This window comes from Aphelocoma coerulescens, chromosome 12 (genome assembly GCF_041296385.1).
Source record: "Aphelocoma coerulescens isolate FSJ_1873_10779 chromosome 12, UR_Acoe_1.0, whole genome shotgun sequence".
Lineage (NCBI taxonomy): Eukaryota > Metazoa > Chordata > Aves > Passeriformes > Corvidae > Aphelocoma > Aphelocoma coerulescens.
This window is the reverse complement of record NC_091026.1, coordinates 15,988,309-16,276,666: the sequence shown is the minus strand read 5'-3', so window position 1 is coordinate 16,276,666 and position 288,358 is coordinate 15,988,309. Positions and strand designations below refer to the sequence as shown.

The 288,358-nt window shown below is 40.2% G+C and overlaps 1 protein-coding gene and 2 long non-coding RNA genes across 15 annotated transcripts; all 3 read left to right on the top strand.

Annotated features, from left to right (window-relative positions):
• The first annotated feature begins 81,261 nt into the window (after positions 1 to 81,261).
• SUCLG2 (succinate-CoA ligase GDP-forming subunit beta) lies at positions 81,262 to 195,314 on the top strand. 6 transcript variants are annotated; one of them, XM_069027436.1, is made up of 11 exons: positions 81,262 to 81,375; positions 101,952 to 102,093; positions 131,962 to 132,061; positions 132,188 to 132,278; positions 138,296 to 138,448; positions 139,411 to 139,500; positions 141,937 to 142,033; positions 145,381 to 145,542; positions 146,974 to 147,116; positions 185,397 to 185,517; positions 187,541 to 191,542. In XM_069027436.1, the coding sequence occupies exons 1-11, from the start codon at positions 81,292 to 81,294 to the stop codon at positions 187,588 to 187,590; spliced, it is 1,233 nt and encodes a 410-aa protein (XP_068883537.1). In that variant the 5' UTR covers positions 81,262 to 81,291; the 3' UTR covers positions 187,591 to 191,542. The 6 variants fall into 6 exon arrangements, with proteins under 6 accessions (XP_068883537.1, XP_068883534.1, XP_068883538.1 ...); XM_069027433.1 differs by lacking the exon at positions 187,541 to 191,542 and adding an exon at positions 193,366 to 195,314 and having other exon boundaries at positions 81,263 to 81,375; XM_069027437.1 differs by lacking the exons at positions 81,262 to 81,375; positions 187,541 to 191,542 and adding exons at positions 85,186 to 85,277; positions 193,366 to 195,314.
• A 14,030-nt stretch (positions 195,315 to 209,344) lies between these two features.
• LOC138117491 (uncharacterized) lies at positions 209,345 to 215,286 on the top strand. Of its 8 annotated transcripts, XR_011154672.1 has the most exons (7): positions 209,345 to 209,403; positions 211,187 to 211,371; positions 211,627 to 211,815; positions 212,698 to 212,916; positions 213,583 to 213,732; positions 214,052 to 214,175; positions 215,058 to 215,286. It is a non-coding gene; the product is annotated as an uncharacterized lncRNA (long non-coding RNA). The 8 variants fall into 8 exon arrangements; XR_011154669.1 differs by having other exon boundaries at positions 211,635 to 211,815; positions 214,052 to 215,286; XR_011154674.1 differs by having other exon boundaries at positions 212,735 to 212,916; positions 214,052 to 215,286.
• Positions 215,287 to 221,556: 6,270 nt separating this feature from the next.
• LOC138117492 (uncharacterized) lies at positions 221,557 to 230,905 on the top strand. The gene is made up of 3 exons (XR_011154675.1): positions 221,557 to 221,819; positions 229,774 to 229,931; positions 230,754 to 230,905. It is a non-coding gene; the product is annotated as an uncharacterized lncRNA (long non-coding RNA).
• The last annotated feature ends 57,453 nt before the right edge of the window (positions 230,906 to 288,358 follow it).

Here is a 288,358-nt window from a genome sequence, read left to right as displayed (position 1 = left end):
TTATAAATTTGCTCCATTTTCCTCAGTTGTAACTCAGACAAACAGCAAGAGAAAAGGAGCCCTTTGAATGAACTTTTTTGACTAGTTTTAAATATCCTCATGAGCTGGGGAAAGATGGGCTCTTCATCTGCCTGACCTACATGAGGTGTGCAACCTTCATGTGACTGATAAGCTTTAAATCAAGCTCATGAAAATGCCTGATTCTGCAAGCAAACAATATTTTCTCCTAAGAAAAACATTAATCAGTTGTCATTTGGTTTTTACATTTTGTTGTGGAAATACATGCCTGTGACTCAAGAGTGAAGGCTCTTCACACATAAAAATATATTTGACTTTTTCGGGTATTTTGAGCAAATGTATTTCCAAAAATTAGGACTGTTTCATGCTAGGGGAAAAAAAGATAATTTATTCATCAAGTACCCGGAATGTGATAACTAGCAGGCACCAGTTACATCTATTCAGTAAACTCCTTCTCAGGAAAGTTAACTTAGCTTTAAATTATTCATTTAGAGGTTGATACACTCTCCAGGAACAGTAGGAGATGTGGTGGGTGTGTTACATTTAAGGGGTAACAAATGCTTAAGTACAGAGGAACCTCCACTCAACCTTTATATGGAAAAAAAAATTTAAGAAGCTTCATCCAAATTTTATTTGTATTTTCTTTTGCTATAATATGCCCTTTTGCTATTCATTTATGTGGAAATGTTTGCTAGAATAATTGAGGTTTTGTCAATAGGAGACGCTACTGAGAAAATATAAATATCTGTTGTTGCCAATAAATTACACATCTGAACACCTCAAAGATGTGAAGTGCAGCTTCAGCACTGTCCTGTTCAAGATGAAGAACTACAGCACATGACTGATGACACATAGTTAAATACCACACCTTGAAATCTACAGATCAGGCCAAACTGTTCCAATGTGTGTGATGTCATCGCATCCTGGTAAGGCTGAATGAGAAAATCAATGTTTGACAAGGAAAACCAGATCATAACTTCATAGATTGATAATCTGTTGTATATAACTCGCTTGCCCTTTCATCTCTCCACACCCAAATTGTGTAATTCAATTCATTCCACGGACACCCTGATTTTACACATGCGAGGATGTGGTCTGGCAGCTCCCTCTGGAATGTAAGTGTGGGTTTTCCAGCTCAGGGGCATCAAGTAAATCCTGTTACTATCCCTTCTTTGTTAAGTCAAGTCATAAAATTAAGGGCTCAAGTTTTTTCATGCTTAGGTGCCACATTCTCCAAGGAACTGCATTTTGGGCTGTATTTTGCCTTTCCTCTGACACGTCCAGCACAAACTAGAAAAGTGTTCAACAAAACACTTTTACAGCTCTATGCTCATAACTTCCCTATGCCCTAAGTGAAGCATCAGGGAGAGTTCAACAGGAATTGGCATAAATGTAGGCAAATTAAAATCATTTTAAACATGATCAAAACACCCCATTTTTGTTTATGGAGGGAGATGATTAATTTTCCAAAATGCTACTGCATATATTAGAGCCACCAGGAGCAGCTCTAATTTCTGCTGAGACCATTTATGGAGATTTCCATTCCTTTATTTATTCCTTTATTAAATAAGGGAGATGCCATAGCAACCCCTGTCACACGCTTCCATTCATGTATTGATTCAGCATTATTCAATCTGTATGTAGTTTCATTATTCATTATTCAGTTCAATGTAGGTTTTAATGTGCCCATTGTCTCACATTACGCTGTAGACTCTCAAAATCATACCCATTCACTGCAACCCTCCTGCAGTTCATGTTTCTGAATAATGTGGGACAGAAAAACAACCACTTTGGGGAGCTGGCTTGGGTCTAGGTCTTTATCTGTGAAGACTTTTCCCAAATCTTTTCCATTTGACTCCCATTTTGTATCATTTCCACCTAAAATACTGACCAGCTCAAAGCCCAGTCATTCATCTGAATTAAGCAAATTTATAGTGAAGTCAAATCAATCAGTTTGGAACAGTGTTGCTCAGGCCCATTTCCAGCAAAATCCATTTGCTTTTCATAGCAGACTCATCTTCTCAGCATAAATTATTTTATAAAAGCAATGTTTCTGAGTATAATTTCATTTTTTTACTATAGTAAACATTTTCAGCCATTCACCAAAATGGGGATAGTCCCTTTGGTTATACAGTTCATAACCTAAAATGATAAAATATGGATCATCACAGCTTTCCTATAAAGGCCATAAGTGGCTAGTGGCATGGCAATAATTTTTGTCCTGAATATCAGAAAGAACCTCTACAATAGTCCATCAAACCATTTAACCACACAATTCCATAGCATCACTCATGGGGCCAAAACCAAGTGTGAATTTAAAACACAGGAGCAGTTCAGTACCTGAAGCACAGGCTGGAAGTGTCCCACCTAAACATGATCTCTAACCAGTACATCAATTATGTGTGCAGCTGTTCTTAGGCCATTGTGCAGCTTTCTGCTCCTTCCCAAGTTCTCCTGGAACTATTGCTCCTGGAATTCATTGATACACCCAGGTTGATTCCTGTAAGCCCTGCCTTTACTCTGTGGAGATGGGAGCTTGCTCCTCATGCATGCCAAGCCATTCCAGATGCTCCATGACCACATTATCCAGGCTCCAAACCTGCCTTAGGAAAAGCAAAGTAAATTAGTTCAGACTTGGATGTGCATTAGAGTAATCCCAGAGTTAGAGCAGGTACCTCCCACAGCTGGGAATATGGGCACAGCAAGCTCTCAGGTAGACAAACCCTTGAAAGGGTCACAATCATCCAGTGCTGAGAAACTCTGGGAAATCTTGCTTTGACATCCCCTAGGAGCTCACACTCTTTTTGCCTGTTAAGGCTTTGATGCAGAAGAGAAGAGCTGTTCACCCACAATGTGAGAGAAAGTTGGATAACCACTTTTAATGGCATATGGTATGTCCATCTGCTAAGGATATGGTATGTCACACATCTGTTTTCTGGCATTGGCCTGGGAGCAGAACTTCTCTGAGCTGCTCTCAACACTATCAGCTCCCTTCCTAAATGACAAGTGATGGTTTACCCAGGAAGGAAACAGTGAGTGAGCAGCAAGCTCAAATCAGGGTCCTGAGCCACACCAGTAGGAATCGTACCAGCACAAGGATTTGGTGGGGTGTCAGCAGGACACCACAGAGAACAGAGTTTGCCCACACAGAATTACACTCATTACTCATGTAGGAAATAGAAGACAAGAGAATGATAGGAAAAGAGAACAATTCTCTTGTAAAAGCTTTGTTCACATCAAATGTTGTTGACAAGCCCGACCCCAACTCTTCTCACCAAACAAGCTGTGAATAACAACATTGGTGATGTTGTCCATATTGGTTTGGTGTTCTGGTCATGCTCTGAATCTTAACAGATCTGAATCTTAAAATCCCAGACCTGTATCTGCATCGTGAGGTGCCTCAGCAGGCAGCTGTATCCATAGTTTTAATGAAGACTCAAAAAACCTAAAGATTCCTTTCCTTAATATTTATTATCCTTCCAGGATGAAGACTTGAAAAGCACAGGAGCAGGCAGTGATTAATTATTAGCAAAAACCCACTGGGACAACACCCAAATTTAACTAATCTCATTAGTTTCCTCCTTTGGGAGCAAATCTTTCTTATGTGTTATGTCAGCTGAGGAAACTATGGAACCAGAAGTTTCCCTACCAAAAATAATTTACCAGATTTAAAGGATCTTTAGGATGATAATTTTACTCATCTAATTGTATTTCTAGTCCAAAAGATTACATAAATAGGAACTAAAATGAGAGTTTCATATAGACTGAAATACTGTTCACTCTCCAAAAAATGTAATCGATATCTCTGGGGTAGTTCAGAGAGTGAACATATAATCATAAAATACAGGAACAGAATGTGTTAGTAGGGACTGAAAAAACCAGAACAAATGACATGGCTTCAGCATGTAACCCAGGAAACAAAAATACCTCGTTCAGCTGGCATTTTTCAAAGTGATATATGTCAATACTGTTATTCCCTTGTAGGTTAACTAAATCTGTCAAAAATGGATACAGTCTAAGACTCAGTAAAACAGTCTCTCTTTACAGCTTGCTTTCTTGACAAAGTTCAATTTCTATTACAGGAGGCCAGCAGTTAAAGAGAGTCACATATCTCTAGCTTGCTATTCTCTGCCTTTGATTTTTATAAATTTTTACCATAGTATAATCAAAGCTTTCAACACTGAAAACATGCATTCCCTTTTGTTAACACTTTAAAATTTGAAAACTCAGCAGCAGGAGGTAAAATCAAAAATCACTTGCCCTTATTCTCTCATTCAGTGGAGAAAAAAGTAACAATAAAAAGTCTTTTGTTAGAGAAAGCAGGAATTTTAGGCATCACAAACAGCACCAGGACAAGGGATTTTTAAACAATGGGCTGACAATTGATGATCCTGAAAGGGGAAAAATGGCAGGAATCTGAAGAAAAGCAATGCAACTGCTTCTTCTTTTCTGCTTGCAAAGAGAATATGGAGCATCATAAAGCTTTGTAGCACTATTCTTGGACATAAACATGAAACACATCATCATATGGCTTTCTGTTATTATGGATATGCATAAAGCTGGACATATGGCACAAGGTAGTGACTGTACACAGGACAGGAGTGGAGGGTTTCCCAAGGCACATGGAGGACAGTGTTTCTAGCCCTGCAGGTGGGAATCTCTGTGTTTGCAGCAAGGTTGTTGTTGCAGTCTAACAACTCTTCATACAGTCCGTTCATGTGACAGGCAGGGGTGAGCACGTTGTACATTAATTGTGCTTGTATTCTGCACCTCTAGGAGTCCTCTTGATCTAAGTGAGACAAGGAGATTTTGAATGTTAAATAACAGTCACAATACAATGTATTCAAGAGAAGACTGTGCTTATCTTAACAAATTTCCTCTTTCACTTTGCTACAACTCAAGGATACTCAAACTTTTCATGGAGGGATAAACTACCTCAAGTCTGCCCAGACTCATTCCCTTTTTGATGTTGTGCCAATTCACAGTCATCCCTTTGTCCTCTAAGAACATTATGTGCAATCTGCGGGTCCAGTGAGCTTTCTGAAGTAACTTTAAAAAAACCACCCAAAAAACAGTAGAGGAAAGAGGTTGTGAAGGACAAGCAGCATTTTCAGCTGGCATCAGCTGCAGCTGCCCAGCTCTGTGGCACCCCCAAACCTTCCACTGGCTCCAACACCCAGCAAGTGGCTGGGTAAGACTCCAGGCAAAAAAAGCCACCACTAAGCTTTGTGCTGTCATGTAACAAATCCAAAGCTTGTTAGTTTAATGCTGCCTTTGGTGTGTCTCCACTCCATAACATTCACAGCAGCAACTGCAGTGCAGACTTACCCAGGGAGAGGCCAACAGATGTGGTGAGCTGTGCTCACAGCTAGAAGTGCAAAGTGTTTGATCAGCTGTGTGTAGATAATTAGTTCTATAATTTAAAAAGTTTCTGTTACTCCTTAACATCCACTCTAAGCTGCAGCTACAGAAATGCTTCTCTAAATACCAACTGTCAGAAGAAATTCCCATTCACCAGAACGTTATTTTTAATTCAAGGAAGAACTGAAAACAAAAGAAATTTATAAGAATGCTCAGACAACTCACAGGCCAACCTTACATTATTTTAATTAAAAAAAAAAATAGGTTGATTCCCAAATGTTATTCAAATAATCTGTTAAGAAATAAAGTGCCAAATATTAAGTGAGGTGATCTTCCAAAACAAGTATCTACATCTTTCTGTTGGAAAATTATTTAGACCACAACAGCTCTGAACTTTGATAGCATCAAGCATGCAAATGCCACATTGGTTGGTCACACTTACTTTATTTTTGCATAGCACAATGTATTTTAAAGATTAACTCTAGCCAGCTCTGTTCACTGGTCAGCTATGGGTGGACTACTCCTACTTTCTGTTTTTCTAGCTGAAATCAATGAATATCCAGAGGATAACTTTCTCACAGCTCCCTTACACCATCTCAGAGAGAATTTTGTGCATGAGAAAAAAAGGGTATCCACTACAACTCAAACTATGGTTCCAGCTGGAAAAGAACCCATGAGAACAACACCTTTTCCTGTGTCCTATGTCCTTTTCAGACACCACTCACCTAATCCCAGTGACTATTACAACAGAAATTATTTTGATTCTTCTCAACTCCTGAGAGCCAAACTGGAGCTAAGAGGGGAACGGAAGGTGCCTCCTTTGCATCAGCATCCTAAAAGCTCTTAAATAAGTTTTAGTCCTGGGCAGGTGCATTAAAATCTGAAGGTATTGAGGCATTGATTAGGGCCTAATTTGGCATTGAATCTTCATCTTTATTGTCAATGCCTGTGATAGAAAGTTTGCATTTTGACTTCCAGAGTACAGGCTGGAATTTGGAAAAGGAAGAGAACATATTTCTAATCCTGAACTTAACAGGTTTTACACTGGGTCCTTGAGTGACAAACACAAAACTTTATAAATATCATACTTTGGCCATCCACTGGAGCAGAACAGCAATATTAAAAGCTTACATTTCTGAGACTGTACATTTCTGAGCCCTTCATAGCTTTGCTGTACAAAAGCCCAAAAATGTTTGAATGAAGCCTCTGATACTTCTCTACATCCTGTTGGTGATGGTGCTACTCTCTTCTTTTTTTTTTTTTTTTTACTTCTCCAGAGCTTTTAAATTAAAATATGCATCTCTTTGGGGAGTATATGAAAAAAAAAGAAAAAAGATTAAAGCACTACCCAGTGCAGTGTATTTGAAATTTAATCAACATTTACCCATTGTACTAGTTCTCAATTCCCACAGCCAGATAAGGACTTTTGTTATTTTCAATGCATGCATACCTGTGCCTGGCTTTAAAAAAGAGGCAGTATTGAATTTTTTCTGAATTACACCACTTAGGGTCCAGCAGAAAGCCTGGTGATATGAACCTGCTACTTCTGTGCATTTATGTGGAACAGAACTTTAAAAGATGTCATATTATCAACCCATTTGTGCAAATGAAAATGGTGTTTTTCAAGACAACAGCAACCAAGCGTTACAGAGCAGACAGAGTTCATGTTACAGGTAAGAAATGGCCACTAAGGGCTCTGGGGTTATCTGCTCACAGGCCCTCCCTCTCCATGCTTTTATGGGTGTACCTGGTCATTTGCAAAATCGTGACTGATCTCAGTCATGTAAAATGATGATGAGGAAGGTTTGCTCAAATGTAAAGGGGTTAGACTTGATCAATCATCATCACTGCTGTTCTGTCCTTCATTATTTTTACTTTAGATAAAAGGCCAAAGGGACTGTAACCTTTGCTGTAACTTGTTATTCACCTCTTTGATGTGAATGGAACTCCTTGCTAAAGGAAATCAGTAGGTTTGGGGCCAATTTAAGGTATGAACACCACACACCCATGTCGTAGTACTATCCTTCAGTTTTGGAGAGGGGGTAGCTGCAGATATGGAAAGACCTGGAGTCTCTTGTAAAAATTAACTTGGAAATTAAAGGGGAGAAAAAATTAAGGGCTGATTTTCTCTCAGCGAGGGAAAGGATGCTCTGCAGAGCAGGTGATTGCTTTGTGCTGCCAAGTAACCTACAAATACACTTCAGAAGCAGGGGATTAACCGTGCTGTTTGTTTTGTGTTTCTTGATAGATTACCTCTGATAGGGACCTTGAGATTCAGATTTGGAATGCTTACTTTAAAAGTTTCCTTTGTATATACAGTGTACTACGTGTATAGAGCAAAAAATACATTCAACCTTGATACCCTTGTTTAATAATGTAGAATGTTCCTGTTAGTTTTGTATCAGTTGCTTGTAATTAAGCCATCAGGTGTCGTTGTTACAGAAATATAATAAATGAACTTCTGCCTTCAAACTACCCTTATGCAGGGCAGCTTTTGCTGGAAGGGAGATGCATTGAAGTGGCTGCTGTGTCAGCAATGCTCCTTCATCACGCTGTGCTGTGCCACTGTAAAGCACTATGACCACAGAGAGTTCCTTCCCATCCTTCCATGAAGTACTGTTAGTCTGTCAGGGAAAGGATATTCCAAAATAACCCACAGAAAGTGATTTTCAGGGAAAGTCCACAACATTTTTTTCTGACTATTTGGGCAGAAATATTAGAAATAGCAAATCCTTTCCTTACCACCATTCTTGAGCTGCACTCTGGCAACTTTTTATTTACAACACTTGGCAGCAGGTACCAGTCTTCAGCAACTGGTGTGCAGTTAAATGCTCCTCTTTCCATCTGCAAAATGCATATGAATGTTTAATAAACATATCAGATGATAGAGTTTTTAAGGCTTTAACCTTGTTGCCAACTAATAGTTGTTCTCTTACCTAAGTTCATGAGTGCTTAGAAAGACTATTGTTTTTAAATCATTAATGACACCCCAAGGCAACTGCAGCAGCCACCCTATATATTAATATAAATGTTTTAAGGAACCTAAGCACAGTCAATCTCTTTTAAAACCAAAAGATTAACTTCATTTGAACTTAAACATATGCTTAGAGCTATGCATACATTTAAGTGTTCTGCTGAGTGGCATTTTTCTTCAAAGAACAGCCCTGTTAACTTCAATAAGACAATTTATATGATCATATTCTTCTAGTCTAAAGTATAAATTTACAATCCATTAATCACAAGCCCAAACCTATGAAATACCATTATAATGAACTTATTTAATAAAGTTCGCCTTTACTCACTTCTAAGTCTGACAGTATATCTGGAAGGAATCTCAAGAATATGGGATTGCAATGCTTAAAGGGCACTGAGTATGGAATTTTAGAAGCCACACCCATAAATTGGTTCTTTTCCCCTTTTGCTGGTCAGGGCATTTAAGGGAAGTCTTGATGCCACTTCAGATAAGCTTTTCTATCCAAGCAAAGGCACCTGTGAGTAACACATCACTGTTTGCTGCCACTCAAACAATGGGAAGGAACAGTCTAGAAATGCTGCAGCACTTTCCAGCCTTTTTAAAAAACACGGAAAGCAAGTTGTGTATCAAAGTTTTCTCTGAATTATGCTTAAAAGACAATTTTATTAATATTAAATAGGCCATACAACACCTTTTGATTAAGCGAAGACTTCCAGTTTCCCCGTGAGTGAGAGCATCTGTTTATTGTCAGCCTCTGCTGCAAGATCCTTTGAAAGGGCATTGCCTTTGCCAGGTGTCCATTTTGGGATCAGGAGCATTGTTCCTGATCAACACAGCAGCTAAACCTGACCAGAGAGAGGTTTCAGGGAATACATCCTGCGGTGAGCAGGAGGATGCTGGGCACAGCAGGGAGTCTGAAGCACACACAGGGACCAAAAACACTGGGAGCAGCCAGCCAGGGCTCCAGAGCTGCAGCAGGGGCATGTGAGGGATCAGAAGGAAGAGGCAGCATCTGCTGCAGCTCAGAAAGTCACTTACCTGGTTTGACTGGATGCAAAGAACCACCAAAGGTATGGCAGAAGTGGAAAGGAGGAGTTTTTATTAATATTTCATCTGGTGTAGTCACCTTCAGATTTATTTAGGCACCAAGCATGTCTCCTGAAATGAAACAGCAAAAAATATGTACATTGAGTTTCAGCTCAGAGCTTATATGCCATATATTGTACCAAAACCTGAGGGATACATACTGGAGTAGGGGAGAGGGAAAGGTACAGAGAGCCTCTCATGGCTGGGGATTGTGTGCATCCTCTGGAGAAGGGGTGGTACCCCTGCAGAACCACTCAGAGCAGATCTGAAAAACACTGTACATGGACCATGCTGGGATTTCTGCTGTATAAAAAATGAAGGAAACAACAAAGTGAAGTCCGTGAGAAATCCACCATTTGTCCTGGACTTTGGGCTGAAAAAAATACATCTCATCCTTTCCTCTTATTTTCCTTAATTAGAAAAGGGAAAATAATGTTTTTTCCTTTCAGTGAAAGAATTCCTCATTTCCTACTTTGTGGCCCAGCCTTCAGTGGTTCTTGGTAATATCAATGAGATTTGGATAGACATCTGGAAGGCTTGGAAGAAATCAGGTGACTTTAGAAAACTAGAGATAGAGCAAGAGAGAGAGGAGACAGATGAGTGTGGGCTGGGGGCAGAACCTCTTTAAGCAGCACAGGTGCTCCAGAAGAGGATGTGTGTCTGCAGCCTTACACCCAGTTGTGTATTCAATGCAGTCAATTGAGGCATGAATGGAAAATATTTATATTGGGAGTAGAAGGAGAAATCATGGATATGGGCATCTGAATTTCTTAAATTCTTTCAGCAGTCCTTTGCTAAATTCTGCTCTCACTGCCATGGGGTCAGTTTGCAGTCTGTAAACAGATTCACAGACCCACCCAAACCATCTGTATGTTGCAATGGCATTGCCTGTGACTGATTTGAGCTTTTCAAATTGATTCAGTCACTTAATTTGTTTGAAAATATGGCATTCTGAGAAGTTCTGCCATAGATTTCCAGGATGATAAGTTTTCATCTATGGTTTCACAACAATTATTGTAACACAGAATTGCTCTTATGTATCTGGAAAAAACAGTTTTCTTGGTTTATATCTAAATAATATCAATCCCTGTAAAATTAATTATTAAGAATGTTAACTGTTAAGGCGTTAATTCTGTCAGGATAATACATGACTCACTGTTGAACTTAACCTTCACCTTGAACTTAATTAAAGAAGAGAAAGATGTGGTGGTTGAAAAGCAAGAACATCAGCAGCTTTTCAGATACTTTTCTCCTGCTAAAAGCAATATTGCTACTCATCCTCTCAAGCTTTAGTGAGTTAAAAGGTAGAAGAGAGCAGAGGAGAAGTTCTTAGGTCAAAATATTACGGAGTAGCTAAGCACAGAAGAGAAAAAGCAGTCTCTTAAGAAAAGTCAGAACAAGGAACAAAAGCCTAATAATTTACAAGCCTACTTCTAGAAACAGACACTGTAACATGTTTTCATTGCACTTTAGGCAACATTCCCTACTTTTCATTGAAAAATGAGGAAAAGAATGCTTTGCTATTGCATCTATCAGCAGTGCTTGCAATATACATCTACTTGACCTGGCACTGGGAGAGAGAGAAATGAATTAAAGTGCTGGTGGGAAAGGAGGGGTAAGAATATCTGGGTGGGTATTGTGCTTTGCTAAAGCAGGGAGCTGTTCATATTGCATTTTGGGTTTGTAGTTTGAAATAATTGGCAGGGTGCTCAGAGCAGGTGGATGGTTATTTCTAGTTTCTTCTATTCTGGTCTAATAAATAAAGTAGGAAATGCACCCAGCCTTTGGGTCCTCAGTCTGGCTTTGGTTTTATTACTTATGTACTATTTGCAGCCTTAAATATTTGCTTAGTTTGGGTACGTAATGAATTTCTAATTTCATTGCTGGCTGTAAGCATGACAGAAATCATTACATCATGCTGTATATGAAGAAATCTGTTTTAATTTCACCCTGCTTTAATGACTATACTCAGGCTATTGTGTGGCATAATCATCTCTTATTACCACACCCTGCACCTCAGAACTGGCAAAGAGGAAGTGTCCTTTAAACTGAAATCAAGTTTTCCTTCAACTGTTTGCAACATCTGAGGCAAGGCTGCTTTTAGTCTGATTTTCCTTCTCAAGACCTGCCTCTCTTGCTATGAGTATCACTCAGTGGAACAGCACTATCCTTAGACTTCACAGAAAGGCCTGCAAGAGCATCTGGGCAGGACTCAGCACCATGTGCCTCTGAGACAAGGAGTGAAAAATGTCACGGGCTGCATCCCAGACTGCTGACAGAGAAGGCAGCAGCAGGGGAAGGCAAACAGGAGCAATTCAGGAAGTGAAACAGTCCCCAGAGTGATGTATTCTCAAGTTAGACAGAAAGGAAAAAGCAATCAGGAGATGTGTTTGCCATGGTTGCTAACACTATTCCAACTCCTCATGAGAAAAGGAAAAACTCTCCTTTAATTTATAGCAGTGAGAAGTGTTATCCCCGTTTGGCTGTCAGAGTCTATTAATAGCACTGCTTACTAAATGGCTTATCTAAATTGCTCAAGGTGGTTTTTGAAGCTGATATGATTGGCCCCATTAAAAGGAGTGCTGAACTGAGGTCCAGATATGCAACTTTTCTAAGCTTGCAGTCCCTGGTTCGGGCACAAACCAACTTCTGTAAGTGATCCTGTTGCATCTGTACTGCAAGGTAAGTTCTGGTTTGGGAGCAGATTTGGGCAAACCCATCCATTGGATCGTTATGGTTCCAGCACAGGTAAGTTGAAGAGATCTGTGTTCATCTCAGGAAGACATGGATTTGAAACCTGAAGGAGTTTACTGGACTTGAGTTTACTGAAGTACAGGAATATCAGTACAGACCATGAGAATGAACAAAGCTCAGATCCCCTCCAGGTCTGTCCCTCTCTAGGGAGTTCCACACATGGACAGTGTGGCCGTCAATGAGGATGGACAAGTCTGGTCTTGAGAGTGGGGTTGAACCTAGTATAGACAGATAATATAGGACCTCAAAAAATGCTCCCTTAGGAGGAGAAAAAAGAGCCCTTTTAATTAGGTTTGTCCTACATAAAACACGCCTGCCTTTCAAGGCGCAGAATTTCATGGGCAGACAGAAGAGTGACCACGGAAGCCAATATTTCCATTAGATGGAGAAATAGCACATTATGCTGCTCTAGTCTAGTCTACAGCTCCTGAATTTTCTCTCTTTAAATGGCTGTATAAATCTAGTGGCAAAAGCAGGCAGTTTGTCAATGAATGACTAACGCCAGAGCAGTGCACTGTCTCACCATCCTCTGGCAGCTATTACACCTGAGCAGTATTTTTTGGGAGAAACTTGCAAATAGGTGTAGGCTGAAGCTTTCAAAATAGACTAAGGGAAACTTTACCCTTTTGTTTCTAAACTGACAAACTAACTTTCAACACAGATTTTTCAAAGGTTAATAATTTTAATTTTAAAAAAAAATCTCTATATTGTTACTCTATGTTAATCACACAACCAAAAAGTTTCTCTGAATTACTGGGATACACTATTGCTTCCTGCTCAGGGAGAACTTCTGGAAGTATCATGTGAACAAGCCCAGCCTAAACAGACCATTGTTGTAGGCTATTTACGTTACCCAAAAAACAATGCTATGTGACTACCTTGAAGTAAGTCTTCTTCCCATTTGAAATGCTAAAACCTAAAGAAAAAGTACAAAAGAAATACTTCGAGCTTTCATTTTATATACTTTTCACCTTCAGAGACCACATGAGAGAAGACAGTCTTTCCCATCACAGGAGGTCATGATAACCTCTCTGGAAACCAAACAACAAAATGTGTCCATCTGGAAGATTACAGAATAAAGAGGGGGTTTTTTTTTAACTGTGCATCATCCAGTATCTAGCTTTGGTTTCATGAATGAACTAGAAGCCCTAAATATTTTTTCACTAATAAGAGGAAGGTTGGGGTCCCAAAACTGATTGTTCTAAGTAGTGTTCTTCTGAGATGTCCACGGAAGCCTTGGGGCAGTGGTGTGAACAACCCTTTGTTACACAGCACAGAAGAAGCATTTTGTAAAGGAACTGAAGGAGATCTTTGCCCAAACTGGTTTGCACCCCTTGTCCTGAGGTTTTAAAGAATTCTGACAGTAGCAGGTTGGTTCTCAGCAGCACAGACATTCCTTCCTATGTATACAGAGCTGAGTTCCTGCTGCATTGTTAAAGATAAATTATAGTACAGCAGTTTTTACCAGGGAGACTGTGCATTTACAGCACTCTGTAAAGACCTGGCACTTTAGCAGAAGAACAGATACTTGAAAACAATATCAGCTTAATTTCCCTTCCTTCTCCATGCAAAAAAAAAGCTATAAAGTGTTAGATCTTTCCTGTAATTTGCTTAATTGATTAACTTAATTAATGTAGATGACTGAACAAAGGGTAAGGCAATGAAAAACAGGCCATTATCTTCATTTGTTAGCATAGTTCGATTTTGTGTAAATATTTGGTTTCAAATTTATTCAGATTCTTACACTGGAGAACATTTTTCAAAAGCAAACAATTTTTACTGGCAAAAGACTTGTCATCTGAAACTTCCCTCCCCAAAGGTAAAGAGAAACTGATTTAACCAGCTACATATTGGAGGAATCAGAGTGCAATCTTAAGAATGACGGTGACGGCAAAATGAGCAATGTGATGGAGAGTGCTGCTTCTCCTGCTCCCAGAAGCTGAGAAGTCACTGCTCTCAGTTTGGATTCAGACACCTTTTCCAGCATGTCAAATAGAAAATTAATACTCTATTTAGTAATCTGATTCTTGGTGGCTACATTTTACTGAAGTTCAAGATTCACTTTGTAAAGCAGTTGTTCTTTTGGTAATTGTGCTTCGTTTAGGAAACATTCAGAGCAGAGTGAATTGCACCTACAGTGATAACAGGCATTTGGCTTTCAGATTTTGATTGTGCCATTAAAAAATTGGGAAAGATTGTCGCTCGGAAAGAATATCTTGATAAATAATATGCTGGAAGAGTTGGAAGCATTGTGGGGAAATGGACAATCACACCAATTGCCTTAAATATTGACTGAAGAAAACCACTTTTGTCCCAGGAATATCAGTACAGAAAGAGGGTGGCCCTGAAGTAAATGTATGTTCTTTCCTGTTCATTGTGGCATTGCTTTAATTTCACAACTCAGTAGCCCAGGCACCTCCTGAGTTCCTAAAGAATTGAATAATTGATCCATAATTAATGGATGCACAAAGCAGGAAAACAGGAGCAGGATACTGGCTAATACAAGAGTCAGCTACGGGGAATGAGGCCACGTACCTGTCCAGCTTTTGGAAATTGTTTTATTAACTTTTATTAGATCTACACGGCCACACACAGAAGGACACTTTTAAGAGCACAAGGCATTTTGAAAAATGCTGTGTACCTATGCCACACTTTCTATGAAGAATAATCTTAGAAATTCAGTAAAGGCACACAGAGTTGTATGCAGTATGATTCAAATTCACAGCCACAGTGATCATGAGCTTTTCTTTGTACAGATGGAATGAACTGGTGGTACTTTCACATTGAATCACACACAAGGCATCTCAAAGTTTGTAAGAAAAATAAAATTTCAGCATAGAGACTTCACCCTGCCCTTATCTTTCCCCCAAAGTTCAACCTACAGTTTCCAAGAAAGCAGACAATTTGTTACCTGGCCTCTGGGCATGTGGTGGCACTACAAGTAACCCTCCTTGCTTCCTGGGCTTGTGGAGGAGAGGACCTCCTGCTTCCAACCAGACCACTGTCACAAGAGAGATCCCTCCAAAGCATTCCCATATTCTGGATTTTCCCTGTGCCATCCTCGTGCCAACATTATGCACCCACATGCATCTGTGCTCCCTGAGTATGGGCATGTAGTCTGCAATTAGCTCAAGTTTAAGCACTCAGGTTACCATAACACCCAGCTCTCAGATACGAACAGATGGCATTTATAAATGCACGGAAACTGGAAGGTGATCCTCTGCAGCAAGTTTATTTCTGTAAGCTTTCAGAGTCATCTGAAAATGATAGAGAGTATTAATCCATTGATCTGCTGAGCAAGAGGAACAGCAAACTGGCTTGTTGGAGTACCTTTGGCTCTCACTGGGATTTTTAGCAAATGAAAACCAATATAGTTAGGTTGGCAACTAAGCCCACACTACTTGTTTTGGAACAGTGGCTCTGACCTGATGGCTGTAATTCGGTCTCATCTCTTATTTCTCTGAGCATGGTTAAAATACTCCCAAGAAGAGGAATCTCAGAGTTGCATGGGCATCTCCCCACCCTGCAAGGCACCAAACACCTCCTGCATGATTGCTGTATACTTTGGATATCAGCCAGCAATGTGCAACTGGAGAACAAAAATGAATTAAGAGGCAAAGATTCATAGAATAGAATCACAGAATGCATGATTCTAGACTGAAAACAGAGAGCAGACTGAAAACAAGGGTCCTGTCCAGCTCTAAGCACTGCCAGTGTCTGAAAGCCTCAAGCTGACAGCAGTTTGGATTCTACAATAAAGACTCCATTTTCCCATGTACAGCAGATGGAACTAAATGACAGAACGTGGATAAATATAGAAGACTAAAAAATATAATATCTATTTGAAGCAAATAAATCACCAGGCTCATAACCAAAGGCATCCAGAAGGAGCTGACCAGCACCAGCCAAGCTCTCCCTGTGTTCATGCTGCCTCCTCAGAGAAACACACAAGGTGACAGGCACTTGCCAAGAACCTGCACGAGGAATAACTCCTAAGGTACCTGGACTGTGGCCAGGAGCGTTAGGACCACATATATGAACATGAGAGAACTTCTGCCAGGCAGCAATTCTGATCACTGACTTCTGATAAAGCTGGATCACATGTATGTGTAACATGAGAGCTGTTTTGAAATGAGTCTGAAATTCTATATCAAATTTCGACTTCAGGCTCCCTGAAAACTGCTGGCTTAGGGTTGAATTTTTTTACTTCATGCTTTTTTTTTGTTGATGCTAAAATTTACCAGTGGATAGAATCTAAATGCAGTCTAACTTCAGAATGAATCTGCCTAATTTAAAAGAATGTGCCAGAACTTGTTCGTTCAACTGAAGCATAAAGATTCCAAATAATTAACATAAACACAAGTTTCATCTACATTATGGAGATGGATTCCTGTCAGGTGGGTGTTCACTGTTTCAGTGTGCATAGCCAGATGCTCTAGTCATTCTTTTAAAGGACCTAGAACATTTATAATGATTAATCACATTTCTAAAGCGGTAATGTATGCTACCATCTGTTTAATTAAATCTCATACTTCCAGACATACGCCAGTCAACTCATAGGGGTCAAACACTGTTTTCCCCCTTTGTACATTAGGGAAAAATTGGTTTACACCATTATACTTTTTATGCAGTCCTTCTGGTTTTAGGTACCAACCACTACTCGAGAGATGACTGACAGCATGACAGGAGACAAAGCTGTTTTAAAAGGTAGGGATCTGACCTCTGATCTTGCCTTCTCTATAATTACTCTGTGTTTTTTTAGCACCTGTTACTTTGTACCTGAGACAGCTGTAAGTATCTTATGCTAAAGTGAGCTAAGAGAACAAACTCAACAGGTTATGAAAAAACTAAACTTCTCTAGAAACATTTGCTCACTTCTTCACATGCTTGAGTTCACATGCTCAGAGACTCGTTTAATTTAGTGTAAAAAAGGATTTTGACAGGGCTGCATGTATCATCCAATCCTGTCCATTGCATGAAATTTGTCACTATGATTTTTGGGTTGTTTTATACATGCCTAAAGCCTTTTTCACCCATTTTCTTGTACTGATTAAGGTCTTGGTTGAAATTGCTCAAAAAAAAAAAAAAAAAAAAAGCAGCCTTAGGGATTTTAAAGATTGTTATCTCCTACTTTCATTTCGTAGCGACACTAAAGTATCTGAGTTTGAAATATTGCATTTAATGTAAACTGCTGAAGCATGCTTTAGATTTCAGCTTGAACTTTACATACCACAACTTGCACAGATTTGTGCTTTATTAGCATTGTTATTATGTCTTTTTCCTTTGTTTATTTGTTTCAATAAAGGAATTTCTGAACTGAAAAAATATTCCATGATGCAGTTCAGGAGACCTCCTGACCTCCAAACTGTCCAAGGTGTTTGAATCCCACCTGCTGCCTTTCACCAGGAATGTGCCAACCCTCTTGTCCAGCTAGAAAGAGTGAACATTTCTGTTGCACTGATTCTTCTTCAAAGTGAGAAAAATTGTTCTAAAACATAATTATTTCTTCAAATATTGTCGGATCCTGAAGTATGTGTCGGGTTCCTTACACTGAGTAGCTGCTGAAAACTGCTGTAGACACAACTGAGGAACTATTTCAGTATATCAGGGTACATCCATTCCTACCCAGATAGCACTCCCAGAAACTGGCCAGGTTGCCAGAAGGAAAATTACTGCATTTCTTTGCATTTATGAACTTGACGGCTGACTTATATTAGAGTGAGATTAAGCAGATTTATTACCTAGCTAATTTAGTAAAATCCTCATCTATCCAGTACTTGGCCATTTTGGTAAATCAAATTTAAACCTTAAATTCAAACTGGTTCTTAAAGGAGAATGACAACCTATTATAACCTCTAGTGAGATATTTACTGGCAGATATTTTGCTTGTCTTAATTAAATATGAGCCTGTTCTTGTCCTTGTGTCTTTTCAATCTCTATTTGGTTGCATCAGTATTTAGGAGAATAGTCTTTCCTACAGAGGGTCTAATCCTTCTATCCAATAATGGCCAAATTCAGAAGACAAGGTAAGAGAACACTTATGGGGAAGAGCCTTAGGGTAATCTGAACACTGATTTACTGACTGGTTGTCATCATTAGGTTCTCAGTACAGGCACTGTTTATAACTTCTGCAACATTAATCTTGAGAAAAATTCCTTCTGCACATGGAAGGGAACTATTATGTAAATCTCCTCAAAAGTATTTCTAGAAGTCACCCTAAGTGAGATGTTCATCCACCTAAAAATATCTGCAAGGCTAAACAGTTCCTCAGCCAGACCTTCACTCCCTGTTCTGATGTCTACTACTGCTTCTGAACCTGCAGAAGCTGCAGCAGCTCCATGCTGGCAGGAGAATGTATTTAAACTCTATTTGGGGCAGAATAAGAAAGGTCCTAATAAAGCTTTGAAGACAGAGGTTGTTGAGAACCTCACAAGATGCACAGAGCTGATAGCATACTTTGTTGATGCAAATATCACAATTAGCACAGCTCCATTCTTTTCTGTTATCTGACATTTAACATTGTGACAAACTCTGTAGCCCTGTCAAGGGAAGGTGTTCAGCTCAGAGAGTTGGGATTGTTCAGCCTGGAGAAGAGAAGGCTCTGGGGAGATGTTCCACCAGCCTTCCAGTAGCTAAAGGGGCTCCAAGAGAGCTGGAGAGGGACTTTTGACAAGAGCAGGTAGTGACAGGCTTTAAACTGAAAGAGATTTAGATTGGATATTATGAAGAAATTCTTCACTGTGAGGGTGGTGAGGCACTGGCACAAGCTGCTCAGGGAAGCTGTGGCTGCCCCATCCATCCCTGGAAGTGTCCATGGCCAGGTTGGATGGGGATTGGAGCAACCTGGGATAGAGGAAGGTGTCCCTGCACATGGCAGAGAGTGGAATGAGATGGGCTTTAAGGTCCCTTCCAACACAAACCATTCTGTGATTCGATGATTCTAATTCACACTGTCAAAGAGGAGGATTCTTCATGCAGAAGGAATCTCATATGTGCTTTGGACACTGAATGAGTCAAAGAGCTTAGAAACTATAAGATGGCAGAGACTGATGGATTTGAGCATCAGAAGAGGATCCTGTCAAAATGTAGTTGGATTTGGTCCCCCTTGTAGGTTCCTGTTTGGTTTGAATGCTTCCAAAGGGGACATCAATCCTGTTGGATATTTTTACAGAATCAAGCAGCTTGCAAATAGATGTCATAAACATTGCTTCATGTGCAATCTGTTTGGCAAATATCTCTTTACATAAAAGGATCTCTTTAAATAATTCTCATTATAAATATTGTAAGAATAGAAACAGTTATTGCACCAAAAAAAAGTCCATGATAGATTTTTCGAAGGGGTCACTGACCCAAAAGTCACTAAATAAAACAAGTATGCCCAATGAATTGTTTAGTCACAAAATTTGGGCTTGAAAACTGCATGTGCCAAGGTGTAAGACCTTACACCTGGTATAATCCTGTCTTTGGCAGACTGTCTCAGACAAGGATAAAATAAAAGCGTCCTGCTCACTAAAGCATCAAGGTTGATGATTGCTACAGCTGAAATGCAGGTCTAGACTGAGCACAACATGATCAGCTAAGGCAATGTCTGTTCTGAACTGAAGAGTTTTATTAAAGAGGCCCGAAATAAGCAGGTAATTTTTAGAGCTAATTTCAGAAACATTGCAAGCTGAAGTCAGAATAAAACCTGCTTTCAACTTCCCTTAAAGATTTCACCTCAAGTATACAATCAGTCTTGAGTTTCTCCCTTATGACTCTTATAGTTGGGCATTCTGACTACAAACAAAAGGTAGTATAGACATATATTAAATGAAAACAAATAGATTTATCATTATGTGAAATTTTGGAACAATTACATGGCTTTAATCTCTCTGACACATCTGAGCTGTTTCTTCTTGAACAGATGGTGACATTACAGTCACCACAAACACTGAAGAAAAATTGCAAGAAAATATAGTTTTACACACAAAATTTAGAGTTTGTGTGATGAAAAACATTGTTAGTGCAGTCTAACACTCGATTTTGAAACCTATCCATATTTAAAACCTAAATCACAAGCAGAGTACACATCTTCAAAGCCTAATAATCCATGGTCTAGTGAGTTATTGGAAGCAGGTGAAAGTAAAAATCCCTTAAAAGTTTTGCTAAAAGATTTGTCTTCATCATTGGTTTTCTAACATTTAGTGACTTTTAGGGTTCTTCTATAAAGGGGAGATTAAAAATGCATCTGTATGAGACTAGAGCCAGATGACCTTATTGTCCTGAAATTTCTGCCAGAAAAGGATCTGGAGTAAGAAAACCTCTCCACAATCTCACATAGATCCACAGAGATAAAATCCTTTAGAAGAAAACTGATTACAATCCATGATCTGAAAAAGATGCCTTGTGGATTACAGATTTGGACATTTGTATATGTGGATGTTCAGGCTCCTAAACCATCAGTGTAAACCCTGGGACTGTGCCCCACACAGCAGGATGGGTTCTGTCTTATCAAGAGGCCACTGCCCCCAGCTTGTCACCTGTCACATGGATGGTAGATGTCACCATGGTGGGGATAACTGGATGGCCATTAGACTCACTTGTTTTCTGTTTGGTCTGTTAGATAACCTGAGACTGGTTCACTTAATGCACTAACTTAGAAAACGAATGAGTTTAGCAATCTTTTATAAATTGTTCTGGTATCCCTGCAAAGAGAAAGAAAACATGGCAGTCAGGAGCAGGTAAAGAGCTGGAAGGTCTAGGTGCACTTGCAATCCAAATTTAATCCCTCAGATGATGGTTGAAGCCTCTACTGACTGTTTTGGACTTGTTCATACACAAACCTGTGTCTGTCTAGGTTGTCCCATCTAGTGAAAAAAGACTCAGATTGGCAGCTACAGTTTAGCTGAGCTCTGAAGCTGAACAGATATTTGCTCTTTGTTTTCCCTACAGATATTCCAATTGGATTTAGCTGTTGGAGTTGATATTACTGTCCCCAGCCATGCGTTGACTGGGCAGGTGGATTGGTGAGCTCTTACAGCTTTGATACAGCCAGTCATGGGCTCACTTCCAAATATTCTCCAGCTATTAGGTTTGAATCCTCTGTTGTACAGGTCAAAGGAAAGGATTTAGCATATAAAACCTGCTATTAGACAAAATAGAAATCCTGCTCTGCACCCCATCAAGGCTGAAATTCATGTGGGTAAAATAATTGCAGTATCTTTAAGATCAAGTACCATTCAAAACAATAGATATCATCATAATGGGAAATGCATAATAGGGAAGTAATAGGGAATATAAGTAAATTATATAAAATGCCTCTGGGCTGAAAAGCAGTAAGAGAAAAACTGAGGTAAACCACTACAGCATCAGATTAAAATACACAGTTGATCAGGTGATTGCCAGAAAAAGAAATGCTGTGTAAGAAAAAGTCCCATTTATAACTGCTGGACAGCTAAAGCAGTGTTTTCATCCCACAGTAACATCTTAAAACAATTTCTAGAAGAGTTCTCTGCAGCTGGAAGGATTATCTGACTCTCACACAATTCCTGTTACTCAGGTTCATTTCTGACAGATGTGGTTCGTAAACTTAAAGTGATTGGTAGTTATTTTTGGGATTGCTGTAATGTAAAATTCACTGCTAACACAATTACACTCTGATCATCTGCTGAAGGAAAGTCTGAGCTACCCAACGAAAGTACAGTGTGCTTCTGGTTGAAGGCTCCAAGGGAGGTTGTCGTAGCTATTGGACCTGGAGGGAATTAGATGCATTTACCAGCTTTGGAAAGCTTCCAGCCTTTATCACCAAAGGCTGTTTGGAAGCACTCCTAAGAGCATCTGGAACTTATAGCAATATTTTCCAAAGGTTTGTTGTAGTTCATGCTTCTTGGGCAGTTTCCAAAGAACCTGGGCGATTTTGCAGCTATTAGACAGCAATGCAAAAGCCAGTGCCTGAAATTCATTTCCATTAAATCACAGGATTAAAATTTTCAATAAAAAGTCAAAGGAGGATGAACTTGGCATGCAATAAAATTGAGAGCTTTACCTGTGAGCTTCTGTGGCTGTGCTTCAAACAAAGCCAGCTCTGTTAGAGTAAGGCGGCCTCATCAGCAGTACAGTGACTCGAGCCACACTTACCTCTCTCCTCAGCTGTCCTTCTACTGGGGCATTTTGGGGGGTGTTTCACATTCTACTCATAGCAAATAATATGAGAAAATCCTATTGAATAACACATTTTAAGAACTTGTATGCAATATCTTGAAATCAATAGAACGGCAGTGGCTCAGCAGCCCTCAGGACACACTCTGAATCTATTATCACAAACTGTGGGGTTTTATTTCAGTTCCACTTGGCCAAATAGCAATCAGTCCTATTTCATGCTATAAAAATACACTTATTTATGTGTGATCTTTAAGTCAGGGATGATTTAGATGGACAGGGGAGCAGGATAAAGTGATATAAATAACATGCTAGCTCATCTGACAAAAAACTAGCCAGCAACCTCTGCTTAACACTGGATTTCAAAGGAAGAGAGGTTCAAGAGTAAATGGGGAAAAAAAAAATATTCTGGTTTTGAGTTTCATCTTATCAAATACCCTGGATGTCTAGTGATGGAAACTGAGATGAAACACAACACTATACTTAGAATCAGTTCTTTAAATACTCACATGCTTTGAGGCTATATCCCTGAGTAACTTAAATCTGATATAATCCAGTCGCATAATATAACCTATGTCTTAGTACCTACACAATACCCATTCATGGCTAAGCTGAAAAGAACTGATGCAAAGTGCTGCTCTAAATAATTATCCTCCTGGCTGCACCTCTAGGAAAGAGTTTTGCAAAGGTTAGTCAGATGGATGGGATGGATGCAAACAGTTACCCACAAAGCAACCAGAAATTTATGTAGATATAAAATTTAAGTGCCAGGAAACACACCTAAGACAGATACATGCTTCCTCCCTTAAATCTGTGGTTCTGATATTTCCCTGTGTGGGTAAGACTGAGAATTTCTGGCTTATCCTGTCTGAAGCATCTCTACTTGGGATAAAAATCCTCCTCCAAATTAGCATCTTAGATATTTCATTCATACTGCCCTTTTCTCCTTGAAAAGGCAATCTTAGAACTGAAAGAAACACTGCCCTCTTCCTATACTGGGGAAAGCAGGCTCTGATCCTTTGTAAGCTGCAGGGACTGCTTTATATCATCTATTACTTGCCTAGAAGGGGCTAAACAAGGAGATAAGGTCTTAGAAGCATGATTAATTTACAAACGCCTTCCAACTAGAATATAAACTGTTATCCAGAAAGATAAGCACGAATCTTGATTTATTTTTCATACAAGAATGACTGCAGCAGTAGGAACAGTGGTTATTTGAGTTACTGTATGTGCATCACTCTTCCCAAGTAGAAAGGTCACAACACTGAACCTCTTCAAACCATTCTGCAGTATTCACTTTTCTGTGTGACCAGATGATTTTTGACCATGTAAGTTCCTTTGTGCAGAGAGACTGGGAGGTGACATGTTTGCATCTCAGCTGCCTGGAATCTGTTCAAATTCAGCTCACAGATGTTCTCCCTTTCTGTATTCAGTCCCAACACCCCAACCTGTCATAGTCTTGTCTTCCATTTTTCTTCACTGTCCCTGTGAGCTACAGTTGACAACTTGCTTATTCAAGCTTTGAGTAATATAGAAAAGCAATAAATTCACTAGAAATTGTATCAATTTTTCTTTTTTTTTTTCTGTCTGGCTCAAATATCTGGGTGGCAGATCTGCAAAAAGTCTGCTTAACAATCCCCCTCCTTGCTTTCCATTTCCAGAAAGATTTTAGAAATGTTGTACCAAAGCATCCAATTTCTACTCTGTCTTACCTGCCACATCTCCACTCCACAGAAAGCACTGAAGGTGTTTGCTGCTGTAGATCTTCACTTTACTTTTCGGAGGCATCTTTCTGTTAGATCTCTGATAGCTGTCAGAATGTATTGCTTTCCTGCCTGACATTTGCATGGGTCTTCCATCAAATATTGCCATCCACAGCAATCCACCTGTCCAGATAAGTGAAAATCTTCTTTCCTCAGCTCTTTTCCTGTAAACATTACTCTTCCATCTTTCTATATTCCTCCTACCTTCATCAGCTTTGATTTGGAGCTACACACACACAGACTGTACACAAAAATACCAAGATGCTGTAGAAACAACTGAAGAAATTGAGGTGTCTCTCAAAACAATCATTCAGAGTTAGACTGGGAAATGTAATGTCTAATTTATCATTGCTGAGTTATGCATCATTGGTAATGTCAGCAGTGAATGTGCCTCTTTGAGAAGAAGGAAATGCCAAGTTTTTTGAATGCAGGATTGTCCCAGAAATGCCATCACATATGTTTCACAAGTAATACAAGACTGCAGCAAACTGGTGAACATGCAAAAACATTCAGTAGTTTTCTTTTTAAGGATGGGTAACATTTTAACACTTATAACTTCAACAGAACACAGTGCATCTGGCTCTATTCTCTTCCAAGTGAGCTGAATGCTCTCTGTAAGGTTGGATAATAAATACAGTGATATGCTATCAGTATAAATTGGTAAGCTGTAGCTGATATCCTTGATTCCCATTTAGTTAGGAAATTTTGTCTTGTAGTTATCCAGTAAAAATTAAGCACTTTAGATATTCATTCTAATCTTCTTCCATCTTTAACTCTATGTGAGCTAAACTGTTTAAGATATCAGTTCTTATGTCAAGTTTCACAAGAAAGGAGTATTTAAGAATTCAGATATTCAAATCCAGAGAGTCTCCACTTGCCTGGATGAAATAAGATTGTTATGTCCAAACTTTATAAGCCACTCTCAACCAGACTAAACAGAAACAGCAAAACATTCAGCCAAATATCAGAAAAGTATTTCCCAGCAAGAGTTTAGAGAAGAGAGTCATTACTCCTTCCCAGGTATTGTTTTTTGCCAAGTGCCAATGTATTGGCTTAGATGATCCTTGTTTGACTCACAACTCATTCTTATAGTAAGAGGGAGGGGAAACAGCCCTGAAGGAAAGTGGCAAATGTATGCCAAGAAATTGCTGGGCATAAAAAAGCCACTGTTCTGCTTCCCTTCTGTCTAAAGAGGGTATGGATAGATAAGTTAATGTGAGGGCATGGGAGATGAGTGTGTGCAGGGGACAACAGCACCACACACACCTGCCTTACTCACCACAACATGCACAGGGGACTGAAGCAGCTGCTCCTGAAAGAAGTGAATTTCAGAAGCTTCAAACTGTTTCCTCTAACAAATGGCAAGCTGTCTCAGGGAAAGACATCTGTGGCTTGCTCCTGGTGAAATTTTACTGTACTCACAAAGAAAAATTGTCTTTGCTCACAATTGTTTGCACAATAAATTCATGTATCCTTTGCAAACATCTCAAGATTTGCAGGAAAATACTAATGAAAGAAAGAGTGGGTCATTTCACTTAGTTCAAGTCCAGTGAGAGGGAGTGATGTTTGAAACCAGCAAGAAAGAAATGGAGGACTGAATAAACAAAAGAAAAATTTTTGCAAACAGCTTAAGAAACCCAGTCTGGAAATAGCCAAAGAGCACAGATAACAGCAAACTAAATATGAGCTATGAATACATAACATAAATACAAGTATATTTGATTTTGAGATTTTCAGATACAAAGCCTGAACTTTCTCTCCTTGCTCTACTGCAGTTTGTTTGTTTTGCATACCAAAATTATTTTGGTTTGTCCATTAAAACATACTGCAATTTCTCTCCTCCAGAAACCCCCACTTTTCAGTGCAGTGACATTAGCTCTAGGAAGACACATGGCTTATTTCAGCTGAGAAGTGCTCTGATCTACAGGAACTAATTAGAGCATTTTCTCAAGCTCATCTCTTTCTTCTCATTACTGGTGACCAAAGACAACTGCTGAGATATGATTATTACAGAACTGTCTGCTAGTGTATGCATTATCTTTACAGAAATAAATCAGCAAATACTACCAGAGTAAGGGGTAAGGAATGCTTAGAAAAACAGCCAGTGGCAGAAAACAGGACCTGCCTACAAGAGTCACCTTAAGGCCAACCAAACTGATCTTTGCCAGAAACAGCTTCAGAAAGAAATAGTGTTGGGGAAAAGGAACACAGAAGAAATTGAGCCAGTGCAGGGTGATTTGAGTGTTTATTCATAATGGCATTCATAAAATGATCAGAGAGAGTAAACATACTTTCTATGAGGAAAGGCTGAGAGAGTTGGGGTTGTTTAGCCTGGAGAATACTCTGGGGAGACCTTATTGAAACCTTTCCTTGCTTTAAGGGGGCTTATATGAAAGATTGGGGCAGACCTTTAATGGGGTTTGTAGCAACAGGACAAGGGGTATCAGTTTTAAATAAAAGAGATTCAGATTAGATATAAAGAAGCAAATGTTTTACAATGAGGGTGGTGAAACGCTGGCCCGGGTGTGATGGATATTTAAGGTCAAGTTGGATGGGGCTCTGAGAAACCTAACCTAGTTGAAGACACCCCTGCTCATTGCAGGGGTTGGACTAGATGGCCTCTAAAGGTCCCTTCCAACCCAAACTGTTCTATGGTGCTGTGATTTCTCAGTGTGGTGTGCAGGTTGTTGCAACAGATGGGTATTTCAACCAGTGGTTTCAGGCATGTCATATCTTCTGGAAGGCTGAACAGCTTCTTCTGGAGAGTTCTTAAGTTCAATGAATTAGTGTTATTTACAAATTAGTTTATTTGTTTGGGGCCATTCCTTAGCACCATGCTCTATGAGTGATTATATTTGACCTCAAAGTGACAGTTTGCTTCCTCTGCAAGTCCTTAATGCCTATGCAAAAACGAACAATAATTACATAAAAAGCAAGGAAAAGGCAGGAATAAACTGTTCACCCATTTGAAATGTAGATCTCTACTAAAGGTATAGCATTTCTGCATTTGTGGTGCTTTTCCACATTCCTGCACGTTATGCCTTTTTTTTATTGTCTGGCTGCGTGAACTTCTAAAAACCTGAACTAAGTTGTCATAGAATCATACTTTTACTGGACTGATTGTCCCATGGAGTCAGCTGATATGTCAGCACTTTACAAAGACAGAATAAGATTAATGTGAGAGAAGTGCAGAGAGCTATTCACAATATTGGCACCGTTGTGCCCCTAAGAAGTGCAAAGGTTGCTCTGGCTGTTCAAACAGCCTTGCCTGACTGTATGTTTCAGACAAAGAGTGGGCTGCTTTGCTGAAGAGTGTTAATAAGACGTGCCAGATCTTAACAGAGCCAGTCAATATGACAAATTCTGTAGCCTGGAAGAAATGGTCAGGGCAGAATTTAGCTTCAAAGAGCAACCCCAACACCAGAACAGACTCGAATAATTATAAAATCTACTGTGCTGCAGAAGCACACTCCACAAAGAGTATTTTAACTTCCCCAGTCCTTCAAAATGTCACTTTTTTTTTCTACTTCTAGAGTGCAGTGGGACTTAAAAAGCATGAGTTTTTAAAAGTGACAGATTTAAATCCAAACCAAAATAACAACAAGAGGAAAACAGGAAAACATCACACTGGGTTTATGAGGGAGAAGATCAGATGGCATTTTTACATGCAAATGATGAATATCACAGTGAAAGAATTCAATATGATAAATGTGATGGTTCCTCTCTGCTATTAAACAAGCGTCTGTGATGCATTTGTCCACGCAAGCCTTACAATTCCATAGGAAATTGCAGAAGTTTCCCATGCAAATCTGCAGCAGCTGTAAATACAGAGGGGGATACAGAGCACAAGGTGATGACTGGTTGACCCAACAATCCAACAGAACTGATGGATTTTTTTCACTCCCAAAGAGGGAAAACAAAAGGAAGATCCTTCTAGGTGTTTCTGTGGATTTTGTTTGGTTTCAGTTTTTTGGTTTTTTAAAAATTTTTAACATTTAGTTACTCCTATCACTGTGTTTTGTTTTTCAGGAAGAACAGAGTCTATCACAGTCATGCACTGAGTTCTCAACGCAGCATTAATTTTCCACAATGCCACCAACCAAGACTACACTAAAAAGTTTAACTTAGTCTCATTGTGTCTTTGAGGCCTGAAATAAAATTTACATAACTCAGGAATTGCCCCCTGAAGAATTTAGTTTCTATTGTCAGCAGCTATGTGCCAGCAGGGAAAACTGTTTTCAGCAATATAAGCAGTGTACACCATCCCTTCACCAGGGGTTTCTACACCAGGATTGTAGCACAGGGACCTTCCCAATTGCACCTGATGACCAGCCCTTGTTTAAATTATCTTATTTAAAATAAGATGTGCCAGTTTGGACAAATTTGGAGGAAAATATCCTCTGATAGAAAGCAGGTTACAACCAGCCCTCCCCCACCAGGTTCAGGAAAAAATGGATTTTCCTCGAAGGAAAGTGAAAGAGATAAAAACTATTTATTTAACAAACACACAGGAAAAGAATAATAATGCTAAATAATAAAACCTCTTGCTCTGCTGAGAGAAACCTGGGAAAATTTCAGAGTCCATCCATGGATCTCTCTCCTCTGTTTCCCTCGGAGCTGGGACGGGGTGGGCTCCCTCCTCCAGGGCCTCCACCTCGGTGGAAAAAGTCCCAATGTGTTCTGATGTTGAAACAGTCCAAAAAGAAGAAGAAGAAGAAAAAAACCAAAATCCCAGGAAAACAAAGGTTCAACTCTCTGTCTCTCTCTGGAGAAAAAGGAGCTGAAAAACTGGCTGGAAAGCAAGCTGCTTCCTCCCTCTCCTGATGCTGCTGTTAGAGGCAAGAGAGGTTTGTCTGTGTCCTTGAAAACATGAAAACAAACTGCAAACTGCTTTGAAAAGGTACACTTTTCTCTCGCCCCTCTCAGGCTCAGTTTAAAGGCATTGAAAGACACAAAATTAATTTGTGGGCATAGAACAGGGATATGGGATACACATCATAAAGTCACCCCAAGACAACCGAATAAGGAGTGACAACAAATTAATTTGATCACTTTCACAGCCAACTAATTATTTTCTGATTTTTAGCACTTGGAAGCCAACATCCAAAGTGACCATCTTGCAGTCCCCAAACACACAGAATTTTCCCTGCAGCCAATGAAGATTTTTCCAGGAAAGGCTGAAACAGCAAACCAAACACCCTGAACCTTATTGTCATAAGGAAAGACAAAGTGAAAATGAAATGAGTTAACCATAAATGTTCTTCTTGAAATGACATAAAAACTTTTAAATGGTGCTAGAAGCAAAGGGTCAGATTTCTAATGGAGGAATTCTACAGTTGTTGTGTGTCCATGTGGAAGAGAAAGAAAACTTTAGTCACCACTGGAGAAGTGTCCTTGATTAGGAAAAAAAAAAAGGAAGAAACAAATAATGACATCCAATTTCCAGTGCTTTTAGGCTATTTCATATCAAACAGTGTGATGAATGTAGCAATATCACTTTTGGCTATAGCACAAAAAATATTATCCTCTATAGACGCTGCCGCATAAAACAAAAATGCTTTTATTACCACTAGCAATGATGTGACATGCCTGATAAATGCCACTTTAAGACTCCTTTGGGTCCCAGCATCCCTTCACACTTATTATCAAGTTACTAATAGATTCTGTAGGTTTGACTGGCCATCATTTAGGAGTGTCATTTACTCTAAAATGACAGAAAAGTAAAATGTTCTAAAATGCTCAATTTTTCTCTTTTCCCTGACTGAGTGACTAATGAGTAAGAATAATAACTTTTATTCATGTTGTCTAGGTGATAAAATGGCCATTGTAGAATGATGAATATCAAGTAAAGATGTTTTCATTTAACACAGGCAGGGAAAAAAAACATGAACCTTTAAGTCTTAAAAATATGAAAGAGAGCAGGCAGCTATTTAAGTATTCACATCTCCTCTATGACAACTGAGTCTGTTTCCTTTTGTTATTAGTTTTCTTCTGAATGCAGAGAAGCACTGAAAACAACAGGGTCAGACATGTTATAGATTAAATTCTTCCTTGTAGCATAATACTGTCCAAGGGCTCCCACTGAGATTAACACCCCTTTTTTCTGGGTAATGTATAGACATACCATAAAGGTTAATTCCTGCAGTGAAGTGTAGAAGTTATGTAAACTAGACAGGCAGAAGATCAGAGAGATGCAAAAAAAAGGGAAAATAGTTGTGTAGTAGATACCTGGCAGAAATCACAGGGTATTTATATTTAGATTAGAGATGATACTCTGGTTGCAGACATCTCAGAAAAGCCTTTCCAAATCACAACCATAACACCCAGCAGAAGATAATTTTCACCCACAGTTGGTTTCTATGCTATATTAGAGAACCAAGAGCGAAAAAAGAATATAAACCACATCTTTCTGCAAATTTAATTAATTGGAGCTGAGTCCTTAATTCTCTAAAGCCACTTCAAAACCCAGCATAAATTCTTGTCTGTATGAGAGGATCTGATTTCACCATGACAAAGATGCAATAAGTAATTCTATATTAACTACCTCAAAGTAAATATTCACCTGACCCTCTGCTCATCATGCATCCTTGTAGTTCAAACCCAACCCCCCCACTTCTTTTCAAACCAATTGTGTGCTGGTAAAGTATAGGGGTTTTTAACATTTTTCTTTAAAAATGATCTTTCCTTAAGACAGCTTCGCCTGTTCAGTGAGTTCATTTTTGGATCAAAGGCACAAAGCAATATTGTGTCTGTATAAACATGTCAGCAAGTAATCATATTCTAATGTTATTTAAAGTAAAGGGTTAATTTAGATCAGACCTGGTAGCAATTCCAATAAGTTCAGTGGAGATACTACTATTATATTGCATAAATTATATCCTGATTCAGTTTCATTGACTTCAGTATTGATTTTCATCTGGATGAGTTCACCATCCCAGATCTTTAGCTTTTCAGTTCTTCAGGGTGATTGAAATGTCACTGGAGAGCCAGTTCTGCCAAAAAGGGATTAAGTGAGCCAGTTCCGAGCAAGCGTCTTTAGTTGTTCTCCTTGAGATGAAGAAATTCCATCAGGAAAAGAGCCTGGAGGACAACAGGTTTTATGGTGAAGGGGATGAGTGGCCAACACCCCAAACTGACTCACCAGGCAGAGCAAACTAAAGACTGTGAGAGATTAAAGCATCCACTGTCACAGCCTCAGAAAAGGAGTCAACTCTGCAGCTTCTTCAGGGATAGTGCCACAGCCTCTGATCCACTCAGAGAGGATCAGAGTGCCACTGCCACTGTGCTTCGTGTTCATTAGACAGACCTCGAAACACCAGCTCTGCTCACACAGTGGTCAGTTCTGATCATAACAAGTTCCTTGGCAAAGAGGAGAAAACAACCCAAGTGTATGATCAGAAAGATCACAAAATGTTGCTCTGGCTGTATTGCAGGCTGTGTAATGTAAACTCTATCAAATAAACACTCCCAGATATTTTCCTACTCTCCGATTACTGCACTAGAAATGCTCAATAATGTTCAACAAATGTATGAAAACAGCATATGTCAATCCAGCATTTTCTTCAAACTGTTCTATTTTCAGTTCTTGTTTTGTTCAATTAACACTGCTATCACTGACTCACTCTCATTACCGCTGATCCTCTTCAGGAGAACAGAAGGAGTTTTTGTTAGCACTGAAAATCTATAGTTCACAGAATATTCTGAGTTGCATGGGACCTGCAAGGATCATCAAAGTCCATGTCTTGGCTCTGCAGAGGAAATCCCAAGAATCACACCATGTGCCTGAGAGTGATGTCCAAACACTTCTTGAACTCGCTCAGGCTGCTGCTGTGACCACTGCCCTGGGGAGACTGTTCAGTGCCCAGCTACCTTCTGGGGAAAGAACCTTTTCCTGATATCCAACCTAAACCTCTTCTGCTACAGCTTCAGGCCATTCCCTCAGGTCCTGCCACTGGGCACCAAGAGCAGAGATCAGTGCTGCCCCTCGCAAAGATATTGAAGAACCAGTGAGGTCTCCCCTCAGTCTCCTCCAGGCTGAACAAACCCAATGCCATCAGCTGCTCCTCACACAGCCCCTCCAGACCCTTCACCCCATCCTCATGGCCCTCCTTTGGATACTCTCTAATAGCTGAATGTCTTTTTTATATTGTGGTGCCCAAAACCTCAAGGTGAGGTGGCACCAGGGCAGAGTAGAGTGGGATTGTGTGTTAGAAATCATTTGTAAAATTATTTTTTTAGTCCTAAAGACAAATTCATTTTATACCAGCCTAGAAGACTCTCTTGCTATTAAATCATCATCACTGAAAACATCACTGAAAGGTCATTTTGTCAGTGTTCTCATTCTATATTGCCAGACCCAAATTTCCCATGCCTGCCTGGATCTCTCTGCCTGAGGCACTTTCTTTCCTTGTTGCTCAGGTGAAGGCAGCTGCTATGTGGATATACTTTAAAATGTGTTTTGAAATTATTCTCTAAATAAAAATTGGGTTCTGTAGGCTGCAATAGGCAAGTATAAATAAAGAATGTGTCTGGTTTAAATGGAGTGAGTAAAATACACATCCCTAACATGGAATAAGAAACATTTCTGGATAGAGGCAGGAAGGTAAACCAATTTGTTTTAAGAAAAAGCTAACACTAATGAGCATTTCTAAGATGGATTTGTATTAAAATTACCCTGAAAAGATTTTAAAAACAAGTATATTAAAATGTTCATGTGAAATTGTTATGAATTTTTGTCTGAGGAGCAAGTTGTCTTAAAGATTCCGTTTTCTAACAGAACTATATTCACTCTATGAAATATTTTGCATTATATTTTAATTAAAGTTATAATTACAGAACTAAATATAATTAGCTTCTTTCTTCAAAAGAAATTGGAAGTGAACTTACTTTATTAAATTTTCAATTTGTTTCCTGCAGTGTTACATAGTTTATTCTAATTAATTGAATGAGATCTCATAAATATTTTATCAACATAGGGATGTGATTAACAACTCGAGTTTTGTGTGGTTTTCTTTTTTCTTTCCAGCTTTCTTCTTCTCTGCATTACCATTTCCCCAGTTTTCATGTTCACTCTCCTTCCTTTGGTGACAATTTAAGTATGGGAGGCCTGCCAGAAACCCCCACTTCCACAGCAAAATGTTGCATTTTTGCAGTCTTGGCTGTAAGAAGCCATTTTTACCTTCTCTTCAGGAGTGTTAGTTATCTAAGGAAGCCCTCATATAATACAGGCCATGGATGTGACACTCATTTCTTGGGTGATTTATGACTTCCACACTGAATAGCTTCTTGCAGAATCTCCTCTGCTTTTGGGGGGTGTGTGCAGCATATTTGTTTATTCCCTGCGGAGATAAAGCAGAAGGGAGTAAAAGAGACTGTAACCCCCCATTAGCACACCCTGCTCCAGAGATTACAAAATGAAGCAGAAGGTGCATTTCACACAGTTCCCTAGTCCCTGTTGTGTTGCAAAGGGCTCAATTTTCACATGGCATCAGTGAGATTTAGACTTGAGGGTGCCGAACAGAGCCATTGCAGTTTGAGTCTCTGCCTCACCTGTTCAGCCTCCTGTCTGCCATGCAGACATTCAGCAGGACAGAAACACCCACACAGTGCCCTCAGGCCCCTCGTACGAGATCAGAGCTGCCATCAGGGGAAACCACACCAAGGGCTTCACAGGCTCACAAGGAAAGAGGCAACCCCTGCTTCAAAGCATGTCAAAGCAGATAAAAATGGAAGGAGGACATGGAGGTGAAGGGACCTGCCTGTAGTTGCACACTGCATCAGGACAAACATGAGAATTCACTCTCCCAATCCCCAACCCAGTGTTTCCTCCCTCCCCATCACTGCTGGAATGGGATGATTACAGTTCATGTTGGAAATGCTGCTCTGCAGCCAAAGTGAGAGTAGATAAACTTACCAGTATGGACAGCTAAGCAAATAAACAGCATGTTGACATCAAACAGAAAAAAATGTAAGTACAACTGTATATAGAATGAATAGTCAGGAAGAAAGAAAACAATCATTATAGTTCTTCACCAGATTAAATCTGTCAGCCCTTAGTTTAAGGGGGAAAGAAAGTCTCTGCTGTCAGAGAGTAGTTCCAGATTAATTTAATTAAGCACTGCTTTAATAATAGCAAAAGAAAGATTGAGCTGTTACCATGACCTTTACCATACAGCAATTTCAAAGGTATGGGATAAATGGAACAAAAAAGAAATCCATATATGTTTTAACAATTCATTGAGCTTAGGCAGGAATTGTGTCACTTGCCCATCTTGTATTGTTGACAGCAACAGGCTGAGTATCTTTTAATATCTGAAGAACAAATTGTTTTCTTGCAAGCCTATTTCAAAAGTCCCTGTGACACTAGCTCCAAGTGGACACATTTCTTCCTGGTAAAAAATTTCCCCTAATCGTTTTTCCTGTCCATGCATTCCTTACTATTTATTCTTTAATTTAGGGCAGATTTGGAAGTAGAAAAGTGAGTCAGATTTGTTTCACATGCTATATGTCGTACAAAACTGAGTAGTCTTCATCTGCATGCACAGGAATGCTGCTTCTGAATTGTAAAATAAATGAATGGAAGTCATGTTGACAAGAACCTTGCACTGATGATTCAGTGATCCTGTTGTACTGTTAGTGTTGTTTTCCAAAGTCTAACACTATTTTCCAATCAAATTTTGATTGATAGATGAAGTTAACCCTGATGTTTGCAGGCACCTCTTGTAGAGGCTGGAGCTGTGACTGTTGATGCCAGACCTGGATTTGACCTGAGATTTGCTCTATATTTATGTCTTCTAATGGCTCCAAAGTAGCTTTATTGTGCTTGGATCTTCATCTTCTCTTAATTTACTTTACTTGTTTGAAATCAAGTAGACTGTTACTTGCACAGCTGCAAAGGTAACAACAGCAGCAAATGTAATTTTTATGTGGAGAAAGTCCACATTTCTCAGCTCCTAATACACCAAGAAAGATGAAAAGGCCAGAAAGCTTGTTCTGCTGTTAAAATGACAAGATTATGGATATTTTCTAAAATTATTACAAGACAGGCCTGGGATTCACATGTAATATTTAAAGTACATCCAACATACTTTAGGCAGCACATTATTAATGCCAAATGAAGTATATTCTCCAAGTACGTATTTACAACTCTCCAGTGTTACAGCTCCAAGTGGGGATTCCTTCCCTGGCCTATATATCCCACTGTGGCAAACATCTTTCTTCTTCTTAGGGTAATGCAACCTCCCACTTTCCTGATTCAGACTTTCTGGCCTTTCATTGGCTGGGTGCTCTCCTGGTCAGAATTACATTTTTATGGTTATTTGAGAGGGAACTTTGTGTAATACCAGCATCAGCAAAGGCAGCTGGGCCAGCTTCCAAACCCTTAAAATTCCCTTCCCACAATGCTTCAACACACTGTGGCATCACAGTACTATCACTTTATCTGGTAAAAAGGTATTTTATCTCCTTCTCTTGTTTTACTTTGCTTTCACAGCCACAGTCTCATATTTTACCTTGTAACATAACTTCAGATACTTTTCCTGTTACCAGATTCTTTATTGCTTGCTGCAGATTTTTTTCTCAACATATGTGGGAAACAGTCTTCACACTTTTCTTTCCATTCCACATCCTTGACATAACGGGTAGTTTGAACAGTTTGCATATGTACACACAATGGAGAGGGGGATCTGTGCTGACAAAAAGATGGATGCTTCAAGCATTTTGTTGAAACAAATTTTAGAGAAGGTTCTAGTTATGTTTTTAAGGTTTGGACATGATTTGAAACCCAGATAGTATTAATTTATTTGTAAAGTTAACCATTGTCAACACTGTAGTATTTCTTTTCTTGATTTTCACCCACTCATGAGGGAAAGAACAACGGAGATCACTGTGTTTGAGGCGGGCAGGTGCTCAGATCCCTCCAGGGAAGAGGCTCTCAGCTTTGTGGGCTCAGGTGATCCCTTTACACACTCATGGCAGAGGGTTTTGGAAGCTCTATGGATCTACAAAGCCACACTGAAAAGAGAATTACGGGTTCAGGGAGCTGACACAGGGCACACCATGCCAACTCTGCTGTGTCCTAGAGAGATGTTGAATTATGAGATGGAGAATAAGTCATGTCATACTTCTTGCTACCCATTTGTCCAGAATAGTTTCTATTTCATATCTCCCTTTTTTTCCACAGCAAATTTATTGGTGATAGAAATATTATGAGCTGGGCTATGCCAAGTAGGAATATTCTAATAGTGAAGAGTCCTTGGAACAGCTGCAAGGACTTTGAAGCAAGATGTAATAAAACCAGTTCTGAATGTTTCCAGGTTGTGACCACTTTTGTAAGAGAGGACAAGTGAACAGGTATTTTGATGCTGGAACTTAGATGAGTATAATTTTTAACTCTAGCTGTAACTAATCCACAACCTGGATTTTTCAGCCTTTGGGGTTTTGTCACAGCATTCACGTGTCATTTGTACCACAGTATCTTGATCAGCAGGTAGCATCTGTCTTGAGTTTTGTTCTATTTAATTTGATAAAAGTGGAGCTCATGCAAAGACAACTAATTGGGGAGCTGGATACACAACCTACCACCCACCATGTGCCATTACTGGAAATAACTCCACAAAGAAACCACATTTGGTGCTGAAAAGCTAGGACAGCTTTAACTCCTGATAGCATTCTCTGTTTCATTATCTCTCCATGCCTTGGGATGCTTTTTGTGACACAACCCCCCCCCCTCCCCCCATACACTCCCTGTGCAGCAGAAATTGTTCCAAAGGCATTCTAAGTAAGGGACCTTTGAAATCCTATAACTGCCATACCCCTGGCTTTACACTGGCTTCAAGAGTGGGAAAATTGGCAACAAGATGCAGTCAGAGCAAAGATAGTCTTCCTCTGTATCATTTGGTGCTATGGCACCAAGATGATTATTAGACCAAAAATTTATTGAAGAGATGCCCCGTGGTCTAATAATACACAGGGCACAAACATTGTTTAATGCACACAGCAATTCCTATGCTAGGGCTTCACTTTGTGGGACAAAAGACAGACATGACACTGGGACAGGAGCAGATAAATAAACACATAAAGGATCTGATGTCCTACAGGGTCACCTTTTATCTTCTCGGAGAATGATAGAGGAAGACTCTTGTAACTGCTCCAAGCCAACTTCCTTTCAAACTGTTGGGGAAAGTATTGGCTGTCCTTGTCCATTTTCTTTGGCCATCACAGGTTCTTCTCTCACACCTCTACAGGGCACTGCATGACTAGGCAGGTTTCAGTACCAGGAAACACCAGGTCTCTACAGCATTCCTGAGAGAAACAAAACAAAAAAGAATCCGTATCTGGCTTTTCCAGAAAGCCTCTGCACAAGAGCATATCTGTGCTCATCCAGGGCAGAGCAGTTCAGAGGGATGGACTACCTGGGGCATTTATCCTACCACAGTCAGTGTGTTGATACACCTGTGGCTTTAAACAAGCTGCCAGGACCAGCCACTGCTCTGTGCATCCATCCTGACTTTTCACACAGGCACTCCTGAAGTCCTTACTTTGTAGCTGTAATTCAGGTTAGGTTCTAGTTCAGTGTCTTTTTCCCGCATCAATTCATCTCAACACTTCTGTCTCTACAAAGAAACTCTCAGTGTGTTATCTCACTTTGTGTTTCTAGATGGGATCAGTACGGCAGTTTCAGAGCAATGCTTTATTTTATTGTCACCTGGAGAATGCCCCACCTCTTCTCCCCCTTCTGATTTACATAAAACAACATAGGATAAGTGGAAACTGTAAAGTTTTTATTTTAGAGGCACTAAAATGTCTTTAGAAGCTTCCAGAACAATAAGACATCATCTATTTCTTTTGGCCTTATCATTTCCCAGTTACAGACAAGCTATGGGTGAAGCCAATGTAAAAGAATGTCCTTTTCTCTGCAGAGATTTGTTTCACTGAGGACCAGCCCCCCTGGCCTTCCACACCTTGAATCATCGGTGATCTACTGCTGAAGATCTGGACCCAAAAATAACTAGAATCACTTCAGAAAGGACATTCAATCTTTACTGGATTATGTCCTTGACTCTTCACTGCCCACTCAAATTCTTGTAACTTTGTGTTTAGACACTTCTCAGGTGTCATATTGATTTTAATAAAGAACTTCCTGAAAATTAAAAAATCTGCATATTTTTTCACCATTACTGTGGAGATCCTTGAATGACCTGCTATCAATATAGGCTAGTTAAGCAGGAATTTCCATTCTTCACATTACTCCCACATTTGATCCAATTTTTTTGTCTCTTGGAAGTTTCCCTAACTCTTAACGTATTTTGCTCATTTAATGCAATTAGAATTCAACATAAGTCTCAGAAATCAAGACAATAAAATCACATCTCACTGTAACTTTAAAGCTGTCACAGAAGCTCAAATTCTTTCCCAAAATCTTTCTTTTCCTCCAATTAACTATGATATATTTACTGCTTATTTTCCAACATTAAATGCTTCAGTTCAAAAGTGCACTAAGCAAATAAGTAATGTGCAAGGCTTTTTAGTGTAACTCAAAGGAAATCCTGAGAACCTGTGACACCTTATTTTTCAGTAAGAAGAAAAACACAATTGTGGATAATTTAAATCAAACTACTTTGTAGATTTCTGAACACCACAATTCTAATTCTGTAGTCATAATTTTCACTTTACAATGTACTTTCTAGAAGCCAAAATGAAAATTTTAAGAGTTTTGAATACATGTGGGTGTGAAAATGCTATCAAGGGAAGCATAACTTTTTTACTGATTTCTAGAAGCTGTATTCCCATATCAAAGAGTCGGATTTTTCCATCAACCTGCTTTCACCAAGCAGCTGAAAGCATGAAATAAAAAGAAATGGAGGACAGTGGTTCTGTGTTCAAGAAAATGATGGGGAAATGTGCAAGTTCATTAGTGAACAGGATTATTTTGCAATTAGTTGGTGTTAGACACAGAGGCAAAGAGACATTAATCACAATGACCATTGTGAAAATCCAGTGTGACCAGTGGCCTTCAATATTCTGTGGGAAAGTGTTTGCAGTAGCTTTTAATGCCTTTTCTTTTGGATGTTTTCAGAAACCATATGATGTAACATTTTTTTATCGGCAAATGTCAGTTATGCAATATGAAAGAGTTCACAAGACAGGGTTAGCTTCAATATATTTCCCTCCACACATTTCTGACTCACACAAAATACCGAAATTAGCAAATACCTTGTTTGCCAAGAAGTTTCATTTCCTGGTCTAATAGACTGTCAGTTTTTCAGAATTATTGAAACGAGGAACTTAAGTGAGACAGCATGAGTTGATCAGTCACTTTGGATTTTTCCATTTTCAATTTTATCCTACTTCAAAACTATTATTTCTAAAATTTTACAAACTACTGCAGACTGGGAAACCCATTTCCCACCCAGGAGCAGTGTCAGAAACTTCTGCTTCCATCCAGGTGTTCCTGCAGAGGGAGGTGTGTCTGATTCTGCTCTCATTGGAAATTATTATAAATTGCTTGATGTTTTTTTCCTCCCACACTGGAAAACGTTGATTATTTAGCACTGGAAATTCAGGTTCTTCTGGGCATGTTTAACCCATGTAGGTCAAGGACTGAGGCATCAGGGAACAGAGTTAGAAGAAAAATGTTATATTCTGCCCAGGGTTTGATAGATATGACTCTAATGGACTCAGATACAACTGTGATATGAAAAAAGAAAGGGATGGACAGCAAGTGATTGTACAAACTTTAGGTAAAGTTTATTACCACTTTACCATCCCTGATAAATCTGTGCCTGTGCTGTACTTGCTCACTTGCATCTCTCTTGACAGTGTGAGCTCTGACCTCACAGAAACAATCTGGTATATATTGAGCACCTGAGAGCCAAAGATATTTCACAACAGCACAAAGTGAATAAGCACAAAGTGAATATACCATGGAAGCATTAGTTCTGCTGGGAGGAATGGAGATGGTACAAGGGACACCACAGATCTATGAACACCCTTAAGGGCCCTCTCATATTTTTATCATTTTATAATCACTTTAGCTGCTCCCTGTGGAAAGGGGGAACTTATAGGAAACCCCAGGAGACTCTGATGACCACTAGCAACTCTACAAAAGGAAAGAAGTTCAGCTAGCAGTAACCAAAACTAAATATCAGTCACTGTAAGTGATCTGGAATTCCAGCTCATCTTTCTTGCAGACAAAGCCACAGAAGCATATCTGTCCTTTCTTCTACCCACCTACAACCTTTCCTGGGACTTTGCAAAGGAAACAGAAATGGATTTTCCCCTACAAGGAGCAAAATTGGACAGGGTAGAGCCTTGCAAAGCATATTTGCTTACTGGTTTGTTCCTCATGTGCGGGCTGGAGTGCTCTTTGGTGAGCACTCACTAGATATGCCCGTCAGAAGAGGTGTTATTCTGGGGCCGGGGGCAGGAGCAGGAAGTTGAAGGCTCCTGCTAACAGATGGAAGAGCAACCCCAAGCCTGCTCTAAGCCATGCCCAGGAAATGGTACTCATGCTCTCAGCTCCATACTGACTTGAGGGGAGGCAGAACATGGCACTAAGGAAGCACATGGCTTAGGAGTTTGCAGAGGGGATTGGCAGAGAGAGCTTGCCAGGTCCATATGAAGCACACTAGAAGCATTATTCAAATATTAATAACAGCTGCTAGAAATTTGGAAGAGACAGACAATTGAAAAATGCCCTGTGCATCTGCCCTTCTGTAACCATGTGCCCAACACATATTCTGTCTCTGCCAGGAGCAGAATTCCCTCTCTGCAAGGCAGCACAGTTGGCACGAGTGCATACCTGGATCAGAGCTGGTGTGTGCTGCAGTTGTTCTGTGATCCCAAACCTCACCACACGCACTGAAACCCCCCCAGCACTGCCAGAGCACAGCCTGGGGGACAAGAGAAGGTGGATTATTATTCCCTCTTCTCTGGACAGAATAACACAAGGAACTGAAGAGTTCTTACCATTTTTCTAGCACTCCTGGCTATAGATGGAAGTATACAAGTATAAGTGAAATGTTTCCGAGAATTTAGCCCCTCAGTGGCTACTGCAGTTCTCTCCTGCAGGTGGTGCAAAGATAAAGTTGTCTAAGTAAGGGCCATCAGCTCTTTGGATGGATTAGACCCCTTTTGTTAAACCAGCTGGTTCAGGGAGCAAAAATGTGGCAGTCACAAAAGTGCCATCCATCTCAGTTGATCTGGCGCTGGGCTTCTGAAATTGTGTTGGGGTGACATTATGATGTGTATCCCATATCGCTGCCTATGCCCAGAAATTAATTTTTATGCCTTTCTGTGCCTCTAAACTGAGCCTGAGAGGGGGAAGGAAAAACTGAGCAAAACTTTTTCAGGGCAGTTTGCAGCTTGTTCAAGGTCACACAGAGATAGGAGGTTTTTTTTTTCCCAGCTGAGGCAGGGGAGCGAGGAAGCACCCAGCTTGCTGCTCCCAGGGCAGTTTTTGGCCAGTTGTTCAGCTTCTTTTTCTCCAGAGAGAGACTGAGAGTTGAATTTTTTTTTCCCTTCCCTGGAATTTCGGATTTTCTCCCTTTTCCACTGGACTGCTTCAATATTAGAACACATCAGGAGGACTTTCCACTGAGCACAGAGGGCCTGGCCCTGGGCCAAGCCCCAGCTCCGAGGAGACCAAAGGGAGGACTCTGACACTTTCCCAGGTTTCTTCTCCACAGCGAGAGATTTTATTATTTAGCATTATTTTCCTTTTCCCGTGTGTTTGTTAAATAAATAGTTTTTATCTCTTTCACTTTCCTTCAAGGAAAGTTTATTTTTCCTGAACCTGGTGGGGGAGGGTTGGTTATGCCTTCTCTCAGAGGATATATTTCTAAATTTGGCCAAACGGGCACAGAAATGAACCCTGTTGTTGGGGCTGCAGTGTGGCTCAGAAGAGGTGGTCTAAAGCTACCACAGATATGCTGATAAACTCTGCAAGCATGGCAATGTAGACACACTTGGAGATTACACATGGATTGCTGCCAGAAGGAGGGAGAGAACCACAGCAATATTAATAACTGTGTTATCAGTCTAGTGTGTTATGTCTATCTGCTATCCACTATCACCGTATTTACCCATTTTGTTGCAGTCAACAGTTCTGAAGGAAATTCTCAATTTCAGCTCCACAGAAGTCTATAGTCACAGAAGAGGAGACCTCAATTGTCCCCAAAAGTTTGTAAGTGAAGCCTATCAGACAAAAGAAGACAAGGAAACTGTTGGACATTGGTCACTGGCAGTGGAGGACAGAAAATGCCAAAGAGGCTGGAATTAATGTAGCTCTCTTGAACCTTAGTCTTAAAATCATTCTAGCTCTCCCCTCTTTATCTCTGAGCACTGTAAATTGGGTTAATGACCCTACAGCAGCAGACTCAGAACTGAAATCTCCTCGATGATCTTTCATTTGTATTTCTTTTTTTTGATGCATTATTCTAAGTGTATCCAGACGCATTCATCACATGTACCACAGCTTCCCTTGAATGACTGGCGTTTTTTCAAATAGAAAGCAGTACAGCAAGGAACTTTTCCACTTAAAAGCATTCTGCTCCAAAGAATCATGGCTGTCATTTCAAAGGTATTTGTTGTGTTAACAATATTTTTCCAGGAGAATGTTTCATTTTGTAATTTGGAATATAAGGACAACTGTGGGAAATAAAAGCCTGTGAGAGTCATATGATCAAAAATCCACAAAGATTTCAGAACATATGAAAAGAAATACGTCTTAAAAAACCCCAGACATGCAAAATAGAAGATTCAGATTAAATTCTCATAGCTGTAGGGCTTTTGCTTGCTATTCATGAGGGCTACAGAATTCACTTCTACTTGACATCAGAAATGCAGATTCAGTGAATTCATTTAAGACAAAATTGAAATCTTATCTTTTTAGGCTGGCTTTTCCAGCCTTAAATGCAGCTCAGTTTTAAAGCTCCTAGATAGCATTTTATGTGAAGTTATTTGAGATCCTTTGTATTTTCTGCACTATATGCTTTTAGCTTTATTGTACTTAGTGTGCATTACAACATAGCGTGATTAGTTGAAAAATGACAAACCAGGTAATGGAAAAGGCAAAGCAGTCACTTGCTAATGCAAAAGGATAAATGGGAGACCTCTAAGCCATGTTGAAGAACCATAAGAAGAAATATTTAGTGAATGAACATACTACAAGGATTTCTACATTTCCTATTTCTTTAGCTGCTATGCACAGCTGTGTGTATATGGGGACAAGTTAAAAATTGTTCTGCTCCACCACGCCCCCATTTTTTCCTGTCCACACCACAGCACTTCCCAATGTTCCTTTTTCCTCTTCCTTAAATGTGAAATCTCCATCTGTTCTTTCTTGCTCAGTCCATACCACCTGACTACTGCACAAGTAAGATGCCACCCAGGGATAACAAACGGGCCTGCTCCAGAGTCAGGAGGGCAGAAGTGCAAATGGCTTTCCTCAGTTCTCAAAAGGCTAAAGTATATCTTCCTCATACTGAACTATCAACTCGTGGTCAATGGAGGCAAATTTCAACCTAGCAACTTTTCCTGAAGTTTCAGTAAGCCCTTCATAAAACTAAAAGCAACCAGTTGCCATTTGGTTTTTTTAAAGGTGAATTTTGTTCAATCACAAATTGCTGCTTTAAGTTTATTATCAAATATTGACTTCCCTAATATTTAGCACTGCACAAACACATGACCCTGACAGGAGTTATTATGTAATCTCTTGGGAAAAGTCTGGGAGTGAATAAAGGTAAAAAAACGGGAGAAATCTGTTTCTAATTTGACCAAGTGATAACATACTTTAAATATCAGATGATTTCAGTGAAATCTGTTTTAAGAACTCAAATGTTCTTGCTTACTCCAAGTATCTGTCATTCCATCTTACAGTCACCCTCTCACCCATTCAAGAGACACAGTTAAATATTTCTGCATTCCAGAGTGACAAAAGGCTTAGTTCAACTTCTGTCTTTAGTTCACTAACAGGGGTGGTCGCTGCTGCCCAGAGTCTTTGATCACTCATTTGCTGTTTATCCCTCCCTCCAGCCCCACATACCCCACCTTGCTCTAGTGCAAATCCAACTACAGCATTCCCTCCAAGTGCCCCTCCTTTGCCAGGAGCAAGGAGCAAACAGCAAATACAGGACTGTTGCACCTACCTGCCTGCATAAGGATTTGGGTTCTCCAGCTCATCATGTCTTCTAACTGGTTTAATGAGCTGAACTCATTTCCTAAGGAAAAATGGGATTTCTACTAAACATTTTTCAGCTTTTTGGGAGAAATTTTCCTTACTAAGAATAGTTTTGTCCCACTCTGACAGATGCAGGCTGAAACAAGAGTGTCACCTGTTCCATGTTCACCATTCCTGCCCCTGAGGAGGGTGTGTTTCCCAGGAGCACACATACATCACTGACTGCTGTGGTGCAGAGAGAAGCACCGGGGCCAGCCTCCTGCTATCCATTATGTCCTCATGAACAGCACCTATATCCCCATCAGTGAAAAGGCAGACAGGCACCACAAAGTGTAGTCACAACCTGCTAGAGGCTTCTTTGCTCACAGTGCCCATTTCCCTTCCTCCTAATTTCAGAGAAAACTGCTGCAGAAGAAAGAGAAAAAATTCAGATGAGCTTTTTTCATGATGCTACAAACTGCAATTAAAGATTCATGAACTGGAAATTGTCCCTGCACTCCTGTGCAGCAAACCCAGTGGTCCAGGTGCATGTTCCCATGTCAGCTGTACATACAGGTAGTTGACATGTGACATGGATGCATCACTGTCTTTTCACTAAAATAAGAAGATGCAACATCTCCTGACAATGTATTCGCAATACACTCCATGTTTTCTCTTGTAAAAACATTTCCTCTGGGTCTGCATTTGCAACAGTCCATCAGCTCCTATCAGCTCCCTTTAAGGGTGCAGGACTACTGAACAGGCTGCATCACCACTAAGAAATGACAGCAGTGGGAGTCTTAAATTGTAAAACAGGCATATTTTCTAGATGAAGACTTTGAATCTGTAGAAATGAAGTCTGAAAATGATAGTGGTACTAACGATAATAAAAAAAAAAATCTTTTCTAGGATAAATAGACATTGTTCCAGTTATTTTAGTTTAATCAGCCTACTCTAACATGGAATTTGGCTTATAATTTTTATAAAACTCCAGTATCTTCTGATATTTATGATTGATTTTGGTACAGAATCATCAAAGGAATGCAGAACAAAAATTGAACAACTTCCTTAAAACCATTAGCAGAGCTAAATTATATCATGAATATGAAAAAAAGCATAGCCCAGGCAGCAGAAAATGAAAGGCAGATGGGTACAGTAAGAAGAGAGATCAAGGTGCAAAAATGTCAGTTCAGATATTTTAAACATGACTTTAATATTCATCGACTTGTTCTTCTGTATTTTGCAGTTCATTCATCTGTGACTTAGGGGTCACATGATAAGAGGTATGGATTGAATTAGGAAACCCATCTTTTCCAGCTTTAGATTCAGCTTTGAATGAGAATAGGTTAGTGCTGGCAATTTCCGTAGCAACAACAGGATGGGGGGCTCGGACAAGTGTTTTGTGTTTCCCCACAGTTAGTAGAATTTCCTCTTTCTCTGGGTTCCCCAAGCTATGCAACAGAAATAATGATATTTATCTCTGGTTTTAAGATGCTTTGAGATCTGTGATGAAAAAGCACTCTGTCAGAGCTTAGATAATGTAATGTTGCAGGCAACTTTCTCCTTATTTGGCTCCATTTTTCTTTTCAAACTCTGTTAGGCACCCTTTTAAACTTGTGGTTCTTTTAAAAGACTTCAGGTTGTTTTCAAGTCTGTGTCCTTTCCTTTAGTCCCTCTGTGACCACCCCTTGCACAGGTGACTCTGGGCTAGTTCCTGTGCAGTCACACTGTCCCTCTGCCACTGAACTGCCCAGACTCTTTACCATGATGCTCTTCACATACTGTTTTAGGGCAAGCCTTACATTGTGTGCCATCAGACAGGGGAATGTATTAGGTTTGTGATTCACATTAATTCCGAAGTAGCTGAATGACAGGCACTGACAGGGCTGGAACCAGACAGTTTCTAGAGCAACTCAATTCTGACAATATCCTCTTGAAGCCAGGTAAATATCCTTCAGATTTGCTGGAGTCTGTGCATATCCTGCCCACACTTGCATGGGCCTGAAACATAGTAAAAGTCATTCCCACTGGCACACTCCAGTCTAGACCACCTTCTGTTCTTAGCACACATAGTAACCATTTTCACTGCATCCTTATCAGTTTGTTCTTTCAGGAAATGCATTCTATTTTCCATTAAGTCCTTTTCACATAAAGCAATTCTTACATCAAGCAGTCTGCCACGCTTCCTTTATCCTTGACTGACCTTTGCTAGGGTTTGGCTAATGCCTTACCTACCAGTTCCATTATTCCCAGCCTGACTGTTCATACTGAGGGCAGTGTTTTCCAGGAATTATGGATACAGCACTGCAAGCAGCCACTTCCCCCAGTCGATATCGTGATGAGACCTATGCAGGGATAAAATCTTCAGGTTTCAACTTAATAAGATGCCACTTGCATATTTCTGTGCAGGTGCAACACTTCAGTTTTTAAGTCATATTCCCAGCCTGGGCACAGATCTGCCTCACTATGCCAAGAATTAACTCACCCAGGGCTGTGAAGGGTCTATGGCACTATTCACTATGGGAAAAGTCATCTGCATCCAGCCCTAAGGAAGTGCATGCAAAGTTCCAAAGCTCTGCTGGTTGATGAATTAACTGGAACCTCACATGATCCAAACAAAATCAGAAAGGCTTCTTCTTTCTGCTAAGAAGAAGCACCAATTTCATGGCACTGTAGGATCTAAAAGATCCTGTCACAAAGCCTTGAGAATTTTATCCAGCTATTCATGTCCTGAGCCCATTACTGTAATTATGATGAAGGGTTAATATCTCAGGCTGGTATTAGGCACTTCCAGTTTTACTGTTTTGCAATAAAAACAGTGCAAAGACATCTAAAAGAGTGTAAATTGTATCACTGCTGAGAATCCGATAAGCAAAGTGATGATGTCTTGTCTTTGATCTGCCTTGTTGTGCATTACTATATTTCTGAGCTGACAGAAAAGATGTTCATTTCAAGGCACCAAAATGTCTGAACTATTTAGGAATTGTCACCTTGAATCAATTCTGGTTTCATACACTGCATCTTTGCAAGCATTATTTCTTCCAGATCAATTCCATATCCAAACTAATTGTTTAAAAGTTGTGACTTTAAGGGAATAACTGTGGCACTCCTAATTAAAACAAAAATATTTCCAGTAGGGTACACAATTTACACAAAGGTATTGACAGAAGCAAATGTTTCCAAATGCAGGTCTTTCACCTTTGCACATACAAAGGAGCTTTTTAAAGGCTGAAGGGCCCATATTAGAAAAACATACAGTACCTACTTCAACATGAGAATCAGACATCATTTATAATTCATGTAAGTATATTGAAGTTTTCCACTGCCATCCAAGAGAGATGGTTTCAAATCTATGGAGTGCAATAAGCCAATATTCTGTGTTGCAACTCCTATATATTTCACATAGATTTTACTCAGGAGATCATTTCTATACTAAGGTCTTCACATCTACAATGTGCTACATTCAAAACCCTCACTATCTCTGCATATCTATCAGCATTAATATGTCAGCTTGTACCCCATGCTATTTTCATAAATGCTTTAGGGACACAGTTTTGTTGAACAGATAGAAGATAGAGTTAAATGTAATCTGAGAATAATGAGAAGCAAGAGGAATAGTTAGCTCAATATACAACCATTTTTTTTCCATATTCAATATGAAAACCGAAAAGAAATGAATGATATCTCTCATCAATTCCTTCTGCATTGATGCAAAACTGCTGCACATAATCCAGCTACTTCCTACAACCACACAATTTAAATGCCCAACAAGTGAGTGACTGAGCTAAGGGAAGTTTATTACAATTCAACCACAAACAGTTCAGTTCTACTCAAAGACTTAGATGCTATTTGCCAGTGAGAGAAATTTGCACTATGACTGCCTGCAAGGCATTTAACCTATCCAAGACTTCTTCTGATCACAAGGGCAATTCCATTGGCAGCACTGACTCTTAATTCCCTAAAGCTTGTAGTCTCTTAAATAATCCTCTGAAATTTTAGGACTTACATTAAATGATCATGTATAATGTATAAAATCCAGTTTTACAGTTTGGTAAAAAGTCCCAGAGAATTTGATTTCTAATAAAATTTTCTTCCATCTCTGCAGCTCGCACTAGTATTTAGCAGAGCAGAGATAATGCATCACAAATGACTTTATCAGCTGTCATAGACTTAAAACAGCTTTGTTCTGCACTTGATTAATTTGTGAGGCAGTTTATTCAGATATTGAAGCTGCTTGTTCTGCATGATTACTAAAACTAAACAGAAACAAGTATCCATTATTACCTAAAAATAATGAGTGAGGAAGAGGCAAGCACTTGGGACCCAGGGAGGTGACATTAATGTTCAACGTCTTGAAAAGAGCAGCATTTCAAATTATTGATGCAAAGCATTTGACGACTGTCTTTAAGAGGCAGGGACAGAAGCTGTCTAGACATGATCAGATATCAAAGTCTATGGATCTGGCAATCTGATAATTTTTTTTCTCTTTTACAAAGGTAAAGAGGCGCCTGTCAGTATCTGACAGACTGCAGACACAATGATTATAACAACAACAATAAGAACTGCTCTCTGTAGTACTATTATCCTCTGAATAACTTTGTTGAAGGAACTCTGTTGCAGTTTTTTTATTTGTTTGTTTGGTGGCTTGGTTGGTTTTCATTTCTGATGCAGGGTAATGTCTGTATATTTTGTGACCCTTTGTTGCAGCTCCCACAAGACAGGGATTTAGATACAGATCCCAAATTGATCTCAAACCACTGTGGAGAGACTAAGTGGTATCATCTCTAGAAGGTGAATTGGAATATATTCCAGGTAAAGCAAGTTGTTCTTTTTTGAATTGGACTTAGGGAGTAAAATCTGATTTAACCCTTCACATGCACTAGAAAGTTTTTCCAAGCTCCTCATCTCATGATTATTTATGAGGCCACAGGTACAATGATAAGAGTTATTGCTCTCTTTAGCAGCAGCCTATAATAACAGATTTTCAAGAGGTTACACCATGTATTTAACATAAAAGCAATTTTAGGAATTGATATGTGCTTGTTTAATAATTGTTGCTTTTCTCCCTGAGACCTCATGACTGTGCTTTTGTCAACAGAAAATGATAATGCTTTCCTCTAAGGGAACACTTCCAGGTCAAATGAAAGTTGAGATAGAAAGCACATAGTAGCAGAAACTATGATTGGGGCATTTGGTTTAGTATTTTCTTTCTACCAGAATGTATAGGCAGTCCCTGCTAAGATATACCTAAGAACAAATTCCCAGCTCACTATTAGTGCTGGATTTGATGTAGAACAATGATGCTGATGTCATTTGGGTGGATACCAATGAGAAAAATAAGCTAAAACAGCTACTTAATGGGACATGAAGGGATTCCATGTGAAACGTCACAAATGTAGTTCCAAGAGTTATAACATGTTCTGACTCCTGAAACTGAAACTGATTAAACCATACTCCATAATTTTATTTTCTATTATTTTTAAGCTTTCATACATCTCTCAAATAGTAACCCCATGTGATGCTGCATTATGGCATTTAAGCCTCTGGGTTAAAACACCAAGTCTGCATCGTGTCATGCTGTCTCATCCCCTGGGGTTAAGTCACATTCAGAGATTTTCAAAGGCTTTAAATCCAGACTGCTATTTATCATCACTGGGAAATGGATTTTTAAGTCACACCTCTATGAAGGCTGATCATCACAAAAGTGAATCAATTTCCAAATTGCAAAAATAATACTGTTGCTTATTATCAAGAGGACTTTAGACAACTGGTCAGTAACCATTTTTCATAGCAGTCAGTGCAAATTCCTAGTAGAAAATCAGAAATTAAGAGGAATAGGCTTGTCACAGTTCACCTATAAGAAGTGTTTCCCATTTCTTGGCTTCAAAAGTCTTTGGAGGTTAGCAAGACAGTTTGTGCTTTGCTTTAGAAAATCAGCATCCTGTTGTGTTGAGCATTGCATGCACATACAGTAGGAAAATGTTCTTGTCCTTACAAAGCAACTACATAGATAGATCAGAAAACATCTTATTGTCCCATTTCAGAGCAAGGAAATCAAGGCCATTGTCTGAAAACTGCAGCCAAAGCATGAAGCAAATCCATGACTCCTAAATGTGCACAAATCATCTTTTTTTTTGCATTAAGACAGTCAAGAAACAATGGGGGAAAGTTCTGAAGACTGCAATTATTCAGGCAACTGGGGCAGCATTGAGGATAAGAGCAGGAGCCCTGCAGGCAGTCTCAGCATTCAGGCCCAGGGCTGTATCTCCTAATCCCCACGGATGGGTCCGTGGATGGGGGATGAAGCCGGTTGCTCGGACTGTGAAATACGATGTGTTAAATGCTCCTGTGCTGCTGGTGAGCTGAATTCCTAAACCTCCACAGCTGTCACTTGTCTGTACAGAGGGTCCAGACAGATGTTGTGGTGTCTGTTCAAGGACAGCGATGAAGCCCTGCCTCACGCACGGTTCCTGCACCATGGCCCCGTGCACACAGAAGCACAGGGGCCAAAGGGGCTCCAGCCCTGCTGGGACTTGAGAGATTGAAGCAGCAAAGCACATGAGCAATAGAAGGTCCAGGGAACCAGAGTGAATCCAGTCCCAAGAGATGCCTCAGCCACACAGAGTGCAGGTGGAAGGGCTACAGCACCACCTGCCCCGATCCATTGCTCCACTCCCACTGTGTTTTGTACCGTTTTTTCAGCTTTTGGCTGCATATCCACGCTCAAATGCTCTCAATTTCTGCCCCGAAACTGCAGTGCTGTTTGCCCAGCCTTCAGGTAGCTGAGGTTGCTATTTAACACCAGGTCATCCATGTCAGTACCTGATCTACTTCTCCCTTTCTTGCTCCACAGCCTGAATTCATTATGGATTTCAGGTATCTCCTGAACTCTTGATCTGCATTATGAATAATGACAGATAAGCAGATAACATTACCAGGCTGCCCTATATCCATCTCCAGAATCTGGTGAACTTTTACTTATGCCATTAGAAATACGTAATAGAAAAAGAGCCTTTGTCCCTGTGGAAGTCTTCATCTATTAACCCATTTTTACTAAAAAATGCATGTCTAACCCCAAATGGGAGGGTTTGTCATACAAAGTTTACAAGAAAAATGAGTCATTACTTAAAAAGTTATTTAATAACATTGCACACAAATGACCAGAAATGTCAATTACCAGGGAGAAGGGGCACAGGACACTTCATGTAATCGCAACTGTTGCTCAGGGGCACTCATGTTTGAGCCTTTCTGACAACATCTAAAACACTCTAATTGAACTGCCTGGGCATAGAGGAATTGCTTCTTGCTCCTGCAAAATAGCTAGCAGAATTACAAAAATGGCGGTCCAGAAAAATGTAGTGTATTTTCAAGCTTTTGAAATGTCACACTCCTGGGCACCAATTTATCTGAGTTACATTGCAACATTACAAATAGCCAGCAAGCCATACAGGGCCATTTTTCACAATAAAAATACTTTCCTAACTGCTATTTTAGTTCAGTAATGATTGTATAGATCTGTTTATTATGCATTTATATTTTTCCCTAAATAACACCTTACTGTTGGCAACGTACTGGAACAGAGGAAAGTGTGCAATATTAATGGGGCCAACCACTTGCTTCAGCTTAAAAATATTTTTGACTCCAGGGGAAGAACAAAGAGAGAGAAAAAAGAAAAACTCATGAGAAATCCATGAAGAAAACAAAGAAATCCTTCAGCTATTTTTCTAATTTAATATTGCTTCCACTTCTATCTGTTGTCTCCAGGATAATGGCCATTATGATCATAGTGAAAAGATTACATTGATTGCAGAGTGCCAGGGAAGCTGTATTAAAGGTCAATAAGGAAAAGTGGGATATATCTCTGCTGGAGCTATGATTCAGCCTCTTGAGCCCACTTCTGAAGATATTTTCATTGTTTTTTGTTGTATGTAGAAGCACAGATAAGGTGCCACTTTTAGAAAAGCACAGCCAAAACCAAGGGATTCCAGTTCCCAAATGCCTTAATGCACCTGCATTGTACATCAAGGAAACTATTAGGCATGCAAGTCCTAGTTCTTGGAGACTTCTTTCATTAGCCCTAAGATAGCTGTTCTCACTGATGGATGCCCTGCACCTGCCCAGGTTAGCTGGCTGTCAGAGCTTAACTTGGGACTCTGAGCCCACAAGCATATGTTGCAGTGCTAGAAAAAGTACATGTTGTGCATCTGGCTAATCCTCATCTCTCTGTGGCTTGTGTATCTCTTGGAGGCAGGCAATGCATGTCTCATGAAAGGTACACATCTGAATTTGGCCACTGAATATGTGCTCCCTGTGGTACCAGAGATGGCAGTAGGGCCTTAATTCCACGCAAGAATTATATTGAACCTTTTACACTTCTTGCATTTGTCCTGGAGTCATTCAGTAACAATTATTAATAGCAAATCAACATGCAGTCAGCAACAACTAACTTATCAATTGTCTTAACAAACTGCCTGCATAACTCCCTTAGCACTGAGAAAACTCTTGACTCTGGAAGGTCAGGATTTGAATTCAATGGAACCTTAAAACTAAAATTAAAGGGTATGAATACCCAGCCACTATGTCTACAGGCCAGCTTTCTCTTACAAAGGGAGGTTTGGCAAACCTCCCTCTTTAAGTGTGAGTAACTTTCTAACAGAAGGAGTTGCGAAAGGAACAGCTCTGCCACTTGAAGAAAATGGTTGCTTTTCAAAGAATTCATTGCTACCAACTTGGTTGGCAGTGAGAGCAATGGAAAATAGTTGTGCATTTCTCATAACAGCAAATGCTAAGGAGTTTTAGGACTCCTTAGTCCCCCCTCTCCCCCGACGTCATGCAGAGGTGAGCAGAGATAAGTATTTTTAACACTCTAATAAAAAAAGTTTAAGTACTAATAACTATTGTTCATTCTGTTGGCAGGATTTTAGTACAGAGCTCTTTGTCTTCAGTTTTTAGAATCATTATACAACAACCTAGAGAAAAAAACATTTATATTTTATATGAACATAAAAGAAGTCCATGCATATATTCTAATCATATTCCTTAGCACAGGCTGCCTCACTGGGTGCCTGTGTCTATAAACTGGACTCCTTAAAATAAAATCTGGAAGCTTCCAGATTAATTAACAAATAAAACACATGGAAAGTTGTTCAGGCCACAGTTTCATATGTGAATAACATTCTCATAATAGTTTCATTTTATTTGTGCTTTTAAACTGTAGTTTAGGAATGGCTTGAGGAATTACAGTTGTTACAGGGAAACAGTGAACTCAAGAGGAATCTTGGGATGAGCAAAAGCAGGCTAGAAACCACAAAAACTGAAGGATGGCTATTTTGAAAGGTAATATGCTTGTGACTTCTACCACTTTCAGAAGGGCTACCAAAAGTATTTTCTGTCTTCCTAAACTATTTTCTCTGTATTTGCAACTTCTCCCAGCTGTGTTGCAGACAGGGAATATCTCTGGGTCAGAATTAGGCCAAGAGCACTCAGAGAAGCACTGACCTGCTGGATCATCTCATGGCTTTGGGCTTCAGAGCAGCAAACTCAGATTATTCAGAGGGACACTGAGATTGGGATTCAGCAGCCACCAGCCTATTCACACTTGGGACAGTCAACAGGTCTTGATTTCAATGTCTGCTCATCTCTAGGGACAAAATCTCTTCTCTGAGAGGCAGTACCATGACTTTGCTTAAGTGATCATCTGAGCCAGAGGAAAAGCTGTTTAAACGACCCTGCTTGGATTAAAAAGCCCAAAAGGAATTGCTTACACTTTCCTGCCCTTTTATCCACTAGCATTGAGGGTTAGCATATGTCTGTGAACAGTAGCATGCTAATCCTAACAGGAGAACTGATGCTTAACACCCAGTGTATTTTATCTCTTTGATCACAGAAAATAGGTAAAAAATTCCTGCTGTGAACCAATACCTCATCCCACAAAAGCAAATTCCTAAAGAAAAATATGTTGCATAAGGGCACCTTGAAAAAAATCTCTTGGTGACATATGGACCAAGTTTAAACAGTCCAATTGCCTGTGCCAGTTAAATCAGTGCCAATCAAACATCTAACCCATCTTCAACAAAGCATCCTTCCAAGTAAGAATATCATAGAATATTAGAGGCTTCCTTCTTACTTTTCAACACAAATTTGAAATTCTGATTTTTCATTCAACTCACAAAATCTAGAGGATGAGCTAAGAAAATAAGTCATGATAGAGACTGCATACTTTACCTATCATTTGATAGGCAAGACATTGTTATTTGTTTGGTTAAACAGTGCATAATTAAAAGTCAATATGCAAAACCATAATAGAATCTGTGTAACTAGTCAAATTTTTGTCAATGACATTGTCTAATTTATTGGAAATCAGTAATAAAATGTTTGTTTCCAACATTATCTACAAAATGATTTGTAGATGATTTGAAAATAAATCCATATGGCTTTGGGTCCACAGATAAACATCCATGGGCAAAGTTCATGGGAAGGTGATCCAGCTTAGACACTGAACTAAGAAGTGCTATTCGGGGAGAACAAATTATAGTTTACTTCTTCAGGTCTCTAGCACAGTGTGCAGAAATGAGTTTAGTCCCTTTGAGAATATCCTTTGAGAATATCTGTCATATCCAAACAGGGAAATATCTTAGTAGGCTGTACCCACTTCATAATGCATACAAGATAGATGTCTCCAGAGGAGGGACAGGAGTTGTCTTATGTTTAAAAGTTTCAGAGTCCAAGCTTCTTAAGAAAGCTGGAAATCAATTATAGAAACTAATCCTGTCAATGAATTACTACTGTTTGTTAGCAAAGCACCACTGGTGTGAAATAATTTCATTAAATATAACAATATACATGCTACACTGTGCCCTAGTCCAGCCAGTTTTCTAAAGTCCAACGTGAGTCAATGAGTGGCAACTACCCAAATCAAAAGAAACAAATCCAGTAATCCTAAGGATTTTACTTCCAAAAGGATTTAAAAGGAAACAGTACTTATTAGTGCTTGACAGGTGCACGTAGGAGAATAACGAAGGGAACCTACAGATTGAAACAGGATACTTCCAAACAGTTCTTCCAAATGCCTGAAAACATTTCCAAAAGGATTTGTTCATGCCAAGAAAAGCAGTCTTTTTTCCGTTGTTGCTCAAGGTGCCAGGCATGGTAGGAGCTCACAGAGACAGGGCAGGAAGCCAGACCCAGCCAGTTCCTGTTGTGGATTGGAAACCGGCCAAAGAGCCAAGCCTGATTTACAGAGCTCAGGCTGAGATCTTGATTTCAACCTTCCCACTGCCTGTCTGAAATCAGGCTCCTTGCTCTGGACCCTCTCTCAAGCTTGGCTTGGCTGGACATTTTTTTTTTCAGTCCTCTGAGCAGGAATATAGGGGTAATTTGATGTGCAAACAGCACAGCTCTGAAACAACAAGCACATGAAAGATAAGGGACATAGTGCTGTAAAGTAAGCCCCAGAACTGCTTTGGATTTTGAGCAAGGACACAGCTACTGAGTGTGCAGTGTTACAGCACTAGACCACATGCCGTGGGAGGGAGAGGCCAGAGGACTGAGTAGGTAGATGGACCCCTTTGATTCCATGATTCCTTCCATATTCCTATTTACTAGGCAGAGGAAATGATGCACTGATACTAAGCAGTGCTAATAATACCTAGAGCCTGAAGCACTTTCCAGTTCTGCCCCTGTTTTGTCTATGTGACACAATGAACTGCATGTGTGGCAGTGCAGTCAGGACAAGCAGTGCTTAAATTTTGTATAATAAACACCCTAAACCGACTCCAAACAGTTTCCCTCTGTGACCATAGGTGGGAAGAATCCATTTTGGAGACAAGTTGAATCCACACTTAAGCTTTGAAAACTTCCTGCCTGAGTCTGAGGTATAAGGGGGGACAGGCAGAGAGAGTCAAGAGATGCAAAGCATTGGTCTCAACATCTCACCTCCCTTGTTAGCCTCCTACATACCCTACAGAAGTTTACATTGAGATTTAGTGTATTGCTCAGATCCTCCCTCTTCCCACCTCCCTCTGCCTCCTTCACTGGCTGCAGTCACACCATCCCCTGCAAAGACTTTGAGAATCTTCCAGTCATAACAAGAGAGGAATTAAATCTTTCCTTCCCCAGCACACAAGCAGAAGAAGCACTGCTGGCTGGCTCTGTGGGCCATGCATGTCTCTGCTCTCATTAGTTACAGCAGAAATTCTACCCTGCTGAAGTCACCAGGAATTTTGACAAATGACTGTGCTACACTCTTTGAAAGCACTGGCTAATATCTCAGCATCTCCAAACTAGTAGAAACAGCAATTTCTAGTTCAGGGGAGATTATCTCACAGATGGATTAGGAAATGTGAGTAAAACCTCCTGGATGCTCCAAGTATGGGAGATTGGCAAAGTGTGTTCCACATTACATGAACAAGAGCCCCACAGTGACCACTCGTAGCCTACTGCCCATGTAGTGCCTTCACAAGACTTGCAGAAGCTCCTGAGAGAAGATGTGTCCCAACACCATGGTCTATAGAAATTACTAGTACTTCTCCACTGTATACAGTTGTCCTTACAGCAATATTTGGAAAAAAAATCTTTGAAATAATTCTTTAATGCCTGTGCTTCTTTCAAAGTCAAATTTCTGTCTTAAAGGTCCTCAGTCCTGTATGTTCACCATTTTCTTATCCAATGTACATTGGAGACACCAGACACTTTAAAACACTGGGAAACATGGTGAATTTTTATGGAATATTCTTCTTATCTTCAAGCACTCAACTACTTAAAAGAAAATGTATTTTTCAAACGTGTGCAGCACTGATTTGGCATCTTTATGTTAAAATTAACTAATTTTATGGTGTTACCTTCTGGCTGCTGCACATGACAATACAGAGTTGGCAGTTACAGCCCATTATAAAGGGAAGAGCAGCAAGAGGGTGTTAACAGCCTATTTAGGATTTAAAGCATCTTGCAGCACGCAGTTTTAAATTCAGGTGCAGTATAAGGTCAGCCTTGAATTGTATGTATAATATGTTTGTCAGGCACCCCATGTGTAAAACTGACAGCTCTAACCTAGTTGCCACAGGCTGTTTTATACAGTTGGGAATATTATGTCTCTTTGACTTCAGTGATGTACACTTGAAAAGAAAATTGTTTCATTTTGAGGAAACTTGGAAAGTGAGAACCTATTGCATTAATAAAATACAACATAAACTTTCTAGCTAAAAAGGCTATTTGGAAGTAGTTAGCATCTGGTCATGCCACAATTAAATGCAATACATACACATTAATAATAATAATAATAAAAAGAATAATGAGGCTCACACAGTATGGTTTTATTCTTGTAAAATTTGACACGTGAAGTCTGGCTTTGCTCTGCTACATTAGAAACGTGAGTTGAATGCTTGGAACACTCTGGATTCCAGGGAGTGCTCACAGCTCTGTGCCTCCTGCAGTACTTGAACCTCATGGTTCCTGCATGATCTTGAAAGTCAAGCTGCACCACGATAAGGGGCTACTCTCCCACTGCTAGCTTTGGGATGCAAGCTGTTTCCTACCACCACCACCATCTTGTGGAGCTGCAAAGCTGGGGCCCTACCTATTCCCAAATGATTTGGTAATAATTAAACTTTGTTGTCCCCATTTTATATTTAGCCGGCTCTAACCAGGACAGAAAAACCCTGCCATGGAGTGAAACATGAGCAGTCCAAGGCAGAGGCAATGCTCCAGTGCAAATCAATTGAATTTAAACACCAGACAACTTCTCACTGAGAGCAATCCTGCCTTTCAGAAAGAAAAGGATAGTGGAACGAGATGGGGTAGCTTGGATGGAGCACACTGATGAAGAAATTCAGGTACACAGCAGCACTGTAGTTTGCCAAAGTCACGTAATGGCTCTGGAGTAGAACTGTTTCTCAATCTCCTGCCTCAGCAGAAAGCCATTCTTACACCACCTGTAACCAACCACCAGAACGAAACAGAGATGGGGACATTGTACAGCAACTGCAGCAATGACAAAGGTGGAGGCTCTGACAGGATGACTGACCAGTATTTGGTTACCATCTCTTTGTTATGTCATACAGCTTTCTTCCAGAGAACAGCAGTTTCCAATCATTTCTCCCTCACTTTCTCAGAAAAAATGGATGTTGATTTATCAGGCCATTGCACACTGATCTAAAGAGTCCAGCTCTTCACAGAGAGGTTTGAAGGTACAAAAGTTTTTTATAATCTCTCCTGGGAGGTAGTTCCTCAGCTGGTGTAAAACAACACTCAGTAATGTCAAATGGAAATAGGCCAGTTTATATTGCTCAAGGATTTTGTAGCTTTATTTCTTATATAAGTGTTCCCAATATCTTTCAGTCACCTCCCTAAAAGGTGCAATTCAGATAGAATATTTATCATCCTTCTACATTTTTTTCTTCACTTTAAATTGGAAAAGAAAATAACAAGCTGTCTGCAGAGTAATCAGTTGCTATAGTAAACATTACTTTAGCATACAATGCAGTACTTATCTCTGTTCTCTTTAATTAAATCTGTGGTATATGCTGTCATTTGCCTATGCAGAGCAAGTGTTCTTCTCTTCAACCCGAAACTTAATTTCACTAAATAACTCTGTGGTTTTAGAACAAATTGGGAAAGAGGTTAAATTAGCCTGATTTTCCTCATTTCCCACGTCACTCATATGCGCAGGATGTGCGTTACTGCTCTGAACTAGCAAACTTCAGCACCCAGTCGTAATGATGGAAAAAATACTTACACTGTGGAAAAAAAGGCACTTTTACAGGCCTTATTTATCTTCTAATGATAATGGATGTTCCAAGCCTAGTGTATAACTGACTATATGAATTTTTAAGTTGGGGGGATTGCATGCAGGCACTATCACTAGTGAAGGGCCAAAGTATGAAGATACTAAATAGACACGAGACCCATGATTTCAAGCACTTATGAAGGAATCTTTGGGTCTCAATTTCTAATGTGTGCATATATGTATAAAACAAGTATTGGTGGTAAAGTTATACCTCATTTGTTCAGCTGGTCCAAATCCCTAAAAGGTCCTTCTACATCAAAGAAAATGGTCATGGTTCTGTCAGCAAAGTGTTTGGTCCTACAGTCCAAAGAGAAGGGCATTTAGCTGTCTTGGGAAAGTCTCTGAGAAAAATGTAACCAAAGGCAAGTTTTCCTACCACTGAGAAAGCACCTAGAAAGACATTTTAGCTGAAGACTCCAGCTATTAAACCAAGGCATCGCTTAGAAGGCAGCAGTACCTAACAATTGTCTTCAGTGAAGTCTTTGTGCCCCAGTTCAGAGAACCAGCTCCAGCAGGGCAGTTCTGGGCTGAGCTGCCGAGCTCAGGAGCTGCTCTGCAGTGGCTGTAAGTGACTGGTGTCTGTAGCCATCATCCACAGAGATTTAGAACCCCACTCTACACCCAGGTATGTGCAGATCTTGGCTCAATACTCCAGAGTTAGAGAATCATAGAACACCCTGAGCTGGAAGGAACCCACCAGGATCATCAAAGTCTGCATAGAACAGCCCCAAGAATCACAGCCTGTGTCTGAAGCACGGACACTTGAAGAACAGTTTGCTTCTGAGGCTCCAAACCCTGTGTTAGACACTGAATAATCCAAAGTTGAACTATCAAAAGCAGTAAGAACATAGCACTGCATGTAGAATATTGCCTGAATTTTTGTCAGTGCACTTTGCAGAGATTATGTTTTTCTTCTGGTTTAACACTTGTACCAGTTCAGTCACTCTGCAGAGTGAGTGCATATCCTTGGTACAGAGACATGGAACACTGTGCTGTTTCACAGTTGTGTGGTGGGGCCCATGGGCACTGATCTACTTCCCCAAAACAAGGCATCTGTAATATTACAGCACAACTTACAACCAGGCTGGAGCCAGCACAGCCTCCACGCTGCTGGTACAACCGTGTCAGTTCAATTCTTTGTGCTTTCTTCACCAGCTAAGGCTCATCTCCCCAGTCTAATTGTATCAGCTAATAACCAGTAACAGTCTCAGCAATGGAAAATCTAGGAAAGTCAAAGGAACAAACTGGAATGATGAAACAGCAGTTCCCATTCCTGATCTTTAGTTACTTACTCTGAAAGTTGCAAAAAAGATTTTCATCTCAGCTAGAGTACCTCTTTTTCAGTGCCAGAACCCCAGCTTTGCACACTGGAAATAGTGACCAGTACCTGTCTGTTCAGACTGTCACTTGATTATTGTCCAAATTACCCTTACACAGATTTTCTTCAGTAGTTAGGATATTACAGCAATCTGGAAAAATCTTAACAAAACTAGGCTCCTCTATGAAGATTTAGACTGTCCTCACACTATTCAGTCTTTGCTACAGAAGGTGAAAAACTATATGATCTCTTTCATAAAAAAAAATATTTAATTGTAAACTGTATTGCACACATAAAAACATGTTCTCTAGCTTCCAAAATTATTTTTGTTTATATCATGTTTAATAATATTCCCTATCATATTTACTTAGACATTATATTAAACTAATAAATTGTTGTTGAAATATTGCATAATGAAAAAGGAAATATGTTTATTTTTCTAATAAGTTCCATGTTTTTTAATCAGTTCAATGTGAATTCAATACAGCCAATCTTCTCTTGGTACTGCTTCCCTTACTGAAATCAATTCTTCAAAAGGGAAGGAAATGAAACAAAAAAGGGAATGTGAATGTCTGAGTTACAGTCAATGGAAGTAATCATAGAATCATAGAATGATTTGGATTGGAAAGGGCCTTAGAGACCATTTTGTTCGAAGCCCCCCTGCCATGGGCAGGGATACTTTCCACTAGATCAGGTTGCTCAGAGCCCCATCCAACCTGGCCTTGGACACTTCCAGGGATGGGGATCCCATAGTTCCCTTCCATTTTTAAAAAAAATAGACTGGCAGTTCTGCCTTTACACTTGTGCAGGGGTAAAAATTGTCTCCCAAACAAAGCACTCAGACGTGATGCATCCTTGGTCCTCCTGTGGGTAGTTCCGGATCCAGCCAGTTATCAAATCTGGCTTCTGCTTTTAGCGGAACAGCCTACACAACTTCCCTCTGTGTTGGAAATCTGGTGCTCAGTGGCTGCTGAAGCACTTTGGATGATTTCTTTGTCCACATGGTAGTCTCATAAGTAGATGAAAACTTCTTACCTAAGTTCATAACCAAAACACTGTGAATTCTAGGACTTCCCTTCGTGATTAAATAAAATAAACACAGAAAGGAGTGCCAAACAATGTATGGAAGAAGTAACCTGCTTTCACAGTTCCTTATTTTTGGGAAAAAACAATCAATTTGGCATGATGTTGATGCACTACAAATTTCAAAGACCAAATAACGAGAGTCTGTCAGCTGAGTGCAGGACTCAGTGCAATACCTGTTGGATCCTGAGTGATGGGGAGAAGTTGTGCTGCTGGACTTCACTGCCTGTCACTTACATCCCCTTTATTTTTACAGAACAATTTACACATAGCCACAACTACTGTTGTAAAGATAATCCCACGCCACAGCACACAAATTAAAATGGAAATTCTCTGTGAGGTGGCATCAAACACTGTGATTGATGCTTTAGACATGCAAGACAACAAATTTTCTGGGAAAACATGACTGTTTAGATTGCCATAGGACACATTCTGGGGGCTTTTGACTGTCCATGTGCATGGCCAGTTTCATACTCTACCACTTAACTCTATGGAAGAAGGAAATTTTATTCGATCTATTGGCCAAATATTGTATACAATTGCAGATTCAGGATCTTGTCATTTTGTCATTTTGGAAATATTCTGTTTGATAGTTTATTTTTAAATGTCCTCAAAAGGAAAATAATTGCATGTGCAGGGATTTAAAAAGCAAGAGTTATCTAAAGAAAGTGGCTTACCTTGTGATAAACTATTCTGTCAACACTTGAGCTGAACTTCATAATTCTTCATTCCTGTGAAGGACATAATATTCTGGATCATTTTCAGACAGGATTTTTTTTTTCATTTTTTATTTTAAGAGCAGAGTTAGGATTTTCCTTTCTACACAAGAAATCTGCCTTCTCATCCTCTTCTCAGTGTCTGACTCTCAAACACCATTTGGTAATTTAAAACATCAGTTTGTCGTATGCCATTTTCACCAGGGAAAGGATATTAGCTCTTGTCTGTTCTTCACAATAAAGAAAAACAGGAGTATCAAACAGACTGGATGTATCTCAACTTTCATGGTTCAGATGTGACCATCAGAGGAGTAATGTGTAGGATCTGCATGTCTCTAGAGCTGTAGGATACGGAGTGTAAGCCTTGTGCTCCTGTCTGCCCATTTTGCTCATCTAGTATGGGACGTAGCAGGATAGTATTGATTCTCCTTCTACCCTTCCTTCATTTCCTACGGTCTCAGCCTGTTCCAAATCACCCAGAAAATGTAGCTCCAGCAGCAGAAACTTCACAGGTGTCAAATCCAAAGCAAGAGATAACAGAATTAGCTGCATCAACTTTGCACAGATGAAGATTCCCTTTAGCACTAGGTGTATTCTCCAGGTGTCAATCTGGCCAGTTAAGTTCATTTTGTTCTGACTGAACTTAATGGGCTGTAAAATCTCTTTCACTATAAGCAATTCTTATTCAAACCTAGAAGCTAAAATAATTTGTTCTCTCTTTTTGAAGCCAAAACTGAAAGTCCCATGAGTTTCCTTGCAAATTGACCACACTTTTCTTTCCCTGTGCAATGTTGCCTTGTTCACTGGAGAGAATGATAATTTCTGCAAAACAGTGCAAAACTGTTATAATCAACACTGCTCCTGCTTCCTCTCCAATATAATACTGCAATCAGCAAAGAACACTTACGGATTTCTTCCATGGAGCCCTGAATTTGTTCTTTTCTTGTTCTCCTCAAATCCATTAGCAGGCCAGGAATTAGCTATGCCAGTATGTTCATCTATAAGTTGCTTCTTGAAAGCATTTTAAAGCCCAGAATAAAAGCCCTGGATCAAAGATGCTTGGCTGAAGCAATCTGTCTGGGGAACTGTAGGAAAGAATTCCTATCACAATGGGAAAGATAAAGTGACTAAAACTCAATCCTAGCAGTACTTACTATCAGGAAAGAGCAAAAACCACCATGAAGACAGGAAGAACTTTCCATGCACTGTGGCAGTGGGCCACAAACGTTGAGGTGCCACAATGTTTGGCTGCTGTTTCCAATCCCCTAGGCAAGAAGGCTACAGGTGATGGCATGGATACAAAAAAACACCACACAGAAACACAAATGTCTGTGCTTTACTGGGTTCATGTGAGTAACACAGATGCTCGCCTGAAATGCGGAAATATCACCTTTAATAAAGATAGATCCATGAAAGAGCTTGCCTTCAGAATCCCTGCTTACTGATTAGCATTTTTTTTTGTTGTTTTAAAAGTGTTGCAGGCATTCTTGACATTTGTGCCATCTGAAAATTACAGCTGCACTCCCAGGCTTCACTTGAAGGCATCCTCACCACTGAGAGCTTTTCTGAGAAATGGCAACCTGTCCCCTCATCCAGAAGTGTGATTTTTGAATGGAGTGCAGGCAGATGATTTCAGCTGAATGGTGTCTTCTAGAGGAAGACTCTTACATCTTCTTATTTTCTTTGTGTGATAGCAAAAGCCTGAGTCTATTTATTCAATTACCATGTGTTTGAGCCTACAGGCTTTGCATGCTTCTGCCTAGCTAAAATAACTCGCTCTACTGCTGCAATCTAATTGAAAGAGTTCTGTGCAGTCTCATTATGAATTATTCTGTGTTATGCTAGGAAGGCTAGAGGTTGTGAAACTAGTTATATCAGCAAAGCTGGCATCTGATTTCATTAGCTTGCACTGTAATTGCCTTACATTTGATGGGCCTCATACTACCACTCCTGCTCAGAGAAAATTTCCGTGGCCTTTGTTTCAGAGCTGTCAGTTCCACTTTTGGGACCTTATAGCTCTGTGATCTGGCACTTCATACCACAGTGAGCATCTGCCTGCCAAAATATCCCAAGCAGTCAGGGTGCAACAAGGAGTGCGGAGATGCCATGTCTTTAGGAAAATGCTTGTATTAGTCTAGTCAACTCCAGAATTAGACGACTCCATTTTAGAGTACTCTGAATCATTACAGTCCTTTCATACCTGGCCAGTTGGCCCAGTAGAAGCACCGTCATGTCCAACAGTGTTCTAGGTAAAGCAAGACCAGGAGGTCTCCAGGACAACACCAAGTGCCAGATAAGCACAGTTCTGAGAGAGAACACATGGGTCAGCACTGGCACATGAGTAGTGACAAGTGTTTACAACTGTTTCCAATGCCATCCTCCTCTAGAAACATTGACCAATGTGGAGTTTTCAAGCAGGATTTTGGTAAGTGGCCATACCAGTATTAGTGTCTCTTTTCCCTAGCTTTTTTTTTTTTTTTTCTTAGCATTTATCTCAATCACTGCAGTACTCAAATAGTTGATCAACAGGTTTTGTCTCTGCGACAGTGGGAAAGTAGAGTGGAAATGGGATCCTCTGTCTCTGCCATTCACAGGAAGAAAGATGTCATATACCAATTATTAAGCTTCACCTAGATTTATGGCATGTGTTTGCCATGCAAAATGAAGACATTATCCACAAGGATTCTATGATTTATTACCTGGAGAGGTGATGCATCACTGAAGAAAAGGAAATGGTGGAGGAATAATAAAAGAGGGAGCTAAACACAGGCAGCATCAAGGTGGCAAGGGTTTTCTTCCTTTGCCAACAGAAATTATGCTTCCTAATCCATGTACCTCTTTTAGCTCAAGGAAAGGAATTGGAAATCACAAGGATTTCTGCAAGCAACCTCAAATTGCAGCTGAAGGTCACATTCTTCTATCAGTTTCTTATCACTGTTCTCCAGTTCACTGTAATATTTGCAACTGTCTTTTCCTCCTTTGAAATTCTCTGAGTCTCTGCAGAAAGTATATAAAGTGAACTAATATACAGTTCTGGAAGAGTTGTGAACTTTAGTCCGTCATTTTCTTCCACAGCCAAGGAGCATTCCTTCACATTCCATTCACAGCATTCCTTCTTCTGGAGTTTTAGAAGATGTGAGCTTGGGCTCTTCCTGTACCAGAAGGACCACGCAGAGCTCCTGGGGCCATAGACCATTACATCATTACACCACCACTAAGAATTACATCAAGAGTCACTGTCAAACACCTCCCAAGAAATCAAACTCAATCCTCTCAAACTGGGATAAGAATAGTACAATTGTCCAAAATACATCACATTTTGTAGGAGCTCTCCAGCTCCTTCCTTTTAAATCTTTTCTTTGGAAGTATGCATGAAAAGATAAAGTCACTGGCACATTTAGCAGAATGTCACTCAGTTTCTTCTGTCTGCTCTTAAATGCTTTATCAACTAGTTTGATGTAGTGAAAATACCACGGTTACAGTAAAAAATTAAATGTAGAACATGAATGGCTTTCAGAGAAAAGCTATAAACCAGTGTGTCATAACAAGCTGCCTCACTGCAGGACACAGGGTGCTTCCAATACATACCCTGTAGAAAGGTAAAATAGCTGAAGCACTTGAAGAGTTTAATACAATATCTGCCATTGTTTCTACTGTAGGGGTGGAAGATACCAATATAGCTTGGGTACATTTTACATAATGCTATATACTGTTGGCATACTACTTGAATTTGTATAAAGTTTCCAGTTATCCTTGGACTAATCAGCTTTTTATTTATGTTTTACTGTGGAGTTTTATGGCAGCAAATTCTTCTGTAACACATAGTAAAACTGAGCTGGTCAAGCAACCATGATATCCCAGAGAAATACATGCTAGTGGGGTACAAATTTCTGAGTGAACTTGAGGAAGAAGGTGTAATTACATAGACAATGCAATATTTCCAATGAAATTTCAGAGCAGGCTTGAAAAAATGAATTTTCCAGGCATCATCAAGTTCACAATGTAGAAGAATGAATGTGAAAAAGAAATCAAGACAGAGCTGCACAGAAAAATAAAATAAATAAAATCCAACATTCACACCTGTACATCACTAAAGAAATAAGTGTATCTGCTCAGGTCAGGTGGAAAGCAGTTGAAAATACACAGGCTGGGGTACACCTGAGAAGAGCCACCCAGTTCAGTCACAACAGGAAGGTTGGCAGAAGTACTTCTTTATGACAAAAACGTCTTTTCTCCAGAGTCCCTTGCAAGCAAAATGGATCAGAAATATTCCCCCCACACTGTGTGGACAAGGGAGTGAGAAATGAAGCTGAGCAATCTATTAAACAGTTCTGTGATGGAGCTGTAAGTCACATCATAAGGTGAAAGGAAACTGAAGCAGAGTCTGTGACAAATCTAAGGAACTGGCAGCATTTGTTAGATAAATGGAAGCAAGTGACAATAGACAACAAGCCAGGCTGTCTGGGCAAAGACTTTGTAGTTCTGAATTTTTCGGTGACAGAAAAGCACACCAAGATTTTTAAAGGCTTTTGTTCCCAGAACCACTGACATGTCACTAGGGAATGTCAGCAAATAAAGAAATAACACATTTTTTATTGCAAAAAGATACATAGTGCAAAAGAAGGGAAAGAAGGTTGCTATGAATATTCAGTCACTGGTTTGCCTAACATTTCTGAGGTGTTGGCAATTGACCATTTCTATCCTCTTTTAGTGCCCAAAATGCATTTTGAGCACAGAACTGTGGAAAGCAGGTTTTACAAAGAATAATATTAGAATGCTGGAAAGACTGTTGGTCTGAGACAACCTCATATGATTTCACTTGAAGAGAGGCACTGGGGTAACATGTCTAAGATGTAGCTTTCCTCCCAAATTCATTGATTCCAGAAAACTGGCCTTGAATAACAACTATGAGGAATGAAATGATGGCAGTTCACAGCCCTCACCTCAGTAGAAAATACCAATTAAACACTGCATTAACTTAGTGTTCACCAAGAGTTATCTACTTAGCTCCAATCAGATATACGCTCTATATTAGTTGTAAGCTATGTTTAACTAAAAGGGTGCAACAAAGGTGAATGGGGTGCAGTTTTCTTAATATTTTTGTGGATTACACAAGTATCATCTGTGGCTATTTACTCTAGCCAGGGTTGATCTGGCCTGTTGCTTCCAACATGAAACTATACTATTCTCTCCCACAGGGAACAAAAAACCTCTGTGAAATTAAAATCTTGATGCTGTATCATAAAATCAGACAAAATGAGACAAGCACCAGCAATGCCTTATCAGCTGATGTCAGGGGCTGAAAAAGAAGTTGAATATTCTCTGAATGAAGCCCACCTGCTTCATTCCAGAGAGACTTCTTGCTATATTGCAAGGCATTGATAGCAGTGCCATCAACTCAACTAAAATCAGAACCTAGCAGAATATTGATCAGCAGGATCTGAAAGCACTCTTAAGAACCTTGGCCACCTCAATATCAAGCAGGAGCAAACTACAAAATATGTCCATTGCTCCTCAGTACATCCTGCTATCGAATTTTTCCACATCTCAGAAACTTTTTACTGAGCTTATATAGCTTATTGTGGGAGTAATAGAATGAGTGAATAAAATAAAAGTATTCTATCTTCTGTGTCATTGAAATGCAATCAGATTTGCTCAAAGAAAAAGTGCCATACCATCTCCATCCTCAGTGTTAACATTCAGGAGTTTCTCCCAGGTTTGCTTATCTGATAAAAAGCCTCTCCACCTGGAGCCTGATATTAATGCATAAATCCCAGAAATGTGTCTAGAAAAGTTCACACTATTCAACTAAAAAAACATTAAACAGAACATGAAGGGAGGATAAAACCCTTTCAGGTTAAAATATGATTTCTTTATTTCCTTTGGAAATAATAACAATAGACCACAATCTCAAGGGAAATTGTAAATTCCCCAAGGAACAAACAAAATAGCTGAAGACTTTAGAGATTTAAGATATTTGAATAAAATGGTTTTGTAAATTAAATATTCAAAACTCTGCTATTTATTTAGGCCTCAATATTGTAACGATGTCAGACTGCAGCATGGCGATAAAGAAGCAATGAACTGGAGAACTGGAGACCTCTGGTCCTAAATATATCAGCTCCTTCTGCTTGAGTTTAATGACCAACCCTGGAGCTAAAAGTGGTAACAGCATATCATCTGCGGATTGGGACCTAAGAGGATAGGAAAAGGCACTGACTGCTGGCCAATAAACACTTAATCATGTCTATCCATCTCTCCCAGGGTTTTACTCTGCCGTCCATCACTGTACCATCTGAGTGCCTCCACGTAAAATCAATAGCAGTGGTGCAATCCCTGGAGGATGTCACAGAAACTCCAGCATGTCTCCTCTTCTAGGTGTTTGCATAGCCACAGAGTCACAGACTCTGATTTTAATGAGACTGTTAGTGAGTACTGTGTTAAGGAAACTTCCTGTAATCATACAAACATTAAACTATTCCTCCAGATGTTACTGGTATTAACAAAAAGGACCAGACTCAGATACTACATCTTATAGCTCAGTTTGAACATTTGATGAACAAATGATTTTGTAGTTTATCCATCAGCTGCACACCTTTCATCATTTAAAGATAGGGAATAGACAAACTCACAAACACTCTCAGGAAGGGCTGCCTCATTTCATACAGGAAGTCTCCCCCATTTACAGCCTTTGTCAGCACCAATCCTGGATTATTATACCTCAGTGATGCTACCAGCATCTTCTGTCATGCTGATGCCTGCACTCCATTTCTCAGCACACTCAACACATCATATCAGTTAGGAATAGATGGATGTACATATTCATATTCGTTCAGTTCCATTTACTAGCCCATGCAAGACTGAAGTTCAGTTGTGGTAACTACAAAACAGATAATATTTAAACACCATTCTGATTTTCTCCAGCATAAAACATGTATAACGTTATTTCATTTCTCTGATTCTCCAAGTTTTAGTCTCTTCCTTAGGAAATCTATAGAAATGCACCTCAGAAAGAAAGCAGGCAAATAAATAGGCCCAAAAGTTTGTACCTAAAGCTCCCTCTCTTCTCAGTTCACTGAGAGGTGGCAGCAAAGTGCTCCTTTCCTCAGTTTCAGAGCTGCCGCAGTTTCAAACAAGTATTTTGTGAACACTTACACTTTCAAATATACTTTCAGATGGATGACTGAAAGCTTCATTAACAAGAGCAGATTTTCTTCAAGGGATAGGATTTGTCTCTTTCTACTGCCACATTCAAGGAGCAGACAAACACAACCACTGATGTATCAAAAACCCCCATGAGCTGCCCAGGACTGGCATGCTGAGGGCAGGCCAAGGTCAGTTGTAAGGTACCCAAAGGACAATTGTGCAGCATCACAGGAGCTGCCTTTCACATTCTGACCTGTAAAACAAGGTATAATGTATGGATGGGTTGGTCAGTGAATCACTCCAGACTTAGGAAGAATCACCACAAACACAATGCTCTGAATATTTGCTATACATGCTACCATACACTGATATTTATATAGGAAAACTGGAATGGGAGAAAGCATATGAAATCCAACCTTCCTACTGCCCACTCTGAAAACATGCCAACCCAGAAAGTTGAACAAAAGTAATTTCTCCAATTTCACCTGATTATACAGCTAAGAACTGAAGTAACAGTTCTATTTGAAGTAACAATATTGAAGTAACAGTATTATACTGGACTTTACTGCTAAAGACATCAAGAAGAAAAAAAGTAATGGAATGTCAGTATATTGCCATGAATCTTAGATTTTCATTAACAATAAAGTGTAACATTGCCACTAAGGCAATGGAAAGCTCATAGCTGAAATGACCAGGAAAATATACTGTGAACAGCTACAGTTATACACATTATTTCAAGAACAATCTAATAAAGCCTAATTGCTTGAATAATATTAGGAGATTGAACAGCAACTGCTTTAAACTCACTGTCTCCAAGCAAAAATCCACAGTTGCAATAAACCTTAGAGCAAAAGCTCTCAAACATGGCTCTGGAGCTTTCAGGCTACTTCATCACATCATTCCAATAGCCAAGATTTCCATCTCTCATAGATCCTCCTCAGCACTCAGCTATCCTCTCTGTTATCCTGCTGAAGTCAAAGGATACTGGGGAAAAAAAGGCTTGCGGTTGCTCCCACTGCAGCATCAGCAAAGGCAGATGGGATTTGCACGCAGGCTGAGTTTGGACAGCCACAAAGGCTGCGGGTGTGGACACAAAGTGCTTTCTGAGCAGCTGTTGTTCCTGGGCCTGGACACTTCAGTTACCCAGGAGAGATGAACAATGTTTTTTACTGCTGTGCTGAAGCAGAGAGAAGCTTTTTCTTAGCATTCATTTCATTCATTGAAATGAATCCTCCTAATGAATTATTGAAGTCTTACACCTCAGATTTAGTTTCACTTGTTTTATGGTATGTACAATTGTCTGGGTATCATTTCTCTAACAAAATATTTTATAGGTCTCTACTACAGTTATTTTCTGAATACTTGCAAGGGCAACTGACAGGTTACATTTTTATTTCCTGGGCACACCGGAATGCCGGATATGGGAGGGAGAATCTTTACTGGGTTTGTCTCTTAAAACTGCCACTAACCTATAGCGTATTTTCTCACCCTCCTCTTCCCTCCCTTTAGGCAAAATGGTACCTCAAAGGTTCCTAGTTTTATGCAATGCTCTCTAAGCCTCCTCTTCCCCAACTCCACACTCCCAAAATAGAGAGCTACATCTGCCCCTATTTTTGTCTCTTCCTAAAAAGTTTATTGAAATTTTTGCTTTACAGTATGTTTCAAAACTGCAGAAGGAACGACAGAAAACAGTAAAAACTTTACAGCACATCCCCTTCTCCCCTACTTCACACCCTATAATCTCTGTAATTAGAAAGAAATTGTATTGCTTTTTGTTTTTCTCAGGCTTTCCAGAATAATTCAACTTTCAGCAAAGAACATATCTGGAAATACATTTATGTCCTAAACATAGAAATAAAAATTTTCTAATGAAAGTTAAGTTGCACTCTTACCTACAGCATTCCCTACTGTGAAGGTTACTGTTTAAAAAGTCTGATTATAATGCACCATCTGCTTGGCTTCTTTACACTCGCTTTATTCTTTATTGTGTGCTGTAATTAATGAGGCTTTCTGTATTATTACCATAATAGCTGATGTTTTTCTTTATAAATGAAAAGCAATAGCTCCCTGATGAAAATTTCAGCTTACTTCAACAAATGAGAGGAATTGCCTTAAGACTGGATGGTTGTTCAGGTGTCACTGCAGTAGCAAAAGTCTCAGCAATACTGCAGCCAGTGCTTTGAAACACTGTGACCTGAAGTGATAGATGAGCTGGATGAAGTTAGGATGGCAACCTTGTCTGTAAAGGACAGCTGTCCTATGTGACTACTGTACACTTTAGCAGATAAGGAAAAAAATGAGACAAAATAATTTAACATCAAATTTCTCTGTGAGTTTTTCTTCATCTTTGTTCCATGGCTATGAAGTACATCACAAAGATAAGGCTGATGCCTTTTGGCTAGGAGGACAATTTCTGTGTGATCCTGCTGCCTCCTTTGTGGTTTTTTTTTCCTTCAAGTTGCAGAGCATCTTATCTTCATGGAGAATGATGGAGTTTTTAGATATACAAACCCAGCATTCTTCACAAAACGAGCAGAAATTGCATGACAAACAGGCCCTCTGGTTTGGTTCCACATAGACAAGGGAGCAAAATGCCACACAGCATGAACCAATCCCTGGCTTTCAGTTCCCAGATAAGCATGATGTCCTAAAAGGTCCTTTCTGTGGATTGTGACTTTGTCTCTTTTCTTCAATTTTCAATAAACAGCTCTCACTCTGCAGACCACAGCTGTACATATAAGACTTGTGAACTTGCCATTTAGTGTTACCTAAAGCCTAAGAGATAATCAGCTGAGGTTGAAATGACCTCTGATAGTTACCTTTCAAACACTTAACAGCCTACCTTCAAAAACACATTTCTCCATCTGCTCATCAAGAAAAATGATTTCTGATGGTCTGTACTCACCGTTCCTTCACGACTGATTTTCTCATTTGGGTGGAATTATTATGGAGCTGATTTTCACTCTCTGAACCTCTCTCAGGTTATTAAGACAGACCTGTTCAGTCTGACAGCACAAATGCAACAGGGCATGACTGGGCTACATTAACAATTCTACGCAATTTGATCTCTGCTATATGCAATTAATCTGTACATGCCCATAAGAAATTCCTGGAATACGAGGTATACTGAAACTACCTCACCATTTTGAAGAAATTGGAGGAAACCTGAGGAATTAGGAAGGAAAGTATTGCAAAATCCCTAATGTCACAAAAACCAGCAGAAGAAAGATCTTAAGTAATATTTAGCATATATTTTAATATAAATCTTCTACCAGTAAAGGCCTCCACTAAATATATATATATATATGCACACATATATATATATGCATGCACTTACACATACATATATGTACATGTATCTTCTGTGCTTTAAATGGTGCAAGAAATATTTGCCTTATCACTTCCACTGGCCTCCGAAGAATGAGACACTTCTGCAGGATATAGTGGTGACAAGTTTGCATGAGGCACAGTGCCTGAAGTCCGTGCTTCTGATGTAAGACAGCATGAACTGAACTGCTAGTTTCAATGATAGGTTAAAATAAAAAGTCATTGCTACTCTCCAGAAACTCTGGACAAGAGATGAATCCCTTCTCAAGACCATTCATTGTCTGCTTATTGACTGGAGCTCGTATTTTTATGCTGCATCACAAGATCATACTTAGCATTAAAGCTAAGTGATTAATTCATAACAATTACTGCCTAATAAAGTCTTCTCTTCTTCACAGAAGACTGATGTATTTTGCAAATTCCTCAGTTATTTGTTGTTCAGAAGTAATGAATTAATTGCAATAATTTTCCTTTTATAGGGTGGCAATAGTCGTGTTTTCAGTTGAAACATGGCATGTGTCATACCAGGCACACATTACTGTTTTTCTTCCCTAGCTGGCAATATTAGATGCAATTATTGAATGAAACACACACAAACTCTTACACAGACATAAATTTCATTGGAATTTGGGGGAGTATTCACTGGAAATATTAAAATTCTTTTAAATTCTTTTAGTTATAAATAAGACTTCACGACTTGAGCATTCCTACATTATGCACTTGCATTAATGTCTGCAGGATGATTAATAGTGAAGTTCACTCCTTTGTAGAGAACCAAACCATGGGCCATAGACACTGTAAAAACTGTGCTCCCAGAAACCAGCAGACATAAGAAAGTTTACTCTCAGCATTTATCCCTTCAAACTCTGCTATTTTTCATGAATCCTACTCTGAATTCCATCAAGTAAGCCACATGTAGCCTTGAATAACAAAGGGATTCATTTCAGTATATAGCTCAACACTCATTATATACGTTAAAAGTCTAAGGAAGCTAAATCCAAAGTGAATAAATAGTGATTTGCTCAGAATACTACACTTAAGATGCATGTTACCTCAAACATAAAATCATCCCAGCCATTAAATGAGCTGTCCATGTAGATTTTCTGTTGTTTCCCTGAATTTTTATTACAGTACACAGGATTTTGATCCTAAATGATTCTCAAAACAAATCACAGACCTCCTTTGGCAGTTGTTGTTAATGAACTGGTCTTCACCAGTTTTCTAAAGAAGAAATTCAGCATTTTCTGAAGTGCACACTGGTAGCATAAAAATACCTTTTGGGGTAGAATTTTGATTGTATATTTGCTTGTATGCACTAAAACATTCCTAACGTTTCTAAAGAAACAAAATCATCAAAACACATTTATTAAGGACAAACAATATAGATAGCAGAAGTATACCTGACAGTGCTAAATTTAACAGCTAAGCTTGCAAACACTACTTTACTAAATCAGATGGATACTAGAACTTGTTGTTTGGAAAAATTTTATTCCAATTTCTTTTGTGAGGCAGAATGCAGAAGAAGAATTTTCTAGGCTCTGCTACAGCCAAGCTGATGACTAAAGCATTCCCATTTTGATCTGTAAAACAAATGCATATTAATTAAAAATACAGTAATTCCTACATACTTTTGTAGAAGCTAGTAAAGGAATGGGCCATGGGGAAGTTCTTTTTGATTCCTCCTAGCTCTACTAATAGAAAAAACCTTTATATTATTACTTCCCAAAGCATAAAAAACTGTAGTGTATGTGTGTATACACACACAAGACTTGAAGTTGAGATAATCTATGTCCATATCCAAGAGTTTATAAAGATAGTTAACTGTATGTATATTTTTTATTACACGTTGTAACAATCTTCATAAGCAAAACATTTTGGAGTAATTCTGCTTACAGGCTAAAGAAAGTTTTACAGAAATGAAGTCAATAAATTATATGGCTTCTTTTACTGAATAAAATGCATCTATATAGAAAGCAACCATGAGGCTTTACCTTCCCTACTCATCTGTTCATATAGATACCGTTTCCTGAGGATACAGACTCTGCTCTTTGCCCATTTTCTCTTTGAATTTCCATAAAATTTGCAAACACCATTCAAAGAGCAAATACTAATGCAGCTGATTTACAAACCTCTGTATAGGGGAGATGATGCTTGCAAATGTAGTAGGAATTCTGTTAAAGTATTTAGGCTGTATGGTCAGGAAATTATTTACAGTCCACCATGGGTATGATCAGTTCTTAGTCAATTATATTCAATGTTTTCATCAGATTCCTAAAGGCTCCCGGTATGTAATTTGAAGGGATCTCAGAAAGAGTCACTGTCTGTTTGTTCTTCTCCAATAACTGACATTTTGACTACATTTTCATGTTTGAAGAATTGATACATGAACTGGTAATTGATACATTAACTAGCAAAAGAGACACCTGGAAGCACCCCTTGCCAGTACCATATACAGGAAGATTGCTATTTACTGGTAGTTTTATTCTAAAGGGAACAGATTACAAAACAAATCAGCACAGTCTGTGTGATTGCATTTGTAGATATTCTTCTTCTTCTCACAGCTGGTCTGAGAGGTAACACCATACAACATAAGAAAACCAGAAAAAATGTACAAACTTTGGCCTTTTTATATAGAGGCACTGGGATCTTTTCAAAGCACTGGTGATGAAGTCTACTTGCTGTTGTGACTGAGGACAGCCCAGCTCCATCAGCTGTAACTGCTCTTGCCACCAGCTAAGGTAAAAAACCCTCCTTTATTTTACACACTTGTAAATGTCCAAATATGCTGTCTAGACAACAAAGCAGTGAGCATATGCAGCAAATGCCATAGTAACTGTTGTCATCCTGCTTTATGTTTAGGCAGTTCAGTTTCCTCTGGTGGTGTATTCAGGTTTTGTTACGAGCTTTTTCACACAGTGCTGCACTTCTTTGTTAGGCTCCTCAGAAAGGTTATGGTTTTTATAAACTTCCATGATCACTGAACCACTTGCTGGTGTCCAACCAATTGCAGTGAAAGTGAAACCTGCCTCCATGACAAAAGATTTCATTGAAATAGGAAAACACAGCAAGCAATCTACAAAATCCACAGAAATAGTACCCCACGACCCCAGACTAGGTAGCATAGTAAGCTACGTTTAGATCAATACTTCATTTGGCAGAAAAATCAATTTCCCTGCCTCTGCAATCCATAAAATTCAGCAGGAAAAAATTACCCCTCACATATTAGCAGCCCTTTCACCTTAATGGTTTTGAAATTAATTACAATAGACAATTTCAAACCCTATAACAGGTTGGGGCAACATGCTATAAGGTATTTTGCAACTTGTGGATTAAAACATGGATTAGATGTGATGGGAACACCTACAGCTTTCCTGACTTGCCCAGCCTGCCTTTGGTAGGGGCAAACACTGTGCTTTTAGCTACAGCCTTCAACAGTCTCAAGCAGTAACCAGGTTTCATTCCTGGAAAATGCTCACCTGTTTGCAGATACTGTGCAGAATACACACAACCCCATAAAACAAAGCTTTTTCTATCAACATCCAAGTAGTTTCTCTTACGGTAGTGACATCTTGCCTTTATTCTTCCACATGGGAATTTCAGCCCTCCTGGGAAAGAGTTAAAGAGCTTTACTGTGTGGCACAGGTGGAATTCACAGATTCCTATCAGTCAGCATGGTGGATATGGAGGTTTCACATTTGACTGCCTCGGCAAACTTCATCTGGAAGCTTTCCTGTACACTCTGGAGAGCTTGCTGATAGGAATGTTTCTAAATATAATGGCTTGCTGCTAAATATGTTTTTAAATACAAATGTACAGAAGATTATTGATCTAGTCAAGATTTTGCTTCATATTTAATAAATCTAATTTATTTTTAGAATGTTTTTCTACATAATAAACTGCTCAGCAGACACAACAGAGCCTGTCTTTTCATTATGTCACTGTTTTGCTGCTACTCTAACCTCCATTCCTTCCCCCAAGTAAATTTAGCTTTATTTTTTAAGACTGTTAGACATTTCTTTCCTGAATTTAGATTCACTGTATTTTTTAGAGACTTCAAAGTCTTTGTGATGATATAGTGACATCTTATCAAAGAGGTCCAGCCTTTGAGAGGTTGTTTTCTTCCACTGTATCCCACAGCTCAGATCTTTACACTTTTTGTATTCACAGTCCTGTATCGTCTCTGACAGAAGTTCAATAAAATTGTCTTTCTACCCTCAATATCAGGGTTCTCAGCGTTGTTGGAACTGAGTGTTATAGACCTACAGTCTATCTCTGCTGAGAAACCTGAACTCCCCTGTCTGCCTCATTATACAGCAGGCCACTGGAAAGAGGTAGCAGTAGCTCTCCTGTAAACTGATGCATCACTTCTATTGTTTTCAGCCTATCAGTTTATGTCATCATTCCTGAAAGCTTTGTTTCTACAGTCAGGTGGTTAGATAGCAAAAAAAGTGGAGCATTAGTGTTGCTATTGCTACCCTCTTGCTATACATCTTTTTAAAATTCCTTATTCCACTATTTTTCTCTTTATTCTTACATAATATTATTTAAAGTCTTCCCTGTTTTAGACACTTTTCACTTTTCAAGTCAAAGTTATCACACAGTGTTAAGATGCATCACCCTGGCTTCCCACAGAATTGAGCAGAAGATGCAAAGACTGTTTTAAGGCTTCACTTGGTTCCTTCCTTCTGAGCCAGACACAAGTTCCACTATGTACAGCAGAGGTGCAGACAATTTGAAAATGAAAAGGGCAAACTGATATTTACATACACAGGCTAGTGATGCAGCAGTACACAGAACTCCTGTGATACTGCAGACAGTGTGACCAGGACGTTTGATCCTACCTAGTCAAAACCACTCTATCCTGCTTCCTTCCAGGATACCTTCCAGTATATTTCAAAAATGTTTTAATGAATAGAAATTTTGTGGCTGTATGTAATGACTGAACTTGGTGACCTAGGAGGCAAATTTACAATTCTAATACACTGGTTTTCCTTCCTTATTTTCACCCTTCTTTTTAGACCCAAACATTGTTATTTTAATCCATTGTTACCCTTCCTCCAACCATTGGTGTATTTACCACTTACCACACATTTTTCTTTTTTGTTTAACATTCGAACAGAGAAAGGGAATGAGAAATAGCAAAGGACTGACAGAACATCATAGTCTGAGAGGTGCTTGTGCATCAGGACCCACGCTCTGCAGCGACACTGTCAGACTCACCCTCTGATCTTGTTTCCTGTTCCTCAGCCACCTACAGTGGGACTGTTTTACTGAGTTTGCTGCAGCTTTATTACCCTCACTTGTTATTCTTGGGAACACTGTGTGTGGGGTATCTTTCAAATAAACTTATTTATTATAAACTTATTCCCTATGAAATCTGTGTGAATATGAAGCTCAAGTTCTGTGGTTAACCTAAGAATAATTACAAGGCAATATGGAGATGAGGAAGTGCCTTTCAGCCCACTGGTTCCAGTACTCTGAAATGAAACTACAACCCATCAACACCCAGCTAGAGCAACACATTATAAAATTAAAAAAAAAAAAAAATTGTTTGGGAGGTAATCTGCACAGATAAGAAAATGAATATACAATGTCACTGCAAAAACACTTAAAATTGTGCTTTACCTGCGATAAGGTGATTTTTTTTTGTCTTTAAATGTTTTTCACTTGAACACTACCAACCATTTAGCCTTAAGGGTAACTTCTAAAGAGGTATAAACTTTACACAATGTTCTTTTTTAAACTTAATTGCAAAACACCAGTTGTTTTGCATTAAGTAGAACACTGCTAAAAACTTAGCTACAATCTAGCCTTTTGTGCATCCTGGGGAAGGTAGAACAGAAGCACACTCAAATGCTGCATATACAAGGTGGAATGTCTGGAAGTCTAGAAGCAATGACCTTTGCAACTAGCCTCTCCCTCTATCCTTTTTCATTTTGCACTTCGCTTCCCTCCCGTCCTCATTTGTGAGGATGGTGTGTTGAGAATACTCCTTAGCTGTTCCCAAATTCCGGCATTTCAAGCGTGTTCCCCAACAATAATTCATAATTTGTCCCTCCTCTCACACACCAACATATCCTGTACCTCATGATCCAAAAATTCATGCTCTTACTTGCTCTAATTACGTCAGAGACCTGTTTCATCTAAATTTTCTTTGGTTTACACATACATAGAAGGAAACTGGATGTGAACATTATGAATCTCTCTATCTCTTCTCCTCATACTTTAAAGGTCAGCTATGTTCTGCAATAGATACAAAAAAAAAAAAAAAAAAAATCATGTCTTGGTGACTACTACACACTGTGCATTTGCACAGTGGTTTTCCACTAAATCTAAACAATAAAAATATAGTAAAGCAGATTCTGCATTATTTATATTAAGCAGTGAAAATGCTCCTCATAGCATTAAATGATAGCCTTGCATGCAATTCACAGACATTATCTGAAAGCTTATATACCTGCTATATATATAAACCTAATGCAGACAGCCATAATAGTCTGTATGAATAGGGAACGCTGTACTTACTGAACCACAGGCATGAAACTAAAAATGAAATTATAGTTCCTCCATCATAATACCCAAGTCAGTATATAACATTCTGAAAGAACAAGCACACAGTAATACCTGCGTTAATACAGGGTACCATACATTATTGCTCAATGCTATCAAAAAACAGAGTCTTCAGATTCTTTATTGAAACATATTACATTACTTAAATTGTCATGACAAAGACAAAAGTGTTCAATTTCAGACTTTTCTAACACCTCAGTTTTTATGGAATTGCAGATTTTTTTTCTAATAGAGGTATAATTTATTTGCTGATTAAGTACCAATAAAGGATTTGTTTGGTCCTGATTTTTTAAAAAACACATTTGAGAGTGTAAGATCTAAGCCCTGACATGAGCATTCTCCTTTGTTCCCACTCACATCCTGGAGTAGAAGATGTGGATTTAAGTGTTTATCCAACTATTTCATCATAAACCACTGAATAAATAATGTTCAGCATAAATAATGCCTCCATATAATGCTAACTCTGCATGCTTCAATATAGGTGAATTTAACATGAATTGTTGTAAAATTGCAAGCATATCTCATCCACCGCTCAATTTTAGCAATTTTTTTTTTCAAGCCTTGATTGTAAATTGACCATTTGTGTGAGCTATTTGGTTAACTCTCTGTTACTCATAGGTGGGTTACCCAAAGTGTGCACTAACCAGAAACAGATGAGGAAATGCTCAACTGGGGCACATATAGAGACTGTATGCACAAAGAACAGGCCATCTCACTGTTGAGTTTGCTTCAGATTGAAGACATGGTACACCTGTATCCACACCAGCCCTTAAGTCATTGCTGATGGATGGAACAATGTTCTCAAATCCGACTTCTGGGACTCTCTTTCGTGAAACCTCTGCTCAGACTCGGAACTCATGTTAGATTTGAAGTCCATGTGATGGACATAAAGCTACCAGGGCTCTGCTCTTCTGCTCCATCCCCCAAGTAGGCCTGAGTTCAGTGTCTCAGGTTTGGCATTAACTAACAGGTTTCACAGAATCATTTAGGTTGGAACAGACCACTGAGATACTCAAGTCCAACCTGTGACCAATCACCACCTTGTCAAATAGACCACAGCACCAAATGCTACACCCAGCCCTTTGTTAAAAACCTCCAGGGATGATGACTCCACCACGTCCCTGGGAAGCTGATTGTAATGCCTGACAACCCTTTCAGCGAAAAAGTTCTTCCTAATGTTCAACCTGGCATTGACACATTTCACCTGTGGATGAAGAACAGAGGCGTTTTGTGGAATTCAGATTAAAGTGCCTATGAAGAATCAGCTGGATTCCAGCAGGCCTTATTAGGGTTTATTAGCTTGGGTTAATTTGATATGTCCTAATAAAAACCAAAAGAACTTTTAGTCATGAAAAAAGAAGTCAGAAGGCACGCCAGCAGTTCCAGGCTGTCACCTCACACTCCCCAGCCCCTCCACTCGTTGCTGCCTGCATCGTTCCCAGGCTCTGTCTTCTCCACAGAGCCTTTTCCTGCTCTGGTCACCGCACTGGGCCCCAGTCCCAAACCCGGCCGTGCTGGGTGGGCACAGTCATCTCAAACACAGAATGGGTCAGGCGGGAAGGGACCACAGCGGCTCCTCTGGTCCGACCTCCCAGCTCAAGCAGAGTCATCCCAGAGCACACGGCACAGGATTGTATTCAGACAGCTTTGGAGTATCTCCAGTGAGGGAGACTCCACACACTTTCTGGGCAATTTGTTCCCGTGGTCGGTCCCTGCACAGCAAAGCAGTTCTTCATGTTCATGCAGAATTTCTGAGCATCAGTTTCTGTCCATTGCCTCTTGTCCTATTGCTGGGCACCACCGAGCAGTGCCCGGTCCATCCTCTTGAAATCAAGACTTTAGACACCTGTACACATTAACGAAGTCCCCTCTCAGTAGTCTCTTCTCGCGGCTAAACAGCCACAACTCCCTCGGCCTTTCCTCGTCAGAGAGACAAACGCACCTTCTCTCAGAGGGGCCGGCACCCTTCGCCACGGCGCCCACCCCGCTGGCCCGGCCCCTCACGGCGCACCCCGACCCCGCGGCCCCGCCCGGCCCCTCTCCGCCTCCGCCGGGTCTTCCTCCCGGGGCGCGGGGCAGGGCGGGTACGGCGGGTAAGATGGCGGCGCCCTTGTTTGGGCAGGCGGGGGCTCTGCTGCGGGACCTGGCCCTGCGATCCGCCCGCCTGCGGGGAGAATTCCCGGTGAGTGAGCGAGCCCGGCCCCGCATCCCGCCAGCTCTGCCGCCGGCAGCCTCCGCCCCGCTCGCCGTGCCCGCCTGAGCCCCGCGGCCGGCGCGGCTCCGCTCGCAGCCTCCCCGCGCCCGCGTCTGGCAGCGGGAGGAACCTTTCTCCTCCCGCCTGGCTGCGGGTGCTCGGGCTGGAGGACGCGTCCAGCCTGGAGCCCCGGCGCTTGCGGGGTCGGGGCGAAGCTCTGGCGGCGGCGGCGGCTCAGGACTGGGCAGACCAAAGCTGACCGGGAGCGCCCGCTCCGAACGCCTTCCTCCCCCCACAGCTAACAGAACTCTGACTTATTTCAGTGGCAGAGCTGGGGAACGCTGTGCACGAAGTGATTTTGTTTGTCTGACAACGTCTCGGGTGGCCCCAACGGGTTGGTTTGGCTCAGTGCGGGTGGCTGAGTTCAGGCTGGGGTGAAGATGCCTGTTTGTGCTGTCCTGGGAAAATCGATCCTAGCTCAGGCTTCCCGGTGGTCTTGAACCTCATCAGAGCGATGGGAAAGAGTAGATGAACCTCCTGGAATGGTTCAGGGGCTCTCTTAAGGTGTAGCAGCAGTTCATTATTCACATCGACAGCAGCCATGCCGAGGTAAAATGAGATACGCACATTTTAGACAGCTCTTATGCTGTTGGAACCAACTGTTATTTTACCTTTTCATCATGATCAGCTGTATGAGAATCTACTTTGGTCCACACTTCTGAGCATAAGTGTTTTTCCAGAACCAAAAGCCCCTGGAGCAAACAAAGCGTGTTTGTGTCCGGTTCTCTCCGCAGGTGCCATTGCAGGGAATGCTCCTGGATGCAGGTGCAGGGCTGTGAAATAAAGAGTGGTGTTGGTGCTGAGCTTGTGTTGCACAACTGCTGCCGTGTGATTTATCTTTTAACCTGAAGGAAGTTACCCACCTCGGTTGCAAATCTGAAATCTTCTGTGCCCAACTTTCCTATTTGAATGCTGGGTACAGTATGTGAGAACTCAGTGCAATTGATTTGTTGATTTAGCATTCGTCCATTTCGCATATGTATGCATAAACAGGGAGACTGTTTATGTGTGTATATATACACACACAATGATGTCTATATATATACATTTATCTGTATGTATACAGATTTAATTTCATTAGTGTAGATGTGCAGTGCTGTCACTCACAACAGTGTTTGGGGAATATGCATTGTATGGTTGAAGATGTGTTCCTGCCATCATGGCTTAGGTGAGTGTGATCCTACCATAAGGATTTCGGAGGTAATATCCCTGTTGTTGTAGGGCTGTGATATGGAGGGCTTGGAAAGACCTGGAGTGTGGAGCATTGTCTGGTCAGTCATCTCCGTGTGAACTGTAGAGGATGTTTTGGTTGAGGTGCCTTGGTTGGTTTCAAGCCCTGTGTTTATCTGGTGCTGCAGTGGGAATTTAAGATACAGGTGGAAATTAGGAATTCATGCTCTATTCTGTCATCTCTCAAAGCATGGAGGCACTCTGTAAATTACCCCACTGAAATAGCTGGGTGTCAGCTCAGATCCTCAAGAGTATTCTTAGGATATCAAGGTGGCCAACTTTAAAAAAAAATTTTTTTTTGGTGCATTATTTTTGAATTAGAGATGTTGAACTTGTATTATAAATCACATTTTGTTATTCTGCTTCTGAACTCTGCCAGATACTGAGAGCATCTCCCAAGATCAGTGCTTTCCAAGTAGGCTATTTTCAAGAACCACATCAATACTGTATAACAACAAATCAAGTTCTTAATTTCAAAGCAAACCACTTTGCTTTACAAAGGTCTTCAATTTTACAATGTTGCATAATAGAATTCCCATCTAAACAGTCTCCTAATCTTCCACTGGCTCAGACTTTAAGCTACAAATAAGTTGATCAGCCAGAGTCTGGATTTCTGTGCTACAAAATAGGATAAAGAATCTGAGAGTAAGAGCCCTTCCATTGAAGGTTTTTTTCATTTTTATCATTCATTATGAGAAGTTACACTGTTACTTTATTTAACATAAACCTTCAAAACCTGTCCTCAAAGCCCATCACAGTGTTTCTTTCACAGATGAGGGTCTTCCATATGGTGTGGATGTGATAAAGAAATATCAGTCTTAAACTTTGTTATTTTGGTAACCCTGTGTGAGATTTAGAATCTTGCCTCATAACCCTTATGACTTCCTGTTGGAGTGGTGTTTCTACACTATTGCAAAATTTTGTATTATTTCAAAACTGCTGCTGTTCATAGCTGTGAAATTTGGTTGTATGCTGTAATTGTAATCTGCAATTGTAACTGTAATTGTAACTTCATTTTAGGGCTGGAGTAAATGGTAATTGATCCTATTGCATGAAAATATTTTATCATCCTTCTGCTTTCCCTTTACTTTTTTATAACTGTTAAACACTTTTTACTCCTTTTGCTGTTTATATTCTTGGTAGATTCAATTCTTTGTGCTTCTAAAGTTTTAAATCTGACCAAGTGTTTCAAGAAGATAAAAGATAGATTTGAGTTGTCTGCAGTGCATGTGGACAGGAGCATTCAGGCCTGCTCTTGCTGGAGCAGTATTTGTAAAGAGCTGTGACAAACGCTCCTCCGGGCACCACTCGGCAGCAGAATTCAATCTTGTTGGCTGGCAACAAATAGGCTCCATTGAAGGCTGTTTATTTGAATGGGAGTTGGATTGGGCCCTTTGGGAGAATGCTGTGTTTTCAAAATAGCTTCAGATGCAGGGAAATTCAGCGATGAATATAAATGAGGAACAATTAGAATCATAAAAAAAAAAAATGCTTAAGGTAACGCCAGTGTTCTAATAGAGTGAGCAGGTTGGTTGGTGCGTTATGAGCCCTATCCCAGCCTTCAAAATGGGCCTCAGTCCTGCCAGAACACATCCAGGTTCCACGTGTGTTGAAAATATTAAAAAAAAAAAAAAAAGGAAAGGGGGGGAAGATGAAATTACACACTATTTCTGTTATAAAATCTGCTGGAATCTATAGATTTTACAAATAGGGAACCGTGCAAGGTTGCTCACTGCAGATGCCTTCAGTTCCTAGACTTGGATATCTGTAAAACCTCATTAATGTTGAACAGAGAAAGTTCTGCCTTTTTTAAGAAACTATCAGCTGTGGTAGCTGATCTTCCATGCAGCACAAAACATTACTGAAAATAACTTTTCAATTCATGGCTTCAGAAGCTACTTTAATGTTGAATTCTTATTTTTTTCTTAGTTTTCTTTGGAGTTCTTGAAAATTTCTTGAAGGTTTGGACTGCTTCCCTATTTGGCTTTTCCTGGTTGGCAGTTTTGCTGTATTTTCAAGGTTTTACATTTAGAGGCAGGAAATACATGAGCCTACAGACTTTCACAAACAGCTTTTTCTAGAGGCTCCTCATCCAAATGACAGGAAAGCCCTCTTCAAACTCTAGACAAAACTGAAATGCCAAAGTGGAGCAGATGTTTGGCCCACTCCTCCCCGGCAGTTCCATTAAACACATGGTTATTGAATCCTATTTTGAGATGAAAGAAGGAAATGAAAACATAAATATAACCTCAGACTGTGATTTTTTTTTTTTTTAATATTTTTTTCCCCCAGTTAGTTTTATACTAGTGGAACTTCCACCTTGGGAGCAATCTGGCTCTGACACAGATAGTCACAGCTTTGTCTTGAAGTAGAAAAGCTGCACTTTGCTGCATTGATTTATCTTCCTTTGTACCTCATGGAGGTATAATCGGGGGATAGGGCTAATTAGGTAAGAGGAGACAGCCTTCATGAATATGACATTAGACTGAGAATTAGCCACACCTGTAGTCTTAAACCTGGCTCTGAATGAATAAATCCTTCTTCTTGACCCTCCAGCTGAACTGCCAACCAGTTTATCTAGAGATTCCTTGCATCCTTGGGTATGTTCAGGATTGGTTAAAGTTTTTTTATATAAAAGCAAGTGGGTTTTTTTCATTGATCTGCCTCCTGAGGAACTAGATAAAGTGTCAATAGACAAACTGTGCTTTCTTTACAGTTATCTGAGTGACTGTTTCCTCCTGTTTTTCTCTGGAAATGTCAGTGTATGTTGTAATTTTCTTTTTTTTTTCTTTTTTTTTTTTTCTATCTGGCTGATGACTGCCAGCAGGGATTTTATGAAGAATGTGTGAAGATACTGAGATTCTTTTGGGAATACAGAGAAGTGAGATGAAGGTTTAGAAGTTTGCACTTGGGGTATAGTTGTTTCTTAGAAGTAGTTCATTTCTCTGCTGTTTTATCCTTTCTCTTGTTTGGAAGGTTCATTTTCAGCAAAAATGGCCAGTGTCCTCATTTAGTTTAGAGATGAGATTGTCTCCCTCCCCGTTTTGGGGACTCACTTGTTCCAAGATGATTTAACCTCAGATGATAATTTTTATTGTTCGCCACACCTGTAATGAGTAGCTCAGCTCATTATTGCCTTGGCCAGTCCAGTTTTTCTGTGCATATTTGTGACTATCATCTACAGCTTTGAGCATATACTCTGAGGATTTTCTCCAGAAAATTTCCTCCTTTGATACTCACTGCTGAGAAAAGCAGTTTCTAACCATCTGTGACTCAGCTTACACCCATCTCTTCCATAGCATTTTAATAAACCACAGGACAAAGAAGTCATATTACCTGTCCAACTGCATATGACAGTAACTTTAAACTGGTAATTAAACATTGATCCATGATTAGCTGGCTATTGATTTTATTTTAACTAGATAACAGCAGGAGTGGGTATGAAACAAATAGAAGTTAAGATTGACTATTGTGAAAAATTCCTTAATAGTGGAGCTATGATGTGCTGCTGAGTTCTTTGTTGCATGAGTGAGACTTAAAACAGATTCTGAACTGCAAGCTGAAGCCATCCTTTAATGTGGTAATGAAAATGAAAACTCTAGGTTGGTGTTTTAGTTTGCTTGTGACATTGTGCTGATGGTGATGTTTTTGTATAATTAGTGGTTAAATGTTAACTGTGAAGGAATTTAAAGACTTGCTATTTTTCCACCTACTTGTTGGAACATCTTTTTTAAATCTTCAGTCAATAATTTATACTGATAGCAAAAAATATGTTCAATAAATGCAAGTTTTGTTTTGTTTAAAAGGTGCTGCTATGAGCAGATTTACCCATGAGCTTTTTTCTTCCTGTCCTCTCTCTGGTCTCTTTGTAATTGCGTATAGGTTTCCCTAAACTGTAAGTCTGTATCCTGAAATGGAATTCAATTTTATTTCTATGAAGATCTGAGAGTTTATAAGCTTTGAATCCAAAATCATAAAGCTCTAGGCACTCACAACCCCATTGGACGTGAATGTAGGTTGGGGTATTTAACTCAAAGACTGTTTTTTAAGACATCTAACATATTTTGTGATACATTATTATTCATTTGTGTTTACTTACCTTGCACATGGGTAGTACTTGGTGACAGATCAATTTCTGTCTACCCTGTTTATCTTCAATTTGTGTATCATAGAACCACAGTCTGGATTGGGTTGGAGTCTGAGCAACATAAGCTGTGGGAAACAGCCTCAGTTTGTGTCAGGAGGAGAGAGAATCACTTGCACTATAGTTTACCTTTGATGTCTCAACTCCTGTCCACCTAAATTCTTCATGAGATGCAAAAGTTTTGTAAGAATTGTCAGGAGGAATGAAAAATTAAGTGAGATTTTCGATCATGTTTGGTAAATTTGCCTGCTTGTCCAAGACTTTTGACTGAAAAATAAAGCTGCAAATTAAAAACCAGACACAGATTACTAATGGAACACTTCATCATCTTTTGCTATCTTCCTCTGAAGGATTTGTGGACAAAAGGACAGTTAAATTTGACATCTGCTAATTTCAAGGCAGCCAAGAAAGCAGTTACTGCCTTGTGGGGAAAAAAAAAAGAAAAAAAAAAAGTTGTTCATACAGAGTACTGCTATAAAAGTATCAGGGAAGTTCTGGTTATTGGAGGAGTTCTGTGTGCAAATTGTACATAATGCTGATGGCTATAGGTAAAACATAGAGCTATTCATGATAATTAAAGATGGAAGGGCTATTTAAAGCAACCATATCCTTTTTGTTGTCAAGATAGTACTAGCTAAGGTCTGAAGATGGCATAAAAAATGTATTTTCCGTTAAATTTTCTATTGTCTTCAATTCTGTCACTCCAAACACATTGGAAACAGTGAATCTATTTAATTGAATTCTTTCATGCAGAGTTTCAGTCTAGATTTGTTTTTCAGTTAAATGGCTTAGCTTAAAATAGTCTAAAGTAATGCCATAAATTTTGGAAGTAGAGGAACAGATATTTGGAGCTTGCTTTAAATGTGATGTGAGATGATTAAACATGATTCCAGAGCGGCTGGAGTGCTGGAGCTCCATCTAGGGAGAGTTGATGGCCCAGCTGAGAACCCACGAGTCAGAGTTTGTGGGCAGACAACATCACTGCCAGCGTTATTGTACATTCCTGCTGCAGGCACCTTGATCAGCAAGAACCAGATGAAGCTGCAGACAGCTGAAGAAGCCTCAGTCAGCAGACCCTGGTCCTCATGGAGGACTTCATGCCCTCCAGGTTCTGCTGGAGTGACAGTGCAGCAGGGAACACATAGTCAAGAGTTCCAGGAGGTCTCTGGAGAGCTCTGATAACAACTTCCAAATGCAGGTGTCTGAGGAGCTGACAACAGGAGACATTACTGAACCTCACCTGTGGAAACAAGAACTGGTCAGGGCTCTGGCAGCTCCCTCTGGGGAGGTGTCTGGTTTTAAAGCTGAGGGAAGAACCGTGGTTGTTTATTTCTATGGATACAGCATGGACTGCAGTAAGGCAGAAGGAACAAGGCTGGGCATAGTCCCAATTTCCTTAACCAGTGGAGTAATGCCATCATCCTTTGGGCTTGGAAGTGCTGTTCCATTGGAGCAAACTTTACCTTCCTCTCCCTCCATACAGTCGGAAATGTAGAAATCTGCTTTAAGGTCAGAATTTTTGAGGATGATGAGATGATGTTTCCTGTAGTGTCCTAAGCTTGCTTTGAGATTTGAGAATGGCAGCACGGTGAATTTATATAAATAGGAATAAATAATGGAGAAATATTAATAAAGAAATGACCTGCAAAGGAAGGAAAAATATTCTTAATGTTTGACTTCCTATTAAAGGCTTACTTTCATTGATTATTCTGGGCAGTTTCTGGTTACTCCCCAGCTCTGCTCAAGCAGCTGAAGGCTCTCTACCTCTTGTGTCTTTGTCTCTTAGAGTTTGCTTCATGTCAGTCTACGTCAAATGGTCTAATTAAAACCAAGACTTATTAACAATAAAAGGTGTGAAGCACTCAGATTGAAACAAAAATGGGTAGCAGTATTTTCCTTTCTTACTGCTTCCAGGAAAGAAATTGGTACAGATCATTCTGCACTGGTTTGATAGGCCAGTTATGACTTAGGCATGCAATGAAACTGTTTCTGTAGATACTTTTCTGTATTTCTTTATTTTGCTACCGTGGGCATTTGCATTTTTGTTGCTTGGAAGTGTTATGTTGCTTAGTGCTCAAAGTCATATTCTTCTGTGATGACATAGTTGGGTAGCATGGAAATTATGATGATTTGACTTCAATATTAAAGAACTGGAACAAAAAAGCTGTGATTATGTTTCATATTTCCTTCTCTGTGATGAAAAATGGAGCTCAAATGGTCTAAATTGGCATTTTATCGGTGTTTTTCTTAAAATATCAGCGACTTCTAACACTTGAAAAAGCATTCTTCCAGGGTATGGTAGGCGTGAAACACTTCTTTGATAGATATGATTACTTGAGATATCAATGCAGAAACATTTCTGTTCCTCTTACTGAATATGTTCTGAGTTTCGTAACAATTTAGGAAGCGTAATTTGCATGCAGGAAAGAAAAAATTGATAGTGGCTACTTTGCCTCATGTTTGGTGGTACAATAGTTTTAGAACTATTTTTTCTTGGCTATGTTTGCTATTTAGAACATTTCTTCATAGTTGCATAAAAGTATCATTTTAATCTTGTAAAATTCAGGAAATTAAACACTTTTATAAGATCAGAACAAAAATATAAAATTTCCCCTCAAGATACTTAAAAGAACATTTCTGATTTATGTGGAGAAGATGGCTTATTTCACTTTTTGAATGTGTTGTGCATATCACCAACAATCTTCTTTCATTTCCCAGGGCAGGGAATGTGTTACAGTATTTTCTGCAACTGATTATGCAGTTGTGTATGGTAGTGAGTTTATTTTCATCAGATACTTCAAAGCCTTACTTTTTAGGTCAGGAAAGTATGCTTCTCTTAAAGCTTTGAAGTTTGAAATAAGGAAAATGAACATAATTTGGTTAAAATTAATTACTAATGCAAAGCAGAACTTCTGATGGTGAGCACATTGACAAAAGCAGAAATTGAATCTGGGAATTCATGTTCTTCCTTTACCTAAGCAAAGGCTCTGAAAATCAATTCCAGAGGTGTAAAGTTTCTGTAGACACGCTTGCTCTTTGGGCATGTGTGGCTGTACAATAAGTAATTTTAATACTGTTTTATTCAGCTGGATTTTGGCTTAAAAACACAAGGAAAAAATATTTTGCTATCGATTTGTGCAGTAAGGACAGAGGGCATTGTTTGGCCCTTCGAGTGGACTGGCAGCTTGGTGTTTGGGCAGCCAGCTTTGTTTTGTGACATCCTATTTGTGATGTGACCTTCTGCATGTTGTTTGAACCAGACAGACTTCGTGTAATCCCACAGAGTAAGGAACCTGCCCTGTTTCAGGGTTTTTAGAAGCTGCTAATTGTTCACTGTTCAGGTGAAGCTTCGTGGGGTTGGGGTGTGCTCAGCCCTGCTCAGGCAGCTTGTCCACACTAGCCAAAATGCATCCCAGAAGTTCTCAGGGTCACAGGGATGCTGCCACTTAATTTGTAGAAATTTAATTTTGCTGATCACATGTAAATAGAGGCCTGAATACTCCCCTGGGTGGGGAGCAGGACACAGTTGTCAGGGATTTGGTGATGTCCTGCTTTATTTGGAGGTCAGTCTGTAGCAGCCTGACTGAAACAGCTGCTGAACAATAGGCTGGCAAGGTGTGGGAAATGAAGAGTGGTCAGGGTCTTACTGTTCAAAGGGACACTTCCCACCATCTTCTCTTTTACTTTTGAGGACTGTAGTCCTCAAAACCCATACATGCAGACACCCAGAAGGATCATCCAGGTGGTGGCTGCTAGGATCTGCCTTGTAGGGCCTGAGGATGTGGGCTTAGATTCTGGTTTTGTGAGATAAGGAGAATAAGAATGACAGAAGGAGCTCAAGTCTGACCCTGTGCATGTTTCTGGTAGATTACAATGGAGCTTAGTGGGTAGGAGAGTGTATTTACAGAATAGCTGTCAAAATCCCTGAGTGTAAGCAAGCTGTAAATAAGTCTATAAAGTGTAATCGTTACTGGAGACTTTAAATCTGCAATGAGTGAAGGACTTGCTTCAAGTTCATTCTTGTGTCTGCTTCCTTGCATGAGAAGTAAACAGAAGGATAAATCAGAAAGCTGAGTTTATACGTATATAGGCACATTGGAAGATATAAAGGCACATTAGAAGAGAATTATATAGTTTCACTTGTGTTTTCTGGAACTAATGACCCAAATGAGCCCTGCAGGGGAAGAACATCACACCACCTTACATCATGTCCAGGAGAAGGCAGAGGTTAAGCCTGGCATCAATCAGTTTGCAATCAGACTGATTATAGGTGGACAAGGAGGAGTACAAGATCAACTCAAAAGAACGTAGTAGGGCAGGCATTCAGGAACCCTTGAAGTGAAAGGGTTTCTAGCTGTAGACAGGGAGCAGGAACATTCAGGAGAACTGATAAAGGAGTCATGATGTTTTGTTAAGAATGCAGTCAGGATTTTCAGTCCCACTTCCACCCTGAGTACATTTAATATCCTTACTATTTCATCTGCAATACTGTGAAATATCCATATAACTGAGGTGTTTCTAAAACATTGTGGTTTTTATGTCCATATTGCTATGGTTTTGTTTAAAGGGAAAGGTTCATTAATAGATACTGTTCTGGTTTTTTTAATCCAGTCTATATGGCTTTGTAATCTAAATTTCAGAATTGTCTAAGAGATGGGTGCTGTCTTCTGAAATCCTCTTCTGTTTCTGTGACATTTGTTAAAGCACAGTGAAATTGTACTGTTTCCTGTTAGAGCCACTGTGGAAAGATTTAGAAGGTGGGCTTTAATGAAAGAGAGAAATAAAGCAAAGAAAGCCTTGCTAGCATCCAGCCACTTCGGAACTGATGGATACACTCCTGATGTTCCTCTTTCCCAGCTGAGGGATTCCACCACTGAAAGAAGAAAGAAAGCACTGAGTGAAAAACAAAGAGGGATGTTGAAGTATCATTATATGTTTCCTAATAAATATTGATTTATATGTCATTGCAGTTTAATCTATCATTTAGTGGAAGGGAGCATTGTTTTAGACGTGGAAGAGGTAAATCCTCATGAATATTTCATGTATTTATTAATGAATTAATTTTAAGGTAGTGGGTAGTGAATGAAATGTTTAAACCCCCCAGTAATGGTGGTATTTTAATTTTAATGTGAAAAAACTTCAATAGAGCCACATATTTTTAGATTCAATTACCTTGGAAAGCTGGCAGTTCATCTTGTGAGCGAGTTTTGGGAAGGTTCTCCCACTTCAGTGAGCAAATCGGGGGAGAGTGCGGGAGTTTGATTCATGACTTGACTTTGGGGTCAAATCCAGTAGGCTTATTTCTTTAGTTAAATCATTCACTTTCCCAGGTTAATTTTAGCATTCTGGGTAGGCTGTTCAGGTTGAGGCTGAAACTGTTCTTTTTATAATTGGTTTCTGCAGGATCTTGCTACTTCGAACTGTCCTGTATTACCCAAAAATGTCAGACCTTCCTACTCTGCCTAAAAGTGCTCCCTGCTGCAGTCCCTTGTATCTGACTTTGTATTTTCTTCTTAAAAAGCAGAAATGTGGCTTATATGGCCATATCATGCAGAGGGTATTTCATAGGTGTTTATTTGATAGAAATTTCTGTTCGTTTCTGTGGTATTATTGAAATAAAACTCCTTTGGTAAGACTGAAATTTGAAGGACAACCTAATACTGTTTCTCATTTAAATTGTGTATGAATAAATGATTACGAATTGACAGATATTGCTTGTAGTGATTCCTTTCTTGAGTGAAAAACCAATTTCTATTTCCTTCTTAATATAGGAACTTCAAATTATGAAGAGAGAAAAAGAGAAACTATATGCAGCCCCAACACAAGCAAAACAAACTATGAATTGAAAATGTAATCACTGCTTTTGTTTTCAGGGCTGTGTTGCATTGCACTAAATCTGCAGATGAACCAGCTTTTACTCAGGATCTATTAGTAACAATAACAGAGGTGCAGCAGGTGCTTGTGTGGAAAATGCACTATACAATGTTCTCCAGTGTCCCTGCTGGGAGTCCCTCAGCCTCTGCCCTGGTGGGCTCAGTGCCTCCCCTGGACACTTTCCCTCCTGGTTCAGCACGTGCCTTTGCAGGGGTGTGCAGAGCTCTGGCATTGTGCACCAGGTAGGTCCAGTCTCTCACCTGTGTCCAGGAGCATCCAAATCCCTGGGGGTGAATTCCTAGGAGACGTTTGCTGCTGGAGCAGTAGGTGTTTGGGTCCATGCACTTCTGAGAAGTTGTGTCTTTTTCAGAGAGCTCACCCAGAGGATTCGCTCACTACCAGGCTTTTATTATTCCATTAAATAGTGTACAATATTTTCTGGTTTAATTTGTTTTGAAATAATTCAGCCATACTTTATAATGCCTTATGGAACTCATCAATATTGCCTGTGTATCTGTCTAATGAGAGTTCAGTAAATTAGCATATTCATTAAACAAACAAATTATTGTTCTGTTAGTATTTGGTGACTGCCTATTTCTCAACAGAGGAGTGATGTCAACTGGCATCAATTAGTTAGTTTAGTGTGCTTTGTTACCTAGAGTTAGGTAATCTGTGGCTGATATCCTGGCTTTATTAGGTTGTATTAGAAAAATCACTGCTGCCTGGTGATGGGAGAAAAGTAGTTTCTCTTGACTAAAAGGATGAGATCTCTAAATATACCTTCTTTAGCTTTTCAGTTAAAATAGCTTCCTTCTCTAAAATTGACATGTTACTAGTTTAACAAAGCTCTTCATTTCTTTGATGTTTGTCACCATCCTTGTTTCCTGCTGTGATGCACTGTGATTCCTGTCTTCCTCTGCCTGGTTTGCAGTGGCTCCTCTTAATAAGAATCTTGCAATGTGTGACAAGAGAAATTGGCTTTTCCTTGAACTATGGGAAAGTATTCAGGGGAAGATATAACTAAGCACTTTTGATTGCATGGACTAGAACTAAATGGTGACACAAACACCTAATATAGTAATAAAAAAAATCCTGTGATTGTTTCAAACTAGGTTTCTGAAATAAAGTTCTTCTGGAGTGTTACTGTTCTGGACAGTGAGTTGCAGTGAATTTGAGTAATTGCTTTGGAAGGAGAAATGCACTTGAGCAGGTAGTTTGATACTGTCTTCCCCAGACTTGGTTTGCAGCAGGCAGTGCAGTCTCATTTTCAGCAATGAGCGCTTCTGGGCAGAGGTGGTGGCCTGTTTCACTCCACTGAAGTTTTTAAACTTAAACAAAATGTATACTTTCCAAGCTCTTGGCCCCCCTCTCAACTGTTTGAGTCCAATGTTTGTAAACAATTTAACAGTAGCAATCCTAATAATTATAGTAACTGTGAGCTCCTTTTATAACCAAGCCCCCATTTATTTGTCTGTATTTTTTGAGTATATGAAGAGAACCATTTAGTTATTTAACACAGGCATCTTGTTTCAAAGAGTCATAGATGTTAGGAATAGTAATAATTATCCACCAGAACAGGCAGTCCAGATTTACTAAACAAAAATATAAGGGCATACTTCATGTGTGTTTTTTTTATTTTATTTGAAGTTAGATTTCATAAACCTTTGTTGCACTGACAGATCTCACTCGTTCTGAAAAGTGAGTGTATGGTTCAGTGGTATAAAACAGTAAATTGCCCCTGCAGTTTATTGATCAAAATGCCTTAGCCTTTAGAAAACTGGGAAATGTGATAGGTTGGGCTTTTTTTTCTGACAGACATACTGCATTTTACTGCTCAAGATATTTTGTGTGGTATATTTTCAGAAATAAATATGGAACTAAAAGCTGTTAACTAGAGTTTGTGTGTTGGTTTTAATTCAATTAAAACGAATTCCCATTTGTAGGAATAGGTAATGGAACATAACTGTTTAAAGGTCTTCAGCTGTGCCTGTAGATTTTAAAATCAAATGCTCTTGTTTAAGGCCCAGTCTGCTTATGGTGCTTTGATACAGACTAAAAAATAAGCAATTCCTGACTGCTGTGAACAAAAGTATGGACACTGTTTTTGTCAGGGAAATATTCAAGACTTCCTCCTAAACTAGCTCACAGAATCAATTTTATCCCTCATAAATTTATCACAGAAGTCTAGATTGAGACTTTGATCATAATGCTCAGTGTTGGATGAGGCTGCTGGACTCTGCTGATACCAAAGGGACCTTGCTGCCATATGGCATACCAGCTAAAGTGGGCAATTTGGGATGTTGATGGAAGACAGTTTCCTCCGTGGCTTTTAAATAGGATGACCTGGAGGCTTGCTCCTGCTTTGGAAGATTAAAATTGCTGGTTTGTGGCAGCCAACAGGACGTTAGTTTGGAAGGACATTTGCTGTCCTGTTTTCCATAATGAGCCCCCAGGTTTACAGTGTTGGCCATCTCTGGAGAGAAGGGGATGTGTGGTTTGGCTCGATGGGACAGCTCTTACAGCCCATGAGCCTTACCATGACTCTTTCCATTCTTTTGTGCTTGAAAGACTTGCTTTCCTACAGAGCACATTTTTGCTTTTTATGACTCACATTTGTGATAAACTTCTGTTTAGTGTGGTGCCTTTTTGCTAAATTTTTGTTTCTTGTCGGGTTAACTTACTCATTTTGTGGGCACTGCTAGCAAACTGAAATAAGTGGTTTAGTTTATTTTCAGTGGCCTATGTGATATATTTTAAGTATATGACCTAATAAAATGTGTCTATACCTGCAGTGGTTTATATGAGGGCATTCAGTTTATTTCATTTATTTCTGATGGTTTGTTTTTGAGAGAAACTTCCACATCTTTGTCAATTACAGAAGCTGTATGTCAATAAATATAATAAAGGTTTATGCCTCATATTGATGGATGGCCTACTCTTTCATTACTGTCATCTTTGTGTATCTGTTTTCCTTCATATGTGCTTGGAATTATATTACAGGTCAGAGTACACAAATGGAATAAACTGGAATGCTGTAGGATGTGTTGGCTAAGCAAATAGCTTTTTCTGGTGACAGACATTTATTTTTGATCACATACACTAAATACACCTCCTTTTAAGTTCAGATACAGAATACATCTGAAAGACCTCAGGAACACCACAGTTTTGATTCCCAATTGACTTATTTCCAATAAAGCCATTACCATAAAATCCAAGTTTATAAAACTTGATACTTTATGTATTTGACATATAATTTTCATTCATGGAGAGTTAATTTGTGTTGCTAGAGCTGTTTCACAGGATCTATGAGCACAGTTAAAGGTACTTGGCATCAGTGGAGCAACAGAGGAGGAAGAAAGAAGTGGGTGTTCATTTGACCACCTTTACTGCCAGGTGCTTTTCAGAGGTTCATCTTTGTTTTGTGATACTAATATTGACTTCCATTTGTACTGTGAATGAAAAGGAAATGTTGGATGTTAAAGTGTGTCTTCCTTTTAACAGTCATGCAATAAAATGCATTAAGCTATGTTAATGAAAACAGTAGAGTTGCTTAAATTATATAGGTGTGTCAAGGGATGTTCAATTATCCTAGAAATTTGCTTAGTGGTGGTTTTGTTTTCTTTAATAGTGTTGATTAACACTGGATTCTCTTCCCCAAGCTAGAATTGTCTGGCATTTTACAAAAGTAGAGATTTGACCTGGAGAGTCTTGCCAAGGGAAAATAAGTATTTATTTAGGGATTTTTTTAGGGAAATGATCTACACATGAACACTGGACTTGATAAGGTGAAATACATAGTTGTGGGTGGTTAGCTGAGGTAGTTTCATGTGGAATTAGGCATGAAATGGCACTAAATTTTTTTAAATTTGATTTTTTTAAGACCAAGAGGCCTCAGTCGTAATAGAGGATGTAATTTGAATTTTCAGTTGCTTGTCAGACTTGACCCTTCAGTTATTCTTTTTGACAGCTTTTTCATATACTTGTTATAGAACAGACTTAAGATTCTATTATATTTATTCTATTTTTAAACTTCAGCCTTGGATGTTTTACCAGGGAGGCCAAAGAATGAGAAAACCTTACACTGAGCATATAGGTTCAGGTAAGAAATAATCTGATGAAGTTTGGGTTTACTGATGCTGCTCCTGTTTTGTGCTTATATGGAGCATTTATTTTCGAGCAGAGTTTTGCTGAAGTAGTTAACATGCAACTTGCAAACTTCTTGATGAACGTGTTAAGACAGTTTCTTCTTGTTTTATGAGTGTGTGCTTGCTTTTTCCAAAAGTAAGCACCCAAAAGATACCTCCTGGGTCATCTGAAAGATATTGTGCATCAGAGTAGTTAATGCTGCATATGTAACCACGATGTCTCTGCTGCAGTGTTTGCTAAATCTGTTTGGGTTTTGGGGGTTTTTTTTTAGTGTTTTTTGGTTTTGGGGTGGGTTCTTTTGTATATATTGAAAGCAAATTTCTGCTAGAAAATGTATTTGTAGTTCCACTCCTGTTTAACTAAGTTATTATTTTTTTAGCCCTTATTATTTAAATAATACATTTTTTTTTCTTGTCATGTGACTGCTAAAGAAAACAAACCAAACCACCAAACAAAGAGGAGGTAAATTAGAGATTATTGCAGGTTATATGAAGAATCAATTTTTTCTCTAGCAGTAGTCAATAAACCACTGATGCAATTCTGCAACACCTGACCTTGTCAAGATGATCAAAAAGAAATGTTTGATTTCTTGATGTGTGTGCCACTCATTTAATCATGTGGGACCAAACATTGTCTCTGCTTATATAGAGAAGGAACTTTGAATGGAAGGCTTGGCCAGAACAAAATATGCAATTCCTAGTAATAGTAGTTTTCTAAATCGTCCTTACTCTATGTACTTCTGTTCTACATTAGTGTGATTCTGACTGGTAACAAAAATCTTGGAGGTTGAGAAGGGAAGGAAGATTAGAAGTGAAACCAAACCAATCCTTTGTGCTTTTGGAAAATGCCAAATAACTCTAGCCAGCAGGAGAAAATGTGGTTTGAAATTTGTACTTGATTAAATAATTCTGACTTCATCTCACTTCACGTTACTGCTCAGTTGAGGCCTTTTGTTCCACTTACTTGAGTTTTGGGATTTTTGATGTTGTTGTCAGGCTCTCAGGAAATGTTATCAGTTGTAAAAGAACCCTATTTAAGTATATTAATCTCCTTGATAAGCACTTTTGTTAGAAATTTAATCTTAAGGAATATCTTATTAGGATGAATTTAATTCCTCTTTAAAGCTTTATTATTTTAAATAACATTTTATTTTCTGTGTACTACTAGTAATGTTTTCTTAGTTTTACAAACTGATTTATTCTTAAACCTTATTTGTGGTTTAAAAATAAAAAAACAAAACCACCTTTTGATTTACCAGGCAGATCTGAATCTCAAATAAGAGCCACTCTGCTTCTACAATGTGTACATCAATACACAACATGAAGTTCCCATATGAAGGATAACAGAAAAATACCATCAATGGGAAATTTTCACATTTTTTGTATGTCGTCTTATGAAGATGAAAGATGAGATGTCACACAGGGAGTCAGGGTTTACTGAAATCCACACACAATTTCCGGTCTCTTCTTCACAGGCTGGTGGGACAGGATCTACTCCTTGTGCTCCAGCCCAACCTTGCAATAAGGAAACAGATGAAACACAGACACAACTGCTGGAACATCCTGGCTTTCAGCTGGGACAGAGCTTCATGGAAAGATCTGAGAGACCTCTGGTGTTTTCTGATACGGTTTTCTGACTAATATGTGGGGGGAGGAGATAAAAGTATTCAAGCAGGGATAAACTGGGAATAGAAGGTGTTGAGAATCAATAATGAACAGAAATTACTAAAAGCTGGGCTCTGCATTCCTGTGCTTTAGGTTCTCTTTTAGTTGCTTCCCCATTCCCTCTTTCAGACTGAGATTATTTTTCTCATGGTGACTTACCATCTAATTCTTTAGTCTGTCTTTGTTGAGAGCTGGAACTGAATTGGCAAATCTAGCAGTGCTGTTCGATGCTGCTGCGAACAATGAAACAGAGCTGTAAAACAGGAGAATAAGCAATACAAAGACAGGTGTTGGCAGAGTTGTGTTCTGTGCCAGATTAAAGTCTCCTCCTGATAACTTTCAGGGGGAAGGGTTGGATTATGGCTGCCTGTAAAAGACTATCTATGGGAAATTGCTTTCTCTCAGACCTTTTTAGACTGTTCCCTAGGGTTTTTTGAAGCTGTACCTTTGTGCATTGCCACTCTTACTGTCAGTCTCGGGTGTGGATTTATCTGTAGAATGCATAAAAGTTTATGATGCCCAAGAAATGCCTAAAATGGGCTATTTGAAGCCCATCTGAAATTTTTGAGAATCCTTGGTATAAATGTATTTGGAGGGTAGGGATTCAAGATTCTTGTATAAATTCAGATACAGATTTATTGCAACGAAAACATATTTGGGTTGGGAATTGGTTCAAAGAATCATCTGTTTACTCATGTTTCTAAGATTACATGGTCACTTTTTTTTTGTCTTCACCCTAAAATGTATGTGCACAGCTGTTTTGATTTTTCAAGATGGTCTTGAAAGAGCAGTCACCTTTGCAGATTCAAAGCTTGTGCTTTATTTCATCTCTTGTAACTGCTTTAGTTTTCCTGCTGTTCTCATGACATATTGTGTGTATCTTGCAAGGGCTTTAAAGCAAGTTTTTCCTGTTCCTTGTTCTTCAGAGCTTCTGGTACAGACTTCAGATACTTATTAATTTTATCAAGCAGTTCATTCACAACTGGGAGTTTGTCTTTTCTGCAATAACTTGATTGAAAGTCCTCAAAAAGTTGGTACTCAGTAAGACAGTCTGTCTTAGAATTATGTAATATAGCAGGGGGTAAAAAAAAATATGCTCACTAACCTGAAGTTTGTAGGCTTTACATTTCTGTGCCAGCAGTTCTTGAGCAGACCTTTGTCTCATCACCCTTAGGACTGCTTTGACACTTTTCAAAGGAATTATTCTCTTATTTCCTTTCTGTGTTCCTCAGACTGGCCTGGTTCATAATTTAGGAAAGAAATAGTGTCATAATATCTTAATATGAATTGTCCAACTTTTATAAGAGAACATTTGTCCTTATGCTTATGTATGTCTGCACTTTATGCATATGTAATGATATTTTTAGCATCACATCAATGGAGTATCTCTGTGGTACATTTTGAGTTATATTTTTGGGTTGTAAAATACCTGTTGTATTCCAAAAGCACCCGTAAGGTGCCGAGAGGTGTTTGGGAGCAGAGGTCACTGCAGTTCCCATCAAGCAACAGCCACAAAAGTCTTCCCCAGAATGAAATTTTTTTAATGTTTTCCTTCTTATTTATTTGATTTAGATCAGCTTCATAATACATACATGTGAAACTGATTTATTGTTCTAAGTTATGAATAAAAGCTGTTTTGAAGACTTGATCTTAAATTATAAAACCAGTGACCAAGATTTTATCAGCTGTATTACTGATCTGTAGAAATTTTTAGATAAATTGAAAGGGTCCCTCCTGGCCCCCAGTGTTAATCCCTTTGTGGAAATGATCCTGAAGTAATAATTGTTAGAGCCTACCAGAGAATTTATAATAGGAAAACAAATTAAATGTCAACAATTATGAAAGGGACTTTAAATTTTTTGACCCTACATTTGAAGCATTGCATAACTGTAATAACACATTGTCTGTGAAGAGCGTGGAGGAATATAAATCATATGAGGTGTCTGTATGATGTGTAGAATTAGAGATAGCCGTAGAGCAAACTGACAATGTCATTTTGTTCCTCTAAAATATGTTAATGAGGTTATGGATAAAAGGATTTAAAATGTCATCCTGAGCTATTTTTAACTGTTTAGGTTCAGTCGCAGTCACTTTTACAGAAAACATGCAGTTATCTACTGTAAAAAAAGGGGTTGGTGTTTTCTTTATGCATCAATCTTTTGTGCTGTGTTTCAAAGAGAATAGAAAAGATGAGAGTTTGCTTTTGAGGCAGCTCAGCCTGTAAACCTTGAGTGTTGTGAGAGCATGTGTGTTACTGGAAGACTTTAGCATGAAGGGGTTTAATTTTCAGTATAAAATTACATAAGGTTAATAATTTTTTTTATCATGCTGTTAGAAATCAAAGCATTAGTACAGTAAATAATCCTCTTTGTCTAACATTTCTAAATACATAGCACTGGCTTGCATGCTGTGTTTCTTACTTCAGGGGAAACCAAGAATTGATTGTGGCTGGCTGCCAGGAGGACAGCAGTTTGTCTCTCCATGTGGGAAAAGCATCTTTTGCTGGCACAAAAGGTGATTATACCATTGCCAGGAGCCAGCTCCACCTTTGCCATTATACCATTGCCAGGAGTCAGCTCCAGCTCCTTATTTATTGCTTTTGTGTGAAACAATTTTTCCTGTGTGGAGAATGTGTCCTTTCTTAAAACCATTCAGTAAAGATCTTGTGACTTCTCTGGTGTTTCAAGGTTTCCTGCCAGCACAAGCTAATGTGATGTCTTTGTGTGTGTCAGGCTGCTCTGTCTTTGTACCCATGGGGTGTAGATATCTCTGTATTCCCACGGGGACACCTAAACTGGCATGTTGGGAGTGAGGAGGGAACTCTTCTCCAGCTGTTGTTGGCCTTGCATGGCTGATGTGGCTGTGCTGGTGTGCTCAACAAAACCTACTTAGAAGCACAACAAACAAAGCAGAGATAGCAGAACACTGAAAATATGTGTATTAGTGTATAGTTTCTTACAGAATAATGCTAACTCCATGTCAGTTGTTTTTCTTCTCAGATATGCTTCAAGAAACACATAGAATCAGTGGAAATAATTTTATAGGGAGGAATTAGATGAAATGTCATATAATAAGGATATTTAATATGAAACTGGATTTGTTTTAATGTAACAGTCTGTTAGTATTTTTATAGCAGAGGATAATGTGAAAACATAAATAGACTTTGGATTTCAAGCCAAATTTGCCTTGATATTAAATGCAAGACATTTTGTCTGGCCAAGTGAGCCTTGTGTAGCTTTTAAAAAAATATCTGTAGCTTTCAGAATACTTGGGATGCACAAATGTTAAGAAAAGGCACTTAGGTAAATCAATATGGATTTTACCTTTTCTCTGGGTGTTGTTTAACTGCTGGTTTGAGATAGCTGTAAGGTGGAAGAGCTCAGTGGGCTGTCTCATGAACTGTTCTTAATGAGCATTATGTTATTTTCCCCTCTTGTTTTTTCTAGACTGTTCAATTAACCCCCAGACGATGGCTCAACCTGCAGGAGTACCAAAGCAAAAAAATAATGGCAGACCATGGGGTTACAGTTCAGAGATTCTTTGTAGCTGATTCTGCAAATGATGCCCTGGAGGCTGCTCAGAGACTGAGTAAGTTGCCTGATAATGGGAGAACTCTGCTTCACTGGATAGCAATCTGGAAAATAAATTGTTTTCTAATAAGTTTAAACAGTCTTTAAATTCATGCTTACTGAAAAGCTTTGATATTTTATCCAGACATAAATATATTCTTAATTTTATATGTGAACACGTTTATAGCAGCAAGACTTAGAACTTTATTTCTCAAAAGTTTTGCATGCAGCATGTAACATGAGTTCTTTAATTAGCATTATAATAATTCACAATGTCATGAATAGTTGCTGAGGAATTTTTTTTTTTTTTTGCATATTTGATATAACTTAAGGAACTGAAATAAATGAACTGGTGTAAAAAGCTGTTTTCAAACAAAAATTTGCTCTATTAAAAAGCAAAGAAAGGAAAAGGTTGTGGCCTTTCCATTTTAAAAATATAAGGATATTTTTAAAATATCTAAGGATATTTGTTAATGTGTGTGTGTCCATATGAAGAAATAGAAAAGGTGAGTTGAGTTACCATCACAAAAGGACGTGACAGTGGCTTGGAGAGAAGACCCTGCTTCTGGAACTTTATTTTGGTTTTCTAGCAACATCCTCATTCTAGCATGATGAACGTAAGATAATAATGTGGGTCCGAAATGGATTTATGTAATAGCTTTTTTCTCAAAAAGAACGTGTTGAAGTACTTTGTCAATCCATTCTAAATCTGAAATAATTTTTCTACATTCTAAAGTTGAGTAGTTTGTACAGTTTTCCTCTTTTCATTTAGCTTTTGTTAATATATCAAACATCAAAATGCCAGAGGCCAGACATTATTGTAGTCTAATTGTGTAGTAACAGGAAGGTTTTTTGGTTTATGCTTTACCTAATGCACAGGCCACTTAGTTAAATGCATTTCAATTTTGCACACTGGAAGGTAAATTAACACAACTTACTCATATCCAAGATCTTATCAGAGCTCAAGTAGCTGAGTAGCATTAGCATAATGGCTTGTTCAATCTCTAGAACTTCATTAAGTTGATACATTTTTCAGTGATCAAAACCTTCTTATGACAATCAGTATATTTGAAAATATATCTGAAACAAAAAATTAAGTGCAAGTGTTATGGTCATTTAGCAGTACAAAATGGAAGAGTTGGACACAGAGCAAAGCACATAAAATTGGAATGTTTCCTCATGTCTGGATGTCTGAGAAAATCAAGGAATGCTAACTGAAGCTGTGGCAGGTTTATCACCAGTCTTACAGCACTTAAACTCTCCTCTTCATGATTGAACTCATAAATGGATTGGTCTGTCCAATAACTATTGCTATTCTTGATCTCTATGACTGTTTGGAGAAATAAATTACTCCATTAAAGGCAGTGAACCTCCTCTGTTTTATGATGCTAAGTTTATTTTAAATAACCTCTCTAGCTTGCTTGCTTTGCAAATCACAGAAATATCTGTCTACTAAAAACAAACAAACTGTGTTCAAATAATCAAAAGTAAAATCCAGAACCAAAAAATATTCGCTCATGCAACTTTATCAGGTAAATTTTATTTTAATTGTGTGGGCTCGTTAGCACTTCAGAAAGTGTAAGTTAGTGGTGCCTTTCTTCATTTGATGTAGTTGCATTCAGCCATGGTGCACTTCTGAGCATGAAAGAATTGTGGTTTATGGTGTGGAATCTATTTCATGTTGGAATGACTGACACTCCATTGATCCACTTAATAATTAACAACATCCTCATAATCATTCTGATGGTGTGCTGTCCTTGTACTTCTAACACTGTGCACTTTGAAAACTAAGAATCAACAAGAGCATCAGTTTTGCTACCACGGTCATTGCTGTTCCATGGTTTTGCCAGGTTTATGTTCTTTATGATCCCTCACATTAATATTGCCTCTGTCACTCAGGTTTGTCTGCACAATTTGAAAGTTACCTGCACAACAGGAAACTTCAGCCCACAGGAGGCACGAAATATTATGAAATAAAATAGCTGGTGAAGGCAGTTTGGGGATGCTGTTGACAGACAGGCATTCTGCAGTAAAATATGGGGAGAGGCCAACCTCCCCTGTCAAGTCCTGGTCAAAAATCGGATGGTTTAGGTGTTGTGTGCCACATTGCAGCTGTCCTTAACTTTGGCTTCTTCAAACAAGAAAAGATGCTTGTCGACATATTTTAAAGACAAAAATAGGATAAAGTTCTCAAAACTTGAAAGTCAAAGGTGTACAGTATTTTTCTTGTGAAGGGAAATTCTTTCTACAGCCCTCATGAATACAAGAGAAACAAAAATTTTCCTCTCTATATTCTTACAGCATTACCTCACTCATATGGGTCTGTGTGTGATAAAGGGATACAGATAAGGGGACAGGAACTTCTGTCATGGAAGTCTGCATAAAGTCTGGAATTCACAATTTAATTTCACAATTTTACCAACTATTCTGTGCTTGATAGAGCTGTCTTTACTGCTGCAGGGCATGTGCTCACCAGTTCTGCTATTGTTGGATTTCCTGTTGATGCAATGGAAAAAGATGAGATTAGATGATTTTTGCTGCTGTCTTCACTTGCGGGAAGGTGTTAATGCATGTCTTCTTGAAAGGGTTTGCCTTTATCCAGTATCAGCAGTTTTGTTACACTTTGCTCATTTCCTCTGTTTCTCTCTATTTTTATTAATATGTACACTGAATGTTAATTTTCTCAAAGACTTTCAAAACTTACCAACTGCATAAAAGGGAGTCTACAAGGAATTTTTAATGGAAAGAAAGGATTGATTTTTTTTTTCCCCCCCTTCTAAGATAAGAATGGCAGATGTGAAGAAAATTAACATGACATCACTAATACTGACTTCAAAAGAAGTCGTACACAATAAAGAATACAGAATTAAGCCCCAAGGAATTCATTGCCTTCTATGTGCTAAGCAATTTTCAGGTGTAACTCTTGTAGGGAAGGCAATATTTACAGACTGCCAAGAAATTCAGTCGCAATAGCTTTCTGGTTTATGTTAAAATTCCTTGGTTTTCAAGAGAAGAATGAAAAAGATGTGCTGTTTTGTTGTACGGTATTGTGTTGCTTGATCTGCTCTCTGAAGAAACTCAATTTGTAGACCAGTTCTTACAATTCCAGTGCAACTATTTAATAGAAAAGAAAGTGAAATATTTGGGAGCCGAGTTTTTGTCTGAAATATAAACTCATCTGGCTGCTTTTGTATTAACTCACAAGTCTTCTGATCTAATTCTCACTTAATTTAGGGCTTGTTTAGCCAGAGAAGGCATTTCCTTACTTGCTGTTTCTTTTCTGTTGTACTGTAGTAGCAATACCTAAGGAAATAATCCTTATATATGATATGTGTACCCCTGAGGGTGTGTGCATTGCCCCTGCCTGCACTGTGTATCATTGCAGGGCCATCATTTGCTCTGGACTCCTCCAGCAGAAGCCCTTAAGTCTCGTGCTCTGCCTGATGGAGAGGTTATTAAGGGACCCATCATTTTAAACTAGGAGGTGGGCAAAGCTGAGAGGGGTTGTAATTATGCTGGAGGGGGTTGCTGTGCACTGTCATTTGGCTCTTTAAATCAGTAGAGAATTTAGAGGTGGCTGGCACTGCTGACAGTCCTAAATCGATGCCAGGAACTTGGCATGTGTTTCTTTTTCTGAATTTTAACAAAAGCAATAAAATGCTGCCTGTTGCCACTTAGTGTTTCATTACATTTAGGAGTCAGTCAGGTGCAGTGTTCACACTCTATCACAGAGAAATGCAGTTCAATTGAGTGCAAGGTTTTTATTCACTCTTCTTTAAAAAAAAATAAAACAAAACATAGCCTCTGCATGTCCTATTTCTATTGCTTATGTATGAGGGAACTCATAAAATTTGGCTTTGGACTGAAGGCATGCTTTTTATATCAGGCTGGAGAGGTAAACATGTATTTTATAAAGAACAGAAAATGTTTATTGAAGCATCTTTTCATGAGGTCATTTACCTGTCACCTATTATTCACCATTTTTCAGAATATTGAAAGAGTTCTTGGTCATGTGAGCACCAGTCTCCTTCCTATCTCCTGAGGTTTTTTTCAGGTCTTCCAGCTCCTGAGGTTTTTTTCTTCCCATGGCTTTTTAATTTAAAGGGAAGGCTGCATTTTTAGATGCTGTTTTAGATCCCTTATCTGAAAATTCACCTCTCTAGTACAAGTTGAGAAAACCACTTGAAATTTACGTTTAGAAGGGTTCAAAAATTGACCTTTAGGTTGGTCCTTTTTGTGTAGATTATGAAGAATTTGTTGGTGATAAGCTTTTATGCTGGGAAAATGAAAAACATCCTTAAACCTGATGTTTCTGAGGATATTTGAAATGCGAATTCAGGCTCTTTTTTGTTATATCAGGAAGAGCTTTTCTATGAGTATCCTGTACAGAGTGGCCCTCTATATAAAATTTTATTTGAGAAACTTGGCTACTTAGCTACTTTTTTTACTGTCATCATGGGATTGCTTATGTAATTTAATTTCCTCTCTGTTTCTGTCCATCAGGATAGATAGAAAAATTGCTTCTTTCAGCATTTCTATGATTTCCTTATTTCTTTCCATTGTGTGCTTCACTGTGAAGTAATAATTTTTCACCTGTGCATAATTAGTTATTTCTCAAAAACCCTCATGTACTGAGTGATTTTAACTAGTTATTTTTTAGAGCCACTCAGGTTATCCTTTTCTGCATACATGGAAAAAATCGTGTGTTGCTGCAATAGCATTCCAGGGAACTGTACACGGAGAACTTGCTTGCTGGTGAGGAACAGCTCTTCCACAAGTCCTCTCATTTTCTCTGACAGCTTTTATTAAAGTTCCTTAGACTTAAATTACAGCTTCCTGAAACTGTTCTTTCAGGCAAAATAATGCTGTAAGTTATTGACTAATACGATTCTGTTCTCAGATGGGTAAGTATTTAGAAAACAGTCTTTTAAATTTAGTAGAAAACTGGTGGTGGATGAGCTGCCTTTGGACCATGTTCACTGTTACTGAGTATGAGTATTTCTCTATTCCACTTAATGGATTTTGCCTTGTCAGAGTGATGAAATCTAAGATTAGAGTGAATTTGCATTTTCCAGGCACTTCTCAGTGATAGAACATACCTGTTAATACTCCATTATTTGCAGTCTTCATAGGCATCCCTTAAATGCATCAATTCAAAGCTCCACAAAATTTGTCAATGTCTGCAGTTTTACTTTTTGTCCCTTGTTCAGTTCCCTGTTGTTTCTTAGAGCACTTTCCTCCCTGTGTCCCTTTGCTCATTTCTTCTCAACCCTTCTCCCACTTTATGAGTTCTGATTGAGAAAATCCTCTTCCTTTTTTTTTTTTTGTGCTAAACAGTCAGTTGTTACCCTATTTAGCAGAGTTAGAGTGCATATTTAGCAGTTGTGTACTGCTAAAAATCATTTGTGTGCATACTGGTTTTTTTGCTTGCTCAGACCCCCATTTGCTTGACTTGGCAATCATAGAAAGTAATGTTTCTGTGTATGATCAGAAGACAAACACTGATTGGTAACCAAGGTTTAAATTCTGTTTAAATATTGTCAAATAATATTGTTCAAATAATATTTTTTTCTACATTTGTCCATGTTGCAATGATTTGATTTTTGGAAAAAACTCTGAAATATTATGGTTGTGCAAACAACTTTAAAATTCTCACTTGTGTCTGAAAATGATGAAAATAGTAAAGTAGAGTAAAAATTATGAAGGCAACATGTTGTTTGCTGCAGTTAAAGTAATTCTTTGTAGGAGGCTTGGTAATCAATATGTCAGTGATCCAATTTATTTACCTCATCTACTGGATGAAAAAGATCAGTCATGGAAAATCAGAGGAGCTAGGAGAGGTGTTAAAGGGTTCTGTTCACCAAACGTGCTTTGCTAGGGAGTTAGAAAGTCCTGGGGAATTAGCTGTGATACAGCTACAGAACAAACCAAGAGTAAAGCACCTATGCATAGTAGTTCTTTTTATGGACATTCTTCATTTCCTCACACATTGCTTTTTGGTGCTTTAACTTAATCTCTCTTGGAAGCTGAACTGCACAAAGCACAGTCAAGGTGGAATTAGGATTTCATTTGAGGATTTCACACTCAATCCCAGTTGGTGCTCCAGGACCATTCCCCTGGATAGGAGCCCTAAAGTGCTGCTGCTTCCTCCCCCTTGTGTGCATGGGTTGGTTGGGTTTGAATCTTGTAATTCCTGCTTGTGCTCCCTCCCCTTTGCTTACCTTCTCCCTCTGTGTCTCCTGCTAAGAAACTGCTTCACAGAGGTGGCAGAGAAGTGGCAAACTTTCATGTGCAGCAGTATTTAAGCAGTGCAGCACCCTTGGTACACCCTGCAAGGGCTTTCTGCCTTTGCTTTCCTGCTTGTTCATTCCACCTCTGCAGCTCAGCAAAGTTTTTCCACATAAAGCCTTGGCACCTCTGTGGAAACCAGGCAGCTGTGGAAGCACATATGCATTTGTTGGTAACAGCCACATGTGTTGCATCCTGCATGCCAGGAAAAACAGGCAGAGAAATTTGCAGCTTCCCGAACTGGGAGTTTGAGTTTTACTCTTTTCCAAAGAAAATTAATAATAGGTTTTGTCAAAGCTCACCACTGGGTATTGGTTTTTTTTTTCAAGTTGAACCATTCTGTTTCAAGTTAACTTACAAATTATGGCTTTTTTAATATTTTAGATATGAAAATTCTTTGCAGGACCCTCTGTCTCCAGAGGAATTACAGAAAGAGTTAATTTGAAATGCAGTGTTATGGAAAACAAATTGTTTTGTTTTTATTATCTGTTCCCTTCGTTAGAGAATTACATGCTGAGTGTGAGTCAGTAAATGCAAGCTTGAGACTGCTTACATTAGTTAGATATTTTATAACCATTCTTTGTCACCAAATGTCTTCATATTCAATAGATTTATAGTAATATGAGTAATGGCTTGGGGGCTAACAAATCAAAATCTCATTTCAGATGTTTGACACTAATGTTGAGCTGACTTATTGTTCTCTGTGTTGGATTTCTGATCAAATTACCAAAATAACTGCTTGAAAGTAAAACACAAAGTCAAAAATACTCTAGAAATGGGGTACTGAATTCAAAACATAATGTGTGCCACAGAGTATGGGCATTTGCAAATTTCAGTTGTGTTAAGTACACTACTGGATTTTCGTTCATAAAAGAAGGAGGCAACAGAAATTATAGTTTTTTATTTCCAAACCAATCAAATTCTTGATTCAGGAATTTTATCAGGTGGTAAAAAATGCAGTTTTACAAGAAAGGTACAAGATGACTGCTGGTATTTATTCCACTCTTGTCACACCATATTTTTATGGTTCTTCAAGGTAGTTTTGCAGCTGCAAAACAATAACCAGATGCGTAATTGAGAAGCAGCTGCATGAAATTTTCATTTTTTTATGCATGAAATCAGAACCATTAGACACACTTTATGTATAATATATGAAATGTGTATATATATACATATATATATGAATATGTATAATAATATGAAATACTAAACAACGTTTTCTCTGTAGTATTAGCAGCTGTGTAAAGGAGAGAAATCACTCCTTCTGCACTTTCTAGATGCCCATAAGCTTCTAAATATTTGGGGACCAGTTACTGAAAGCAAGTTTCATTCTTCCCTGGGTTCCTTTCTTCTTTTCCTTGTTTGTTGCTCTGTGCTGTGTAGTGCTGCATCTTCTATGTGATGAGTCCCAGTGGATAATCCCATGTATAGGGGTCTCAAATACAAAACTGATGTTTATGCCTGTTTTTCATTTAAACTTTTCAGTGGAAGGACTAGTAGCAAAATCATGTTGAATAAAATCTAAGTGAGAACGATGGCAGTCCTAAAATAGGATAGTTTATAATTGGTATTGTCACAATTTCCCTAATCTCCTGTAGTGTCCCCCAAGTGACACAGGGTGCAGCAGGAAGATACTGTTGTTAGTTATCCACTTTCTATATATAATTTATTTGGGAAAGTTCCTTTTTTTAAATTTGTCAGTTGTTTCTGTTAAATTTATAACACCTTTTGTCTTTATGGACTAGGTGGTGGTTTAGGCTGGGCTGGATTGACAAGTAAGGATATCAACTTGTACATTTGCTATAGAAGCACATGGTTTTGAACCAAGCCAGGAATCTCTCACAACTGACCTTTCACCTCATATGAAGCTCAGGGAACACCCAGCATCCAGCCTCCATACTATGATTCCCATCCCCTATTTCCTCCTTCGCCTCCTCCAGTCAATGAGGTAATAATAACTAGTATTTTGCAAAGGTTAGGATGACTTGCAAGAGTTAGTTTTATCTTTAAAGATGGGAGTAAATTACAAGTTGAATATATCAGCAGTTGAGAAGTATGATCATAAGAGGCTGTGATTATTTTCTTTTTCTGGTAGATAATCTCTACCTAAAATGGTAGAGCAGTTTTTGAAGCTAAGGATGTTCTGACATTTTGTTAATCTGCTACTTCATATTTGAGAAAGTGCTGTGAATTTTAAATATGTTTATCTACATTTCTTCAAATATTTGCAGTTCAAGAAAAGTAAAATATTTCAACACATTTGTGAATACAAAATGTGTCTTTGTAACCCTGCTGGATTCAACTGGGAGATATTATCTGACTCTCTGCATCACAGTATATTTTAAATGATGCTCTAACCCTTGAGAATGTCATCACAAAAAACACTTAGTGAGAATCGTGTTCAGGGTAGCTCCAGAAGTTAGCTATGCTCTTATTTTAAGTGATTTTTGTTTTATTAAGAAAAATCTGAAGTTGACAGTTTTACCTATGTGTGGTATACTCTCCCTGGTCCTACAGTTAAAGTCAGCTTTTGTTCCGTGCATCATTATGAAGGGGAACATTTTTCTTGCACCTCCCCTGGGCTTAGTTGCACTGCTCACCTGAGTAAGATGAATATGGCTAAAATACAGGCTATAAATCTTAAATATATTTATTGTTCTAAATACTTAAGAACAGCCTTGGGGGTTTTGGAGAAAGAGAAGAGAAAGGCAACCACAAAGAGTTCGCTGTATAAACAGTTTACAATTTAAAGTCACTGGGAAGATTCCCACTGCTGCACTGCACTCCCCTCTACTCCCTGCCAAGCCTTACCCCTCTATTCCTCCAGTTATTCATCTGTATAGTTTAGTAATAGCTTTCCTAATCTTGGTGTGTTGTGCTTTTTCCCCACAGATTATCGTCACAACAGTCCTGATGCCACATCTGCTCCTCTTGTTCTTGGTACCACAGATAAATCCTGTATCCAGTTTTTTGGTTTAGCTCATTAGATGTTCAGTGTGGTTGATTTTCTTACTGGCCTTTCCACATCCTGCATTCAGTGTAATACAGCTTTTGCTTGGATAGGTTGGAATAAAAGAGGAACAAGAGAGACTTGAGGCTGATCACTGCAAATTTGACTGTCTTAGGAAAAACTAGTCTTATGCAATCTCTCCCCTTCCCCAAATAAATATAAGCCTATGTCTCATGCAATAAAGTAATCTTCTATTTAAATATGATGATTAATGTGTTCTATAAATAACTTACTTATTTTATCTTTTGAGTCACATTGCTATTTGAAGTGCATATGCAGATAGTATTTATTTAGTTGTTTCTTTGATCCGTAAGAAACCAAGTTAGGTGCTTAAAGATGTTTGTATCGAAAAGTTATTTTACAATTTTAGAATGAAAAAAAATTCATGTGTTTTCATATTTTATGTTGTTGGTTTACAAGATGAGACTCCTGTGTTGTTGTGCTTATGCAGCTTTGTGACTATTTTCACAATTTTGACGTTATGGGTTCCGATTTATGGCTGGGTTTTATATTGAGTTTCTGATGTTTAGTGTCCTGTAAATAGTGAGATGTCTGGACTTGTACAGACTGGAGTGAGTATTCCTTCAGAAATCTCTTTGCTGATGAAGAAACAAAATAAACCAGTCAACTTAAATACTGGAGAGAGACTTTTAAGGGCCAAGGTTCAGGGGTAATTTAACACGAGTTGCATATCAGTGAAGATGTCTCGATGATGTTGGAATTTTCAGTTGTGCAGAAAGGATGCAATTAGTGCAGTTAACAGCAGGTAAGGCAACACTAATTATATGTTCTTTTGTCTCTAGGAATTGTTTTAGCAATTTAGAGCCTTCTTCTTTTGCATACTATTAAGTAAATTATACTGCAAAAGACTTTCTGAGAGTAAACGGTAACCACGATTTATACAAATGTAATTTATACTGCCTTAGATATCAGTTCTGAACTTGACCTTGAAATGAGAAGGTTGGAATGGAACAAATGGCAGAAGCACAAAGAAAACATCATACAAAAGTGTTGCCTCTAAAGAAAAATTGCCCTGTTGTATATCTGACATGTCAATAAACTCTGGAACTCTTTTCAGCAGCATAGAGAGAAGGAATAATCTACTGTAGGTTTATTTTCAGCTGTTACCTTGTCTAATACGTAAACCAGGCAGACACAATTGCATGACTCTGCAGAAGCTGAGAAGTGGGTTTTCTGATGTGGTAAAGCAGCTTGCTGACCTAAAGTTAATGAAATATTAACCAGTGCTTAGCAGTTGTCAGGATGATGCAAAGCATCTGTTTTTGAGGATTCATAGGAGGGGCCATTGGGATGATGCTTAGGTCACATACTTGTCATTTAAATTGCAGCCTGGCTGAACCTACACACTCAGAGTTATAAAGCTGGTGTACAGGTGTGATCATCTGCTGCTGACAAGTTTGACAGAGATTTGATCCATGGTCCTGCTTGTCTGAAGCTGAGAAGGTGCTGAACAGCACCGTGCACGAAGAGTGTGACCATTTGAGATATACTTATTCACCTCTTGTGTCAGTCCTGTTATAGGTTCAACATAGGTTCAAGGCACTTAAATCAGCTGCACATTCTCTTTCTTTGCAAACAAAGTTGGTGTTTATTCCAATTTTTCATTTTTACCCAGAAAAGCTCCATTTATATGTGAGTAATTGAGGAAGTTCCAAATTCCACTGTTTTATATGACTGCTCACTCTGTGTGGTGTTTAGACTGTGCAATTTCATTAAAATATGTAGAGTTCAATTTCCAAGCATAATACCTGCCTTCAAAATCCCCACAGAGCTCAGCTTGCAGGAAGCCTAAATGAAACAGCTTTGCTGGTTTCCACATCACATTAAGATACATCCTTTCCTGCAAATGCTGATTGCCAACCCAAAAGCTAATGCCTCTCTCTTGCTTTTATATACATTTTTCTAGGCTAATTTAATGTTATGAAACCTGTAAAACATGAAGTTTAATGTATATAGTTATATCTTTTCTGCTGAGGTGGTGATTGGAGCTGGAGATACCAATGCTAAGCTGTCAGAACTGAGGGGGTAGCATGTTTGTATTCCCTCAAAGGACTGGGAAAGGGCTGTTGTGTGAGAAAGGAATGTGGGCTTCTAATTAAGCGGGGCAGCACTATTAATAATTGAGACTTGTGCCATGTGCCTTGTGAATGTATGTACTGCTCTCTGTCTTTTAACTAACTGCAAAGTGCCCTATTGAGTACTAGAAGTTGGTTATCATATGTACCCTTCCTGCTCTTTCCAAGTTCTAAACGCTGATCATATATCTCAAGGAGAATCACAGATTGCATTCCTTGGGTTTCAGCTTAGCTGTGGTTGGCCTCACTACAGCCTGCTGGATCATAATTACATTGAATTTGCAATGCTGTCCAGCAAACTGGCCTGAACAGAGTCCTGTGTGACACATCAGGTGCTGAATTGATTCAGATGAAATGCTTGAGCAAAGCTATGTAAACCCTTCTAAGTTCACAGGAAAAGAGAGATTAGAAAGACTGGAGTAGTCAAGGGAAGCACTGGGAAACCTGCAATTGGCAGGAGGTTCTTGTGCTTCTCAGTGGGCATTTGTGTGTCCTCAGCTTTCCTGCGAGGTTCAGGAGCAGGTCAGCAGTTTGTAAGCTCACATTTCTTAAAGGACTTAATAAGAATTTGTGCAAGTAACACAGGAAGTTTGCGGTCCAGGAGTACCAGTAATACCCACAGGTGTTAGGGAATGTTGGTTTCTGCCTATATCAACACATTATTCTGAAATACAAGTTGTGACAACAATCAAATAAATTAATTAGTAAATTCAATAATTTTGGTCTCACAGTGGGTTAAAATGTGTCTCAGCTATCTAATGTCCCTACCACTCACTGTATACAAATAAACTCGGGGAGCGTGGATGAGTGGGAAGAAAAAGCCTATTTTAAAAGAGTGAGGAAGAAGGAACCATCAAAACAAATATCATATTCCTCCCAACAAAGAACTCCAACAAAGAACAGCCCTAGACCAAAATGAAACTGTCTACCTTTGGACGCTGAAGTGCAGTGGAAGGATGAGCATAACACCAGGAAAAGAGGTAGCAATTAGGAAATAGTTGTATAAGAATTTTAACTGCATTATTATAGAGGTTTTTCTGCACATAAAAGCATTTATTCTTGCTCTGTAATAAGTAAATCTGGAATAAAAAAAAGACACTGTTGAGATCATGGGTATATTTATAATATATTCTTGGCTTTATATGTGTCTAAATATGTAAATTGTGTTTTCTCTTTGCCCATAAACAAGGTTTTGAGTGTAACATTGCTCATGGCTTAGGTTTATGCAAATGCCTAACAAGTGTGACCTGCTTCCCTGAAGCTCAGCTTCTGTACCTCTAGAAGGTTCCTGAGGTGTGTGTGCTTCTCTGCAGGAGGCCAGTATTTGGATTTTTAAACACCTTTCCCCCTTTTTTGTTATGAATCCAGAGTCAGTACACTGAAAGCATTCCCCACTCGGATATACTTTTTTAAAAGAACAAAAAGACAGTTTCTTTTGTATATAAAGGAAGAAATAGGCTTATGTGCAGGAGTGAAGGATCTTAAATAAAACATTGTCCTTTTTCTACCTTCGTTCAACTGGGAAAATCAATTTTTGGTTCCTCAACTGCAAAGAAAGATCAAAAGGAAAAACTGACAATCTAAACAAAGGGCAAGGTGGTGTGGGCTGCTTGCACTCCTGTTCCCTGGTGTGCTTCATACAGGCACTTTTCCAAGCAGAATATATTTACAGAAGAATCAAGGGTATTTTTTTTTTTTGTATCTCTGAATCAACGATGTTGGGACTAAAAGTGACCTGAATATAAAAGTAAAAAAATGCTACTTTATGTTACAATTTGTGGAGCTCTTTGGTGCAAATATAGGCAACAGTTCTCAGATGTGTCAGGTTCCTCATTGCAGAATACTTATGTTTTAAAGAATTGTCATTGATTTTACTTCACTAGAACTGGCCAAAGCCGGTACTTTTTTTTTTAGCATGTTATGTAATGCAAGAGAGAAAATATTTTTATTCTTGCTTAAATGCCAACTGGATTCACATTTAAATCTTCATATGAAAACTAATTTTAGTCACTGTGGAGGGAAACTTTATAGAGATTGGCTTTCCTGCTTTGTATTGATTTCTGTTTATATCTTTAATAAATAAAACATGATTTATTGTTATAAGCTCATATTTACAAGAGGAGGAGATTAAAGTGTCAGCAGGAAAAACAGAAAGGAGGAGTGTGAAAACTCTTTAAAACACGCAAATGAAAAAGCACCCCGAACTGAAAAACAGCTTGAAGAGCTTTTATGAAGTGTATTAATTATCTTCTGCATAAATGTAAAAAGTTGAAAGTAGTTATAAAAGTATTTGATTTTAATGTATTTTCATATTTTTGAGAGAATTATTGTGTAGACATCAATTTTTTAACCATACTGAATGTTGATTCAATGGGTATTTGTGGAAATACTCACAGCTTTTTACCGGCTAGGCTCGTAGTTCAATGCCTTAGAAAGCCTCGGGCAGCCTAGAGAGGTAGCACGGGCAATCCAGCATTTCAGTAGCTCTAAAAGCAGCAAAATGGTAGCTGCAAAGCTGATACCACCAGCAGAAGCAAAGAGGGAGAAATACAGCCTCCAGTTTGCCTAATTCCTGCAATTAGAAGCTTTCAAACAGAGACAGATGCCAACAGATGCCAAAGACCCTCTCTCAGGTCCTTTCTTTTATTGGGAGAAGGGGAAAGGGGAGGACTGGGGGTGGACCCGGGGTGAGCGGCCAGTCAGACACTGCTGAAGAGTTTGAGTTACATTGGGTTTTGTCCTCACTTGGAGCAAAGGGGTTCAGAACACATGGCAGAGGCAAGTCCTGGCTTGTCTTGGGGAGGGGGAAGGGAAGCTCGGAACAGGCAGCAACAGGTATTATAACTATAAAATAAACAGGCTGCATCTGACTCAAGGCACATTTTGCAGGAAAGTGTTTTTGTCTGTATGTTGTGTATCAGTGTGTTGGGTCTTTACCCATGCAGGCAGAATGCATTTGCATTTGGGCCTCTGTGTTTGGCATGTCTTGGCGTGGTAGGGATGCAAATAACTATGTACAGAATGCTCATTTCAAATACAGATGGTCCCAAGTTTCAAAAGCAGCAACTGTAGCTGGCAGCTCTGGGACTTTTGGGAGTGTTTGCAGGGAAGGGCACTCTGCACTGTAGCATTTGAAAAACAGAACCTTTAGAAAGTGCCTCCAGATGATTGGCACAGATGACCAGTTACTTATAAAGCCTGTGATTTTTTTTCCTCAAGCACTGATTAGCTCCAAGACCTCCTCCTTCTCATCAGGTGTGTCCAAGGAAAGTTTTGAAAGCAAATCCAGTGATTTAAGGTCTTAAATTTGTGTGCCTGCATAATAGCTTTGTAAGGCTGATGTCAGTATTATATAATCAATAAAAATATGTCTGTATGTTTGATCTGTGTAGATTTTGAGGCATTTCAAACTGCTTGCAGGTTGTTTATTGTGCAGTTAAATCTTAGTTTGTGATGACAAAGTGCTCTGAATTAGGTGAGTGGTAAGAAGCCATGTAGGAAAATTATGATGATAGTAGTGAAATGTGCCTGATTTTGTAACTGTGCTCATTTGCAAGATTTTTCTTTCTTTGTCTATTCAGTAATTGTTTGTGTAACAGGAGAGTTCCTGGGAGATGTCAACAGAAAACTGGCAACTCCACCTGCTCAGTTTGCAGTGCCATGGAAGTGTCATTGTGCCACTTTCTCACTTCACTTAGACAGGAGAGCAGAGGCTGGCTGTAGCTCTCTGCTGAAAGCAATGCACTCTTCATTTTCACTTTTATTTGTTGTCCTGCTTCTTCTTTCCTTAGTCTGGGGCAGCTGAAAGCTTTATGGAAAGCTTACTGCATGGAGCACATGTGACTGGCTGAGGTGGCCAAGGTCAGAGGCTCAGATGTCTTGTTCTCTCTATCAACACCTCTCCCACACTGCTGGCTGGAGCTTCTCTCCAGAGCTGCTCTGGACAGAGCTATGAAACAACGCACTCCTAGGGGAAATTATTTGATTTCACACAAATGTTCTTGTTCATCCCTGATACTCCTCTCATGCTGCCAGGTCCCTTGTCCCCCTGCAGTTTTCCCGGGTTACAAGTGCAGTGACAGAGCTTTGCCCTGAGGGTGGGGACCTTTGTGCCTTGTTTTGTCTTCTGGCTTGGCCCTGTGGGTTCCACACAGGCTGCCTTGGAGGGTGGAGCATTTAATTTTGCTCAGGCTATTGTTCTGTAACATGCTGGGGTTTTGTTTAAATCTCTTTGTCTCCTAATGTTTCCTATGCTGAAAACTCAAAAAATTGTTGATATTTCAACCTTTCTACAGGCTGCAAGTGAGTAGGACCTACCCTCAATTTAGTTGCTGCTGCTTCAAAATTCCTTCAACAAAGGCAGACTTAGTTCTGCAGAAATGAGCCGAGGTAATGTCAGAAAAGCACTTCAGTGTTAGTCAATTGAAAGAAAAGACGTGATTGTAGATGTTTGGTTTCAGATCAATGGTAATAAAGTAAAAGAAAATTATTATGTGCATTATCAGATTTCATTTCTTGTGTATCCAGATTACTTGGCTTTAAAACTCTAGTCCAGAGGCTTTGCATGCAATTTACTTTGAAGAAAAATCTCTTAATATCACAACAGCTACTTTTGTGATGAATTTGAAAAAGTCTTTCCTTGTGAAACAAAGGAATTTGTACATACAAAGAAGAAAAAAATAGATAGTGTTAAAAAAAGTGCACAAGAAGAAAATAAGGAATGGTTTAGATTCGTGTAGGTTTGTTTAGGACATGTGGTAATCTGTCTTAGGGGAAAAAACAGGAAAACTGGGAGTGTGGTTGATAATTACTGCAATATCCTTGTCATTCTGGGATAAGTGACTCTATACCAAGATGGACAACTTTACTAGCAGCGTTCTGTAAAGGTAAAATGCTGATTTTCAGTATTTGCTGGGAGTTAAAACATCAATAAATTTTATAATGTCCCTAATGCTGAGAGAGTAACCTTTAACCTCCTATTGATTAACATTTGGGTTTTCTAAGATAGAACCATTTTTTATTTTTACTGTGGAATTGTTAAAATTCAACCCCTGGGGTTTTCTTGCTCTTTTTTACTTGGGACTGTGTTAGCAACCAAAAAGAATGTTACTGATTCTGTCTTTGCCCTGTAAGCCAACAACAGAGAATTTGAATTCTCTTCCCTGTGTTCCCAGACAGATAACTCATTACATCACGACTCTTAAGACAATGGTGTAAAGATGTATATCCAGGGTGAATTGGTTCATAAATTAAAGTCTTAAAATTACCTTGTAAGATGGAAACTTTCCCATGGTTTTGTTGGATAGCTACAACTCAAAATATGAAACACAGTTGTTTCTCTGTGTAGCCTTAATCAGCTAATTAGTTGCAGGCCTCTTAAGAAGAGATCTTCAGGAAATACTTAAATCTATCCTATTAATTGGGGAAAATGTGCACTTAACCAGGGTTATTTAGGAAATTGTAATCTTCTTTCAGACTATATCTGTTTTCTCTAGCAAAAAGTGGCATTTTAGTTCAAAACTTTTCAAAGAAATTCTGAAAGGCAGAATGGACAGGTGAATGTGATTATCTCTGAGGTGCTTTATCCTGCCAAAGGGCTGTGGCTCTTTTCTGCTGAGGAAGCATCTGTGGAGACCTGCTCTGCACCAGGTTGTTTTCAAATATTTTCCACTATTGTGTATTATGTTCTAGCTTGGCTTGAATTGTGTAGACTGAGCTGCAGGTTCTGGAAAATCTAAAGGGAATGCCAGCATGAAATACCAAGGAAAGTAAATGGAAGCAGTGGACTGCCTGAATTGACCCACCCCTGAAGTGGATTGCACCAACTGATCTCTATGTGTGTGTGTGTATAAACCAATATACTTTGTGTGTATATATATATATATATATAATGTGTGTGTGTGTGTGTGTGTGTGTCAGAGACTCTGCCCATTAGCTGGACTTCCAGTAGAGGACAGCAGTAAAAGCAGTTCTCCCAGGTGCTTCTAAGGAGTTTCTCCCCTTACAGATGTTTTATGAAAATAACCACTCTGATGGTGCAGGTAGTTTTTTATTTCCATTTTACAGTAAGAGACGTCAAGATTTTATGTAACTTCGGGTACTCAGATGGGACTCTCAGACCAAATTGCTCTCCAATCAGCACATACACAAGATGTAATAAAGGGCAGGGAAGAAGAAGGTGGCTGTTGTGGGGTCATTTAGAGCAGCAGCTTGCAATGATTTGGAGTAGGATGGTTTTTCAGCTGCTGTGTTAGGTACTGGGAATTCTTAGTCCCTGTAAAATGGCAGGGCCTGTAATGAGCTGACAGGCTCCCAGTCCAATTTTGACCCATGGATGTCATTTCTCTGGCAGAGCTCTGCCAGATCCTTCTGGCTGGGCAGGAATCATCCTGTTAGCAAATCCATGGAGTGGGTAAAGGTGAAGAGTATCAGAGTCACAACACAGGTTGTGCTACACAATTCATACAAGCTGTTGTTGTGAAGCTCCACTTCTAGAAGAAAAATCTTAATTGTGATCTTTGAGGCATGCACTGTGATTAATTGTAACCTCCAGTGGCTGGCATGGACCAAAAATGTGTGAATGGGAAAAAGGCTGAGGAAGTGTTTGGAGCATCTTAGACATATGCAGACATTCCAAAGCATAATTTCCTTTATATCATTCCAACCATATGCATTTTTATGGGCTTTTTTTAGTGCCTAAAAATCAGAAAATAACTTTTAATTGTTGTTTATGAAGCACCATATGGCTGTCTGTAATTTTGGCTTCTCATGGAATGAGGAAAATGAAATTAATAGGAAATCACACTCAGAAATCTATTATTAAGTTAATGGAGCTAACAGCTTGTCCAGTGTCCTCATACAGATCATGTTATAGCTGCATATAATAAAAAGCAACTCCTTATAAAACCACTGAGAAAACAAAGTGGCAGAGAGAGGCTGAGCCAAGAAGCTGCATGTGTTGGTACAGGGCGTGGTCATGAATGGCTCAGCTGAAAAGCTACTGGTGAAAATCAAGGATACAACATGTATTCATGTATTTTGGCACTTGCTTTACCATGTGTTCTCAGTAATTAATATTTTCTTCTAGGTGGTTTATGAATTAAAGGCTCATCTCAGGATAAAAATCTCTTGTCCCATTTTTTATTTTCATCTTTCAAGTAGAAGCTTGTTTGGTCAACCCAACTAAGTTGTTCAAAGTTCTGTGGCTTTTTTTTTTTTTTTTTGTGGCTTACATTCAATAACTAATGGGAACACTTTAAACCTAATTTTTTTTTCTCTCTTAACCTGTCCTAATAAGCAGTGAGTTTTCAGAGCTGAATCTGTAAAGTTTTCATTATCTTACTTCCACCAAACATTCAAAATTGAAGACTCTTAATACAATGGTGTGAAAAAAGAATACATCACAAGATGAAAGACTATAAAAATTACCAAGCTATGAAAAGCACAGCAGGATGGGGTTTTTTTCTCCCCCTTATCTGGAGCATTCCCTAAATTGCCTCTCTTCAGCATTTTTGAAAAGTGTCTGCAGATGATGTGATACTAAGAAAAATATCACAGAACAAAAAAGAAATGTAGAAAAAATAACCAAAATAAGGGTTTTTTCTTAGATGGCTAATTAATATTGGCAGGGATACGCTGTTGGAATGTGTTCTGGATGGGTTTATGTTGAATGTCTTGACTGTATGTGTGAGAAGGAATTGGATAGGTTGGGTAATTTTATAAAGCTGTAAAAACAACATTGTTCAGGTAATACAGATTTGAAACTATGTTCTAAACAAAATTTTTGGGTATTGAATCTAAATTAACCGGTGTATCATTGATCAGGGAGATGGCCTTTTTATGGAGTAATTGAGTCTGAAATATTGAATTAGATATTAAAGATTCTTGTAATAGGTCTCCTCTTAACCTTTTCCCAGTATTAGATTATTTTGGCAATTGCTTCTATTTCACATATGTGATGAATAAACAAAAACAAGGGGAGGATGATGGTGCATTCTCTCCCTTACTACTTGGGCTCAGTGATTACTGGTGTTATCTGACATTAAGTTATAAACACAGGTGCTTACCACAACTGAAACTTCATCTGTCTACAGTAGTTAATATTTACCAGTTGCCAGAGGATTTTAGTTTAAAATATTTTAATACTGCTTAATGCAGTAGGAATTTTTTATGCAATTAAAAGCTAGATACCATGAAATCTTAACAAAAGGAATCCTTAGAAGGTTTTTATGCAAACTGTGCAGGAAAATATCTCCAGGAGTAAATATGGTGGTTATTCCAGTTGCAGTGTTTCTATCTTTTAAATAGATATTTCTCCATTCATATTTGTATTCCATTGCCTCCTGCATTTTTTAAACCTTTGTGTGGTGAGTTTTCTCTGTCTGTTTCTGGATACCTCTGTTTTCTAGATCTGGAGCTCTGGAAATGAATGAGCTTTTGCCCAGAGTAGTTAACCTCCACTTGACAAGAAGGAAACATTAGAATCAACTCTGTTCCTGGTTCTTGGATTTTCTTTTCACTCTGGGTAAAATTCATTGCTACTCTAGATGGCCAGAGCTATACCTGTTCATCATTTTAGTCCCACTTTTATCTGCAAAAGAACTTGAACATCGTGTAGCCTGTGCAATCCCTCACCCCAGCATCTCAGTTACTGGACTTTCCTTCTCCATCTGGCTTTTACACCTGATGTCAGGTGTCTGTTCAAAGCTGTGCTGGAAAAAGATTCTTTCTTTAAATTGAGATAGTGTTTATTTTCATTGTGGAGTCTGTTTTTCTTCTTCAGATAGAAAGTACTTCCATAAATGAGGCTACATCTCAGTGCCTAATACTGGGGTCTTAAAAAGTCCTCTTTTAAGTATGTGATTTCTGTCTGTAACTTGTGAAGAAGGTTGGGAAGGGGTTGGTGGTGGTCATTGGTTGTGAGGAGGGGAAAGTCAGGTGTTTTGGGTTAGTTTTGGCAGGAGGTGGCAAATCAGTGTCTTGCTTCAAAATCAGGGCAAAGAATCAAGGGCATATGTAGAATAACAGCTCCAAAGTAATACTTTTCAACTTTCTGTCTTTAGCACTACTGAGGCAGACATAAATTCTTCAGTGTGATCATTTTCCCATCCAGATGTTTCCCAGATAATGACCAGTCTAGCATGATTCTCTTCAGAGAATCCATAAATTATTTCAGCAATACATTGAAAACTTTGTACTTAATTCCGCTGAATAAGCTGGATAATGAATCAGGCTACTGGAGGACATTTCAATCCTACTGGGCTTGGTTCAGATCAAAATACTGCCAGATTTGCTATTCTTTTGCATGTTTCTAGTTTGGATGTGGATTGATTTATTTATGGTCTGAACATCAAAATGTGTGGTATCTATTGCAGCCCTACACAATGAAACAAAAACTAAGGGACACAAGGCTAAGAGCTAGAGTAGAATTGTATAACAGGAACTGTCTCTGGGAGAGAAATGTTAATTTTGCTAAAAATGTAAATTTTCAGCTAAGAGCTGTTCAGTATTTTCATTGCTTTGGGTAAAAAATGCAAACTGTAGAAGAGATTTCGGTTTGGAGCTTCATTAAGAAATTCTTCATGAAAGGTGTCAAAGCCCCACTGAGGGAAATATTTATGCCAAGCTGGCATTAGCGTGTGCTTAGAATTAAGCAGATAACTACCTGTTTGATGAAAGCATCTGTATTGTGTCACTGTAAATTATTGTAAAGAGGAGAAATGACCACTGGTGGTGAGTAAAGAAGTGAGGTCCCTTGAAGTGGGGCAGTGCATGCACATAGCTACCTGTCACATCACTTTGTCTCCGCTTTTACAAGGCAGCAAGAGAGGATGAAACCCTTTGAAGGAATTTGGTCCTGGCCTAGCATTGGCAGCCTTGCAGAAACTGGATCTAAAGTTGATGCACATTGAGATATCTCCCTTTGAGCCTGTGGCCTGTTCCTCGAGCTTTCGAAGGCTGTTGGATGCCCAGCCTCCACTGTGTGATGTCCTCCACTTTTCTTTAAGCTTTGGCTTCCATTTTAATGCTTATTTTTAAGGATCCTGCTGGGCATAGCAGGCCTGTATGGAAAGACTGTGCCTGGCAAAGGGTTAATTATCAAGTCTCTACTTGAACAGGGTTCAGCTGTCACATATTACAGTATGGATTTGTTAACACTTCTTAAGGGGTGGTGGTAACATTACAGTTGTCTTTACTCTCTGCATATTTTCATATATGAAAGAGAGTAAGTTTAGGTTTTATATTATTACTGTATCCCACAGCTGTAGGGAGGAGAGAACATCCAGCAGGCAGGAGTTGTGCAGCAAGATTGATTTATTTAATTATTTTACAAACTCTTTTATAGACTTTTTTCTTCATAGTCTAATTGGACAAAGGATCAGCCACCCCCTGGGTTGATTGGCTAAAATCCTAAACATCCATTGTCAAAATATTTTTCTACTGTACCATAAACATACTTCTACAAGGTCACAGGTGTTCATAGTTTGTAGAACTTCTGCTAATCTCTTCGTGACAGAGAAAAGTATCCCACGGGCTTAGAAAGAAGTAAGAAAATTCTTGCTAGCAGCAGTATTGTATCCACATTATATGAGCAAAAAGATTCTTTGCCGTCAGGGAGGTGATGCGCTGGAACAAGTTGCCAGGAGAAGCTGTGGCTGCCCCATCCCTGGAAGTGTCCAAGGCCAGGTTGGACAGGGCTTGGAGCAATCTGGGAGAGTGGAAGCTGTCCCTGCCCATGGCAGGGGAGTTGGAACGGGATGAGTTTTAAGGTCCATTCCAAGCCAAACCAGCTGTGATTTTACGATTCATATTAACTTGCTTTTTTACCATGTGAACTCCCTGGTTTCTTGCTTAGGTTTTTTATTTCATGCTCCAGTTTTGAGAATATCTCCAACTACAACAACTGCTTGATGATTAAAAGTGAAGTATGAAAAAAACTAATATATGTGCCTCGGTTTTTATGTATTTGACACTACATACAGGTTTTTCAAAATCATCTCTGCAGTTCAATAATGGATAAAAGAATTAGAATCAGTCAGAGAAGGCTTTGTGTCTCTTGTGCCTTACATATAATCAGAAAGAATGAAATTTTGAACACGTTCCAGGAAAGCAGGTGTGTGTATTGTTGCAGCAAGGGGCGAGAACAGTGTTTGTTCCTAATGGCTGCTTGACTTCAACACTACAGATTGCATAAAGCCTGTTCCCTGAATTGTATTAAAACAAATCGTGTTATGGTATGCAGTCAAGAATTTAGGACACAGTTGATCTGCCTGAGTCTGCTAGCTTTAAAATATATTTTACTGGGGGGGAAAAAAGGGTTTGCATGTTATTTTGGCAAGGAAAACTTGAAATCCTTGTAAGCTTTAAAAGGTAAAGATGCAAAGAAAACTGTCAGTGTATTCATTTCACTTTTTTTTTTTTTTTGTAGTTTAGGGAAATGGGAGAGATAGAGAGAAATGTCTTGATAAGAATCTGTTAAAACTGACAAATTTTTGAACGACAGTTTTAGAAATCAAGTCTTGTGATTTATTCATGTATTTTATAAGGAAAGCAGGTCTACTAAAGCATATGAATTTGCATCCCCAGGTTTCTTATTGCTTAATAGAGTATCCTGAGAAGCTTCCATGGTGGTATTGTCAGGTCATAGGGATTGTGACTAATACAGAAGGAAAAGTTTTCTTTGCTTGCTTTTGCAGCCTCTTAAAGTGAAATCATCAGAAGAGGAGAAAAATAATATTGGCTTGGGCATAATATAAAGAATATTTTGAAGTCTAAAAGTAGCAAAAATGGACCTGTTGGGTATAATGATGGAAGTGCCCTGGATCCCTTTGAATGGATTTTTCCATTTTTGTTCAGTATTTGCTATTTATGTGCTGTAGGACACCAGGATGACTCTGCAGGTTACAGAAATTGCCTTTCTCTGTTTTGCCCATCGAATGGATGTTGCTTTAGACCTGGCAGAAAGAGCTTTTTCTCTCTTGTCAGTGAACTTCAGTGCTCTTCCACAAAAGGACAAATTTGTTCCTTTCTTGATTAATTTTTAAACCCCATCTACTCTCAAGTTTGTAAGCAAATGTGAAAATAGTAATTTTTCTAAGCCCTTTGTCTATTACAGAGGAAATTTATGTAAAAAATAATGAGAAGTTAGGTTGAAAAAAGAAGCTGTTAAAAGCTGAAAAAGTCAGAAGTAAGATATCCCATGGAGTTTCAAACAAGCACATACAATGAACAGTTTCAATATGAGAACTGTTTCTTTTGGATCCCTGCCTTAATGTGCATATATTTCCATGCATTATAGTGGTGCTGCTGGATCTAGTGAGGCTCCATTTGCTGTATAAGTAATTTATCAGGTTTAACTTATATGTAGGATGTGTGAATACTTGATTACTTTTACTCTGAGAAGGTTTAAGACTGCAATATTGAGAGTGAGCTTTAGCTTAGCTGATTTTATCTAGCCTTAAAATTTTTATCACCGGTGAAGTGTGTAGTAATGGCTATGAAAGCAATTAATAATACTAGTGACAGAATCAAGAGACTGACTAATTTATCATTATAGATTTTAATGAGGCTTATAATCTAGCAATAAATATACAATATATTCAAAAGTATGGAGTTATAAAAAGGATGATTTATTTAACTTTCATTCTAAACTAGTCTGCAACCCAAAGGTTGTAGAAAGTAGGCTTGTAAGAACATAATTCTTTTTGGTGTTATGAAGGATGAAAATAACAGAGGAAGAGAGTTTAAATTAAAATTAAAGGGGGGGAAATCAGTTGTTTATCTTCATTCAAAAGGCCTTTAAGCACAACAATAGTTTTGTAGATGTGGGAGGTACCTTGTGCACAGCTTCTTTTTCATCTCAATCTGCTCGCTTGGCAGAGCGTGGGAACTGCATCCCTGCAGTTCTCAGAAGATGGGGAGCAGTGGAAGTGGTAGCAATACTTGGGAAAAGGTGTCTCAGATTTTAGACCAAGTTGTTGTAAAGAGACCCAAAATGTGAAAGTTATTTAGCAACTTTTAAGATTCAGTGTTCAGCTTGGAAAATAAGCTTTACTATAGTTTTTGTATTATTGTATTATTCTTGTTATGGTCTTCCTTATTGCTTTTATTCTTCTCCCTTCTTTCCTTGCTGGACTAAGTCTGCAGAATGTCTCTGGCCAGGAGTGGTGCTAAAATGTAATAAACTCCTGACAGGATCTTGCCTGAGCAGTGTAAGAGAGTGGCTGAAATTTGGAAAATTAATTATAGCCAGTCCTGCCCAAAGGGGAGTTGGAAACTCAGGTGGTAGGGGTAGCATTAAAACAAGAAAGAAGCAGCAGTAATAAAACAGGACAGATGAGACCCCAAAAAGTAGGTTTTCCTACTGTTGGGTCAGCTAGATGTAAGTAATAAAACCCAAAACCAATCCAAACTGGACCCTTTTAAGGCTTGTAAGGGGAACCCATGGTTCTGGAAGGAAGGCTCTGAGCTGCAGAGATGCAGTTTGGGAGATAATTTAGAACCCTTACAGGACACTTGAGCATTTGTGGGTTTGCATCAACACTGGTGAGGACACAAATAGGAATGGCATGTAGGTGTTCTGGGGTTTGTTGGTATCCTTATAATTCTTGTGCTATCCAAAATAAGGCATAATTCCTGTCAGAAAATGTCTGTAATGTCTGCCTTGTTTTCCTCAACTGTTATGAAAGCAAAACTATGAAGCAGGGTGGGGGAAAACCCCTTGCTTATGGAAGCACTGAATTTACTTCCGGTTTTAGGAGATCAGTGCTCAGCATAAATGCTTGGGGGATGGAATTGGTCATCCAGTGAGAGTCCCAGCCCGTCCTTCATGGAGTAATATTCTAGACAACCATGAAAGAGATGTGGAATAAAGCCTGACTGGCCAAAGCAAAGCTTGAAGTTGCACGTCCAAAGAAAGAAGTGATTTGTTTCCCTCGGAGCAGTTTTACCAGGTAAATACATGTTTAGGTTGCCCTCTGCCACTTTGTGGGCTGGAGAGTTTGGAGCTGGTTGGAGATTCCTGTACGTCATCTGGCTCTTTTGGGATTCAGGGAGGAGGAAGCGCTCCAAGAGTTCTGCTCATCAAGCACAACCTAATTATTTTACCTAAAGAAGGGTGGCCATCAAAGTTCTTGAAACCAGTGACCCTCTGCCTGGCCACTGTGGGCTGGGGTCCTTCTGTGCATCCTGGCACCCAGCTGCCTTTGTGGACACAGCTCTTGTGTGTTTATATACTCAGTGTTTGGGTCAGAAAGGAGACAGGGCTTCTGTAAAACCTTGATTTGGCATGTCTTCAATTTGCTTTCATTGTGTAGCTCCCGTGACAGTGGGTTGCTCTCATCTACTTTGCAATGTGTGCTAAGCTCATTCCGAGAGAGATCAGGGCATGTTCCAGGGACACTTTGCTTCTGCTGCAGTACTTACACTGGAGTCAGGGGTTTGCAGTGAACCCTTCTGTGCTCAGTTGTCTTGCACTGGGGTAAAAATACACTAATGTAGTAGTGAAACGGGTTCTGCATTTTTAAGAAGGTGCAGGCAGTAATTAATTTACATAGAGCCCCTGCAGACAGAGAAGCCAGACCACTGAAAGTCACATGGTGAGACAGAAGTTTGATTGGGAATTCATGTGAGACCTCCTCCCTTTGTCCCAAGCTCTAATTCTGTGGTGTGGGAGGTCTTGTCAAAGTAGTCCTGAGTTCTCTCTGGTAGAAAGCCTTTTGTTCATAAACAGGGAGTGTGTGAGACCTGTTCCTGTGCAGCCCTACATCGTGTGTTCTTTACAGCAGTTTATTTTTGATAAGCTACAGCACATTTTAATGTAATTGTTAACATGCCTAATTTGCAACCACACAGTCGTATCAATAATAATGGAAAGTTGTTCACAGGTAATAAATTAGCATAGCATATAACCAGCAGAACTCTGCTTCTCAGTATATTGTTTCACGATCAAGAATTCAGTAGTTAAATATACACAGCAGTGGGCTGAGAACAAGCTGTTCATTTTTGCTGCAAGCAGTACCAGTGGACCAGAGTAATCATAGCTCCCAAAAGCAGGACTGATTTTATTGATTTTAAATAGGCTTTCATTATAGCACTGAGCTTATTCCAATTGCCAGAAGTATCACTGCTGTTTGTATTCACAGCGCTGACTGAGGGAAGGAGAGGTCTTGCTGGATGCAATGCAGAGGCTGTTTGTCCCTCAGTGTTCTATTCTGCCCTGCTGAAACATCTGAATTTATTATAGAAAATATTTTTTCCTGTGTGGTTAAAGTTTTTTAGAAATGTAGAGTCAGCCACAGTTCTGAAATTTTGAATTCTGACTATTCTTTGGAGGAGTAAAGGTCTTGCTTATTTATTGGCATCTGACTTAGGGACCAGCTGTATTTTGGTTCCATTTTTAAAGGATTCTTTAGAAATCATGGAATCACTTTGCTTCGAAAAGACCTCTAAGATCACCAAGTCCAGCCATTTAACCTAATACTGCCAGGTCCAACACTTAACCATGTCCTTAACACCACACCTGCACCTCTCTCTTTCTCTATAGGTTAGTGTAAAAAAGGCAAATGTGAGAGCTGCTCAGTCTGAGATATTAATGTATTCAGGTTATAATTAGTTAAGAACACATGCTGCTACCAGCAATGCGTCATTAATCTGCATGGAGCAGTTTGCAGCTATTTGTTGCTAAATTAGTGACACTTAAAAGCTGTTGTGTTTTTGTCTTTTTTGTCACGGTAAAGAAAATTATAAATCTGTGACTAAAAATCCACATATGCACACTTAAGAAGCAGGCTGGTGTGTTGTTTGGTTTTCTTTGGGGTTTTTGTGTTTGTGTTTTAATTTACACAAGGCTGGTCAGTCAATGGCCATACACAGAAGTTGGTTGAAGCCTTAATGCTGTTTGAAATGTGGTACTGTACTTTATGGTGATGTAAAGACATGTTGCTTGTGACAGGTTCTCCTCAAATCCTTTATGTGTAACTGCACAGTCCTGCTTAAACATTTTTCCAGTGTTACTAGAACAGTTTAGAATGGTTTTAATAGAAATTAGTTACACCTTTCTGGTTTTAATGGATTTAATACTGACTTTGGGTACCTTTTTTATTTTTTTTTTTTCCTTAAACGTACAAGTGAAGGTGAATTACTTCAGATATTCTAGCTAATCCCACATTTTTGTTTTGGCATGATCTTTCATAACCTAATTTGGGAATTCAGGCAGGAACGAACATAAAAACTTTGTGTGAGCATTTCTAGAAATCAACTCTTTAAATAAGATGGTGACATTAAGTAGTGAATCAACTTGGTAAGTACTGAATGATCAAGCCTAGTTACTGTAAAATGAGATCTGGATGGTTTATTTCATTTTACAGAGTTTGGGCAAATAATTATGGAATTAAATTGCTTCCTGTTGGTTTCCTGCAGGGCATGAAGAACCTTCTACTGTGCTCTGCTGAGCTGCTGCACTGATTAGTTCTTCAGGTCTAATCTTTACGTGGCTGTGCTCACTTTCGTGTCTGTTTGTTTATGGGTTTGAGAGTTGTTCTTCTGAAGTTACTGTATTGCCTTGATGGTCCTCTAGTGGATTATAAAAATGTACACATTAATTCCTTTCTCTAACTTCATTTGTTGAAGCCTAGTGGAGATAATTGGTGCTCATGGAACCAATGTGGTGGTTGGGGATGAGGGTGATGATCACTCCCAGAACTGATACCACTCATCACTGATAATCAATGCTCACATTGTTGGGATGGTTGGAAGCTAAAATTGATTTAATTAAGTGCTTACAGCATCTATTAACAATACCATATTAGATTCTTTATCACAGCAGCTACTTTGATTTTTAGAGTTTGCTTCTGCAGGTTGAAAAGTGATTTATAGTTTTAATTCATCTTAATTTGTGTGCTTAGGAAACATTTGATATAAAACTTTTTGTTGCATTTAAATTTCCTTGTTATCTGCCCTGCAGTGGCATGAGTAATAGGGAGCCCAGAACATGAATATATTGGAATGCATTAAATATTTTCAAGGAGAATGCTTTTAAGGTTCAGAGTGATATATGTCAAATGTTACTGAATGGATAAACATATGGAGAGATTTTACCCTCAAGAAGCTTGGAAATTAAGCATCTCTTAGTACAGTATCTATTTTAAAAAGAATTAACAGTAATAATAGTAATAGTAACTACTACTACTACTACTACTATTACTGCTGTGTTAAAGTACAATACCTGTCTTAAATAGAATATTTGTTTCATATTATTTATTCTGTTCTAAGGTTCAGTTTCTTTTTGTAGCTGCTGAAATTTATTATACAAGCATTTGAAATGATGCTGTGTCAGAGCTTGACTGCACCAAAAATTGCTGCACCTCTAAACTTGTATTTAATAATCTGTAAAATGTTTTTACAGCCTAGAAAGTCTGTGTGTGTTTGAATGAAAGTATCTGTATCCTCTGTGCCAATTAAACAGTAAATTTGTCAATTTAACAACAAATTCTTATGTTTTCTTGATACTTAGATAAAATATTATGGTTTGAGGTGTGATGTAATCCAAACACCACTGAAATCAAGAGATTTCCACAGACTGCAGGAGAGGGTAACAATGAGCCTTTTCTAGGCACACCTAATGATCTGTTAATATTAGGATGTCAGACTTTGCAGAGCACCCAGCACTATTATGATAAATGTGCAAAGTGACAGTAGTTGGTGATAATAAACATCTGAAAGGCACCTGAGAGGCGTTCATGGCTCAAGAAGTCGCTGTGATCCAGAGCTGCAGAGATCATGAGTGATGGTTTGGTTTGGTTGGTTTCCTTTTTGTCATTTCTCCCGTGTTTGGCTCCGTAAGGATGTCGGGATTGCTTTTGTTTGGAATGTAGGACATGGTGCAATTGCTTTTGTCACTGTCTTGCTGCACTTTCCTGTTACTAAGAAACTATTATACTCAAATTGCCAAAGATCCAAGTGATGCCTCACAGATGAAATGTTTTCACAGCTTCTGCCCTTGTTCTGCTCTCACCTGCCCTTTGGAAATAGGGATTTCTGCTTTAAGAACCACACCCATACATTTCCTTCCATGCATTCAGAGCAAAGAATCAAATTTATTTCCCTTGATGAGCACTGTTTTGTTGTGTGTTCAAGACAAAATATGATCTGATTTATGTTTAAAAACCATGCTAGTGTGTCAGCCATGGAGCTGTGCTGGTTGTGTGGTTTGTTGTGCAGGCTATGTAGCATTAACAGCATGGTTCTGATCTCTACAATGACATATTTATCCATCTAATAAGCTGTGTATATTCATCCCTTAACTTCCTTGAGCAATTCTTTTTTAACAAGGTTGTTTTATAGAAGTGATGTATTTACTCTTGTTTCATTTCTCACTAGTAATGAACAACTTCTTGTTGTTTTAAGAGTCCAACCTGGAAATGCTTTTTAATCTCATACTAACAAGCTCAGTAATTGATAAACCACAGAACTGCAATGTGCTTTTCTTTTCCAGAGGCAAAGGAAATTGTTCTGAAGGCACAGATTCTGGCTGGAGGGAGAGGGAAAGGTATTTTCAATAGTGGATTGAAAGGAGGAGTTCATCTAACTAAAGAGTAAGTACTTTAAATTGAAGAAACATAAATAAATTGCTCCTTGTATAATATTTAGGCTATTTACAATAGCTATGGACTGTTTATTTTAATATCTTTCAGTAAACTAACATTTTCCTTTGTTTGTAGCCCTAAGACTGTTGAACAGCTTGCTAAACAGATGATTGGGTACAATCTGTCAACCAAGCAAACTCCAAAGGATGGTGTGACAGTTAAAAAGGTAAGATTTTGGCCTCTTAAAAGTTGAAAACTGTTTTCAGCTGCAATTTTGCATTAATAAGCTGGGATGAATGGCGTAGATTTTTTTTAAATCTTTCTCCAATTCCGTATTGATTGCATCTAATTGATGAAAAAGAAAAGGAAAATGTTACTTCTTTTTTCTGTTTGTGTATGTATTTTGTTCATCAATTTTGGCATACCCACTGATGGAAAAATAAATTGATTCCTGCCATGTATATTGAAAGGAATCCTTTGTCGTAGGCTCATCTTCCATCAAATACGTACTAAATGGTGATAGAACTGCACATAGCATTAGCTGTACATGCTCATTAACATTCTGCTTACAGAAACAGTAGATACATTACCTTTAGTAATAATATTGTCTGTATTTCAGTCACCCTCAGGTCTGGGCAAGTCTTAATAAAGTGACAGATGAATCACAGAATGATTTGAGTCTAAAGGGGTCTTTAAAATTCCTTCAGTCCAACCCCCTGCAATGAGGAGGGGCATCTTCAACCAGATCAGGCTGTTCAGAGCCCCATCCAACCTGGCCTTGAATGTTTCCAGGGATGGGGCATCCACCACCTCTCTGGGCAACCTGTGCCAGTGCCTCACCACCCTCACTGTAAAAAATTTCTTCCTTCTTTGTAGTTGAAATCTGTCTTCTTTAGTTTAGAACCACCTTGACCTATTGCAACAGGCTCTAAAAAGTTTGTCCCCATCTTTATTGTAAGCCCCCTTTAAGTATTGAAAGGTTTGCATGGGAATGATCTCAATTGAAAAAAAGTGTCTGAATAGGAGATTCTTTCTACTTATTGCAGATACAGACCAAAATATGTTCATGGTAGTGACTGAGGTAGCACATGGGAGTTCATTTTCCAATGATGGTGCTTTATGGAAGGCACCAATATTCGCTTCAGCATAAATGGGTTGTTCCGTATTGGCCTAAATAAGAGAAGTAAAGATTCAGCAAGATTCTCCTTCAAATTAGTAAAATTCTGTGAGTCAGGAAATCCTGGCAATTGCCTATCTGCTGTATCTGTTTTTATCTCTTGCTTTGTTTTACTGAGCAAGAATCCTTATACAGGTAAGTAGGCAAGAGCCACACTGTATCTGATGCCAGGAAATAATTTGGCATGGGCTGAAGGAACTGCAGTTCACATTTAATATCCTGTGAACAGCTTGGTGTATTAGCATAGAAGGGGAAGGAACACCTGTCTGGAAAGATCCTGTCTAATGAGGGCTGGAGGAAGGTGTTCAGGCAGTTCTTCTCCTGGAGAGCAAGGAGAGCAGATTACCATCACTCCTCAGAGTCGTTGTTAAGAAGAAATACTATATATTGAAATAGGAGAAACAGTATTAGCATTAAGGCATGTCTGTCAGAGATCCTGATAATACTAAGGATATAAGACAGGATATCCCTTTCCCATATTAAGGCAGTCTGCTTGGGAAAATTAGTATTGTAAAAGCAGCTTTCTTTTATAAGTTCTTTGTTTTTATTCTTTTGCCCTAGTTGGCCTACCTTGAATACATCCATACACAAATTCTGCTCTTTTGTCAGATTGCAATCCTGTTCATCACTGACAGATTCAGTTCTGAAAAAGAAGCTTCTAATTTTCTTTGAAATTGATAGCAATGGAAGAAGGGCGTGGGTGTTGGGGGTTTTTGACGTGGATTATTCAAAGGATTTATATTAGGATGACTTTTGTGCCATGTACAGTGTAGATATAGAATATTTAACTTGTGGTTCCTTTCTTCCCCTTCTACATGTTGTTTGTATGAATGAACAGTAGGCAGGACTAAGCAGCAGGGGCATAGGTGAAGTTTAAGGTGAAGTTTGCACTACTGAACTTCAGATATTTATTTTGCTGGTACAGGATTATGTACAGCCTTGAGAGACTGGGTATTCTTCCTTTGCTATAGAGTTCCAGGGAAACCCTTCAGGACATGGTTTGCAAGTATTTTAATGTTGATCCATGATAAACCAATGTGATGCTTTTTGCTGGTTGAAGCTGATCATCTGCTGTCATAGACTTTCATTCTGATTATAGAGTTGGCTTTTAAAAGTATGTTGGCTTTGAACTAGTATGTTTTATAGTTTTTGGTATTGAGTTCTTGATTCTTAGTAATTAATGGTAAGAGCATACACCCCGCTTTAAATTAATTCATTTTGTAGCAGTTTGCACAATGTTATGCTTATTAGGTAGTGAAGAAAGCATATTTAAAATTATGCACTAGGTCATCAAAAAACTATTTCCCAGCAAAATTATGTCTTTTTTAAAAGCATTTCTTGTTTACAAAGTTAGCTCATGTTGGGATCTTTAAGATAGTTAGAGGAGCTGAAGCGCTCGGGTTTGTAGTGTCAGGATTACAAAATCAAATACTGACATTTTAATCAAGGGGCAAACTACAGTAATATTATTAAACATATAAATTTAGCTATGTCTGAGATACCATTTAATGCAGCAGGAACTTAGTGTACTGAAAATGCCAGGCAGGCTCTTTGGGCTTGCTAAGGGCAGTGGGAAAGATGAGAACAAATCGCTGGCATTTTTGTTCTATTTCAAGGTATGTGCTTTCTCTCTGCATGTATGGAAGAGTTTGTGTTGTCTACATGTACTTAAGGAAAATTGCATCTCAGGAAGAAAAGGCATGTTTTTAGGGTTTGTGCTTTTTAAGCTTTTCAGTGTTCTAGAAAGTTTGAGTAGTTTAAAATACTCCTATGTTTTAAAAAATTTAAGTAATAAGCATTTTTCAGAAGGAAAATAGTTATTATGTTGCTTTCTGTGAGGCAATCAATGAGCTAGTGTCAAGTCAGGGAGTGGAAGTCATGTACCTTTTAGATATATTTCTAAGGAAGGTATAAAAGGTAGAGATTTTCTACAATTAGAATAATTATGAAACAGAAAATGGTGGTTTCAGCTTTCTTTCTCAGCTTGTGCACCTGCTACAGAATTTAAAGTGTGTTTGTGCCTCTTCAGATTGATGTTTCTCAAATAAATAGCAATCTCCAATTCCCTCATAACTTGGAACCTGTTTTGTGAGTTTACATAAAATCCTCTTATGGCAGTTTGGAATTTGGAGAGCCTGGCTATCTGTGATGACAGTCTTCTCTTATCATGACAACCTGAGAATTTGCTACCTGTGTTTTCTCTCCAAGCAATAACAGAATGAACATTTTGCATATTTGATTCTGTTTAAAAAAAGCTGTTACAGTTACCCTCATCAAATTAGATGTGTGACTTAAACTTTTAGGTAGCAATTTGTTACAAAGAAGGAAAGCTTGAAGTTGTCAGGAAGTTTTAATGAAAACTGATTTTTCCCCAGGACATTTTAAATATAGATATGATATGGTAAACAGATAATGATGCGTCATATTCTTTATCAAAAGCAAAACAGACAAAATGTGAGAAGAGTCAACAGTCTCTAGATTCAATTTCACTGTTCTTAACTGTTCATCAATGTGTTTGCATTAGTTCTGTCATCTGAGTGATAGGTAGACTTAAACAAATAATGTTTAAAGACCTTGAACACCAACTTCCCTGGCTTTGCTCTGCTTCAAACAGGGAGGATGGTGAGGACAAGTTACTTTGTTGGGAGAAATTAGAGATATTTCAAAGTCTGACAATTTTTGTTCTAAGGTTGCCTATTGCAAAGTAGACTCTCAGTAGTTTTGTGAATTAAGACAGAGAAGTATCTGATGATGTTGACATTGTTAATTAGCAACAGTGAGGACAATCACTCCAGTTGGAAGTTGCAGTTGAAGGTACCTGATTTAATAATGTTAGTTCCACCTGCTGTGCCTGCAAATGTATTCCTCAAAACTTGTTGAATGTATTCCCCTCCTAAGTCTGGCCCTCACCCTGAGCTCCCACAGTCTGAACAGCTATGACAAGATCCAGCAGGATCAGTTGGTTTTATATGACCTGTGTCTAAAGTAACTGACTCACATTTTTCAGATACATTGATGCAGGATATGTAAGAAGGTGAAAACATGGATGCAGGTAAAAATAGTAGCAAATCAAGGATGCTTTCCCTACCCTTGCTCGTTAATTTGACAAATCTTGGCACTTAGCCAAGCTATGTCTCTGAAGTTGTCTTTTAGCATCCCTCTGTAGTAAACTAAAATAGGCAGATGCTTTTAAGTAGTGCTGTAGTTTTTTACATTCTTGGTTCTCTCCTTCACCCTGGCTTTCTTTACTTTCCTTTTGAACAGTCGCTTATTTGAACTATTCCTTTACATTCCCTTATGTTGTATGAATAAAGCAAGGTAAAAGTAGAAGGAAACAAAATTACTGTAAAGCAAATTTCTTCCAAGTCAAAATGACCATGAAGAAATTTCATCTTTCCTTCGATTCTGAGCACTGAGGGCTTGATTTGATTCCTTGTTTCTTACACTTTTTTCTCCTCTTCTCTAATACATACTGCCTGGCAGAAAGTCCCTACATTCTTTTTTATGTACTCTGGAATAGAATGTCAAAAAAGCGACTTGGGTGAAAGTATAGTGCATCTTTCTTGTTTATAGTCCTTGAACTATGAAAACCCCAGAAATACTCATTTGATGGAGCACCTTGTGCTGGGTAGGCAGAGTTTTAAGGCTGCAGGTATAAAAATGCCTCTTGGATCTGCTGACTGAGAGAATTAATTTCTCCTTGTGGTACATTCAGCGATGATCTTTGTCTGCAATCATTGTTCAAAACTGTCACTTCATAAACAGACCGTGTTAGAAAGATGTTGCTACTTAATCCTACTTAATTATATTCTTATTTGAGAAGTGATTTTCCTGATTTCTACCACTTCCATTGAAAGTTGGGAAATAGTAGCTCTCTTAAGGAAGAATGTAGTGCTAATTAAATTGCAGAGGTGGCTGCTTCACTTTCAGATTGAAAAGCAAAACTGTCATGCAGAGCAGAACTACAGTCTTTGCACCTTAGATTATGGCATCTGTTACGATCACAGGCAACAATTATTAATGATCATATGCAGATTTTTTCCTAAAATTAAGAATATTTGGGGAAATTTAGTATTCATATATCAGAACAGTTTTGTGAGTCCTTTGCAAGTGTAGAACTACTCAGTCTCTGAAATTGCTTCAATAGCTGTTGTTAAACTATTGCAAAAACAGTTCAGGTGAAGAGGAAGGTACAGTTATTGTAATACTAAATTGGAAAGGACTTTGTGTTGTTTTTTAGGAGGAGGGAAAAAAATCGTAGGAAGGACTTGGTATGGGCCAATTTCTGTCACTTTTAATAGGGTACTCATAGATTCCAAATGTGGGATTTGAATCTCCTTTCTGTTTCGTGCTGTGGTGTCTGTCAGGTGCTGGTACCAAATGGCTCTGTAGCTTAGAGTAATAACTAGAAAGTAGTACCTCTTTGGAAAAATAGATATCTGTATTTCTAGATTGTGCCAGCATCTGAAGGACACACACCTGCTTGACTCTAAACTGAAAGTAAAATGCTGGCTGGCAGAATTATCAGTAAACCCATTTTCTTAGGAAATACTTGGGCGGGGCAGGAATTTATTGCAGAGATTACAAGGGCTGGGTGGCCTTTGGTCAGAATAAGGGAGAGAATTTAAGCCTAAAGTTTACTGGTGAGGAACAGCACTGCTGGTGAGATGCACCTGAAAGCCAACGTGCCCGTCCTTGTATCTGTGTGATCTGCAAACCACATCCTTTGTGACTCAAATCTTTCTGGGGGCACATTAAAGTGCTTGTTGGGATGAAAAGGTAATATGGATGCAGCAGCAGCTGCTGGAAAAACCCCAACGATGAGGTGTTCCAGGTTTACATTGCTGGCTGCGTGCCCCAGTGAGAAGAGCAGCATTAGAGGAGTCTCTTACTCAGAGAGAGATTTCGTGGGAAAAACATCACGGGACTGTAGGACTGTAGTAAAAGCAGTGAAGCAAATGTTTTCTTTGCAGGATAGCAAGTATCAAACTGCTGCATTTAAGGCAAAGTAGAAGGACCAGTCAGAGCCACTGATGTTTTCTTTTCTTCCCTCTATTAATTTTTAGGTGATGGTTGCAGAAGCACTGGATATTTCCAGGGAAACATACTTTGCAATTCTGATGGACAGAGCCTGCAATGGACCTGTCATGGTTGGCAGTCCTCAGGGTGGTGTGGACATAGAAGAAGTTGCAGTAACTAGCCCAGAACTTATCTTTAAGGTATTGAAATAGTGGTTTACAATGAAAATTTTCCTTGTCAGTTGTCCAAAAGAATATTTTTTCCCCCTTTCTTCTCCCATTTTTCCTTCTTCCATGTAGAAAGGAGACAGGAAGAACCATAAAAATAGTGTTTCATCAAATACAGGGTCAGACCTGTCTTCTAGTAAATGAAGCATATTTAACATCTGATTTTTATTAGAATTTTTCACTTAGAAAAAGATCTTAAATCTGGCTGTTATGCGATATGTTAAACTTCGTATCTGAAATGTTTTATGAGTGAGTTTCACTTTCAGGAAGGTACACAGTTTTTTCACAAGTGGGTTGGTGCCAATATACTTATTGTTTTTGTGTCCATTTTTCTCTAATTTACAGAGTTGTTAATTATTTTTTTGTACCTGCAAGACTTTTCCATCTGAAATACAACTGTTGTAATTACTTTCTTAACGATGACTACACTGAAGTATTTTTTGTTACTGTGGCAAGATAATGAGTAGACAAGCTATTCAGTTGAGAAAATAATTGATACAATCAAGTATAATTATTCAAAAAGTTGTAAAAATATTTAACGTGCATTTTAAAATTATATAAACTTCACAGTGTTACTGGGCAGTGACACTCATTGCCTTGAAAATATTCCAAAATATGTCATAAAAATTAACTAGACTAAATATTCGTCAATGCCATCTGTACAGTAATTAAAAGTGAAAACTGGTGTCACATTGTCTTGTCAGCGTGCAGCTCTGAAGAATTATATATTTTTTGGAAGGACTGTTTCACAGTCAGTGTGGTAATTATAACATCCCCTATAGGCAGCTGCTATAGCCTCAGTCTGGGGGAGCCTTGGCAAACAGCCAGGCTTTAATTACTAATTTGCACATGTATACTAAATGTTTTCCTTTTGAAGTTATAAACCTCTGTTCAGATTGAATATTCAGTTATATTTATGCATGTTACTGTTGCAGGAGGAAATAGATATTTTTGAAGGCATAAAGGATCATCAGGCGTTGCAGATGGCAAAAAATTTGGGATTCCAAGGACCTTTGCAGCAGCAGGTAACTTGACACTACTCCCTTGATTTAGGCTGAAGACTTTTTAGCCCAGCTCTATGTTAAATATTTTCCAGCAGGCAGGAAAGGCCAACTGGCATTAAATCAGAATCACTTTGACATTCTAAATACTAAATTGCACCTATGTAATTGTCATTGGGCTTTAGCCTAATTGTTTTAAAGTGACAGTCCCTAGTCTTTGAAGCAGTCGATGGCAACATGCTGTTCCACCATGTGGGATTCCTTTGCTTTCATTGGAATTCCATTGGAGCTCTGTGAATGGTATGGGTAGAGCTGGTTTTGAAAATTGGCTTTTAATATAGGCAGAAATAAAAGTGTGTCTGGATTTATGATTGAAACCTTTTAAAAATTTTTAATCTTTAACTCAAAAACAAAGGGCTGCCAGCTTGTTGTCTTTTCAGTATTTCTTTCTACACATATATATATTTTGAATATATGTATTTTCCTTTGTGAATCATTTTGCAGAGAAGAGAAGAGAGCTCATTTAAGCTACTTTGGCCTGGTTTTTTTTCTGTAGTATCAAACTGTCATTTTTGTAGAGCTCCTTTATTTTTTATTCAGCAGTTTTAATTATTTTCTATCCTAACATACAATTAACAAATGCATAATGATTAAGTTGATTAACACACATTTGAAGATTTAGCTGTATAGCTAATGAGGAGGAATGATTATGTAGAACCTTTCAACCCTTGAAGAGTTCTGGTACTTGAAAATTAACAGCAATATATGTATGGACTTTTAAACAACACATTTAAATAATGCTGCAGGAATGCATTTCTTTCCTCATGCTGTCAACTAAAAGGAATTTACTGAAGCATAGGGACATAGTTTTTATCCAGACAAATCCTGGTATTTACTTATATGTTCTCTAGTTCTAGGATGGGATTTTCTGCTTTGCCTTGAAGATGCTCAGTACTTGTAGACCTTGAGAAAGAGAAATGTTAACATTAAGCTGCCTGATTCAGGCAGGGTCTGAAAGATGGAGCAGCCCTTAATAAAAATGAAGTGATTCTGGTGTTCTGGTGCAGTTGCAGCAGAGGACTGTGGCAACAGCAGCTTTTCAGGTGGCCCAGTGCTGGGTTCCTGGTGGGGCTCCCTCCCCAGTATCACTGCTGAGAGCCTCACGCCTGTGCTCTTGGGGTTGTTTGTCAACCTGAGTGTTTGTGCCAAGGAAGCTGCTGCACATTTACAACTGATAATTTTTTTAAGTCAAACCCACTGAGAATGCTTCAATTGATAGCTCTTGGGCAGGGAAGGCTTCCTAATCAATCTGTGTGCTGCTTCCCAGCTATAGCTCTTTAAGGAATCTTATCGCAGAATCACAGAGCAGTTTAGGTTGGAAGGGACCTTAAAGACCATCCAATTTCAACTACCCTGCCATGGGCAGGGGCTCCTTCCACTGGATCAGGTCACTCAAAGCCTCATCCAGCCTAGCCTTGAACACTTCCAGGGATGGGGACTCCACTGCCTCTCTGGGCAAAACTGGGATTGGGGTTGAGTCTTTCCAGTTGTGATGTTTTCTTTTGCATGACTAACCTTTAAGCATAACTAACCTAAGCATAACATGACTTATGCTTTCTTTTGTCTAATTCATTTTACTTATCAGGAGAGGTCCCACATATTTTTGGGTTGTGTACTTCAGTTAGCTGATCAGTAATGAGAGGAAAAGAATTGAGTGGTTCTTTATTAGTGCACTTCATCTGCAAACTTATTTCAGCTAATAGGTTCACAGGGTGTAATGAACCAAAGGGATTTTTTTTACACATGTTCATGTTGCTGTTTTTAAGTAATTCTATTAGTGGAAGAATGTTAAAAGATCAAAAGACTTGGAAATTAGTAGTCAGTGGTGGTACTTTTGGCCACAGAACGGGGCATGGAGATAGAGGATGAGGAGTAATGGGGAACAAGCAAGAGTATCTTGTAATGAATAAATAAGCATGCTTCGGGCATAAGTTCTTCAAGAAAATATTTCATACTGGTGTAGGAAGGAGAAATAGATATTTTTTCTAAAGTCACCAGAGTGCACAAACTACTTTGTGGTTTCTGCCTTTAGACTGATGAACGTGAAGGCAGCTCAGATCCCGGCGTACCGGGGAATACTTCATTGTGTTGGTGCCTAACAGTCACTTCCCAAATCAAACTTGTCATAGTAGTAGCACTGTCTATTTTTAGAAAATCTCCAGTTCATGCAGTATTTAAATGCATATTTACTAAATGTTACACAGTATCATAATGCTGCATTATAGCAATGTAAGAGACTACATGAGTATGGTTAAGAAAACTGAAATAAAAGCAGTAATTATCTAGGTCCGGTGTGCAATGTAATACATTAAAAATAATCGATAATGGTTTACCTTTGCCTTGAAAACATGAACTTCTATTTTTCTGTGTGGTAACTGTAAATCATTTGATCACATTTAGGCAGCAGATCAAATTAAGAAGCTGTATAATCTTTTCTTGAAAATTGATGCCACTCAGGTTGAAGTCAATCCCTTTGGTGAAACTCCAGAAGGGCAAGGTAAGAAATTGAAGGAAATGAATGCATTATAATTCTTTATTTATGCAAGCTATAAATTAAATTGCATAGAAGCATGTAGCAGCAGCTTTGTATTAATTTCATTTTGTAATGTAATTTAAGCAACATTCATAAATATTCCCATGGCAGATTTTATCTTTCAATACCTTTTGTTGTTTCATCCAAATACTGGAAGTATTGGCTTCTACATGTTCTGCTTGCTGAGAGACAGCAACATTTTCTGCTCTTCTGCTCTATATAAAGTTGGGGTTTTCTTGTTTTTTTTTGGTGGGGTTTTTTGGGTTTGGTTTTTTTTGTGTGTATGTGTGTTAATGCTGCTAGAATTACTGAGATTGTGTGGAAAGAAACTTCTTCTTTTATGTTTGCATTCATATGGGTAATTTAAATTTTGAGGTGCATGACTCTGCAGCCTGCTAGAGCACAGGACAAATTTCAGTTGGAACACTTGGCTACATCCTTTGGGAAGAAGAAGGGCCATTGATCTACCTGCACCATGACTACAGGGCTGAGGAGGTGTAGGGTAAAAATAAGGAGCTGAGTCAGCTTTCACCTCATTATAATATTTGGTTTTCCAACTGACAACCTTCTATTTGTCATTTTTGTCCAAGTAACTTGGACAAAGGTGAAGAGGGGAGGATCTAAAGATGCCTGTGGGATATTGAAATAGAGTAGGGCTGGTCCATCACAGTTACCTCCTCATTGTTTCATTTCACTGAGGTGCTGAAGGCTTATTGGTGGGTGCCAAGAGGGGAAATTGGGTGTGCAAGTAGAGGCAAGTGAGGGAGAGGACAGTAAGTAACAAATGTGGTCCTTAAAGACTGGAAAGAACCGTGGTGGTACTCACTTTGCATCCTTGCTGATGTACAGTGAGGTGGCACTGTGGAAATAAAGATTTGGATAAGTTACCAAGTTAGCTCTTCTGGAATGGCTGTGCATATTTAGTGAGAAGGGCTTAATTTGAGGGATGGTAGGAGTTTTTATGCTGTTTTCTCTGAGGTTTTTCCCCATGTGTTTTGCATCCAGGAAGCTGAGGAGCAGAAACAGAGTGGGTTTCAAGCTGTGAAAGCCATCTTGCTCGCAGAAACGCACAGGAGTCTTCCTGTGCTTATTTCATTTTGCTAGCAGTTTCTCCATCTGAAATGTCTTAAGGAAGAATAAAGATAAAACAAATGGAAGAACATTTGAGTAGCTTAATGCAGCTCTTCCTAATGATAAAATATAAGTCTCTTTATAAAGCCCATTATTCTTGTCAAAGTAATGGATAAGATGGATTTATTTCTTGCTGTGTTTTGTGTTTTTCACTTGTGTGGATTTCCATTAGGTTGTATGTATTTCCTTGTTTAATATTCTAGCAAATTCCTTGTTAATCTTAGTGGGTCAGAAGCCTGGAACTTTCCTTTTTTTGTTGTTTGTTTGTTTTTGTTTTGTTTGGTCTCAGTGTAAACTGTCGAATTGGCAGATGACAAAAATCCTACACCGCTAACAAAAACAACAGAAGTACTTCATGAATATAAGTGTTGGAGCATTCTTCCATATTTGTTTAGAAGAAGAATCCATTTGTATAATCTATCATGCATGTAACAATGTGCTTTTGATAGTTAAAATGGTTTAATAAATATTAATACATGTTTTTGCTGCTACTTTGTACAGCACAGCCTTTGTTAAAGATGAGTGTTCTGTTAGAAATGAGTTTCTATTAATGTGGCATTGAGGATGTTTGTATGTAGGGTAAACAGAGCTCTGAAACTGCAGTTGTACTCTAGCTTTGAGTTGGTTTAGCAATTTAAGCACCTGAAAGCTTGAAGAAGAAAAATGGTCTTATTTCATTGCTAAAAAAGTAATTAAAGCAGCTCTAGTGCATTAGAAGTGTATTAGGAACTGCAGATATTTCTGCTTTTGGCACGTTCCCACATGATGGTTGACCAGGTAAGATCTGGACTCTTCCAAGAGATTTATTATACTCACGAACAATTTTCTGAAACTGCAGTCACTGAAGTGAAATTTGATGCTGTTTTAATTTAATCTGTTATCAGTTACAAGTCAAAAATTAAAAAACTCCCATCAACATCAAAAAACCAAAACAAGAAAACCCAATGCAAATCAAGATATACATCTGAGACTCTCCTACTCGTGTAAATGTTTTGTTTGCTGTCTCCTTAGCTATTTTTTCCAAAGTTAAGAAACTGTATATTAAAACGAGTTACTTCTCCACCAAACAAGATTATGTGTTTTATTTTAATTGTGTATCTATATCAAAGACTAAAATTGTCCTCTTGATTGTCACTGATGTCCAGATGTGTGCAGTGCTCATGAACACGTGCACATGTACCATGTACGTGTTCCAATGGCATTGTGAATAAAAAACCCCAGCAGATAGAAAAACTATTAGATTTTTGTGGACACAGCATTTAAAGGAACTTAGATCTGATTGGTTTGCCTTGAGAAATCAATTATGCTTAAGTCAGTAATTATAATCTGAGTATAATACAAGGAAAATTACTTGCATAGTAATATGATAAGTATATAGTCTTACATTTACTTAGAACATTTTAATGAGGCATTTGCCTATGCAAACCCATAGAAATAATGAGTCAGAAAATAGGCAAATAACACTCCACAGGCATTTCTGTTACTGGTATGTTAATGTGAGTATTGTGGCTGCTAGCCAGTCCTTTGTATCTTTTATTTAATGTAGTCAGATTTAGCTACTTTTTAATTTGTTTTTACAACCATAGCAGATCGTTATTGATGAGAAGTTTTGTATTTGCTTTCTTAATTTTCTTTATTGAAAAGTAATCTTTTGGTAATTTTTAACATATGTTGGCTTCAGGTTTTTTGAGCTCTTTAATGAAATAATGTGTGTACAGTTAATAACATCAGAAATTCAAAATGTGGCTAAGTGGAGAGCATTTTGTGTTGCTCAGCTCTGAATGACTGCGTGTTACCACGCATGGCTTTGGGTTGGTGCTACCTGTTATGTTTGTTATGCTTTCCAAATATGGAAGGTAAACAGTGGCATCACTGCAGCCCACCTGTCCAAATCATAAAAACTGCCCTCATCATGTACAGGAACTTTGTTTGAAGCAAGCACAGAAGATCTTCCTGTGTGGTGTGGAGATCTTGCCGTGCCTTTTCTCAGTAGAGGATTTATGGAAAACCTGCCCTTTCCTGCTGGAATCAATGCTAGAACTTCAGCTGCTCCTGTGTTGGAGGCAGCATCACTCCCAAAGCACTCCTCCCCTTCACTGCTGGAGTAGCTGTAGTACTTCAGAAGCTCTGACTGACTGTAGACTCTAAATGCCTGGATGTTGTTTTATTTTCTTCTCCAGTTGTTTGCTTCGATGCCAAGATAAACTTTGATGACAACGCAGAATTTAGGCAAAAAGAAATATTTGCCATGGATGACAAGTCTGAAAATGAGCCCATAGAGAATGAAGCTGCCAAATATGACTTAAAATATATAGGACTGGATGGAAACATTGCTTGCTTTGGTAAGAACAAATACATCCAAAAGACATTTGAAGACAAATTTATATTTGTTCAGTCTATAGACTTTGTTTACATCTGACATTCAGGCCACCCTTGACAGTATTTCAGTCTGTTTTGCTGAGTATTTCTGCTGTTTTGTCTGTCCTTCCACAAGTTCTTGCAGGAATGGAACTAAAATTGTGTGGAAACTGTGCTGGTGGCCACAGCACACAGGCAGGGCAGGAATGGTGTCAGAGGGAAAGCAGGCTAAGGGGTTTCAATTTCTGAGTTTTTAACCTGATGTAATTGGTCTTTCCAGAAATTGAACCAAGAAAAGTCATCAAAATCTAATCAGTAATTTTAAAAAATGAGTGTGTTACTTAAAAGACACTTGAAAAGTATGTGTGTATAAATGTGACATTCCCAGTTACAACTGAATATTAAACTCCATTTCCCTTTAAGGAAAGCTGCTAAAGAATCTGCTTGGAAATGGCAGGTTTTTTATTTTCCTGAAGTTTCTGTAGAACAGAAATTACTCTGCTGTTTAGAAGAGATAAGTGAAAAAGTCAGCTATGCTCTAAATAATCTTCATTTTGTTCAAATTCTTTTAGCTAATACAGCATTTTATTATTAATTTAACTGAATTAGGCTTTTTTTTTGACTTGATGAGAAAATGCCCAGCATTTATATTGGCTCAGATGTGTACTCCAAACACAAATCTAGAAGATTCTGATAATGTGTTGCAATTGATTCAGTAAGTGAGAGTGAGACTTTAATCTTAATTTAAAAAAAAAAAAAAAACCAACCAAAAGACCCCAAAACCCAAACAATAATTGCCAATATTGTGCTATATTTTTAGTGCTCTGATTTCCTGGTGACATAGGAGTCGTTGTCCAGCAGGAGCAACAGGAACAGCTTAAAGAGGACACATAATTCTCATCTACTTTTGCCAGTTTAAAAGATGTTCCTACTCATGGAAATGCTTCTAGACTAGTGCAAATCTAAAATAAAAGGCAGTTTCAGGAGCATCTGAGGTCTGTCCCCAAAACTGAGTTATCTGTGATGCAGTAATACAAAGCATCCACTGCTATCAGACTGATGGGAGAGGAGCTTAAAGAGTCAATTTGTCCTTCACATCACTATTCCCAGAAGTTTTTATGTGTCTTTATTTTTAATAAAATCAGAAGTTTTTTAATTCCAGAATTACCATTCCCATGCTCGTGCATGCTTAAAGGAAGGTGCACATCTAAGCCCTAAAGAAACTTAAATGTCGGTATGTTTGCACCAGAATTTGAATTATTTGTTGCATTAGATATCCTTGAATAGCTACTGACCTATTTAGAAATAGCTGTGTAACATTTTGAGCCATGTTCTGGGGTTGTGCTGATACATTTTAAGCCTTTTCACAAATCATGTCTATGTGAAATACAAGCAATTGATGCTTACAATTACAGTCAATGGAGCTGGACTTGCAATGGCAACGTGTGATATAATATCCCTGAATGGTGGAAAGCCAGCCAACTTCTTGGATCTCGGTGGAGGCGTGAAAGAAGCACAAGTCTATCAAGCATTCAAGCTGCTGACTGCTGATCCAAAGGTAAAAATGTTGGGTTTGGACTGGGAGCTTCCCCATGCAGCAATAGAGCTGAGTAGGATCATGAATAGTGCACCGAAAAACCCAGATCACAGTGAGAACACTGAGGGTGAGTTACTAAAGGGGTGATCTGGGAGGAAAATTATTTCAATATGAACCACTGGACAGCCTTTTCAGTTCTTGATCTGCACTCAGGTTTGCTGGTGAGTTGTGAGTGGGAACTTTCTCAAGGCAGTTCAACACAGAAGTGAAGGTGTGCTAATGCTGGGCATTGCAGTGTTGAACTCGGAACACTTCGCTCCTAAAGTGGAATTTGTGAGATTTAGATGCTTAAAATATCATTCCTAATAGTGTAGTGCCACAGTAGACTGAGGAGAAAAATGGGAAAATTAAGCAAATAGCCAATTCTAAGGGCTGATTTGTACTCTTTTAAACTCAAGGTTTCTAATATATCTGACTCTGCACTGCAGGATAGTCTGTATTTAATTAACATTCCCAGGCTGGAATCACAGCCTGGAACATTCTGACACTTCCTTTTGCAGATGGAGCTGCAGTTGCTCTTTTCTTTTTTGAACAAGAGGAGAAGACATCAGTCTGTGTGTACTGAGTAGAAGTTATTTCTAGAGATGTGTGTTGAGGTCATTGGTCCCCTCTGCAGACAGAACTGGAGTATCTGCTGAGAGAATATTGATCAGGCGTGGGCTTTGGAGCAATGCCAGCTGCCCATCCTGCCAACGTGCAGTTACACTTTTGTGTGTAGCCAGGACTTCGTTGCTGTTGATATTTTTACTAATGGAAATCTGTCGGAGGGCTTTGATCATCTTTCCAATCTCCTGCACCAAAGCATTGCAGCTGATTTCAACATATTGCCTCTTTTTGTGGATCTGGCTTCATCTGCTTTATCTCACTTTTTCTGTGATTCCAGTCATTTTCCTCATGTTCATTGTGATGTGATGCTAGCTTCTAAATGCCACCTCCCTGTGACAATTACATTGCTGTAATTGTATGCTCTGTGCAGCAGTAAGTGACAAACTGTTGGGACTTTTCAAATAGAGGTGGATATTGTTTGCAGCAAAATTTCAAGGCAAAATTAGGGAGAAAATTTACAGTACAAAATATGCACAGTACAGCTTCATATTGGGAGTTCTTTGCAGCTGTAACTCTCCCTGCATATTTTTTAAGCACCTGGTACCTTGACGTCTCAAGTGTCTGTTGTTTTGGTTGTTTGAGTTGCTCTGCAGTGTGTGCTTCGTGTGATGATCTGGGTTTGCCTGAGATGTAATTTAGTTCTGAAACTTGTGTTAGTGGTAGAGAAGCAGGTGCAGTAAGTCTCAGATACACAACTTAGCTGGTGATTATCACTGTGCCAAGTAGTTTCTACTGTCTGCTGCAGCACAAACAGCAGGTATTAATTTTGGTGATGAAGCTTACTGAGTTTAAACAATTCTAAAACAAAGAGGCATTCTAGTAGCTCTCAGCTACAGAACATCTGTGTGCCCAATATTTGACTTGTAAATGTATCCTTCTATTATACATTCTGCTTAAATGTTAGTGCTTAATTCCAGCTGCATACACCAGGGCTAGTGAAGCTCTGCTACTGAGAGAAAGCAAAAGGGAGCATGGAAAGGACCTGGATTAGGCATTTATGCTGTAGCTGTGCCATTCCTGGCATTGACTGGCTGAAGATGCAGAAGGAAAAAAATTTCATATTTTATTTCATTCTTTTCAGAAAATATAGCAAACGTCTGTTATTTCCTCTCCTGATACCCCATGTCCATTAGCTCACTAATATACAGTGGGATAATTGAATGAATCCTCTCTTTTCTTGACTAATGGAGGGGCTTCAGTCCCAAGAGTCTTTGTGGCTAATGCAGCATTTACAGGTTGTATCTGGTCAGTCATTGCCTTGTGGCCTTTAACTTGATTCCCACCTTGTTCGAGAAGATAAAAGTTTATTCTTGGGAACTTGAGATTCAATTAATGCTTGCAAATGTCTAAATATCTAGAGACTAAGAAGTAAACAAAAAAAAATGTCTTCAGGGCTGTAATGTGGAGAAGCACTATCTTCTAGTTGTGCTGTCAGAGTTAAGGACATTGCAGGAGAAGAAATCTTCCAGAAGGAGATGTTCAACTGCACTTTGAAACAGGTCTAGGTCTCTTTCTCTCTCTTTAGTTGTCTTTAAAATGTCTATTGTATTAAAGCACAAAAAAAAAAACACAAACCCAAGAAACAAAAGAAACTAAACAAACCAAAAAACCACACAACACCCCCCCTCCCCCAACAAACAAAATAAACAAATCAATGTATGCCATGGTTTGATTTAGCGAAGCTGGGGATGTTGTTTTTGGGAAAAGTGAAGATCTGGGCTGGTTTAATCTGTCAGTTGTCAGTGTCTATAATTCCTGGGGAAAAAAAATGTGTGAGGGTTTTTGTTGCAAAAGGTTACCCACCGGGTTTTGGATGGAAATGCTGTCCCTGGAGCTAGTGACCCTTTTTATACTCTGCTCGTCTTGTTTGCTGTCTGCCATATCCAATACTTCCTAGGTTAGACAGGTCATTGCAATGGTTCTGAATTGCTTTCTATTCACTGTCTAAATTCCAATTGCTTTTTTTCTTTCTCTCTTTTTCTTCTCACTGCCTGTCCTGTTTCTATAAGTTTGTGCTGTGCATCTGCTCTGGCAGGAAATGTACAGTCTCCCTTCTTTTTAGATACTACCAGGAAAGGGAAAGATGGCTCAGTTCTGAGAGTTCAAGCTGCTGGGAGACACTGCAGGAGCTTCATTTATCCCCCTTTGTCGCATAGTGAAGTAAAGTGGTTGTTTCCTAAAGTATTTCTGAGGTTCTGGGTGGCGCCTGGCTCTCCCCTGCATGTGTGAATTCCTGCTTCAGGCATCTCCACGAAGTCCTCATCCCTGAGTACTCTCACATCCTTACCAAGCTCCACAGGTGCTTTTTTTTGTTCATGCTGAAGAACTGGTTACCATATGATGACTGTTTGTAGGATTCAAGGTTTTTTGGAAAGGCTAAAGCTGAAAAAATATCTGCTCCCTCATGGATCTCCATGGACTGCAGGGGAATCTTGGCTCTGGCATCCGGGGCAGTTCCTGCCCCTCCTCCTTCACTGACCCTGGTGTCTACAGGGCTGTTCCTCTCCTATTCTCACTCCTCTCTCCAGATGCTGTTTTGCAGTTTTTTGTGCCCTTCTTAACTCTGTTATCCCAGAGGTGTTGCTGCTGTCCCTGATGGGCTCAGGCTCTGTTTCAGAGCTCATGGCATTGGCTCCATCGAACATGGGGGGAGCTCCTGGCAGCTCCTCACAGAAGCCACCTCTCATCCCCCTGCTACCAGAATCTGGCCTCACAAACTCAGAAAAAAGCCAACTAAGCTGCAAGCAGGTTGGTTTTACTATCATCAGACTCTAGCCCTGATCTTGGCAGTGGACTCCTATTAGAAAGTATCACTGAAGCACAGGCAGTTGAAGGCCAACATGGTTTGTTGTTCTTTTTCTCCTTTTCCCACTAAAGTTCCTTTGAAAACCTTTTTTGAAGCCTGTCATTGATGATATGACTAAAGAGTCACCAAATTAATTGATGTCAACAACTGTTAGCTTGTTATTTAGGCAAAATACTATTGACAGAAAGACAAACGTTTCTCTGGAAAAAATATTCCCTATTGACATCTGTTAGCTCATATCCAGGGAATAATTAATATCAAACACACACAAGACTTTATTTTTTTTCTTAAGCAATTATCTGGTCCAAATTCAGATTATTGTCTTAATTATATGGACTAGACAATTTTATTCCTGTCACTTTGCTCTGCCTGTTTATGTTCAGATGTATCTCTGTGCCCACCACATAATTGGCACTGATGTGTCTCACTGTTGTGTGTCAAGCAGAGATTTTGGGGCTTTTGTTTTCTGAGAGATGTTTCAGACCAGAATTCTGAAAGAGGATACCATTAAACCATAACTTTGCAATTCCTTTCTTTTCCAATTGTGTTTGGTGTGAAAGTAATACAGTTTATACATCCTTATTATACAAGACATTTTTATCGCCAGTTTATCCTTTTGCCTTCAGGGATTTTTAGTATTAGCTTTCTTAACATTTGCAGTCTGTTCTGTGGCAACAGAAGGGATAACATACTAAGAGGAAAGATTTGGGATATTCTTTTCTTAGATTTCAAAAATAAAAATAAAGTTGCCATGTATAATGTATTTGGTCTTTATTTCGAATGAATTAATTTGGAATTGAGTGAGCTAGTTCAGTTCAGACCATTCAAAACATCTCCAAACATTCAGGCAGTTTGGAGTGTAGTAACTCTATTTGGGTGTGTCTGGACTGTTTGCTCTTACTCTGCAACTTTAAACAATGACCTGCTCCCAGTGTTAGGGGGGGGGAAAAAATATAAGAATTCCAAATGCTACATTTCTGTGATAGTGAATTTCATCAGCCCATAGCATAGGCTGGCTGTGGACAGTTTGTCTGCATTTAATTGTCAACAGTGGATTTCTCAGTGTTACAATAATGGAAACTGTTAAGACAGAAGGAACAAATAATCTTCCCTATCACACATGCAGCCTGTATCAGTGTGCATGTAATGTTGGAGAAAAAAAAGGGAAATGTAAATAAGATTCAGTTGTGAACATAAAATAGAGTGTTAGCACTGAATTTGTTTGAATTGTCAGATTTCATGTCATTTCAGATAATGCAGAGGAGCCCTGTTCTTGCAGACTCATTAGGAATCTTTTTGGCTTCTCATTCACATGTCACACACCCTTTACACACTTCATTACCCAGCTCTTCTTTACACAGCATGAAAATTCTTTATCCTTTGTGTGTTTCTCTGATTCACACAAGCGGGTGAAGCATCCTATGCTGGTTTGAGTACCCTTAAACACTGTAGCTGAAGAGCTACTCTAGTGCACAGTATCTGTGTGTACTGCACTGTTCCACAAATGTTAACTGCTAGTGCAGTGTTCACACTCTGCATGGCCCTTCACAGCTCCAGCTGGGTATCTCTACATGGTGACACTTGAATTTAGTGGACACTTTTGGAAGTGAAGGCTCTGACTGCTACTTTTACCCCTTTGTGTTAACTGTGGGTTATAATACTCATCTACCATCTACAAACATTGATCAAAAATTATATAGCTTGGTAAAGAGGTTAATGCTATGCTATGAAAAATACCAAAGTTACCACTGCTTATTGCACAGCCCTGTCCTCCTGGCAGTTTAGTACTCAGCACTGGTTTTGTAGAAGTGCAATATTAATTTTTTAAAAAGAAAATCAAAATCTATAAACCTGTTGTTTTTTGATAGCAATTTTGACATATCTGTAAGATGTTGTCTAATCAATCATTGAAAAATTCCACATAGTTTTTGGAAGCTGGATCTTGCTACATCATCCTAGTATTAACTCCTAATAGCACAGAGAGGGACCTTTCTGTCTTGGGGGGGAGCAAACAGGTAGGTAGAGACCAACATTTTCTCTGATTTCAAATATATAGATGATTCAAGTGTTGAAAGAGGAATCCAACACAGAAAGGTGAAGGAGCCTTCAGTTAACCTGGGCAATCTGCCTGGTGTTGCAGGTCAGTGTCTGCCTCAGGCAGGCAGGAAGCAGTAAGGGTTAAGAGCAGCAAAGAAACGTGGCTGCATAGGGTAGCTGTTCTGAAAATTGTCCAGCCAAAAATGGTACTTGAGTCCTACAGCAGTTTATTTTAGGAATTTATAGGCTATCCAGCACCACAAGTTTTAAAGACTAACTAAACAAGCAATTATCCAGGATGTTTCAGGGAGAGTTGATCCTGCCTTGGAGCCAGTGAATGCTCTCGACAATCCTTTCTGTGTTTCAGAGAACAGCTCTAAACATAAAGCTGTGATTAGTAATTTTGTAAGGGCAGTAATGTATTGACTTTGGATGTTTAAGATTATTCTCATAAATTGACAGTTTGTGGAGGTAGAAAATACCTATTAGAGTGCAGAAACATCTTGCAAAGCTGGGTAAAGTTCACAAAGGCATATTGGGTTTTTTGTCTCAGAAATTTGTATAAATACTTTGCCTTTAGCCAATGGAGCAGCTCATTGTTCTTTTAAAGATACTGCAGGTTTTGAGTTTATAGGAGTAATTTAGGAGTTTCCGCAGATTTGTATTAGCTCTGCATTGGTGAGAAAATACAGACTAATAGAACTTTAACAAGGATTTTTTTCTGATGTGCCTTTGCAGTTTTGCAGGATTAATATGAAATGACTATTCATCTTTTAAAACACTTAAAATAGTAAAAAGTCATTCTTTCATTTCACTGAGGCACTTTTAGAGACTGATAGCATATTGACAATATTTATGAAAATGGGAGGACAATTATGCATTTAAAATGCATAATTGAGTTGTCTTGATTTATAACCAAAAGTAAAATATTTTTCAAGAGCATGTGTAGTATTGAGTCCTAAGTAATTGATATGTAAATATACTTTAACATGATTCTGCCATTATTTATGGGCACTGACAAGTTGAATGCCTTTTGGCATTTTATAGTAGGCTATAATGAATCTTAAAAACTGGATATGGAAATAAAATTCCTAAGCAAGAGGAAAACTTGCAATGATTTTGTAATTGCTTCCTTTGTGGCAGAATAGAGAAAATACACAAATATTTTCATAGATGGTAAATGCTGGCAAATTTATGGAAGAACCACAACGCAAACCGAGCTATTAGGTTTGGATGGAATTGGAAATGTTTGTGTGCTAATTATCCTCTCTGTAGTGTTGTCCCTTCTAAAACAAGGAGAGACGAGCAGGCATTTCCATTTCCTTGGAACACAAAAGGCATTGCCTTCCTCAGACAGCTGCTCTCTGGTCAAGGCTTGTTGTGTTTTCCTGCTTGTTTGAAGGTGTGCTTGATCAGTGATCAAAGTGAGAAAGGATTTTGTTACTGGCTTCGGTTGTTAGTGCTTGGGATTGGAGAATGTGGACTTTTCTGAGGTCTCCACTGATGAGCTGGGATGGCTCAGCCTGTGGTGGGAAGTGTTTGAGAAGTACCCAGGAAAGGTTATGGGACAGTACCTGTCTCTTGTAATGTCATAGCCTGGTGTCACCATCTCACTCCAAACCAGGGCCTCAGATGGAATGTAATGGATCCAGGCAGTAAATCTCCATCCTGAACACCTTCCCAGCATCTCTGACTGCCAAAGGCCTGATGTCATGTCCAGAGTGTGCAATAGAATGTGCAGTTACATCTGCATGTCTTGGGATTGCTCAGTGAAAGGAAATGTCATGTAAAATACAGCAGAAAAGTGTTTAATCCTTTACTGGGGTTTCCAAATTGATTAAATTTTGAAAATTTATGTGACTCATTTCACAATTAGTGAGGATAAAAAGAGAAGATATTTTAGGAAACTCAATTTGGTAACTCATCTTGGTGAGATGAGTAATTTATTATGAATCTACTTTTAGATCATCTATCTAGCAGACATACAGGAGAATGAAAGACAAATAATCGGATAATACAGGTAGGAACTAGTATATTAAAAGAAAAGTTGTAGGTGTCCTTACTTAAACTCTCCTGTAGAGAAAATCGCATTTTAATTCTCGTTATTTTTAAGTGGGTGTTATGGCTGTCTAGGAAAGTGTTTGTTCTTTCAATCAAAATGAAGAAATTTAATCACCTTGCCTCCATCTGTTCCTGATGAACTGGCCCAGATGATGAAATGTGTATCTCGAGCAGGTGCTTTCAGCCATTTGTGCTAGGTTAGGCACACTCTTGTGACAGTGAAATAAATAACAGCTGGTTTTACTTATCATTTCAGGAGCACCGTGGATGGATGGAGCACAGGTAGATAGGACTTCATATTTTTCTTATTGATAAGACTCAATTTGGAGAAAAAATGGTAAACCATGCCAAAATTAACAAGCATTTTCCCATCATAAAATTATCTTTTAATGACAGAAGGGCCTGATATGACTAAGATTTTTAGAGTAAAGATACATCTATACTTTCTTTTTTTTAAAAAAAAGGGTATCATAGGGTGATGAAAAAGTTTTGGAAAAGACAAAAATTGTTTGAAATACAGCTTAATGAGAGAGGAAAAAAGCTGTTTCTCTTGAATCTCTGTTTTGCTTCAGGTAGGGCTGAATTATTTTACAACTTCTTATTCATGCTCAAATTCAACAAGAATTCAAACCTGTTTCAAGTTTTAATATTTTATAATCTATTATTCTGAGTGGGTGGATAAAGCTGAAATAAATGAGTCTTCTCTTTTGAAGCTTGTCATGTGCTTAAGTTGTTGGCAAATCAAGTCCACATCTACCACAAATGAGTAGCTCTTAGTCTTTTTGCTAGAGGTTTAGTTTCATCTTATAAAAAACTATCCTCTTATAGGAAGGTAAACATAGTCCTGCTCCTCAAAAGAGGTTGTATTTTTTGTACTGTCATGCTCAGCAGTCTCTAAAGTCAGGTGTTTCCTTTAGAGTGGTGTGAAAAGTGAACAGTTTATTTATTTTAGTGCTCCTACTTTTGATAGCAATGTGCAGAAAACAGAAGTTATTTCATTTCCATCTCCCAGTGGCCAATTCTTTCACGTTTGTAGCCTGGAGTGTGTGCAGGAATATTCCCAACAGATTCTGTGGGCATCTTCCCACAGTCCCTTCAGTTGCTCAGGGGTTCAGTGGATTTGAGTGGCTTCAATAGTTGTGTTAACAACTGTGAGTAGGGAATAGTGGAGTGTAGAGTCTGTGTAAAGTAGTGTGAGGGTGTAAAGGATGAGGTCTGCAGGAAGAACCACTTCAGTCAGAGCTGGGCAAAGCCTGAGGGCTGTCTCTGAGTATATTGGATTTTGTGGTTATCACAGGGTTACAATCACACACCAAACCTGGAGGAAAAGCACATTATGTGCTGTTTGTGTCAGGTGCAGTGAGCAGCTGTCAGTCACTTGATCTTTCAGTGACTTTGGCTTGAATTGAATGTATTGCCCTTAATCAACTTTTCGAACGTTTGTTAAGGTTCTACCTAATACCTCTGGGGAGAGAAATAGTTTTCCCATGGATGTTTTGTTCATTTGTTTTGTAAACTTTTCTCTCTATATTAAACACCTACATGTGTTTGTTTTTCTGTCCCAAACACCATAGCAGATTCTGGCTTAACTCTGGTGAACAGAAAGCAGGACATTTTTGCTGCCCTATTTTTCCACTCCTTTTGTGACAACTCAAAAGGATATTTCTTCTCTGTCCCCTTTGTTCAACAGAATTGAACTCTTGCTTGCTATGTGGGTACCTTTAAAAAGCACTGGAGGGGAAGGTAATCTTAAATATCTGTATTTAAGGAATGCATTCCCTCTCCATTATTAAAATGACAGTATGGATTCCTTTCTAAAATGTGGACAGAAAACCCACTGAATTGCAGGGGAGTCACCTGTGGTTGTGGATGCCCAAGGAAGGGACTGCATGTGGGAGAAGGCAGCAGATAGCCATGGGGCTTGAAGGTACAGACTGGGCTCCTGCTGCCTTTTGGCACAGGTTACATGGCTGGGATCCTATACAGCTTGTGCTTGTCAAGGGAAAGCAGGGTCCCAATTCCCAAGCATTTTCCTATATTTCTACTGTAAAGCAGAATGGAAATGCAAAGCTGTTTTTTTATTGTTGCAATGGTAGGACCTAAATGTTAACAGAAACTGTCACTTTACCTGAAGGATTTCATTTGGAAATCTGAGATCCTTTTAATGGAATCCGTCGATTTTCCTTGGGGTTGGTGGACAACCACACTTTTCAGGGGAAGAGAACTGACTCAAGGAAAAGAGCTAAAAACTTAGTTTTTCATAATATTTTTTATGGGAAAAGATTAAACCATTTTGAGCCAAATTACTTGGAAAATTCCAACTAAAAGGCAATTAGTGCCTGTATATGGAAAGACAGGTGGATAATGTCTGGCCAAATAGATTTCGCTGAAATTTCCAAAATTATTCAGGTGTTTTCAGAAAAAAAATACCAAACATTTTAATTTTTTTTTAAAGCAATTAGAGGAGTTGATTAAGAATAAGGTAGTAGCCTTACTTGTTGCAAATAGTCATATAATTTCTGTTCTGTAAATGTTCTGTTTGGCCAGGATGGAGCAGGTATTGTACTACTGCAGCTATTCCAAATGAATTTAAAAGATATTTGACTGCTTTTACAAAACCATTTTCACCTTGAATCTTCTGCTATGGCTGTCTTATTCTTTTTCATTTGCATACGTATTTTACTCATCAAATAAGTAGAGGAGAAAGATAACTTTCTTTTTAATTTTTACATGCAGTTTGCTACAGTGAAGGTGTATCTGTGAGTAAATCTGCAGGTCTATACCTGACTGCTGCTCTGGCAGAACTTGTGTGCACATTTCCACAGCCTGTTTTGTATGCAGTGCTGGCTGTTGCTGTACTTTTGAAACCATTTCTAATTATTTAAGGGTAAGCCTGAGTAACCAAAGAGCTGCAGAGCACCAGATGTTCATTCCCTGGGAATGTGGGGGAGAAGGAGCCTCTTGCTGCAAAAATACTGCTCAGGGCAGAGGAGTTGGAGCTGTTGTGGCTCCCACCATCCTCTGCCATCCTCCCCCCAACAACTCTGCAGTGCCTCAGTGCAGGAAACACAGCAAGCCTGCTATCAGTGCCATAAAATTGGATTTCTGGGTGGCTGACAGGTGAGCTGACCATGGAAGTCAGTATTCACTTTACCAGAAAAGGGAATTAAGTCTGCACCTTCAGACAGGGCCCTGCTGAGAAGGTTGTTCAGCAAAAGTGTGCATAAAGCTCTGTCCTGTGACACAGTGATGCCAACCCTGTGATTAAAGCAGAAACCTTTTTATAAGCTATGGATGGCACTTGTGAATGGTAGATTTGGAATTAATAGTGATAACATGGGAAAAGAGTAAAAACATCTCATTAAGAAAATAGATTACATACATGCTTATGGGGTGCGAGTTTTAATCTAGAGAAGATTAAAACTTGAAAATGCTGAGGATTTCTTTTTTCTAAACTAAATCTTGATTAAGTCAACTCCTAGAATACTGTTATGGGCCTGTAAGAGGCAAAAAAAGAAGAATCAATTATTGGGTAGAAATGAATGAATGTGCAGAGTCAATATTTGATAGTAGGTGGTGAAAGTTGAATGCCTGATGCCCAGCAAATCATTTGATTTAAAGGTTTGGGACTGCAATGCTTGACTTCTCATTGAAGAAATATAAAGGAGCAAATTACTATTTGCTGAAAAGTCACAGAAACCTTATCAGAATTGTTTAGTTCCTGCTGCTCCCTGGAGGTTTTCCTCTTCAACCATTGATTGAGTATGTGCTCTCTGAATTGTGAAGGATTTGCCTTTAATCAAAACTTCTGTGGGGCTCTGCACAGTTGTTCTGGGATTTTTGTGTGTATTACTTTGAGAGAGTCTCAAATACATTTTTGTTTTCACTTAGTCATACAAATTGTGGAAGTAATTGAACTGAAGAGATAAAAGCAATTAGAGCAAAGATGGTGTCTACATATCAGCAACATTTCTTTAACTCTCTTAATAATGCTGAACATCTGTTGAACTTCCATAAGAAAAGCAGATGGGTTCAGCCTTGCCCCTGACCAGTGGAACAGCTTCCACCTTACTGACTACTGCAGTGTGAGGCTTTTCATCAAAGAACTTCCTTCTGCCACTTGTAATATCAGTGGTCAGCTCTGTCATTCCCTTCTGTCAAGAATATTGGGAGTTTTGACTCAAATCCAAGGAAAAAAAAGGATTTCTTTGTGTGAATATGTTTTCATATTAAATGTCCTCAAAAAAAAAAAATTACATCTGGAGAGAGATTTTCTGCAGCTCACTCTTATTAGGGATAAAATCTGCTGCACTTTTCCACCCTTTGTTTGACACCTGATTTGGTATTTCATTTATTTTTCAGTCTTGCTGAGTTCGGTGTGTTTTACCACACAGCACTCCAGAGTGCTCATCATAAAAAGCTGGCCACCAAACTTCCATTATTCATAATTTACCATTCCAAACCAAAGGAGAAAATCTGGCACAAGTTTGCTTTCAGTAGAAACTGTGATTAGTATCCTGCTGGTATTGGTGCTGCAGTTCTGTACAGTGACAGAGCTTCCCTTTGCATGAAGTTGAACAATACCAACACAAGATTGTCCCAGCAAGCCAAGAAGAGCAACTCCACTATTGAATTCTCAGGTGCAGCATCTTGGCATGTAACTCAAACCCTGTGTAATTCTAGTGCCAACTTCTTGGTCAAAATCTCAGCCCTGGTGTTGAATTTAATTACACGGTGGATAAAGAGCATGAAGTACTTTCATGTTATTTAGGAAATTGTGGCCATGACTACTAAATAGCTTTTACTCTTCCCTGAACTTGGTACAGGGATAATTGTTTATCACTCACCAGGTCCCTCATCTTCTCACTTTTTGCAGTCAGAGGTGCTGTAAGGCCCCAGTCACAATACCACCCTCAGCAGAGGAAGATGATGTTTATCAGAAATCAGGGGAACTTGGAATCAAGCTAAAAGTGCTTCAAAGGTGGGGCTCTTTTCCCTCTCTTAAGAGAAGGCAAGGAAAACTTCAGTGAAAATGATTGTGCTGTCTCAGTTCCTTCTTTGTTTTTGATGTTCTTTCATCAGCTGATTTGCTCCAAAATAAAATGCTGCAAATGAATTATTGTAATATAAAAGTAAATACTGCTTTGGTCAGCTCTTCCTTCTCTAGAGGTGCATTTTATATGCTAATGCAATTTTTTGGTTACTTTGGGGAATTGTATTTGCAGAAAGTGGGGATTTGTTTTGGAAGTCAAATATTCCACTCCAGTTTCCCACTGGGGAGGAGGGGTTGGTTGGGTTTTTTTTTAAAGCATTTGTCAGGCCAGAACAGCTCTAGAGGCTTTAAGTAAAGTGCTGATTGCCCTGTCAATCAGGGTGCTGAGGAACTGGGAACTTCACAGATTGATGCTTGACAGAATAATTAGAAAACTGTCACTTGAAGTAACCACTCTGGTGTTCCCTAAAGAAATGTGCCAGTGCCAAATGTGTGCTGTCCAGATCTAGAGGTTAAATGTTCACTAAGACAAAACATAGCATGTCACCAGAGAAAATTACTTCCAACATGCTGTGGAAGCGATGCTCCTCAAGTCCCTAAACAGGGACTACACAGTTTATTGAGCTTACCTGCTTTGATCTTGCTCATGTATTCAAGAGCTTTTCAGCCCTGAACTAGGGGGTTTAACTTGGTAACCCACTGAGGCATTATCTAACATTTTAGATAGCAGAGGGTGTGAAAGGGTTTGAGGCGAAAGCACTTAAAGCTGTATCAATATTTTCCAGTCCTGGAAAGGTTTAAAGGCAATTCTCTAAGTATTTTTGAGTACTTTTCACTTAAAATAAATGGATGCAGGTATTACCACAAGTTTCTTTCTTAATCCCTAGCTCTTAAGGAAACTAGGAAGTATTTTCCTGATTTGGGTTAGTTTGGAGACTGCTCTGAGGAGCACAGGACAAGGGCTGTGACATTTGTGTGCTTTGGTTTTCACTCGTGTTAGTGCTGCATGGTCTGCATGGGGGCTGGCACATCAAGGCTCTAGGAATCAGTTGTGGAATCTCAAGCTGGAAGGATCCAAGTAAGGTCTCTCCCAGGAAGAGTTTGTATGGTAGAAAGCTGTTCTCCTGAATGAACAAAGTAGGTTTATCTTTTGCAACCACACTTGCACAGTCATTGAGTTGAGGTTTGCCTAATTTGCAGCTTGGAGTTTATTTTAAGGTAAGGGGCTTTTTCAGTATTAATATTTTACCTAAATTGCTTATGAATCCTCCAAGTAGTAAATACAAAAGATAATTCAAGATTTTAATTGAAAGCAGGTACTTTCCTATTGATTTGGAATTTTATAGGAAGATGTGCTTTATTTTGTCACTCCAATGCTTAAGATCACTTCGTACATGAGAGTGGATTCCTGATTGCTGTTATCTGTAGGGCTGAATCTTGAACTGTGCAGTTCTCCTGACGAGGAAAAACTGCTTCAGTAAGTTAGAATGAATGAGTTGTAGATGCTCAGGTTGCATTTCTCAACACTCCTGCTGGAGCTGCTGAGACTGTGTTTTCAATGGATCTGTCAATCAGAAGTGCAAGTGTCTTTTTCTTTGAACACTACAGATATGGAAGGTCAGTGCTTCTATGGATTTAGCTGAGAATAATTTTGAAATTTCTATTTTCAGAGTTGGAGATGAAATTTCAAAACTGCCACAGGAAGAGAAAAAGCTTTATTTCCATGAGCAGTCAAAGTCTGATTCTCTCCTCAGTGAGATATCTCTATTATTTATAAATCTCCTTCTACTGGAGTGTTAGTGCTGCTTTGCATTAATCTGCTAAAAGCGTACTGGATCCTTAATACCTGTTTAGTTCTCTTCTGTGCAGAGTGAATTGAACTGATTCTTTTCCTAGGTGATGCACCTATGCAGTTCTGCACATGTACAGAGCCTGAAGCAGTGTTCACTGTGTGCACACTGAAGCCAAGTGTCCATGGCCAGGTTGGACGGGGCTTGGAGCAACCTGGGATAGTGGAAGGTGTCCCTGCCCATAGCAGGGGGTGGAATGAGATGAGTTTTAAAGTTCCTTCCAGCCCATTCTATGATTAATTCCAACACAACAGGGTTCCTATGGTCACAACAGCTCTGTAGCAGCACTTCTTGGAAAATCATTCTAGGAAGACAGGAGGACCTGTGTCAGCTTTCAAGAAAAACTGGAGTGATTGCATTCAGCTTAGAAAAACCATCAGGAATAGGTGAGATGGGGATGATCTGTTTCTTGAGACTTAGGATCAAGGCAAAGAACTTGTTGAAGGCAGGATTCCTCTCTCGCATAAGGTGGGATGTGAAGACAGAATCCTTCCCTTGGAACTGTGTCTGAAAGGTCCAAATTCTGCTGGAGCTGGAAATTTTTGAGTTACTGTTCTTTCTCAGCTGCTGGCTGCCTGCAGAGTGAAGGGAGCATGTTTCTCCATATGTTGGGTGCAATGCAGTGAAGAACTGATTGTCCACTGGGTCAGGGCAATTAGTGCAGCCACAGATAGAATACACATTTCAGTACAGTTTATGTCATTTTTTTACCCAAACCACCCTTCAGATTTCAAAATGGTACATAAACTAACTTTTCACTGACACAACTTTTCACCTGCTGCATCAGTGACAAAATTACAGAAACTGATTTCCTCCAAAGACCAACATCAAAAAACCTAAATCAAATAAATGACATGAAATAGAATGTGATGGTGCAGACGCTCTATCTTTATGATTATTGTCACTCATGGGGGGAAAATCCACAAAGGACATTCCTATCTCTGGCACCCATTAGAGATGTTGTCACTTCAAGCTCACAGCAATGAAACCTTTAGAGGCTCCCACACCATCTTCTATTAATTTTTATTCCCTTTTTTTTCCCTATCACACATACCAGTTTTCCATGCATGCTTCATACACATTTTTATCATAACAGTTTCAAGCAAACTTCTCTTATCTTGCTACTGTTCTCCAGTCCAGAGTTTTTAAAGCTCTGGTGTACCTTTCCTATCCTGAGCTACAGTAAAAGTGTTCTCTCTTTTTTCCTTGTTAATATTTTTTTAAAGGATTTGGTGAATTTTGATTGCATTTTGTAAATATGTGAAAAGGGAAAACTTTTATTTACTGTCCTTTGAAATCATTCTTGTGTAGATTTTGATAAATTGGACCTGGCATAAATGCCTTCATTTTGTTCTTCTGTCAAACTTCCATGTCTGAATAAATCAAAGAAAACATCAAAAATAATGGAGGCAGGGGGTGAAAGGGTTATAGGGAAGTGGTAAGAAATTATACTCCCTGGGAGGAGGGACATGCTGAGCATTTTGAAGTGTATAAAAGGTGTAAACATGAAGGAGGGAGTATAATTATTTAATCTTAGTAAAACTGGAACTAAACATTTTTAAAAACAAAGAGAATTGAATATCATAAAAAAAAAATCATCCTATCAGCAAGAGCTATAGTGTGAGACTTTGATCCTGAAATTAGCTCAGTGTGTGCCCTTCCTGATGAGGCAAGAAGTCTGCTGAGTAGGTTCTTCCCCTACTCAGTCTGCATTTCTGTTTGCAGAGTCCTGCCAAAAATCACTTCATATTTGAAATAAAGTGCAAGCCATCTATCTGGAAAACTTTAAAAGTAAGTAGGCTGGAAAAGGAAAGATATTTCATGGTCTGTAAAGTGAGAACTGGAACTCCTTGCAGGTATTTTTTGGGGTTGAATTAGTGATCTAGTTGCATGCACAGAAGATGGCAGGTGTTAAATGCTGTTTCCGTAGGCTGTGGTATAATTCCAGATTTGCATCTGGAAACAGGATCTGGCTTCAAATGTGTTCTCTCAGTATGCTCAAACTTTTGTTGCAGTTACTTAATGTATGGTTCCTCCTCTTCTTCTGAGTTTTCATCCTTTCCCATGTGGGAATCTGTATTCCTTACATCTTTCCATTCCTTCTTTATGGATTGCCCTTTCAGCCCCTGTGCCCCGGTTTGCAGTGGCATTTGTGAACACAGAGCCAAATCCACCTCCCTGGTAGGAAGTGGCAACCAAGTACATCTCTGTTCAACACCTTGCTGGTATAGGAAGCAGAGACTCTGAAAAGATTATTAAGGAAATGGGAATGGTGTCATTTAGTGCCAGTGTCAGGGGTTTGATCCGTTCACTTAAGTGCCGGACTCGATGATTTGTGTGGGTCCCTTACAATTCACAATATTCTGTGAAGATGTGTCTGGGTAAGGTTTTGTCAGGTTTGGGTTGTGGGTTTTATGTTGCCTTAAGAGATTGTTAAAACTCCCCAACGGTTCTTGAAATTTATTCAGTTCTTGGGGGAAAAGTCAGTGTCAAAGTGTCAAAGGCTGAAGGGTCCCAAGACTGGGATCCCAAAGTAGCTTCGAGGAGATGACAGATCTTAGTCTCTGGGACAGAACCATGATACAGACGTGCCTACGCTGTTTTCCTTTGATTTGTGTTGGATATTACCTTTTTTAGAGTTAATATTTTTGAGTTAATCTCTTTGTTTGTAACTCTTATAGCAGAAAGGAAGTGATATATTTCTGTCTGTGCCTATTAATTTTCTATCTTTATTTCCTGGTCAACATGCACCACATTTCTGCCTTATCTTAAAAGCAAGGCTTTGCTGGTGCTGGAGTAAATGTTCTAATTGAATCCCTCCATTTGGCACTCTAATAGCTTGTCAATTTGCTCACGTTTGACAGCCAGCCCTGCTGCCTTCACAACTAATGCTTGTTGAGTGCCAATATAAATGAGCATGATAATAGTCTGATATTACGTCTAGTCTTTTTCTAAATTTATTGTCAACATTTTTCTGGATCTGTTGTGGTGTTTTCCTCAAGGAAAATGATTGAGGAATAATGAAATCTTGCTGTGTTTGTCATATCTGTGGACACTGAACCCTACAAACAATTTTTCATTTTCTTTCGAACATCAGAGTTGTGAACACTTTGTAAAACATACCCTATTAGCTAGAGCATTACAATAAGGAAAGAGTGTAAAAATTGATGTCCATTTAAAAGAATAAGAGAAAGGGAAAGAAAAGGGTGAAGAAAGGCTACCCTTTAGATGATTGATGGGCTGCCTAGATCAAATATGTCTAAATTAGATGCATTTGTATAATTGACCTTCTGAATGGATATAGATTAAATGTGATTGATGATGTCACTATTTAAAGACTCCATTTTTTTGCCATTTTTGATGGCTTATTCTGTTGGAACAATAAAGCAAATTATTGTCATGACTCAAAAGACTAATAAATGGTGTGGAGGAAAGGTGAGGAGTTGTGATGGTTGTGGGGGTGGTGAGGCCCTGGCACAGTTTCCCAGAGAAGCTGTGGCTGCCCCATGCCTGAAAGTGTCCAAGGCCAGGTTGGACAGGTCTTGGAGCAACCTGGGATAGTGGAAGGTGTCCGTGCCCATGGGGACACTGGGTGAGCTTTCAAGTCCCTCCAACCCAAGCCATTCTGTGATTCAATGATTTTTACATGCTGTTCCACTTTGGTGTACAAAATTGTGTACAGGAGAATGTTGAGTTTAACGGGCTCTTGGAAGAGATTTGTTGTAATTGTTTATGTTGAAGTATGGAATAGAAACCTGAGCTGAAATCAAGGTCTCTCCGTCCTCATCCTGCAGTTGAACTCTTCCTTTCCTTAAGCAGTTTAACCTAAACAGGTAAAGAATGAAAGGAAGGAGTTCTCTGGAGGTGGGAATACTCTCCCAAGTTACCCAACAGCAGCCAGAGGCAGAGCTGTGTTAGAAACCAGGTTGTGTGACCTGAGCTGTGCAATGCCACATCCTCAGCTGTGGTCTCCTGCCGGGCTGAGCTGAGGGAGAGCACGTATTTATAGAGGTGTCAAAGTCATGCTGGCTGAAGAAGGTTTGCTATCTGTATTTTGACAGGAAAGGAGGTGTTATTTATTAATGCCCAAAACAAATAAATGCAAATAAACACAAATAAATGATATTCTTTGGTAAAGTTGAGGAGAATGCCTGTAAAACAAAGTCACTTTCATCTCATCTATCTGCTTTGTTGAAATAGAGGTCTATGAAGAGAAAAAGGTTACTTTCTGAGATTTAATGCCCTGAAAATTTACAGGCTTGATGCTTAAGCAGTAATAAGTGAAGCATTAAGGCATTTCTTGTGGATTAATGACTGGCTGGGAGGAGTTGATGGTTTGAAGAATAGCTGAGGACCATTAACCTCCACTGGTCATTAATCTTCAAAGGCTGCCTTGAATACTGAGGTCATTATTGCTATGGAAAATAAATATTTGAGGAGGGGGAGAGACGAAGGATTACACAGACTTCTAAAATATATGGTTTGAATGGTTTAGTAGCTACCTTGTCTATCATATGTCATTGTAGGTGGACAGTCACTAATATTATTAGTTTACAGGATTAATAACAGTTTTGAATTTTCACTGCTCAGGTTGCTTTTATTTTATTCAATAATTCAGCTGTAAAATTCATAGCATCAGGATAAATACAGTTGTAGAAATGTGACTGTAGGGTGCATACAGCTGCCTGGTCAGAGAACTGGCCATGGTGCTTCTAACATTGTTTTCACGTTTAAAGGAGATGTTGTGGCTTCCATTAAACACCCTTTGCTCTGCAGCCCCTTCACCTGTTCAGGCACATGGTAGGTACATGCCTGTGTCTTATTTCCCTGCCAAAGGACGTACCTTTCCTTGATTTAAGTGCTCAGCAGTGTTATTCTGAGCAGTTCTTCACAGAATAATATGATGTAGCATTTCATTTGCTGCAAGTCAGCTTTGCTGTGTGGATGAAAAGGGCTCAAAGTGGCCAGTGTGCCTCAAATACAAATGAAAATCAAGCTGGCTGTCCTGCTGCTGTTCACAATTCCTGGCCTTCAGTTGCAGGACAGAGAACAGTGACACCTGGAAGAGAGGATGCACATTTCCAGTCTCACCTGGAATGGTTCTTTCCAGCAACCTCCCAAATGCACTGCTTTTATGTGCTCTTTGTCCCAAATTCAGCACATGAGAAGTGTTTATGCTATTAAAGGGGAAATGTCAGATGAAAATCAGCTCAACTTTATCTTTGTCAGGGTTACAAAACTGAGCAAATTCATAAGCAAAACATTTGGGACAGGGGGGTTCTTCCCCTCTTTGCTCCATTCAGCACAGCTTTCCATATATGCCGAGTTTATTTTCCAGGTTGAACTCCTCTGCTCTCATCTCGTGTCCTGCCATCACAATCAGCAGTCAAGGGAGCAGTTGATGGATATTTTGATGATCAGCTACCTTGTTACTCTAGAGTTAAAACAAATTTGTGTCAGTAATATGCCGAAAACATTGAGGTACATGGAGGTTATACAATCCCAAATCTGTATGTGCTCCTTGAGACAGATTTGAAGGTTAGGAAAGACCTTTAAGATCATTTAGTCTGACTTCCCACAAACATTTGACCAAAAATGCCTGCCTTGAGCTCAGAGTTCTGTGCTTGAATTAGTATATGTCTTTTTTAAAAGAAATTCTCCATCTTCATCATTAGTTTAGGCAGATACCACATATATTCCTGGAAGCTTTTCCATAGTTAACATACTGTACTATGTTGATACCTTCTGAGGAATTAGCTGTCTCCTGTCAAAAGTTATTCTGTGGTGTTCCACTCAGTAGTGTAATGGAATGAATTTCTTACGTGAGGTTTTTCATATTCTGAGTAACTCCTCTGACTCCATTTTCTTGCCAAAAATCTGAGAATGTGAGACTTAATTGAATTCTAAGAGGAGCAAAGACTGAGACAACCATTGCTTTGTAGTCCTCATATTTTGCACAGGAAGGAGTATACAGAAAGCAGAAACTTCGTGTAGATAACAACAGCAAAATTAAGTTAAAGACTTCCTTAACAGCTGTGCATAATATCAAATTTGAAAGTGTGACAAAAATGCTAAAAGTCCTTTTTCTGGTTCAGTTTGTAAAATCTGCCTTTTCCTACTAAAACATTTTAAATGGGAGACTTTACCTTAAGTGAAAGATGAATTAATCAATTTAAGCCTAAGGCAAGACAAGGTATGTGTCAAGTTACGAGTTTTTGGTGAAGAGCTGTCTGCTGCTGAGGTTGATGTGTGCAAGTTGCATAGCAAGCTATACAATGGAATTGAAAACTTAGGTATAAATACGTGTCTGGTGTTGAAAAGTGAATGAAACAGACCTGCACTGACACTTAGTGCTCCCAGGAAAGACTTTTTCTTGTGGGAATGAAAAATTAATGAGAAACAGGCGACAACTGCAGCATCACGTTATACTGAAAACTGCTACCCGTAGTTTTTTCATAATTGGGAAACCAAAATAGTTATCCAGAAATCAATACAATGGGTTTTGTTTCTTTGAGGATTTGTACACATTTAAGTCTTTACTACTTGCAGCTTTGTGCAGTGTTGAATGGTGTCCATGCATTTTTTTTTTTACTATTTTTTCGAATGGACCAAGATGTTTTTAGAAGAATGCTTACAAATGCTGGCCATACATGGGAAGGCCTGAAAATAACCAGTAAGTGAAGTGAAAACCCAAACATGCTGGTGACATCCACATTCAGCAATATACAAGCTGAACTGTTGCATTATTCTGTGCTTTAAAACAGTTTGTCCTGCCTACACTGCAACTGATGACTGTAGCTAAATGTAGATCCTGACTGAGGAATTGTATGGCTTGTGATTTAACAATAAGTAAATTCTTATTTGTTTGGCTGTAAAATTTTTGAAAGAGTTCCAGTTCCTTCCTCATGTGAAGCATTATTGACTGTGAGCATTCACAGCTCTGCCATTAGATGGGTTTGTGGAGTTTGTCAAATAATAAATGTGGGGCATAAAGTAGGGTTGGAATTCCTCAGTGGTGGGTGGGGCAGAAGGGTTTGGACAGACACAAGAAGGACTTGCTGGGTTTTGATTTCAAAGCCTGAAGAGTGGACAATTATTTCAGAAGTAGCTTTGTAACTTGTGTGTGAGTTTTATACCAGAGGGAGAGCAGCAAGCTCTCAGAGTAGAACCACTTTGGCATTTTCTGCCAGTTCCACTGTTCTCCAGAAGTCATTTTCACAGCTGCAGCCATAAGAGAAAATCAAGGATATTGGATTTGCTGAAGTCCTGGTAATCAAAGCCTAGCAGGTAATAATAGAGGCTGGCTATGATGGTGATTAACTGAACCATAGCTATTTTGCAGGAAGGGAGATTTTGTGGAAACTGGAAGTCCAGGCCAGAAAATAACTGAGGTCGTGACATTGAATGAGGGCTCTTTGTAAGTAAGTGCAAAAAACAATGGCCAGTTTGAGGTGTGTTTAGACCAAGAATCCAGACATCCTGGTGACAGTCAACTGTCATGTCCTTGGTCTTGCCTTGGCAATTTGCATTAAAGGATGATGTTGACTAAGCCTCCTTTGAAACACCAATACTGTGAGTTTGCTGTACTCCAAGTGCCTGTCCTTGAAGGAAAAGAATACAGAATCAATAAACACAGGACATGAGCAAAAATATTGCCAGTTTGGATCAGAATTGTCATATCTATTAGTTATTATATCTCTGATGGTAACCTTTAGCAGATGGCTAATTAAAAGAGAAGGGTTAAAGAAACCCTGTAAGAGGCAATTATGAACCAAAAATAAAATATCTTATTCAGATTTCCTGATTTTTTTTTTTTTTTTTTCATTTACTAAAGTGTTGTATTGACTTCTCAATTATAAAATCCATATGCTTGGAGTGGTTAACTATATTCATAAAGATGGGTCTAAGATTATAATTTAATAGGAATGGCTTGTTCTAAATTGTTTAATATATTCTCTGTACTTCTGATAGTGGTGGCTATAATAGAATGTTCTCTTTATGTGAATGAGTGAATATATTTATTCCATAAGAATTAATGAAATACAAGTATATTTATGTTGTTTGCTCTGTCAATTACCACACCTGATTACATTTGAATCCATTGCAATGAAGTTCTGCATGAGACTTTTTCTTATCTCTGTTGAACTGAGTATTTGTAAACCTATAGAAAAATAAATAATTTTGCATGTGTATTTTGGTGCTTTGTTATACAAACTTGATTACCTGGGCTTTTAGCAGGTTTTGGTTTTTTGACAGGATGAGTAAACCACTGCCATGTACATTAATCTCACTGCTCTACTTGAGCAGAGGAATTAATTCACAGGTGAAAGAGTGCAGGAGCTGGTAAATCAGATAATTTCAATATCACTGTATTGTTGTTCCTTCTGTTTTCCATCAACTATAACCAGTTAATTTGCTTTCTTGAGACCAACTGGTTGTATCACTCCTCACCTTTCTTGAGAACTTATATTTTGAATTAAACTTGGAGACATTCAGTGGTAGATATCTGCCAAAGTGAAAACTAACCCTTTTCATTTTGCTTTGTGCTTTCCAAGTCCAGCCTGTTTTAATCCCTGGAGATGCTATTTCTTCCACATTGAGTTACTCCTTTGGTAACTTCTTGCAAAGGGACCTTTACAAATGCTTGGGCATTTCAATTACAATGCATGAATGTCCATAAGTTGCTGACACAATTCATTCTTTAATTCAAATTCCAAGGCCTCTTGATGTACTGTTAATCAAATATTTGGGGTTTGTCATCTGGCAGGTTGAAAAATCAAGAAATAGTGACTATGAAGTATTTGAGTATTTACAAGAGATGTACTGACTGTTTCAACAAGGACCTACCACATTTTTCCAGTGCTTCTCCTTTCTGATTTATATCAATTTTGTCTGCAGCAATGTGTTGCCTGGAGTTGTGACTGGTAATCATCGTGTTTCTGAGATAGCTTTGATCATGTGCTCATAGAGGATGTTGTGAACAATCTATTTAATTCCATATGACCAGAATAGTCCCAAATGAAAGGAGCAATGCATTAATCACTGTACCATTTACCTTGGCTTTAATTTGTTGATATTTTTTCTTTTCAAGTAGAAATTCTTCTTTATGCTGTTTAAGTAGTGTTTCACTCTTAGTTTTGCAACAAAACTGAGGAGAGCATTTTTCTTCATTGGTATGAGCAGCAATTTTCACTCTTTTTAAAGTGTTTCTGGTGAATTACATACAATAGAGCAGATTTAAATACACACAAATTTCTTTTTGGGCTACTTAATGAAAGTCCTTGGGGGTTTAGGTACACTTCTAATTTGGATCAAAGCTGGAACTAGTCAGAAGGTTGTAGAGCAAAGAGATTTTCTTGATACATTACTTTGGATACATTTTAAATTTTTCATTCAGGTTGTGTTTAATTCTGAACAGTACCAGCATTCCCGGAAATTCCAGGGAACAGCCTGCTGGTTTTTCTGCTAGGTACGATATAGGAGTTTTTGGGTGTCCTGAAGCAAAGTCTTGAAACATTGCCCAGTTGTTTGTGGAAACAATTAAATTCATAGGCTCAAGTTGAGGGACTAATTCAACAGCGTTTGCCAGTTTGCAACTGGCAGAGGATTATAAATGAGTGTATCTGTCAGCTGCAGACACTGAAGACAAACGACAAAGTGAAACTTTGATAATGAATGTTTTATTATCTGTTGTTATTCAAGAATCATTCTTCTTGACTTCATGGATTATAAAGTTAAATTGTTTCTCTGCCTTTCCCACTTCTCTTCCACACCAAGGTAAACTGGTTTGCGATACTGTCCATGAGTTACAGGTATCTAAACAAAATCATTGATTCTTAAGTTTCTGTATTAAATTTCTGGAGCAATCTCGCATTAAGTGTGTAAGAAATTTGGTGTTTTGTTAGTTCAAGGTTACCTATAATGGAAAAGGTCTTTTAGACGGAGGTGGCATCATGCTGTTCTAGTCTAGGTCTTGGCACATCTTCCACGTCCTTAAGTGTATGTGTTGTAGCTTGTTGTTAGTTTATTTTACCAGCAGAAGTTTTTTTGTCTGTCAAAGATGTCACTTGGTCAATATGACTGCTTATTACTTTTATTCTATTTGAATGTACTGAGATTGTAAAGATCTTGTACATTTACTTTTCCTATTGAAGTGGAGAAAAAAGCATACAAATGCTGCCATTACGTTCAGCACCGTATGCATGCAGTGGATTATATTTCTGGTCTAGTTTGGATTAATACAATATTCCTACAAACAATTTAGTCTTTTCCCATGAGGAATATGGTTTCCTCTGTCTTCATATTGACTCCTAATTGTTGGTATTACAGAAGATTAAAGTAAGGTCTTACAGGGAGTGCAAATCATACAGCCTTTCAGATCTAAACATCTTGTTGATACGGAAAACAAACTATTCTTGCAAATTATTTAAGCCTGAAATTAAATAAATTCTACTGAGTATTTTTTCATATCTGAAACTCAGCCTTTATGCTTTCAAAATAAGACGGGATTTTAAGCAATGACAACTTTTCACAGCTTAAGAGTTACCTTATTTTTGCAGAATTAGTCTTAACCCATGGCCTTTAACATTTACCCACTCAGGCAGGCATTTTTCAATTAATAAGAGGGGTGGCACCTTAGCAGTGAATACAGACAGGGAAGCCTGCAATTAATAGATAACAAGAAACAATAGTTTTAATAGCCCATGATTGAGCGTATTTAATAAGTAAGGAGATTTTCTCACTTTAAACAAAGAGTAAGTGAATGTGTATGGGATTAGCAGTTTGCATCAGGGGAATGCCATTGTCTGGGATGAAAAGAGCTGCACATCTGTAGATAGTTGATAATTCAGATAATTATTCATTTATGTGTAGCTGACTATTTCATAATAAGAGGGGATACAAGTTTGGGGGTTTATTTTTTCTGACTTAGATGGGGAAATGATTAATTACAGAGCTGTATTTCATGTCAAGTTGTGAATAAATATGTTTAGCATTCATATGGTTGTTTACAAACAGGAAACCCACACCGCTTGCCAACAGTTTGATTAAAAACAAAAACCATTCAATTCATCACTAATTCTCTGTAGGAAAGATCTTTGCATTTGTGTAGTTCGGCATTTTATAATTAAATTCTTTTAAAACATTTTAATTAGGCAGAAGTAAACCAGAGTCCTTTTGTGTGCTCGTAGTAAACACTCGAAGGTGTCACTGAGGTGAGAGCTGTTGAGAGTGCTGAAGGGTATCTTGGCTATGAAGACTGCTCAGCTTGAGGTTTGTAGTGTGTGTCCACACTTCATTGGGAGATGGCTTTATCAAATCAAATAATGAATCCAAGAAACCCTTTTTCAGTTCAAGTTCCTTGATTATGTGCTGTTTCCCCAAAGTGTGGTAGAAATCTTTGGGCTGACATCTCACAGAAGTGTATTTGTGATGTTTTCCATGCAAAAAAGGACTGTCTGGAACAGGGACTTGTAGCAAAGCAGTTCGGTCATCACCTGGCAGGACAGAATCTAGGCAGGACCCTATGCTGTTGATGCTTGAAAAAAGAAAAGGTGGGAATAGCATGGATCTGTAGGAGCAAGCCCAGAGGAGGGCCACAAAGAGGATCTGAGTGCTGAAGCATCCCTGCTGTGAACATGGGCTGAGAGAGCTGGGGTTGTTCAGCCTGGAGAAGAGGAGGCTCCAGGGAGACCTTAGAGCACCTTCCAGTGCCTAAAGGGGCTCCAAGAGCGCTGGAGAGGGACTTTCTGCAAGGGCCTGGAGTGACAGAACAAGGAGGAATAGCTTTAAACTGGAAAATGGTACATTTACATCAGATACAAGAAATTACTTTTTCCCAGTGAGCGTGGTGAGGCCCTGGCACAGGCTGCCCAGAGAAGCTGTGGCTGCCCCGTCTCTGGAAGTGTCCAAGGCCTGGTTGGTGGTGCTTTGAGCAACCTGGGATTCCTACCTTGTTCCTACCCAAGGCAGAGGGTTGGAATGAGATGACCTTTAAGTTCCCTTCCAACCCAAGCCATTCTATGAATGAGATTATGGTGGGCCATTAAAGGCCTTGGAAGTGAAGTCAAGGCTGTCCTGGTTAATCAGCACTGCTATTACAGACTGTGGCTCAGCATGAAACACCCACTTGGAAATGTTTTTATGTAATCTCCTTTTTATGTAATTCCTCTTTAGCCACTACTGTGCATAAGTACTTAAAAAGTAATTAACAGAAACTACATGCAATGCATGCATTAAGCTGTTTCTGCCTGCATTCATTTCCTGGGTTATAACCATTTGTGTTGTTTTCTTTTGAAATACGGACTTTCAAGTCACTTCTACAGTCTAGCCCAGATCACAAGTTTGTCTTGGTGCTGTGTGTATTGGAAAACAAGATGTGTTTCTCAGATGAGGAAATAGATTCTAACAATGGGAATTTTTTCTTTTTGTGAATCATCCAGCAGGAAATTAAAAAAAATGTCACCATGAGAAGATATAAATGTGCAATTTTGCTTTTATGCTCTCAAATTGTAGAATAAATAATCTGCTTTGGATGTACTTGCTTATCTGATTTTGAGATTAAAAGGTATGAGACACTGCTGGACTTGTGTGCTTAGCATTAAATATTGCTATTGAATTTTGCACTATATTAAGGCTCTGAATTAATTTTTATTTGGAAGTTGCCTCTTTGTATCTTTGGAAACCTCACCAAGGAACTACATTCAAGTTGCTGATACCCAGCAGAAAATCTGTATTTAGAAGAAGTGCTACTGAAGCCAAGTGACAGCTTTTGGCTGTGTGAAATGTGGTTGGTTGTATAACTGAGTATTTGCTGGCTATTTGTTTGTTTTCATCATACTTAGTTTCAAGTGTTATGAGAGCATACATTTGAAGCTTCTTCTGACATTTTTTTGCAATTTAATGTGGGAGTTTTAAATCCTGATAAGCTTTTTCCAATTCTCATTGAAGATAACAAGTCTAGGAGAGCCATTTTTTGAGATAGATATTTTCCTTGACCATACTGCAAAATCACTTGTAAAGCAAGGGAATATGTTTAACAGGGACACCTACAATTCCATGTGCTGTTCTGTACAGAACTGGGGTGAGATATAAGAAGCAGCCTGTGATTTACATGCATCTCCTGTTAACTTTAATGTGCTGGACTCCCCATGGTTGCCTTGAGCATCTCAACCTTGATTAATCTAAAGTTAAGTTCCGTTATGCTGGCTTATCAGTGATTGTTTTAGGCTCACTCCATCTGTTTCTTAATGTAGCTCTATAACTTCTTTCACAGTTCAGATTTGCTGATTATATCACTTTGGGGTTGTGGCTAAAGCATTCAGTTCTGGTTTTATTACAAGATGCTTTGATAAACTTGTGAAAAGTGGATGGGAGATTATTATCGAATAATTATTTCTCTGAAGGTGATTCCCTTTTTAATGCAGAAAATAGGTGAAAAAAGTTCAGTGAAGATGAAGATGATAGGTTCAATTATTAGGAAGATTGAAGTGACATCACTGATTTGTACTTGTCAAAGATTCAGGCCAGTCTTTTCCCCCTTGCTTTAAGGAAAAAATGTTAAGTTGCATTTTACGTTTTTGCAAGTAGCAAGACGGTCCAAAAAAGTATGTAGAACCACTTTGTCAACTCCTGAGTCATCCCATTTTGCAATAATACAGTTCTTAGCTTAGCATCCTATTTGTGGGGATGTAATTACTGGCCATTAATTTTTAAACTGTCACTTTTGTTTTAGTTTAAATTACTTTATCTAAACCTTGCAGAAGATAAAGATCATTATCTGTCTTTCAGAAGTCCTGTCCAGAGCTGAATGTCTTTAATATACAATGCCAGAGTGGACAGCCTTTGGAAGAGGCATTTCTGGAACAAAAATTCTCACTAATGTTGAGGCGGAAGCAAGTCCTGCTGGTCACTGACTGCTGGTGACCTCTGGGAGAAGTGTGAGCTGCTGGGTGGTCAGGGAGTGTTGCAGGCTGAATTTAGCAAGGTGGGAGGAGAATGTCCTAATTCTACTTAGTCTGTGTTCCATCTGGAGCTTGGTATGTCCCAGGAACAAGCTCCTGTCCTCTGGTTGAGCACCAGAGGCTGGATGAAGCAAGAGGAAGAGGGCACATAAGCTCTTCTTAAGCTTGTTCCACATGTAGACAAGGTCATAGGCATTAATTTCTGTTCCCATCTTCTGATTGGGATTCGATCCTTGAAAGGATAGGAAAGAGCAAGGAATTAACTGTATTAAAATAAAAGGAGAAGAAATCAAAATCACAAATCACTTGTCCAGTGCCACATTCCTGATTGATGCTAAGTGGTAACTGCTGAGATTAGACAGCTTTGTAATCAGTGAAACTGATAAAGTTTCACTGATTACATATGACTCAGACATGCAACTATTTTGTGATTTGATTTGGAAAAGGGTTGCACTGATATATTAAAGAAATGTAAGCTGTGTTTTACTGAAAGAATGTAACTGCATTGAGTAAGGTTTGGATCTGTCTTGATCTGATCTGTTTTCTCCAGCAGTAGCCAGAGGCAGGTAAAGAGGAGCACAGGGAGAGGACAAGTGTCTGAGGATGCTTCCTAGTGATCTTTGATATCCTTGTATTTACAAAGTCTTTGGTGGTTTTCTTTCCAGGAATTTGTTGCTGTATATTCTCAGCTCATGTAAGCTTTTGACATAACCAATATCCTGTGGCAACATTTCAGACTATAACTGTATGCTGTATTTGAAAATAACAGTAAAGGGACCCCTTTTGTATTTTGACCATCTCATTACAAGAACTAAGGACTAAGAAATAAAACTACCTGGAGGCAGGCACAAAATGGTTGCACCTGGTTCCCTTTTTCCCCTGCTGGGTGCAGTCTTGGCTCTGAATCCTCCTTCTGTTTCCTTTGCTAAGATGGAAAGTTGTGGTATATTTAGAATATTCTGTGCACAAAGCTTGTCCAGTGTCTTTATCACTCTTCTAAGTACTTTTCTGAGTTTTACTGGTTCTGCTTTGGTTTACTACATGTTAAAAGTGAGCTGATTTTTATGTGGTAGTAATTTGGAACCTAATGAGCACAGCACTTCACATTTTTGATGACTACAATGTTACTGTAAAAGAATGTGCTTTAATTATTTGGAGATTTCAGATGTGTATATGCAGTTCAGTACCCATGACAATGCATTTTTATACTTTAATTAAGCTTCTTGAAGTACAGAATTCCTTTTTTAAAGTTTCCATTGTCTCAGTAAGAAAAGCAACCTGACCTAGATAGGAGCTTCTATAGCATTTCATTCTCTTCTGCATGTGGAGTAGAAGTTAGGGATGTTTCTCAGGTGACGAAAAGGAACATCCCAAGTCTTCCTAGAGCACAAGAATAACTGTTCTTCATCTCTCTTCTCCCTTGTGATGGGTACTTCTACTTAGTACTTTGATGCTCCAAATAAACACAGTAGTATTTGTATTTCTAAGGCTATTTCTAAAGAGGAAATAAAGATAGGTTCTGGTGACTTTCCATTTTGGGAAATAAATTTCACTAGTGAACCTCAAATATTATTCACATCAAGATTTCATATCTTAGTGGGGCTTTGGTTTTCAGTGGTTTGGTTTTGGTTTTTTTCTTGGCTGAATTATGAAGTAACTCTTTGTTTGGAGCAAGGCACATTCCAGCTGGACTTGGGAAGAAGTCAAATGAGTAGGGAGAGAGAAGGCACACTTTGAGATGTCTCCAAACTGATAATACATGCATTTTTAACTGGCTCTTGAAGTAAACACAAAGTCTTGTACAGAAAGTAATCAAATCAACAGTTCTGTTTAGTCAAGCCTTGTTGTGGGTATTTGTGATTGTGCCATTTATTGGCTTTGCTAACCTGCCAGGTGTCTGTCACACACCACAACACACCATCCAGTGTAACTCACTCTTTGAACAGTTCATCTGGCAGCAGCCCACGCTGTGGATTCTGTCCTGCACCAGCTCCAATTCGTCATGTACCCATGCTCTCCAGGTGCTGCCTCTTTTGAGGAATACTGCACATTTTTAGTTCAAACAATTCAAACTTGTCTGGCCTTTTTGCCTTTTAACACACCATAAAGAATGATGAAACTGTACACAGAGGCACCCCAGGGCAGACCATGTTGCTGAAATAACAAGGACACGTTGCTACCTCCTGTGTCACATGTGTCAATAATGATGACACTGCCACATTATTTTTCAGAAAGCTGATTATTGTTTAGCAGAAATCTAATTGAAACTTCAGACAGTAAAAACATTAGAGAAAGTGTATGATGTGCCTCTGAGAAATTAATCTGAAGTGCAGAGGCAAAATTCAGCAAATATTGGATCAATTTTTATAGACTTTGCTGTTGTGGAAGAACTACTTGCAGTCATGCTGCTGTATAAACTGTCTTGGATGAGTGGGTTTGGAGGGTGTCTATAACTTACCATGCTAATATGGAACAGTCAGTATGAGTTCCCTGAGTATTTAATGACCAACATGTACTGCTTGTGCCTAAAGAGGGGTGGCGTGGGTGCATCTTGGTTTTGCTGGATTAATATCCCCCAAACATGCAACTGCCCTTAGTTCTGGGTGCACAAAGAGGAATTTAAGGGCATTCTGAAATACTGCACTCTCATCTGACACACAAGGACTGTGATGTGTGTTTTTTCAGTCTTGCAATATGTGGTTGTGCAGATTGTTCTGAAGTCTGCACTGCTCATCCAGGGCTGATCACATTGAAGCTCAGATATTTGAATGAGAGTCAGAACAAATTTATTCCAAATATCCATGATCTGGTAGAAAAGTTATCCTGCCATATTTGCACCAAAAATACAATTGTTCTAGCGACTACCTGCTGCATTATGTCCCCAAAACAATGCTAAAGGCTATTGTTCTGATTCTCAAGTATACTTCAGAATGGTACTTTGTGGTCTCAACATTTTATTTTCCCTCTCTTTATTCTTTTCCCTTATTATCATAAATAAGGATTATATTAGGAGCTGGTTGTGCTTCCTATCAGGGAAAGAACATGCCTGCATGGTTGCAGGCCCTTGTCTGCTCTGCCTGGATCACAAGGTGGGATTAATTAACTCTGTTCTGTGTTAATGTGGGGGATGTGGCTTCTGGACAGGATTGGCTGAGTGGGAGCACAGGCATAGGAAGCATGGGATGGTTTGCAGCTTCCTAAACACATCTCAAATGTGATCCCCTAATAAGAGATGCAGAGGAATGATGGATTATCATGATGGATGTGTTTGTGCCAGGGCTCAGGGTGGGCAGAGTGTGTGTCCTGCAGATGAGGAAACGTTCCCAGAACAGGCTTGGTGTGAGACTTGTCACTGAAATTCATTGAAAAGGAGGTTCCTGAGATCACATTGCTGCCTGCCATGATATTTTGGAATTTGAAGGAGGCTGTGTGTCTGGAATTGGAATATTTCTGTTCCCAAAACATGCACTCCCTGGAGTGGGCTAAGGAGTGTCTCTGGGGACTGTTTCCACTGTGGTACTGTGATGTGTAATTTGCCAGTCCTCATTTCATCTCATTCCATTAATGAGCTGAGATCCCTTTATTTTTATTCTTGCATCAATGCTACAGAGAATTAAGGCAAAATCCCACAGCAGGGATATTCCTGGTGGTCCATTCTGGGAGGTATCTTTGGCACTGGAGAGTACCAGAGCTCTCCCTGCTCCAGACCCCTTCTGGCCTGCCTGTTTTTCATACCCCAAGGAAGGGCCACAGTCTGGATCTGGTCAGTTAGCAGAGGATTGTTGCTGAATTGTTTTCAAACCAGCAAAAGCCAATAAATTCATATCCTGTTCTAGGTCCTAAATTTGCTGTAAGCACGAAGGACTGAAGACTGTAGGCTGGCTGTTTTAGCACACCAGAACTTGGAACTACAAAGTTTTTTCTCTGCAAAAATGTGGTATTTTGGACTCTTAGCATGGCACTAAAGGAGTTGCATTTCAAAAAGGCCTCCCTCCAGTGCCAGCCAGGTACTGCCCTCTCACCTGCCATCCAAGAATAGGGCTTCACATACAGCAGTGGGATGTGGCAGAACCAGGTATTTTCTCTCAGTGAGATTTGCATTGCTCAGGAATCTCTTGAATACAGACCAAAAATTAGCTTTGGACAAAATCCTTAATCTGCTTTTCCTGCAGAGCAGTTGGTGCCCCCAGACAGAACAATCTGAATTGTGTTTTGGAGGTTCATCAGAGTTCTTTTCCTGCCAGGCTACAGGGTGCATTACTAGTGATTTTTAAACCTTGACCTGTTTTAGAATAGTGCAAGACATTCAAAATTGCATTGTATCAGTATTTGTTCACCTGAGTGCAAGTGTTCTTGCTTTGCTGTTCATTGATTCAACCTCTTTAAATTTATCCTTTCAGACTTTTAAAGTTCCATCACAAAGAGGCAGAATGATATTTTGCATAATTTTTATAAAGCAAAATCATATAGTTTGGCTTTAAGTAGAAAAAATAACTCTGCTCTCCTCTCCAGAGAGATTTTTATATTCCTTTTCCACATTGAATTGCACTGTCCTCTAGTGGGTGTTTTAAGGAAATGTTTTTGTGTTTGTAAATCTTTCGTACTGCTCAGATACAGAAAGCTTAATCTTTATTTTCAAATGAACCATAAATGTTGTCTGATAGAAAAAGATAGAGGATTAGAGTAGTATTTCAAAACTGAATAAGAAAATGTTACATTTGACCTGTGGTCCAAGCTGTAATAATACAGAGATATATGAAAATGTTTACATCTGATTTATCAGTTGGAGAAGAAGGATAAAGAGTAAAGATGCAAGTGTATGGCATCTGTGTTTTATTACATTATATTACTTTATATTGAGAATTGGAGATAATCTGCTTCTTTCAAATTGAAACAAATTTGGTAAACTATGAATGAATGAATATTAAAGACCAGTGGACTAATAGGAAGGATTAAATGCACTACATTATATTCAAAGTGAAGAACTATGTATCCCATTTTACCCAGTAGTTTGTTTTTTTCTTAATATTGCTATCTACCTCTTAAAAGGCAATGCCCTTCTTTTAACTGAGATTCCCTGGGATGTGAGGTGTAAAACAGCTCTGAAAATCAGAATGGGATACAAAAGTTTTACGTGACAGTGATTGTCAGGCTTCTGGATGTTTGCAGTACTGGTTGTCTGGATCCAGCTGTAGTTGACAGCACTTTTACTTTCCTTCCATGGGCTGGGAATACATCTGGATCTTCAGTGCTTTTGTCCCAGCATCCAGCAGTGTGAGCTTCTCCCCAGTCTGTGACATGTTTGAGTGATTTGAGATATCATCCTTCCAGTGGTGTTTATTCTGCTGAAGGAAGGAAGAAACAAATGCCTGGCAGTGAGCTGCCAACCTGCTTTTCTTACTTATTTCCTGGCACCTTAATGATTTCATTTGGTAAAAGAAGATGCTTTTGTAGACACAAAATATGACTCTGCTGACCAGAAAGACTGGGAGACACGATGCATGCTTTAACCTCAAAAAATGCTAGGAGCCTGCAGGCAGGAGCATGTTTGCCAGCTGTACCATGCAAACTCACTGTCTTCCACATAGATGTGCCCTGTGGCATCCTGGAGAAGAAAACTTGACTAATATAATCTGCTTCATACTGCCTGGGTACACTTCCAGCTGATGAAAGAGGAGTGGTCAATGAATTAATTCAGTTTGCTTGAAATAAAAGGTGGTTTTTTTCAGACTTCAATCAGACAAACCATGAGCACGTCCTTTGCTAGTGCAGCTTTTAATGTGCTGCAGATGTAGTTTTACTGACAGTTGCTGAATAGCTTGTTTTCCTCTGAACTACATGGATTGAACTTCAAAGTCACAATTTCCAGCAAGGTCAGAGATTATATTGGTGATTTTATAATATTTATACTTCACTCTCTGAATGCTCATGCACCTGTGTACACATATAAAGGAAAAGATGTGTACAAAGTCTCAAGGCATGCATGGGACACTGAATAATTGGAAACTTTTGCAAGTCTTTGATGTCATCAGATGAGATAATGTGGGGGGGGTAGTGAAAGAGGTTCTCAAACATACACGAGCAGAAACTAGGCACAGGAGAGGAGTGTTTATGTGCTGGGGAGGGAGAGGGAAAGCAGGACAACTTCTTTATGAGGCTGCCCATGTCTGGGTCTTCTCCCCATGCTGATGGACCCCAGCCAAAGTTATACTGCATCCATGCTTGGGTGTCTGCTTTATGTGAGATTCAGAGCTCTGCCTTGTAGGAGGTACCTGTTGGTGCTGCAGCACGTTGTAATCCTACACCTGCTGGAGTTGTTCTGTGGTAACAGCAAAGGTGGAAAATCAAAGAGGAACAACAGCTTGCCAGTGCCAAGCTTTTGTCTTCTCTCTTTTTGTGTGCAGAGCTGGTGTGGTTGGTGCAGGCTCAGAAGGTCAGTAGAGGGGAAAGCAGTGGCTGCAGACAGCCAGACATCCCCAGTATGGATTTACAGATGGGCTGTGGGAAAGGTGAAATGCTTTACATTGCTGCCTCTGTTCATCCTAAAGTGTGTGATGATCACATCTCAGCGTGCATTTCATTAAGGCTGAGGACATTTTTATAGAAAATAATAAGAAGAGAATATCGTAAATGCACATACACTCTATCTGATTTTAGAAAGCAGCCAGCTATGCAGAAGCTGCTTCTGCTCTACCTAAAATGCCCTTAGTTTTGTGGAACCTGGCAGCCTTGTGGATCATGTTGGTGATCCAATACAATTCTAGCACTAATCTCCTAACACCATTACTTTGGTTAGTACACAGTTACGTTTATTTGCAGTGTAGGGTTTTTTTTGGTGCCAAACATTCAAACTAGAATTGCAGGCTTTGTCAAGGCTGACTTTACCAAAAAGTGACTGGAAATTAAAACTGTTAGTTTTATTAATGAAGTAACATGGATTTTATATAGATATAGCTATACATAAATATATCTACTTTCATATACAGAGAAATATGTGTCACTCTCTATGTGTCTGCATATCTGTTCATACAGCACTTAGGAGCTGTGGGATTAATGGCTGTCCCAGTATTTGCACAAATTTAATACCATATCTAACACGAAGGCAGTGATACTGCAGCACTCAGTTTCTATCCCTTTGGCTTCCCAGCATTGGTGCTGCGGCCTGGGAGACTGTGGGGTTTTGCCAACATTGGTGGTGATGTTTTCATGCCATTGTGGGTTCCCTTATTTCTCCAGAGGAATCCATAATCACTTGCAAGTACATTTGATGGGGATTTCACATCTGTCAGTTGTTTTGCTGCATTAAAAAAGTTTGACCCATGGATATGCAACTGTCTTTTTTTTCCTTGATAATGTTGCTGAAATACAAAAAGCATTTATAAGGCATTCTGGTAGGTAAAAATGGTTATTAGAGTAATGATGCTATTTAGTAACCTTGTATGCAGCAGTTTGCCCTCTCCTTCATATGTCTAATAGTCCACAGGCATTAGATGCTGAGCATATGGATATATAATGGCTCTGATATGCTACAGGAGGTTTATTTTTCTCATAGACTTAAGTAATACAGAGATGGTGCATTCTCTGTGCACATGAAACACTGAAAGCCTCTTCATCCATCTACTGTGTCTGAATGCTAAAGTTCTTTCAGCTGGAAATGCAGGATCTAGTCAGGCTACAGAAGCATATATAAACAATGTTTACAGATTTCAGCAGAGTTGAAGTGAATCTCAGCATCATTTGAACTGATCTTCTGGTTTATTTGGAAGATTACGATAAAACCCAAGATCGAATTCTCTACCTGATGCAGTTTCTTATTGATTGAATCCTTTTAGACTCCTCTCTAATTTAACAGTGTATTTTTATTAAAGCCAAGCACACAAACATCAATTATCCAAGCTGCATCTAATTTCCTTCTTTTTTTTTTTTCCTTTTGCTGCCAATGGATTAGAAGACATGATTAGAATTCAGCTTGAAAGCTGAAAAGCAGATCCCTAAATGAAAAAGTCTGCTCTAGGAATTAAAATATCCGTAGTGGGCATAAAATCCTCCTCCTTATCTCTAATAATGTAAACACACTTGGTTAAGTTGAGCTGTCACATGTCTGGTGCAATGTCCCTGAATTAGGAGGATGTATTAGAAAGGGTGGAGTGGTGTCTGTGGCGTGTCCCACTGTTAGAATCCATCACCAGGGTATTTTAACACCAAAGTGTTTTGCATAGAGGTATCTCTGCCATAAGGGTTCATGGGATAAGAGTTGGAAGAGCTCCGTTTTTTCTCTTAGGTTTTACTTCCTATCTCCAGGAATGTTTGGGTGTGCACAAGCAATGGGAACATAGAAGGGGCCTTCTAAGGTTTTGCTCTTGTAGCTTCTGCAGAGTTAAGGATTTTATAATGCAAAGGTGAAATAAATAACTGCAATGGCATCACCAACTTAAGATCCAGAAAACGACTAACTGGGAAATGCACGCATTTAACATGACAAGAAAGTGTCTAAACTATAAGGAAGAGTTATAAAATCAATTAAATTGTATGTTCTTGTTTGACCTGTGCTCTGCCTGGGATGAGGAAGCCATACCATGAGCCATACATGGGCTCCATGAACTGAAAATGCACTGGATCATCTTTTGAGCAACTTGGTCTAGTGAAAGGTGTCCCTGTCTTATGGGAAGTAAAGCATTTGTTGAGATGTTTTGTTTTCCTTTTGTACTGTGGATGGCAGTATTACTACCAGTGCTGAACTCTGTGTGTGTGAGTGCACATCACAGGAGTTAATTGTCACATTTTGTCTGTGGAGAAATATGAAACCTGATTGTGCAGAGCTATAAACGTGCATGACCTCAGGGAATTTTCCTGGTGCTGGTATGAGCCTGGATACCTGGAGATGGGCAAAGTGAATGCCGTCCTCTGGTGCAGTGAGTTGAGCAAAATTGCAGCTGACATCATGCACCAGTGCAATGCAGTGATATTTCATTCCTTCAGACCTAATCCCTTCTTTATCTTACCAGGTTTTGAGTCAACACAGTTCTGGCAAAGCTTGTTTGTGACACCCAGTGACACAGTGTCACCCAGTTTCTTGTAGGGCACCCCAAATGCAGATTAGCCCCACTGTGGAATGAGAAACAGCTGGGCTGCATCCCTATGGTGTCCTCCTCAACATGATAAGACATGCTTGGAAGACTTGGAATATGGGCTTGGGTTAATCTTTTGCTACCTTACCAAGTGGAAAGAAATCATATTTAATATATTTTATGTATTAATGTCTTGTATGTTGTGAAGGGCAGTTAATTGTGAATTGGGTGGAGAAACTGCAGTTTCCAGAAACTGATGAATAGCAGTTTTTTGAGGTTATCAGTTAACCTGCTGTAATGAATGCTCTTCATTACATGCCTCTCCTTGTTAATTAGAAGGGATTTTTCCTCCTCTTTATCAAGTCAGGGCAAGTATATTACCTTTTTCTCTGTAGTGCTTGTGATAAAGTGAAAATCCAGATTGTTTTGTGAAGTGTCCTCATGAATATTTCATTGCATGTGCATCACACATTCACACCCTGTGTTTTCTGAGCTCCAACCTCTGATGATTATTCAACACATTTTAAAAATAATCAAGCTATAGATTGTTTAAGGTCTTTATATTTATAGGTAGAAATTCCCTTTGTTTTTGTAGAATACTTTGTTTATGACATTAATTACCATGCCAGTTTAGACCAAGACAATTAATCACTGCTGCACACTGTAGAAACAATAGACTCAGACTCAAGTTCTCTGAGTGCAGAGGTGAAGCTTGTACCATCCATAAATGAGAACCTGCCAGACAGAGGGGAATTGGTACCCTGGCTTGGATCTTTGACCTGTGTTTATTTAAAAAACAAAGTCAAAACAAAACATAAACAAGCCCCCACTTATTTCCTCCTTGGTTTCTCTCCTACAGGTTGAAGCAATCCTTGTAAACATATTTGGTGGGATTGTGAACTGTGCCATTATAGCCAATGGTATCACCAAAGCCTGCCAAGAGCTCGAGCTGAAAGTACCTCTGGTGGTCAGACTGGAAGGTGAGTGCTACTGGATTCAGACCAAAATCATCCCTCATGTGCCCAGTAATCAATTTGGGATTTCCTCCATATCCAAGTGATACACGGAAAAGACTCCACAACTTGAAAGTTGCAAAGTAGGTATGTTTTAATCAGCTGAGGCGCGTGGGGGAACCTTTCCTCCAAAGACAGGAGCATCTTCAGCGGCTCTTGGCTTGGTGCTTGCGTAGTTACAAACTACATATGCATCAGACTACACAATCCAGCCATACATATTCATTGCCTGTCCCCACTTCACATTGCAATTAGCTCTGAAGTCATTAACATGTTGGTGCACTTGCGCAGTGCTGCCTGGTGGTCGCAGGCCGGGGTCTCTGGGATGAAGTAAAAGTCTTCCTCAGATGAAGTAAGTAGTTCTCCTCGGGTTGCACTTTTTACCTCAACCTTCTTGCGCCGACTCCTTGTGTTCCTGGCCCAAGTCCAAACCTCAGAGCTGGCTCAGGCTGGTTTCAGGGTCCAAAAGCAGGATCTTTGGCCACGGTTTCTTCCCCTTGTCAATCCCCTTGGATCCTCCCCTTGGATCCTCCCCTTATCCTCCCTTACATCCTTCCCTTTGCCTGGCAAGCACAATGAGTGTTAAGCAAGCGATATAAATTGTTTAGCAAGCAGCTGCAAAATGTAGCAATACTAGCAATGCCATGCTCAGTAGTTAACTCTTAAAATTCTAAGCCCCCTGTATCAAAAGCACTAAACAGATTGGTCCCTCACAGTGAGGATATGTCCAGTTCTTCAGCCACAGCACAACCTGAAGTCAATAAACTCATATTTCCTCATCTATGGTCCTTGATGGCATTGGAAGCAATGAAATTTTGCAATGGAAACATTGTGAGTTTGCCTGTAAGATTTGCAATGCAAATAGGAATTATTTTGATGCAAGTTTATGTTTACTGGAAGGTATTTAATTTTCAATTTTTTTTTCTTTTTTTACTGAATGCAATTCTGTTATTGCTAAACAATATAGTTTTCTTAGTTTACACCAGTGCCATAATTAAAAGACAGATGTTAGAAACAGTATTTGTAGGAGAGATATTACTGTAACATGTTCCTCTGCCCAAACACCCAATCCAGCTAAAATCCATTAAAAACCAGAAGATTTGGTAATGGTAAGGAGCATTTTTTCTTTAGTGCATCCAGCATTGTTTCACAAGAAACAAAAAAGCCATAGAGAGGGGAGGACAAGCACTCTTTGGCAGTTACAGACTTTAATGGCAGTGGGTGTGGAGTTCTGCCTCTAATTTCTGAGAAGTGCCCTGAAGGAGGGAGAATCTTCTGCCATTGAGTGAAAAGTGCCTTGATTGCAATCAGCACACAACCCTGGTAAGCTGAAAATATTTCTTTTTGGCCAAATAGGTTTGGAAAACAGAGAGATTTCTGGGTGAGTTTTAAGGCCTCTTACTCAAACCCATCCATATTCAGGTTTGTGTGTGTGTAAAGAGCATAAAATGTCCTGTCACTCAGCATTCATGATGAAAAGAGGAAATGCATCCCTTTATGGACCTGAGATGCAATACTGAGGTAGTTTTTCACACTGTGATAGAAGGGGGAGGAAAATATGTTCTGAATACTTCAGGCTTTTTCCTTTTCAAAACTTCCCCTCACCAGGATTCCCGAGGATGCATGCAGAGTGCCCATGGAGCCCTTTGGTTAGGGGGATGCTCGTTTTATGTTTCAGGAGAAAGCAGAGCTTTCCCCTCCCTCATTCTCATGCTATGCTGCACATGCTGGCATGACTTCTGTTGTGGTGAGTGCAGGGAAGTTTAAATACTCTAAAATGGATTTTAGAAACAAATTGTGAACATTTTCTTTGGATGATGCAGCACTAGTCAACACCTTAAGAGACTGCATAAAAAGGATGAAGGAGAGACTGATGGATGTTGCTTAGAAGCAGAAAAGTTTCATTATATTAAATCTCATTGTTTATCAGCTCTAGGCAATGTTGTTTCACTTTTTGTCATAGCAAAAAAACTTTTCCTGTCTTTCACAGCTGGGAAAAAGTTTATCCGTCAGATCTGCAAGACTTCTCAACTGTTGTAACTGCTCCTTTTAAAGTGAAGATATTGAAAAAGCCATTAGTTTTTCCCATGAACAAGATGTTTCTGTTGTGATTTTTGAAACTGTTATAAGAGAAACAAGAGCAACTTGCTTATTTTAAACTACAGTCTGCTGGGTCTGCCACTGCATTTGCTTGACCTTTCTCCAGTAATCTTGATGATTCCATGATTGTACAGAAGAGTGAAAGCCTTGCAGAGGTGCCTGTTCCTCTTGTGCCTGCGACCTTTGAGTCATTTGCTGCTCTATCCACAGAGACCAAAGCTGAATCTTCAGAGTGTCAAATACAGACTTAAATGCAAACATCTTTGGGTTACCATCTTCCCAGGATTGCTCACTCTTTGCTAGGTCTGTAATAATGTTCCTCCTAGACTGGTTGCTGACTCTGGAAATGGCAGTACGACATTTTCTTTAGGAAACTCTCTCCGAGAATAATGCAGCAAACTCCCGCTTTTGCATAATCTTTATCTTAAAAGTTTTTTTTAATTCCTCCTCTTATTCCTCGTGTTCATCCTAAACAAAGAGCTATGATGCTTACAACCTTCAGCTGTTGTACTTTGGAACTGTTAACGAGTCACTGCTGCTTTCTCTGCCTCCTTAATCACCTAACCAAGCAATGTGTGTATGTTTGGTCCTTTTAATCTTTCCTCAGAAATCAATCCCTCTGGATCCTTAATCGTCTTCATTGTTCTTTGAACTCACACCGGGTTATTTAAACTTATAAGGATTTTGAATTAATAATGAGGACTGTGGAAGTAATCAGACTACCCAAGACTTTTTAAAACGTCACTGATGACATTTTACAGTTCAAAAGGAGAAAAAGGAACAAGCACTCTTTTGGGTTTCCATTTTGAACATTTTCCCAACAGAAGGTTTGTGATTATTCCCATAAATCTAACAGATTTGTGACCTGCACTTTAAAGACTCTTTGCCCACATGCACTGTACTACAAGTGTCTTGATGACTAGAGTTTTAATCAGTCAAATCTGTCTTGATTTAGTAGGATTCTGTGGACAAATCTTTGTTCTCAGCTGTATAATAATTACAAGCCGTTTTACCAGTGGATAAAGAAAGGATTACTCTCCTCTTTGAAAATGGTAACTTTTTAATTGCATATGTTTGCTTGACTTATCAGTAGAGAACTCACCAGCTGAGACACAGGATTATTTTTTAAAAAGCTCATGGACAAGTGGAGAAACCACATATTCCAGATTTCATCTTCTACAGATAGAAAAGTAACTGCTGCTGAGTTTATGCAGGATTTTTTTTCCCTTTAAAATGTAATACACTTCAGTTAAGTTTTGTGAAAACTGACTAGGAGTGCTGAAGGGAAGCCAAACCTTGCTTCTCATTTATGTAGCTCAGAATTAGATGAAAAGAGGGAAGAATAAAAAATAATTGTGAATTAGATATCTGCTCCTATGATGGAAATTTTACATCCTCTCTCTTTCAAAAAATGAATTCTCTCCTTCTCTGGTCATAGAACAAGAAGAACTAGGAGGGATCATAACTACTTAATATGTTGAAACTCAAGCAGAAACAACTTGTTTTTTATTCACGTCTGAATGCAAATTTTTTTATATTTTTCATTCATATGATTAGTGACCTTGTGTGTTCTTCAGAATCTAAAATTTTCTAGTATCTTCAGAAATCTTTTACACACAAGTGAAATTTTGCTCCAGCTTGTGTATCTTGTTTGCAAGTATGGTTTAATATGTATGCTTGATTTTTGATTTTTAGTATCCCAAATTGCCTGTCAAGAGAGAAGAATGAGATATTGCAAAGTCACAACTTCATTCAGATCAGACATCTTGGGCTTAAACATTCAGCACAAATTTAAATGTGCCCTTCCCTGTTAGGATGTAAACATGAGGCAGAGGGAAAGATTAAAATATTCTTTGGGGAAAGTGTAAGGTAGAAAAGGGCAAATGGAGTGGACAGAATAGAAAGAGTTTAATTGTCTCTTACAGGTAGGCAGTGGAAGTTGGTTTATTCTTGACTGCAGAGCCAACAGGTGTAAAATGTGTAAGCCACCAAAACTTTGTATGTTCCCTACCTAAAGGTTACTAATTAAAGCTTGTCACCAGCCAAACCTCAAATCAAATGTTGTTGACAGAAGGTTAATGGTGATAAACTTCAAACCTTATTCTCCAATACCTGTCTTTGGGACCTGAGAGGCCACGAGTTTCCAGCTTGTGGGCTGACAGGAATGGCATAGCCTGGATCCACGCCAGGGGCAGGTTTGGTTCTGTGCACTCAGCAGTGCAGCATGCCAAAGCTGGACCCTTGCTGTGGATACTGTAACATGGGCACAACCTGCTCATGTCACCAGTAATTTTTGACATTCTGCATATTGTGAAATTTTTTGTCATAGCAGAATATTTTGGGTCGATCAGAGTATTTTTTATATTATTCATCTATTTGTTAGCACATACCAAATGTATATAACTGTGTCTTATACCCTTACACCTTATTTACCTGAACAGCCAGAAATTGCATTGCAGAATCCTGCATCCTCTCTGACCATCAGCATTACACAGTGATAATTTAGCCTGGTCCTGATGGGTTTATGACAGTGCAAGTGAATAAGAATCCAAATCCTGCATATGGAGTATGACTGGGTGTGTTTTATTTGTTTGATTTTCATTCAACCTCTCACAATGTGTGCTTGTGTGATCTTACCTCTGGTAGAGACATGCTTAGACAGAATATTTATTATTAGGATTTTTTTGGTAATGAGTTGAATACATTTGCTTTGCTACTGATAGCAGAGATTTCAGGTCCACAGAAGTGTAAATGTGAGAGATGGCATTTACACAGACTGAGAGTATGTTCCAGAACCCAGGTTTCAGCAGGAGGATGTTTAGATTACAAAGCCTGAAGGTACATGCCGATAAAATTACATCTTTCCAGGTTTTCCATGGAGTGTTGTTGACAGTAATATGTGTCAGAAGACAAAAGCTTCTTTTTCTAATTAGAAAGCCATTCCCTTCATAGAATCCAGTTTAAACCCCCCCGCACACACACACAAAAAACCCCAAACAATAAAACCCAGCAACAACAAAAGCCCCACAGCCTCCAGCCCTGTGAATTCTCATCTTTTCTCAGTTGGCTGCAGGGTAGGTGAAGGGCAGATTCTTCTGATAGCCTGGATATGGGATTCTGTTTACAGTTCTCTGACACCATCCAGTGGCAGGAGGTTAATGCTGGAATAGTGGGATTCTTTATTTGTTTATTTTAACATCTGTTGCAACAAGATGGTATTCTTTGTAGATACATAAATGTTTCCAGCATTTTCTGAATGTTTAATTTTAAATCTTTTACCTCTGCTATTAGCAGGCTCATTATAATTTCCATATTCTCACATAGTTAAAATAGTTAATCACAATGAGATAAAAGGCTATCACTAAAAAAAAAGAAAATTATAGCAAAGGAAATGCTTGCTGAAAAGTGTGTTTAGTTGTATGGCCTGCCTATAAAAGTGTTTTATTTAAGAAATACAAAATGTACTCATACTCTTTTGACTGCAGTAAGAATTTTTTTTTCTGCTTTCATCATTTCATTTCCCTGCATAAACTCCCCCTCCCTTCTCAGGGGCCTCTGTTTTGTATTGATTTTGTAATGCATGTTAGACAAGTGGTGTGGAGAGCAATCAATGCAGTACAGAACAGATCCAACATATTGTTCCCTCTCTGACCTGTTAGTAAATTAATATTGGCCACTTAGTGAAGAGCAAAAGTTAGTTTTAAATACATGGCTATCACAAACAGCACAACATTTTTTCTCTGTTGGAAAATTTCCAGGAAAATTTCCCTCTTTCCATTTTTTTCTCCTCACAGCACTTTGTCTTGTAGAATCCTATTTGAGAGATCAGTACAATCGCGACTGTTTCAAATGTTTATCACACTTGTATCTAAATAAAAGACAAAACCTTCAAGGCTTCTTGGGAATCACTGTATGAATGTGAGGGACTCAACAGAGAAGAGAACCTTGGGAATGGCTCCTGCCTTCCCTGTGCAGTGCTGCGCTGACAAGTAGCAGCCTCCACATTATGTTATATAGGATGATTGAATAAAAATCAAATATTATGTTCTTTTTTTTGCCCATAATATTATTTTTTTTTCTGTAGAAAAAGTTCTGCACAGTTCTGGGTGTTGCTGAGCAACCAAATCCCCCTTCTGTCAAAGATTTCAGATGTCTTTGACCTTCCTACACAAACCCTACAGCATGTCCTCTGCTCAACAATGGGAAGCATGACCTGGGCTGTCAATGCCTTTGCAGAGGGAGTAGATGGGGTCCAGCATTTCTCTTCCTGACTCCTGCCTCTCCCATCACAAAGTGCTGTGATAGGGATGTCTTTGGTCCCTTTTAGCACCAGGAGTGGGAATCCTGACTTGAACATGCTGATGAAACAGGCTTTTGAAATGCTCTGCTTCTGTTGTACCATTTCAGATGTTTTATGAAGTCTGCCCAAGAAAAAAAAAAATCATCCTTTAAAATGAGCATTCTGGAAGTTGCACAGTAAAGAGTATGCTTCTTGCTTGGTTAATAATTAAGGATGTAATTAGTATATAGCTCCAAATATAATTAAAATTCATTTTGCTAGGTCTAGGAATTACAAAGTAATTAAGCATTTTGACATGGCAAATGAACAAGGAACATGACATGGAGAGGGAGGATAGAAATTATTTTAAAGAGGATCAGCTCTGGGTCCTTGTGCTTGTGACTAGTGTGTGATCCCAAAGTGGATTCTGCTTCCTCAGTAGGATATGTGGCTCCAGGTTCTTCTGTGGTGCGGAGCATAGCAGTGATCAAAAGTTTCACTTGGCTTTGCTGGAGAAAGCTCTGGTGAATTCAGATTTTCTGTTAGTCTTAGTTTTCCAAAAAGAATGAGATAGAGTAAACGGGAAGGTGATGCTCTTGTCTTTTAGACAAGTTTGAGAAGTGGGGAAAATGTATTTTCCTGAAATATCTTTTTCAGCTTTGGATTTTTTTTCCTTCCCGGTTCTTTAGTCTATTGATTGAAGTTGAGCTTTTTCCATGCAAAATGGAGCCCCTGGGCTGTGTGACCATGCATTCTCCTTGAGGTGGTGTGGACATGGTGCTCAGGGTTTATTGGTGGACTTGGCAGTGCTGGGTTTCCAGTCATACTCAAAGATCTTAAGGGTCTTTTCCAACCTAAATGTTTCTGAGATTATAATAATATAGTGCAGCAGAGAGGAGGGAATGGTGTCATGCTGAATACTTCAGAGACCTTTGTATTCCCTGTTTTTAGGAAAAATGCAAAAGCATATTCAAGAGCAGCTTAAACCCAATTATATTTTCAGGATTACCCAAATCTTTACCTTTCAGCAACACATTTTGCAGCTTTCAGTTGTCACAGGTGAATTTTAGTTATTGTTCACTCACTGATTAGCTGTAACTGATTGTGGCTAATAAATGCCATTAATAGAGCCTGGTACGTGGTCCATTATCCACTGCTCTTGTTGGATGTTCCTGCTGACTGGGGGATGCTGCATTGCCCCTCTAATCTTCACAAAGCCCCTGTTGTGCACACTCAGATTGCATTGTCTGTCACAATTGTCATTGGAATTATGAGCTCCTTCTTCTCAGCCCAGTCTAAGGCACTCGTTTAATCTGTTGCTAAACTGAAATGATGTGTAGTTTGAAGCATTATCTGATTTTTCAGAGATGTGCTAGGAGATGTTCACTAACATTCATTAATATTAATTACTAATTCTAGTCAGTGTTCTTTTTTAGGAACAAATGTCCACGAAGCCCAGCGTATTCTGAGTGAAAGTGGCCTCCCCATCACATCTGCCAATGACCTTGAGGATGCAGCAAAGAAGGCAGTGGCAAGTGTGGCCAAAAAATAACACCTTGAAGATTATCCTCATGGAAAGTACTTGTGTTTCACAAGGCATCATTCCTGCTGTTATTTCAGAGGACTGATGGAGTTCTCCTCATCAGGCTTGGTGGACTTAACTGGAGATACATGGCCAACTCAGGCTTGCAAGTTGGGCTTCAGAAATTTCGCAGCTACAATCTTGAACAGCTCGTATGTCTGTATCTAATTTTGGTCATTTTGTTAGTCACAACTGTAGTAAGTAATACTTCACTCCATAAAGCTCTTGTTTGTCTCTCCTTCCAAAATTGTCACTGATAAACTCATGATAAGACAAAATAAGTAATTATTTACTTCTGTCAACACAATTGTTCTTTAACTGAACACATTTAGGTCATCTAATTCACAATATTTTCATTCATGTTTCTATATTGTAAAGGGTCAGCAAACTAATAGTGGGTTTATATTTTTTATGGACTTTTGCAATAATGTAAAAATATGTGCTTCCAATACTGTTTTTATTCAAATGAATGATGTTTATTTTCTTTTTTTAGAAATCACTGGTTTTGCCTTAAGATTATTTTCTTTTGTTGATGCCAATGGATACCTCACAATAGGAAAAGGGATTGAGTAGTTGGTAGTGAAAGGACCTCCCACTCTTACTGTGCCTATGAACCATTGAAATGTGATTCATCTCTTTCCTAGTTTTTGGAAATGCCCTGCTGTATTTTCAGATGTAGCAGTGCCATACAGGGGGCTCCAGGAGGATGTGTCTGCCACTAAGGAAATGGCTGCTAACTTTTTAAGATAACCTCTTTTGTGAGAATGTCACTGCTGTGAGGTTTTAAAGATAAGAAAACTGAAGCAGTTTTCTCTCAGGAGCATGGAGAATTCTTCAGTTGATTTAACTTCCAAAAACCATTTCTAATTTATTGGGAATAAAACACAAATGAACTTTTCAAGTTTTAAAGTATTTTCTTCTCAGGCATCAGTAAAAATAAGTATAAGAAAACAAACCCTTAAGTTTCTGTACTCAGATATTGACCAAGATTCATTTTGATTATATACTCTTTTGTAACAGTCAAAATTGAAGCTGTTAGTTACACAAATCGTTCATTCAGGGAACAGAAGGCAATACTAAAGAGCTTGTGTAACTGAAGAACTTGGTACAAATCTCTCTCTGCCCAGGAATTATGTGCTGAAAATCATCAATAAATTTGAACAGTGAACAAATGAGGGGATATCATGATCTGGTCTTGTAAATGGGCAGAGATATAAAATTTTGTGAAATAAATTCCTAATTGTGATTTTTTGAGCAGCTCTAATCAATACCATGTTCTGCTTAGAAAAATGTAAATAAATTTTTCTTGACATTTCCATTAAAACTGTTGCATTCAAAATAAATTATCTGCACTAATCTTTGGCTCTTGACACAAAGAGTGCTGATAGGTTGCTATCATCAATTCCTGCAGGTTTTTCCTTCTCCATTTCTTTCTCTACATATTGCTCAAGGAAAAAATGTGTGACCATTAGAACAGCAATAAATATGCCACTAGGTCTGTAGTTATTGACAGAATGAAGGAGAAGGGTATCGTTAGCAGCTTTCTTGAAGGTACGTAAAAGCCACACTGCTCTGAAGGAAGAAATGTTTACCTCACCACAATAAATACAAGAGTCGCACTCTATTTTGTACATTTTAATACTGGAAAGATAAGATTCTGTGGAAGAACTGTTTGTGCAATGTTGTCACACACTGTGTCCCTAACTCTGATCTCCAAACCATCCACTGTGCATACACAATTATTATTTTGCAAAGATTAATCTGTGTACACCATTTTGTCAAATAAACGTAAAAATGAACATGTTTATTGACTCTGTGCTTTCTATAAAATAGAAAAATGTTTAATTTGCCTGCGCTCTTCCATTCAGCATTTTGTGACAGGTGGGTGAAATCAAATACTTTGGAATTTAGTTTTAGTTGGGTGATATTTCTATACTCCAACATATGTGCCTTTTATCTAAATAAGTAGATCTTTTTACCTCTGTATGTCTTTTCTTATATGTAGGCTAATGACAGTACATACAAGCTTTATTCCTCTTAAGCCATATACAGAATGGAGCAGCATAATTTTTATTTTTCAGATGTAATATGGAAAGTTCCCTAAGCTCTGGTTTGGTATCTTTGAAGGTTTGGTATTTCACAGGCACTGTGCACCAGAGGCTCGGTGTGGTGTTGTGGACTGGTTTGTTTTATTTGTATGGATTGTTTCTCTCAGTGTGCAAATGTGCAAAGTTGGTTTTGGTCTCCCTGGGAAAGGTGGTTTTAGTTGCATTTTGCCCACACTAACCAAACAGCAGCATAAGCAGTGGGTAAGTTCCAGCTAATCTCCTCTGTGAAAGCTTTAAGTGGGATTTAATTAGCCCTTAAATCTGGAAATTTCAACCTGTATTAATAAAACTCCGTAGGACGGGACACTTCGGAAGGCAAAACAGGAGGAAACTTAATGCTGACATTGTGTTACATCTTTAACAAGATACCTTTAAATTCTCACAGCGAAATAGCAACAGCTGGGAGTTCTGGAGTAATGTCCTTAACGAGCACTTACTATCCTATTTGTCAGGCCTGTGCTCCCCTACATCCGGCAAAGCAGCTGGTATCGTGCAGAATTGCTGTGATTGGAACAGCATGTCAGTGCAAATCAGTCACCGGATGAGATGCCAAGCAGGGCTGGCTGCCGGGGCCCTGCCCTCCGAGCTGAGCTGTGCCTGGTGCCTGGGGGTGTCGGGCACCTACAAGAGCAGCTGCTGGTTGATGTGTGTCCGGCTGGCCTGGAGGCTTCCCTCGTGCAGGGAGCTGAGCACAGAACTGGCTGAGGGTGCCCAAAACACGGGACTGAGCAGCCTTGCTGGGCTAGAAGAGCCAGGAAATGTGTGCACAGAGCTAAGCAGTGGCCAAACCCTGTCCTAGAGCAAAAACTGTCAACTTACAGAAATCCCCAAGCCTCCAAGGCTTAGGGCTTTATTACATGACATGTAGTATGCAAGTTCTCAGTGCTGCTGTAAGCCTCAGCCAATTGTGAGATTTCATTCCTTGTTTTCCTTTTTGCTGCCTTTCAGGAAATTGGAGTGTCTTTTGCAGTCAAGGTCAGCTCTAGCACGGCCGAAGTGGGGCAAAGCAGGTCATTGCACTTTTCAATTTATCATCCAGCTTCTTTCCCCTTCCTCTTCTAAATTTACTGGGTTTTTCCCCCACTTTTCCACCCACACAGCTCACTTCCTATATTTCATCCCTGCTTGTGGTGCTGTCCTCAAAACTGGCTGAGCCCACACCACTGGGTTTTGCTGGGTTTGTGTGGCTGGGCTGGCTGGCCTGGGGCTGAATGAGTTGTGTGAGCATCCAGCTGCCCACCTGGGAACTGGGCATGCTCTGGTCAGCCTGTCTGGCACCAGTGGCAGGGTGCAGGTGGTGCACACCAGCCTGAAAGCCATCCTGGAATTCTCTCAGTGCCTGTCCATTGCTGTCCCAGGTGACAAAGACCTCGGTCTCCTGTGTTCTCCACTCACTTCTGTAGGACAGGAATTAAAGCAGGAGCAGCAAGGGGCTGAGGAGTGTTTGACTTGCCTGTCCTGGAGTGCTGGGCTCTGAAACAGGGCTGAGTTTTCAAGGCTATAGACAGACACATTTGGAATAAATGAGAGGAGTGAAAAGCCTGGGAAAGCTTGGCACCAGTGTTAAGGTCTGTTTCAAAGTGAGAAGAAATACTCATCTGCAAGGAGAAAGAGTCTCCCCAAGTTCAGTGTGGACAGGACAAGCAGTGAGGAGCTTTGACTGTGGTCAGGGACATTGAGGTCAGACTTGTAGGCATGAGGTAAGCCAAGGGATGGGCTGTGAAATCGTCAATGGATGTTTTTTTAGAGTTAGGTGAGCATCTGTCAGGGATGGCTTAAGGAAAGTTGATTTGCCTCAGGGCAAGGGATGGATGAGGTGACCTTCCAGCCTGATTTGATGGGATTTAATGCTTGTTGGAAAGGTTTTGTTTTCTTTTTTTCTCCCTAACTTATAGGTACAGGGAGGAAAAAGGAGGACAGATCTGGTGAATTCTTGACAGAAACTGTTTTTAATTTAGTCACCAAGAATGATCTGCAGCTGCCAGGGAAATGAAAAGCAGATTATGCAAACTCAAGACTTTCCGTAACAATGGGAGCAGTGTTATTGCAATGCATAAAAGGCTGAGCAGAGAATTAGGGGTATCTATCAACTTTAATATGTTTAATTTAAAAAGGAACAGGTTGCACCAACAATTTTTTTCCTACTTAATGAGGCCCATTCATAAGTAGAGTAACAGGATTTGCCTGTCACCCAGAGGAAATCATGGCATGTGTGTTTGTACTTTGGTGCAAAACTTGTGTTGATTGCAGTGATTTAAAACTTTTTCCAGCCCAGCTGCAGTCAGGATTGATGTCAGGATCCTTTCATCTGGAGACAGATGCACCCTTGGTAGAATCCTCAACACGTCTGTGTCTTTGTTCAGTCTCACAAAGTACCAGCTAAAGATTAAAAATAAAAGTATACATGGATTATTGCATGTTACTCCTCACAGATAACTGCTGTGAGATAAGATTTGACTTATCCAAGACCTTGTAGCAGATTGCAGAAGGATCTCTAGTGCATAAGGGAATTTGGCCTTCTGCATTTCTGTTCTGCCTGTGTTGGTGGGTGCTGGGTGGTGTAGAGACAGTGACAGCGGAGTATTGCACAGCATATGGCACTCCCCATGTCCTGGGGCCATTCCTCTTCTATAGGACTTAGAGCATTGAAGAGGAAAAAGGGTTTCTGTATATCTTGGATGAGTGTCAGGCCGGAGACAGGACCTATGTCCATTCTGGTGTGTGGATAGACACAGGCTGCTTCCACTGAGTTCCCCCTTCCACATTCTCTTTCATAAGCATGAAGTGGCCTTGATGGGCAGGCAGAGGGCAGAAAGCTGGGGAGCTCCCAGGACTGGGTGGGGATGGCAGGAGGATTCTCACCGGGCCTTGGGAAGGGCTCTGCTTATCATGTCTGCTGTACCTCACTCTGCCTGCAAGGAAAATCCTCCACATTGGAATTGTGATGGTTTCCCACATCTGCCTTCCTTGTGTCCTTGGAGTCCTGACACTTCATCAAGACAGAGAAAGTAAGAGCAATGCTGTGAGGATAACAGTCCCTGGTACAGAAGATGCCTCATTCTGGATCTCCTTGTGTTTGCAAAGATGGGGGAATTGGCCCTCAATTCCCAATTAAAACCATGCTAATTTGTAATGACATCTAACAGGGATAGCCAAGACTGAAGAGAAGGAAGCAATTGACAGAAATAAGTTGCTCCATGAATTAAGTGCTGTTGGGATGTGCAGCATGATGGGATTTGGAAAGTAGGGCCCTTGTATTTACCAGAGCAACTCTTCTGAATGCATGGATGAATACAAGGAGGTCATCATCAAGGAGGTGACAGTGACAAAGTATTGGTAAGCAAATCTGGGAAAAGAGGGCTCAGAGAGATCAAGTGTAAGAAATTTTGCATTTCTCTAGATACAGAGGTGAGAAAATGAGAAATTTGATCTTTCTATTATAGTCGACAAAGAATTACAGGGCAGCCAAAGGCCACACAGCTAAACAAAGCTGTTCCCTTTAAGTTTATTTCAAATGTCTCTCTGCTTCAGCACTGTGTCCTTCAAGACCTTCCCTCTGTAATTGCATGTGGCAGCCTCTTTACAGCTAGGTGCCGACTGCTGCTCCAAAACAGAAACAAAAAATAACAGGCAAGAAAGGGCATTGCAGCTAGTCCTTAGGAGGGATGTTCCTCCTTTGTTTCACAGATGGGGCAGTAAAGGGGGTTAGAAAATGCCATTTACTTCAGGGGCACTGCTCTGTTTGGCTCCATGACCGAACATGGGCCAACACTCAGCAGCTCAATCCCAGTAACAACTCTCCTTCCTTGAGCTTCCATTTAAAGACCTGACCCTGGAGGGCAGCACAGTTCAGGAAGCAAATGGCACTTGGTGCCCTGCCTTACCTGGCTGCCTGCTTAGCAAAACCGACCTTGTGGCCCAGCAGTGTGGGACCAGAGGCCTCATTCAAAGGGTATTGGCGTGGAGCTGATCCCCCCACTGCTGTAATATCCTGGGCTGGGGGGAGCCAGTCCTGAGCAAGCACCCCCCTGCAGCTGTGGAGGGACTGCTGCCTTTCAAGAGGAGCCCAGCAGTGCTGCCACTGAACATCAAAGGGCTCACCCTCCCTCTGCCACCAGCACTGGGGAAGATGGGCTTGGCGTGGCAAATGCAGACCAGCACTGTCCTGCCCCTGTGGCGTCTGTGCCGTGCACAGACAAGCTCAGATTTTACTAGGAAGGTGTAAATCTTTTTATCATCAACAGATGTCAGGCCTAAAACCCTCTGACCCTGCATAGGTCGTTAGGATGTCCTGACTTGCCCCTGAAACGGGTGCCAGGGAAGTGGGTTGGTGTCGACAGCTCTGTGCAAGGAGCTCCTGGAGATGTTTGGGCAAGATGAGCTGTGGACTTGTCCCTCCTTTTTCCTTACAGAGAAGCTGATGGGGTGATTTTCTCTCTGCCCGCCTTTTTTTTTTCCATTTTTGAGGCAGACATTAAAAAAAAAGGGCCCTTTTAGGAATTCTGGTTGTAGCATTCCTTTGTGATGTCAATAGAAATTATTAGGGCTTTCCCAAAGAAACCACTATTAATACAAAGTCAGTCAGATTCCCAGTATTTATCTTGGACTTTCTTAATTCTGTCCATTCACTGAAGTTCAACTTCATTGATTAGAACTGCTCAGCCTAAATCTTGTATTCCTGAAGTGTTGGAAAGCCCTCAGTGCAAGAGGCTTTTTCTGCTGTTTTCCCAAGTGATTTTCCCATATCATACAGAAGGAGGAATGTGACACCAAGATGTTAATCCCTTTTGAGTTGTGCTCCAAACAAGTATGTGCAAAACACAGGGAAAATGAAGCAATACATTATTTTGCATTTGACTTTCCATACCTATCATATTGTAGCCCTGGTGGAATGCTTGACATAACACACCTCCACAGTTTGTCTGCTGAACATCTGGCAGTCAGTCCTTACATCCGCTTCAGAGAATACTCAGAGCAGAAAGCAAATTTTCTCAGACATGCAGAATGTCACTTGTAAAAGAATGAATCTTTTTTCTGTGTTTACCATGGTGGGAGCAGGACAATGCTGTTCTCATTCCAGTGTCCAGAATGCCAAGTGCTTCCTCAACAAGACAAAACTATTGAGAGCAAGAGCAGAGTCACTGTCAGTTCTCCACGTGCCCAACTCAGCCCTAGAGCTTCAGTCCTATTGATTTCCTTACAGAAGCCATCTTGATCTTTTCGCCACCATCATCTGGATTATATTCATTGTAGAAATTGCTGCTCTTGAACCTGAAGGATTCTCACTGTCATGCTCCATCTGCTGAACCTGGCTGGCTTGCTCTGCATGACAGCTGCATTGGATTTTCATGTTGGGAAATTCCCATCTCCATGTCATGAGGCTGCCCTTCGAAAAGGGCTCACTTTGAAAGGACACAGAGGGCTCTGCCAGAGCAGTGCCTCCTTCTAATGATTGATTTCCAGGCTTCATGATTAAGCCTGAGCTTTTTCACCTCACAGCTTAAGTTCTTCCCCAGTTGCTTCCAGATCTTTCAAAGATCTGAAAATGCAGCAACAGCAGGAAAACCCACATTTGCAGGACTTTCATGTAGGGTTCCCTTTGTCCTGCTGTCTGTTACTGGTGTGACAGAACCACACACACACCCTGTGTTCGAGTCTCTTCTAGGATGGGTATTAAAAGCAGGTGATTAAGAAAGTGCCTGTATCACTTCCAGCCTTCAGGACAGAGCTGTGTAGTGTTTCTATGATGTCCCAGGATCCCCATCCCTAACTCAGGATATGTGAATCACAATGAAACATTCATGTGGCTACTCAAGAGCAGGTGCTGCTTTAATGGTTTGCAATAACTCCCATTCACAGAATCACAAAATGATTTGGTTTGGAAAGGACCTTCAAAGATCATCCAGTCAAACCTTCCCTGCCAACCACCTTCCACTAGACCAGGTTGCTCAAAGCATCATCCAGGCTGGCCTTGAACACTTCCAGGGATGGGGCAGACACAGTTTCTCTGGGCAACCTGTGCCAGAGCCTCCCCAGCCTCACAGGGAAGAATTTCTTCCCAATGTCTAATCTAAATTCACCATCTTTGTGTTTAAAACCTATACTCCCTGATGAATAGTTCCATTTATCTTTCCTGTGGCCTCCTTTAGGCACTGGAAGGGGCTTTTTCTTGTAGTATACATAAATGCCATACCATAATGAAAACTTCAACAGGTAGGATTTTTCCACAGACTTCACCCCTTCAATCTTCCTTCTATTCTGTCTTTCCCCAGAAAAGACAAAAGAAACCCCAGACTGGTAAAAGAAAAATAGTAAATACATCCTGTATTTAATGTTTCATTTCTCAGGCCTAAAGCACAAGCAGTGTGCAGGGTGAAGGCTGCCCTCGCAGCCCTGGAGGTTCTGATCTGCTGCCACTGGGTGAACTCTGGGCTGGGAGGAGCTGCTGTGGCCCCTTGGTTCCCCTCCCTTCCCTGCATCTCCAGACTGGCTGGGGGCCAGCAATTAGAAACTAATTGAGAAGCTTTAAAAATGCATCTCTTTCCCATTCCTTCTGCTCTGTTTAATCCTCTCAGAATCCCCAGCAGAATTCTTCACAAGGGATTTTGCACCGCATTCATGTTTGCTCTGTGTCTGCAGTTAAAGCAGGTGTCTCAGCAGAGTGGGGCTCTTTGGGGACCTGGGAGGGACTCAGTTTTCCTGGTTTTCTCTGCTGCTCTGTCCTCCTGGGCACTCTCTGTTTTGGCACAAACTGGGAGGGCACCTGCCTGCATAAGCGTGCCCAGGTCCAGTACCTGCATTGATTGTGATGGTGTGGAGATCAGGACACGGATCTGTAACACTGGCAGGCCTTTCTGTGCTTTCCCCTTACCTCAGTTTAATATTGAAATCTGTTGCTATTGATAGCCTGGGAACTTCCCAGATGCAGGGAGAAAGTGGCTTCATCTCCTCACTGTCTTCTGGCCATTTCTGCATGCACAATACCTGGGTTGTTGCATCCTTTCCCTGGCAGCAAGGAGCCCTGATCAGTGACCACCATTGTACCCAGCAGTAGCCAAACATGCAACACTAAAGCCAGGCAGTGCCTTCGGGAGCCACAGATCCCCTTCTGCTTTGTAAGTCTTCCCCCGACCTGTAAACCATTCCTTCCTATTGTGATTATTCCTTAGTTACAGATGTTTATTCCCTGCATACAGCAGGGAGTGCAAACATTCACCCTCTCCCTGCAACTTCTCCCTTGGCTCCACATCTCCTTCCTGCTCACCCCGTCTCCTGGCATCCTCCTGCTGCTTTTGTCTAGGCATTCCAGATTGCCTAGGGAGGGTCAGGAGTGTGTTGAACCATTGTTTTCATCCTTAGGCTCTGCCAATTCCATGGAGGATGGGTCACACCCCACGTTATCATTGTCACAGCTGTCAGTTTTGGGAGATTTAGCCCAAGGAAGAACTTTCTGAGCACAAGCACTTAAATGCCCCGTAAATAGAACACAAGAAACTGCTTTGCCATTTAGACCAAGATGCTCCCTTGCAAGGGGGAAGATGTCTGGAACAGGTTTTGAAAGCACAGAACAGGCATGGCCACCCTCATCCTTCCTCCTCCTGCAGAGTGGCTGCACAGGAGTGTCTGGGATTGTGAGAAAGCAGCTTTGTGTCACTTCGCTTTTCCCACTGTTTGTTTCAGTTCCCCAGCCCTCTTACCAGTGGAGAACCTGTTTCCATGGGTTTAGTGCTCACCTCTGATAAAGCTCATCAAGAGATTTATGAAAGTAATGTATTAACATCATGGTCTGTCAAGTGTCAATAAGCAAAATAAAGCACTCAGACACTGCAGTTATAGACATCCAGCAATTAAGGCATTTGATGAAAGTATTTTATGGGGGTATATATTACCATTTGGTTCAATTATTCTGCCATTAAACATTAAGAATAATTGAACCAAATGGTGCCTGATAGAAGGAATACATCTGCTCTGATGAATTCCTGCCAAAAGGCACTTGGAATCTTAGTACAAGCATTTTGTCAACGAAGATAACAGTATTTTTCTCTCCAGCTGATAAAGCAGGGCTTTTGAATCTTATTTATGACGTATAAATTGGCTAATTTGTTACCAATATCGAACAGCTCATAAGAATCAGGCAGTGTAATAGCTAACAAAATACTGACAGCTTCATCACTTGCTGACTGCATGGAGTACAATATATGCTCAATTAATAGAGAGTGCAATTATCACAGAAACTGTGAGCAAGACCTAATTATACAGAAGCCAATCAAAACCAGCCCAAAGCAAGGCAGAATCTATTTCAAGAAACTGGAGGTATTTTTTTTCTATTTTTACTTTTTTCTGGGTTTTTTCTGATCTCCATATTTGCCCCAGCTCCACAAGTGAAAAGGGAAGGTGGCACCAACAAGAAGAATAAGTCAAATTCCTGTCCATAATGCTGTGGTTCCAATTTCCAGTAGCACAGGTTCCAGTTTCCAAGTGAAACAAAATGACACTGCTTTGCTGTTTAAGCACATTGCAATTTTGGTGTAACAAGGGATAACCGAAACACAGCTACATCCTTTCCCGAGGATATGAGAGATGTGCACACAGTGACAGATGGGGACACTTTTAAAGGAGATTTAAGAGAACATAACATCTTAATATGTATTTTCAAAAAAATTTATGTGCTCAAGGAAGTGGGAAGGGAGTGCCCTCAGGGAAGGGCAGCTTTTAATTATGGGATAAATACAGCACTTGGCTTGTTAAATTCCTGATGGTCTCTTAAACACTCAGTGGTGGCTAAAGCGAGAGGTCAATCTGCTGCTTTCACTGAAGCTGAAGGAAAAAAAAAATCTATATGAAAACATTGATTTAATCGATTTTCTTTGGCCTTGATTTCCTGTAGGTCTCATACTTTGGGTAGTGTTGGTCAGTCTTGGAAATAGCCAAAAATATGAAAAGCTGGAGAAATTTTAAAAAAAAGAAAAATCCCACTAGAGGCAGATCATGTGAAGGGCCAAGAATTCTCCATTGTTTCAGAAACTGAGAATATTTTGAATGATCCTGGTTATATTCAGCAAATTAATAATCATTCCTGACCCTGGAATTATTTAATTTTCCATTAATGGGTGTTTTAATTAGAAATGTTGATCTTTTACATACCGCCACATTTAGAGGCCAAAAATTAAATATAATAATAAAAAAAAACACCAAAAAAAAAAAAACCAAAAAAACCACTAAAAAACTAACCCTAAACCACCTGAAATCCATGACCTGGCAGCCACAGGTAGCCTTCTGCTCAGTAGAGTCCTTTCTAGAATTAGGAAGCAAAGTGTTTTACTCACAGGTGACTGGAAAAGGGACTTGTTTTCCCCCTCTGAGGACAATAATCTTCACTTGAAGTACTGTGGTTGAAGATTTATTTTTGCAGTTGAAGATAAATGGCCATTTGGAGTGGATGTTATCCACTGAAAATTAGGAAATAAGAGTTTATACTGAAACCAAAGGAATGTTGTCCTGGTTTTGATTGATTCATATGACAAAACCTGAGTTTTCCTGTGGTAGAGCCAATGCCTATTTTCTTTCCTGGAATTTTTTGCTGTTGCTGTTGTTCTGCTTCGATAAAAAGACTTTGGATGCATGAATTGTACTCAAGATGTGCTGTTACATTTTGGAAGCTTCTCTGTGTCCTTTATTGGAAAAAAAGTTGTTGGGTTCCAAGGGATTTCAGAGAGAGGTGGAATCAAAATTTTTCTTTCCTTATTTTCCTTTTTAATTTTATGCTAAAGCTATTCCCTGAATTTGCTGGCTGCAAAACCCTCTAGTTCACAGCCTGCATCTTTGCATCCGTGTATTCTCTGCTTGGTGAAAAACAAGGTTGTTTACCCGTGGAAATGATCAATGGCTCCTGCGGGCCCCAGCTCAGCAAAGACATCCCGCAGCAGGAAACCACTTAAGCATGTGCTTTGCTGTAAGCAAAGATGGAAGGGAGAAGTTGTGTTCCCTGAACAACGATGGATAGGTGCTGATGGGGTTTTTTAGTTCATTTTTATCTCTGAGGGGTTTATTAGATTTTCACCTACTTCAGCTGTATTGTAACCAGGACCTGCAGAGGAGTTTATTGCTCACACCACCTGGAAGAGCACCTTGTCCCCCTGGACCCCGTTCTCAGAGCTGTCACCCAGCACTGCTGCTTCAGGATTAAACCCTGGCACTATTTTTGCTGGAGAACTGATTCTGGTAAGCTGCACCCCTGGCTCAGTGCTGGGTGATCCGACCTGGTGGGAGTCCCCCTCATGGTTTAAGGTGTGTGCACTCCATGTGCGCTGCCATCCCTGAAAGCACATCCACAGGGCTCAGTGACTCTCCCAGTGAGCTGAAAATCTGGGCCAAATCCTGAGATGACTGGGATTTGGAAAATAAAATTAGTGCTGCCCTGTGGCTGAGAATTAGCCTTTGTCAGCTCTTGAGTGGTTTATCCTGCGTGCCAGCTCTGATGAGGGAGGGATTCCAGCTGGAGTGGAACCAGAGCACATGGGCTCACCCCACTGCCATGGCAGGGAAGGAGCTCAGTCCCTTCAGACCTGAGCTCTGCTGTGCTCCTGAGCATCATCATCAGACACAAAGCTGTGTGGATGGGCAGAGCTGCTCACAGGAAAGGCACTGGATGCTGTGCAGGAGACCTGCCTTTTGTTCATGGCTCCCAGCTGGTCTCCTGGGGTACCAGGACAAAACCCCTTTTTATTTCTTTGTACCTCAGTTTGCTATCTGCAAAATGACATTGGTTTCTTTTGTAAAACCCAGGGCTGAAGAGTGATATTGCTATTTACTGCTGTATGAAATTCACCATTGTTAGCTTATTCAATGTCATTTTTTCCATGATTTAAAAAATACCCTTAGTGGTTGCATTTATTTTCTTCAAGCCTTTAGAGCTGTGAAGCCTTTCACTTTCTCTGACAGCTATTTAAATCCAGCTTTTTTAAGTTTCTGGTATAAACTTCCAAAGAAGAATAGTGTTGGCATGCTGGCTTAAATAGTTATTTGATGCTTAATATCTTTGCACTTGCAAGTTCTCCAATATAACTCCTCTAAACTCCAAAATGAGTTTTTCTCGGTCCATTTATGACTAATCACATTAATCCTCTTCTCTGGGTCTGATGCTAAAATGCAGCATTTCTGTGCTCTTCATGAGACACATTGTCAGAGCAGCAGAGAATGGAATGGATAATAATGCTCCCAAGAATTCAGCCCCCTGTTGTACCTCTGCCAACAGAAATTCCAGGGCTGCTACAATTTGCATGGACTGTGAGGTTTGCAGAGTTGAAAGGATTGAGAAATCCTTCGGCAAAAGCAAAAACAGATTTTCCCAAACATTGTTCCTTTGCCTGGACACAGCTGTCCAGCAGCATTCAGGGGACAGGAGTGCCCAGGGCTGGCTCAAGGCTCCTCTGCGGGCAAAACCAAAGGAGAGGTAACCCATGGCTGGGTTTCCTGGGCACAAAAAGGGAAGAAGTGCTGTGAGCAGGGAGGAGAAGACACTAAGTGTCTGGGGGCCTGCTGTGACAGTTCTGTTATTCCCAGTGCAGCTCAGAGCTGCTCTCTGCAGTGTTTCATAGCTAAGAATTTGCAAAGCAGGGACTGGACTCCATTTCCTGATTGAAAATAATGTTCCACTGGCATTGGGTGCTCACTCTGCCAGCTGGGACAACCAGGCAGGGCATTTTCCTGCCCAAACCCCAGTTCATTTATCTACCTGCATGTGAGACAGCGAGCCTCACTCTAAGCAGGTGTTAGAGCTTTGCTGGGTCAGAGCTAATGTAAAGCTCTAAGTGCTTTCCAACAAAAAAGGAACAGAACTGTTTAGTCCAGACACTCATTAGCACTGCCACCATTTGTCAAGAACATCTTGCAGCTCTCTCTGCTCCACAGTTTGCTCTGTGCATGTTCAATATTCATGTTTCCATATAGGTCATTTGTTCTGTGGTCAAATCTCTCCCAGGGTTCAGGGCCTTGGCTGTGGGCAGCTAATTCTTTGGGTTGTCTTCTCCTATCAGGACACGAAGATGTATTCTTGATCTAGTCAAGTACTAATCAAGGCTTGAATGACTCCCAGTATTCCTCCTGTTCATTTTGAGTTGGGAATATATCAACCGCAGAGCAAAACGGTGTTTCTCAGCAGTGTGTCACAATGATTGGTTGTATAGGTGTCACAATTCTGCAAGAAATACAGCAAGTTCTGCTCTATTGTCAGGAGTGCTGCCTCATGGGGAGGCATTTGCAACTAAAACTGTTGCTCATTTGCAGAATCTGTAAGAAGAATGAAACCTTGACTGGAAATATGCTGGAAAGCTGTCATAATAAATTTGACATAATATGCATGACATGGATGGATAGATCATTGTTTGCCAGGCTTGGCAAATAAAATTGGTGTTGTGGAGTCAGAATTACAGGGGGAGAGAAACATTGTTCTACAAGGCATGTTTCAGAGAGGAACCAAATCTGAAATAGCTATATATTTTACTTGTGCTTAAATTGAATAATAAAAAAGGCTTGCTCAGAAATCTTACTGTGCCTGGGAACACACATTACTTTTTTTGTTCTTCTGAGCTTCTTAAAAAGTTTCCTACTCATAAATAGAAGCACCTGCTTATCTGTTATTTCTTTTTAATGTTATTAAAAGATATTTAAGAAGAAGGAGTGAGATACCTAAGAAAAAGAGCAGAGAAACAGCTGTGTAGTGTTGTACCAGGGAGAGCTGTAGGACAAGCATTTTAAATTTCACTTGAGGTATCGTGCTCCCATTCTGAGTGCTCTTGCAAGTTCCCTGTATGTCTTTGGCAAATTACTCATTCTCTTTGGTCTGTGTTTTGAAAAGTCATCTCCAGGTTTGATGTTTGCATTTCCAGCTGGGTAGCTTCTGGAGGACCTGTGTGAAATATATAAACTGTATGCAACAGTTCCACTTTGGAGTTTTGTTCCCTACCGTTTATCTGTCTGCGTCTTTCAAACCAGGATTATGTCTTATTATACGCACATGTAATTTCTAGCCAAACCAAATCCAAACAGTTGGATGATATAGAGCAGCTACAAGTACATAAGCTCTCAGTAAAATATTGCAGTAATGGGTAAAAGGCATTAATTTGAAATAGCTGGGAATTGCAGCTTGCAAAAACAGGCTAGAACTTTGAATTTTATAGTAGAAAATAGCAATTTTTTGTTCTGAAGATTTCAGCAAAATATCCCTGGAATGCAGTACCACTTCTGGCATGTACAGGCCTTGATTCTGAAGCATGCTGTGGTATTTACACTTTGCTTTAAAAAGCAGCTGTGGGTCCATCCCAGCCACATCCAGACTCCATCCATGAGTTCCAGCTATGAGATTTAGGGCAGCAGTTTTCCAAAGTTCTTAAGTGAACACGTCTTCAAAAATCTTTAAGCTCTCTGTGTCTTTTCTGGGAACAATTGCACCTTAGAAGGGTGAGGACTTTCAGCAGGCAGCTCTACCTGAACAGGGACAGCTGGAGGACAAAAAATATTCTTCCCAGAGGAAGTACAGAAGGTATTCTTCCCAAAGGAAGGGCAGATTAATTTTGGCCCCAACAGTAAGAGATGCAAAATCTAAGCAAGCATGGAAATTGCCCTCATTAAACAGCAAAGCAATTTGCAGAGAACAAGCTGCAGCTGATGACATTCAGGGAGAGGTGAAGTCACTCTTGGAAGTGTTGAAAGCAGGAATACACCTATGGAAATGCTCAGTGAGCAGAGGCAGGCAAAGACTCACTCTCTCTTCCCTCCTGGTGCTGGTAAGGGGCTCTGGGGCCAGTGGTGCTGTCCAGCCCGGACAGAACATCATTAATATTCCTGACTTGTGGCTCTGGGCTGCTTTGACACCAAGGAAAATGAATCAGCAAAAGAGAAGTTTGTCCTGTTGATTTCTACATTAGGGAGCATAGTGGGAAAAGCTGTTTTTTACCTTGGAGCAAAATTTTGTAGAAATGTCCAGATGTTCAGACAGGAAGATTCTGGGTGATCCCCAGTCTGTGACAGGTCCACTCAGCTGGACCAGGGTGGGCAGTGCAAACTCGGGGCCCTTGGCCTCCCCCAGCCTGTCTGCATGGTTGTTCAAGCTCCCTGGAGGGTTCTCCTTGGAGCTGGGTGAGGTGCTCAGGTGGCAGCCAGCCCTACAGTGCCAACAGGGATGGATCCAGGAGGATGGAGTCATTGAGGCAGGAGAGAGCTGGGGATCCTTCCTTCCCCCGTGGAGACAGGGCGATGGTTTTGGGATCATGTGGGTTGTCAGCTCTGCCTTGAGTGTTTGGGAGAGTGGTGCTGACACAGGGCTGACAGGGAAGATGTGTCCCCTGAACACACAAATAACGTTATGGAATTCAGTAGATCCAGTTGCCACTTCCATGCCCTGCCCAGAGTGTTTCCTCAGCCCTGGGGACAGGCAGTGACTGCCCTGGTGGTGGGAAATGGAGCCCTTGATGGTGATGTATGTCTGTCTCTGCCAGGGGAGAGACTGAGCCTCCAGCTCAGCACACAGGCACTGAGTGCTTTCATGTCATTAATGCCCTGTCTCACCTCAAGTTTCATCATAATCAGTTAATGGTGCAATCCAGGACTCAGCTGGGGGACATCATACCTTTGAAAGGGGATGCAGCCAGGAGCTGGGCTCTGCAGGGTGTGAGGGGCAGGCTAAGCTCTGTAGGATCCACCCCTCACAGCCTCCTTCCTTTGTTTGTTTGAGGAAAAAGGATCTATGCTGGCCACCAGCACCTATTTGTCAGTGCCCAGATCCCAGACACCTGTCTTAGAGAAGGGCAAGGCTGACAGGAGAAGTGGATTTACACCTTTGGAAGGTTTCATGCTGCAGGTCTCTCTCCTTACAAACCAAATTTTTGTTTTATACTAGGGGACTAGGAAGCAGCCCAGGCAGTAACTGTCTGGGCAGCCAGAAAACAGCTCCCTTTGGGTTTGGATGAAGGCCACCATCTCACTCACCTGCACAGCAGACACAGGGACAGCAGTGTTTTCTTAGCAGCACTGGCTGCTTCCTGTGTGCCTGTGGAAAACTGGGAGAGATAAATGTTTTTGCACTCTCACCAACAAGCTGTCTGTGTGGGGATGAAGGTCACCTTGCAACAACTCAGACCAATTATCTGAAGGAGGTTAGATCTCTGTCCTCTCCCTTTATATTATTCTCATAAGCTGCATTTTTGGCATCACTTAGAAGCCAGGAACATATCAAACCTGCATATGTCAAATGCTATTGACATCAAATACCTTTCATCGAGCCCCAAGCCTCTTGGCGTCTTTTGAGCTCTGCACCCAGGAAAGTGGCTTGTCAGAGATGATTTTTCCAACTGAGGAAGCAAGTAGCATAATGAGACAGTGTAGCTTCAGCACACACCTTCCAACAAGTTTCCCAACTGCTCAGAAACCAAAACATGAGCCTGAATAGTAATTAGCCCATGGAGAAAGCTGGGGATACAAGGAATGTATGAACTGTATTAGCAAAGCATTTATGGCCCCTCATTACCATTCTCCAAAAGCATTTCTGTCTGCATTTCCCATTTTCAACAGCCAAGATCATAGAATCATAGAACAGAAACACAAAACAAAAATCCAACTGTGTCAAGTGGCACGAGCAAGACTGCGGCAGGAAATTACCCAGATGTGCCCGGTGCTGTGCAGATGTGCTCAGCACTCAGGAAAGCCCTCGAGCTGCCTACAGATCTGCTGCTTCTGGGCTTCACAGCAATTGGGTGGTATTTTTTCTCCACCCAGGATGCCACTCTTCCCAGGCTGGGGCAGCACATGTGGTCAGAGGGAAAAGCCCATCGGTTTCTGCACAATCTGGATCTGCTCACAAATAACTTTGTTGGGTTTTTTTATATTTCTTCTCCAGAGTAATAGAGGGTGAGCACTGATCTGGGAACACGCAGCCCCCAAATACCTCTGTCAAAGGTATTGTCAAAGGTATAAAGGACCTTGCAATGAGGCCCCTTTTCTCATATCCTGAGTTCCCCAGGTGATAGAACTGCTCAACTGTACTGAGTCTTGAAGGATTGCCTGTTGCAAAATCTGAACTCCAGAGAGGCAGCCTGGAGAGCTGGATGCTGCTGGAGGAGGCTCCGTGAGCTAACTGAAATAAGTTAATATTGCTCTGGACAGCCATAGGTCTCACACCACCTGAACAACATATATTACAGGTATTTTCCTTTTTTCCTTTTATTTTGTCTTTTTTTTTTTTTTTCCTCTGAATTCACACAGTTTCAATATTCCACACTTTAGTTTTATTCCTTCTCTTCACACATGCTCAGACTAAAATATCAGGGGAAGAGTCTTCATCTTTCTTTCATGGTCATTTATGAGGTTCTTTATATGGGTTTGTTTTCTTATTTAAACCACAACTCAATTCCACAAGAAGGAAAAAAATGCTTTCAGGACTCACCTTCCTCATCTGATGTGATGAGGAACTCATCATTGCATTATCTTCTCTAATTATATATTATCTTTATTAGCTTTTATTTTCCAAGATAAAAAATATGTTATGTTCAAGAAAGCTCTTGGCAATGCTGGAAGATAAGGTTGGGAAAGTGAATGAAAATTGGCACAATTTTCTGGACATATTTTCTCAGTCATTTGTGAAAACATTTGTTTATATGAGCCTCTAGAACAACTTGACTTGGAAGAGTTTTCAGTAAGGGACAAATATTGGAAAACATCTTGTTACTTTTCAGTAATGACACACTGGAATCTGGGCTTCCCCCAAAAAAGTAGATTTAACAATTAGCACAGAAATTTGTGGATAGATTGTCTTTGAAACTGCCCAGGCCTTAGGCAAAGTCCAAAATGGCTCTGGCCTGCTCCAACCTTTGCAGTTGCTCACAGAAATACCCTTTTCATCAGCTAGCACAGAAACCATGACTTTCCCTCTGCTGCTGTGACCTGTTCCTTCATCAGGCCACTAGAAGACACTTTGCCCTTGTCTTTCCCCAGTCATCAAAGGTTCTTTCTTCTCTGCCCTCCTCAAAGCCTAAAACCATAAATAAATTACATATTCTCCCTAATTAATGTGGTGATTTTTACAGAAATAATTTATGTCTCCATGTCCTTCACCGCTGTGAGGCTTCTGTGCTCATTAGATTACTCCTTCCCTGTCTGAAATGTTTGATGGCTGTTCCATTGGTGGCCAGCACTGTGCTATGAACTCCCAAAGGTGGGATGCTGAGGAGATGCTGAATGTCTGGAAGTGGTGGAGTCTGGGTTTCTGCTGGAGCTTCTATGCAGTGCTGGGAGGAAAGGAACAGGTAAGCAAAAAACCCCAGCCCTGATGCGTGTCCAGGGTCACTCGGCAGCTCAAACACCACCAGCAATGACTGGGGTGCCTCCCAAGTCCCTGCTGATTATTCAAAGGATTGCTTTTGTATAAAATAACTTGCAAGATGTGACTCAGGGTAAGCACTGCTAATAAGATTCAGGATGAGCAATAGTTTAATGGTCTGACACACTAGAAAATATTTTTGTCCCTATTCATGCTGTTAACAGTGATTCATCAAGGATTGAGGTGGTGGAGCTGCAGGTCCTTTTCAGACATGCTCAGAGTCCTTTTTCCCAGGGGATGTGAGGTGTGTGCCCTGACCTGATACAAAATCTGCAGTTGCCACACATTTCCTGTATCAGCCATTAAATGAGCAATGCTGTTTAAGGAGCAGTTGTGTTCTGAAATGCTCCTTCAAGGACTTGTTGGATCAGTTACATTAAAATTGCAGAGCAATAGTGTCTTCAATAGACTTGTGCTGGAAGAGTTACTTGCCCTACTTAACGTATTCATAGAAAGCTACAGATGTATATTTTGCTTTTTTACAGGTCAAGCAGGGGGAATCACTGCTGAATCAATGCATCTGACTCCTCCAACACCCAAATTACAAATAATACATTCCTGCTAAAATTTCTGTCTGCTTTTTTTGTTTCAGTCTCACCAGAGCAAATTGGCATAAGGTGAGCCTCTAAAAGGACTGATTTTCTGCTCCCCTTGACTACACAAGATGTTCAAAAATTAATAGAAAAGTGACACCCGTCTGGCTTCCAGGGCATCACATTCATGTCTGCATAAATTCTCCCAGGTCAGCTCCAAACCAGTTCAGGGTTAAAATCTCATCTAGTCACCTAGATTAAAAACTAATTTCTCTAAAGTATATCCTATATTAGAGCCTTTTCATGCAAATAAATAGCCAAGGGCCTCATTCTCTCCTTCTCTATTAGTTGTGCATGTCATGAATTTGAACAGAACATTTTGTCCTGTACTCTAATTACATGCATTATAAAGAAAAATCTATTCCTTGCATACATATTATTAGGAGCAGTTTGGAGGCACCATTCCATCAGGGCAGCCGTCATGGTGGCTCATCCTGATATTGACAGTTTAATCATTTTGTTTCATAGGAGATTAAAAGTCACGGGATGGCCGTTCCTCTGTGGAGCAGCCAGCGAAGCCAATTGGAGTCAATCTGTGTCTAAGTGCCATTTCTGCTCCGAGAACAGACTTGCAGTTTACAAAATATATTGGGTAATTATCTGTGGCTATGGAAGAATGATAAAAAAATACTGGCCTGATGACAGAGTAAATAGGGCTACTGTTAAAAAAAAATAAAATAATGCTCATTTTGCTCAAAGCTGTGCTGCAGCACATGTACATGAGGACTAACTGCATTATTTCCTAATGTATTCATGTGCATGATCATTAGCAGCTTCAATTCCCTTCACTTTATCTCACTGGAGAAGGATGGAGCAATTGATACCCCAGCCAGCCACCTAACACCTATTGCAATTAAAGTTGCCTTTTATCAAAGGAGAGAGCCACCTCCTTGAAAAGATGTTGAGAATTTCAATAAACATAGCAAGATATTAGACCTCTACCCTTGTAATTTTGGTTTACAACAGCCTGAATTAACTTCCTGAGGCAATATGTGGTTTAGTCTCTGTCTTTCAAGGTGCAGCCTGGGAATAAGAGTGTTAAGCTCTATTTGGTTTTGGCTTCTCAGTGTGAGATACAATACAAGGGGTTTTTAGAGGACTGGATAATGTTCTCTAAAGATCAGTCTGCTCCAAACCATCACATGTGGGGCACCACAGATCTCCTGTTGCCAGTTAAAAGGTTGATTAGAATGAAATCTCAATGGATCCTTCACCTCCCCAAGGACAGGACTGTATATAGCATCCTAAGAAGGCAGCATCTGAAATTCAGTGTGGGTCTCGTGTGAATGTAGCTCCAGTGTGAATGTGAATAACTCTGTACCTGCACCAGGTGATATGGGAGTGCTGCCAGTGTGTGTGTGTGATGTATAATCTGCCTGCCTATATAGCTGTTGATTCAATTTATTGCTACTCTGGGACAGCACAATTTACTTTATATATTTTTTAAATCACTCAATTTAGTCTTTTTCTCTAGCATGTTTCAGACATGATAAATACCCTGCATCTTCCAATGATGACCTTAAAAGTTGAGAAAGATCAATAACTGTCCACCAAGAAATTTGTAACTTGACTCCCTTGAGTGCTTTTCCTTCGATGGAGTATCTTGAAAAGTGTAAACTAGTGTGCAGTAACTGCCTTGTTACTGTGAGAGTGCTCTATTTGAGGTCACAGATTAAAAAAACCCAAACCAATAATTGATAAAATGTCTTGTGTCTGCCTGAAATTCCTCTTGGATAAAATGTAATTATTTTTATCTTAAATCTCTCTTGGTGGAGTGCCAGCGAGGTACATTTCAGCACAAAAATGGGAATCAGAACTGTTGAAGAATTTCACTGTGCAGGTTCATGGGGTTTTTGTTGTGCCATGTCAGGTGTGGGTGATCCAGGCAGGCTCCTGTCCCTGTGTGTCAGCACCTGCTTTCTCTCTGAAGCCATGTTTAGCAAAGCCCTGGCAGAAGGGCTTAACAGTAGCTGGGGAGAAGTTTTTATTGCCCACTGAGTGTCTTCCTGCTGGAAGAAATATTCTGGTGGCAGCTCCTGAGCATTAACCTTTCACTTGGCTAAATCAGCCAGAATTGCCTCTGTGCTGTCAATGTTTGCACATAGGAATAGTAATTATGAGAGCAGGATCATTCCTACTCTAGCAGAGTGCAGTCCTTGAGTAAATGAATTGTGATTGGGAAACAATTGGATAGTGGAGATGTTTCTGAGGAGAGCACCTTATTGACATTATTTTCAAACTAACAGGACACATCCTTGCAGTGCAAATATTGCTTTCTTTTGCAAATGTGAAAGAGTTATTACTTACTGCTCTGTGAGAGGATAGACCTGCCACTGAGATAATGGCAACTTAGTGTTTTATTGTGGATCTCTCCACACAGACTCAGTGATGTTTATGATAGCAATTGCATAGACAACCCATTCTTCATTTCCAGTATAACTAAATTACAAGTGACAGCAATATAAAGCATGATATTTAATTGCCTCAATGAACATTGACTTCCTTGAGCACGTATTATGCACTCCCTGGCTGACACTCTCCAGGGGTATGTGTCATTCTGAGGAGCTGCGTTTTGGGGTCCCCAGGTTGAGTCACTGGGAAGAGTTCTGACCTTCTGGAAATGCCTATCATGAAAGATTTGGTAAATGGCTTTAAAGTTAAGTCTTGTGTGGAAGGTTTGGGATGCTGTTCTCTATTGCCATCTCCCAGGCTGTCTGTGCTCAGGGTAACCTTGGCAGGTACCAGCAAAGGGGAAGAGGCAGAGCCCCTCAAGCAGGTGAACGGTGTTGCTGTTCTGAGAGTTGTTCTCCTGCTCAGTGCTGCACATCCTTGTGGTGAATCCCAGGGTAGCCTGCAAACCTGCAAATCTGGAATATGGTGAAAACAAAACAGAGCAAAACTAGCTTAGGGGAGATGAGAAACTCTGTTGTGTGAGATTTTCAGGAGCAAATTAGCCAAGCATCTGCCACTGATTCTGTGAGAGGACCAGAGGTTCCCTTCCCAGAGCCATTGATTTGGTCTCTCTGGAAGACCACACTGCTCCTTCAAGGATTCCCTTCTCTGACAGCAATTCCAAGTAGCTAAAAGCATGCATAAGTGCTAAGAAATACATTTGGAAATTTAGAAATACATTTGCCCTTCTTAACCTGGAGGCCTGGGGATGCCTCTGACAATAATAATCTGCCTGACATATCTGCAATCAGTGCAACCAACTCCATTTTACAAATACCTCTGTAGGTCATAAATCAAACATATCTCTTATTCATTCCAGACCCTTTAAGTCCTTCTGCAAGGAGAAATTCTGCGTATTTGGGAGCCCAAAGCATAATAAAGCCTTCAGCTGTTTTTTTATGAATTGGAAATTACTGAAGCTGTAAATTTTAAGAGAGCACTGAAGTTTTAGCTGATGTCCTAAACTATTTAAAATCATATAAAGTGTAGTATACCAGTAATTATTTTCAAATTTAAAATGACACTTTTAGAGTATGTGTTGATGATGTCATATGTTCAGGCTGTGCATGGCATGTACATAACATTGTGCAGTTATAAAACTTTTAGTGGGATCATTTAATAAATTCTAGTGTGTGTTTCTCTGTAAGTATACCTGATATAAATATCTGATGTCTGTTTATCTGTATCAGATAAAGACACACATAAATATCTTAACTAGAAAATATTCCTATGCCAGCTTGTCTACTAAGACCTCATTAACTCTAGATACATGGTAGCCCATTTTGGCACGTGGGTATACAAGATGATTTTATTTCAAGAGCACAGAGTTCTGTAAATGCCCTCTAAGATTTATCTGCCCTAGAGACTGAGTTAGTTTTTGATTGATTTCTAGAATTCCTGAGTTAAAGATGCTTTAAACTGATAAACCCAGTTTGTACAAACACTTGAGATCCTATTAGACTCAGAAGTAAAACACAAATAATTTTAAACTGACTGATTTAGTTTTATTGTTTACAGATTTCTACATGGAAGGGATTTGTCCTCTGCTGCATATGTGCTTGTTTCAGAGAGAACGATTTATTTCTGAAAAAATTGCAATAGCCCTTTTGCTTGTGTTACTAGTTTAAAGTCCAATCTGAGAACAGATGAAGTGCCCAGCACTCATTATTCTATTTATACAATTCACCAGTGCATTGTGAAAACATTGGATGGCATTAGGATTGCACATTTTTTGTCATGAAAATGAGGCATCAAAAATCTCCTGTGTCACAGACAATGTTCTGTTCTAACTGATGCCTTGCAGTTTTCTGATTTATTTCACTGTTTTGCAATTCGATTCTCTGGCTACTGTGTTCTCTTTTTGATTCAAAACAGGAAAGGTTAGAAAGTGGGTGGCAATTGCAAGTAGTCTGTGGGAAGAAAAATGTAGAATTTTTTACCAGTTGGATGTAGATCCACTGATTTCTTGGATTCCTTTTGTTTAGTCAAGGTTGGACATATCTGATGAGGACATGTTGCTAGAATGCAAACCAAATTCACACTTACAGAGACTGGTATCCCAAAACATGTAGGCTGAGTGTATCTGTGATAAATGTTGTCATGAGGAGGAGAAACAGAAGGAATTCACTGTGTCTGAATTCCATGAGTCTTCAAAGAATTTTTTGACCCCAATGCTGTTTTCTTCTCCTTTTTTTATGTTTAAGAGAACTTCATGTTTTTGCAAGAAGAAATAATCTTAGAGAGATGAATGGATTCAACCTTCTACTGAGTTTTTCATCACCAGGTTCTGCAGAGCAAAGGGATTGTCCAGCTGCTACTCAGGAAAGTTTCTTTGATGTAAAAACTACCTGGCTAAACCTCTAAACCTGTATTTGGAACGCTGTGGCAGGGTTTCATCCTCAGCATTTCCCCCACTCTTAAAGTGGGGCTGGCTTAGTTGGTTTGTGGAATTAACTTTCTTTTGGCAGCTGTGGTGCTTCATGCCTCACTTGGCTCAGCTGCAATGTGCATGTCAGAGAGCGTGGTGAGAGGGAAAGCCTGGCAGAGAGAGACTGGAGGATTCATTCTTCCTTCGAATCCATCAGGTGATAAAAGATCCACATTGGTGTGAATCTTTACATCAATAACACATTAATATTGGATATAAGCCATGCACTCTGGGACAGAGGTGCAGGCAGGTTATTTTTCACAGCAAAGCAATCTTACCTCTGGTTAAGTGACTGGGCTGGGTATGAGCATCCTGAGGACAGTACAGAGCAGCAGTTTGCTGGCAGAGTCTGATTCTGTGTATTCAGAGCCTTGGTTTCACAGTCTCAATCCTAGCAGCTCTTAGTAATTCTGAATCTGGGAAACCTCTCCCATTTTTCTTCAAGATACCAGTAACTTCAAGCAGAGAAATACACTCAGATTGAAAAATGCTGCTCATGGAAGGAACCTGTGCTATACATTATCTTCTTATTGAGGACAAAGGCCTATATTTGGTGCTGGCTAAAGCTGCTTTAAATGGAGAGCAAAAGTTTCTCTTGTCATGGAGGGATATTTAGTTGGTGCAGGAACACATTTACAGGCTTTCTGTGAGCTGTAAGGGACACTTTGAGGTAATTCTGGGGGAGAGAGAGTTACAGCATCTTCTCTTTCCTTGACCAGTGCAATAGATCTCAGTGTAATAAAGGTTGCCCACAGAGATGGTTCCCACCACTGATCTTGGTGGTTCTTGGCCAGTGGCTGATTGACAAATTGGCAATGAAGAATTTTATCCTCATTGTAATGGTTTTGCTCTCCATGGTTCATTTCCTTCAAGTTTTATAAAGCCTTAGCTCTAGACGGACACTCAACCCTGGCTGTAGCTACAATGGCTGCTGTCATTTGGCATTTATTTCTCAACATCTTCATCTGGTTGAGGACTTAAAACACTAAAATGATTTGCTCTTTGAAGCACTGACAGACCTGGTCAAGAAATCATGGCACACGCCATAAATCCCCTCTGCATGGCATTGTCAGAGCAGTTCTGCAGGTTATATTCTCTAAAGGTGCATCTTGGGAATGTGTTAATGCCATCATGCCATCATCAGAACTCATTCATAGGTGGGTGTGAGTTTTGGGGTGGTTTTGGTAGTTTTTAGGCCCCTCTGCCAAGGCCAGTGTTCCGTGGGGGTGGAGTGGCATGCAAAGACTCACAGCTTGCAGGATCCTGTCCCAAAGGCCAAGCAGACAGGAGAGCTGAGCACAGGCACAAGGAGCCCTAGGGGTCTTAATCAAATGCAAGCAGCTGGGCAACAGCAGAGCTGTAACAAAATCCCTCTTCCAGTCCACTGTACTGACTGACACACAACTGTACTGCCAAACCCAGCCTTCATTTCTCTGTCCCCTCTGCCAAGCTCTTTCGATGTATCATCGAAACTGCTTCTTATTCACCCCACTTTTCTGTTAGCCTCAGTGAAAAATCACATCACACCGTTACTCCTTTTGGTCATACCCACTTTTCATTTGCAGAAGAGGTAAACGTCCATCCTTAATGGAATTAATATTTTTGCTGGTGTGTTTTGTGCCAAGAGCCCTGGCAAAACTCATTTCTTCATGTAGACCATGAGTATAAGCTTAATGCCTTATGTGCCTTGCAGGATGTAACAATAGGTTTGATTGGCCACAGCCACTTCTCTGGGGAGCCTGTTCAGTGCTCCACCACCCTCTGGGTGAAAAACCTTTTCCTAATGTCCAAACTAAACCTGCCCTGACATAGCTTCATGCCATTCCCTCAGGTCCTGTCCCTGGTCACCAGACCAGTCCCTGAGTCCCTGACCCTCCACTTCCCCTTGTGAGGAAGCTGTAGGCTGATGCCAGGTCCTTGGGACAGACGTCTGGATTCTGTGAAGCTTTGGATCTCAGTATGGAAGCTGGAGGTGTGGAGGGTCCAGTGCAAAGGCTGTAAAGGGAAGGGGAACTTTATCAGAATAGGGCAATGGGTATGACCTGAAATCCTGGTGATTAAGACCAATGGTGGCACACTTGCTTCATTGGACAGGATGCTAGAAATGAAAACATTACAAACTCTTACTTCTTGTTTGTTGTTTTGTTTGTTGCTTTTAGTTAAGCCAGAGGGAATTGTTCTAAGTAACAGTGAGCAGCCCCAGACTTGCTGCTGTCTCCTTGGCACTGCATCATTATCTTTGCTCTGGGGGCTCTCAGAGGACGCAGGTTTTGGTGGCCACTCGGTCATTTTGATTTGTTACCCCTCAGCTGGGATCTCAGTTTCAGCTCACAGAACTGAGAAAGAGATTTTTAAAGGTGGTATGTGAGCGAGTTTTGTTGGCATTTAAATATGCATGTAATTTCCACAGGGCTTTGGAAAATTTTGCTGTAGCTTACAAATGTTATAACTTTAAAATGCCAACCTGATTGTAATTATAATGCCCCTTCCTCACGTAAGCTACACAGGAAAATAATTCAATTTAATAAAGTCACTCACTGTTTGAACAAATGGGGGAGTAATTAAATGTAATGGATACTGTGGTTTCTGTACCAGTCTGTGAAGTCTCTAACGAAATCTGCAACTCCATTGTGAAGCAATGACAGATTAAAAAGGAAAAAGAAAAGAACAGTAGTCATTACTTTTGTGATGTTCAACAAAAATGCACTCTGCTCCATCTGCTAGTTCTGCAGCTGTGGTTAACTAATAAACAGTATTCCCAGTCTGGCACTAACTGCATTTGATGTGGCTGGTGCACAAACAAAGATGTCTTGGCAGAATAAGGTGCTATATGAGTTGTTAAAGAAGATCAGCCTTGTCAGTTTTAGATTCAATGGAAGCAAAGGGGAAAGCTTTGCCTTTGACATATGGAAAAATAAACAAGCCAAAAAACATTTTACTCACCATTTTCTGAAATTGTGAACCATAATATAGAGTAATAGTAAGAACGTGCTCGAGGCTATGGAGGACTAACATCAGCTTTAAGAGCACTCACAAGCTGTGGTTTTCATTTTCATTTCTATTTCCAGTGTCTCTCTCAGGTAAAACCAGAGAAAAGACACCCCTGAAATGCTTCAGAAAATTTCTCAACTTACTTCAAAACCTTCTTCTTGGGTCTCTCATTGCTCTGGGAGGAAGGCAGCTGGCACAGAGACTCCTGTGATCTGAAGGAAACAGAGCTGCCTTTGGCCTCTTCCCTTCTTGCTCCATGCTCACAGCCTCAGTGGAGCTCCCAAAATTGTGAAGCCTGTGTCCAGGAGCCTTGCTGAAAGGTAGTCTAGACACATGTGAAGCCCACTGAAAGCAAAACTTCAAAAGGTACGTTCTCTGCTACAGTACTTCTCACAATGTCAAAATTTCTAAGGAAGTGATTGTTTTTCAGTGATTTTACCTCCCACAGTCTTGACAGGAATCACAAGTAACATATTACTGTAAAGCAGAATCTCTTTTCCATTGGCTCAGCTGTGTATTCTGTAGTTTAATGTTAATTCACAAAGTTTAAAACACTTGCATGTCTTGGTTCAAGGGACACACCAGATATGCAGGTGGAAGGTTTCTCCTACTCTTGTTATGCACGGATTGAAATGGTCGGCTTCAAAAGTTAATTACTCTATTATTGTCACAGAGTTGTGCCTGAAGCATCAGTGAGATTTTCTCTTCTAGTCACTGGCAGATATTGTTCTGCCAAAGTAGCTGTGAGTCACGCTGGCAGCCACAGTGTTGGTTCAAGCCTGGCACAAGGCTTTGAAATGCTGCTCTTTGAAATGAAAGGGAAAATGCTTCTCACATAAACTGCTCTGTATGAAATACTGCAGTGTTGGCAACAGGAAAACAAGGAGATGTAATTCTGCTGTCCCTTGCATTTGTTCTTCAACCATACAAACCCAGAGAGAGAGAATTCATGTAAGAGCTAGTCTGAATGGAGATTTTTGTATTTCTTCAGAGAAAGAATGATCGTTGCCCTCCTTACCTAAACCAAAGTATTTACACTGACCTAGCTACATAATGAGTCGTGAATAAATATTTGTTACTACCTGACAGAAGGGAATAAGGGGCCTTTACTACTTTTTGTAGAAGAGGTCTAACTGAAACAGGGGACAGTGAGGGACCAAGGTGAAGGAGGACAAGGTTCTGGTGCTTGCTGTCATTGCTGCCAGTGGCAACAAGAACCTGAGGGTATTCGTGCCCCTCCTCACTTCTCTGGGGCAAGACTGCCTTGAAAAACCTCTGCTGCTTTCCTTCCCGAATGCTTCATTAATCTCCAAGCCTTCAGCTGCTTACACCTGATTTTTTTTGCCTTTATGAATAGCTTTATTCAGCTCAGTGAGCCAAGACATGTTTAGGACTCAGACTGCAGCTCTCGGGCTCTCTCTGGGTGCACAGAGCACAGAGATCCCCACGAGCAGACCCTGCCTGAGGTGACAGGGCCTTAACAAATACAGATGACATTGAAGTTCTGAAATGAGGAGGCAGATGGGGAGAGCTGTGTCTATAGAAAATAAAAGCAAGCTGAGACATGTTTATATTTATCAATATATAAATACCGAGATATAGGCACATATAGATATGTGCAGCACGAGCCCACATGGACAGTCATGTCAGGCCTCAGTTAGTTTGTAAATTGTAAGTGAAACTCAGGAGGGCCCAGCTCCTTGGTGATGTACATCCAGCAAATTTACATCAGATGAACACACAGCCCAGAGCCTTTCTTGGGACACAAAATGGAAAAGCAGAGAAAAGGAGATGGGTCTTTCTTCTCTTATGAATTTCTCTCTTTTGATCTCTCAAATGTAAAATTATAGCTCTTTCAATACACTAAAAACTACCACATAAATGAGGCCACATTTTTGGTCCATGTGGCTCCTGTGCAGCTGTCATCTGTGCCTCCCCAAAACACATCTCAGAGGATCCAGCCTTGTGTTTGTAAACAAAACAATGATAAAGCTAATCTGGAGGAATGCACAAATGAACTGTGTTCTGTTCAGCCAGGAGCTTGCTAATAACTTTCTAAAATTGTTCTCCAGCATTAATTGAAATCATAAATCCCAATCACATTCAAAGCATAACTACTGTATGCCAGTGGCTCACTTCAGTTCTTAATCACACTCTTCTGGGGAATTTTCTTGCTACTTCTTCCTTCCCTCAGGAGCGGCCATATTTATTATTGCAGTTCAAATACCTGGAGATATTTCAGTTGAAAAGCCATATAACATCTCTCTAAGCATGTCAATACGTGTTCAGCTTAATATGAATGTCTGTGCCATTCCCACTGGAGAAAAGTAAAAAATGTCAGAGAAATATATTTAACTTGTTTCTGCTGAGAAGCCTGCAGATATCTTGTATCTAAAGAATATTTAAATTCTGTTTTGTTAAGACAGGATACTTACATTATACAGTGGAGCAGCCAGGAGGTTATAGTCTCCACTAGACAATTTGCCAGACAAGAAAGATGGCTTAGTTGCAATGTTGACAGCTTTATTCTTGTGGCTTTGGCAGAAAAATAGGCAAAAAGATTGCAGAGGCGGCAGGATAGAATACAACATGTAAGTTCAGAAAAATATTAACTGGTTGTAAAATGAGTGGGTGGATGCACTAAAGGCAGTGGCATTTCAGTTATATAACAACTTATTGCAACATTTTTATGGCCAAATTATGCTCTTTTTCTGTGCTGTAATTTTGCATCTGCTGCCCAGCTCCAATGGAGAGGGATGAAATGTTTATTTGGAAGGAGAAAAGGGCAGTAGCCATTCATCATTTTCCACTGAATCATCCCACTGGTCTCAATGAAGATCCCCCCTGAGGATTGTATTCCATTTCTAATATATTACACACTGTGATTTTACAGATCTACTTTTATTTCCTAGAGCAGCCACTTGAATACAAGTCCCTACAAACACCACTGACCTGAATGTGGGTGTAGGAGCTATAATGTGCATGCTGAATGTTGGGCACAGCAGGGGAGTGGACATGCCAATGTGGTCTCCACAGGGAAATCCAGGTGTTAATATCATCATCTTTCTGGCTGATGAAGACCAGGCAACCTGATGCACCTCCACAGTCATGTTCTTGGGCCATCCCATTCTCCTGAGCATGACAGAGCAAATTCCCTCCATAGCCAGAGCAAGTTCCCTCCATAGCCAGAGCAAATTCAAAGCTGTATATAGTGGTGGTTGTATTGAAGGGCTTTGTTCTCTCATTCTACATATGACTCTAAACCAACTTTTCTTAGCAATCCCTTGTGCACATCATGAGGGACCTCCCTGGCACCATGGTCTCTATTCTAAAGAGCATTAGGCTTGAATAAAAGGAAAGAAAATAGATGTGATTACTCCCACTTCAGAACGGGGAACTAATGCACATTTTCCTTTTCTTGTCCTTTCCACAAGTGTGGAGGCTTTTAGTGGAGGACCCTTGGAGCAGCTGCAAAACTTTATGGGGAAAATTGTTTTGTCTGTGCTTCAGCTGGGGCCCCCAGAAGTAAATTTTATGCACTGAATAAACAGGATCTTGGAGAGCTCCATAGCCCAATCTGCTGCATTGTGCAATATCCAGAGGAATAATCTCTGCAGCCTGGGAACAAGTCTAAGTTGTTACCCCAAGTCCAGGATTTCCAGAGCCACTGGTACCAGTTCAGTCCCCTGTGCCTCTCTTGGTCCCCTGGAACTGAATCTTTAGCTTCCCAGTGCTACCCAGTCTGATTCTCTCAAGATCTGCCCTGTTTTCCTGGGATAAATTGAAAAGGAAAGGCTTTCTGAACAAGAAAAAATATATACAGGATTTGGATAATGAAAAGCCCTATATGGTGAGATAATTCAGAGCTTTGTAATTTAATATTAAGAATTCCCTTAAAATTGTGTCACAGAGGTTAGGGTGGCAAACCTGAAGACCTTAGACAAGAGCAGGGATTAAATCTCCAGGCTGCACACATTCCTAAATCCAAAAGGTGACAGCCTAGACAATCTCCTCAAAGATGCTGTGGTTTTCTGTCTCAAGGATTCAAAGGTTATGTGGGAATTTACTACAGCAGGCACAGGTTAGAAATAATGGAAGAGCCAAGGTTCAGTGACCAACACAGGAGAAAATAGTGTAACAAACACCACGGGAAAAAGTGAATGAAATATAAACTGCAAGATCAGGGACAATTTATACTAAAAACTGAAGACTGATGAAGAAAGAAACTAAAATAGTAGCTTGAAAATTGTCAACAGAGTAAGAGAAGATACCAAAACCAATTCCTATGACTAGAGAGAAGGGTCTGTCTGCTTTGATGTCTTCCCTGTAGCTCAGTTCCCAGAAGGGTGGGAGGCCTGATGAGGAGACAGCTGATGGGTGATAGCTGTCTAGAAAACAGGTTTGTTTATCCCTGTGGAAAACATGGAGCTTTTTCTCTAAAACCAAAACATTTTTAAAATTCAAAGGGACAAAATATTTCCAGTGTACTTTCAATATAGGAATTTTGGTGAGGTGGAGATAAACTTTTGTTAAGAAAAGTTATACAAAAATGTCTTCAAAAAATATCAACACAGATCCTCTGGGAGCTGAGCTACTGACAGAGTAAATAGTGAGAAGGGAGCACGGCTTTCAAGGAGCAAGAGCACCAAAGGTCATTTTCCTGGTGGCAGTCTCCCTGATATCATTCCAGCCAACCACCTGAACCAGGCTTTTCTTGATTACCACTAGATTTTTATAGCCTGGATCGAACTAATTTACTGAGCTCTTCTCTGTGTTTTCTACACCAGTGTTTTCTGGTTTGAACATATTTCCATTGCATGAAGGTTTTATTTCCCATTTTTACCAGTATGCTGTGTGCAGTTTGGCTTAGAGAAACTTGTTTTTCCAATAAAACATCTATAGAATGTTATTACCAGACATTTAATGGAGCATTTTTACAGTGATGGAGTTTTGTCAGAAAAGCAACAATTGATTATTTCTGTGTGTAAAACTGATGGGTGTGAATACTTCTGCCCTGTCACAAAATAAAAAGAACATTTGAAGTTCTCTGTGAGGTAAACTGCTCACAACAATGGATATTTTAGCAGATACATGGGCTTGAATTTCTCCATAAAAACCTTAGAAAACTTTCAGGGAATATTAGACATTTTTTCCCCTCCATTCATCTTCATGCAGCTCGAGTGTTTGCTGTGCAGTTGGTATAATTTTTTAGCAGTGTTCAAGACCAATTCCCATGGGACCATTTTCCCCTCAATTATTCTATGGGTGTCCAGAAACAAAAGAGGAAAAAATATTCTATCAGCAGGGAAGGAAACTGACCTCTCCAGCACGAGTATCTGCCTTCAGGGGTTATTGTGTGAGCACAGGGATTTCACTTTTTACTCCAGTGCCTTACAAAGATTTGTTCCTTTACTTGTACCTGGGACAGGTGTGCATTGCACCTCCCCTAGCTACAGTAACAGGACATGAAGAAAAAAATGAAAGGATAAATTTTGCTCATGGAAGAAATTTGCCTACCTATGTCCTAATCTAAATGAGGTTAACTGGATTTTTCATGAATTTACAGCTATTCTGAAGCTGTAAATTCTCGGACTGTGAGATTATGAGATGCTCAGAGTAAATCCAACCAAGAAAATCTCTAGAAGCTCCCATGTGGGTCAGAATCTTAGGCCAGCTCCCTATTCATGGTATACTTTGGTATTTAATTTCCACACTGTAAAAATATGTGAAATAAGCAAATAAATTTGCTTATTTCTAAGCTACAGTGCATGTTCAGAGTTTTCTACACACAACAGTGTAGTATGTCAGTGGAAAATGTCTTTGTGGCTTCTCTAGAGATAGTCAGTACCTTTCTCGTAACATCAATTGTTTTAAAGCCTAGACTTGGTTTAAAAAACCTTCAATTCAGCTCCTTGCAGAGAAGCCTGTGTTTTACATGCACCCCACCCACTGAAAGTGCTCTGCTCAGAATGTCTCTGGGTTTATTCCTCCCCTGGTCTTGTCTTTTTTTCTATAGTGTTATCAGTCATACCTGCCATGGCTAAAACCAGGATTATCATGAAAAGAAGGCACCAGGTAGAGAGTATTTTAAGCAAAGTGGGAAGCAATGCAGGAGAGCAAAAAAAGGGACAAAAATCTTTTCTGTGCAATTCTTTCCAGGATTGTTCACTTGGAATCCCAGGGCACTGTTGCCATGTTCAGTGCATTTTTACAGACAAAAGGGGTGTTTGCACTGTGAGCTCTACAGCACTGGAGGGTGGAGAGCTTTGGTTACTGGGCTGTTTGTGATCTCAGCTCACGACTCAGGGGAGACATTTTTGCTCCAATGACCTCTAAGCTGCCTTTAGTTTATTGATTGGCTAATAGGGAAAATTGATCTTTAACTAACTCAACAGTTTTTAGACCTGAACACGGTTGTCACTTCCAGTAAGGGTACTTTACTCCATCATATAAGTTGTCTCAGTCATCAATTCATTCTGGATGCTGCAAAAGGCAGGGATGTGCCAAGAGCTTTGGCAAGGAGCCCAGACACAGCCCAGAACAGTCCATAGATAAAATGTGTTTAATATTATGCTACGCCTGTCATACATGCTCTGGCATTGGCAGAAAACAGCTGGCTGTGCCTAAGGGGCAGTAGGCTGAAAATAAGAAAAGGAAAATTCAGGGACTATCAGGGAAAGATACCAGGGAATATCAAAGGAAGAATATTGGGGAGACACTTCTTGAAGTGAAGTATCTCATTTGCAGGTCAGACATTCTTTCCCTGAGACCTTTAAAGCTGAAGTGAGGAGGCAGCTGGACATGTAATATACAGAATCACTGGTCTGAACTGGACCTATTCCAATTTTAATATCAACAATCTGAACTGAAAGATTTAACAGGTAGAACGGTTGCATCATATTTCATTAATGTCCTCCTGCAAGATCCAAGTTCAAAGGTTCCAAGACTCAGTTCCTTGCTTGTTCTCATCTCACCTGTACCCTTGGGGAGTGCCAGCCAAGCTGAAGAACAGGGTGACTGAGCTAGAAGACACTGTTTGGTTTTTTATTGCTTTGTTTTTCACAAAGAAAAAAACAAAAAAGGAAAGTAATTTTGGCTTCATCTGAAGCAACCAGTTTGCCCAAAGCAGCATATTTTTATCTTCAGGCTGTTTAATCGAAACAAACCATTAAATTTTACAGGAAAAAATGTAATCTTGAAATAGAAAAGGAAGGAGCAGCAGCTAGAAATGACAAAATGAAACATGAGAAGAGCAAAGTAAAATTCATTCAATTTTTAAGAAAAACACTGAACTAAAGATGCCAAAATTTTCAGAAACATCTTTTTTCTTTGTGAAATTTAAAATATTTCTCTGTGTCAAACCAAACTGGTGAGTAGCTCTGTGCCCTCCTTTCAAAGTCATTTGGAAAGAAATTTTCATTTTCTAAGTGGATTTATGATATGCAATTCTTCTTTATCTGATTTTAGGTTCAGTGTATAAACATTAATGTATTTAATTAACATAATGAATGAATAGCTTCAATGATTTGATTGAAGTGACTTGATTGTTTAGGATAATGGCAAACTTTGCTGGGAAGGCTCTTGCTACTCCAGTAAGCTCAGTCCGTGGAGCAGCAGCTGTGCCAACCAACCATTTGCCATCATAAATATCCTAGTTTGCAGGATTCCATCTCCTATCTGGGTGTTAAAATGTTAGAATCTACAGGTGATCTGGAACATATAATGCTATAACTAGATGCTAGTATGGAAATTATAGGTAAAATTCTGCAAACAAAAAAAAATATTCTGAAATGAACAGTAAAATATGTGTGGATGTACCAGGAACTAAAACAACAACTACTGATTTGGGACATGTAAGTTTAATTTAACTGGTGTGGCACCCCACAAAATCCAAAATCATAAAGAACCCTAGGCCCTCCATCTTGGTTCAGATACTTTTGTTCCAAGCACAGACATTTCCTGACAAATGTTTTTGGACAGATTTTTTCTTCAGTCCATCTGAGCTGCGTCTCCTCTCATGACAAGCAAGACTGTGAGCTGATAAAAGATAATCTGATGCAGTGCAACCTGGTGCCACAGATGAAAAGCAGCAGATGAAAACATCTGAATTTGATGAAAATCCTTCAGCAGGATAACTGGGTGTAGTGCAAAGATGCTGCTGGGACAGATGGAATGTTAGAGCCTCTGTTCACAGTGGCAAAGTCAGAGGGTTACAGAGATCGTGGTCTAGAGAAAGGGTCACAACACCTTTTCATTTATATGTTGGCACATGCTGAAACTTTCATTCCTGTGTATTTTCTTCTCTTTCTTGGTCTGTCAGCTACACAGAATTCAAATTTAAACATCTTGTTGAGCTCACAGCTAGACTGCTGTTCTTCAAGAGATGGAAAGTAAAGAAAGTAACAAAGCTCTGAAGCACTCTCCTGGCTTTGGACCACATCAGCTTATAATTTGTGAACACAAGGGCCTGCAAATGAGGTAAAATCATACTGCAAATGTCTACAGGCAGGATGTGGTTCTACATTTACTTACAGCTGTTCTCAAATATATGCTGGTCTCCATCATGTAAAGTGTGTGGCTGGCAGCATGGCAAATTTTAAAGCATACTTTTAATTGAAAGCTGTAGATTTTGATTATATATCAGGAATTTTGCTGTTGTTATGTACTCCACAGTATTCTCTGGGGGGTGAGTTGGACTGCAAATGTGTTACAAGAACACTAAAAAGTAATGTCTTACAGTTGTGTCACACAAAGGAAAACTCCAACTCATTTGTCGGTAATTTTGAGAATATGTTACCTCTGATGTTGGACATAAATGCACCTGCAATCTGCACACATTGTGTGCTCCCTTACTCTGCAGGAATCTCACTCATTTCTGTGGCACTGCTTGAGAATGATAACACTGATCCCTGGGTGAGGAAAAGAGCCTGATCTCACTCTGAAATACAAACATTGACCTCATCACTCCTAGATCATGCTGTAGACAGATGTGAGTTTACAAAAGGGAAGCAAACATCCAGCCCAAGATGTTCCTTTTAATCTCTTATCTGCATTTCTTTCTTGCTTTTTTCTGATGTTTCAGGGTGTTTTATGCTCTTTGTGTGAAGTGTTGCCCCCTGTCAGAAGTGATCAGACATAACAGACTGTGGGCAATGTGGCTTAGCTCATTTCTCAAGCCTCCAAAAGGCATCAAAAACTTGCTTTTTAAAAGATGTGATGTTTATGTGCTGGTTTAGTTTGTTCTCAATAATTTATTACTTACTAATATTTTGCATTTTTTTTTATTTTGCTTATTCTCAGTGGAGGGAGTTGGATGTTATCTGAAGGCATGGTTACTGTGAGGATGTGGAGTAAAGACCCCGTCATGGTTTAGACATTAAGGCCTGGAGTTTCACAGATTTGGGAGTTTGCACCATTATTCTTTTCTTTTCAGTGAAGAATATATCTATTAAATCCATCTACGTAGGCAAATGAGGAAATAACCTATTTTTTTCTTAGACAAGTATTCTTGATTTGTAATGTTTATTAGAGTTTTATGTTGAATTTGAATCTGCAACTTCATTTAAAGGTGCTAAATACTAAGAACTGTCTGAAGCATTACCTGTGTGTTTTCTGTCAGAGGATCACCACTGTTTATTTTATCATGTTAAGGAAAGACAGTTTAAAATTGCATTTTACAAAAGACCATTGAACAATTTTAGGCAGGATCACTGATTAACTGGATGGTCTGCTCTTCTAAGTTCTTGTTAGTACTTACTTGAAGTTTATATAGTTCTAGGCTCTGAATCAGTATGCAAAAGTCAGAGATTTCTAAGTATTCACTTAACCATGTTTATATTACACCAACCCAGCCTGCATTCCTAGTGAGAGCCCTGCCTTTCTCCATGGGCCAGGCCTGACCATTGTGTATAAGAGATACATTGTTGAAATAATTAATGCTATTTTGATTTCACCAATTTGATAGATTACATATTGCAGTGGCTACTGTGCAGCATAGCTGAGCTACCAGCAGATGCTATATACTCATATTCATATTACATATATAGGTGTGTGTATATACACATGTATTTTTTTTCTATGTTCTGTTTATACATTTTGTGTTTCTCATATTTTGCTCATTCATTTTTGTTAATTATATGGCTGTTGCATTATAGTGAACTTGTGTTTTGGCATCTTCTACAAGAACACATTTTCTTGTGCACTTGTTTCTCTAAAGGTTAGAACTCTTAAATCTTATTTTTCATGTCTAGTGTTCTGAATTCAGATGTACAGAAATACATCTCTGCTGGAGAAACATTTTAGCCGTGATTTTCAGTTTTCACCCTTCTATTATTTGTCTGTTCTCATTGACACTCAAAGTCATGGCTGGAATACCTGGCATAAACTGAACAGTGGCCACCCTGAAGTCTTTATCTTTGTTGTCTCTTTCTTCCTTCAGCATGTTGATCGAGCCAGTTTATGCATCTTGAAGGCAGAAATCCCTTATGGAAACATTTCACTTCAGCTCATTCATAAGAGGTATCGATAAAACCTCTCATTGCCTCTCCCAGGATTCAAAGAGCCCCTGCCATTACCCAGCAGCATCTGCACGAGTTCCCCTCTCCACCACACCTGGGGAGTGCTGGGGTCATGCATAATGCAGGAGTGGAGCTGTGCCTGGGCTGGGTCTGTACAGGGACCTCACAGGTGCCTGTGCTGGCCTGCCCAGGGCAGCCCTGGGAATCCATTAGGCAGCTGCCTGGGTTACCACTTTAGAAACATTTTAGAAGGGTTTAATACCCTGAAATTAAACATCTCTTGCTGCTCTCTCCATTCTCGTTCTCCCAGAAACTCAGGCTAGGTGGAAAATCCGAATAAACCCAAGTTGCAGGAACCTCCTTTCCCTGGAGCAGGCAATCTCTGTATCTCTGTAGCCCTGGAGAACTTTGTGGGCTCACTTTTACTGGTGCTACATCAGCACTTCATCCCCTTTGTGCTTCTGTTGTTCCAGTCTGGCATTCAAGTACTTCCTCCAGCAGCTTAATTACACAAGAAATATCAAAGAGATTCCTCTGAATCCAAAGTACATATTTTAACCTAAAGTGAATACATAACACTCCTGCTGTGTTTCTTTCTGTATACAAATGTGCTTCCTCCTCAGAAGGATTTTAATAGGTATAGCTGTATTTATCATCTCAGTGCAAAGTTTTGATTTGGCAAAGTATATTCAGACCTTCAAGTCCAAGTTCTTTGTTGAGACAAACATAAGATGTAATAACATCAAAGCAACTTACACAAGAACTTCACTGGGTTCCTGTCTGGAGAATAAAGGGTGCCAGGAAGTGGTTTCAGTCTGATTTAGTGAAAGGTCATACTTGTTCTTTTCTGACAAATAGAGATTTAAACTCAATACAGAAAATTATCTCCATTGCTCACACTAAAAATTCTGAAGATATCTTGAAATCTGAATAAATACACAGTCTACCAAAGACTGGAGCTGCAAACTGAAACAAACATTTTAGAACTGAAGGACTGTTCCCATCACCTTGTCTGCAAAACCCTGTTCTCTCCTTGCTTCTAAGCCATGCAGGGACCTCAAAAACAAGTCTCCCATGGTTCCCCCAAAGAGGATCTCTGTCTGAAGGCTGGCACATTTTGGCTATCTGTAAATCGTGGGAGTGAACTCACAGACCCCACTCAAACCTCTTACTCTTCCCATTCTTCTGCAAACCATGGCACCTGTTCAGAGCAGGGCATTGATTTTGGTTTGATTCGACACAGACTTAAGGGGAAGCCAGAACAGGTCAGACAATGCCATCTGGACTGCAAAACCGTCATCATTAAGCAAATCACAGTTTGGCAAAATCTGCTTATCCCCTTACCAGGTCCTTGTTTTCCCCTGGAGTGTGTCTGGAGCTCACAAGAGCACAGTCCTCATGCCAAATGCTTTCTGCCTCTCATAGCACCTCCTGTAATACCTTTTTCTTGTACCACAAGAATGCAGCTTCTGATTAATAAACCAGCTGCATTGTGGGTAAAGGGGATGATTACTCTGATACCATGTTTACAATGATGAAGTTCAAGTGATATAACTAGAGGTCTTCCTGATTTACCTGTACACAAGGGCAAAACCTGAAAGAACTAGGGGTTTCTGACACAGAAAAGCCACAGTCTTAAAATAATAAAAATGAGTCTTACCAAACAACCTCTAGATGGCTCTTGAGGCTTGCTTTGTCAATTAGCAAGCTCCTGAAACAAGTCTGCATCAGTCTAGAAAAAGATTTTCCTATTAATCTATTACTTCTTCTTGCAAAAGATGAAACCCTGGAGTTTCTTACACACAGTGGGAAAGCTTCCCCTTGTTTTATCAGAAACAGAGAGACCCCCTCAGCTGAAGAGAGGAAAAACGTTTGTTGTCTTTCTATACAGAAGGTCCCGATTGTGGATTCCACCTGTGCATATTCTGCTGTAGTTACTTCATATTTATTCCCTCAGGTGTGCAAATTACCACTCTTGATTGAAGCTTCTCAGGTGAAAAAAAGAACAGCTGCCCATTTTCCTAAGCAGAACTGCTTGTAAGCATTCAATTTACCTGTTTTTCAGAAATTCTGTTTAGAGGAGTACATCCCTTTTTCATGTTGCAAAGGGCATCTGGTGTTTATTGCTGATTCACAAAGGAGTGGGGAAGTAGGGTGAGGAGGGAAGGAAGAAAAACCTATTCATAGTTTTGAGGGGGATCACATCAATCCATGCTTCATCTGAAACAGATCCTGTGAGTTACTTGCTGGTCAAAGTATTCCTGAGCAGATCATATTGGATGTGATACTTACAATCCAAAGGGCCACAAAGGAAACTGGGGGGTAGAATCTGTTAGGAACATGGATCTGTCAGACAAAAAAAAAGTATTTGTACCAAAAAGTGCAATGCACAACTGAGAGCTCACATCCTCCTACAGAGTTTGCTCCAGCACAGATATTTCTATAAGCCAGATGTGATAAGAGTTAACTTCACTACTAATCCTGCTTGTAATTTATTTATCTTCTGAATCAAAATTTCATCATTAAAATTCTAGGGCAGAGCAAATATTCCTTCCTCCCTTAACCAGATAAATGGTCAAAATATAAAAAAAAAAAAAAAATACTTGCACAAATTTGTAACATTTAGCTGGAAAACCTAGTAGTGCTTTCAAGATAAAGAAACGTTTAAAGATGCTGCCTGCAATGAAAATATTTGTGTGCTTCTTCCCTTATGTAGTAAGAAATTATACACTGTTTACTAACACACTGAGGTACTCCAGAACTAAAAAACAGACTTTGACATTAATCAAATACCATGCAGCAAAGAAGAATTAAATGCATTCTTTGCTGCAAAGGGTAATATCTTTGTGGGCTTTAATTTAAGGAAACCTGTAAAATATGTATAAGGTTAAATACAATACAGAAGTGGCCAGCAGAGACAGTTACAGTCATTTCCTATAGTTTGGGGGAAGAAATGAAAAAAGGTATCTTTATACATCAAATGTTCCACTTCAATCAGAGGGACAGATCTTTGACTGCGACTCAGCTGCTGTCCACAGCGATGGGATGTGCCTCTGGACAGTGATGCGGGACAAGCTTTTCCCCTATAGATATACACTGTTTGGCACAAAATCCATGTATAGGACTCCTTCTTTGGAAAACTTTTGATGAGAGGGCTATTTTTGAACAAAGAAGGATGCAGCACTTGACCACCTTTCTATGACTTTAGGTCTCATCCACCAAACAGCCTGTTTCTTTTGTTATTTAGGGCTGAATATGCTGAATGTAAGGAAACATGACAAAAGATATTGATGAAGAAATCAAACTCATAATCTGCATGTATCTTTTGAGATAAATTTGTTCTGGATTATCTCCAACTGGGAATACTACCCAAGATGAGCTGGGAGCAGATATCTGTGCTTAAAACTGAAATTCATATTGGCATCAATATTTTGGCTTTATCTAAAAAGCATTGTGCCTTGCTAAAACATGAGTACATGTTTCATTCTTAAAACAGCATACAGGATTAGCCTGCAGATGCTCACTGAGAGAAGAATCTAATTTTTTCAAACATTGGGGCAACTGTGTGCCTGGGACCAATTTAGAGAAATTCACTCCAATGTCACATTCTTTTATAGGTTATATAAATAGGTATGAAAAAAAAAATCGTGTAACCACAGAGTAATAACATGACCTGCAGATTACAAGGTAATTAAACTTGAGGCTACCAAGTACAGTGCTCCAGGAATAATTTACCTCGTGGTGTGGGGAGCTGAGATGTTCTGATGTTTCTTGCTAATGCAAAATGAATAAGCATTGGGAGCTCCGACCTGCCAGGGCTAAGGAATTAACGGGTTCCCTACCTGTATCTTTCACTCCTGAACACTCGTGATGACAATCTAATTTGGAAAGCAGCAATAACCATGTGGTAACTGCCTTTAAGGGGCACTTACTATGTCATTTTATGGTCAGTGCAAAGATGGTGTAACTGATTTGAGGCAAGCTGCCTTCATTAGGTGGCTGTCACCTCCACAGAGACCCGAGTGCATTTTGCTGCTCATTGGTGCAGTTGGTTCCTGCCTTGAGCCAGGTGTAAAGGAAATGTGAAGAGCTATTTGATAAAGGATTTAGACAAGATTTAGGCTGTGCTGTTAATTTCTAGGTGAATAATCCAATCTCTTCCCCTTATTGCCCTAGGAAAAAAGATACTGGAAGTGAGTGTTTTAGAACATAAAGATGTGCTCCCACAAAAGGAGGAGCTGAAGCAACACAGATATATCACTCCTTTTGGTAAAAGATACTTCTTGTTTTTCACTTCTGACTTGCCTCTGGTCAGGGGCAGAATGGAGAGATGAGTCCGGTTAAAGTAAAATGAAGATGAAGGTGATTACACTGATTTGCTGTGATGTGCTCCTAGCTCAACTACATTTCATTGATTAACTGACAATTTAAATAAACAGCAGTGCAAGCAGATGGCATTTAAATAGGAAGTGGTTTTTTAAACTTAAAAATGTGGAGTCTTTTTGACTGTAAATTGCCGATGCCATGTGTTTGCTCAGGCTACAGCACTTAGTGCTGAAGTCACTTCTTTATGTCCATAGCACAAACAAGGTAATGTTGTCTTTGACACCTTGACTCAAGAACAGCTAGTGGCCATGTTTCTAACTCTCCCCAAACTCAATGAGACTTAAATGAGTTTTAAGTGCTCTGCTGGCTGCAGGTGTTTCCTGTAACTGGGGCAATGGATATTTTTAGCTTTTTCATTGTTTATGTCTTTGTCAATGTGTCTGAGAACAGATGAGAGCATTCAGTGCAGCACTTCCCTCCATGCAATCCTAAGGATACATTTAAGGGAGTGCTCATGAACTCCTCCCCAAAGATGAAGCAGGGCCTCTGCACATTGCAATTATTAATCTTCCACAGCTGGATGATTTCTGCTCTAGCTTTGAACTATCACTCAGCTGTGCTGGTGGAGGCTGCCTTTCCCTAAAGCTTGCAGCTGTAAATGTCAAGAATGTATAAACCCAGACTACAATCTGCAGTTACAGCTTGACAAGTCTTACAATTAAAACTCAAAATAATTTTGAAGTAAGCTTATCAGAAGCTCCTAGCCTGAATGAGAGTATCCTTATTAGTAAAGTCAGGAAGTCTGTATTTTGAGACCTGTTCCTAGACTCTATTTAAACACTGGCACTTCCAACCCTATCAGTTCGAGTTCAACAATAGCTGAACATGAGCAGAAGTGAGTTCCTCTTTTCATAAAAAACAATATAGAGAACTCCTCAAGGTAAAACTGACCCTCATTTCACTGTGTGTAAGACACACAGAAACACTGAAAAACCTTAAAGTACTCACTGAATTGTTGCAATGATGCATTTCTTCTAGTCCCCTGGAAAACAAGTAAACAGTGCTGCAAGAAACAAAACTAGTATTTCAGAAGCACTAAGCTGTTCCTCTGTGTCCAATGACAGAAATTTGACACATACTTAATATACAGATATATAAAGGTATACATCATACATTTTTATTGTGGTGTTTTAAATTTCAAGACTTTTTTTGTAGTGCTGCTAGAAATGCCCAGCAGCTGCCCAGTTGTCTCTGCAATGTGCTCAACATCCCCAGCTGATACTGGCAAGGTGGGACAAAGGGAGACGTGTAACTCAGCATTGCATCCCACTGTTCCCTACTGGTTTCTGTGTGAGGCCAGGTATTGAAAGACAAAAACATTGTTGTCTTCCTTTTCTGAAATGGGAAATCTTTTGGTTTACTTCTGATTTACAGCTTAGAGGCACAGATGAGCCTGGAGCAAACTTCCTGACTAGAGGAATCCCACAGATGAGCCTGGGAAGTTGCACAAGGGCAGAGATCAGTAACAGCAAGGGGGACAGATCTGCACTAGCCAATGCAACCTGCTTAATTTAATTAGACTTGTGGCTAAGTGAAAGTGAATTTGAGCCACTGGACAAGGAAAAGGAATGTCATGGCAAGGGAAGAAACACTAATTTCCTGCCCAGTAATACCAGGTCTAATTTCTTCCCCAATAACACCATTTCTATGGTGTCAGGATCATAAAGGAAAGATTCAGCAGGAGGCAAAGGTAAGGCAGAGGGTCCCTTGGACAGGGTGAACTGGACACTCTCCCTGTTGCAGGGCTGCTCTGTGGGCTGAAATTTCCATCTCTACTTTCTTCTCCTATCGCCATCCCCGGGCCCAGCTGGCAGGCACTGGCAGCATGCCAGAGGACTGGCTCTTCTCTCCCTGAGGTCAGCACAAAATGCTTCCTCAACACAAACAAGGGCAGGCCCAGCCTCCTGAATGAGTTGTGCTCCCTGCAGCTGGCACTGCCAGCAGATCCCTGCAGAGCTGATCCTGCTCCAAACCATGCAAAGGCAGTGCTGCCACACACATCTCCCTGCCCCCTCTTTTTTTTGTTTTGAAAAATGACAATGAATTCACACAAAGCCTCAATTACAAAAGATTATGGGCTTCAATTTAGTGTGTGCTGTAAAGTTGTATTAAATGATCAAATGCTAATGAGGAGAAAGGCTCTTCCAGAGAAATAAGGAATTAGCATAAATTAATAGAGTTCCATATGTGCAAGTTTTATGGGGTAACAAAGTATCTCATCATAAAAGTATAAATATTTAATTTAATTCTTGTTGGGGCCAGTACACAGCATTACAGTCAGCACAGAAATATGAATTAAAGTGTGGGAGGGAGCAAAGTGCTACCCAGTTCAGGTTCACAGAGAGGTCACTGTCATGGCTCTGCTGTTCTTTTTCTCTGTTTTCCAGCTCACACAGTTTGAATCCAGGTCCAAATAGCAAACCAGTATATGCATGGCCTTGTCTGCAGTCTGGGGAGTCCTTGTGCTGGGTTCCCTTGGTGTGCTACCAAGTGGCTCAGCTTTGCCCAAGAGTATATTTCCTGGTTAACACTGGATCTTCCTTCTCCTACAGCTGAGAGAAAAGGCTTCAGAGGCATTTTCATGGTGCTTTTACAGCACCTTCCCTAACCATGTGGAAAAGAGCTGCTGCAGGTATAAATTGAGTTGAATCTGTGATGTACATTCAGCCTTACAGTGTGTTTCACATTAATGCCATGAATGAGTTGCTATAATTAAGATTAATTTTACTGATGTAAAAAGCAAGCTCAGTCCTATCTGTTACCTTCCTGAACAGCTGTGGCACTGATTAGCATAGGCTGCTCCAGCCACGCTCTGCACACACAGGGAAGGGTCTTTGTGCCACTCTAATAAACATATGGGACTCTTGGGCTGGATTTTTCTTGTATGACCCAATTTGTGGGACTCAGGAGAAAAGCATGTATTTCCCATATTCTAGTGTTGCATTGCTAGAAGCATCTGTCTTCAAGAGTGCACGTGTTCATGGTGTGTGTTTAGTGTGTTTACTTTCTCTCCTACAATTGTGTAAATATGTAGGTGTCTAAACGGGTAAGTTCATTTTTACCCGTAAATAAGTATAGCTGTATCCAACATTTGAATACAAATATTTTGCTGTGTTCTATAATTAGGTGAAACTATAATTCTGATCTGAAACTGTACATGTGAGTACCTGCATGCTTGATACTTGAGATAGATAACTGTGGTTTTGAGAGGAGTTTCATCTGATTATCATCTTACATTTTGCAGTAGCAATATGCAGCAAATTGTTTAAATCCATGACCACAGACAGACATGTCAACTTCCAAGTCTTTTAGTTCATTAGGTCTGACTTAATCATTTTGTTAATAGGGTTTTTACCAGTTTCGTATATGCTAGGCTTCAGGAAATAGGGGTTTTTGCTAAGTGTTCCATTTTAAATTCACTTCTTCACTACTATGGTACTCCAGGGCAGGGAATCCCAGCAGGCTAAAGGCAAACTGGAGACTTGTCCAGCAGGGAGAAGAGGCAATTTCTTTTGGAACACAGAGCTGTTGTATAACTAGTGGATATAGATCTAAAAATCCCACTCAATGCTCTCTGCTCTGGTGCATATTACATCAAGGAGAGCTGTTTTTCAGTGGCCTTAGAGATCAGTTCTGGCATTTCTGGTGGTAACACAGAGAACACAACTTCTGTCTGATGATACTTTGATTGATCTGAGTTGCTGTACTTGGCTTCAAAGGAGGGACTGGTTTTGACTTAGCAGAAGAAAACCCAGGTCTGCTATTAATTCCAATTGGATCATCTGTACCTGCTCACTGTGTGTTGGTTTTCTGCTTTGATTATGGCTTTTTTGAGCCCTGGACCAGGAATGTCAGTGCTGTGTCAGTGATACCACAGTGATCTCGTCATGGCCTGAATACACAGAGGTCCAGGAGAGCACGTTTCTCTTTGGGGATTTGAGATGAACTTGCTGCCAACAGAGGCTGTTCATGTTTGCATCTTCGTCTTGCACCAGCTGAAACTAATTCAAATTAGTCCCTTTTGAGAATCATTATGTCAAGAGATCTGTCTTGATTGCAGAGCCTCAGAGGGCACAGGAAATGTCAGTCCTGTTCAGAGCACACTCCTGACACTCGGTGACTTTCTGCCAGGTTACATGTTTGACAGCTGTTCTGGGGTGTGTGTTCCCAGCCACTGGCCTGACAACCATCATGAAGCCAATTACAGTCACAAGCAATTAATGTTCCACTCCTCAGGTTCTCGTGGAAATGATAGCATAATGCAGAGGATCAGCATGAAATCTGTGACCTTTGGAAATATAAGCCTGAGACGGGAGCTGGGTTTGCGTCTACGTCAACTGTGTCCAATTAAGCTCTTAAGGCATGACAAGGGAGATGGAAAATTACATGTTTCATGAAAGCAATGTGAACAATTTTTTCCTCTCACTTCCAAACACAATAGCTTCTAGCTGACCTGAAAATACCAGCCCTTTCCCCACGCTCTCCCTGCATCAGTTACTCAAATCTCATGGTTAGTCTCCTCTAACAACAGCTGCAAATTGATACAGATTTTCTGTGTTGCTGTTGTGCACAGGCCTGAATCCATCATGCTCCTCCTGCTCTGAGCAGTGTGCAGGCAACTCTACAGAGTCAGGTGCTCCCATGGTGCAAACCAATGTTAAGCCACTGAAATGGAGAGAGATGTTCATCTGCTACCTTTGAGCTCCTTCCCCAACATGGATTTCAGCCTAACAAGGGAAGAGAAGATCCTTCCCAGGGTGACATGGCCAATTAACAGGTATACAGCTATCCCAGGGTGGGCTTTTTTGAGGCTCTATACTCTAGACAGAGATGAAAACAAACAATGAGAAATTTCAGTTTAATTACTGGGTGACATGACTTCAACTTCTGTTTCCCCCTCCTTTCCGCCTGCACCAAAATCAGGGATGTTATTCTAGTTTAAGCTGAAGTAAAGGCATCTCTTTCTGTCCTGGTCACAGTGGTCTCGGTTTTTCTGTTTGCCTCTGTATCTGTGTGTGAATGGCCCATTTCTGGTGTGGGCAGGAGCAGAATCGATGTGCAGAGGTCCAGTTTATTATGCAGAAAGCCAACAAAGAAAGGTTTGAGCAAATAGCTTGGAACTCAGGGAGTTCATAGCAAAGAAATTGTGTGACAGCAACACCTAGAGTTCAGCTGTTTCATCTGCGTTACTTCAGATGCAGAGAATTTGTTTATTTACTTTGAGAAGAGCAGGAAGTTGCCATGAAGCACACTGGGATTTTAGGCCAAAATATTTTCAGGATAGTTGGTCTAAAATCATGTTGTCTGGATAAAGCAGCCTGGAGCCTAACCTGTGTAGTTTTCAAGTTCTTCCCATCAAGTCTCACAATAAAATATGCAAACTGAGAAAACAGAAATTTTGAAATAGTTTCTAAATTTCACAGTTTTCAGTTCAGCTCCGCTATTCTTAAGAATCATGGTTTTAATTTGTTGGGTTTCGTTTTTTTATTGCTTAGCATTTGCCATAAGATATATTGATCTGATCAAGCCTGTTCCTAAATTAACCTCTGGATTGTCAGGATGTAAAGTCCCAGGATGAGACTTGCAAAGTAGATATTTCTGAACAGTTATCTGCATCTTTTTGAACATGAGTATGTCTTTTTGGGGAGAATCTCTGAGGTTACATGGTTTAACCTTCCCAAAAGCTTTTCCTGTGGTGTGTAAGGTATTGCCCACCCAGTGCAGGAGGCTTGTAGTACTTCAGGCTTCTGCATGAGCCTGTTTAAGCCAAATGCAGAGCTTGCTGGCTGCATCTAGCAGCCTTATGCCAAAATGTTTCTCCTCTTTAATAATAGAAGTGATTCCACGAGAAGGAGCCTGAACTACCAGAAAGGGCTGTCCAAGTGCCATGTGTGTGGGGACTAACTGCAGAGTGCTGCCTGACCCAAAAGAGACTGCCAAGAAATTCCCTCTGCACATTTCCACAAATTCAAGGTACGGTGAAGCATTTTCCCTTAAACCTGAGCACATCCTAATTTGGCAAGTCAGTTTTGTATTGATGTTAACTGAGAAGGAAAGGGAGTGACAGAGGAAGGAAAGTTTATTTTTTTGTGCCCATAATGCTGTGATCAATGAGGTTGCAGATATTTGGAGCATGGATATTCCCACTGGTACAACACTGGTGGCTGCTTGGTGCCCTTGGACCACAGATGTTTGGTCCTGGTGTTGATGTCCAATATGTCCAGCTATTGATGCAGATGGTGAGCAGCAAAATATTCCTAAACTTTTGGAAATATACCACCCTGGAGCCCAACGAGGGAGACAGCTCAAATTGGAAAATAATGTAATAGAGTATTTTATTTTTCACAAAAGACTTAAAGGCTGGGAAGATTGCCATTTCTGAAAGGGCACTTTGGCTGACTTCCCCATATTCTGCACAGCTTTGCAATGACCCTTCCTTTGCACCCCTTTCCTCTTTTAGGCTGAGACAGAGGTTTGCACTTCACTTTATACACATACACGCACACTTACAAAACAACAGCTAGTGATACTGAATTTGTGGCTTTATTAAATTAAGAAGCCAGACTTTAGCTCAGCCTTCCTGCAGCAAAGGACAGAAATAACTTTCTACAATAGTGAAATGTCTGCTCTTTTGAAGGGGTGTCCATTCAGCCAGGGGTCCATCTGTCCTCTCTCCGACAGCAGAGGAGAGAAAAGACAAGGGAAGAACTGTAAGAACCTTGATTCATCAGAAGACTCAAATATTTTATTAATTTCATGAAGTTACATGGAAATCAACAGGATTGGTTTCCATTAATTGGTAAGTCTACTGTGGGTTGCCAGTAGACTTAATCCTAAATTTGTGCCTCACAATTTTCTTCAGGGGAGATACAGTGGCATTTTAATACACTTATTTGTTTTGTAATTAATAGCTTTCTGGAGGGATTGAGCTTTTTCTTTGTGTTGGGGGTGGTGGGGCTGCACTTCCTTCTCTCCCCTGCAATGATGTAATTATAGCGCTACTGGAAGAAGCTGAATTGCTTGCAGGCTTTTCCCATTAAAAAAGAAAAAAAACACCACATTTTCTGCGTCTGTGTTACGAATTCACTTTGAGGCAAATTCTTTCCTGAAAGATAAGGCCAGGTCTTTGTCTTCTGAAGAGGATAATGGATAGAGAATCACTGTTCCTATAATTTCTATAGTTTTGGGTTCCTGAGATTCAGTAGACAGGCAGGATGGAAAGGGAACTCCAAGCAAAACAATTATGATAAACAGCCTCAGTGGGCTTGATACACATGGCAGGTGCATTTGCTGAGTGTTGGGGTTTTAGGAGTTCTCTTTCTGTTTTCTTTTTCTCATAGAATTTTCCCCATACATGTTGCCAGGGGGACAAATTACTGGGTGCTTAAGAAAAACAACAGACCTGGCCATAGAGGGAGGGGTCCAGCTGACTACTCTCTTTCACCTGGGCTTGTGGGCTGTGAGTTTTGGACGGGGAGAGAGGCTGGACGGAATTCGTCAGCATGGCAGATTTCTGGTTTTTTTCGGCTGCCTTCCTTCTACCAGAGAAACCCTGGGATTCCCAAGCCTGCCTTTCCCTGTTCCGCTGGGAGCCGGGCTGTGGCCGCCCTGCCCCCACTGTCGCTTTGAGCCTTCGCTGCTCTGTAGCCCCGCACGCCCTGCCTGCCCAGACCTCCCGGCGTTCCCGCTGCAGCTCCGGAGTTTGATACATCTCATCTGCCCCCCGGGGTTTGTGCTCGTCCCTGCCGTTCCAGCCTGCTGTTCCCGAGGGTCCGGCCGGACACCGGGATCGGCTGCCCAGGGTTTGTGAAGCCTTTGTCCCATCCCTCCCCGGGATCCCAGGCCGCCATTGCCGCGTGCTCCCCGAGCTCGCTCCGGAGCGCCCCCTGCAGCCGCGGGGGAACCATCGCACCTGCCCTGCTCACCGGGAGCCGCCAGCGCCCCTGCCGGCTGCGAGCGGAACTGCACCCGAGGGGAAAGGGCCCGACAGCCGAGAGAGGCTGGGACTGGGTTTGGGATTGTTTGCTGTTACTGCCACAGTTATTGCTGTTTGTTTGCCTTGTTATACACACAGAGATATATAATAGTAAAGAACTGTTATTCCTGTTCCTCATATCTTTGCCTGAAAGCTCCTTAATTTCAAAGTTATAATAATTCAGAGGGAAGGGGGTTGCAATTTTTTTTCATTTCAAGGGAGGCTCCTGCGTTCCTTGACGGACACCTGTCTTTCAAACCAAGACACTGAGCTCCATCCAGGGATGCTGCTAGTGGGAGCCTGAGGATAAGTAGTACCAATGAACTAACACAAAGTCCATGTGCAAAATATATTTACCAGTTCTGTTTCCAAGAAAAGTCAAGTATAAAGCATTCTAGATAATTTCTATGATTTGGATCTTCTGAGTTCAGTTTGGGCATAGGCTTAATACCAAATTTTGGGGGAATTCTCCAGGATAGTTTAATTTATTTAAACGTAGCAAAATTCTGCAGTACAGTGAATGGTTACTAAATGCTGTTTGGAACAACAACAACAAAAACAGAACGATGAAATGAGGAAAATACATCATTTTATTGGAGTAATACTAGGCACACTCCAATAAAAACACCTCCTAGTTTCTAGAAGACTATGAAACACCCTGCTCAGAACAGATGTTTAAATATTTTACCTCTGGAGTTTTGATTTGTTAGTTTTCCCTGCAGGACAGACTTCTCTTGAGACAGAGAATCATTGCTTGAGGGGTCACACAACTGGTTTTGAAAGGTGTCTTAGACCTTTTTCACCTGCAACTGCAGTGATGTTTTTAAGTTTTACAGACTTTCTTTAAATTCTATTACATAAAATATAAGCATGCACATCCATAAGATGTTATCACAGTTATGAACTACATTTAAGCAGACCAATGCCTTCAAAGTGCATCCTGAACATTAAAATTTTATTTGGGGCTCAATGTCATACATATAACTGGACTTTCCTATTTGTATCTGGGAAGGTGTTGCTGACATGAAAGGTGGTGTTTAAATAAAAGATAGAACATATAAAATTACTGCTTTGTGTTCCAAGTACCAGCAGACCAAATAGTTTCTAACTACTGCAATGACTATCAGCTTTTCTTGCCGCTTATTGTAATGCACATAAATGCTTTGCATTAAAGGATATGCTTATTCCAGTACAGAGGGATTTACATGTGTATGGAAACTTCCAATAAAAGTTAATATGCATTTGTAGAAATCCCTCTGCATAGGGATGAGACTATATATTGAGCCTTCACCATCTGGTCTGTCCTCTAATGATGAACCCAGCATCATAATATTCAAAATCCACTTCTTCAAATACAGCTCTGCCTGCATTTCTCCTCTGTAGAGGAACTTGCCTCTGTCCTGTTTACTGAGAGCAAGGTACTAAACAACACTGAGAATTGCTATTTTTCCTTGGTGCTCTGATCTCAGAAAGCCCAATGACTCTTGCTGCAGTTTAAATTTCAACATTTAAGCTTAGAGGCCCTCAAAAATGGAGCATGAATATCCACTGAGTTGTGTGTTTAAGAGCTGTGTTATGAGCAGGGCTCTGTTAATGATGTGTATTTTGTTCTGACGCTGTCAGCCTCATTTCCTTACAGAATTATAGAACCTGCTCTGTTTTGCTGTGATTCTGATGATAATATAAGTTTAATGGCCGATATGAAATGCTAAGAAAGGGGAGATTTGTTTGGCTCCTGAAACCTTATAGCCTCACATTACTACCTGATGCCGTGCAAGAAGCAAAGAACTAAGCGGCATCATTAAAGTGCCTGCGACTCTAACACACAGTGACAGAAACGCTTAAATATGTATGCACAAGTCAGAGAGAACTCATTTCATTTTTACCTCTCGCTCGGGTCTTTATCAAGGGTGGCAAAATTGTCAGGAAGGAACAATAGTGAAAAATAGCGCTGAAGCAAGGCAGCTGTTTGTAGAGCTCTCCCAGAGGTGCAGCATTCCCTGCTCCCCTCGGCCAGGCAGCACCGTGGCGGTGTGGGATTGCTCACAGAGGGAAGTGTATTTTTAATGTGTTCAGAGCTGTCGGGAGGCTGTTATCTGTCATGTTGACAGAGACAGAGTGATCTCCCAAAGCTGCACTAAGCACCTTTCTGAGCACATCACTCCTGTCCTACACAGTGATGTGGCACTTACAGTCTGATGCTGTTCCTCCCCCCTTGCAATAGGTTTAGGAAATTTGGAGATAAGAAATCAGGAGTAGGTGGCTCAGAGTTGTTTTAAACTTCCTGTTTGCCCATTCCATTGTGAGTCCCCACCAACCCTTGCTGAAAGAAAGTGTATCACTGCAAATCTCAGGAGCACAAGTTCAGGCTGGAGCAGTGGGGAGGAAGAGATAGGTGGCATATTGCATGCAATGAAGGTGCTGTTTCTCCTTTTAAATCTTCTTTTCTTTGCCTCATCTGTTAATCTTCACAATCCAGAGGAAGCAGAAGTCACTCAGCCCTGTCCCCTGTAGGGACACAGTGATGGATTCCCAGTGACTTCCCACAGGACTGCAGGGGCACAAAAGCAGCCAATGACCAGAAAATCTGCTAGGGTGAGCAAGACCCAAGTACACCCAATACTCCTCTTGATTTCTGTCCCACTGGATGCAGAGACCACCCCTCCAACTGCCTGGCTTGGAAATGAAATATTCAAGCTAAGAATTTTCTGAGAGCGCTAAGGGATTTGGACACACACTTTGCATTAATTTTAATGGACAATACACCTAAATTACCTGCTGTGCTTGGGAGAGTCTCAGCTTGAGGTTTTATTTATTATTTATTGAATATTCCCTGAGTAAACAGAACTTAGTAGCACAAAGATGATCTGGCAGGAAGAACAGTCTTAAAATGTAAGCTATTATTCATGCAATTATACTGCATCACTCATTCTTTTTTATTATTGTTTGTATTACTGTAGCACCTTGAGCTCCATAACAGAGACAAAAGTCTGTTCTTCTCAGCTTCTGTTTGAACACATATTAGGAGCCAAACCCCATCCTAAGAGCTTCCAATTTAAATGGATATGGAAAAACAAACTGTGAGAAAAGCAAGTGTGGAACGAAAAAGTTTGCTTGTCCAAGGTCATACAACAGATTGTCAGTAGAAACAGACCTAAACCCCAGGTATCTTAACCTCTTTGACCAGTTAGACTCCACTGCTTCTCTTCTTCAAATGACACAGTCATGCACTAATTCCTGCTCTCTGATTCTTTCCTGCCGGGTTTCACTTGTTCTAGTAAAGCCATTCTCCTTTTTGCCTCCTCAGCAGTCTCATTTCCAAACTATCAGTTTCATTTTGGCAGGCCTAACATTACAGGGGAAGAAATATGTACATGTTCACGACACAAAACTCACATGTTGTTGGATTTCCCTAACTGGACCCATGGAAACAGAGTGCTGCCTGACAGTTTTATGAATCATAAATCTTTAGTGTCCTCTGCAAAGAACCAAATAAAGAATGAAAGCCCAAAATACAGCATAACAAATATGAATATTATATTCAATTTGGATCTGGTTAGTGATTTAATTGCTTCATTCTCACCCATGATGCTGGTGTGGGGAGACTGGGTGTCGTCTCTTCCTTCCTCACAAAACTCCAGTCATTCTTGCAGCAAACAATGTTGTCCTCGATCAGGCAATGAAACTCTTAAGGGAGAGACCATTAACTGAGGTAGGAAGAATTGTTCTCTATGTTCTCTTATGGGGCAGTCAGAAAAGAAAAATAGTCCTTCCTGAGGCTTGTGCCTGCTGGTTCCTACCAAGAGAGCCTTAACCTGGTTTTGGCTGTGTGGATATATGCTGCACGTCAAGGTTTACTGCGCCTCTGGTGCTCCGTGCAGGATAAGTGCCCTGCCAGATTATTGACCTCCCTTTGCAAATGGAGCTCTGCTGAGGAGGGGGAGGCTTGGCTTGTGTCCCCTCACCTCTCACAGTGCTGCTGGACGTGGCTTCATCACCTTCCCGTGTAGCTGAGTGACAAAGCAACCTGTCGCATCCCCCTGCCACAGAGGAGGCCATGGGCTGGGCACCTCTGCAGGCACAACCTGGGTAAGGAACAGATCCAAAAAGCAGGCTCGGAACAACTAAGTGTGCAGGAACCTTTTTCTCATTTACTTGTATTTATTCCTTCTTCTGCATTCACCAGTGGAAATGTGACTGTATTTGCACAGGATGTGCCTCAGCAGGGTGGTGATTTGGCTGCCACAATGTCAGCTGAATAATGTTAGCACTTGGGTCAGGAGCCTTGTGCTCTTCCTGGGTAAAGATGAGCCCTCTCTTCTGTACAACACCCCTGTGTATATAGAGGTTTCACACGGGCTTTTGCCTGCTCACTGGATAATGTACCCCAGGAAACAGAGGTGGTCTAATCTCTCTCTTAGGCTTATGGTATGACACCAGTCTTCTTTGGGAATTTTCTGTGAGCTCTGTCCAAGCCTTTCTAATGGTCACAAAGGACATCTGTACTTGGGGAGAGCTGTGTGTTACCTTCCAAGTGCAGCACAGTGCCTTTTAACCCATCCTTTTGCTGCAGGGCTGAATGATGACTTGAAAGGACATGCTCAAAACCTTCCTTCCATCAGCCACCTGTGGCTACAGAGTTTTCAGGGCTTTGGCTAGTGCCTTCTGATGTTATCCATTAGGAATCATGAATAACTGCCTGCTGGAGAAGACAGATGTAATTCTTTTCACATCCACATGCCAGAGACAAGCGCACACCAACACAGTTATTATCTTCTATTTCCTTGTCTGCAGATTTTGGCTGGATAGTTGAGCACGTAATTCTTTGGCTTCATTTGCATGTGTGTGTGCCAGGAAAAGATCTGGGACCTGAAATTGTTTTGTTCTGTCCACACTTTCCCACACATCCTCCTGCTGGAATACACAGTGGGATGGCACTGCACTCCCGTTTCTTTTGCTGCGAGTGTCTTGCATCTCTGAAGGACTGAAAGGGGTGAGATGCAGTTCCCCTGCCTCCTGTCTTCATTGTTTATTTCTGGGAAGACAATGTATGCTTAATTTCAGTTTTAAGAAGGGGGTGATTCACAGACAGCCTGTTTATACATCAGTGTGGAGCTGAAGGAACTAAATTAGGTAGAAAATCTGGAAGAGAAGGAAAGGAAAAAAACATTGCTGGAGGAAAAGAGCTTCCAGAGGCAAACCAGGCTCTTCCACCCCATGGCAATGCAGAGCACAACCCTGCTAAGCCATTTCTGAAGCCTCCTTTGCTTTTAGCTGACCTCTAATGTCTCTATCCTGCAAGAGACACAAGAGCAGAGGGTGTTATTACTATTCCTGAAGGCACTGGGAAATCTCAGTGCCGCACTGCAGAAACTTAATAATATATTTCCAAATATCAGTCACTGAGATCTCATTAAAGTCATTCTTTCCCAGGTGTCCATCCCATTTTCTATCAAATAGTTATTTCTTGAATTGAACAATTAATAAGTAATGGTCAGATCTGTACTGATCTCATAATACTCTGTAAACTTTTGAAGACTATTTCAATTTATATTTCAACAGTGCCTTGGGAGAAGGTTTGGTCCTGCATAGAGACAGCCTTTTGATATGAGCAGAGTCTCATCATCAGGCAATTAAATCAGGTGACCAGTGACAGGAAATAAAAGGACAGAGGCTGAAATAGGTAATAATGGATCAAATCAAACTAATTCAGTGTGGGCCCTTTGCAGAACTGCTGCTGGATTAAATGGGGATCTGTACCCTGCAGACCTCAGAAATTTGGCAGAGCTATAAAGGTTTTAAAAACCCTTCAATACCTGCCCCTGGTCCAGGTCAGAGGAGACATGTAGGAACAGTTCAGAACAGCTTTTTGAATGGGAGAAGTCCATAAATGACTTAAATACTTCCAACATTCATTTTGCCTTATCCTGCAATGGCCCAGCAATAAAAGGGGTAACCTGAAAGCCAAAGTGACGTGCTGGGCTCCCACTCTCCTCTCCAGCTTGCCCTCCAGCTTATGGCAGCAGAGCTGAAAGCCAGGCTGACTCTGAGCCAATCTCTCTCTTTGGGGACTCTAATGATGCCCAAAAGCAGTCCCTAATCCACAAGTTTACTTATGCTGCTTTTCCCAGCTATCCAGAATAAGCCCTCATTCCTCATGGGGATGTTTCCATTCCCTAAGACTGGTTGAACCCCGTAACACCTGCCAGCAACAGCTGTGCCCCTTCCAGGACAGGCCCAAGGACACTGAGGAAAGAATCCTGAGCCAGAGCATGCTGTGGGCACCTACTGCCTCATCAGCCCAGATTTCTGACCAGTTTTACACAGGGAGAGATGCAAAATAATTACACTGAAAGGCCCATTGAACTTCTTCCTCTCCAAACAACAGCTCACTATTCAGGGAACCTCAGCATGAGGAATGGAACACTCTTTCCTTATTTTTTTTTTTTTTTTGGCTGTCCCCAGGAGGCACCCATGTCACAGGGATAATCTCTCTCCCTTGGTAAGAGAATAATGTTTGGTGTCATTTCTCTCATATGCCCTGCAGGAAGCAAGAGCAGGATTTGACTCAGATAAAAGTCTCAAATGACCCTTGTAAAAGCAAGGAACCATGCTGGCTTTCAGAGTAACAGCAGGATGGATAAAATGCATGTCAATACACCAGGTCCGTGGATTTCAATATTTCTCTCTGACTTACAAATCACTTTTCAGGTAGGCTCAGCACTCTGGTATAGGGCAGAAATCACAGTGAGGTCATATAAGCCACCAATTACAAAAACTCTCTGAACTCCTGGATGGAAAAACCTACTCCTTTTAAAATGTGCATGCTCAGAATGCCCTGGGTGGAAATCCTGTTTCACTTCACTGCTCTGCAATACACAGGAGGCAAAATACTGCTTTGTGTGAAATGTCTCTTTTGGAGGCTTTGTGTACCAGGGGGTGACCATCCCCAAATACTCTGGGTTTGAAAATTAACCCCTCCTGGTCTGTGTGTGCATGTGTTTGCTGTTCCTTTTATATGGAGTAGAGGGATGCCTGTGCTTCATCCATCTCACATCAAGCCTGAACGCAGGAGGCATAAATCCTTTACCAGCGATAAAGGAGCCAAAATAAATGGAGTTCTAGAGAGCATAGCCTGGGATTGGGGTGAGAGTAGGACAAGGCTCACTGCTGACCCACAGTGTAAATTGTGAAAGCTATGCTCTTCCTCTACCATGCACTAGATCCCACATTCTTTTTATTGTGTCCATTGTTCTCTTCATATCGTTTCTTGCCCTATATTTTTTCCTTTTTTCTAAAGCCTTGCTAAAAAAAAAAATTCTCAATTTTATAAGGGAAAGCAATATATGACAGTTCTATTCCAACCATTATCTCCCAAAATAAATTAGAAAAAAATGCCTCCCTTCTGTCACACAGCAACTTCCAAACTGTTACTAACAGACAAAGTCCATAAATCATTCCTAAATTGCCTATCAGGCCACAGTTGGGCTTTTATCTACAAAATAAAGTAGGGCAAATATATAAGGTCTATAAAGTTTAAGGACATACTATTTACCATTGGTAATTAAAACCCAAGTGCTCTACAACCAGCACGCTGTCACAGTGGACTTCAGGCTGATGTGAATGGGCACAGCTCCATTAGGCACAACGAGGCAAATCACATTAATTTTAGCTGAAGATTTGTTCCTTATACATCTTATTTGGCTACCAAAAGACCAGGTGGTTCTTTCCTTCCTTGCATTCTATAATCCCAAATTGATTTCAGTGGGACTATTTGAGTTACAAGGTACTACTCAGCATGAGTGGGGATTGTTGTACTTGGGGCCTTTATGTGAAAAAGATTTGTTTTTAAAGCCTATAAAAACAGACATTTTTATTTGCATATTCTCTTCAAGGACTATAATGCAAGTATAATTCTTCACACCATTTGTTGTTCTTCTATTTCAGTGATAATGGCAGCAAACAGGAATAGTCCTAATCATGGAATCAGATAGTGGAATTGGCTTCCTCAGGCATTCATCCCACAAAAGGGTTAAGAGAGCGTGGTGATCCCTGTCCCTTGCTGGGACACATAGCGTGCTAATGTCAGATTTCTGAAGTCACACCGCTCTGTCAGCTCTCTCTCTGTCAAGCAGGTGCTGAGTGAAAAGTTATTCAAGGATGGTGTTAAGTACCCTTCATGAATTATGCATCTTAAACAAACTTACATGATCTGAAGCACTCAAGTGGAAGCCTTTTAGCTGGAAGCAGGCCCCTGGAGAGCTTAGCTACAGATCTCCAACGATGGTTTGAAGCAGCTCTCTGTAGCACACTGCTCTCCTTCCCCCTTGGACTCAGTGGCCTGTGCTTCACTCCATTGGCTTCTGCAGCTGCAATGGAGCTTCTGAAATCCCTGTAGGAAAAGTCCATCTTAAAACATCTTCAGTGGTTAAAAAGGCTGTCTGGCTTTCTGATGGGCTTTGTCTTTTGATGGACTTGGGGAAGAAGTGATGCCTTGGCTGGGTTTTATTTTGGAAGAGTGAGAAGGAAAGACAAATTCTGCCAAGGTCACTGGTTTTTTTCCCCGTCATGAAAAGATAATGAATGTTGTTTTAATATTTGCTTTCAGTGAAAGGGAATCTTGCTGTGTCTTCATTGCAGTTTGGAGCTGGTTGGGGAAATGTACCGTGTCACCTAATCAGCCTGTGACAATATTACCTGGCACTAATTAATTGTTTCCTCTTCAGAATGGATTACTTGGGTGCAAGATATGGTATTTCATTTCTGATCCTCTGATTATGTTAATCTGGTGGGAAGATGGGTGGACTGCCTACTTACACTCCATAAATCACATTGATGTTCCTCAAGCAGAGAGAAAATTTAACTTTTATTTATTTAATTCAATTTAACTTTGTCACTCTGTGAAGCCAGGCTGGAAGAGGGCTGCCTTCTCTAGACAGCAAGTAATGGTTTCATTGTGGATACACCACCAAACTTGCATTGGATAGGGCTTTATTCCACTCAGAGTTCCTCAGTGTGATATAAGGTGCTGCACATACAAAGCAGGACATTATAGTACAGCTCATTGCAGCCTGGCTCCAGGAGCTCCAGCCCCTGGGGACTCAGGCTGTGCTGGTGGTGTTAATCCAACATCTGGCTTCTCCTTTGGTTCTCACGTGTTTCTTCGTCCCCCTGTGCAGAGAACAGCAACACCTTTTAACCAAGGATGCTTTATCCAAGCTGCTCCCATCCTGTGCAGTCAGAGGCAGTGGGAACTTTGCTGCTGACTTCTTAGGGGTAGAGGCATATCCATGTGCATTGATCCCACAGTGGCAACATTACAGCTGCTGCTTCCAGAGGAAGCTTGGGGTGGGCAATCCCTCCTCCTCAGGTGTTGGTGTTGGGGGGGGATCTGTTATCTGATCAATCCTGTGTGGCCAAATCCCCCTGCTCCTGACCACCCTTTACCCTATAAAGGCTAAAAAGGATGTGACCACTTTCCTTTTCCTTTCAGGTGCCTTCTCTGACCTGGGGTCTGTCCTTGTTTGTGTCTTCTGGACCTGCTTCTTCCTGCATGAGGGAGCAAGAGGCAAGTTCTGGTGTAAAAGGTCAGATTTTGATTTGGTTCAGTAGTGCTGTGGTTGAAGGTGACTTTCAGTGGTGAGCAGGTGATAACCCTTGGGCAGTGGCTTACTTGGGGGAGCAGCTTTGTGGGGCCTTAAGACTACAAGTTGGAGATGTGAAACTTCATGGAAACAGCTTTGCATATGTCTGGGAATAGGGATATTGTTCAGAATAATTCTATTCTTTCACCACTACTTTTGGGGAACTGGTATTAGTGGGTTAAATTTTTATGTAGACTTTTTGAAGCAGTCTTATTTCCATCTCATCAAGAATTTTTTTAACAAAATCTTCATGGGGTGTTTTCAAATTAAAATGTAGTCTAAAAAAAATTCTTTCCAGACAGTGCTTTTTATTTTTCTCCTTCTTTTTTTTTGTAAAACCATGGTGGGGGGGGGGGGGGTAGAATCCTTTTTCTTTAATGGTTTGTATTGGAGGGGGTAAGGGGGCCTTCCCACATTTCATGCTATGTCAAAGATAGCGTTTGTGTAAATCTGACAAAAAAGCAAGAAGGAAAAAAGGAAAGAGAATTTTGAGATGTCTCAGTGCAAAAACAATTGCTTGGTTAAAGCTTGCAAAACACATTGTTAATACTTACAAAATAGACAAAATTTTTGTAAGTCTATTTGCAGGGACTTTGTTCTGGGCTCTGTAACAGGACTTCAGAGTAAGCAAGACTTGTCAGCCCCTGGAAGAAAGACTTGTCTTTGGGAATCCTGGTGCAGAAAGTGGGTTTGTGTCTGAGTTTCTGCCTCCTGTATCCAACACCTGAGTGCTTGGGTCAGCACTGAGGTGAAGGTTGGGTGGAGCAGGGCAGCAAAACAAGATTGACCAGGCTTAGGTGCATAGTTTCAAAGGATGTTGCTACAGCTCAGCACTTTTAAGGTTCTGGTTTGAGAAACAAAGCTTTTGGAAAACAGGATTCACTTCTTATGCTGTAAATTTACTGGACTGGATTGGTGCTTTCCCCTTTATCCTCAGGGAGATGTAGTAATTAAATTATGAAGACTGCACTTAAAAACTGACATTACTTATGAAAATCACAACTTATTCCCTGCCTGTTGCACATTTACCAGATGTGGGTTTGTCTTTAGAGTTTGTATAGTCATAAAAATTATTTTCCCTTCTAGTCAAACTTTCTTGGAGTCGATTTTTTTTGTGGGTCCTGCACCCTCAAGTGTGATGGGGACTGCTGCATTTCTGGTGTAATTAGCCTTTGTTATTGCAGTTTTGACTGAAGGGCATAATGAAATTATCTAAATGTTTATAATGAGTGTGATGAGTGGCTGAGGAAATGCATCCTTTCATTGGCTTAACTGCATATCCAGCCCTTATGGAAACGTGACTTAAACTTCAACAGCTTGGAAAAGTGAATGACATGGAGAGAATTCAGGCTATGAGATTCAAGATGCACCACTTTCCTCCATATTTCTAATGCAAATCTGAGCTGATCCAGCTGGCCAAGCAAGGGTTTAATTGCCAACATGTCCTTAAAAGAAGAGTGAGCTTTATTGAGTGCAAATGTTTTTTTGAAAAGTCAGAAGAACAAAGGAGCGCAGTTTGACCCTGTGAGATCCCCCTTTAATCAGAGCTTTGATCAGCCTTTTCCCCGTAGAGCTGGAAAGCATCCTCCCTGGCATGCAAGCAGGCTCCTTTTGGACTGGAGCACAGCACAGACACCCAGAGAGCAGCTGCTCTGGGGGCTCTCACTGCACCAGCTCTGCCCTTTGCTCACCCTCATTGCCATTTCTGAGCATTCACATCCTCAGACAAGGATTACAGCTATGAAATCTGTGTGAACCAAACCATTTGGATAATGAGCCTGTGAGTAGAATCCAAAGGACTTTTGAAAATGGATTTGAAAAGTCTTATTTTCTCAACGGTGGTTGCAGTAAAAATACAAATAGGAATTTTGGAAAGCAATTACTGCAATTATTTAAGAGTGGCAGTGAGTTGGCAAGCCCTGACTTTTTTGAGAGGAATCTGCTACCCATATTGTTAAAAAGTCTGCTTACTTGGAGAAGGGGGAGACAAAGAAAAGGTAGTGCTTGTCATTGTGAGTGTGACTTGGCCTTGATGTCCCTCACTGCTCGCAGTTGTTCTGCTTTGACATTTTGCCTTGGATGCTGTTCATAGCTGCTTAGTGTTGGACACTTATTAAAAGGTTAAAGTCATTTCTCCAGCTGTACTTTGACCAAATTCTGTTTGGAGACTCCATGAGCCAGACTGTGGCCAGAGCCCCTGGTGGGAAGTTTGCACCCAGGTGGGAACCTCAGCAGCCGATGGCTTTGCTGAGACCACAGTTTGACCTTTTAGCTGAATACATCATGCCCATTCTTATTTCATCCTGCTCGTGTTCCCAGAGCTTGTTAAGACATTATGACAGACATTAGAAAGCCAACCTACAGCTAAATCATCACAGCAAATAAAGGGAAATTGTAATTATGTAATGAAATTAAGTCCCAGTCCCCAGTTACCTGGCTAATCCCGTGGAACAGTGGGGCTGTTCCTCCTATCTCCCTTGGACATTACTGAGAGTAAGCCTGCAGTATTCTTCTGAGTGTTTTTTTCTTCAGATAAAATTCTAATTTAAAACCAGCTATTCTAGGTTTATATGGTAAGAAAAAAGAAAAACAAATGTATCCATAAAACCAAAAATTATTCTTAACTGTCATAAAAGGTTTTTAAGTAAATTTTTAAGTATGTATAATGTCCCTGCTCTAACTCAGAGGCCTTCAGTAAAACCATTCCAAAATATCGTTTAAAACCAACTCACTGAGTTGCATTAAATCTCTGAAAAGACAGTCTTGTACAGAATTAGACTGGATTTAATTGAGCTTACCTTAATTCACTTTGGAAACAAAAATCAAATTATTGCTCTTTTAGTCATGAATAATGATCCCTACAAAAAAGTAAATATGATTCAACAAATTCATTTTACGCTGGTGTCCACTTTTAATGTGGATACATTTCCCCAGTTTTGCTATTTAGACAAGCTCTACACCAAGGTAAATTTGGAATAAATCAGAAGTTATTTCATGATTTCAAGATTCAGCAAGACAAACACACAGCTGACCTGAGCTGTACACATTAGCTCTTGCATGGAGCAGGAGTTTGCTCCAAATGACCTTAAAAAATCTGTCCCTCTCCAAAATACTGATGTGCACTGGTATAACTGAGCACATTGTGCTGTTTTTCCTCACTGTCAACTTATTTTTAGAGCTGAATTTTTATAATGGGGCTCTTAATATTTAAAGACATGTACAGATTTTTTTTTTTTTTTTTAGTTTCCAGAACTATGTTTTTAATAGAGATATAGAAACCACATGATTATGGGACTAAACTGGCATTCTATCATATGATGATCTCAGCTAGGTTTTTAAAGTCCTGAACTTTGTTTTAAATTTAAGCAAACTTAATCCATCAGAATGAACCTGCTTCATTATGTATAGAGATAATGTTAAAGCCTTGGGTTTGTTTGGCATGTACAAATAAAAAACTGAAAAAAATTTTAATACCTTTAAAGTGCTCTGGGGATAATATAGTCCATTTAAATCAATAGGAAAAGAGTCAGAAAATCTGGTTTTTAGAGGTTTTGGATTTCCAAGAACCCTTAGGGAAGAATTTTTGGTAGCCCTGTGTTGCTGAATTACAGAAGCGCTTTATAAATCTCAGCTGTTGTCTCCAGTAAAGTCTCACAAATGCAGGCTGCTGGGTTTGATTGACCCAGACTGGCTGGATTGTACATGGATTTTTCACAGACATTTCCTAGGAAAGGTGCTGAGCCCTGCCCTGTTTCACAGCATCTCCTGGAAGGTGATGACTTTTAGTTGCTGTTTCTCAGCTGGGCTGCCTTCCTATCCCCTGTCTAAACCTTTAAGCCTTTTCAGAGTTACACCTGCTTATCCTTATCAGGCACTGAAACAACTGTTTGAGGTAGAAACCTGGTTCCCATTGACCCCAACACAGAGATGTCCTTGGGTGTCAGCCCAGGCCAACTTTCACCTGGACCTTTCACTTAAATGTGAAAGTTGAACAAAATCCTTGGCATTTCACTGAAACACTTCATATAATCTAGAGAAAAATAATCAGGTTTATTTTCAAGTCTTTTTTAGCTGTCTGCAAAGTGCATTGAATTCAAGTGTCAGATATTGGTAACAAACAAAAAGAATAGCAAAAAATAGCCAGTTTGAGACCATGTGAGCTCTTCCTGGGGTTCTTGAAGGAGCCAGAGCAAACTTTCTGTTGAAAAGTTTAGTCCAATCCTTTAACCAAGATCATTCCTATTTTGTGATCTTTCTGAAAGGAGCCATCTTAAACAATACTTGGAGCAGCCAAGAAACCAACGAGGACATAATTTCCTTTACTCTGCTGAAAATTACCCTTCTGGGCATCCTCGAGGATCTGGCTTGTAGGGAACCAGTCTTTTCCAAACTCCCCCTAGAAAAATCACTAAATGGTAGCTGACCTGAATGAAGTAGGACACCTGATTTTTACCAGATGAGAATTCTTTAGATTAAGGAGAAGTCTGTACTTACAATAGTCTTCCCACCAGACCTCATTTATTTCTCTCAGGGCACACCACACCCATTTTTAGATGCATTGAGCTGATTGTCTACTTTTTAATTGCATCAGTAATATTTTATATGTGCTGAAGCAGTATTAAAATTTAAATGATTTCAACAATCTAGTAATTTATTTTCTACCTGGCAGACAGACAGTCTCTCATGCATAAGAGTAGACAAGAAGAGTGAGAGATGCTGTATTGGATGTGCTTTAAGATGAAAGCACCTTCTGCAGTCCTGGAGGGTGAAGAACAGACACTTTGATATAGTCATTGTGGTTTATTGATCCTATTAACATTATCTTGTGGTAAAATCAATGCTGGAGTTTGTCTTGCAGGAGACATGTAAATGAGAAGATGAAAAAGCATGCCAAGGCAAATGGTTTCCTGATGGAAAAAAGAGATATGAAAAGAAATAACAGGAGGAAAGGGTGTGTTAAGCAAAGATAGTACTTGGGGACAGGGGAGTGAGCACAGGACCTTGCCAGGAGCTGTCCTCAGGGACTGGATGTACACCTTGCAACTGAAAAGTGCTGTGCCTCCCTGTCCTGTGTCTGGGGAATCCCCCAGCCACAGAGTATGGGGAAAACCCAAAGGTCTTGGAGAGGAGAGACAAAAACGTGGAAGTAAAATCTTGGGAATAAGTAACTGAAACCAAGTTGCAGCATTAACTTGGAATAAAATAGTTATCTTTCTTCCCCGTGGCACTTACTGAATCTTTTCTTTTTTAATATGACCAACTCTTTGCAATCACCATGCATTCATGCAGTCATTTGGCTGAAGGATGCTGCATTTTTAAAGCGAACTTTACGAACTTTAAAGGAACACAGGAGGTACCCAAGAAATGAAATCTGGAGGTAGCTTTAACAGCATCTTTACCCTTGTGCGTGGCTGCAGTTGGGCAGCATCATTCCCAGACATCAGTGGAGGCTCAGGGATGCACCCAAGCTGACAGGGCCAAAATAAATCTGTGTTCTGTGATAGCTGAGACTGAACATAATGAAACATCAGTGTCCTCTACATTCATCTGGAGTGAATGGTGGTTTCTTCCTTCCAGAAGTTTGGGAGTTTTGTTCTTCACACACCAAGAAGTCCACCTCTATAACAATGTGTTCTTAATGACCAATTAGTGAGTTTCCAAGCCACATTCCATATCACAGAATGACAAATTAGAAGTTTGGTGTGAGATCATTTTCCCTCTGCAGTACATTTAAATTAGTGTGGCTTCATTTGCTGGGCAGCTTGGTCAGAGGAGCTGTCTTTGCATGAGTGAATGTATAACTGTGTTAGTTTTCTTAAAGTTCATTTGATCTGTAAAATATGAACTTATCCAATTCTCTGCTCTACCAGTTCAGTCAGGTTATTAATGAAAGGCACAATAATATTTCTGGTAGACATTTCAGTGATGACACACAAGTTGTGGATTAAATCCTCATCCCCCCAAGCCCCTCTCATCAATATTTATCAAACCATCATCTAAAAAAGAACCAAGGAAGAAGAGAGCAGATGTACTGAGTGTGAAAAGTGTCCTGTCCCTGACAGCAACCCGGTGCAAATGGTTAAGAATGCAAGGATGGGCAGGTCTAGGTGTCTGCTCTCTGGTGTCTTTGGGCCATCCCTGTTTTAGGGCTTCACCAAACTTGTATCTGGACCTTTACGAGAAAACCTTCCTATCAGTGAGTGACTGTTCCCTCTTCCCCTTTTGAATCAATTTATATTCTTGACCTTTGAAATTTTTCCTTTGTCAGAAATGTTTGTGGGGCTATTTCTTGGGGTTACATTTCTTTTGCTTGGTTTCATACCTGCTCCCTGGTACATTCATCAGGTTCTCCAGAACTCCTGCTTTTATAAGAAATAGGGAATAATCTTTCCTGCTTATCTTTGATTCACCATTCATTGTAGATTAATTTTGTGTCCTCACTCAGTTACTTTATTTTTAATTTTAGTACATAAGCAAGGGAACCCTTGTGCTGAGCATCTGCCTGTGGCTCCTGGAGATGCTGATGGCCTCCAGGGTGTGTATTTAGGACCTGGAGCTGCAGCCTGTTGATACTGGAGCAAATCTTGCTCACCCTGTCCTCTGAATGTGAACCCAGGCAGGATGAGGCCATAAGCACATCTCTCTGTTGCAGCATCTTTCCAATAAAAGACCCATAGTTCAAAAACACTGCAATGACTAAACAAATAGATCAAGACTCATTAATAAGCACAGACTCCATTGCCAGTTTAACATGAGGAGAAATTTAATTGGGACCTAGACTGCTTTATGTAGCTTCGTTAATGTAATTGAGTAATGCATATTGATTTTTCATGGGGCCCAAATCTTCTTTTCTTAATCTTGTCTAAGAAAGCCTGTTAAGGAATTATTAATCACATTATAATTGCTTTAAGATCTATACTCTAATTAAAACCATAAATTCTTTATTACATCTTTACTTTAATTAGACATCCAGAAGGACAATAATTTTTACAAGAAAACTCGTGCAATAAAATTACCCCACTTAGCAATGCTTCAAAGGGCCTGTGCTTAGGACACACAGACTCCAATAGGACTTCCTAAATGAAGACATGGATGATTCTAGTCATAATCAGAGTTAGATGTCCCCTGAATATAATTAAGTAACTTTACAATAAGGTCTCTATGCAACAAAATTGGGTTCATCCACAGGAGTCAGACTTTACTTTCTCTTCTTGTTTTTCTTTTGCCTTTCAAAAGTGTAGGCTCAAAGAAGCATGTTCTGAAATTTTAAGAACCTAATGAAAGGTTTAAAATATAATCCTACTGTAATGAAAATAAGCTTATTATCATAACCTCCTTCTGGTATTTTCTTTTGGGTATCTTTGTTCCAGCTGTGATAGGTATTCTTTACTTGCCAGGAGGAATTAAAAATAAGCATATTTCCTCATCTGTGCAGAAAGACCTGGTATTTCTCTCATTTATGTTGGAAAACTAAATCCTGGAGATCAGAGTCTAGCCTGGAATTGGTGTGGTTGATTTTTAGGTTTTTGAACTGTGAGTCCTATGTGTCTTTTTTACTAGAATTTGAAGATTCTTTAAAAGCACACTCTTTCACTTTTTTTTTTTTTTTAAGATTGACGTTATCTCTGTAATGTGAAAGAGCATTGGGGTTTGAAATACTTGCTAGTCCACAATTTACTTCGTTTGGAGTCCAAAACTCTATCAGAAAGGTTAAAGACTTGGACTGAAACATTTCTTACTATCCAAGCAGGATTGAGAGTTCACCTTATCCCAACTAGGGATAAAATGCCTCAGAGTGTTCAAAATATTCACAGACAAAACCTTTTGGATTCCCCAGCTGAAAGTGGACTTTGTACCAGAAATCTCTATCACAATTTTGCAATCTCTGCCTGCCCTGGGTGATTTGGTCATGGCCAAAGCCTCATTGCAGCCAGGAAAATAAACTGGGCCAAACAAAACATGCTTTTATCCATATTTATGGAGAAATGTGGAGGTTCATCCCTTATTGCAAGGCAGATTTTAAGCTTTGGCTGTGAGCAAAGCACCAGGTGTAACCTGCAGTGATGTGCTTGTAACAGCAATGAGTGCCCATAACCCATTTTCCTTGAAGGATCTGCAGCGTCTCCCTTCAAATCCCAGAACAGCACTTCAGAGTGATGTGTTGCTATTTAGGCTGACAAGGTCTGACTGAAAAGCCAGCTCACAGCCTAGCAGTTGGTAAATGGTAAAAAGATAGGTTTATTTGCCACTGACTCCCCCACTCATCACCGAAGGAAGTCGAAGTACACAGACAGTGCATTGCCAGACACATCACTTGTCAGGTAATGTCTTAATGGTCACTTGATGCTCGTTCAAAATAGATGCAATGTGTTGCTGGAGGTTTTGTGATAGTGGCAATTAGATGTGCAGCTCTGGCTCAGCTGTGATCCTCACCTGTGCTGGGCACTGCCTGCCCATCTCAGTGGTGCCAGACAGGAATTTGGAGGTTGTAGCCCCAAGCTGTTCTGCTGTCAGCTGAGACACAGAAAGAAGGACTTTCAAACATTCTGGTGCTGTCTCTCCTCCCTTCTGCCTTCCTTTTTGAACACCTATCACTGCTTCCCTGCATCTTTTTTTATGGTTCTGTGTGGCTATAGCTTTAATTTAACCTGCTTATTTGTGGACTAAACTGCTGATGGCTTCATCATCTCTAAGGCATGGCAGATGCTGACAGAGTAAATGAGCTCAGGGTTTAGGTGGTTCACCCTCAGAGCATTGTCTCCACCTGGAACCTGAAGCCAAAGCCACTGTCCTGGGGACCTTTCCCTTTGTTTTAGTGCATTTTGAATCAGGATAGCTTGATACAGTGGGGGGGAAAAAAAAGTGAATGAAATGTTTGAAAAACGTGTACGTGCTCTCTAGAAATACCTGACTTGGCAATGCAGAGTAGTCCCTCAGAAGAATGGTAGTACCAGCTTCCATCTGAGTGAAAATGAAATTATGGGGGTGGGAGGATGCAGGAAAGCCTCTACTTGAGATGCAGAGGGCTGCCTGGCACAGGTAGATTAGGAAATAGATCAAACAGCCTTTCCAGGCAAGCACTTCTCTGCCTCAAACCTTTTATTTGAAGCTTGCAATATAGATCTGCCCTGGCTCCTGCTTTAGAGAGTGGGAACATGATGAGGTTTCTCATTTTAGACTTGAGTTCTGAGGCTTTGCTTTCCTGATCTGTCTTTGCCTAGGCTGAAAACAGCTCAGCAAGTGTTCTGTGGGAATTAAGCAGACTGACTACAAGGCTGGGAGGATGTTTTACATACTTGAGTTGAATAGCTGTAGTAGGGAGTGATGTGCCTCACCCAGGACCCAGTTTCAGCTCCATGTCCTCTGTGAGGGAAGGTTTGCTGAATTTCTGTTTTTATTGTGGCTCCAAAGAATACAATAGGGCATTTTCTGTAGCTTGACTGTTCCCCTCAAACATCATCTAGCTTCAGTTATACAAGTAGGGGTATTGTAATTTATGAAGCTGGGTTTAATAAGATTTTCACCTAAAAACAGGACTAAGAAGGATAAGGTTTATCTTAGAGGCTGCTAACAAGCAGAGCTGAAAGGCTTAGGATGGAAAATATTAAATATTCTTAATTTATGAGTATATTAAAAGTTGCTAAATTAATAGTAGTTAATTTGTAGAGACCAAAGTACAGTGAGACACTTGGGAATTAATGTGACTAGTGTCTCTGCAAAGCACCCTTAAATATGGGAAACTTTAGATGCCTCTATCAAGAGAGCAGATTGCTATTTGATCATGTGCTGCCCAAATAGAAATCAATAAATAGGCTTCCTGTCAAGTAGGAAATTACTTAGTCTGTAAATACACTTCAGCAATGAATCAAAAGAAGTTTTTGACATGTCTGGCTTTTGAGCTCCACTAAATGCTAAAGACTGTTACTCATTTCCTGGGAATCTCTGGGTGGATATCCTACTTGGAGATTCAATATCTGTTTCTTTAAGAATCAAAGAACATACATTAAGCATCTATTTACTCAAATTATTTGTATGTACTTAGTATCCCTGAATCACTGATCTTATGAGTGAAATCTGTTTCCCCTCTTTGAGAAGCAAATAGCCTTTTTTACTATTACAAATGTCAGGGAACTTTATTCTCAATTTTTCATGAATGTGACAAAGGGAGGGAGATATCACATGACACTACCGAGCAGAAATGTAAAAATGTAAAAAAGGGAAATGCCTAAAGAAACTGTGGAACTCATGGCTGCAGGATGCTGCAGGACCACGGGAATAAAAAAACAATGAGAAATTAATTGAAAAAAAAAAGAAAAAAGTCTGTTGGAGGCCATTTAATAGATTTCTAGCATTCAGATTTCTAGCTTTCAGATTTCTAAGAACTGGGGACACTGGATAACTCAAGACCAGGCAATTGTTGTAAGAAATAGGGCATCTGTTATTGGAGACTTTGGAGAGAGGATATTGGGCTGGGAATTCCTGTAAATGAGCAGCAAAGCAAGAAATGTCTAGGGCAATAACATATTTAAGCATGGCCAGCAGAACTGGGAACACCAAACTTGGCCAAGTGTCTGTCCTGTTCAGATTGATGAAGAGCATGGTCTTTTTCTCCTTCCTCTCCTGACTCTGCATGTGTGATGGGAGTAGAGGTTTTTAAGAAAACGGATGATATTGAGGCCATTTTTTAGTTCTATTGGTTTAAAATTGTTCATGAAAATAACCCCAAATTCCTTGTTCTGAAGTAGTTTCTCTGCTCTGGATCCATGTGTCCCAAATCCACCCTGGTTGCCCCCAGCCTTGTGGGATCTGTAGAAATAATCTTTGTGCAGCTGTATCCACCTGTCCTGTGATCCCTCAAAGTGGATGACATCTGACACCCGCTCCCTAGCCATGCATGTAGATTTTAGGGTGATATAAAATGTGTCTGTCCACTCCCACAGGGTCATACTGGCTTCCAAACTCCTGACCTGGAGCAATAGCCAAAACACCTCCTCTCCCCTCCAGTTTGCTTCAACAGCAGCCAACCTCCTTTGCCATTAGATCTGAGTAAGCCTACAGGGGCACGAGCCTATTTCTTGTGTTTCTTGGGAACAGTGTGACAGGGCTGCAGAAGAAATGGACTGAAGACATTTTCCCTCCATTATGACAGTTCCTGTCTGCACTATGGCTCTTTATTGCACAATCCCTGCTTGTTCTGCATTCAAAATGTCTCCACGGATGTGGATGCAAATTCCACACATTAGAGCACTGACAGGTATTTAATACGAACAGAGAAAGCCAAGTGAAGGTTGAAATCTTCAATCCTTCAGGCATCCATTCCAGCAGTGAAACTGCTAACTGTTACAAATGCCTGTTGACAGTGCAGCTGAATTCCAGGTTTATTCCAGTAAAGACACAGGAATTTTACTGCTTTTATGGTCTGAGAACACCCCAAAGGCTGCTTGTGGTAGCACAGCTTAAGTAATATGGATTAGAAAAAAACTGGGAAGCCCGTGCTCCACCCAGCTGCAGTTGGCAGCTCTTGCTCAGGTCTTGCTGCCCACCCGGGGTTGGGGGTGCACACAGATCATGGTGCAACTGCTCACAGAAGGTAATTTTACCTGCCCACTGATTATCCCCAGCACCGACAATGGGAGACAGTCAGTGTGGTACCCAGGGATTAAGTTGTGTGGGAAGTTGTTTTAAGTTCTTGTGTGTGTCTTACCTCCATGCAAATAGCAGCCAAATTTATGCCAGGGAGCTTTACACGTGCCCTCCTCACCCCTGACATCTCTCCTTCCTTCCCAGCCTCTGCCTGGCTGTGTGCTTTTCTCCTGACTTGCCACCTGATCAGAGGCAGAATCTGTCCCTTTCTCTGTGTTTGCCCCTTGTGAGACAGCCGAGGAGATGGTGAATGTTGCTCTGGTGGTGCCTCGAGGGCAGCCAGGCTGCCCCAGCCTCCCAGCATGAGCACAGGAGCTGCTGTGGTGATGCTCAGGGCACTCGGGTACCTGCAGGGAAAGCTCTTTGCCAGTGGGACCAGAGTCTGTCCACCCTGCTGCCTCCTGAATTGGGAGAGCTGTTTTAGCAGTGAAACCCCAGAACTGAGCACTTTGTGTGTCAACAAGCCCTCACCTGTCAGTTTTGGGGGGTTTGAGATCCATAACTACCCTACAGTTCTACTACTGCCGAGGATGGGCTGCTCCGTGGAGGCTGTGCTGCAGCTGAATGAGTAACATCCAGTAAAGGCAACGAGAGGGAGAGGCAGCTACAGTGCAGCAAGTGTTTTGCCCATCAATTACTCCCAATTCTTCATCCAGAAAGATTAAAGGCTGTTTGTTTGCAGTTATGTGTAATGTCATGCTCTGTTTGTCATCTTACGAGCTCTCCTGGGATCACAAGACAGGCCTAAATGCTACAGTGCCACCTTTCAGAAAACAGCCTACTAAACCTAATTAATAGTGCACCCTAGTTAACACATGCAAACTTGGCATTATTAGGCTAATTAAAAGGATTTTAACAATCTGAGTTTTCTTCTCTCTCCCCCTCACAAATTCCAACATATGCAAGTCAAGTAAATTAAACCCATTAATTACCATTGGTGCAAATGATATAGGTGCTTGTAATGTGGGCTTGTCTCTGAAAAGAGGCACTAACAGACCTCATTATGTTTAATTTCACTCCTTAGCAAAGGATAATAAATACAAATTGTAACATCACAATAAAATATTTAATTATTCACGAGTTTGGCAAGAAACATAATTAGCTTACTGGTATGTGTCTTCATTTGGGTGATAATGGATCCAATTTAGGAGCTTAACCATTTCTGAGTAAAGGCTGAAAATGCAAGGTTTGCCAGGACATTATTGCTTAAACATAGAGAGAATGAGCCCATTTCCAGAATCTCCATTACCTCCTGCAGAGAGAGCTGTGTGGACATCCCAGCTCGAAGGCCTGGAAAAGTGCCCCAGGAACCTGGAGCTCTCCTGCCTGTGAGCAGGCTTGGGTTGATTCCTTCAGTCTTGTACAGATAAGGAAAACTGAGGGATGATGTTGTTTCCACAGATGATACTGGGGTAATCCCAAAGAATAATATGTCAGTATTTTAAGCTTGATAGTGGAGTATTTTTAATTTGCTGCAGGAAGACTCTGCTTTGGATTTTGCAGCCAGTTTGAAATCCAGGCATTTTCTTTCAGCTCCATGAAAGATGAGGCACAGCTGTCACAAGTGGTTTAGGCTGTGCCCCATTTGCAAAGGGGAATGGACTACGTGGAGAGCTTGCTTGTCCTTCTTGCCTCCATCTCTGGGCTGGACCATAATGAAAATATCCCAGGAGCTGCTGTGGATGTGCCTGTGGCTTGCAGATGTGCTGCTGCTGCTGCAGTTGGGGGTGCAGGAGTTAACCTGGTGTAGGAGGCACCAGAGCTGGCAATTCAGCTGCTGCTGTTTGCTTTTATGGGATTCTAATTTTATTTATTTTATGTTCTCCTTATTGCACATATTTAGGTGACAGATGTGTGCATTCCTTAATCTCTTTCTCATTACCCTATGAAATTGTAGCTGCATTTTGACAGCTTTCAGACAAAGATAAAAGAGGAGAGGAGAACTTCAAACATATGGAAATTTGCAGATACCCTGGACTGACTCCTGGTGAGGAGATCACTGAGCACAGTTAGAGGAATTAAGACTGGTGGCCTTTGAGTTCCTGGTGTCTGCCTGCAGATGTGAAGGTAAGCATTGCTCCAGCAGCCATGATCCCAGCTTTTGATTATATATCCTACAGGAGCAAAGGGAGCTTAGGAGTGGATTAATGCTCTGAACAGATTAGTTCAAAATTGTGTTTCCAATGCACTTGCCATGCACCCCCACACTGTAACCTTTGCTTAAGAAAAGAAAAAACCACCAGGAAACCCAGGATGTCTGAACACCTGCATGATGCAGCCAGTACAATTCAAATTTCCTTTGCAAGATAATTAACAATGGATTGCTTGGTTTGGCAGAATATACTGACTTACCACAAAGGGCTTGGGAGCTTTACACCAAAATGAATAAGCAAGACACTCTATTTTTGTTTCATCTGAATTATTTTGCAATATTTGCCATATTCATTTTCCTTACCTATCATGATGCCCCCTTCACCATTTCCAACCTAAACAAATTTTCAAAGAATCCCCTAAACCATAAATTATATCATGTCTCTGAAAAAGACATTCAAATTAGTTCAAGAGAGTGTGAATATAAACTTGAAAGCAATGTAATAAATGTGGTGTGTTATTTCTTTCTCCACTAATTCTTCTGAGCAAGATTTACTGCCTTGGTGAGGTTTTTTTAAATAAATTAAATATAACATGAACTAGATAGTTGTTCACATGGAGCTAGAGCTGGACAGGCTCATTAATCACCAGTTTAAATCCCAGAGTATCCAGTCATCCTAATTAATGATTCAGTGCTGAACTTTACTCTGGCAGTGGCAGCAGCAGCAGGCTATTACCCACCTCAGCTGATAGGGGCTGAGTGAGCCAGAGGAAATGAAACAGCCCTTTGGGCTGGAGAGGCTGAGCTGCTGCTGCCTGGGCAGCCCTGCACCCACGTGCCAGGCAGTGCTGGCCATTGGTGATGCCAAAAGCAGCTGTCCTGTCACCAGATAGCCACATTTGCAGCAGTTGGCTGGTGCAGGTTGAGGTTTGGGGCTGAGGACCACACCCTGCTCCTCTGGGGTGAACTGCATCCACTCCTCCTCCCCAAACAGCAGCGGGCTCCTGATATGCAGTAGGGAGGGTCCTGCAGTCTAAACTGGGCATATCTGCCTCCAGCAGGTGCTCCAGGGACTATTTAGGTAGAATGCAGAATATTTATGGGGAATGAGGCTTTCTAGCTCCCTGGATTCCTGGTAAGCTGCTGGCTAAGGTGCTGCTCTTGGCAGAGATGCAGGATGTCAGGAAAGAAGCCATGACTATTCATGGTGCCTGAGGTCTCCTCTGAATCCTGCCTGGGGTCCTGGTGCTCCATGCACGGGAGCAGAGCAGCTTTTGTGCAGCCTGTGCATAATTAAAGGCTGTGGAATTGAAGCTCGCTCTTGCAATAGTAAAATCATAAATCATAATTCCATTATTCAAATGAATTTACCTGCTCTTTAGGGCTGCATTCATTCTGTATTTCATTTATCTGTGTTTCTAAGGCAAATAATTCACACTGTTCCAGTGCCTATTTTTTTTTTTTCTGTAATGTTTTAGCATGTACTTTTTCTGCATTCCTCACAAATTCCAGGGAAAGGACATTATCTGTTGATTTTTTTGTAGGAGTTCATTATATACTGGCAAGAAATTCCACTAGGAAAGTGTTTCATCATGCCTTGGAGAACAAGGGACACACTCAGGCCCTAGATTAGCAAAGCAACAAATTACCAACTCCTTTGCTTTTCTGCAGCCCTGCTGCCTGGAAGTTAATTAATTAGGTGGTCTTGAAGGGTTGAACTTTGCTGACTTTGGGGATAATGGAGGTTTTGTTCCTCTTTTGTTTTGTTACAGGCAAATTCTTACAGGGAAAAGTGATCCTGAACTCAGTCTCAGCACATGGAAAATCTCCATAAAATGAGTTTTGCACTTGCATAATTATTTTAGACTTTAAGTTTTTGTCAACTGTTCTTGTAATTAATTTAACCACAAGTGCTCTTAGGGCTCTACTTGCCTAATTCTTAAGATAGAATCAGGGGGTTTCAGCAGCAAATAATTTTTATTCTTGTTGATTTTTAGCCTGGCTAGTGGGAGCTGGGCAATTTTAGAATATGTAATTTGAATTATTTCATGAAACATTTAACAAGAGCCTATTTCATTCTTCACTAAGGCAAGTTGATATAAGAAGGATGATGTTATGGTTAATGTAAATCATAATTATTACCAGGTGCATCACTGAACTGGGAAATTGTGCTAAAAATGTAACTTTTGCTCCATTTCATATCGAAAAAATTACTTTTCAGCCTGACAGCCATTAATCTCTGTTACAGGAATGTTATTCTTTATTTTGGTAAATTACAGAGCCGAGGCATAACAAGGCATAAATTATCAGGCCACAGGAGTCCACTTTGCTGAGCCGAGCTGGTCTCAAGCAACCCCTGGTGGTGAGAAGAACCAAACCACCCACACCCCATGTCCCCACCCCAGTACTGCCCACCCTGGGGGCACCTCAGCTCCACACAGGGCCAAACCTTCAGCAGCTCTGCTCCCTGAAACTTTTCCTTTGGACTCACCTAAAATGCTTTGTTAGAGCAGCGTTCCATCTTTGTAGCTCCCACGAGGCTGTACCCTGAGAGATTTGTGGGCTGGGTCCTCTTCTTCTGTTTGCATTGCTAAATACTCTCTAAAAATAGCTTTTCTCATAAAAGAGGGCTCCAGGAATAATTCTCTTTTAATCCAACAGCTTTACTTTAAAGCAGGATGGGGGTATCTGTGTTTGGTATCCAGCTCTGAAGGGGGGATGCAAAATTGTGTTGCTTTATTTTTTCCCTGAGGGTGAATTTGCTATTCCATGGTAGAAGCTTGAAGTACATCCTGACTTGTAGTAAAGATGCTTTTCCAGAAGTGCTTCTCTCTCTGTTGGGTTTGGTGGATGGGGAAGCACCATGAGAAGTAGGGCTCTAATAGTACTGTGTGTAGTCAGGTCTGTTCTGCTAACAGGGAGAGCGCTTGTAGAAAGGAATTTTTATTAGAAAATACCTAAACTTCCTCAGAGCAACGTGCTGCTCACCTCAGTTTATGCCATAACATCAGAAATACAGAGTCCTAGTAGTTTGTGCTTTATAAGCAGAAGAAACAACTAAACATGAGTTTCCAAGCACTGAATTATTCAATAGGAGCGTGTAGGTTTTTGAGATGAGTCTCCACAAGGCTTTTCATCTGCTTCCACTGAAGTAGTTTCGGTTGACCCTGCTCTGTTTACTGTGCATCCAGCTTCCAGGCTACTGATTCCATGAATGGCATGAAATTCAGAATACCTTTCACTTTTTGATAGATGTGTCTTTCTGCATATAAATGATACCTCTTCTCTTCCTCTCACTTTTGGCAGCAATTCAAAATCAGTGTAACCATTGTCACTCTTCACAGCAGTGCTTTAAAAAACAGCACAGGACTGTCCATCAGCACATCATCACCTGCCACACAACACTTAAGCCTAAGGAGGTGAATCTCAGTGCCCTCTCTGAAATGCCTGTATCTCCCATTTTGTTGAAGCTCAGCTCCTTATACTCAAATCACTGCCCAAAAGCCCTGAGATCCCCTCCAAAGCTTTTTATTGATTGCACAAGCAATATTTCTCAGAAGAACTTTTATTAAATCCACCCTCACATTTGTTCTGCACACTTCATCTTTGACAACTTCCCAAGACAGGATGAGCAGTTTTGATAACATAACTGAGGGATAGACCAGAGCAAAGTCTACCTGCCTCTAGCAACCACTTGTAATTTTGGTTGTCATCCTCAGGCTGCCAGGGAAAGGAGCTGGACTGGACACATCTCTGGTCTCCTCACTTGCAAAAAGCAATATTGAAAGTGTTAGAAGTGCACAGCAAAGCTCAAGTGCAGCCTGTGAAAATGATGATAACAGCAAATGGGAAACCATATAATACAAGATGTGTTGGTCAGGTTGACAGCACTGTGAGAGTCTTGCCAAGCCTGAAATGTGTGCCCTGACAGCGCAGAGTCAGCAGGAAAGTCCTGAGGCAGCTGAGTCGCGATGATTCTGTTCAAAGAAATGGCTCAACAGATGCAACTCCTGTTGCATTCAGGGCTTGCTACAAGCATGTGACAGCAATGTGGAGCTGCCCTTTACCTTAGCAAGGCAAGAAGTGAAATTAAATACATTTCCCTAAAGTTGGTGCTCAGCCCAAATGATGCTCACAGGCTCATTAGGAACTAACCTGATTAAATTTGGTTTGCACAGGAATGCAATTCTGGGCAGCTACCTTCAAATGATTGCTAAAAAATTATTGGCATTTTCATGTCTTAGCATCTGGCATATTGCTCTGTAGAAGGCTTATTTCTCCTGGAAAATGTTGAAGTGGAAGTGGTTTTAGTAGGACCATTGCCTGCACCACAAACATTTCTCTATGTGCCATTTTCTGGGCTCTTAAAAGAAATTTAGTGTCTCAGCCAGAAAGAGCAGATGTGAGAAAATTGCAAAATGGATGCCAAGCATCATGAATTAACTCTGCTGGTCAGATGTTCAACACCCCTGGATGACTGTGTGCTAATCTAAGAGTAGAGTAAATCAATCATTATCCAGGCTTGGGATATCTAGGTAGACCACAGGAAGCCTCTTGATTAATATGCACATCCTCACCTAGATGATGGTTAGCTCTGCAATTCATGGTTAAACTGAAGGCAGAAAGAATTGCTTTTTAATAACCTTGATAATAACCCTTCTGATAGCTCCATTTAGGCATCATTATTGAATAATAGCCTGTGCATGTCATCGAGTCACTCTGACATTAGAACAGAAAATACACAAATATCCTGGTCATGCCACTGATAAAAAACAAGAGACAAATCCTCTTCTGGGGCAAATTAACACAGTTCCCCTGGTATTAACAGAATGGAGTAGAATCTCTAAACAGACACCAAAGCAAAATTGTGCTTAAAATTTTGATGCAGTATGTAAAGATTTTATAGATTCTCAAAAAAGCCTTAATTGCCTCTGCTGTCATTCTGGAACTGCAGCATCAAAACTCGTGCTCAGTGGGTTTGTGATAGACTCAAAGGTCCAGATGGATGAGCACCAGAGCTGGGGGAAGCTGAGCCACTGCAGACCACCAAGCTGTGAGGAGATAATCAGGGACATTACAGGGTGGTGAACCAAAGTTGCAGGTCCCCATGATTTACAGAGCCATTTGTCACAGCTGCCTTGTGGCAAAGGAAAGCAAGTCTGAGGAGACCTGGTGTACACACAGAGAGAAAAACAAAAGCTGGGATATTCTTGCACCACTTGGAACACTTTACAGAGGGAGGAGGTGGGCTCATTACTGGAATATGCTGCCATCAGCTCAGAAGTGCCAGCATCAGTAACACCACAGTGAATTACATCAACTGCTCATTATCTGCTCCGTGACATCCTGCATCTGAGCTTGCTCCCACCCTGGAATATCTCTGCTGATTTCACTGGGAACAAGGCTGTGTCCAGCATGAAGCACTGATACTCTGCAGTTATCTTAACTTCAGCCATGCATGGCATGTGAAACATTTCATGGAGGCTTTTGTTTGTTTTTTCTTCCATTAAATCAATTACTAGCTAATCATTTTGTATAAAATAACACAATATGACATTAAAAGATCTGATCCATGCAAGCCCTTTGTGTATAACAGCCTTGGTTTAATTTCATTTGTAGGATTATCAAACAAACAAACCAACCTAACAGCAAAACTGGGATTAATGAAAATAAAAATGAAGGAAAACAATTGTCACCTATGTTCAAGCAGTGTTAAATTATGTAAATTTTATTTAAATTTTCAGCTCTGGTGGCATGAACCTGAGAGGAATCTTCATGCCAGATAGATAGCAAAAAGAACTAAAATGATACAATCATGTTATTGGCTGTTTCTGTCAAGTTAGCACTCCATGGTCCCTGTCAAACTCCTTTCTCTTTTCTTTTTGTGGTAATAATGCATTTGTTATGGTACCAGCCCTCTGTGTGTGCACCCATTCCCCTGAATGGCTCTAGCACAAAGCATTTATTGGCTGGCCAGAGAGGTGAGACCTGGGTGAACAGTAAAAATCAGTGACAGGAAAACAAAGAAGTGAATGTGACTCTAGAGGTACAGGGATGTGACAGCATTCCCACTGCCTTGTAATTTGTGAACCTAAAGATTGCTGCCAAGGAGCTTGTAAATCACATTTCACTGCTTTGAAATTAGTATCAGCCAATCATATCAGCTTTCCAAGGAGATCAGCATTGTCCTTCAGCTCCAAATGGGTGAGATGAGGGAGGAGGAGAAGAGTCACTGTGCTGAGGTGGCTCAGCAGAGACCAAGCCCTTCTTTTGGATGTCTTGTGCACCAAAGGACTGCTCTGTCCTGCTGCAAAGATTGAGCAAGAGATGGCAAACAAAGCCAAGGAGGTGGGGATGGAAAGGGACAATGTCCAAATCACTTTACCTCCTCTAGATGTATTAATCAGGAAAAGAGATACTTTTCCTGATTTAGGAAATGAAGGACATATTTGCTCAAAGTTCTGTCCTGAGTGGCTCCTTGCAGGCTGTAAGACTACTATGGTAAAGAAACGCTGCAGAAGAACCAGATTTTTGACGGAGGATTTGAAAGAGCATTTTCAGGGTAAACATTTCTTACTGCCCTTGTTCAGAGCACTCTGGGAACAGATGTACAGCAACCATTGCTCCTGAACTGCCAAGTCCTTCACGACTTGCTGTGGTCTGGTGCTTTGCAAATGCCAAAGCAAAACTCCCTAAAGAAGCAAATCCCAGTCTAAGTAAATCAAAGGTGGAAACTGAAAGGTGCCTATAAATCACAGCACATTGTCACTACTCCATTCATATGTGAAAACCATGTGAGGCCCTCTATATTAACAAGCTGAGGTGAACAGCTCTGTGGACAATTCTGTATTAGCTGCCAAGAAAATATGATTTATCCAAAACTCTGCAACACAGAAAATTGATGCTCTCTCCCAGGTGGTTTTTTCCTCATCCCTACTACTTATGGCAGAAAGGAATATTTAGAACTGTCTGACAAGCCAATTAACTGTCAATTAGCTGGTTGATGTGCCCAGAACTAATCACTGTGCAGCAGGATGGACTGTCACAGGCCTGGAACCAGGAGCTCAGTTTTAGCATCTGTCTTCCTGCCCTGCTTCCTTCGAAGTGGGTGTCAGGATTTATCCAGGAGTAGAAACAAATTTTAGTGAAAAAGGCCCCCTGGGTTTTGCACTTGCACTGCCCCCTCAGCCTTGTGTTTGGGTGGATTTAGAAGGATTTTTGCTGCTCTAAGTTTTACTTTGCCAAACTTCAGAACCCATGGTAGCAGGACTGAGGAGGATTTCAGCATGAACCCATCACTGCTTGCTGGGTTGGGGGATTTTGTCCTATTACCTCTAGTAATGCTTAGTTACAGTTACATTTATTCCCAACACTGCTTAGGCAAAATAACACAGTTTGCTGTAAAAAAGCCAAGAATTTGGGTTTTTTTAAATAGAGTACCTTGAGTTCTTTATTTATCTTCTCCTGTGAATACACAGTCAGAGCTTCTTCTTAGGCATTGGTTATACATTACAGATTTCTTATTCCATATATCAGTGGCTGTTTATTCAGCTACCCTGTAGAAGGAAAAGGGATACACACCTGCTAATATTAGCATCACAGGACCTAAATATACTCCTTTCTTGCTCCCTCTCTCTCAGTGGAAGCTGACTTCTAATTTCCAAGCTTCATGCCTTCAGAAAGCCAGATGATACCCATTTGTCTGCATGCTGGCATTGTTCAGTAGCTAAAATATTTTTTCTCCTTCTCTAGGACTTGTTCCCCTTATACAATGGGCTTTAAAATTTTCCAGTGGTTTAAATCAGTATTTGCTGCATTAATTTTTTCCACATTTCCTAAAGTTTCTCTTTAAAGGTGAAGACAAAAATGAATCCTTCTCAACAGTGAGTGGGTCTCTTCTTCGCTTATTAATTAGTGTGATGGTTTTCAGGTGCTGATACAGGACAGTTAATCCTTATGGAAAAGGGAGAGGGAGATTCCCTCTGCCTGTCCCTGGGTCTGCCTCAGTTTGCCCTCCCTTTCTGCAGTGTCTGATGGGGCTGTTTTGTAGAGCAGCTGTGTAGTGCCTACAGTAACTGTAAAATGCAGCCAAGTCAACAACTTGAAGCTGTGTCTGTGAATCATTTTCAAGGCAATATTGGATTTTAAACTCATCTCCAGATGTTAATCCTTAATGGGAGCAAAGATGGAGCTTGGCTTCCACAACTCCATTTGTAAAATAGAGGCCATGTGTTCCCTTCATCCCCTCATTGCTTTTATTACATAAAATGCAAAATTGCAATTCCCCAATTTTTCTCCTATACAGCCTTCCCATTTAAAAGAGTTATCATCCAAAAACCCATCAAGTACTGTTTTTGTTTCTTACATGAAGTCTTACTGCAAAGGGTTACAACTTTCAGAGGATTGGGTTGAGGTTCATTATGAGTTTAGATTTTTGATCCATTTTGACTTCTAGAGGCCAGATGCTTACCTAGCAGGGACTAGGCCACCTCTCAGTACACCCTGAGGTTGTTGTGGTATGTGCTGGCCATCCATACATTCTGCCCTGCTGTTTTGGGCAGCAGAAGACAACTTGTAGTCCTACTTGGAGTCATTACATTATGTGTGATTTTGCACATAGCTACAGAAAGACAAAGCCCCTTTTTATTTCCATGCTTCTATTTTAGAGGATTTTCAGGTTTCAAACAGGCTGTGCAATGAGAAATGAGCACCAATGAATAGGCAGGTGTCTACTTTAGCCCTACAAGGAGGAGAACCTAAAGTTCAGCCCCTCATTTTTTTGTGTGTACCTGGGAAAAAAATTGCTTTTCTGCCACAGTGGCAGCTGTTGAATTGTAGGGAAAGAGGATTCATAAAAGGTGGTAAGCAAGAAATTTGGAGAGGGTGGAGAAAACTATTCAGCACTCAAGGGGAAATGATTCAGAATCGATCCAGTCTGCAGCTTTTTCGGGCTACAGGGCAGAGCAGTTGGATGAAGATGGTGAGTAGTTACTCCGTTTTCCCTCTGTGGGGCTGACAATTCCAGTGACAGGGTAGCAGCAGTGACGGGAGCGCTGCCATCGCAAGCGCGGTGGCTCATGGCAGCACGGCGCGCTCCTCGCCATGTGCCAGACGGGACACCTGCTCTGGCTGGGCAGGAGGCAGAAACCCCTCACTCCCACTCTTTCTGCACTGGTTTCCTTTAGGTAAGACCTGAATTTCCCCCAGTTTCTCCCGGGCCTGAGGAAACTACAGGGAAGAGAGAAGAAGGCACATCTGGAGCGGTGCAGCAGCTGGGAAATGCCCAATGCTGCAGGGGATGGTGGTATCATGTGAATGGCTGTGACCTTTTCAGTATTCCAGATTTTGATTGATTGGCCATTTCTCCTCTTTCCCGTGCTGTAAACAGGGAAGCTGTGAAATACATGGCCAAAATAAACACAGTTACGTAGGCTAAGAAAAATTTATATTGACTTTATGAGAGACAAAATTTTGCTAACTCATTCCACCCATAAAAATTATAAAGAGGAAAGAAGGTGACATAAAATCAATCCATTTCCATGACAAAGCTCATTATGAGTAGAGAAAATATAGTCCCATACTAACTTGTTCTCATTACTGTTCTAAGATTTATCATGTCAGGTGCAATGTGCAAGGGAGGAAAGGAAAACCTTCCTTGCCCTTACCTTAAAAAAAATCCAACAGACAAAATAAGCCAAACTATCCTCATCATATCCAGTGAGCATATATTTTATCAAGCCTCACAAGAGGCATGATTAACTCAAAGGTGTGACTTTGAGCAGCCCTTCCAGGCTGGATGCTCCAGGGCAGGGCAGGTCACCCTGCCCTGGCTGTCACTACCAAACCAGCTCTTCCCTTAGTGTCAGTGGCACTCTGGAAGGAAGATGCTGCAAGGGCTTGACAAGATGAAGGAAACCCCAATTAACACCTCTTAGCTGGTGGAAACAGGATTTGGAGTGGGAAAGAGCTGATGGAAAAAGAAACAGACCGGAGTTGCTCAGAGCTGGGAAAGGGAATTGCCATGTTCAGGCCAGCCCCAAGGTCAGTTATTTGTCTGACTGCTGCATTTTACCTGCAATTCTCATTCCCACCTCAGCTTAAGCAGAGCAACAAGCCCTAGGACAGAAGCCCAAAGCTGCCTTTGCAGATGGACTCGTTGCTGCATTTGCAATGCAAGCCCACAGCCCCGGCTCTGGGGGGCCATTGCAGTCTGGTCTCATCCTCTCATGCATTGCTCCTCATGTACTGCTGAACAGATGCAGTTCATTTTGGAGCTGACATCTGGTGCTGTCAGAGTACATAACTGGTGCTGATTTGCAATGCCAGGTGAATACTCTGACCTTTTTGGTGCATTCATGAGATGATAGTCTGTGTGTGCTCTGTGGACACACCAGGCAGTGTGTGGTGCATGTGTTTGTTTGCAGGGATGACAAGGAAGAAGTAAACACACAGAACAAAGCCTGCCAAATCTGGCCAGAGTAAAATCTCACTGGTTAGCTGGAGAAGGGAAGAGATGACAGATAAATGGAGAGTGTAATGCCCTGATAAACACAGGCATTTCCTCAAATCAGGATTACAAATGTTGCTCCTCAATTCAATCAGTCTCCTCCTCATCCATGCAAATAACATTCCCAGCCATCTCCTCTTACCTGTGGAAGATAGCACAGAAATACTGTGATGCTTTAATAGGATGTTGCCTTCATCCTTCCAAAATCTGGGAGAGCACTGTGAGGTATCACTGAGGCTGGAACAAAAACTCAGGGATAACCATACTTCACAGCATGAAATGAATCCTGAGCTGTCCTTGGAACCTAACCTAGCATGACTTGAGTGGGAATTTTATATAGCAATGTAGCACCCTGTAGAAAGAACAGCTCCAGTCAGGATGTCAGGGCTCTAAGGACAGGCTAGGCTTGCTTTCCCATACATTGTTTTGGGATTTCTATTGCTGTATGGATGTAGTTTCTTAAGGTTTTTGTTTTGCCTCTTTTGTCTCGGTTTTGTGGTCAGATTGGGACCTGGGGAATGGAGAGAGAGGCTCTTTAGGGAGATGCTTTGCTTTACTTGGCTGTTAGCATCCAACTCTCACCCACCCCAAAGCCTGTTGGCATAGGGAAATGTAGGATCTAACAGTGGAGACCCTCAGCTCTCAGATGAGAAGGGCACCTGGTGTGCTTGTGAAGTGTGAAATGAAGAAGAGGCAGAGGGAGGGGGAGAGGCCAGGACCTCTCCTCTTCACATCCTCAGTGTCACACCCTGCTGGGAAGGAGTTGTGCATCCTCAGCTCTGCTTTGAACTTGCCCTGTGTTTTGAATTGCATCAAGTGGCGGAAAGCTGAGTGATCACAGGGCTGGGGTGGAACAGCAGAACAGCTTCAACAGTGTCAGTGCAGATAAAGGTGAGATACAAATGTTTAATTGCTGAGAGGCTTGAGCAGTAAGTGATGTGGTTAAGGGAGAACTGAACACAGCTGTCCAAAGCCACAAGTTAGAGCATCCTTCCTCCATACAGAATCGGGGTCTCATACCTGTCCAAAGACCAACACATGCCCAGTGAAGGGCAAAACCTTATGCTTGGGTCCTTCAGTTGCTTGGGTCCTTGAGCCTAAAAGAGACAGTGTGTTTCTTGCAATGGCCTTGAGATCTGTGTCTAAAAGTCAGAAGTAAAAAGCTCTCTCCTTACAAAACTTGCTCCGAAAAGTCGAATTTTAAATGAGGCATTCCTTCAGCCATGGGACTAATAAAAGCTGATTTCTTCCAGTTGTACTCTGCAGTTTGATTTTCTGGTGCCAGGAAGGAGCAGGCTCCAGGTGAACATTTTTCTGGGGTTTGGGTGCTGATAAAATCTTTCCCTATGTGGCTTCTTCCATGTCTGAGTAAGAATTAGGTCTGGCTGCAGCCTTTCCACCAGTGGGAATAGCAATGCCTGTTTTCATGACAGCCAGGGGATCTCAGTTGCTGTTAAAACTGCTGTTCCCTTTCAAACTTGGTGCAGACAGCCCCATGGATTCAAAAATTACCCATGAGGAACAGACATGGAGGCATAGAGGTACATAGAGTACGATTGTGTGAATCTCACTTGCTTGGGAAAATAGGCTAAAAGATAATAAAATGCAGAAGCCTTGTTATTATCCCAGCTGAACAGTCCTCCCTGGCATGTTCTATTAAGTCACTTCTCTTTCACTTAGGTTTTGCATTACTGACTCTCCTTTCCACAAATGACCTTTTTCACAGCAGCCTCTGTAAAACTATTGCCATTCTTCATTTAGAAATTTGCTAAAGTGTGTTTGCAGAAGCCCTAGACTCTTCTTCTGATGAATCATCTCTTTTTGGGGAAAGGAGCATAAAATTATGTTACTGACCTTTCTTTACATTTAACAGGATCTTTTTGCACATTGAGTATCATACAATTGACTCTAGGTAGGAACAGCTCTTCCTGTTCTGTGTCAGTGTTTATTCAGACATTTCTCAAGTACATCTCTAATGGTATTTTTAGCACAACATGTTTCGTGGGAAGACCTCACTTTCTCATTCCACATAAAACATAACTGAGAAACTGAAAGAATATTATTAAAACATTTAAGAGGCCCGGGATAAGTTAATAGAGTGAAGCACTTGGTGTCCTATATTTTGATGAGAGACAACAAAATCTATCCTTTATTCAGCCATATTGTAGTTGTTTTGCATCTTTTGGGGTGTACCCAGGTGTAGTCTCTCAGGCACAGCACCGGCCTCCCCACAGAGCAGGGAGGGAGCAGGGCTCTGATGGCCAGCAGTGATGAATTAATTGAGTGTCTTGCTGCTCTAGACCACCATGGCCATAGGAGAGAACAGGAAGAAAACAAGATTTAGCTTGACCTCCCTGGTTTTATAAAAGGTTGGTTCAATGTACACAAAACACTTGCTATGTGTGTAGTGTTATTTCCTGCCCCAGCAGTGTTACTTATTACTTAGGTCATGAGGACCTTTTGGTGTAGGATTTTTATTGCTGCATGAAAAAGCTACTAAGCCTTTACCACTAAACTGGTTTCTGCAGGCACTCTGTTGCCTACCCTTGCAATGTAGTACCTAAGCCTATATAATAACATCTCCCAGTGCACTGATACTCACCAATGCTTTGTGATCCCATGGTGTGTCCTAAGGACAGATGAATGAAATCATGCAGCTCCAAGGAGTTCCTCCAGCAGCTCCTGTTCAACTCCAGCACATCCTTTTTTGTGCCTGTCAAGGGTCTACAAGAGCAAAGCTATAGCTGGTGATTTCCATCTTTCTGAGATGGCACATTATAGACTTAGGAGCTCATGTCCAATTTCAACTTGCTTCCTTCTTTAAAAACCTGGCTCCTGGAAGTCTCCCCAGTTACATCTTGTGCTGGGATCATTCCAGACATCTCATGGATTCCCTGCTCCCCACGGCTGTGCACAGAGTTTGGAAACATTGCTGGCTGCCCCCATAAATCACTGCTATCCATCCTCCCGGAGTGTGTCCCATAATGGGTTTTTGTTCTCTCAGCACCTGGCTCGTGTCTCACAGCACTGAGCAGATATCTGAGCCAGGGGACCCTGAGGCACCACATTCAGCTATTCCACCTACTGCTCTGCTGTTTAGTGTGTCCAGGTGAGAAATGCCTTGTGCTGCAGTGCTTTCCTGTGCCACAATTCCCACCCATCACCAGGGCTGACTTGCAAAGCTGCCACTGTGGGTGCTGCAGCTGATTGAGGACCTCACCTCAGCCCAGGAGCATGGAAGTGGCACCAAGAAGCCCCGCTCTGTTCAGCAGCACGTAGGTGTGCAGAAGGACTGGCTTAGCCCGGGCTGCCAAAAGCCACAGCTGACTCAAAACAAATCTCTTTTGTTCTCCCTCCTTGTTTCATGCAGTAAATAAAAATGAATCCCCCAAGGACCAGAGCATTTAGGCTTAGTGTGTTCCTGTTTGCTCAGAGCATATCAGTCTGTTGTTCTTCCTGGCTAATCAGATAGAGCGGAAACTGAAACAATCTAAATTTGTTGTTCCATTTTATTCTATACATAATCACTGCTTCTCGTTTGTTTCTAAACAGCTGCATAAATACACATTAAATGCAGTGACATCTCTTTTGGGACTCAGTCCAGTGTTTCCTGGTTTTTTTTCTCACTTTGAAAGAGATTGGGTTCTCAGATATTGTCACATTTCTTGTAAAATCCTCTGTACTGTGTATAGAGGATATTATAATGCTGGGCTCATTCATGTCCTCTGCAGGCATAAGGGGGTTGGTGACACTAAATGAATGTGGAAGAATAGCATGTGCCCACATACCATGTGTGAAAGCAGAAAAGAACTCTCACTCTGAGCAGACATTATTGTTATTTGGGACTGACACTTCTTGCAGTGTTTCTCCCTCACCCAGCCTTCTCTCCTTCCACTCTGACTCTCAAGCTCCCACCCCAGTTTGCAGGGATCACTTTGGGTTAGTGGTTTGGGGCTCTTGCAGAACTGCTGGCTCCTCTTTCAGTCAGGTTTCCATCACCCAGTACATGTGCTGTCACTTTTGGCTTTTCAAAGAGCTTTCTTGCACATCACAAACCTAATGGCACTTCAGGCTTTCAAGACTGAGGTAGATACAGGTCTCAGAATCTGAATTTTTGACTGGCCAATAGCTCTCCTTCCAGTACAAAAAGAGGTATTTGATGCTGTATACACTGACTGCCACCTCTAGAAAATTGAGCACTGCAGTCTCTGGAGAATTCATAAACTAATTCTGGCCATCTTCCAGTGCTTTCTGAATTTGTTTCACAGAGATGGGAAGGAGGAGGAGGAGGAATATTCTCAGCCCCAGAGGAGAGTGACTTTCAAATTCTCACATTCAGACAGTTGCACAGCATTATTCCCAGAGCAGCAGTGACCTCAGGCAAGCCCATCCCCTGGGGGCTGACACATCTGGCCAGCTCAGAGCAGGAGGAGACTGAGCCCACATATGTCCTCAGTGTACCACTCAGTCACGTTGGTTTTTTAGCTTTCATTTTCAGTTTGTTCATTTCAGTGGAGAATCACGAGAGCAGTCTCACCAGTTTAAGCCGACCCATGGGTAGGTTTTTGCAGCGTGGCGTGATGAGGACTGATGTACGTTTTTACAGAAAAGGCTGTAATTAGTTAAAAATATTTATTGCAGATTAACTATTTCACTCTAATAATGAGTCATGTGTCCAAAACACGTGCCCATCATGTGAGATGCGCCCATGAAAATAAACAGCTATTTGGGAAAGAGCTGGGAAAAATCCTGAGGGTGAACACAGCTCTGCCTAAGACAAACATGTAACTGAGGTGCTGTAACACAGATGAAGCTGAAGCCCAAGCCCTGGCATTTCACATCCTTTGGTATGCCATGTGCTTCTCACATCTACACCACAATTTGTCACGGCTGGTTACGTCCGCACATCATGTTCAATACATTTCCCAGGTGCACAATGAAAGATGATCAGAGAAGTTCTGAAATACCTGACACGGGGAAACTGGGAGATTAATTGCAGCATTAAGGCTGAGTGTGGCACAGAGTGGAAGCTGGAAGAGCTCTGCTCCAGGGGAAGCATCTGCAGAGTTGCTCCTTGTGGAGGACCACTGTGCAGCACTTTGACATTTTGAGCAGTGCGGTATCACTGCCCCCAGCATCCCCAGTGCAAAAATGAACTGGTGTGGGCATGGCGTGAGATGGAGGATGGATGCCCACCAGCCCTGCCCTGAGCCCGTAGAGAAGTCCTGGGTTTGTCCTACTGCCCACTGCCTCCAATCTCAGAGACCACGTAGCCGGCTGGGATGGGAGAACCCTTGTAGAAAAGCAAAATATGCTTTTCCTTTGTCTGTTTTTATCTCCCCCCTCCCAGATCCGTGTGTCTCTTAGAATGGAAAATGTCAGGCAGAGCATTAAGACAGTCATCTCTCAGCAGATGGGAGTCGGGGGGGCAACAAAACTTTAAAAGTTTATAGCAGAGGATAGTACAAAAAAGCAGCTAAACCAAAGCAAACAGCCTCGGGGACAGAGGGAGTTCGGCATCTCTGCTGCAGAGAGATGCACACGCTCTCTCTGCGGGAAAATGCACCTCTCGTGCTGTCGGCTAATTAACCACAGCCAAGCCGAAAGCGGTGGGGGGAAGCACGGGGGAATGTGCAAAGGCGCGGGGGAGAGCGAGCAGCCGCTTCCGAAGGAGCTCGGCGGGACGCGAGCGGCCGCGGGCCGGGCAGCGCGGGGCAAGGCTGATCCCTAGCGGTGCTCCGCCGCTCAGCCCAGCACCGCCGCCCTCAGCGGGCTCCAAACGTGCCCAGATAATGCTTTCTCACTTTTAACTAACACACCAGGACCTGTTTCCTCCCGCTGAAGCCGTTTCTGTAGCAGCACCACCTGTGCCTCTTGGAGCAGAGCTCCTCTCGAGTACTGGTCTTCTTTGACAAGGTTTGTTTGGATAAAAAAGGAAAACATTCATTTTCGATCTTTCTAGATTTTTTTTTCAGATCGTGGTTCAAAGAGGTTTTTTCTTTTTATTCTCTGTTGAATATTTGTTTTTTATTTATTTCCTCGTGATGTCCAATCTAGTTCCTCCTATGACAGATGGAAGGAAAAAAAGTGGGAGAAGGAGAGGTAAATACCAGACTTGATGTACTTTTCATTTGTTTTAAATCGTTTTCTTCCTAGTTCCAACAAAAATAAGTGATGGCCCTTCATGGATAATATTTGCAGGGCTATTAACAAGAAGAAAAGGTAAAATATATTATTTCATTGGAATAAGAAGGGTAGTTCCTCTCCAACAGGAAAACACAGCTCCTCACTAAGCAAAGGGCACACTTGTGCCATCAGCCAGGCATGGGTTCTTGCTCAAATGGGTACCAGTGAGTGCCTGGTTTGTGCTTTCTTGTTTCTAAACCAGTCTCTGAAAAAGCAGTTGGGAAATACAGGGGCCTTTTAGCCACCACTTATAGGAATTGAGAGGAAAGAAGGAATCCAAAGCACATTTCAAAATAGACAAAAATCATACCATTACGTACTTTGAAGGGCTATATAAGATTTGTCAGGGACACGTTCCTCTGGGCTGTGCTGTACAACCTAAACCCACTAATTTGTTCTCAAGTTGTAAGATTAATAGTGAGGATACTCTTGCTTTGTCAGTCCCTGTATATGTTTGTGTTCTACATAATTCTGACAAGTCATGGAAACAGAAATACACATTCAGAGCACACTTATATGGTTCTGTGTGCTCACACCCCCTTAATATGTATGCTCACACCCCCCTTTTCTTTTATTAGCTGCAAAAAACACACAGCCCCGCTGTATCTTCTGCATATTCCATTAGCAATTGCTAATTAATAACATTTGCTGATGAACATCACGTAAGTCTAGACAGAAAAACCAAACTTCCAGAAATTATTTCAGCCATCACTGTCCTTTGAAACAGGCCATTCTTTTCCCAGAAAAAATATAACCCTTCCTTAATTCAAGAAGATATGATTAAGAATACTTTGATCTAGCACAGCCTATCACATACTTTTCATCCCAAGTGGCTTCCATGTTGCCTCTACAGCAGCTACACCCCATGATCTATTTTCCAGCTGGGCATCTCACAGCAACAGCTAATAATATTGTCACTAAATCCAGCACTTCAGGGAAAGACAGAAACACCTAATCAGCACTTGGCTGTAATGGAGTGGGAAGAAGCCAAACTGAGGGACATGGGAATTTATAGACAGGGCAGGTTTGGTTTTGTTTGTAAGTGTCCAACACTGGTCTCAGTCTCGTCCCACCAACCACACCATTAACATACCCTTTCTTACCTGAGTCAAATCCCTCTGATGTTCCTCACGTTTGAAAATCTCAGTGATTAGCATGTCTTTGGGCATCTCTCACTCAGTAGTGGAGCTTGACCGGGGTTAGCAACTTGCCCCGTGCTCTCTGACCTCTGTGCTGCCATAGCCAATGTCCACATTTTTCCTGGACATAGAGTTCTACTCCTCAGACTGTGCTTTCTGCCCAGGGTTTCTTTTTTTTTTTCATTTTTCTGCCTCTTGCTAATAACTTTCCCTTTTGACAAAAGCAGGGCTCTCCCCTGCAGTGCTGCCTCACTAGCAACAAGTGCTTCCATGAGACCCTGCTCCTCAAAGCAGGGGTGGCCAGAGCCACCCTTCCCCAAGCCAGGACAGCTCTCAGCCTTTCCATGTAATGCCTGTATCCTGAAATTTCTGTAATGTCTATGACAAAAGGATTTACTACAGGGCTTTTCAGGTTTTAATTTCACTTTGGTGTGAAAGGGAGGAGAGTGTGCAGGTCTTGCACAATGTAGTAGTTCATGCCATGAATTTGTCAGGGCTGGGCTGGGCTGGGCAGGAGCCTCTGGAGGCTTGAGGGCATGGCATTAAGTCATATTCGTGCCAGCCTAAAATGGGAACACAAATGCATGTAGAGGAAGCTTTCCAATTTTGTCTCCTTTCCTGGACCTCCGTGGTTTGGGTTTTTTTGTGGGGTACACACTTCCTCAGACTCCTGCCATGGGGGCACTGTGGAAAGCATGTGTTCAGGGCTCACACCCCAGCATTTCAAAGCAAGCCTGAACACTTTCTGCTGGCTTCAGACCTGTTATTCACATTTTGCCACTGGCTGTCCCTCTCACAGCCCCGGCAGCCAGTCCTGACAGCATTTGCTGCCCTGTGATGAGGAACTGTGTGACAGCCAATGGGTAATAAAAGTCCTGCAGCGAGCTGCTGTCATCTGTATGGATCCTTGGGCTGATTCATGCCTCTCTCTCTGGCAGCATGGGCCTGACACATCCTGCTCTTCCTGGCATTAAGGAGATGTCAGTGAACAGCTTTGCAGCTGGAGGAAGCCACATGTAGAAAATGCCTCTTGCTGAGTCTTGCTTGGGAATCCTCCTCATTCAGCTGCGTTCACAGCTCCAGAGGCCACAGATCCACTTGGTGGGCTCTCAGGCACAGGCAGGCATAGGAGAAGGAAAGAATTGCCCAACTTCCATGCTCTTTGGGGCTCTTCCACAGGATGAGTGATTGTTTCCCATGCAAGGTTTGCTTTTCCCCCTGCAGGGTTTGCTTTTCCCCCTGCAGTGCAGGCAGGACAGGCTGTGCTTCACCTCGAAGGGGGCACCAAAGTGGTTCTTTCCCCTCTATCCCCCACCCAGGTAAGGCTACTGTACTCCCTCATTTGGAGGCCACAGTGACAGATGACACACTTAAAAGCCTTCCTGCTTATTTATATACATATTTATTTAGCTGCTGCACAGCATTGAAGCATTACTTGTTAAAGGCTCCTGCTTTCTACATTTTCCAGCTCATATTGAAATCATAATGTCATGACCTGCACTTTAAAGTAGGGTGTCTGGGAAGTGCAGATCACAGCCTGTAGACAAGTGTATGACAGTCCCAAGTGTTGCTCTGCAGATCTAGGGAGCACAGAGGCACTGGGAGTGTGGGAGCCACCAGCCCAGCAGAGTGTGGGGCTCATGGATGTGCAGAAAAGCCACAGCTGAAGTGATAAAGGGTCATAAACAAGGACCCAGTGATGTCTCAGCAACAACAGAACGTTGTTAAAGCTACTAGAAAGCTCTAGAAACAACCTGCATAGATAGGACTGTCTGTCCCACATACATACATATATATGCACCTATGATATCTGTTCTCTGCATGCAGCACACACACAGTGTGTGCAGTGCAGTGTTCAGACACATCTGCACATCTGGATGTTCTACACAGTGTCCAGAGCTGTCCTAACTGGGTATCTGGGGCCTGGGCTCATGGCTTAAAGTGGCTGGTGCAGGCCATGTCCCTGGTGCTGTGTCCAGCTGTCCAGCAGCTTTGCCCTCTCCTGCACTGCCTCTTTGAACCCAGACTCACATCTCTGCTCACATTATGCAAAGCAGGAGTAAAGGCTGCTGCTCTCAGCAGTGCTCACAAACTGAGTGTGTTGAGGGCAAAGCCCTGCTCTGCTCATGTGCTCACTGTCATTTCTCACAGGTAATGGCTGCTGCTAAATCAGCCCCAAATCGGTTCTCCAAACAGTGCTCAACTGCTTACATGCTTAGAAGTAAACCACGTTTAGCTTCCTTTAATGCTTTTCCATCTCTATTTTTGTGCATTAAGATCAATTTCATGAACTTTCCTGGGTAAGATGATTGCCAACGGCAGGAAGAATGTAGTAAATTAATTATAGATGTGTGTTAAATTACTTTCATTACCACTCTGAGTTCTGGGAGGGAGTTGTGTGAGCAGGATGACTGATGAAACAGTGTTTTTACATATTCCCCTGGTAATGGATATTTTTACTTGCCTGCCAGTGTTGTTTCTCAGCTCAGAGAAGCTGGAATTACACATTTCAGAAAATGGAGGCTCAGTCTAAAATTGAGCTCCAAAGATCGCCAGAAAACCGTGGCTAATACAGACTGGCTGGAACACAAGCTGTCTGTTCAGGGCCTTGGTGATGCACAAAGGTGAACTGAGGGAGGATTCATCCTCTTTACAAAGGATTCATCCTCAGACACATCCAAATCCAAGGGAGTAACTTGCATTTGGGGTGCTGTTCCTACACACTGACAAAGGCGTAACAGCCAAAACAAAAGTCAACATGAGTGGAAAGTTATTTTCCATATTCACCTTATAACAACCTTGGTGCAGGATATTTT

Bases quoted from the DNA above. Each gene is read 5' to 3' on its own strand.
- SUCLG2 (XM_069027433.1), top strand. From the start codon at position 81,292: ATGGCGGCGCCCTTGTTTGGGCAGGCGGGGGCTCTGCTGCGGGACCTG. The intron at 132,279-138,295 runs GTAAGATTTTGG...ATTAATTTTTAG, and splicing joins ATGGTGTGACAGTTAAAAAG to GTGATGGTTGCAGAAGCACT. The intron at 145,543-146,973 runs GTAAGAACAAAT...TTACAATTACAG, and splicing joins TGGAAACATTGCTTGCTTTG to TCAATGGAGCTGGACTTGCA.